The sequence below is a fragment of the Falco punctatus genome (genome assembly GCF_963210335.1).
Source record: "Falco punctatus genome assembly, chromosome: 2".
NCBI lineage: Eukaryota > Metazoa > Chordata > Aves > Falconiformes > Falconidae > Falco > Falco punctatus.
This window is the reverse complement of record NC_137581.1, coordinates 76,072,257-76,297,046: the sequence shown is the minus strand read 5'-3', so window position 1 is coordinate 76,297,046 and position 224,790 is coordinate 76,072,257. Positions and strand designations below refer to the sequence as shown.

The 224,790-nt window shown below is 44.6% G+C and overlaps 1 protein-coding gene across 10 annotated transcripts; it reads left to right on the top strand.

The window, feature by feature from the left end:
* Nucleotides 1–30,259: 30,259 nt before the first annotated feature.
* Nucleotides 30,260–208,512, top strand: RUNX1 (RUNX family transcription factor 1). Of its 10 annotated transcripts, XM_080374719.1 has the most exons (9): nt 30,260–32,452; nt 32,642–32,755; nt 114,891–115,015; nt 131,615–131,868; nt 136,957–137,113; nt 154,356–154,460; nt 172,356–172,547; nt 199,251–199,430; nt 202,976–208,512. In XM_080374719.1, the coding sequence occupies exons 3-9, from the start codon at nt 114,928–114,930 to the stop codon at nt 203,467–203,469; spliced, it is 1,470 nt and encodes a 489-aa protein (XP_080230845.1). In that variant the 5' UTR covers nt 30,260–32,452; nt 32,642–32,755; nt 114,891–114,927; the 3' UTR covers nt 203,470–208,512. The 10 variants fall into 10 exon arrangements, with proteins under 10 accessions (XP_080230845.1, XP_080230846.1, XP_080230848.1 ...); XM_080374722.1 differs by lacking the exon at nt 114,891–115,015 and having other exon boundaries at nt 30,274–32,452; XM_080374723.1 differs by lacking the exon at nt 114,891–115,015 and having other exon boundaries at nt 30,292–32,452; nt 199,269–199,430.
* The last annotated feature ends 16,278 nt before the right edge of the window (nt 208,513–224,790 follow it).

Below are 224,790 nucleotides of genomic sequence, written 5' to 3'. Positions count from 1 at the left end.
CTTTAATGTGATAGTTCATTAGCCGATATGGTCATGTAATTGGGGAGGATAGTAGAAAAATTTTAAGAACTTCCTAGCTGCTGTATGCTCAGTTCACCTCCTATCAAGCACTGGGAACCCAGACCCACCGCAGCCTCTGAGACACTCAGTTAATTACTCTCTGTCTTGGGGCGATTATTCCTGCCTCAGCTTCCTCCTCGCAGAGGTTAAGCAGTGTCTGATGAATGTGGAGGGAGAGTTTAAAAAATCACAGCCCGGAGCATGCAAAGATCAACTGTGTGAGACTTCTTAAGCTGCGTTGTAAAGATGGAGCTAGCAAAGTGCATGTAAAAGAGAAATCCCTTCAACACAAGCAGCTGCCCGTGACCATCACTGTGCACGTAACATCATAAAAACCTCCGAGGCAGCTCTCAGAGCAGGCTGCTTTGCAGGGATTGCTCTGCCTTACACTCACATGCATCTTGAAATACTTAGACGGAGTGATTTAGTAAGCAGCTTCATACCACACAGTATTTCACTTGCAATCAAGTACACCTATATTCCTACCCTCCAATAAATTGCAGAGAGCTAAATTTGGAATTCCTTGTCAGGGGATTTGGAGAAAAGAAATGCATTACAGATGAATGCTTCCAATAGTTTCCACAGATTCATTCTAAAGCTAAAAATCACCTGTTTGCTTTTCCTAAGGTGCTTTTCCCTTACAGCTGAGATTTGCAACTGATGATATCCTTATAGTGACTGACAGTATGAAAGTCTTTATTTCCAGTAGTAAGGAAATTATGTATTATATTACTTAAAAGAGGCATGGTGTATTCTGGTCTTGGAAGTTCATATTCATCTGTAAGTTTTACAGGATCGAGGTTGTCAGAAGCACTGAACACTCCTGGCCCACTCGTGAAGTCATTACAAATACTCGTAGTTATCAGAGTGTGATGACAGCTTGCTCTCAGGAAAACCTGAATTACAGGAGCCATGCAGCAGATGTGGAAAGCTTGGTCAACATCATCACAATCGTCTGTAAAGGAAGGAATGCTGCAGTAGGCTGATGATTATTTTTAAGTTCTAAACCTGGGATCTGTGGAAGCTAGGGGAGGAATCTTCACCAAATCATCCTCACACCTATTTTGTGTGATGTCTCAGAATAACTGGAGTTTCAGAAACAGTTTCTAGAATGGAAAACTCTTCTATAAAATTGCAGTGTTACTTTTAGGGATAAACACCTCTCATTTGGGACTTCTCTGGCTCAGAAGTATTTTTACCAGGAGGTATGGTGGTTGCTAAAGGAAAAGCAGAGACAGACCCCTCTAAAAGTTTCCGTGTACAGAGCTATAGTTGAACGCAGACATCTTTGGTGAGGAGGGCTCTGGCAGCACTGAAAATTAGACCAAGTACGTAGGGGTGAGTGATGTCACTCAGCACTGTGAAACCTGCTGCCCTTCTGCATTTCCAGACCTTTTGGTACCATCTTGTTATCCCCACCATTGGGGAGGATAGAGCAATTCTGTTCATTTAGACTGACTGAAAAACACATCACTGTGTGACACAAATCCACTAAGCAGGGAGTCAAAACTAGCTTACTAAGAAGTTAAAGGTGTCCATGGTGGTTCTGGAAGTACCTTTCACTAAGACATTGTGAAAAACACATGGGTTTCAGAAGGTATTGCCAATTTCCTAACTAGAAGCAGTGAAAGTCCACTGTTTCATTTCAGATTAGAGGCTGCAGTTGTGGTAGTGCTTGCTCTGTGCTTTCAAAAATGCATAGTCTGTATGAGAGGCACGCAATGTATAAGTAGTAATATGTGTCCAGAGTTCAAGAGAAAGAATATCGATAGGATGTTTATATACACCCCCAACCTTGATTCATTACAGCTGAAATGGCAGAAGAATAGGTTTTCATAATTTATATGTTAACAGCTGGTGTAAATTCACTGTTAGGGGCTAGCCTGCCTGGGAAATTTTGCCCTAGCAGCTATGCCAGGGTAGCTTCCTTTGTGGACTCTATTCTGGAATAAAAAATAATTTTACTTCTTAATAACACTTGTACTCACAAAATGGAAATACTATTCTGGAATAAGGGAATGTTTATTCTGGAGTAGCACCCATATAGGGAGTCACACAGAATGGCAACAGAATACCAGTTCTGTCCAGAATATTTACTCTGGTTGATTTTTTTCCCCAAGGAGAGATCCTTGTGACAAATATGTAAGGGTTGAGCATGCTGGATGCAGAAGGCATGTCTAGGGTAGGAACAGATTTAGAGTAGCTTGTAAAGAGCCATGTTTTAGGATTTTGGAAAAATGTCTTCTTAAAAATGTTGAAATTTGGGGGAAGTTCCAGTATTGCAATTCTATGATTCTATGATTCAAAGAAACACAAGACCTTTAAAATGAGTGGAAAACACAAAACGCTCTGCAAAGCAAAGCTGCCTTTTTAGACACTTGCTAGTTAACAATGGTGCATTGACTATTTATGTTGAGTGCTGATGTAGATTCATAGAATCACAGAACCATGGAACGGTTTGGGTTGGAAGGGGCCTTAAAGATGACCTAGTCCCAAGCCCCCTGCCATGGGAAGGGACACCTGCCACCAGACCAGGTTGCTCAAAGCCCCGTCCAGCCTGGCCTTGGCATAGACAAGATCATTTTTACTCTCTCTGTCCAAAATGTATATAAGAGATTGCCATATTTCTGGTATTTTCTCAGAAGGTGGATAACAACCTCATAGCTCAACTGGCAGGATCCAAGTCACAAATGATAGCCCAACAAAACACTGGGGTTTTGGAGGTCTACTGAAGGAAGGAAGCAGCTTGTGGCCTGTCCTTGGTCTGCAAAAATAAATTTTTGATCAGAATCAAGGTTACAGTTTGATGGACAACCCAGATATGAGGCTTGTCTATAAAACACAAACACAGAGATCCAGCAGTTGAAAATGTTAAGACAGAGACTCCTCTTTACAGCTGCGCTTTCTGTTTTAATGCATTCTGTACAAAGCCTTTTCATATGTCTGCAAAAGAAAATGCCTACTTTAAATGATTAGGGTGCTGTCCTCAGGGGAAGTTAAAGTTGTCCATGGTAACAAAATAAATAATGGAGTAAAAAATGGGTCACGCTTTATTACAGCATTTCGTGATAACACAGATCTTTTTTTGAAGTGTTAAACTGTGTCTTTTATTTAGCAAAGCATACCAGCCAACACTGGCATTCGGCAATCTGCAATTTATTAGCCATGATCCTCTTTCATCAGAAGTCATTCTAAATAAAATTGCGGCTGCTTTTTATTTACCGTAACTCATTGTTTTCACTAAGAATGATGATCTGGCAGGTGAAAGTGAACAGCAGAGAAAACTGTCAGAGATTTTTCAGGCGGGGCAGTTGCACTGGTGGGAATGTCATGGGGCAACGGCAAACATGTGGAGGGGCAGCAAGGACCCTGCGTGTGCTGGAGGTCACATGTGCTCCCAATGTGGGCAGCAGTGACAGATACCTCTTTCCAGCAGTGAGTTTTGCTCTCCAGTACAGTGCCTCCTCAGCGGCCTGGAGAACCTGCCAGAGGACAGCAATGAGCCTAGCACTGACTTTCATAAGAGCAATTCATGAGGCAGGTACGAGAGGAGGTTCAAGTTTACGGCAAAAACTGATGCCTGCTGGATTGTGTTGAACAGCTGAAGTTCTCCTCTTGAGATGTAAAAGCTGCTGCTGGGAGCAGGGTAGAGGCTTAGCATTCCTGAAGCTATCTTTAATTAGCACCTCTGGGGTATACTTTATGTATAGGACAGAGCACCCACTTGCAACGTGCCTTGACAACCACTCCAGGGAACTGTTTTAAAATTGTCCCTTTATATTTCCAGCTTGAGGTTACATTTCTCTGAGGCATGTGGAAGGAGAAAATCATCATCAGCTTCGAGCTGCCCAGAATGATCCCAGCCTGCAAGGGAGTCTCCTGATAGTCAGCAGAGTCTGTTACTCCTTGTTTTGACTTTTTAAATTCCCTGCTGAAAAGTTGAGCCTGACAAAGATACAGGCACATCCTACCTCCTGTGTCTTTTCATCTGTGCTATCCCTGGAAGACCTTACATCCAACTTTCCCAATTTTCAAAAATCTACCCAGTCAGGTACCTTTCTCTATCATCTATGCTTTATGATGAGTGTAAGGGATATTATCTTTTTTTCTTCAAGTCCACAAGGAGGAAGGTGAGCAACATGTAAGAGGTGCATTAAGTCTCAACCTAGCTGCCATGCAAGTGGGGCAGCTGCAGAGTCATGAACATACCATGTGCCTCTTGTAACACCTTTGGTGGAGGTGCCTGAAGGGTGTAAGTTCCTTGTCCTGGCCCTCTCTAAGTGAATGACACATCTAAACACCAACCTAACATACCATCACTCTTCCAGTCTCCAGCCTTCAGTTATCCTCATTTGTTATGTGGAAACATGTATTCAGCATCATCTGAAAGTGGTAGATGTAGCCCCTGGTCCAGTAAGCTTTCTGTCTAAATGATACCTCAGCAGTATAATCTGAACATCCAGCAAAGGAGTAAGATGTACAATGAAGACAAATGGAGCCTTTGATAAAGTCATGGCAAGGATTTTAATGTATTTTTCCTCTCTTCTTGGGTTACATCTTTTGCAGACAGACACAATCTGGTTTGCCCATGCTCTAAGCTATGTATGCACAAGCCAACAGTGCACTGGAAACCACATGGCCATGATTAGTGTAGCGCTGTGCCCAAGTTAATAAACTGGGCTCTGAGGCAGGATATATTAAGTTGGGCTCACTGCCACCGTAATATGTCTACCTGGCATCCATCTGGTACAACATGCAGGCAAGGCATAGCTCCCTTTTCCTTCAAAAGATCATGTAGCTGCACCCTCAGTTATGTCCCTAGTGCTTGGGGGTTAGCTCTGGAGGAAGGTGCATGCTGGAGGAAGGAAATGAAATGGCAATGTCCCTCACTTGCCAGGCAAGGGTGAGGAGGAAACTCTACGGATGGTGGTCAGCTGGAAAGAAATTAGGGGAGATTAGAAGGAAGACACAGTAGGAACAGTCAGGACACGCAAAGGCAAACAGAGAAACAAAGGCTTCATTCATCCAGCTGTGGTAGATTTTATGGTGGTATAAGCCCAAAGTCCGCCTGGTGACTGAACATGTTGAGACCACAAGAATTCATCACTCAGCCTCAGCCAGGTATGACCATCCTGAGTAGAGGACACCTCTCACATTGCTGTCCACGTTGCTTAGCCAAACACCAAAAAATATTTGCAGGATTTTTTTAACTGCTCCCTTCTTGGGTCCCACCCAGAGGAACACCCCTCACTCATGTCCCAGTCCTCTTTGTACTGGTTACTGGGAGGCTCCATGGTCAGAGGTGCCTCTGACATCTGAGCATCACAGACTCATGGAATGCTTTGGATTGGAAGGGAACTTCAGACATCATCTAGTCCAACACACCCACCCCACCCCACCCCCCGTTGTAGGCAGGGTCATCTTTCACTAGATGAGTACCAGTAAGCTTAGCACCAAATAAATCTGACTGAAGAAGAGGAATGGAAGTTAGTATGGGGAATTCTTCCAGCAATTTCCTCCAGCCACGGAGGTTTGTGAGATTTCGTGTGAGAAAATTGCCAAATGAAATGTCAGACCTGTTGCATTGGATAACTCCGGAGTTGTAGGAAAAGAAAATTTGTCTAGACCACAAACTCTGGAAGCGGAAGCCACAAAGATTTTGGTCTTCCTTTTCATTCCCCCTCTCATCCTCACAGTTTCAGTCCATCTCGTACAGCTGCTTCCCATTTCTTTCCCTCCTGTTTCTCTTGAGAACTTGCCTCATGACTATAACGTGTTTGATGGAGAAGGTCTGGCTACTTTCCAGACTGAGCCACCTCAAAGGGCAACTTCTGAGGCACCTCCACTCTCAGGTGCAGAGCATCCACTCAGTACCTCTCTGGTGAGCTAAGGAACAAGGCACGGTACAGCAGAGGTCAAATGTATTCCCTATGGGTTGCTGTAAACAGCTATTTTATTTTGCTGCTACCCCTAGACCACCCTAAAGCCTCCTAAGCTTCTTTGAGACAAGAAGTCCTCATTTTAGAAATAGATCCAGGGAATCGTATTAAGTCCTGGATCAAGCTGGGGTGGGCAGGAAGGCTGAGTTTTGGCCTGTTGTAGACAGAGGGCTCGCCTGAAATTTTTGAGCTGAAGCTGGACACTGCCACAAGATGGGAGGGGGGAGCAAGAGGCTGAGGTCCTCGAAGGCCCTCCTCTGGGGAGCTGTAATAGATTCCTGCACATTCAGTTAGTGGGATGGAGAGTAGATTAAAAACAGATTATTGTCACTGTAGCTCATGCTGAGCAGAATCTTCACTCTGCTCAAGATGTTGCTCAGATGTGAGCCAGGGTGGCCCTTTACCTTCCCAGAAGTGATTCAGGGGAGCAGTACCTGTCCCATCAGAACGCGTTTAGCCTGCAAATGTTCACACCATTTTTGCAAGGGTGGATCCCTGGGAACATGTGAGGCTACAGTTAGTTAAGAAGAATTGTGTTTATCCATTATTCTTTTTTTCTCCCTGACTGCTGTGTTGCTTTTAATCCGTACTAGAAATTAGTAATTTCCTTAAGCAAAATGTTCAAGGTCATTTGCATCATGACCATGCAAATATGTGTGTAAACATCCTGCTTTCTAACAATACTTTCTTCTTTGATGGAGTTTGGTTGTGAAATACTGACCTTTATTGTATTTGTGTTTGCCTCTTAACTCATTCAGCAGGACACAGAAAGAAACAGGCTGCACAAACCCTACTCATACACAAAGCACAGCAGCAGCAGTAACAACAGAAGACCGCTAAGACAAGAACATATATGATGGGAAGCTTTTCTGTCCAGACGTGGGGGATGGATGGAGTCAAGGCATGGCATGGTAACTCAGGGAGTCTGTCAAAGCTTTAGGGGGGAACAGGAAGCTAAGCAAGATGGGCAGCAATCTGCTTCACTGCTAGCTTGCAAAAAGTCCTGTCAGGCTGCTTCCCATTCAGCCTCGGAAAAGTAATTTCCTCTCTTTTTGCCTCCAATCCCTCCATAAAATTGCGGGAGAGCGCTTCCTTCTTTCTAACTGTTCCATTTTCTTATATGGCAACTTCCTGTAGACACTGGGCCCCAAATTGCACCTCAGGATGCTGGCCGCTGTTGTTGTACAAGCAAACAAGATGGAAGAAAAACCTGGAAACAAAGGGCTCATATTAATTGGTGCTATAAATTGCCCTAGTTCTTTTGACTGAATTCATGTTGAATATGCTCCTGTCAGCCTAAAGGCAGACAAAGAAGTGATGCCACAAATAAAGACAGGGTTTGGAGAAACAGGGCCTTGTGAAGAATAACTAACCATAAGTAGGATCCTGGCAATGCAAAATTAAGGATATGACCCAGGCAACAGCTAGAACGATTTGCCTGACAGAGGAAACAGACTTCCAGGAACTCAGAGGACATAGAAATGAGGAAGAGTATAGACTGAAAAATGCAGATACTTGAAGAAAGAGAGATCAGACAAGGCACAAAGCTGGTGCTGAGAACCAGGAGGTGATTGAGAGGAAAAAGCACACTTCTCTATACAAAAGATCTGACCTTAGAGATTTGTATCAAAATTGACTGGCACAAGCCAAAAATGTTCTCTGCCTCTCATGCACTCTTAGTCATTTTTGGACTAGGTGGGCAGGGAGTGGAAAAGGATATACATATATGAATGTATATTTATACTACACATATATACTCATGGTAGGACCTTTATGTTGCACAGAACAGACCATTTCTGGGCACTTCTCCATATTTAAAAATACGTTCTGGCAATTCAAGTGAATAACACCCAGCCACTTCCACTTTGGCCCGACAACTGCCTTTCTTTTCTTGATTTTGTATGTCTCCCTGTAACAATGTGCTAAGCAGAGCTCAGGGGCTTGCCAAAGCAAGCCTCCTCACCACGGTGCCCTCCAGACCCCCGAAGGCTAGCTCTGATGCACTCTTGGAGGAAGCAAATTCCAGAAGCCAGAGTTCACCCCTGGAGCAGGCACACAGACAGGAACACTCTGCTGCTGCTGCAGAGATTTCAGATACATGGTTTCTGGCCCCTGTCTAGGACACACACTGTGTGTTGGTATATAAGTGATATAGTTGCGCTTTGTATTAGATAACCTTCCTTTTTTATGTAAATAGCTTTCTGGTTGCAGAACAGATCTTTCAAAGGCAAAGTACAGTATAATGAGGTTTTCTGGAGTTCACGGATAATGTGAACCAAAGCCTTGGGGAAGTAGAAAGCTGCCCATCCTGTAATCTCTCTGCAGTGCTCACTTAAAGGGATACATCTGAGGGGACTGCACAGGGAAAGGAGGCCAAAAAATAAGACAGAGAACAGGGTGAAAGAAGAAATATAAACAAGGCTGGAAAAGTGAAGAACATAACAATGATACTGAAGGCAAAACTATGTCACCAAATACACGGTAGTGACGGTAACTGAATGTTAGTGGTTTTGGCTTTTACACAGCCAGAAGAAATCTCCCAGACTGAGAGAAGGGCACAGTGAACTGCAGTCCTGGAGACTGGCTAGAGGGTGCCCTGCTCTGTTCCCATCACCTGGGGCCAGAGGGCACATTCAGCCTCTGGACTTGGTCCTGCTGCCGTTGATACTGCAAAACCTGTGGAGTTTTCTCTGGAGAAGCAGCTGTAAGCCAGACAAGTGTGTTAGAACACCACAAATGATGCAATGTGAAAATGTTTAAGTGAATGAATATCACTTTTCTTGACTGGGCCATTTTTTGCTGCTAAGCAGAAAAATATGGTTTTCTTCTTTGTCCAAGTGTTGTGTTTTCACCCTTGCTTATCAATACTACATTGAAAAACAAAATAAACAGACAACCAAGGTGAACACTGCATTTCTAGGTTGCTTTCCAAGGAAATAATACCTGTTCAGCCACATGATCTCTCGTTGTTCCCCTCTAGCAACTACTAGAGAGGTAGCCACTTTCAATCAAAATTTTAATGGCAAGTAGAATCACCGCAGATTACCAGGAAAGGCAGGTAGAGCTCAGCACTGTCTGTCCTGGGAGACAGAGGCTGGCCAGGCAACTTGCCTACCTGTGAAGCCCAAACACCACAGGCTCTGGTGCAGCCACTGCCACCGGCTGTCCCTTGTGCAGCCCACAGCAGGGGACATGGGAGGAACAGGAGGAGTAGGGCACCTGGGAGGAAGCTGAGGGCATTGAATCTGGGGACAGGAGACAAAGTGGTGTGAACGTGAGGAAGCTTAGAAGGCATAGAGAGAAAAGCTGATGATGGAGGAGGAGGGAAGGATGGAGAGCTGGGGAAGATATGTGTGCTGTACTGGAGAAATGATGAGAAACCTGGCGTGACAGCTGGACGGAAGATGCATTCAGCAAAAGGCCTCACAGAATGCACAACCATAATAAATAGTTATGGTGTAACTTCTTATTTTCAGGTCAGTAAGGGAAAGGAGGCACACAGCTGGGCTTAATGGAAAGACTCTGCCTTACTGGGGTCAAATAAGCAGTTTCTTTGGACCAAAGCTGAAGGTCTGGATCTGCAGATCTGCACCTGCCCTCACCAGTAGTTCTGTTGTAAGGGAGTTACAAGCACCAGCTCCAAACTCCAGGTTAGCTGGAGAGGTGCTGTTTACAGAAGTGTGGGTGTATCCTCCACCTGGGGATGCCTTGGTCCCTAAAATCTGTGGCAGCTTCAAGGAATCTGTGAGGGGATTCCCTTAACTCAGCCCCTTCCCTCCTCCCTTAAACACCTTCCTCTTTTACAAAACGCAGCAAAAGTATTTAATTTTTCAGGTCCTGCAAGTTCTGGGGAGCAACATATAGCATTTGGCACTGCTCAGATTGTTAAGACCAGTCAGAGGCTCAAAGAAGATGACTTGTGCTGAGAGTACTGGAATGACTGAGCCTATCTATGGAAAAGTCTAGTTAGCAATAATTAAAGTCACAGTCATTTGAAAAGAAACTGGCCCTAGGGCTACAACAGCCAAGCACTTGCTTTAGGCAGCGGATTCAGTGCACAGAACTTTTAGGAGGAGGCTCCACAGGTGACAGTCGTGCAGTGGCAGCCCTGGCCTCCACCACCAAAAGAGAGAGACTGAGGTAGCTCAGGATGGATGGGGACATCATTAGCCAAGTGGGAAAGCCGTGAGCTGTAGTCAGATAACTGCATTTAACTGATTCTGTCCTGAAAGCCTAAAACCTGTTGGCTTTCCACTGCTTTGTCAGTACGAAAAAATAACCAACCAGGTAGGGCTGACTAAGGCCAGTCATGAAAGGACAAACTAGTCAGTAGTTCATCCTCTGCCGTGATGGTGAAATGCCAACAATAAATTGCAAAAATGCAAAATAAGTCTGCACTGGTGGTTCCACTAGGACTTTTCTAATTTAGAGGAGTTAAGGAGAGAGTCTTTACAGCTTACAATTGCAGGGGAACAGGAGTGGTTTACAGCAACTGCACTTCTGCCTGCAGTTTAAACATAACATGATGGCTGCCTAGGAATAAAAGCAAAACAAGAACTGTTCAAAACAATTTAACACCATTTCAGCAATGACTACTCCGCACTGGTGACAGCTTTCATAAAGTTTCACTGTGAGAGAAGTGCATGGTTTCCCAGGAGCTCCGGGCATCTAAAAAAATGTTTTGGCACTTAGGAGGCTGCCTTCATTTCAGTAATTGCTTCAAGAGCTCAAACACAAGCCTCCCTCTGGCCTTTAGCTAATCACTTCTTTTTCTCCAGAGGCTTACTTAATCATCTTGTAAAACATTTGAAGTCACATGCAACTGTTAGGTGTTAGGACTGTTGTGTACTGACTGTGGCTCCTTTGGACACCACGGTTTCTGTATGCTGAGAGCAGGCAGTGCTACAGGAGATGCTCACTCTGTAACGCTCTTTTCCTAAGAGCCACCATAGGAAAGAAGTTTAGCTGCAACAGTCATGCTCAAATAACATTAAATATCTGACTAGGTCCACAGGACAAGGCAATGTAAGAATTCTGATGGAGATTTCATCCTTATCCAACTACTTAGTGTCCTGAAAGTTAAGGTGACTGTATTTGCATTCCCTCAGGAATATGTGCAGGCCATCAGGTTGGGAACCATTTGTATTCTATTACACATCTGTAAATATTAAAATGCTCCAAGTCTTCCAACAGTAGATGTTCTTGGGTCTCCAACGGATATCTATGTACCCCTGCATAAGACGTAGGGTAAGGAAGAGGTAGGTTGCTTTTGGAGAATTCATGTTTCTCATACTGATGGAACATATTGAGGATGCAGTTTTAATTAGATCCTTATAAACACAGGTTTAATTAAAAACTTAAACTATCAAGGATAATCTATGTGCTTTTAACCTGACCTTATAGATCTCTAGTATCACAGAAGACACATACCTACGCATCTCCATAGATGAAATAATTTGTTATACTGCCAATGGGGCTGTGATAACTCTGCAGTTAACTCTGCCCCCACAATATTTTCCTCTGCTGTAAATATTACGTATATAACATTAAAAATCAATTACTTGACAGGTAATACTTGACACTTGTAGGACTTTCCAGGTGAATAGGAATTATTTCCTGTACAAGGCAGGAGTATTTTGCTGTTCTTATCTAAGTTGTGGAGGAACCAAGGCAGAACAGTTAAAGGACTTGCAAGTTAGCACAGTGGGTGCTGTTTTCTGTCTGGTAAAAAATGCAGATGAGACACAAACTCCCAGATTTTAACCATTGTCCTGTGACAGGCATCCTTTTGGGTCTACCCCAAAGTTTGCTGAGGGATCCAGGGGATGGCAGCCGACGGAGAGCTGGCCTGCTCACAGGCCACGTAAGGAAATGCAGAGCAGATCAAAAAGCAGGAACAGAGAGTGCAAGTTTCTACTGATATTCAAAACAAGTTGCATGCAGCATTTCCAGTGTGTTTTCTGCCTTCAGTCTAGTCCTTGAAACTTTTTGAACTCTGCAGTAAAGTCATGGAGGCTTTTATTCAACTTCCTCTTCCCTGAGCGCCTGGGAATAAACACCACTTACCTTGGTAGGTCTCAAACTCCCAGCAGACCAGCAAGCCTGGGCAGCTTTCAGGGGAGCAGAGAAGGCTTTGGCACTGGCGTTGGGAGAACCGGGCTCTGCCCTTAGCCATGTGGGGAACTTCTCCCAGGCAATTGCTTCAGCTCCAACATGGGGAGAATGAAACAGATGTTTCTGTGCTTTAGCATGTACTGGTGAAGACTGAAATCTTTTGAATACCAGACACTCCAGAGGAGTCCTCTTTCCTGTGTCTTAATTTTTACTGTTGTGGTCTTTTTATTCCATCTATATTTAGTCGGAGAAGGGATTTAAAGGAATGTAAATAAGTTGAATGTATGTCTGTAAACATATGAACGAACTTGGCAGTCCACTGTCAAGTCATCTGTTAAAGGTGTTGACATGATCATACTATATTTTGACAGATTTAGGAGCCTGCCTGGTTTCCCACTCTTACTTCTCTGTCTCACACACACACACATATACAGACTCATTCACATTTTAAAACCAATCTAACCAGGCAGGCACTGTATTTAGCTATACAACAGACAAACTGAAACTTCTTTTAGATCTTGGGCACCTTAAGTTAACCAGTTACTGTTACATAGATAGACAGATGGATCAACAAATAATGTACTTGTAGGTTACCACATGGGTAACATTCATTTTCTTTTGACATCTGCAAATAGCTCAACCTTGCAGGCTGACAAGATAGTCACAAGTGGAGTCAATAAGGATACTGCTTCTGTGTCTTACAGCTTTGTCACCCTGAATAGCTTCTGAAAGCTGTGAGGACAGCAGTTGGAGTCCCCAGAAGACAGTGCTCTTGCTTGTCTGCCAAAAGGCAGTCTATCAAAAGGAAAAACCTCTTGGGCTGGGACCTCTGGAGTGCATATGCTGTCTAATATATCCTTGAGAGGAAGTATAGTCAATTCTCTGCAAATGGTCATCCATCCTACTAGCCAATAATATCAGGTGCTGAAAAAGTCCCTCCATATAAATTATCCCATATTATCTAGCCATCTCTTGGATTGGCGAGTAAAACAGCAGGACGTTTGCCAGCTGTTTTAACAAGTTTCCCTGAGCAGCAGCAGTATCCACGTAATCAGCCTTAAACAGTGCAGTAGCCACAGTGAAAAAAAGCAAGGGTTTTTTTTTTTGGAGAAAGCAAGTTTTACCCAGAAATTAAGATTATTTACTGAATTCTCCTGAAATGAGAAGACAACTGGTCTCAAAAGCCGTTTTCCCCCCTCTTTTCCCTCTGCCCCTTTTAAACAAATTATTTTTCTGGAGTATTTTGTGAGCAGGTATGTTCACTTGCAGCAGACTCTACAGCCTGCTGGCTTCTGACCTGCACAGCCACCCTGGGGGGACCCTGGCCCCCAGCCAGCTTGCTGAGCCATGCTCCTGCAGCAGGTCCACCTCGCTGCCCTGGGGATGTGCTCAGAGACCTGCCCGCTGTGGAGGCAGCCAGCCTTGTCCAGGGAATGGCTGCAGGGCAGCTGCTCTGCCCAGAAGGATCGTTTCCATTGTGCTGGCAGCGATGGCTTTGAAGACCGAGCTCTTGCTGCTTTTCAGGGATGTGGTTTTGCTCCATTCATAAAAAGTATGGAAATGCTCAGTGATGTCTACTAATGCAGAGTAAGGTGTGAGCACAGTAGACAGAGGCTGGTTTGGTGGAGTTAGGGGCTTGATTTGTGTGTGTGTGTGTGTGTGTGTGTGTGTTTATATAGATATATAGATTTATATATATATATATATATATATATATATGTATGATTTTAATAAGGAGAGGAATAGCCCTCATTTGAAGGGGGGTAGTTTGGAGTTGTTTTCAAGCTGCTCCATAGCACCTAGTAAAAAAAAGCTGAGCGGGAGCAAGACAATAGGTATTTTCCTCAAACCTTTTTGACCTCAGTGGTTGAATTGTTGGGTTTGGTTTGTTTTCTTTTTAATGCAGGAGAACCATGAATTTCCAGCTCTTCTGTGCTGATCCCATGAGGTCCAAGTAATTATGACGTTGTCTGTGAAGCCGCTGTTTAGCTTTCACTTTTGATTGCTGAAGACCAGAGGTGACATTTCAGAGGTGACAAACTGCTCAGTCTCTGATGGGAGAAAAGGCAAGAGGTACCTGCAGCTCCCTTTAACCACCCATTGCATTGCAACCAGCTGCCATGCCCTGCTGCTTGCTCTATCCATCTTCACACATGCCCCAGACACCAGCTGAAGCAGACAGAGCCTCTTTAGCATTAAATCAAGCCTGTGGTTTGCAGGCACGTTATTTGCAAACGCGGCCAGTGACCAGCTCGTGCGTAATGTCAGAGGTGGAGTATTTGGATGATGCCTTTTTCTGGAGGAAGCGGGGAATGCCCTGGGAAGCCCCTGTGGAATGAGTGACATGGGCCACCTCTGCAGCCATCTGCAGCCACACAGCTGGCTCCGGTGCTTGCTGACTGGGAAAATGTAGGGAAGGAGGAGGGGAGAAATGCAAAGAAAAACTCTGTCACTGAAAACTTTACCATCTGGCTTTAAAAAGATGAACATACAATGTTGTTGGTTTTTTAACTGACAAGCAGAGAAACTTGAGGGGGATTCTTTTTTTTTTTTTCTTCATTTTACATTGGTGTCTTTGACACGGTCTCCTAAACTCCCTTGTCCTACCTCACTCCCCTTGCTTGCCGATGCAGAGCCATTAGAGGCTTATAATGGAAATGTTTTTGTATCTATGTAGTGGAAAACACCCGTTTAAACCGGATGTTTGAGATCAGAAGGACTGACCCAGAATCTGCACTGGGGCAGACATGAAAGCATAAAAATTTCATTCACAAAGGTTTTCTGGGACCATTTCTCTTCTGCCTAAGCGGAGTCACGCACATGCTGGCTCAGACACTCCCACAGCATTTCCAGAGTGGAGTCAATTGCTTTTAAAGTTATGCAGGGCTACATCCTTAATGGACAGAGGCCATGAGCACGACTGGGAATAATTACCAGCTGAATAAGATGTTCGTCTGCAAGGGGTGCACTTTTGCCAGCTACTACCCTTGGACAGCCCAAGGAGTGAGAGGCACAGTCAATCCCACGCCTACTTGTTTTCCTTCCCTTCATCGCCACAGTTTCAACTGATTTTGATTACTCTGGCGCCATATAAATGAAAACATTTCATAGACATATAATCATCCGTCACTGTGAAGAAAGGAAAAATGCTTGTGTACTGTATGTTTATAAATATGCTTAATGAAAAAAGGGATAGCCCTACCCTTCCCAGCCTCATGCGGCTGTAGCCAGCATAGTTGCATGTCATGTCGGAAAAGCCGGTTGCTGCTTACATCCCAACACGGTTCCTGGCATGGCTGCGAAGCTGGCGGTGCCACAGAGGGGTGCGTAGCCCTGCCCTTTCCCTCCCACCAGGTTATGAAGGTTAGTGCCCAGAGAGAGGTAAGTGATGCAAGCTGTCAGGAGGCAGGAGCACACAGCCTGTGCCCATGGACCGCAGCTGAAACACAGCACCGGAGGGAGCAAAGGGAAGGGTGAAGATGGGGAGGGGGGAAGGAGGAAAATAAGTTGCAGGCACAGTCTGCTGAAACTTTCTCAGTCCCTGGAAAGGACCTGACTCAGCTCCCACTGGATCAGGGGACTTCAGCATTGCCAGGTGAGAGACATGAGCAGTCATTGCTAGAAGTGGTACAACAGCCCGCATGCTGCTCTCTATCTCACAGGAGCATCACACAAACTGTGTGCAAATGCTTGTCAGGAAGGTTTTCTGACTATTTGGCAATGGACTTTCTTTACCTATTCATTCAGTTTTTACTACGGGGAGTGTTTGGTTTGCCTCTGTTTTGAGGAGTGCACTGCTTATCACATCAGGCTAAATGCAACTCAGTACAAGAATGCCATGTCCTAAATGCAACCTTTAAAAAGGCCAGATCATCTTCTGTGAAAAGAAAATAAATGTGCAAAAATGTCATGAAAAATTGCCACTAGGATCTATCTATTGAGCTCTTTTGACCCTTATTCTTTACATGTCAGATCTGCTGGTAGGTTTCTGTTTGACTCTAGCTTGGACCCATGAACACAGGCATGCTGTTGGCCTTTTCCAAACTGAGCTGCAGTTTGTAGAAATCATTCACATCAAGCTTTTGTCCCTTTGAAGGTCTTGTGAGCAGTGAGTGGGGATGAGTAAAAATTAAACTGATAAAGTGGACAAATTAAATGGATAAAATATTGTGGCAAAATGTCATGCCAGGTGCTTGTGGAGGTGGATGCTGCTGCAGGAGCAATTAAATTGCACCACACAGTGTGCACTTGCAAGACTGTAGTGGGCAGGGAAGGAGAGAGATCAGATTATCAAAGGCTCCTTCTAAGTTGTTACCCCTTGGCAGGAATATCATGCAATAGCTGAGAGATGCAAGCGTAATCATTACTCTGAGCATAGTGAGTTCCTGTTTCTAAGGCACAGGCAGCTTGTAATTCACATTTTTATTCCCTCTTTTTTTTCAATGCGATGTAGCTGACACAACATTTCAGTTTTTGTGACCCTGTTGTAAAAGTAACTGTTTCATGTTGCACTGGAAGCACCACATTATGAAGAAGAGAAAATTATTTTTTCAAAGAATGCTCAATAATTTATTTTTCTTGCATCATGATGGAGGATGGCTTTAAAAGATTTTTCTCTGCAGACATGCTTCGAAGTCTGTCCTGTGGCTTTTGGCAGCTGTCTTGTCATATCTGAAGATTTCAGATGTGGGACCAACACCACAGCAAGAACTTCAGTCTGATGTAGGCTGTAGAGCAGCATCCTGCCTTCCAAAGTGGAGAATGACCCTTTTCTCTTGAAGCCAGGACACCCAGTCATGGTAACTGTCCCCTGGGTGTAGGCTGGCCAACAACACAGACTAGCTATGGGGGGGGAAGGGCTGACTAAGTTGTGTCTCCTGAATATATAAATATATAAATATATAAATATAAGCAGGACCATAACCTATATCAACACCTGGGACCAGTGTTTCAAGCACTCCTGCTCTTCAAAACTTCCAGTGGTGGTGAGTTTGCAGCCTTCTTAGGCAGTTTATTCTAGAATTTATTATTATTCTAAGCTACAGAAAGTTGTTCCTCATGTTTAGCTGAAGTCTCCCTATCTGCAGTTGAAGACTGAGGTCCTATTTACCTGCAGTGAATACAGAGCACAGCTTACTCCCTTCTTAGTTGTTAGCCTGTGACAGGTTTGAAGACAAGTATCAGCTCTCCCTTAAGAGGCTGGGAAACAACCCCATCTGAATCTGTCCTACAGACTACATTTTTTCAAGGACTTCTTCATTGGTATCTCCAGTTTGCCCACATTCTTGAGCTATGGTGATCTGTGGAGGGCACAGTGCTCCCACTGGGGTTTTGTCAGTACTGACTCAAACAGAAAGATTATGTTGTGTGACATGCTCATGACACTCAGCAGTTGCTTTTCCTGTAGCCACATCACATGTTTGCACCATGTGGACTACAAGCCCTGCATCTTCCTCTGCAGAATTTTTGCGAAGCCAGTGTTTCTCCAGCCAGTATTTGTGTATCTGGTTATTGCTAAATATATGACCTTGAACTTGCATTGACTGGATGTCACCCTCTTTGTTCACACTGTTGCTCATTGGGTTAAGATCATTTTGGATTTTAGGCTTGTCTTCCAAAGTGTTTGTGGTTTCCGCTGTTCCAGTAGCATAGTAAGAGTGCAGTGTCTTTCTTTTCCCAAAAAGTTAATACAGGGGAATCACACCTGATGCTTGTTTTCTTTGCCCTTGTTAGCTGCTCCTCCACACCATCTTACCTTCCATCTGCTTATAGGCAAATGGATCAGGAAAGCATCAGAGATCCTGGAGCTGTCTCCTCTCTTTTCCAGTCTTCTGGGAACTTATCTGTTACCTTAGGTTCTCAAGGGTAGTTGCTAACAGCCCTGGGATAGCTTCAGCCAGCTGCCAAACTATCCTAGGGTTCAATTCCAACCAGCATATCTGGTGTTGAAATACCCAAGGACACATCTCCACTGATACTTCAATGTGAATCAGGAGCGTGCTTTTGAAGCAAACCTCCTGCCTGTTCCCCTAGCAGAGCTTTGGCTCACGCCATGGAGCTCTCACAGGACACATGAACAGGGTGACTTTCAAATGAAACTAAAATGCAAGGTGCATTCTGGCCCCAGTCAGTGTATGGGCCAAACTTGCCAACTGGAGGCAAACCTCCCTGAGATACGTCTGATGTAGAGGTCAAGCCCTCAGCCATTCCCTGGTACTATTAGTTCTTGCAGTTCCTTTCTATGTACACTTGAACACTTGTCTCCCTGTCAACAATAGCACTGTGTAAGCCAGCTCCCCATCGCTGACCATTTCCATAAAGACTTACATGAAAGATGTAATACACCTTGTGGTTTCCTTGAGATCTGTTATCAGGTTTCCCTCCGCAGTGAACAGCAGACTGGCTCCTTCCTTGGAGGACGAGTGTTAGACTACTGCTTGTTTGACACTCACGCATGTGCATACAATCTCCATGCAACTGTGAAAACACCCCCACTTCTCTGAACAGGCATCTGGCTGTGATTAAGGTACAGTTTAACCCTATGAAAGATCCCTTCTTCCCTCTTTCCATCATTAAATACAGGGAGTCTGAAGGTATCTGAAAGGGTCATCGTCTGCACGTGTTTCTTAAAGAATTGAGAAGGGATAAAAATACCTTTCCGGCACTGATGTAGAAGTAAGCACAGACTTGTTAAAACCACACCTCTGTTCCCAGGAAAGTCATTCTCATCTGGTGACTCATGTTAAATAGTGCTGAAGTAAGTGGGCTGAGCAGGTAACTTAAAGCAGACCATAACTTAATAAAAATAGATAAATGAATATTGACTTTTATTTAGGATACGGACAAAAGTGGGTTTTCTCACATATTCCTCAACTGAGACAATTTCAGGGCTGCTGTCCAGGCTCTGATATCAAGACATAACTGGCTAACTGCTACCCTCTGGAAATGCTATTTGAGGTTTTTCTTACAATATTATGTCATTGTCCATGGCATATTTCAATACCACATAAAGTACGTGCATTATGCATTATTAACAAATGATACAGAAATACACAAAGCTCTAAGTAATACAGAAGGAAATCTGTTGTTGATCACCTCTACTCCACTTCGATGCAGATTGTTTTAATATTTTATTTAATTAGCATTTACTGTGTCTCCCATACAACAGATGTCTTTCCACTGAATGCCACAGAAATGTCTGAACAAAAGAAAAATGAAGCTAAAGTAATGGAATAGCTTCTATTTTGCATGCATGTATTAGGTATAAAGTCTTTTTTCAAAGGTTCATATGTTCAACCTCACAGTAAATTTCTTCTCCGTCTTGAAAGGGAATAAAGGAATATCCTACTTTGTACAAGCAAATAAAAGTAAATTAATAGATAAAATTCCAGTGTTTTACAGTAATTGTCTCCTACTTTGTAGCAGCACAGATCAATTTGCATTTGGGGGGAACTTCTGTCTGTAGTCATTCTTCACACTTCTGGCTGCCAGGGAACCGAGGCAGGATTTTCATTGTGCTTCACATCTGATCTTCAAGGGTGTGCATCAGCTTGTCCTGCACTGCCTTTTGGAAGAAGACAGAATTGAAGTGCCCTTTGCTTAAAATCGTAACATTCTCAAAAGGTCTAAATAGAACAGAAAACAAGCTCAGGTATTTATTAAAGGCAGGCAGAGAAAGCAAACTTAAAGCATAAGAGCTGGCATATCTTTGGCCTGTTCAGCCATCAAGAGTTAAGTTCCTGAAAGCTGGTTCATTCTCGGAGCAGCTAGAGTACAGCCACTTTGATGTTGAGTTCTCTGCTCTCTTGCGGACTTCCTCAACAAATTACCGCCACTTTCTGTGCCACTTTCTGTGTCATTGTCAAAGCCTGAAGGAAGGATCACTAATGTCTTACATACCATTTAAGTTGCAAACTGTTCCATAGCAAAAGCTTGCTAAACTGTGGTAGAGCGTATAAACCCCGGAGGCTGACAGTACAGTTTCTAGGAACAAACGGTTTCAGAAATGCACACTGCTACTTCACTGATGTTCCCTCTTTTTTACTCCCTTACCTAGTCTGACTCTGAGGTACATTCCTTGATCTCTGTGTCTCTGTTGTCCCCCTCCTACCACTCCTTGCAGGTGCATGAGTGTACTTTTCTATGTCTTGATGCTTTCTTCTGCACTCTATATCACAATCAGGTCAGAAGGCAACGTTAACCCCTCTGTCATGCTCTTCTAAAAGTAGCATGGCTTTTAGGTTGAACATATGTAGTGTCCATCTCAGAAAGTCATCCTTCCTATGTATCTGGAGCTCCTAAACTGTTCCAGTAGCTCACAGGTGGTTGGGAACACAAGAGATCCCTCACTGGGAGCAGGCGGTGCCTCCGGAGCAGCTTCTGTTGTCAGTCTCCTGAACAGTGAGGCATTTGCACAACAAGCTATTTACTTGCTGGACAAGAACATATATGTATATATATATATTTGTGTGTGTGTGTGTGTGTGCATGCATGTGCACACGTGTGTGTGTATATATATATATTTATATAAAAGACTTATATAACTTTGTGTAACTATGTTAACTTTGGTAGAGTGTATCAGATAGTAAAAGCCAACCTCTGCACCACGAGTAAACCAGTTAGAATGGACTCTGTAGACAAAGCTTTGTGATGAGTACAGGGAAGGGCTTTCAGAGAGCTCAGAAGGGAAGCTTAGCTACAACACTTCCAAGCCTGCCGTATCCAGAGGCTGCCCTCTCCTTGGCCTGCCTGCATGAATGGAAGATTTCTCACACCCTCAGTGAGAAGTTACTCAGACATAACTTCTCAGTGGTTTTTCATTAACTGTCTTAAAGGGAAACAGGACAAAATAGTACATAAGAGCTGATGTGCTCCTGCTTAGCTGACGTGTTACCCTTTCTCAGACTCCGCAGAGAAAGAAATGAAGCCAAACCAGGTGACAGCTGCTCTTCAGATTTTAAAGCAATTGAAATAATCTGTAACCACTTTCAGTGGAAGTCCTAGGATTCACTGTAAGGCCCAAAGGTTCCTTTCCCTTGAATGCCCGTGTTAACACTTTTTTTGTTCTTAGCAGCATTCACAGTCATAAGACTTTGAAGTCAGATAAATGTACAGATAAGGTGATAGTTCTTTTTTAAAGGGACAGAGCAAAATAAAGGGTGTGTAAATGCTCTCCAACAGGACGGCTCTGGGAAGGATTAAGTTGCAGCCCCAGCATGCCTGAAGCTTCGTACAATCTCAAACTCTGCGTAGCTAGCTTTAAGCAAATAAGCCATTGCTAGCTCTCAAAGACAAAATAAATAAACCTAAACAAAATGTGCTTATTTTAAGACTATGGTTCAAAAACCAAGGGCTCCCTTCCGGTGACATTCTTTCCATTGAATTCAGTAGGCATTAGAGCAGGCCTTCAGATGTCTGAAATGGTGATTTCTGTTGATATCTCAGTAAGAAGTCTCCTTTCATGAGTTTCCTTCTGCTGGCATTTTATCCATCTGTGTGGTCTGTTCTGAAGCTTGATGTGCCGTGCTGCTGCAATCAGAGGAGATCCAAGGATTCCCCAAATGCTTTCCCTTGAGGGCACTTGGCATGAGGCTTTGCCAGGGAAGAAGCACCTTTGAACACTGTTCAGTTGTGTGTTTTCAGAGATGAACAGGCAGCAAGTAGCATTCCAAGGTTCAGTCTGGGAAAGATATCCCTGTCCCATTCACTGCCGTTTCTCAAACAGACCACCCCACACCTCCAGCCAAGGGCTGTTCTGTTACACTGCAGGGCAAGAAACTCAGATGATACAAATTGAGAGTGAAATGTATTTTACCATTGATCCACTGGCAAATTGGCCCAGAAAGAAGTCAATGCCAGCTTGTTTCAAGGCAATTGCTCCTGGAAAGAGCAAGATCATTCTGCTGTTAATGGTGAGTAATGTGGAGCAAAGAGAAACAGAGCTCCATGCCAGCCAAAAGTTTCCACCAGTTAACCTATTGATTGCAGCAGGATTTGGAAAGATTTCTTCCTCGGTGATCCCACCTTTCATTCCAGGTCTTTGTTCCACATCACTTTTTTCAGTTAGATCCTGGCAGGCTGGGAGACATCATAAACCCTCCAGCAAGATGGAAATCAGCACCAACATTTGCCTTGAATGTTCACTAAATCTAAACCAGGAGGAACTACTTATTAAATAGTAATATCTGCAGTAGTTATTGGGAAAGCATACTCTGTTGCCATGATTTATATTTCAATGATATTGGGCATTAAAACATTGGAAACAGGGACTTCAAAAACTCTGATAGGTGAGTGTACACTATGACCAAGAGTTTCAGAAGCAGATAATGGTGCAGAGTGCCTTCATCTTCTAATAGCTTCTATGGACCAAATTAATCTGCAGAAAGGACTAGACTTCTTAATGCCAAATATTTCCATGGGCTCATGGTGGGAGTAAGGAAAATTGCTAGCAGTTGCAAACAATTTTCACCATCAAGTCTAAAGGAGACTTTCTAACTGAAGGATTATTTCAGTAAGGTCACCTTCCCTACCAAACCAAAGAGAGTTGCTCGTTTTTCCTACAGGTGTACTAAGTTCACAGCGCTAAACCTCTGTCAACATAAAAAGCAGTTTTGCATATTGTTGCTTTCTGTGTTGTGTTATGATCTTTTTTATGTATATGCTTGCAGCCTGGGATAAGAGGGCTCTGGTATGGTGTTTCAGGGAAGGTTTTCCTTATAATTTCTAGGACTGCTGCATAAAAGCTTGCAGATATAAAAGTGAAATTCTATTCTCAGTAACTAAACATATAATAATGGAATTCCACTGAAACCTGTGGCGTTTTCCTGTATTTAGCTATTGAACAAAGAGTAAAATTTAACAGACTGGGTTGAACATGATTCAGTGTTTGTAAAATCAGAATTAAGACTTTTCATTTGCAAGTTTCCCTCCCATTCTGGTGTCTGCCTCTTTATTGCTATGTACTACCTTGAGGCTACAGGGAATCTTGTACTGCTGTCATTGCAGCTTTGTAGGTTGGCCAGCACATGACAAGCTTATTAGTGATATGAACAGCACTGTTACTAATGACTGGACCTCTCATCAGCTCACACTCCCATTCTACGATTCACGAGCACTTCTTTCCTTTAGGAGCAAACCTTAAATGAAAGTCACACTACAGTCAACTTCCATTAACTTTCTACAGGGTACCTCATCCCGCTAACAAACATACGTACACTTAATACATCTTTTTCAAAGACTAAGAAAAATAGTACATTGATTGTGGCACCACCAGCACTTCTGCATTACCACATATACTGATATTGGGTGAAGTACTGGCACAATATAGAATGATCCACAAAAAAAGCAGGACTGAAGCTCCTCCTTATGGAGCAACCTCACTACACCTCCCCTTGCTTTCAGCCTTTTTATCTGTTATATGAATGAGTAAAGGTGTGGATGCTTCGTGGGCGGGAAGATTGTAGTCTCTGTGAAAACAGATGCATTCTTTGCCTGCTCAAGAGGTTTTTCTCATCACAAAAATATGCCCAATGCACCAGCCACTGGATGTTTAGGAAAGCCTTCAGTCACTTTCAGTGGGGATGGATTAGACCCAGTCGTGCCTGTCACTGAACAGCCACACATGTCACTGAACAGCCAAGCTGTCTGCAGGCCAGTAGGTGAAGGTCATAAGATACAGATACTCTCATAGCCACAGCAAATTTTTTTGTAGTCAAAAGAGAGTATAGGTCTGGGATGTTTTTTTGCCAGCCATTGCCCTGACAGGGCCCACCAGGATGTTTGTAGCAGATGTAATGGGGGAGATGTGCTCTGGCTGACAAAAGGAACTCAAACATTGTTTTGCAGGATGTGCCCAGCCCTCTACTTCAACATAGCAATTAAGATATCCAAGCATTCCATGTTGAGGATAAGGGGAAAAAAACAGACTGTGCCATGAGGAGTGCATATGGAAGAAAAAACAAGTAGGTTCAGCATGGAAAAATGAGGTAAACTACACATTTGACCACTTTTCTTTTGTTAAGCTGTTTCGTAGGAAGTTGTCATAGAATTAAACCTTTCCTTCAAAAAGTCCGTGACCATAACTTCTTTGCACTGGTTCAAAGCAAATTGTCACTTCCACTCTGTTTCATTTTAGGCTGGATGAACAGCAGCACTCCTCTGCTTTATTTAGTGGTAAAGGTTCATTTATATGTTGCTACATCCCTTTTTCGTGAATGTCTGGTTCTATTTTCTCTAAGACTCTACCTGCCCTCATTGCAATTCCTGCATGACCTGTCCGTTTCCCTGATCAGATTCATCCCTCTTTGAATTTATCTCTGACTTACCATTTTTTCCTAGTGTCTCCCTCTCACTCTTCCTTTCTCCTCTTGACTTTTCTCATGTTGTGAACTTGCTGTTGCAAATGGATGCTCCTCAATCTGTTGTTTACCCTTCTGCATAACAGCCATCTTTCCTCTGTGCTGCCTTTTACACCCAAAAGCTCCTCCCAGTTTCTGCTTATTAAGTATCTTCTCTGTTCCTAATCACAATTATGCAAAATGAGTGTACTAATCATGATCAGACAGGGCAGGGGGGGACAGTTAAATATTGTTAAGAATGACTTTTAATAAACACATATAAAGAAATCTGATGGGCATTTTTCAGCCAGGTTCCTTTAGTAGCTGGGTACCTGAATCATTTGTACAGCATTTGGAAAATATTCCCCGGGAATCTGCTGTTTAGAGGACCCACACTGAGTGGGCATCCATCCATCTTTCATACTGGATCAGACCGAAGCTCAGTGCAGAGGCAGTCACAGACTGTTTTGGCAGAGGGTGGTAACCAGGTGCAACTCCAGGCCACCAGCTGGTTCACTCAAAGCCAACTAATGTCATAGCACCATACTGGGAAGATGTTGGCATAGCCATAAAAACAGCAGCCTTCCCTGAGAACCTGTTACCAGCTTCAGACTTAATGTATTTATCATTCGCAATGTGCTGATATTCTTATACCGAGAGCATCCTGTCATAAATGTTAAAGACTTTTCAGAGTAATTAGACAGAATAAGGTAGTTTTGCTAGAACCTCATGTGAAATACAGATGCCAAGCACTATCCTCCAAGCCCAGAGAGGAGTAGCAGATAAGTAATTTGAAATTTTATCATTAAATTGCCTGAATTACTTCTCTTTCTAGTGTAGCTACTTATTAAGTGGATATTTAATTTCTCATTTTTGACATTTATAGGAAAACAATTAGTTGCTTTGAAAAATATCACCAAGTACATCCTAAAAAGTAAACAGTGGAACAATACTTCATTGCGATACCTAGGCAATCTTAGCAGTGTGCCTAAAAACACATCACAAAAGAGATGGAAAACATTGCAAAATTTCCCCCCACTTTTGAGTAATCCCACTGATTCCAGTAAAACAACTCACATGAACAAATAAAAGCATGTAGTACCTGTTTCACTGTTTGCTTTGTGACTTTATTGACAAAAGTTCAAATTGAGTCCTTACAGATTTAATCCAAGTTCAATTCTTGCCACTGGTTAGTGTCAGAGTATTATTTGGCTGACTCAAACTGTTTCTCCGTTTATGTTCATCCAAATGAGGTTTTGCTGATGCAGATACTGAGATGAAGTGGTGACACTTGTCAGTGTAAAGTGTGGGCTGGGACTCTGGCTGGAATTTGCTCCCCAGTAGGTGAGGAAAAAGAAGATAAAAGAGTCAATAGGGTGGGGAGTTGCTTGTTTTTACCACTGTGCATCACCTCTATTTAGACACAGCACACTTTGTCCCCGGGAAGTAGCATATCCCTGGCACTCGCTGATTTTCAGAGAGTTTAGGGACCTGCAAGACAGATCTGAATTGGGGCTGGCCTGCAACGTTTTTAAATTTTTCCAGAAAATTTAAAATACTCAGAAGTTTTATGTGAGCTACTATGTGCAAACATCTTTATGTGCTTATCTTATGATTGTTGAGACCCTTCCTTCTACCCTCCTTCCCCACAAGTTTCTTGTTATTTCTTTTTTTCCCACTTTTCTGCCTGTTCTTGCACTGGCCACAAGCATTTGACTCATTTTAATCCACCAGCAAAATGTTGATGAAAAACCCTCCAAACTGTTACTGAAAATAGGTAACTGGAAATAAATAAAACAGCTCTTGTATCCAGGGAGAAAAAGGACCAGAAGTCATGGAGCAATACTGGTCAGGTTTCTGCACCAGAGCACTCTGCAGCAGCACTGATGTAGCATTTTTGGTAGGGCTGCAAAACAGGAAGAACAGAAGGAAACAGTTCATTTAGGTCAGTCCTTTTTTTAGCTTGGTTATTTAATCTGGGTCAATTTTGAAATAAAAAACCTAAAGCATTTTATTTTGAAACTGCCACAGTGAAACATTTGGGTGGTGTTTTAAAATGTTTCCGTGCTCTCCTCTGACATGGCTCTGTCTCCTGACAGCCTTGATCCACAGGCAGCTCCATTTCCTCTGAAATGGCATCTTTTGGTGGATTTTCTCCTTCACATTTGTTTTAATTATTATTGTCATAATTCTTACACCTCGTTCACAAGGTTATGAGAGACCACCATAAACCAGAGCTCCCTGCTGATGGCAAATGAGCACCAGCAGCCTCAGCTTACTACAATACTAGTTTGCTGTACTCTAACTCATGCTTTGCTATTCCACAGTGATTTCGCAGGACTGCCTGGCCCATGATGTTCCCAGCCTCTCAACATTAACTCAATAAGTGGTTCAGACTCAAGGTTTCTGATGCTACCGTTCAATAGCATTCACCTTTGACACACAGCAAAAGTCCAGGTTGGCAGCTGGCAATTTTTTCTTTTCAAAGGCTGAAAACTTGAGGTCTCTTTCTGGCACTGATGGAAAGAGAAAGACTCGTGCAGGTGTTGGGAGCTTGAAGCCTTCACTTTGGCTTCCAGAAAAGTGGGAAGCAAGGGGGGGGGCGTTGTGGGAAAATACAAATTATGTATTGAGCAAAATACACAGGCAGCTTCTAAACTCCTCTCAGTTTCCTCTCTGCAAGTTCTGTGCCAAAGCTTTAGCACACAAAGCTGTGGCAGGGAGAACCTGGGTCATGGGATTTTTTAGTATGTTGAGGGTTGGTGAGAAGGTGCTGTGAAGAGCAGTGTGGTGTGCTGTTACCCATACTGGATTGTGCAAGATTTGGGGTTTGCCCTTGCCTGCTAGCCTCAAGGAGCCTCTCACTGTGAGCATTTGCTTTGCTTTAATCTTGCTCTGTCCCATGGCTGGGACACGTGGATGTAAAGGAACAGCATTGTCCTGGTATTCTGCTTTGGCTCACCTCAGTCCATGTAACACTTGTTCATTCCTGCTCAAGTTTGAACCCAGTCACCCTTGTCTGAGGCTGGCCAGGCACACCATGCATTTCACCCTGTGCAGCCCAGGCTTTGCTCGTGGTGGAGCAGAGCAGTGGACTGCCTCTAACATGCAGATTATGCCCCAGGGTCAAACACATCCTGCTGCATTGAGATATATGGTGTCTGTCTGGAAGATCTCAAGGGATTAAAGCCAGCCTAAATTGAAAGGAGGATGAAAACTGAGATGCTGCTATCAGTGGAGGGAAGGAAGCCATTGTTTACTTACAGCCGGTCACTTGTAGGGCAGATGGAGAGACTACATGCCTCCCTACATTGTTGTGTCAAACCTCAAACTGTAAACCTGACCTCCCAACACCTCCTAAGAGTGGTCAAAATAGTCCCTAAATCATTCTGAGTTGGGCCTCTCAGTAGCTTGTGGGATTTCTGCAAGGTAGCTGGTCTCTGGTGCATGCCTTGGTGGGTCAGGTGATTACGGTGCTCTGCAAGGGGAAAAAGTCAGTTTAGGTGTAGAGACTGATAAGTCTTAGTGCTCAGGTCTTTCCCTGTGTTAATTTATCATTCCTATTGGTGATACCTGAAGTATTTACTCCTAAACACTGAACTTCTATTGAGGATTTGATAGAAGGAGTGTTAGCATTTTTTTCTGAAATTTTGGCAACCTTCTGAGATTCCAAATGGGATCTGTTGACCAAGACTCCAGAGTTCATACATGCTTAGTGTCAGTGCTTGTTTACTGGAGGTCATGTTCCAGCTGACAGGGCCATGCTTTGCAGTACTGATGAAGGAAATATATTCCTCAGTACAACTAAATCTTTCAGCCCTACCCCATGCACTAAATTAAACAAATGACAACTGTCACGGTAATTTGATCTTTCCATTGTCATATGGTCACTTGTTAATTTGTTTCATGATGTGTCAGCTCCTAGAACTAAGACTGGTATTACTCTCTGAAAGTTAACCATTATCTTATTCATTAGAAGGGAAAGGATGTCTAAGTACCAGTGACGAGTAGTGGTCTTTTCTACTACTTTTCTACTTTTCTAAGGGCCTCTGTTCACAGTAACTACAGGACAGCTCTAAAGAAAAATTTGAGGCTGGCATTAACAGTGGTGCAGCTTACATAGAAACACTTGGATGCCCTTCTTGGGGCCTGAATTGTGAAATGATCCAGTTTATTCCTCTGCTCTGAGCAATGCCAGCTATGCTAACAGTACATTTTGACATAGATTTATTGTAAGGCTGTAGGAACAGCTGATGTGCACCCAGCATAAAATGGCACTGTGGTACATATAGGGCATTGCCAGCAACACTTGCCCACTTTATTAGGATTCGTGGCTTCTCTGCTGGGCGTAGCAGTGGCCTGGGAGAAGAGTCCATCTATTCTCCCACTTGAGTGTAGCACAGACACACATAGCAGTCTTTCCTTGAAAATCCCAGGTGGTTAGACCTTAATAAAGCATATTGCCATGTACTATTTGCAGCTGACTGTTGGCAGAGCAGAGACCAGAGTGGCAGGCTACATGTCGAAACACTCAAGCTTTTCCCTTGCATCATCTGCCCTAGCTATGAGATGACAAAACCAGCCCAACTGTTGCTTGTCACATAGCATAGCTATGCCACAGCCTTCATGGCAGATGACTGAGGTGAAGGCACTAACATAGCTGACATTCGCGGTGCGTGGGCATGTGGTGCTGCCGGGTGCTGCCCAGAGCACTGTGGGCGCTCATGGCAGATGCTGTAGCTGTCTGGGTGTCCGTCCCAGCCCTGGCAGCTATCCTGCCCCAGCCCACTGAGTACTAGAAAAAGAGAAGTAAAATGCAGCACAAATAGTGATTTAAGGCTATAATTGCAGCTGCCTTCTGAAGCAGCCGGGGACTAGAGCTCCTGCAGGGAAGGGTGTCTTTCTGGGATTCTAAGACATAGGGTCAGAAATAAGGGGGGGCTGGTGTTACCCGGCCACAGCAGTGAGCTTGAGCAAGCACACTTCTGCAGCAGCCTGGTCCACCAAAATATGTTGGCTTCGTCTCAGACCTCTGATGTGACTTAAAGTCTTCACAATACATCCTGCCTTTGGGACAGGGCAGATATGTGATCACAGGTAACTCAGCGCATTACACATCTCTTTTGTGTCCCTGATTTTAAAATCTCTTTTTTTAAGCGGTGACAGATCTGTCTGAAATTTGGGGTCTTGGCTTACACTCAGGTGAATGTGCTGTAAGAGTTCTGCTTCTGCTCTCTGACCTGGCAAGTTAAACTTGTATAATTGGGTTTCTGGGGCATTTACCCTGAGAAAGTGAAGCTGAAATTAGATTATGTGCTGTCCGAACGTAAGGCCGGTTGCTTGACTTCCAGGCACGTCGTGCCGTATGGCACAACCCACCTGACAGGCAGTTGGAGAAAAAATGGAGCCAACATCTGCTCCCGGCTCAGCCACCCGCCGGTACGTTGCCGTGTCACTTAGTCTCCAGACCTGGCCCGGCTCTCCAGACCTGGCCCGGCTTCGGGCTGTCCCCCCGTTCCGAGGGAGCGCTGAGCCCCGGGCTGCGGGCTCGTCCCGCCGGGCCGAGCTCCCCCTGCCGGCACCGGCCCCGCAGCGCCCGCCCGGGGTACCCACCCCACCCGCGACACCCACCCCACCCGGGGCACCCACCCCACCCGGGGCATCCATCCCGCCCAGGGCACCCATCCCATCCGGGGTACCCATCCTGCCCCCGCCCAGGGCACTCATCCCACCCAGAGCACCCATCTCACCCCCATCCAGGGCACCCATCCCACCCGGGGCACCCATCCCACCCCCATCCGGGGCACACATCCCAGCCGGGGCACCCATCCCGTCCCCAGCCGGGGCACCCAACCTGCCCGGGGCACCCATCCCGCCCGGTGCCAGGCAGGGCAGCCATATGTGCTCCCCGCAGGAGCATCCCATCTCCCAAGCAAGTGCCCTAAGGGGGTCGGTGTTGCTGTCAGGTTTTGTCTTTGGCAGATGCTCGTTGAATTGTTTACGTGGGAGTGGAAGGAGTCCAGCTCTGGGAGCGGGAAGAGGTTTATTCCGGAATGGCCAAAAACTTTGTCTGGTTGCGGTAGGCTCTGGAAGAACTGGTGAGCAAAATAGCCAAGCTTTGAGTTACTGGCCTGATTCAAGCACAGCAAGGGTTTGAGCCAGGCTCAGTGTCTCATAGCAAAGTGTCCTAACCTTCCTCTTCTTGCTGCTCAGAACTGCTCTGTTTTCCTCTGGAAATTCATTTGGGAAAAATTCCCAATTTCCTAGGTGTCACTAGAACCGCCACATGTTTTTGCATCTTGAGAAGCTTCTGTTTCAGCAGACTGACATTTTCTGAGGAAAACCTACTACACACACACACACATACACAGAGCTCCCTGCTAACTCTAGGAGGAAGCCAGGGTGCCCAGGAAGATTGCATTTACGCTGGAAATGCAGGCACCATCAGGAAAAGGGATTCCACTTCCATAGTTGCAGTAAACAGAAAAAGTCCAAACGCATTAAGCACGTAGTTTTGTCTGGGTATCCCTGCCCCTCAGTGTGGGAGGTGCTTCTGCAGAGCCCCACAGAAGTCTGGCATCAGTCAGCACAAGTGGTATCTGTGTGCCAGGGGGGTTGACTGCAAGCTCCTTGCAGGAGGAACTGTGTGTGGTTACGTATTTGCGCTCCACCTACCATTATTTTTTACAATATCGCTAAGGCTTCTTGCTTTTCTTCCAAGGGCGCTCTTTCACGGTGGTAATCACTCAGAGGGTGCAGGGAAGTTCTCATTCTGCCTCAGCCCTGCTGTCAGTGCAGAATTTCTATTGCCATGGTTTTTTTGGCAATGGTTACATGGGTTTCAGCATGCTGAACCCCAGGCTGTACAGGTGTGAGGCATCCTGTGGTTTGCAGTGAGGTGGGAAAGGGCTGCTGCTCACTGTTCAGAAGAGAGGATAAGGAGACAAAAACTGGCACAGCAGCCACTTCTCTGTTCTGTAGTAAGTGACTTTTCTCCCCTCTTTCTGCATTGTCACAGCCAGAGCCAGAACTGCCAGTTGATTAGTAGGCTTAGGACCCCTATTTTTTATTTTTGTTTATTTTATTTCCTTCTTTTGGGGAGGGAGAAGGAAAGGAAATAATTTTGGACAAGACCAACTTCTCATCACCTCAAGAGATGCTGAGCTACATATTGAGGATTTTACTCAGATTTTCTCTTAGGTAGGGATCCTTCTGATGGGAACAGGAGTTGTGCCAAAGAAGGAGTACTGATTTGACCCTATGGAAGTAATTAACAAACCTTTCCTGTCGGCTCAGCAACTAGGGACCTTCAACGACTGCTTAGAGGGTGCCATCACATAGGTTCAAAATAATGTTGGGGGATTTTTTCATCTTCCCCGACCATTTCTTTCTCTTTTTGTAATTATTTTTTTTAAAACCCTCTTTATAGTGTTCTTTCCCCAGCCAGTGGTCTTTCCTACAGCTGATTCCTGATGTTTTACAGGATGAGTTACACATCCTGCCTTAGCAGCAGACTAATACCCAGGTTTGAATTACTATTGAATAAGCAGCAATGAAATCTCTATCAAAATAATCAGTAGTTCCAAAAACCACAAACAACAAAACAAGCAGAGTTGAACTAACTCAGCAAGACCATTTGTAGCATCAGGGACGGTGAGTCATTTTTTTTTTTCCTTCCCTCATCAGACTCCATCGCTGCCTCTCGCAGCCCCGGGGAGGGCAGGTGGAGTGGGTAGGGCATGACTTCAGAAAGTTAAAAAAAAAAAAAAAAAAGGTCGACATCACTCAGGTCACATGACACAGAGGGACCAATGGAGGCAAGTTCTGGAAAGGGGAACAGTTAAATTTGTAATTTTGGTTGTGTGAAACACTTCTTTGGGCCTCATAAACAACCACAGAACCACAAGTTGGGTACAGAGGCAGTCACACAAGAGCGGGTCCGGGATATTGGTCAGCAGGCAGGGCAAATCGTTTTGACTGCAAACCACAGAGTTTCGTAGAGTGGTAAGCATCATCAACCACAACCGATCCGCTATTTTTTTTTTTCTTTTTAAGAAACAATTTCAGAGTTCTTTTAGCAAAAGAACCTTATAATCCGCTTTGTGCAGCTCCTGAGGCACCGGGATGAAACAGAGCATGATGGCTGGGAGGAGGGTGTTAGCAATGACCATTCTTCATTTTTCACTCCCCAAGGTAGAAGAAATCATATATTCCTTCATTGTAAAGAGAGAGTGAGTTTTAAAGAGGAAACAATGGCTTCAAACAGCATATTTGAGTCACTTCCTTCTTACCAGCACTTCTTGAGAGGTAAGTGCCATTCAGACTTTCTAAATATACTTTTTACTTTCCCATCCTTAAGAAAATGCATGCCTGGAGAGTATCTTGGGACATTCTTGTAGTACACGCTTTTTCCCACTTCAGTTTTCTTTGAGGCGCTCTCATCGAAGCTAATATCTGAGCTTGCAGGAATACCATCTCATTACTTATCGGTCCGTTAAAGAGATTATAACAAGGATTCATTTAAGCTGTTCAAACAGCCATTGCATGCTTGTGAATTTTCTCTTCATAAATCAAAGTGTGCTAGAATAACTGACACGAATTACCGCAGATACAGTAGCAGTAGCACAAGCCCCTTCTGATTCTCTTTGGCAGAATTATGATTTTTTGAGCCACTGACATGAAAAATGACAGCCAACAGCGTACAACACATATTACAGGCTGAAGCACAGGGAGTGAGCAGCAAGCTGGTGCATACAGCCAGCAGAGCGTGATGCTGTCTCACTTATGCTAGACCATCAGCCTGGGTAAAGGCACGTTCAACGGGGAGAAGTCAGGAAAAAGCTTAGAAACCTGCTTAAAGTTAGTTGCAACTCACATGGCTCAGGAAAAGGAGCGGTGTGGACAAACTCTGTTTCTGTTGATGCCGCGCAGGTCTCATGACTGAGAATTACTGGCTGCAGCCACCCTGAGAGAAATGAAGCAGTCCTGTAAGGGCTGAGGGGGGGAATTGAAGGGCTTCACCCAGCAATCTGTCTGTTTTCACCAGTGACCAAGTGTGCTTAGAGGCTCCTTCTAACATTCTCACAACCCCCCGTGGAGCTAATGGTTTAGTCATGGGTTATTCATACAAGTAAGCCAGGGACTGGCACAAGAATCTCGTCCTCTTCCTTGTAGCTACCTTCCTAAATAGCTCATGCTACAGCATGAACTTTTCCCCTTTCCACGCAAGCCCTCTGACCGCTCAAGCCCTTTTTGCAGCAGGGCTGTGCCCGTGCAGATGACAAGGCACACAAAGCCCGTCACAGACCGCTCGCTCATCGAGCTTGGCCAGGGCGCTGCCAGAGAGCAGCACTTCATAACTCTTTATAGTTACAGACTACAGTTTCCCGGCCTCGCTGGCGGTGTCGGTGTGAGTCATGAGTTATTCGTATTAATAAGCGGGCTGGGGAATGCGGAAGGCTCGTCCCAGCTGCTGTGTCACAACAAGCAGCAGCTCCGCCGGCTCCCTGACGCTCCTGCAGATCAGCGCTCTCCGAGCGGGATGTGAGCAGAGGGCAGCCTGCCGAAACGCTAGCCGGCTCGCCTGCCTTGCTTCAGTTCTTCCCCTGCCCTGTGTCAAAAAGTTTTTCTACATCTGTCTCTCCCTGGCACCAGAGGGGAGCTGAGTCGCAGCGGGCTGTGTGAGTCACTCGGGCTCGCAGCACCTTCCAGCCTGGGCAAGGGAGATGCTGAAGGGTGAGCAAGAAGTGGCTAACTGCTCTGCACCACTCGCAGCTGGCGTTTCCTCAGCACCCCTACCAAGCAAAGGAAGCAATACTGCTAGAATAACAAGAAGGATCTTCCTGCATTTCCTCAGCCTTTTTTCTTTCTTTCTTTCTTTTTTTTTTCTTTTTTTCCTTTGTTTTCCTTTTTAGCTCACCCATTTATTTACTGTTTAATCTGTAGCACAGGAAGACATCTTGAGGAAATTTTGTGCTTCTGATGAAATAACAGAGTCAACCTCATAGGGCAGTGCTTGCAAGTGCCAGAGCACAGCCAGTCTGTGGGATGGGATGGGGACAGCAGAGGCCATACCGAAGGCAGGAGCCCAGAGAGCCTGAGGGCAGTTAGTTGGAGACCAAAGACCAATTTCTCCAGAAAAGAAGGAGTTCCACTAAAGCCAGTTAATCCAGAAAGTGATTTATCTCAATGCTCCAGAATGGGGTTTATTATCCTCCTTATTACTGATCTTACTATTGTCATTAATATTTCTATAGTACCAGTATTCTGTATTTCTTTGGACTAGGCTAGAAGTCTTGCTAGGCTAGAAGTCACACATGATACTTTAAGATCTCCATCCAGTTTTGGCAACCCAGGTACAGATCCCGGTATGTACCCAGCACATGCAAGATAAAACTCCCTCTGTGCAGTGCTAGAAAAGCTTGGGCAACAGTGCTTTGCTTGAGTTATAAAGCAAATGTTTAATCGTTGCGAAAGAATATTGTGTTTGAACGTGGAAGCCTGTGACAGTTTTCCAGCAGTTCCCTTTTTGTTCCTTTCTTTACTCAAATGAACTTCGCACAGTTTCAAAATCCTGGGTGCAGCAGAAGTAATGCTTGGGCCTCAGAGCAAGAAAAATATTCATCCCTAGGGTCTGTTATTCTCACCCATATTTCTCAATAGTGTTTAAATAGACTGGTCATTCGAAATGTCCAAAACCATCTCTTTCCTTTTTTTCCCGCCAAAATGTATTGCACTTTCTCTCTTAACTGAAATCGTGAAGTAAAGGGAAAAATAACAAGTTGTTTTCTACCGTGGATTTCGCTTTATCAGTCCGTGCAGTTCTGTAAGAAGGAAATCCATAACTCTTTTTTAGCCTGATACTATGTGAAAATTGGGAAAAAAGAGGGGAGTGGGGAAGCAGAACCATTGTTCCAGCCCCTGCCAGCAGTGACAGACACAGAAAGCCTGACATATTAATTGAATGTGGTACACCACAAAGGATATGGCCCTTTTTCTATCACACCACACCAGGTCCTGGCTTCTGCCACTAGGTAAAGAAATGAGGATTATACTGAAACCTCCAGTGGTGTGCTCTGCATACTGAACACATTCAAATACTTACTGGCTCTGCTTTTAATGACAGCCTCATTTTCCTAATGGCCTCTTTCAGTTTACAGTCTGGGCTTGGTGTTAGGAGTACAGGGCAGGAACATTTCTAAGTGTCTTGCTGCACTGCAACCCGCAGAAAAACATCACTCCATCTCTTACTCAAATCTAGGACTGTATCAGCAAGGCTGTAGTTAAAACTTTTATTCTAGGAAGTTTCATAGTATAAGGACAGATTGCTGCTTATATTGAGGGTTCAGTGCAGGTTCACGTGTATTGGCCTGGTCAACACTGTGATGCCTTTTGGACAGGGGGGCCAAACTGAGAGCTGTTGGAGAGTCTTGTATTAAAGAGTGCATGTATCCTTTTTAATTACTAGTAATTACATTATATAGTCCCACCCCATAACATCTCTTAACTTCTTAAGGGTGTTAGACTACCCTGTAAGGTTTCCTAATAATTCTGCCTACAAAGCAAGACAGAACAACTAATCTTTTTGCAGTGTTTTTATGGAGCTCTAAATAACATGAAGCATAATATTTTCCAGGAGGGCACTTTGTCGTCATTTTTCCTTTTGCTGCAAGGTCTAATTATTACAATACACAAAGAAGGTTAATTCTGGTTTTGCCTTTATTGTATTTTTTATTAATTAATGAAGGCAATGAAGACTTGTGGAGCAACGCTTTGTTGGTTTCTTATCAAATGGAAATAAACACCAGCAGAGCACTTTTACAACATAGAAAAATACGCTGTGCATACTTTCTTCATAGTTCTAACAGGCCAAGTAGTGCCCAGACATTGTGGGCTTCCTCCTTTGCAAATGCTAAATAAAACTGTAGCAAGAAGTTCTTAGTGCTCTGGAGGACATCCCTGCCTGAACCTGTGAACTACACCTAAGCATACTGCTTCTCTTTGAAAGTTAATGGCTCTGGCTTGCCTTGTGATGGGAATTGTGGTGGTAGATACCTAAAGTCCCTGGCGCTGTATGTGAGTGGAGGAGTGAAGTGATCGGAGGCTCCCTGTAACCAAAGTCTACATCTACTGTCTCACGCTCTCGGCACATGAGACCTCCCTAGGGCTAAACATTTATCTGCAGAGGGTGCTGAGTGAGGAGCAGGGTGGCAAGCTGGTAATTATATTAGTGGTCCAGAACTGGTGACATTAGCAGAAGTGGTCATATACTAGAAGTAACTCTGCCAAAGACACGTTTCTCTCGGAGACACCTGGTACCCAATCCTGCCACATATTTTCATTCACTAGCCCTGTAGAAGAAACCTGTCTTATCACGATAGCATAAACTACATTATCACTGCATAGAGGAGAAAGTTTTCCAGCACCTTTGCAGACTGCCTGAACTGTAACAAAGAGTTAATTTGTGTCAGCATTATAAATTACTAACTGCATCTTGTGAATAGGAAATTGAACTAAAGCTCATAAAAACCTTGGCTTACTAGAAGAAAAAGCTTGCACAATGCCTGATTTACACAACCTTCTCTCTCTTTGAGCCTTTTTTCATTTAAAAGCCTTGAAAAACATTGCAAGACCTGAACACAGGAATTCCTGTGAAGCAAGGGGTAAAGTATCTGACAGAGATGAATACACTGCTTTGGTAAGATCAAGAGATTTTATCTTGGGCCAAAATATTAAACCGAGTGTTTAACCAGTCACACTCAGTGTACTGATGTGTTGTGATGACAGCCTTAGCAAGGACTTAGGGTTATGGCTGGCTTGCAGATTGCCCAGACTGATTTACCCTTTATCATGTGGCTGTTAATAAGAGATTGTTGGGTGGCAGCTCTGCCTCAGACTGTGTTTTACCACAAGAGCCAAACTCCAGTTCTGATGTAGCTCTCTGGTGGGAAATGAAAGCATCTTCCCCACACTGCCGGTGCATGCAATACGAATAGAAAATAAATTGCATTTTTTTCATGACAAGAAGATAATTAAGGTTTAGTTTGACTTCTAAGGCTTGACCCCAAAAAGCTTACCTTTAAATGCGTGTGAAGGCCAGTTACATTGGCAAGTTTATAACAGCAATTTATGAACTCCTGAAGACTTTTACTTCAGAACACAGAATAAGTATCTGCATCATCCTCCTATTCAAGAGGGGAGAGTTATACCCAAACCAAGAGTGGAAAAGAAATTACTGTTCTTGGATTTAGAAATAGACATACTTGCTTTTAACAACTAAGCAGAAGCCATCCTAAGGAAATGGCAAAGGTATTTTTTTTGTAAAAAACAATGAGGTTGTTCCACTGACAGGAGAAACTCTACTGACTTGGACACTGCCACAGGCAGAGGGGATGTGCTGGGTCCCGGTGGTCTCTGCTGCACCTCCTAAGCAGTGCCTGGAGGGCTGGGCAGGGGTCTTAGCCTGAGGTCTTCTTGTGCTGTCATGGAGCGCAAGGGCGAAATGCAGAGTCGGCTCGGGAGCTAAGGGGGAATGCCACTGCCAGGGGAAGTCAGGGTGGGCTTGTGCTCCACAGAAACTGCTGGTTGCAGTGCCTCACTGAGTGATAATTGGAAGTTGTAGGAGGCTGCCACAGAGTACCTGACTGGCCCTGGTGTAGGAGGAGGGCTGCACTATGCAGCTGTAACAGCCTCCATCAGCAGCTTGTGCTGCTTGTGCCAAAATGCATAGATGCCTGCTGGGCTTCTGGGCAAGGGCAGCAGAATGGGTCCAGATGCCCTGGCAGGAGGGCAAGGGAGAAGTAGCTCTGGCTCTGAGTAAGAGGATGGATTGAAGCTGGCTGCAGAAGGACCACCCGCTCTTTGAATCCAAATCCCACCTGGTATCTCCGTCTTCTCAGTGTCCGCACAGGCCTCCTGGATGCATGGCGCAAGTTTAAATTGGGGTGTGCAGCATTTTGGGTCGGGTGGCTGCCATGACCATCAGGCTACACACAGAGACTGTAGCATGTGGTGGGCGAGCTCAGGACAGGCCATGCAACCCCTTCACTGGAGGGGAATGAACCTGATGGATTTTCTGTGTTCCTGCACATTACAGTGTGCAAGGATATGTCTGCACAGATTTTGTTGTTTTGTTGGGGTTTTTTTATTTACTTGTGTTTTCAGTTTGTTTGGGTTTTTTCCTAAAACAAGTCTGACAGTCAGCTCACCCACTCACTCCTGTTCCTTTATCTGTGCTTAGTCCATGGGGCAAGGTACAGTGGAGATTCTTTTAAACAGTGGCTGATTACAGCCTCAAATTCATTGTCATAAAATACCATTGAAACCAAGAGTTTAACAGGATGCTTAAAACAGCTGGATCTGTATATACATAACAGTTTCTTAATATGTACCAGTCAGGTAAAGAAAAAGCAGCTTTGGAAGGGTTAAGTTCTCCTTTTGTCTCTCACTGCTGTATTTCAGAGCATAAACAGACCTCTGTTAAAGCTTGGAAAGAAAGCTTCCCATGTAAGCATGTCTGTCATCTGCAAAATGAGTTGTGGCTTCCTCCATGACATCTGGTACTGGCCACGGAGTGAGACACGCCACTGGCTATCTGAATCACTGGTCTGAGAGAAGGACAAGAAAACATCACACTACATCATTACCTCTTCTCTCATCTTAAGAGAACAGATAATATTTGTGTAGACTTGAGTCAACTTCCCAAATAGTAGATGAGTAGTAGGGATATCTCCCCTCCGAAGTGTATTAGTGAACTGTATGGGATGACAACAGTCGTGGTGTTTGGAGCAGTAGAGCACCTACAAAAGTCTACAGTATGTCGGTGAAGTCCCTGCATGCATCAGCACACCCACAGTGATATTGAATGCAAGACACATCATTCTTCCTGCTGGTGGAAAGGAGACTAGAAATTATATATATGGATTCCCAATGTAATAATTTTTCAAAATAAATACCTTTTCTTCCACTTAGGTCCCAGCAAAGTAAGGCCTGGGCTTATGACCAAGATACATTTTAGTCCAAAACATCAAATTCTGTATGAAGAGGTATTCAGACAATTGAAATAGGAAAGAAAAAAAAAGAGCATAGGAGAGCTGACTGTGAAAGCAGGGAGGTAGAGAATGACAGTAGCTGCTACCTGGTAGAGTTTCCAATTCATCCTTAATACTGTCCGCAGGGCTCACCACTTCTGCTTGCAAGTGAAACTCAGTGAAATTGGGCAGTTTCACTTCATGAAGATCTGTGAGAACATTTTCTACAGCTTTGATCTATCTGGGTTTTTTTTCAGCCTGTGCTTTTTGTTTTGAGTTTCTGATTCCAGTGAACCCAAAAGCAGTCCGAGTCAGGGGCTTGGGGCTTTTTCTTTTGCCTTCTCAGTATTTTGTCTTGCAGTGTGTTTTCTGTTGTCTGTTTTCATGCTAAAGCTATGATTTTGAGATGTGCTCAGAAGCTGCCCTTAGGTAGGGTTTTGACTGTAAGTTGAAAGGCTCTCCTCTCTTACAAATTGTTCCATGAATGCAGTGCGAGGAAACTTGAAATCTGTCAAGTTTCATGTGATTTGCCATAAACATTTCACTGGGCTATACTTAGGGCAATCCCTGCAATGCTTGTCAAATCAGCAACCTCAGAAGACATTGACCCAGCCCTTCAAGTGTCTTTTTCTGGTCTTTAAAAGAGAAGGATGACCATTTGCAAAATACCTTGTGTGTTCAGGCCAAAGTGGCACACTGTGTTCGGGGCGAAGTGGCACACCATGGGACTGAGCGTCTGTTTCCTTTGTGACAGATGTTTTGCACCTTCTTATGCCAAGTACCACCTGCATCTCTCATAAGTCCATTTTCTAGCCAGTTTTATGGCATACACCTGCGCCGTGCCAACCAGATGCGTGCCTCAGAGGTATCAGGGCAATTAGAGGAGCCTTGAACAAGCACCAAAGGATGCAGAGCTCCATAAGTGTTGCTAAAGTACCCTGCAGTCACCCACTTTGGCAAAGGCAAGCGCTGCAAGCATGCTGAGTGGGGTGTCACAGCCTCTGCGGTGGGCAGACCAGCCTCCGTGCCTGTCAGCACTCAGGTCGCTATTTATACTTGCCGTAGTGTCAAAGGGTAGTGAAAGGCAAGCTGGCACATCAAGATGAAGGCTTTCATTTCTCTAGCAAGGATAACACAGATGCAATCACATGGGTGTAAGTCACCACCAGCCAACCCCTGGAAGATGTCGGCATACACCGTGGTGGTGCGCGGGGGCGGGACACATACCTCTGGGTTTTCACTACCGTTACTATATGAGCTAGGTAGATTTAAGCTGGCACTGCCTTACTCTCACGTGCCTGCAGGCATGCTTCCCCTTTTCTCTCTAGACATGACCAGGAGCACAAAGCATGCTCCAGAGCCGATGTTTAGGATAATATCATGGCTCCACCCAGACAGGGACAAAATGGCCATCAACTGCAGTGGGGATGTGACTGTCCTTTGAGAACAAGAAACCTGAGAGAAAAACATGAAGTTAAGAGTAGGACAGGTGAACTCTGAATAATAGTGTTGACACGAGGTCTAAAAGAAACATAGCATTAAGGTGCAAGTGTAATTCATGCAATGCCAAGTAGCAGAACTATGGCTTGAGAATGAAAGTTTTTGTCTCTTTTACGTAGGAAATATTGGTGTAGGACGTTATTTATGGCATATTTTGCAAGGTTGTAGAAGGAACTTGGGGTGAGCTGGGATTTTTCCTCTGGTTGGCGGTTGATTTGTACTTGGTTTATACATCATGGGTGTACACATCACCCAATGGACAAGTGAGGTGTATTTCCTCAGTAAACGGTGAGGACAGACTCTAAAGAAGCACTCTTTAGCATGTACCATCTCCTGGTCATATATGGAAGGACAGAGAAGGACAGGACTTCCATGAGTGCATTCGCAGCTTCGGAAAGCAACCCTGAAAGCACTTTCCCAGTAAGAGGCGATGAGAAGCAGGCCTCACCTGCACAGCCAGTCTCCTCACGGCACGGCTGCCATGGCTGCTGACCATCTGTCCATGTTGCACATCATCCAGAGCAGGCTACCGATATGAGACTACATGCTACGCCCAATTCATAGGAAGAGCAATTTATTTTATGCGCCAGTCACTAGATAATATCAGACTTCTGTAAAATGCTTCTGTTTTTCAGGACTTATACGTAAATGAGCTTTGGCTTTTGCATAGGCTGGGTGTAGCAGGATTCATATCTGGAAGATACACTTGAGTTAAGACTTTGTTAACCCCATTTGCACAGGGGGTCGTAGAATCAGTTACTGCAATGTAGAGTGGTTTAATTGCTCCTATATATATTGACCAAACACTTTGCAAAGACATTCAATACCACTTTGTCCATCACACCTCTGTGGACTTGGAGGCAGGGAGCTGTGGAGGTTACTTCATGCAGAGTCCTAGTCAGACCTACATCCACCAGATCGCTCCGCACACTTCTAGACCAACCTGATTCCTGTGTTGTTGCCACCATTTAATCTGAACCCAAGCTGTGCGGGCAGATAGCATGTGGGAAGCGTTCTGCTTATGACTCCAGCTAGGGAAAAGGGGTGAGCCTGTAGGTAGGTTGCCCTCTTGCTAGAGAACGGACAACACAGAGAGCCACCATGTGCCATGCATCCCACATGCTTTCTAAGTACCTCTACTAATGCAGCCTGGAGAGACAGCCACCACTGAAAGGAAAAAAGACACCTTAGCCTCTTCACCGGTTGGTTGTCTCTTTAGTTTCTGCACCAAGCCTGTAAAAAGTGATAATGTATGGTGTTAAAAGCACACATATTTTTTACACTAAGCATAAAATAAGTTGCATATTGAAATTAAGATTCAGGCCTTATATATGAACAGGAACTTACTCTGGCTGTGCCTCCCTGCATTGGAGAAAATGGTTTTCTTTTCGAAATGAAACAGGGTGTTTCAAGTACACTATGTTGGCGCATTGTGGAAACTAAAGTATGTGAATGGCTTGCCTAAGTAAATAGAAAAAGTGATAGGATAAACTTTTTGAGTTCAAAAGTGATGAATCACTTAAATTTTAGTGTAACAATCAGAACTTTTATTATTGTGTAGTTTTTCTACACAATCTTCCTAATAGGGGTTGCAATGGAAATAGTAATTTTTTTATAATTTCATACACAGTCCAAACAACTTTTGAGGAATGATATTATTTTGTACTGATATTTTTAGGTGCATCTATTTTATGCTATGCAGCAGAAAAGCTACATTACCTTTTCTAAACAACATTAGCTGTTTCTAAACCAAACAGCCTCTTTTCTTTACTGTGTAGGATTAATCTTTACCAGTATGAACGCTAAGTACATTCCCATTTGGGAGAGTGCTCTGCTGTAACTAGACATGTACCAACAGGTACGGTTCCCCTGTGGGGTGAAGTTATGTCATTAGAGAGATGTCTATATGAGGAAAGATGTTTTAGGTTCACATTTTACTGAGGCAATTAAAGCAGCCTAGTATTTTGTGTACATTGTATCCAATCTAAGAGCCAACGAAACCAGTGGAAAGACCTGGCTGACGTCTTTGGGCATGGGATGAGACCTGTGATGGCTGTTCTCCTCCAGGTAAAGGTGTTAACAACCTCAAGCTCTGTCACTGATGGCCTAGGTCAGCGGTCCCTTTACGCACAGCTGCCCTTACACTTTTGCACACATGAAATACGGAGGGGTGAGGCTGGCTCCCCTTCCGTGCCGCAACCTGCCTTTTGCTTCAGAGCTGCATCCTGGCCCTTTCTGCCCCATTTCACCACGCTCACAAGAGCTGCGGAATAAAAAATGGCATTGTGCAAGTTAGAGATCACATTTCCAGCCAGGTGCTATGGGCTGACTCCTTTTTACAGGCTGGCTAGGGAAGTTCCCTCGCGCTCCTTCTTCTAACAGCTCCGTGATTCGGGCACGTCCCCTATGCACGTGGAGAAGGGCGAAGCAGCTCCCGAGGCCCATGTCCTCCAGGTTTCACTGTGTAACTGCTTTGACTAAACCACACCAGCTGGACATCAAAAGCACTATTTAAACAGAAGCAGTTGGAGTTTTTTCAGGCTGTTTCATCTCCCCTTTCAGCCTTCAGAAAAGCCCACTCTAACCAGAGGGATTAGGAAATACAACAGACCGCCGCTGCATCTGAGGGGGTCAGCCAGTATGGGACCAGCTCGGGGCAGCGGGTGGACACCTCAGTCTGCCTGCTGCTTTCATGACATCCTGCAAAGGGCATCAGGGAGCCAGGGCTGTTCCTGTTCTCCACTTGGGTCTGGGGATAATCAGACAGGTTTGATTATCCATACGGCTGGGAGACAGCTTCCCCCCTGGGCATCTCCACCCCATCCTCCGCTCTGGTCAGAAGTGAGAGCAAAACTTCACATTTTGGTCCACCGTACCTATGGGTAAATAGGAGCTCCTTCCATGGCAGCAGTGTGGTTTGGCTTCACCACCCTGGGCCAGCTAAAATAGGTAGACGAAGGTGAAAGGGTCTTCCTCAGTAAACAGTTTTTCAACACCATTTTCCTCTGCAGCTTATGAATTATTCTCTCCCTGTCAGACATGCTCTCATTTATTCTTTGCTAATCTCTTCAGCAAACACTGCTTAGTCTCCAGCTTGCTCATGAGCAAATCCTGGTATATGCCAGAGTCCCCACAGGAGTGACTTCCCTGCATGGGTCACACAGCTGCTGACTGAGCAGCACACATGGCTAACCAAGGCAACAGGAGGTACCAGCTCCGTAGGTTTTCTTCCAGCACATGACTTAAGTCAGTGACTGAGCATTCCTGCCTAAAACTGTAGCCTTCTCTGAAGGTTCAGGCTAATACAACCTGCTTTCACAGAGATTCTGGTAAAAAAGCATCCAAAACATGGTTTAACAGGAGTTTGTTGTCAGATTTCAACTTGTTTTCAAGGAAAATCTTTCCACTGTTCCTTACTTGTTTTCTGTCTCAAGTCCCTCACTTGTTAAGGTCTGAGCCCCTTTTCTGGCAAGGCATTGCTAGATTATTTTTATTTCCCTGCAGAAAATGCAGGCAACATTAAAGCATCCCTTATTTGAAACTGCAGTTCAAAGAATGAATGAAATGAGAATTAGAAAAATAACCTGTATAAAAACATTAGCTGTCCTATTTTAGGAGATAATTAGCTGTAGCAAAGTTTCCCTCACTTATTTTTCCTTGGTGAGAAAACAAACTACCTTGTCATTGAGGTTTTTAGAAAATGCTGCTGTTTGCAAGATTTGCCACAAACAAATTAACCCAAACATTTCTAGTGTATGACTTACATTGCTAATTTTACTGTTAGTTTTCATTTCTGCATCTGAAGACCAAAATGCTTCCAGTTATCATATAGTGAAGGAAAAATAAACAAACCAGAACAGTGGATCGCAAATTTGAGTGCCAAGAAGTATGCACAAAAAAAAAAAATCCATACCAAATGTTTCTTACCAAAACCCAGTGGAGAAGGCAGAGTGAGAAAGGAAGAGACCAAGATGGGGAAGAAGTCTTTTATTGTGTGTCAGAAGTGGCATGTCTGACATAGCCCTTCAATCAGAAAAGCTACTTTTCCTTAGCAGACCTTTGGGATATAGTACTATTTCCACTGGGTACTGCATTTTCCTGCTTGAACAGGGCATACTCCCAGTCAATTGTAGCTGACACGATTTCAGGGGATCAGTGCGTGATGGAGACACCGAGCCCAGCTGCTGACATTCGAGACACAGGTGCTTGGAGCTGCCTTTGCCAGTGAGCCAGCCAGAGCCAGAATAATGCAATATAGGCAGCTCCCACAGGTTCTGCCCCAAGAATAATCCACTGGCATTTGTTTGGGGTATTTTAGAAGCTCGTTGTTTGAGCTAGGTCCCCCGTTTTTCATAATGTCACCTTGCTGCCTTATTAAATTACCAACCTTTTCTTCACTGGTATCTTCCAACTGTGGTTAGAATTAGATGGATACAGGTGGCCAAAAGAAACCATGCTTCTGTGCCTAGCACCTGGTATCACCCTCCTTTGATCATGATGTCTGCAGACGCATCCCTTTTCAGTTGATATAGAAAGTCAGAAAGGGATGGAAGGACTGGCTTCTTCTGGTGCTGGTATGCAATTCTACTCTTTAATTTCTAACCTTTCAGATAGACCTGAGACAACACATATCTGTGGTCCTTTCTATATGTTGTGAATACACCTACAAGGTTTCTGATTTTTTTTCCCAAAATCTTAGGTTTAAAACACTGTGCATAGGGTGCCATGGGACCAACAGGTGTGTGTTTCTTTGGGTTCTTGCTTTTGTTTTTCCAGCCTCTCCTGGAAGGCTTCTGCACAAGACTTAGCCTGCTAGTTTAATTTTAGTCATGCAATGAAATCAGTGCAAAGCTCAAAGGTGATGTGTGCTGGGTGTGGGAGGGAGAGCAGAGGTAGGAAAAAGAGAAGTATTTCTAGACTAGTTTCTTAGCCTCTTACTTTTTCATGTTTAGCATACACTAATAGATATGAAACTTAGTAGGCAGCTTGTGTCAGAGTTCTGATGGAAGTTGTGATGTGGTAGATAAAAAGTGATGAGGATATAAAGCTAAAGGGTTGGTTCAAGTACTAAAGATTATACCTGCAAGATTTTTCCTACGGTAGCATTCATTACCTTTCAGTGTGCCTTACAATAAATAAATAGTACTGGTCATGCTGGCTTGTGTTCTGCAGGGGATAGCAGCACAGCACAGGGTATGTCTACCACCAAACCAGAAGCCCTTTGCAGCATTAGTAGTTAGTTTCTTTGTGAGACTCAGTGTTGGATCTCTGTGTTACTATGCCTGAGCCCTATGCAACTTTAGAATGCTAACACAAGACTTTTTTAGTGTTGTTTATTTGGGAGATAGTTGAAACTGGATCACACCAAGACTTGTCTCAAGCCACAGCAGATGCTAATGATGTGATCAGTGACATCATAAATGTTCTTGTCGTGTCATTAAGGAATTGTTGGGGAAGCACTTAGATAGGGATGGACTGAGATCTGCCTCAAATACTGTGAGTAGTTATGCTCTGTATATTAACTCTATTGAATCCAAATGCTCTCATCATGTTGTTAATGTGGGCTTTCCCCACAACCAGTGTAATGTGGTAAAAAGCTCTCATGCTACTGTGACTGCGGGAAACCTCTCATGAGAATTTGTCATGTTCTTTTCTGGGTAAGCCTTGCTTCACTGGGAAATTTCAAAAAGCTAATTTAGGTTGTTTGATTGAAAGTGTGCAAAACCACTAAAAACCTTCTCCATGGAAATGTTGGGCTTATGGTAAAACTTCAGATGGAAGCAGCCATCTGAATTCAAGGCAAGCCTAGCCTGATGCATTTAAAAAGCCAAGATGTGCTGTCCCAGGGACAACTACTGAAGGCTGATTTCCTCCAGACATATGTTTTGTGGCTGCATTCTCAAATATCTGGTGAGGCTTTAATCTGATCAAAAGTTTTTCTCTTCTTGAGGAATACCTAAAATCTTTCTTGGGTGCTCGTCATCTGGGAGCACTGGCAGAGCCTCTCTGCTACTGCCATGTTTCATGAAAGCCGAAGGAACTTAAGACCGCTTCTGTTCTATGAAGTTCAGTTAAAGTTGGCCCACAAACCATAAGACTAGGGGAAGTCCAGAGAGAAGGGGAGCAATCACATAAGCACTGCCTCTGCAGAAAAGCAGGCTGATAAAGCAGCTTTGCAGTTCAGTGTGGCGTGCACTAGGCCAAAGTGACACACAAAGATAGCCAAATACATTCAGAAGCTGCTTAAACTACTCTGGGAATACATGTTCCTCATCTTCATTGATGAGGAAACAGGGAAGAGTGGTCATCAAAAGTCCAGGGGAGACAGAAGTGGAAACAGAAACAGAACCTCAGTTTTTTTGACTTAGAGTTCTGGGCCCAGCAATATAAAAAAAGATCTTGTTTTCTTTGAATTTCAAATCTGATCAAGGCAACGTTTTCATCGGAAACTTACCTTAACATTACACTCATTATTTCAGGGCCTGGATATTGTACAACTCCAGCTGCAACTGGGCAGTCCAGTTCAAATAGCAAAGCATAAAGAAAATCCAGGAAAAAATGTTTCCAATTACTTGTGAGCAGCAGGCAAATTTGAAAATATTGAGCTACTTGTGGGCAGTATGGGAATGGGAAAAAGAAATAAGACTAGCTGATGAACAATTTATGATATAAGACTTGTTCAGCATGTTAGAATTTCAGATCCAGGAGGAGTGGTGCAGTAGGGTTTTCTCCAGCCTGGCTTAGCAGCATCTTGGCAGTAGCTGATGCTATGCACCTCCTTGTGCTGGGAAAGCAGGGGGGATGGCCATGGGCAGGGAGGGCAGAAGCAGGGTACAGTTCAATCCCACCAACACACGTGGAAACATCAATGCTTGGAGACTCCCTAAAATCCTCCTCGGGTCCAGCAAAGCTGGTGGTTGGTGTTACCAGCCAGGGAGATGTAAGAAGAAGAAACGATGCATCCATTTAGAAATGTTCCTTCTTTTTTTTTTTTCCCCAGAAAATATTTCAAAAGGAAAGCTTCCTTTCTCTGAAAATTTAATTTGAGAGCTGTATTTGTTTTCTGCTTTCTCTAGTGTTGATCTGCCACAGCACTGAGCAGGGCTAGAAAAGCTTGCAGGTTAGAAAAATGTGCTGTCAAGCCAGCTTTGGCACTGGCACGGGCTCTACCTTTGCTGACAGAGGCTAACCTTTGGCCAGGCAATTATCAGTCTAGGGGCAGAGCATGTTTTGCTTTTCCCATATCTAACTTCTCAGCAGAAACCCAGGCTGGTGCCTTGCTTGTTTGCAGGCACAGCAGGCTTCTCTATAGGATAGCCCAAGTAACCCTGAAAAACAAAATGTGGTTCTTGAGGAGTCTGAGCAGCAAATCTTGGTGAAGCGGTTTTGCAAATGCTGGGGCAAAACCAGGCAGTAACAGCATTGGGAGCCCTGCCTCTGCCACAGGCTCTGGAGCTGACAGTTGTAAGGACAGTCTTTTCTGGTAGAATCTCCATTCAACCAGTCCTGCACTGTGCCTTCACTCTAGCCTGTGCAGGATGACTGCGTAGCAAAGAAACCATGCTATCCACATCTCTGTGGCCATCGTGCCATGGAACATCAGTGGCTGCTGCACCGACCAGAGAGAAGGTGAGCAGCTTGGATGGTTCCTGGTGCCTAAACGTAGCACAACCACTTCCTTAGTAACTGCTTTTAGGTGGAATAATAAAAAGCAAGCAAGATGGAAGCGCAGCCTTTCCTCTGACATGACCAAGCTTGCACCGCACGCTTCTTGTTTTGCTCATCAGCAGAGGGCTGCAGGAAGGAGATAGGTCTGTCCCTGCCCAGGGTGCACCTGAGGCCGCCCTCCCCGCAGCAGAGAGCTGAGTGGTCCTGGGTCAGCCAGAAGGACCCATGCTACCCTTCGCCTCGAAGTTACGGGGAAGCTGTCAGCCTAAGCGGAGGCATCCTGTTTGTTGAAAAACAAGTGACAGTTGAAGAAGGGTTGCAAGAGCGAGCAAACCGCAGGCCCTGCGCGGGGCTGATAACAGTCCTGCGCTGCTTTTGCAGCAGTTCCGTCCCTGCCGAGCGCCGGCGGGGGGGACGGTGGTGCTTTCCTGTTTCGCGCTTTTTCCCGCCACTGTTTCTTGCTGTTGAGTTCTGCTGCATTTTTTCAGTAACTTGCTGGTTTCTCAAAAGGGCCCTCCCTTGCTATAAACGGCGTGCTGGGGGCAGCCGGGTGCCTGCTCCCACCAAGGGGGGACCACAGGCACCCGCGGGGCTGAGCCGGGGGACGGGACCTGGTGTTCAAGAAGGTGGCTGCAAATAAGGGCTCTTAAAAGGGTGTACCTGTCACGGCTTGGGGTTTTGTAGGTTTGCACCCACGCCTGCTTCCCTGCCAGCACTCCTCAGCCTGAAATCTCAAAGCACTTTATGAGGCTTTGTTTAACCCTATGTTCAGAGCACTTCTGGAGGAGACCAGGACTGGTAACACAAAGGGAAAAGCATTTTTGGGCTCAGAGGCCTGCAGTTAGGCAAATAGATCTGTATTTAAATCTCAGTGCAATGCAGATTTAGACCCCTCCGTTCCGCAACTGCACCTGACTTTATTGCCATGGCCAACGCTGGCTCCCTTGGGCCTGACGGAAACTCTCTTGCGGTGGTGAAGTGTATGCGTGCGTGCATGTGTGGTTTCTGTTTGCAGCATGAGAAGCCTTGACTTTGTGTATAACTATGTAAATGATACTATTCACCCCTTCAAAGCTAAGCACAACATGTGTGAGGCTTAGAAAGCTCAAGCTAACAGATGCACAAGCTACAAAATTGTTGGACACGTGTACCTCCCTCTGTGAGAAGCTGGTATGTTCACTGGGCTTCCCATGTCAGGTTTACTCTGTTTTGAACATCTTACCCTAAGGTTCAGGCATTAAGATAAATGCCTTTCCACCCCTCTCTCTGAACAGAATGTTGGGGCTAGCAGAAAAAGAGTTTTCTGTCTTCAACCAAGAATGCTATTTTTCTTGAACTTTGCATAAAATTCATCGGTATGATCAGAGCGCTCTTTCTCTAGAAAGATATCTCAGGGCATGCTTGTTTGAAACAGCTTGACCAGCATTCTTATCAGCATCAGTTACATAATCCTGATAATTTATTTTTTTTCATTTGCTAACAGATGGGCTTCTAGTAAGAAATTTTATTTCAGGGAAAAAATATGTTGGAAAATTGCTTCAATAAAATGTCAATTCCCTTTGCTCTTAAATAATAGTAATAACAACAACAACAATAAAATGTAGATAGCATTTTAATTTAAAATGTTGCCCAAACTACTAGCTTTTGAGTTTCATGGTTTTCCCTGTGACTTTGTACTCTTTCTTTTTACTAACACATTCCACTGCTGTGCTAGGAGCCATACAAATGTAGGGGAAAGCCCCCTGAAGAATTTGCAACCAAGAAACAAAACTAAAGATAGGTGAAGGGTATGGGCTTACTGGACCAGTACTGTTGAAACTTTGTTTTAAGAAGCATGAAATGAAACAAAAAGATAAAAATGGTTTTGACAAAAGCTGATGTCAGTCACACAAATGTGTGGAGGAAGTTAGAGAGCCCTCTGTAAGGCAAGGCTGTCTGAAGTCACCTCGCTCTCCTCAAATTGCTCTTCACCCATGCTTTCATTTCTCTCCTAGCTGCAACAGAAGTGCTCAAACGTTGCTGGGTTGTTCGTCTTTTTTGTCCCTGCCTCTGTCGCTGTCGCAGCCGGGATCCCTCCGGCCCTCCCAGGGCTCTGTGTTGTGTGGGGTCCCTCCCCAGGCACATGTGTGCTCCTCTCCCCTCTGCTCCTTCCCAGCACAAGTGCAAGAGATTTCCTGGCCCCGGCTCCTTTCAAGAACTCTGCTCACAGTAGAGGCATCACAACGTGTCCTCCTCTGCAGCCACCTCCTGCCCCATCACCCACTCTGTTATCCGGCCAGCACTGCCCGCTGGTCGCTTCCCCTCTCCCATCTGCTAACATGATTTCTGGGACTGCACACCCCCTATCTTCCACCCTGCATGGACCACAGGAATGTTTGAAATTTTTCTTTGCCTCCTAAGTGGGAAACCCCCAAGAAATCTTTCTGCAGAGCTAAGACATTAGAAAACCATTGATATTCACATGCTAGCAAGCATTTAGACTGGGATCTTCAAAAGAATCTAGGCAAGCCACTGCCAATAGGCTTCCGAGTAACTCGCACATCCCACTCCTTCAGCCCCTCCGAGTCTCAGGGCTTGCTGCGGTGTCTCAGCATAGTGAGCTGTGATGAGAAAGTGGAATTGGGATTCATGAGAAACTGCTGCTGGATCAAATTTACCTACTTCAGTTTGTTTAGTGCTTCAGGCTATTTTTTAAGTGACAGACAATGAAGAAAGTATGCTTTCCTATGTCATTTATTGGTAAGTAAGGGAAGCATATATGACCTACTATATTTAGTAGCCCATCTGCATTGATTTCTCTTTTTAAAAGACTGTTTTAGGGTACAAAATCTTCTTTCCATTTTCAGACTTTCCTTGCCACAAAGCATACCTAGAGAACAGGCAAATAGTGAGCTGCCGCTTTGGCTGTTGGAGCCAATTAGCAAAACTTGTTACAAACAGCTGTTCTAGCCAGCGTGGTGGTTTCCAAGGGCTTGTTTTCCAAGTCTTTGAATATGGAGTCAGGAGGTGAAAAACAAGCTGGCAGTTCACCACCCTCATTCCCCTTCCCACCCCATGCACCCCCAGGTGACGGAGGATCCCCCAGAGACCAGGGTCCCACAGAGATCAGCACCCAGCTGCTGTGAACACACCAGGCCACTGTTCCAGGCGGTCCGGCCAGCCCGTGACCAGGGTTAGGGCATTGCTGCCCTCGCTTAATAGAGACACTGTTGCTTCATAAGTTGTGGCAGAGTTTTATTTTGCTGGAATAAAAAGATAGCACTTTGGTGTGTGGCTTGCTTTTGCTGAAGCCTTTTGTGCCCCCCTCAACAATAAAGAGTGGAGAAACTTCCAGGTTATCCAGACAAAGCTTTTTACAAGGCAGAGTTTAAGGATTGCAGGGTACTTGCTCTGATGGGGTTTGAATGCTGTGGTAATAAGGATTCTTTCCATCCCTTCCCTTAGGTCATTCACTGGAGAATTTATGGTTAGGGATTTTTCCTTAGCATTCAGCAAGTTTCTCTTCTTTTCATCTAAGTTGCCTAGTTACTATATATTATTACAGCTTATGAATGTGTGTTTGCAGTACACAATATAAAGATATATATGCACGTGTGTGTATGTATAGATGTGTCCATACGCTATGTGCATGCACATTGCATTTTATTTACTTTACACCCTAAATAGTACCTCTCCTGTGTTTTACACCCTCTAAGTGTTTGCAGGATGTGCTGACCACGCCATGTACTCATTACTTGTCCAAGGACAAGCTCTCCAAGCTGTCCTCATAAAGCTGTTCCTTGAGCCTCCTAGCTACACACTCCTCAAATCCCCTGCCTGCTCTGCACCAAGGGGCTGCCGCAGCCCATTGCCTGGGTCTGCCAGGAAGGTGGCTGCAGCTGACGCCCTGCTCATGTCTCTCACACTATGTCTTGCCAGCGTGTGTGACAGTGTCCCACTGTGCCACTTGCAGGGGGAGCGTGCAGAGGCGCAGGGGGCAATGGTTTTGCAGCCCGTAGCTGCAGGGGTGAGCCAGGAGGAGAAAGCAGCTTCTTCTGTAGCCCCACAAGGGCAGCTACATGAGCCAGGAGCCTTGAAGACTGGGCTTCGGGTATTTAGTTACTAAATTACTAAGTTACTAAATCCCTAATAATATTAGTATTATTAATATTTTACTATAAAATTTTATTATTATTAAATACTATTAATGAAAGTATTTAGTAACCTAGGTTACTAAATCCCTAATACTAATCCCTACTAGGACCTTGAAGACTGGCCCATATCAGCCCTGTAACAAAGCCGGCAGCTGTCCTCCGCATAAAGCCCAAAAAGGAACTTGCTCTGGGGAGGATGTCCTTCTCCCTAGGGCTGGCTCAGAGCATCCTCTGAGGTGATGTGACCCTTCTGCTTCAGGCCCATACTCCTCTGTGTGGACATGGATGGAGCAAGAAGTCTGGAGCACCTGCTCCAGCACTAGGATGGAGCATGCATGAGGGTGAGGAGGAGGCAGGGCTGGGAGGTGGGAAGGAAAGGTCTGAGATGAGTTGAGACAGGGCAAAAAGCACTCGCAGTAGGCTGCCCTCTGGGAGGAACTACCATCGTCCACCCCAAATAAAGCCCCAAATACTCTGGTTTACACACCTCTTCCCTTCACCCCTTCCTTTGAATTTGCAGCTACCCTCCCAAAATCAGAGCAGGTAACAATCCCTTCATTCTGAACTGAGACTAGTTCTCCTCGCTGAGCTGGGTGCTGCGTAAGAGCAGAGGAAAGAAAGCATCCCTGCCTCAGACAGTTTCTCAGCTTAAAAATAAAGAAACCAGAGACAACAAATGGATGTGCTGGCAGCTGAGACAGGCTGGCAGGGTAGCCAGTGCTCCGACATGGCAGCAGCTTGCACCAAGTTTTTGTAAGTACCACAGCAAAGGAGGACTCGGAGGAGGATAGTGGGACAGTACTGCAGGTGTGCAACAAAGTGAGGGCAGCAGCGGGAAAGGGTAGAGGCATTTGTTTGAAAACATCTCCTAAGTGGTTGAGTAACAGCACAGGGCACCACAGGCCCTTGCATTCAGCCCTTTGATCCTAAAAGGCAGGTGATAAGCAGGGTGGGGCGGCTTCAAGCCCGTCTTTATTCTGTCAAGGGAGCACCACAGGTATGCGGCTGCGCTGCTCACTGCCTGGTCCACATGGGGATCAGAGGAAGCGCGTGGCAGGTGCTGCGGAGCTGATAGTGGTGCAAGTGTTCCTCTCCCCATTCCCCCGCTGGCACTGGGGTAATCCCGGGCTGTGCCTTTGGTGATGAACCTGCCAGGTGTGCATGTGAATCACATCCCTCCCAAGCAGATGTGAATAGTCGCTGGCTTCTCCCAAGGGGAGGCAGTGCAGAGTGGTCCTTCCTGGGTGCTACAAGTTGGCACTTGGTACCCCTCTGCCCAGGTTTCCAAAGGAGCCTGCTGGTGTCTTTATCTGTTGCCAACATCAGTTTGCTTTTACTTACCCTTTCTATTCTATCAATGGAAGAAGCTGCTCCTTAGAAGACAACTATAGTCAGGAGCTTTGACTTTATGGCTGTGATTAGCTTTGATTTCATCTTGTAGTTACCAGAAGCGTGACTGGATGCCGTTTACCCCGATGAGTTTCATAGAAAGCGAAGCTGCAAAAAGTATTAGGTTTTCTCTTGTGGGATGGCAAAAGCCACGTACACCACTAATTCCACCACAACCATTCCTTGGTTGCTGATGATAGGCAGGCTGGAGGTAAATGGGGTACCCTGCTGGGCCACAGATAGGGCTAGCTGACCTCATTTTTTCCAACAGCATTTCAGATTTATTTTGCCATATCCCCAACACATCCTTTTTGCATTGGACAGAACAGTAGAGAAGTGAATGGGTGCCACCCTTCATCTTCCAAAATTATCATCTGTGCTGGAGGAGAGGAGCGTGGTGCGGGAGGCTGGACTAGAGAGCTGATGGTGTATGGGAAGAAGCTTGCATCTGCACTTGTGGATGGGCCTTCCCTGGATGGAGCAGTTTGGGGCTTTTTGTTGATTTTTTTAGTCTTCTTCCTAGAAAGTGTTTCTTTACTAAAGTGCAGTAACAGAGCTAAGGCTGGAAAAAAGCATGACAAATTTTAAAATGTTGAAGTTCAACCAAAGCCTGCTTTAGGCATGAGATTGCCGTCCTCTGTTTTGGCTGGGGCACACAGTTCAGACTGCAGTTTTATTTCATATAAAAATACCATCCTGAAAGGATTACTAGATTTAACTACTTATCTGCAGTGTCCTGAGGGAGCTTCACCTCCAGCCTCCTCACTCAGAGGTCTCCACAAAGCTCTCCCTCTCCTGCCTGATTCAGCACAAACTCTCATACTCTGAGAGGGAGGTTCAGCTTCAGTACTTCAAGTTGTAAAGCTCAGGTCAGAGCTTCCAATTTAAGCTGTAGGAAAAAAAATTACAGTTTGTGTTTTACATTTCTGACCCTCAATAGACGAGTTCCTTAGGTGTGACCTGTGAACACCTATCAGTAGATTTTAAAACAGACTATGGTGGATTGTTGTCTATTCCCTAATTTGCAATACAAATGCCTTTCTTCTGATAAGGGTTTTAACTCAATGACCACAAAAGCCATTATTTGTTAACCTGACCTACTGACAAAAATAGGTTGGTTTCCCTTACAGGACTATCTAAAGGATGTCACTATTACACATCTCTTTAACATCTTGCTGTCCCAGAATATTTTGTTTTCTTCACAGAAAGCCATACCGCAGACGGCATGTATTAATGACTGACCTGACAGAGCCATTCCACAGGGATTTCATTAAAATTCAAGAGGTATCACCTCTTCTGGAGAATTCAGACCATCAGTTTAAATGGAGATTAATCCCTCCTAGACTGTGGTTATCCCTGGTTTTCTGGATGCAAATCCGCCCCTAAAAGGCAGTGGTTTAGGATGAAGGGTATTTGTCAGCTGCTACAGTCAGCTCTTCTAAATCAGCTGTTTTGGTAAAGGCCAGGCCTCAAATGAATGGACCCCCCTGGTTTTTTAAGATTACTGAACTTCGTTGCACTGCTTGGGAAGCCACAAAGGCTGTACCAGTGATGGCAAACCTGGAAGTCCAAACCTTCTATGGTTTGGATCAGATGAAGCAGAGGCAGCAAGTGTACATCCCTCCACAGAGAGCCCGGCTAATAATTGGTATGTCTTTAAAAGAGAGAGGGCAGTTCATTTACCCATTCCTTGTCATTTTAGGAGCAAGCTGTGGGTGAGAGAGGAGCCAGGAAGGGTCTTGCTTGAGGGGAGGCCGTTGCTGGATAAGCCTTGGGCTGTGCTGCCTAGTGGGCATGGCAAACCCATGGTAGACTTGGGCATCAACTAAAGGATCAAACATGGCTCACATCCTTGTCAGGTCTCAGTGCAACAGGAGGGTACAGAGTGCTGCTCATGCTGTCCTTACCAGGTTTGCAAAGCCGAGTCACTCACTCTAGATGCACTGTGTGGTTGGTGCTGGTGGGCTGGATGCATGGCTTCCTAGAAACCGGAGGGCAAAGTCTGCTTATTGTGTGCTTGGTGTATGCCTCTAGGTAGTCAAGAGCTTTTCTACGCAGTGCTAGAGAATCTATTTCAAAAAGTCCCTGAAATACAAGTGCCTGAATTCTATGAATTACCCTGAATCAGCCTCTGGCAAGCTTGCTACTGAGTAAATCAGGAAATGCGCAGAGTTGCGCAGCCTGCTTGTGCGCTTTGGGGCTTGTGTAGGCTGTGAGTAACTAACGCGGGCACTGAGGGTGGCCCTGCCAAGGGGATTTCGGAGCAATCCCTGCTGCTGTCTGGATATGCCTTATGGAGGGTTAGAAGCAGGGGGCGGGGAGGCATTGATATGTTGATATGATGGCACCGCTGGAGTAGATTAAAGTTTCTCCTCTTGTGTAAGAGGAAGCTGCCAGGGAGCAGCCTCATTTGCCGTGAGGACAGGTGCATTTGCTTTGTGTGGGAGATGCTGTTGTGAGCTCTCCTTTTCATGTGCCTTCACTAAAGTGAAACGATACAGCTGATAGAGAGGAGGGTCAAATGTTTGTAGATGGAAAAAAGGCATAAAAGATGTGAAGAGATAGCTGTAAAACTAAATGCTGTTATTCCTACTTTAAAACAAACAAACAAAAAGTCTCTCTGACCTCTATGAAACAGTTTTCCTACTATGCTGAATTAGCTATCTTTTCTTATCAGTATGAAATAATTCCTTCCCTAATGCAAACAATATGCTTGCCATAACAACAACAAATAGCTGTGAAGCTCACACTGTAGAAATTTCTCAAGGATCAGCAATACCGACATGACTCCTCTCCTTATGAATTTGCCCCTGCCTTTTCAGGTCAAGTCTTCAAATTCAGCTCTTCAGATTCCGCATTTAGAGCAGAAAAAAAGCAAGCAATGAAACCAGAGCTATAAGAAAGCAAGTAGTAGCGCGTGGGCAAGGGGGCTTGGGCAAAGCTGCTCCTCTGGATGAGTTCCCACTTGGGGCAGATGTGGCAGAGATGATCACAGAGAAGGAAAAATACAAGGAGAATCAGAGAGGGTTTTGTAGGGGCAAAGGGAATCATGAGGGATAGGAGGAAAAATGAGGGGAAAGGCCTGTTTTAGAGAAAAGGGAGTCCCAGCAGAAGACAGGAAATAGAAATGGAAAAGGTGGGAGGAAAGGAGGAGAGAATCCACTGAAGAAGGATGCCTTGGGACAGGCAAGGAGTTGGGGCACATCTTTCCCCTCATATCTCCAGCACAAAAATCCCCCTCTGGGCTTTTGCATTTTTGAAATGTGAAGCAGGTTCATGTGCTCCTGACAGCAAATAAAAGAGTCTCCCACAAGTTTCCTCCTACTGCAGCTCTGCTGCTGCACGGGAAGTTTGGTCTTTTCTGCAAACATGTGACTTGGTGAGCTTTAAAACCTAAGACCCCAGCTATGGGGTTTGCATGTTTATACAGTCAGGAGACTAGTTCCTATTATTTTCCCACTCTGATGCTGCAGCTTTCTAGTGAGCACAAAAAGCTGGCGTCCCTTATTTGACAAAAGGATTAGCTACAGCTCTGAGTCTACTTCCCTAGGCACAGAGCAGCAGAAAGCAAGCTGAGTGTCCTTGCCCTTGCTGTAGCACCCCTTTGAGCACAGGCTGGGGTGACTCCTGCCAAAAGCAACCGTTGTGCTGGCTCAAGTTTGGGGATGTTTTTGCTCAGTCTTCAGGAGTGAATTAACAGTATAGTGTCATGGAAGGTATTCAGAATGCCAGCATGTTATTTCTTAATTGCATTCAAGAAAACAGAACGGTTATATATATTTTTAAAGAAAAACGTACACACAAAAACCCCCACCTTTCTGCTACAAAATCCCATATCCCTGATAGGGGATAAGGATGGTTACACAGCCAGTGATGTTTACTGAAGTAGTGCAGAAAAGCCCCAATTCAGAATTTGTGCACGGCCCCCTTAATCCAGTAGCACCTGCCAAAGGACATCCAATAACCCACTCTTTAGCTGGGAGGGCACACACAAAAGAGAGCAGAGGGTGCAGGACTCGTGTTACAGGCCAGCTGCTCACTAGGATCGTTAGGCTTCTGGAGGAAAAAGGGTCCAGATCACTTTTGTGGCTTCCAGCAGAGTTTATTTAAAAGCTGGGAGGGGATGGGCGGAAGCTGTATGTGTAAGTGCTAAAGAAGAAGAACTAGTTTATAAGCAAGCTGAGAAGAATGTCTAGACTTCGATTTTATGCATCTTGATCATTGGTATTAACATGAGATTTTAAATGTTAGATAGTATTTATTCACTATGTACAATTCGTCCTTCCATGGGAAACAGGCTACAGCTGACAGTGGTAGAAGGTTATGGTGCAGCTCTGAAGTGATACACAATATTTAGTCTGCTTAGGGGCACAACTTTGCATTTCCACAGGTTCCCAAGGGAATTAGGAATCCATCTTCCTGTTACTTTTAGTGGGGCTTAGGTGCCAATCTTGCTCCACGGCCTTTCTGAATCTAAGGCTGGGATGGAGTCTCAGCTCCAAAGGGACCCTGCATTGCCACCTGCCCGCAGAGGACTCGACCCAGTCAGTATCAATGGAAGTGCTGTGGAAGGAGAACAGAAGATGGGTTTATGAGAAAAATCTTTTATTCTTGTCAGATCCCAGCTTGAAACAAGTGTGGCTTTGACTGCTTTAGATTTTAGCCACAATTGCAGATACAATAAGGCTGGAAGTATTTTGTGCAGTCTCTGATTAAAAAAGCAAGGGCCTCATAACATGGAAGCATAACCATACCAGGTCCAGCCAAAAATCCATCTGGTCCCTTATCTTCTCCCCGAGAAAGGCAACTCGCAGGTACTTAAAGAAACTATATAACAAACATAGCAAGCATGATGTGATTTCCCTGACTTGGGTAGGGGCTTTTTCTGCCATAAACTTGCATAGTTGTTTTCAAAACTTTTTACATCCCCAGCTGACTGTAACTTAAATAATGCATTGTGTGAAAGATATAAACCCCTGTGATAGGTGGTGCTCAGGATTGGCATGGGTAGATTAAATAGCTGGTATTTTTCTTCAGCTTTGTCAGTCCTCCATCATTTTTCTTAAGGTACTTACGGTTCTATTCCTCTAATAAATTGAAGAGGGCTTGGATGGATGTATCCTCTTTGGAGATATGAATATATAATGGATTTTTATGTAGCACAATAAAAAATGGAGTCCATTTTTTTAGTAGAAAAGCTTCCTTTTTGGAAACTAGCTGCTTAGAAATGGTAGTTGCATAAGAAATGGAGGTTTTAAGGGTCCTAAAGACTCTCTAGCTTCAAATAAACATGCAAGTGATTGTTTTCTATGACAATATAATGCTAAAAATATACCAAATATAGCTATTAAATCTTTTATTTGTATGTCTTCAATGGAGTGTTCCTTTTAAAAGAAAAATAATGAGTCATAGGCTTGGTGGGGGTGTTCTTTTCATTTACTGTGGAAGTCTAAATAGCTATTTTTCTTCCACTTATTCCTTCCTCACAAACACCAAATTCAGTGATTGGAGGTTACCAGCTTTTCTTTTCCTCCTATTTGCCTCAGACTTCACACTGAAGAAGTTTAGAAAGCTATAGTCTCAGAGACAGAGATGCATGTTTGCTTTAATGAATCTGTAACTCTTCAAAATCAACAAAGTTTAGCAAACTGGCAGAATAGTAAAAGAAAAAAAAAAGGCAAATGGGAGAAAAAAATTAAGAACTCATTCAATAGATTGCACTCAACAAAGAGGGGAAAAGTCTGGAAAGGGGAGGTAAAACTTTAAGATAGAAATTGTTTTTTTAAGCTAGTGTTGAGAGTGCCCAGATGTTCTGTTTCAACACATTTCAGATGTTTTGTAAAATTTTTCTCTATTTTTGTCTGCTTGTAATCACCTGAAAATCAGTATGCTCTTCAGTGAAAGGATACACCCAATTTAAACCACTTGAAGTATGTTTTTAAAAAAGTAATCTAATCTATTGATTGCACTAAAGAGAAGGGGGGAAAGTTTCAAGGAAAGATTACTAAAACATCCCAATGAAAATGGTTTGCCTGAGGTTAGAAGCAAATGATCTCCAGTACATGTTCTCCTTGCAGTTTTTAGTAGAGGCATCATTTCAGTCTGTAATTCCCATCACTGAGCACCTGGTAACTTTAAAAGGAAAAATACCTCTGGCCAGAGATAGGGTCAGCGTAACGGCACCATATCCTGTAGAAAACATAGACAAAGGTAGGTTGATTTCTATTTATGCTAATAGCTTGAATATAAATATTAATCTGAACTTCAAAATTTAGTATAGTAAATACCAAAGGGAGCAACAAAATCACTTGGCTGAGAAATAAGTTTCTTTAAATATTTTATTTGTTGTAACACTTCATGATAAACACACTTTACATTTATTTCACAGGCCAATGCTTGAACACTAATAATCGTGTCTTTCATACCTTGGTCTTCCTCTAGGGTAGAGAGCACAGCTGCCAGATATGGCAAATAGCTTCACATCTCACAGCTTGAGGCCAAAGGATGGGGTTTTTACGCAGGCTGTCAGGTAACAGTGCTGTGTCAGTGTGGGACCTACCAGCAAATGTGGAAAGGTCTGTCTCTGTCTGGAAAACGCTCCTGTGCTTTCTCCTGGCCAGGCCAGGGTGTGTTGCTCCCTAACATGGGGACAAGTCCTGCTGGGGACAGCAGTTTTGTGAGTAGGGACATGCAGATTCTTCCTTGCTGGTACCTCCGTCCTGGTGTTTCTCTGCTGAGTTTCTGACCAGTCCAAATGGGTCTGCACTAAGTAACTGCACATGCGTAGAGGTGGACTAGCAAAACTTTCTTTGAGTTTTAACAACAAAATTGTTGTGAAAAAATTGGACCCTGGTCCAGCCAAACTGGCATAGGCTTAAGGATGCCATACTATTTTTCCTCCCATAGATCAAGTTTCCACTTGATACTTTTCTACATTCTTTAGGGCAAACAGTAAAACCACTGATAATTGCCTGTTATTCAATGCACACACGACCAACTTTCCCTCTGAGAGCCATACATCTGCCTCTCCATTACCATCATGAGATTTATATTGTCTTGGACCAGTGGCTCTTTTTATGTACATGTCTGTTTGATGTCCTACGACAGCGAAATTTCATCTTGCCCTCTAAGCTGGTCCTGTTCAAAACCATTAATTATCATGCCATAATTACTAGGGCCTGTTCATTTGGTTTAACAGCATGTGCTCACTTGCTATTTAGAGTATACACTAATTATGTTATTACTTTGTCAAGAACAGGTACTGGGATAGATGAAGTGAGTCTGTGCTGGGTGTCCAAGGGGATGCTCAGGAAAAGGTGGAGTCTGGGAGGAGTAGGGATTGCAAAGGCTGTGGCAAGGCACCACTGGCTTCTCGCAGGTGGGTCTGTGGGCAGGGAGCTCTAGCAGAGATGTGGTAGAGGTGGATGCTGGAGCAGGGTGAGAAACAGCCAACAATCTGCTTATTTCTGTGCAAAAGGATTCATTCCTTTTCCCCCAGCTGCTTTGGAGATGGGGACAGATAAGCTTAAGAGACTGTCCTCTATGCAGCTGGAAAGGGCTTAAAAGGGCTGTCAGGCAAGCCTTATCTCACAGTGCTGGTAAACCCAAACAAGGTAGACAGGCAAGGAGTGGCAAGTGGGGACACACCACCTCCTATTTTACGAAGGGGAACCGAGACAGGGGGAATAACCGTCTTGCACAAAGTCATATGGGAAGTTCGTGCAAAGCAGAGAGTTAAAGCCAAGCTGCGTGAGGAGGGCTTTCTGAAGAAACAGCATAAGTGGTCAAGTCCAACTCTTTTTTTTTTTTTTTTAATTCATTTAATTCAAAATTAATACAGGAATTAACTGTAAAAACTGTAACAAAAATCCATGTATTTAATATACAATTTAATATCATATTTATTTCTTTCCACCAAAGTAAGAAAAAAAAATGCTTGGAAAAAAAAATATTTGGCCTTGAATGAAACTTTCGATTAGATCCCAAAACTTTCCTCATATTTTCAGTGACACAAGGTGTTACTGGGACTCAGGTGCTGTTGTCAGCAGCAGAGCAAAGGGGTGATACAGGACATGCACTCTGGAGTTCAGGGCTGCAGACTCATGCACAAGACCCAGAAAAAACTTTTTGCAAACCCTGACTCAATGGCTTGGTGACTCCTGCCCTGTCAGGAATTAAGTGTACAGCTCAGTGTTTCACACTTGTCTTTTTGTTTGGCTTTCCAATGAGCAGCTGAGGTGCAGGCAGCAGTCTGCATATACAAGGTTAGCCATAAAAAAAAATTAATCATTAGGAATCATGAAGAGGCTTCACTTGCTTTGTTTTTAAAAGCCCAGAGTGGATGTTTTCTTCTTGGCCTCGTCATGTTTTCATAGCCACTTGGAAACTCAGCCCTAGCATCATCTGCAGTGACCCAAGCTCCCCTGCTGCCAGTGTAGGATAGTATCCTACTCTGCCTTCTTGATTGCTTTGTCCTGTGTAGTTTTAAGTGACTCAGGCTACGGTGCTTCCTACCACTTCCCTTGGGAGACAAGTTTGCAGTCTAAATAGGCTATATGGTAGCAAATTTTCCTCCTATTCAGCTTAATTTCTTTCCCCTCAGTTTCATCCCATAATGCCTATTCCAGACAGAGGAAATGTTGTTGGAGCAGAGGGAAGCAGCCAGAAGAGCTGGCAGGACTTGCGTCGGCACCCCTTGGTGATGGAAACTGTGACTACCTTTTGTAACACAGGTGCATTACTTGGGTGTGATGATAGGTCCTGTGCTGCTCCTGGATACTGAGGGCTGTGACCGAATGTCAGAGAGCGAGCAAGAGCCAAACACCTCTGTTACCCTCTCCAGCATCACTGTAAGAAAATAATATGGAGAAAAGCCAGGGCTTTCCCTACCACAGTCTTATTTCCTCTCCTTCCAAGAGTTTCTTTCCACAGGATCACAGAATTGGTTGGAAGGGGCTTCTGGACATTACCTAGTCCAGCCCCCTGCTAAATCAGGTTCACCTAGAGCAGGTTGCACAGGATCATGTCCAGGTGGGTTTTGAATGTCTCCAGAGAGGGAGACTCCACAGCCTCTCTGGGCAGCCTGTTCCAGGGCTCTGTCACCCGCAGAGTAAAGAAGTTTCTCTTCATATTCATATGGAACCTCCTGTGTTGCAGTTTGTGCCCACTGCCCCTTGTCCTGTCTCTGGGCACCATCAAAAAGAGCCTGGCCCTATCCTCCCTACATGTGCCCCTAAGATATTTGTATGCATCAGTAAGACCCCCTCTCAGTCTTCTCCAGGCTGAACAGGCCCAGCTCTCCCAGCCTTTCCTCATAAGGGAGAAGCCCCCAGTCCCCTCATCATATTCCTAGCCCTCTGCTGGACCCTCTCCAGTAGTTCCCCATCTCTCTTGAACTGGGGCACCCAGCACTGGGCCCAGCACTCCAGATGGGGCCCCACCAGGGCAGAGCAGAGGGGCAGGATCACCTCCCTCGACCTGCTGGCCACGCTGCTCCTAATGCACCCCAGGATCCCACTGGCCTTCTTGGCCCCAAGGGCCCACCGCTGGCTCAGGGGCAACCCACTGTCCACCAGAACTCCCAGGTCCTTCTCCACAGAGCCGCCTCCCAGCAGATCACCCCCAGCCTGTGCTGGTGAATGGGGTTGCTCCTCCCTGGTGCAGGACCTTACACTTGCCTTTGTTGGAATAGGTTCCTCTCCACCCAGCTCTCCAGCCCGTCCAGGTCTAGCTGAGTGTAAGCACAGCCTTCTGGTGTGTCAGCCGCTCCTCCTAGTTTTGTGTCATCAGCAAACTTGCTAAGGATACACTCCATCCCTTCATCCCTTTTCCTTTAGTCAGGCAAATGGAAACAACTTCAGATCTGTGGTGTGCATTGACCTCCTGGTTTTAATTGCCTTCCCACCATGAAGAGGTTTCTCATTCCTCACAATTGCAATCACAGCATCACCCTGTCCTCTGTCTTCCCAAGCACATCACCTAATCCCTTCCCTAAACTGTACGTTCTGCTTTACTAATACAAAAAAGTTAGTCTAGGTCACTTGTACAGGTTTCTAAGATTATTTAGCTTGGGGGAGGGGAAAGGAAAGGGTTTCTCTTCCTTCAGTTCTGTACTTGGCAGATTTCTGGTTTAAAAAAAAAAAAAAAAAAAGAGAGAAGCTGCCTGAACTGAAAGGAGGAAGGGGAAATCTTGCTTACAGGTGGTTCTAAAAACAGTAGTTTTGAAGTAGGTTTCCTGAAAATTGTGTATTATGTGCAGAAAGCCTGTTGTGTACTGTAAAGGTGTTATTGCTATTGGATGGACGTGACCTCAGTCAGTGGCTTCATCACTCACAAATAATGCAAGTTTTTCAACAATCAGCAATTAATTTAATTTTGTATGTAATACATTAGAATCTGTATGCATATATTTTATTTCCATATTGCTATTACACAGCAAGGAAAGCAGCAAAACCCCTTACCCCCATTTTAAATTAAATTCTCAGGCCTCGTTTTCCGGTGCTGGTGACAAAGCCGCATGGCCATGGAGTAGGAAAGGAGGGGACTGCGCAGATACATGGCTCTAGCCAGATCATACAGTTTACAGGTTTCTGAGAAACTGCCAGGGCGACTACAGCTCGCTGGGTCCCCTCCGAGGGGCTTAACATAAAGACTCGAGGGACCCATGTAAAGATTTCACATAGGTCTTTGGAAATTGCCGTGCAGGGGAACACGCACCCTGCAGAGTGAACTTCTCGTTGCTGACCTCCCCTGCTGCGAGGGAAGAGCGAGGTCCACCTTTCACAGAGTGCATGCTCATGTGCCCATGTTTTGGGTAAATGCACTGCTGGCTGCCTACAGCTTTGTGCTACTGCTTAACCACCCCTGGCTGCCCGCCCCACCTCGGGCCGGCATCAACTGGTGTAGAAATTGGCCGGCTGCGGCTCCTGGTGCCTGCACATCTCCCCAGCCCTGGCACAGGGGCAGCAACTCCTTGCAGAGGGACATGGAAGAGAGTTGAGGACTTTAAATCCTAGAATTGATATGGGTTTTCTGGAATCCTCCTAAATCACTAGGTGAACAAATGGGCTTTTGTTTTTCTGCCCTTTGTTTTTTGTTTGGTTGGTTTTTTTTCACAAGAGCATGGAAGTGGACCAAGGAGGGCACAGAGCATGAGAAACCGTTCTGCCCTTGTGCCCACAAGAGAAAAGAGGTCATCCTGGTAGCCGATAAAAGTCTCCATGCAAAGCCCAAGCTGGAACAGGCAGTAAAATGAGGTTTTTAACTTTAGACATCTTCAGCTTAAGAGAAGTATTCTGTTTCAAAGGCCTAACATGGTGGAAACTGTCTCAGGTAGAAACAGAAAGATGAAAGATACAAAGTTGTGTTCAACTAGTTCAGCTAGTTCAGCTGTGTTGAAGGGAGAATGTGGGTCGAGGGGAAGGAGAGTAACCTGCTAAAACAAAACCACATTTTTCAAGCTGCTTTACGAACTGGAGGCTGTGCAATGACATGTTCCTTGTACCAAAGCAAGTTTGCTGTGTTGTCTAGTCTGGTCTAGGGAAGGATTTACACAGCTAGGAGTGCTGAGGTTGTGCAGTAGCTTCGTTCCAACACTTCGTTGCCAGTGTCAAGGCATGACTTCTGAGCATGATGTCAGGACACAGCTGCACATCATATTTGTGGACACATGCACCCCTAAAATGCCCACAGGTACCAGACAAGTAGTGTGAAGAGGAACTGCCTTTTAGAACTGAGACATGGGATAAATAACCATGTTATCTCCGTGTCCAGTAAACAACCCAGCAGGTATTTATTGTAAAATGTGAGGATTTATTTTATTTTCTTCCTTTTTTTTTTTTTTTCAGATGTGTAGACTAATTAAATTACTCAGAGAGGGGGGAAAATCAGTTTGATCTGACTTCAATTTGGCTGAAGTCTGGAACTAAAAATGTGGTGCTTTGAAAGACAGAATAAGCAGTTTCCTGAGTCATAAATTGAGTCACACAGACCCCTAATGGTGTTTCCAGGACTGCAGACAAGCTGTTGCTCTTAAGACAAAAAGTAAACCCTTTAAAAATAAACTAGAGTTTGTGGCAGATTTCCAGGGAGATTTGTAATGTCCTGTGAGAGTCACTTCAAAGGTACAGATCCTGCCCCTGTGAGCCTGCATCTTTACATGAAGCAGGCAAAGGAAAGCTCTGGCGATGTGCAGAAATGGGAGCTACATGATAGTAACAGTGAGTTTGCATCCAGGGAAGCCCAACAGCAGAGTACTTTACTGCAAGCCTGCAGCACGCTTGAAAACAAAAGATGTTATTCCCTGAAAGGCTGATGGAATTAGCTGCCACTGCAAACACAAACCCTTGCACATTTGCTTGTGCATGTAGTAATACAACCAAGAAAAACATCCCTATACCTTAATCTGGCTCATTCTCTCAGAGGCTTTTCAACAACAGACTGCTACCTGTCTGTCCAGCAGCCATTCCCGAATAAATAGAGACCCCACACTAAACAAGGAGAAGAACCGTTATGGTTCAGTGTGGATGGTGTAAGGCACCCGAGCCTAATCCAGCAAATGTTTTAGGAATGACCGAGTGCCACAAACTGTCTGCTAGATCAGGGAGCTCCTTTGTGGAACAAGTGGGCTGCTTCATATCCTAACTGTGAATTTGTTTGCTGGCAGTCCCAGAGGAGACTGGGCTGCTGTGTGTTCTGCAGCGTCTCCTCTTATCTCTGAAGCTGGTGCCTTACAAAAGGAGATGCATTGTGGGGAATGGAGAGTGGGAGAATTGTTTGCTTTTTCTCCTTTATGGATTAACTGAGGATCTTAGTCTCCACAGCTATTGGTGAGTCACTCTTCACAAGCAATAAATTCACACAGCCACAAAAATGCTGCTTTATATTAATGCTTTGGTGCCATTGTTGATGATTTCTTACTGCAACCTGTGCCAACACCGCAAACATTCAAACATGGGAGCTTCCAAGCCAGCTGATGGAAAATATTTAAGATAAGAAGAAAAAATTTGCCAGAATGAACCCAGAGGCTCCATATTTAATTAAAAAAAAACCCCACACCATACCCAAAACACCCAACCCTAGAGCAGCTATCTTACACCTTTGACTTATCTGTATTTTCTGAAGTAGATTTGGTCTTTGGCATTGGCTGCAATTCTTCGCTGGTCATCATAATTAAACTGCAGGCGTGTGGGCAGGAGAGACTGTCTCTATGATACAGAAGTAGTCCACCACCTCATTCTGATTTCAGGTATGACACATGCATTTTCCTTGAGATTATGGTAAGAATTTAGTCCGTGGAGGATGCTCCAAAACAGCACCTGAAATACTGTCCTTTGTGCTGCCTCATGCTCTGATGTGTGTCCTGTGGCACAAGGGATCTTTAAGTCTTGCAGCTGGTTCCCAAACAAGGATGTCTGTAGACCTCCCCAACCATGCGCTGCCTGTTACACCATGCTGTACTTTACTGGGTGTCTGTCCCATGGTCCTTTCTGACCTCCCTCTTACACTCTCACCACCACCACCACCCCATACCCTCCTTCCTTTCAGCCCACAGTGATTATCCAGCAGGTCTGGTCTGATTATACACACATCTCTTAGAGTACCTACTGTGTCAGAGTATCAAGTGTCAAGTGCAGCTTGCCTTGGTTTTGTGCCTGGAAATAGAAATCCCAACCATACTGTAAGGGGTTTCATTTTACTTTCTTGAATACAGTACACCACACTTTGGCAAGGGAGAACACATTTAGAGAAGAATAGACTATACACATGCATGTGGACCTGTCATAAAATTCATTTTAGTTTCCAGCTGAAATTACCCCTGCTAAAAAGATCTCGTTACCATGTGGTCTGACAGCATAAAACCCTGTAGAAGAAAAAGGCCACCACTGTGAGGCTGGGGGGTGGAAAATGACTGTAGATAAACCAGACCCATGTTTGCTCTGTTTTCACCAAACCCCTCCTGACTGATGCTGAAAATCCCATCTACTGTGTGGCCTGGGGTATGGGGAGTGATCACAAGGTCCCACTGCTGGTATTGCTTGTATGGGCTTGGGGCATCCCGTGTAAGCGTATGCCTGGCCTTGCCCGATGTGGTGTATGTAGTTCAACCCAGGGTCATAGGAGTGGCTCTCTGGCAGCTTTCACACAAGATGAGAAAATTTTGGGAAAAAAGCCAGAAAAGGAATTTGTTCCCAGGAGGCCCTATGGTTGCTGCTGTAGAGGAGGACAGAGCCAGGGACCTGGGTCACTGGTGCAGCCTTAGTCAACTATGCGTCTGGTTTTTACAAGCTGGATCAAGGATGCAGGAGGTGAAGGCGCAGGGAGGTGCAGGCTGCCCCCTTCCAAACCCCTGCAAACCCGGGGGGCAGCGGGCGGCAGCCGCCCCCAGGGCTGTGCGCAGGCACCTTCTGCCCTCTGGTGTGCAGCGCCAGCCAAGGTCATGGGCAGCCCCGGGGCTGGGGACAGGCTGCCACCCTGCAAGGGATGGGATGCCCCATGGGATCCCCCTTCCCGGCAGCGGGCCACTGGCTCTGGCCAAAAAGCGGGCATTTCCCCAGGTGGCCGTGGTGGCTGTGCGGTAGGTAACTGGCCGTAGCACCCCGCGATACAGCCTGGCAGAAAGCCCCAGCCCAGAAAGCCCCGCAGCGAGGAGCGGCAGCAGTGTGCAATGGCTCAGCTGAACTTGCTGGCACCTAAAGCCTGAGTTTGCAAAGGCGTTTAGGAAACTGTCCCAAAGATTTTTACTTTTTTTTTGTTTTGGAGTTTCGGCTGTATTTATGAGTCTGTCCCTAAATGCTTTGCTTAAATAAGTGCAGACACTTAGGGTATTTCAAGATGAACTTGTCAGTTCCTCTGTTTCAGTGCAGGACACCTCTTCTGGCTTTGCAGTTACTCTCTGAAACACTTCTTGTGCTTTCAGGAGGAAGATGTGCTTTTTCCTCTGCGATCACTTTTCCAAGGCTTTCAGATTATTTAGGACAGAAACAATGTCCAAAGCAAAGCTGGGGAGGATTTCCTGAACACTTTAGGACATTCTTTCCACACATGTCAAAAAAAAAAAAGAAAAGTTTGGTTTCTTCTCAGGTATGTTAACATACCAAATTAGGCCCTCCATTATTTCCATGTCCATCTATGTCCCATAAACAGGATGTGACTGGAGTTCAGCATCCCCCAGTTTCACTCCCAAGCTGGCCATGCTGCTTTGGGTGCAGCTAACAGCAGAGCCATGGCCCTGGAACTTACAAGCAAAGTTTTCATGTATATTCCTACCGTCAGTGATGTCATGCAGCAGCACTTTTTCACAAGGGTCGGGTTTTTTCCCTGCCCTTTTTTTTTATTTTTTTTTTTTTCAAGAAAAAGAAATGGATGAGTCATGTCTTACAGGCAGCTCTTTCCCTTCTTGTTCACTCATCATCAAAGTGCAAATCATGGCTCAACTATGTGCAGTTGTAAATTGGTTTGGCATAGTTATGTCTATATCCACTGAGTTTCCCACTTGTGGGAGTCTCCCATTACCCTTTCTCCTCTCTGACTCACTTGCATGTGTACCAGTGATTTCACTAGCAGCTGTCTCACTGCTCTAAAAGGTCTAAAATGGGATATATGTATATATTCCCTGAATTAGGTATCTATCCCACTGCTATTTTGGCATTGTGTGCATAACCTAGGATACACCTCAGTCCATTGACATTTCACTCTTTTTAATATTAAGCTTGGGTGCAGTAACGGCTTTTGCAGACAGGAAAAGTAATTAGGACACACATTTCCAAAGAAGTGTGTGGAGCATTAGCCATGCAGTTCCTATTGACTCTAAAGGAGGGTTCATATCTAAAGCCTTGTGCAATTGCCTGGGAAGCTTTAGGGTAATTTATTACATTGTCTACTGGTTAAGAAGTTAAGTTACTGTTTTACTGGTAGCCATAATCACCATAATGAAGTTAAGCCTTAGAAAAAGAAGGTCAGAAAACAAAAGTGTCTTCTAGTTATTACACTAATGCTATGAAATCAGTTTGCACAGCTGCTGAAAAAACCTTTGCATGTGTGATAGATAATAACTATTTCAGATTTACATCAGTCCTGCATGCCTGGAAGTTGTGCTCTGGACCTGCGTGCTAGAAGACTGCAAGTTCCCAAAAATGCACAGGGAAAGGTGACTGCTGCTCTGGAAGGCTTGTAAAGTAACAAGATGTATGGGATGAGGCTCATCTCACCAAACTATCTAAGCTCAAGTTAGTCTGTTCTCTCTTCCCTAGTTAATGCAGGGGGGAGAGAGGGAGAGAGGCACCTCCATATAGGGCTTGTTCCCATCACAAGATAAGTCTCTAAGATAAGTAGGTTGAATCACCCTCTGGCAGTGCCTTTCTAACCTCCAGTGACTATAAAGGGAAAATAGTTTAGACTGGCTTAGACAAGACAAAGCTAAAATTAGGTGAGACGTATCCCATCCCTGAGCTTTGCACCCAGACATATTGCTGTACAACAGCATGACTGGGGAACCTGAGACCTGTAGATTAGGATTGCTGACTGTTTAGTTTCCATGCTCTGTCGTCCCTGGGCTACCATCTTGCTCTAATGGAAAGAGATCCCTACCCCACGGAGGTCACGGGAGTCTTTACTAAATCTGAATTGAGCCTATGGTGCTCCTTGGTAAGTTGCATGTGCGATTGCTCTTTCAACAGGGGAACTATGAAATGCAGCAAAACAGGATTTGAATAGGGTGATCATAAGGATTTTTACCAGTGCCTTCCCCTGGCTTTTAAAAAAAGGAAACTTTGGCAAGGATGCAAAACCCTTGAAGATGGGTCCACCTTCTTTCTCTCTAATCTTATCTATCTCTTCTGCCCTGCAGGCAAAATGCATGGGATTCCACAGACTGACAGTTCCTCCTTAGTTCTAGGAAAGTACTTAGTTATCTCAATCACTTCATAATTGACTCACTTCCACTACTCCAAGGAGATAGAGTTGGAGTGCTAAATCCTGAGGAGTATAGCTGGGCAGCAAAAACTTGCCAGTTTCTGAACCTGTGCTTCCAGGAAACCTATCTCTGTCCACTGCTTGGCTTTCTGACTTTTGTCCCCTCATTACTGGCTATTATCTTTTGGACTGGCGCCCTTCAAACTGCAGAATTCCTGTCTGCATGCAACGTTGGTTACAATTTGGACAGTTTGTTTTACAAACAAAAAGTGGCATTGGAAATACATCCTGTTCAGTGCCAACAGTCCTAGACACCATCTTGTTTGCATACATTTTTTCCCTGCTTTCATAGAACAGCTGCCATCAACAGGAGCATCACTGGTATATGATGAGTGAGCTGTCAGCATGTTGTCATCCGTGTTTGCCAAAACGCTTATCTGAAATGAACACAATTCTTGGGCCTCCAGAACTGGGCTGGAGCTGTCACGAGCTCGGGATAGCCCATGAGCTCCCCAACACTTCCCATGTTGGAGGGGGGGGGGGGGGGGGGGGCCGGGCTGGACCTGCCATGAGACTGACCTGCATTAAAGGATTTGGCATCTCTGCCTTAACCCCAGGCCAAAGCTCCCGGTATGGAGCTGTGCAAACAGTACCATCTACTTGTAAATCAGCTCAGTGCGACAAGCTCATTCACACAGTTAGAAAACCGTTTCTCTGCACTTGCTGGTTTTTAAATGTTACAGAACAAAGCACAGCTGTCATTGTATCGTGGGAACTGTAGGATTTTTTAAATCGAAGGAAGTTCAGAGCTATTTATAAGACGACAGCATTTCTAGTGATGAAATATGTGTACAGCCAATCAAAAAGTAGTATCATCTGAATTCTCATAAACAGGCATTCTCATTTTTTATATGGTTTTAGAATTTTTCCTGTTTTAGGAAACCCTAGAAAAAAAGGAATGGATTTACCATCAATTAATCAACACACTATAAAAATATCTAGTCGTATCTATATAATTAATCATAGTGGACTATAGCAATTAACCCTACAACTCTGTAAACTATGTATTTTCACGCTAAATTTTTTAAAATTATTTCTGTAGTTGGCTGGTGGCTGTTCTTTTAACTTTGACATTGTAATAGGAAGAGATATAGCATAATTTCAAATTTATTTTTATGTGCATATTCCGATGATTGTGGTAGCTATTTGAGGAGTCAGCCGATTGCTACAAAGTACAGTCTGAAATTACCTTATTTTCTCCAGTAACATAGGTATGAGCAGTGCTGACCTGGAAACTGCCTAGTTGGTTTATGCATTCTCTTATCCTATAATGGCTTTAGCCCCTCTCCTCCCATGCCAGATCCTGTTTGCAGAGGAAATACCAGAGAAGTAACTAAGAAATTAATTCACACCACATTTTGAAAATGAAGCAAACTGTCTTGCCCTGATGTCCATGGAGAGTACCCACAAGAAGACGTTAGTCTGGAACTGCTTGTGCACTGTAAACGCACGTTCTTAATTACATTGAAGTTCTTAAAGTCTGAAGCATGTTTAAAGTAAGACAATGGCAGAGGTTTAAAAAGATAATCGCAGAGTTACCTACAATTTTTTGGTGCTTTCCAGTTCACCCTTGACTTTGCGATATGATCTCATAAACCAGACCCAAAATGCATTTCCATTAGTGCAAGCTCATTAGCAGGGTGACTACAGTGTATATATTAATAGCCTACTGGCTGCCAGGGAGACTGACCAACCACTTGTGCCTGTCCATAGAAAACAGAAGATTTTTTTGTGGCCAGCCATTTCTTTTGAAGGCAAGGAAGAAATCTGAGTCATCTGGATTTCCTTGATCAGTCCATCTCAGTGAGTAGTACAGGGCAAATTTTGTAAAGCTTATGGATTTCATACCCAAAACAGTCTGTGTTAAATAATTATTTTAGACTCCAGATTATTTTAATTTTCTTTGATTTATAAAAATAAAAAGATCCTTTAATGCTTAATGAGAGTAGATAAAGCTTTCTTAGTACTTTTGAAAATGATTAAAAGGCTTTTGGATGCACCCTCCTTTGTTATAGGAAATTCGTGGAATTTGCTCAGCTTTTACCCAGATACATCAGAACAAAATTTTGGCTGAAGTTCTACTTGCTTTCCAGGTCAACACGAAGGGTTTTGCGGTGTCTTTACAAGCTAAATCCCTCTCCCTTAGCTGCTGCCTCTGTCCTACACGACACCCTAGCAGCTAGGGAGAGGTGAAATGCTCAGACTGGCTGCTTCCTGAATTAAACACTGGCAGGAGAAGGCTTTCAGGGAAGGATTGCTGTCTCTGACAGCTGCTGGACATCCTGATTTATAAGCACGCTTGCCTACTTGGCCAGTCTTGCCATGAGCAGAGAAGTGTGTGGGGACAGTGGCATGTGTAGGTTGGAGATATTGAGTTTCTTGGTCAGGAAACAGGCTCCCTTCTGGACATCTCTGCTCAGCATTTTAATGCAGCTTTACAGAGTGGGAGAAGACTCTATGGGAGGTTCTGGTGGTGGCTAAGGGGGGGTGACACGTAGGAAGCTGTGGCTTCTCTTTTAAGAAGGGACTTGGTCCTTGGTGTGCATCATCTGCTGAGGATTGCTCCTCTGAGCACGACTGAGCTGACATCGGTGGTGCTAAGATGCACCACCTTACCTTCTTTCTGAACTGAGTGGGAAGGACTGCAGTCGGGGGCCTTGAGGGGGTTTCTGCTAGGTGTAGGTGCTGGTGTTGGAGCCAGTTATTTGTTTGCTGTAATCCTGTTTGTTTACAAACACTGTGCAAAGCCTTGTTTCCCTGAACACGGCAAGAATCAAACAGATGATGGTCTCTTTGATGGTGGCTCCAAACCTCTCTCAGCCCAACCGATGCTGAAAGCCCTCATGGGTTTTTCTTTGCAGCACCATGCTATCACTCTGTCTCCTGTAGTGCTTACTCTGTCAGCTTTGGGCTCCTCTTATATCAGCCCTCAAGGAACTGACTGCCGTCTTCACGTTTATCCCAAATGAAAGGTTACTCCCAAGTTCTCTGGGGAACAAAGTTCCTGACTGCTGGGTGCGGAGCCCTGCTTAGACCTGCCGCTGCACAGCTCTACGTTGGCTTTTCCCTGCTGTCAGCTGGCTGAAGTTAGTTCTGGCCAGGGGAACCATAGGTCCATGTTAATTGGCACGGGGCTATATGTTCCCCACCAAGGGGCTCAGGATGCCTCTCAAATCCTTCCAGGCCAGAGCAGGTTCATGTCCAGGCTGCCCTGAGCAGGAGCAGAGGATCAGGGTCTGTCTGCATATGGGTCGTGCAGACATTCTCCTCAGTTATGCCAAAAAGCAAGTGATTTTGCAAACAACTTAAGAAAATTTCTTGAGCAGCAGTGTCTTCTTTGTTTTCACTAAATGGAGTTATTTGCTGGCAATTATTTCAGACCGGAATAGCTGGAGACTGCAGAGTTGTATTTGCATTTTTGTTCGAGTGCCTGCACATGTACTGCACACTGTGTTCCTTATGAGGCAGTCATTTATTGTCCAAAAAGCTTTGCTTTCCACATCCAAGCATTAAAGCAGGAACGTCACAGGCTGACCTAGGTCTGGAGAACAAAAACTGAATGGCTGCGCTAGTGTAGATCTGCACTTTACTATTATTAAATTATTATATTATGCAAACAAGCCCTAAACCTTCTATAAAATGTTTGGGGTTTCCCTCTTTTTTATTGCTTTCCCTTAAGACTGCATGCCAATCAGTCTGAAATCTCATCTTAGTTGGGCACCAGAAAGCTGCCCCTGTGGTCCCTAAAGGATATTCCCTGCCTCATACGTCTGAAGGTGAATTTCCCACTCAGCATCTTATTGTGAGGCTTTCAGGAGCTGCTGAGCTACTGTTCATGGAGGCTGTTCAGGAATCAAAGATAATTCATGTTTCAGTTATTCCCTGACATTGCCTTTAACAAGTAGTACTTTACAAGCCTGACCCTGGGCTCATGGTTTGAGCAGGTACTGGTCATGGAGCTCTATGCAAAATACTGGTTTCTGAAACAAAATGCCTAACTAGAGTGCCACCTACTCATTGTCTAGGAAACCCACAGTAGAAAAGTCTCCTGAAGGCTGTGGTTATGTGTGTTTTTTCTATTACCTAGCACAGAAAATGCAATGTAATTTGTATCAAATAGCATTGGCTGGTGGCAGCCAGTGCCAGTATTAAAGGCAGCAAGAAATGATCCAGAAAGAAGGCCTTCAGCTAGGGCTTATCCAAGAGACTCTTCCATGGGCTCCGAAACCAAGCTGAGACCAGCAAGAGCCTAGCAAGCTGGAAACCAAAAATCCAAAGTGTGATAGGAAGATTAAATCGAGAGCAAAGTCTAGCAAAAAGTCATTTATAAGCAAACGGGAGCAGTGGTCGCAGCATGTGTTAGAGTGCGAGCACTCCTTGCTTTGGTTTGGTTTTGATTTGTTTCGAGGGGACAGTCCAGCAGAAATTTTCAGCTTGCCCTTAAGGCAGTGCGTTCTCAGCTGCATTGGGTCCCCAAATCTTTTTTAAATTCACGTCTTTCAAAGAAAGGGAGTGGGGATTCCCTCCTCCGGTGTGGAAGTTTCCGAAGGCAATCCCCCACCCCTCGGTCATTAGCTGGTGATGCACTCACCAGGCTGGACGTCAGGACTTGGTATTTTTCTGGAAGAAGTCAGCTCCTAACCTGAGCTCCCACATCCAGAAATAAACATTTATGTTGATGTGTATCCAAAGCACATTCCTACTACATCAAATCAGTGCCTTCCAGCATCGTCCTGACAAAGCATGGCATTTACAGCTCCCCAGTGAAATGTGGAGAAGGATTGTGGCATGGGGGTGTCGTTTGAGCAGCATCACGTCGCTCAGCCCGGCAGGGTGGCGCTGGGACGGGTGACAGCAGAGGTGCTCAGTCCGCTCATTTTCCAGGAGGATAACCTCAAAACCCATCAACTAAACCACAGCAACTTCCACCTTCAACCATTTTCCCCCTCCCCTCTCTCTGCAGCTCCCATATTCCTGAGGTTTAACAGTTTTAGATGAGAGTTGGTTTCAGTGTTGCTGTTTTGGGTTTGTTTTTTTACCGTCTTTTGCTCTTTCCTTTGGGAGCCCACAGCAGGACAAATTTGTGGGCAGCCAAGCCAGACGGCGGGTTGCAGGGGCTGCTGTATGGCATGCCAGCCGTCCCTGCCCTGCGCACAGCTGCCCTCTGAAACAGTATGGACACAGGCTGCAGCCATGGAGCAGACTAAAAGGGATTTAATTCCATCTTTGGGCAGCGGTTCACCAAACAAAGACCTGACTGTGCCTGGCCTGGCCCCTCAGCAGGGAACCTGTGGGACAGCCAGCCCCGGCTAAAAACTTGCCAGTCTGGCACTGTTTGAAGTGCAAAGCCCCACGAAGGCCAGGAGCAGTGGGCAGGGTCACTTCGCCGTAGTGGTGCATCAAGGCAGATGCTGTGGGAGCTCTGCCGTTGAGCCTGGTTTACCTGCGGTTATCACTGGTCTTCAAAAAATGTTAATTCTGTAGGAATAATTGCATCTCTCTGAAGCACACTTGACTAGCCAAAACTGTGGCAAGCAGCTTGCAGATTACTGCAAGTTATTCCCAGCACAGAGAAATCACCCATCATCTATCATTACCTCAACCCATTTGTTTTCACTGCCTTCAGTCTGTCTTACCCGTGACAGAATTCTAAAAGTAATCCAAGGTTTTACAGGTTTTTTGATTTATTTTATTTGTATTTTTTGAGATTTCTGACAGCTGAAATCAGGGTTGGCTGAGCAGTTGCAGTCCCTTCTCATGGCAGGACCAGTTGCACTATATCTCCCCATACCTGGTGCATCTCCTAGCACTGTCCCTGACAGGGACAGAGCAGCACTGACAGCACCTGGAGGATGCCTCTACATTTCTTTTGCTTCTCCCACCAGGAGAACAGCATTTTTTGCACCCAGAAGTGCTGATCCCACCTTCTGTTTCCCTGGGGAAAAACAGAGCAAAAAGCAGCAGGATGTAAGGCAGCCAGTCTGGGGACTTCACACACATCATTTGCTATGGGCTGCAAGCTCCTGCTCTCTGTGCTGGGGATGGTGCTGGGGGCAGGAGGAGAAAAGTCCGTGTGCCCGTGATACAGCCATCAAAGTATTCAGGCCAGTCCTGGTTTTCCCATCTCCCTGGTGCAGGCTGTGATAAACCTATGCTGGCTTTCTGACCTCTCCCTCTGGATGAGGTGTCCTGATGGAGTCTTTCCATGGGCTGGAGCAGACTTCTGCACAGAGCTTGCTTGTACTTACAAGGTAGCAGAGCAAATAAACTCTGTTGGTACAAAGCTACGTCTGTGAATTTTTCCTCTCTTTAGGCTTTTTCTTCTCTTCCTGCACTTTTTCCTCCTCCTTTCTATGAATGCATTGTGGCTGTCTTGCAGCAAGCTGGCCAAAAGGGCCCTCCACGGCCAGGTCTTTTCTAACAAAATCTGAGGCTCAGCACTCACTGCCACCTGGTAGCCTACATCATTTCAACACACACACTCTCAGTAGAAAAGACTAATCAGTGGCACAGAAGTATGTATTTGCTTCCCTGCTAATTGGAGTACTTTTATTCTGTGCATGTATCTCAGCCTCATGCTATAGAATATACAAAATCTAAGACACTAGCTACCCCCTGTTTAAATGTCATGCAGCTCCACAACATTGGAATGAGTAACCAAAATGAATCTTGAATCTTCCCCACCCAGGCTGCATCACATGTGAGCCTCATTAAAAGCATTTAAGCAGGCAGTCAGTCACGAGAGAAAATAAAACTAAATGAATGGCAACAACCACACTGGAGAGAATTATGCACGCTAATAATGGTGTCAGCACTTGCTGCTGGAGCACTATTAATGTGCAAAAGCATTGTCTGTGCTCGATTAGAACATAATCCTGTCCCAGCCAGGGGTCCCAGCTAGTGCCATTGGCAGCGCCCTTGCCGGGGCCCAGATGTGCTGGCCTGGGGCTGCGCTGCAGGACCCCGCTCCCTCTTGCAGCTCTCCTCCGGGATGGGGGAAGGGGAGACAGCAAGCGGTAGAAGTGGGACATTTTATTTTGGGTGTTGGAGTCAACGGTTAGCACATCACATACAATTCCAGTTTGGTACCCTCTGTGACTTGGGCTGTGCATGGGAGGGGATTGCATCGAGCTGGCCAGGGCTTTGTAGAGCACATGGTCACAGTGACGGAGGGGACCTCAGTTCCTTCAAAAACATCCCCTCCGGAGGCTGGTGCCAAGCTGGTGGTCACTGACAAGGTCCTCCCTGCTGGAGCTGAGCAGTGGGGCCACCCGTGAGGGACAGGTCCCAGAGGCTCTGGGCTGTGCAGGCACACATCTGTGAGCATTAATTCTGCCGGCATTGCTTTTTGTCCTCACCTAGCTCTCCAGGTCATGTCCAGAGAGTAGATGATGTCTGATCTAAATAAATACACTGGAGAGGCTGAGTTTCCTGCCTCCTTCTCCCCCTCCTAGCACATCTGTGCCGGAAGAAACCTAATTTAAGCCCTGTGTGTCTGGCACAAACAAGCAGGAGCTCCAAGCCTTTGGAAAGGGCGGACTATTCTTGCTTTCTTAATACTTTCTTGATTCTTGCTCTTCCTTGTGGTTTCAGGTCTCACTGCAAGGTGGGTAACTGCCATGCATTGAAATGATTTTGGGGTTGTATGCTGGAGTATTCTCTGAGTTGAACTCTGCTGTTTGCAGCTTAATGCCATGCCATTTTGGCTTTGTTTATTCATTCATCAGCTGAGAGAATCCCTCCAACCTATGCATCCATCGGTGAGCTTGCCGTGGTTTGAGGTGGATTTACCTCAATCTGCAGAATGTGTAGCAATGCATTGGTGACTCATAAAGGGCTCAGTCCTGCAAAAGCATGTGTTTAAGCACATGTTTAACTTCCAGCATGTTATTATGTCTCACAGAAGTCAATGGGATGACTCACTTTCCTAAAGTCAGGCTTGTTCTTAAGCACTGTTGAGGGCTGGAGTCAGAGAGCTCAACGTCTCACAGGAGCGAGCCCATAATGATTTTCTTTTCTTGCCTGCCTAAGTCACATTCCTGAAAACACGCTCTAAAAGATCAAATTCTGCTACTGTTGAATAGCACATATTCACAGATAGTCTGGTTTTAATCAATCGGTGGATAACTTTGAGCAGATAAGATCCCTCTTCCTATAACTCAATGCCCCATGTGTAAAGTAGAGATAATGATACTTGCCTTGTTTGCAGAACACTTAAAGATTTACTGAGAATTCACTCCAGAAAAGTTCTGTATGTGGCTCTGAATAAATCAATATTAACACATTCTCACCCCAGTGAATGCAGAATAGGGGCTGGGAAGGTATTTTTGGGTTTTATACAGTTGCTGGCTCTCAGCTGTAGGCAATCTTTTCAAAAGAAGACTGGAGAGAGAGACCAAAGTTTTGCAGCCTATCTTTTAGTACAAGAGTTGCAGCTTTAGGGGAATATGTTCTCACTTCCCTACATGTATATGTGTTAAGGTTATTACAAGGTGCCTAAGCAGCAAAATTTAGGCTTGGTGTAAGGGAGAAACTTTCGTGCGTGTGACGCACCTTTTCCTAGGAGAGTAAAATCTGTAAGTCATAGCATTCCTGCCACTCCTGGAGGCAGATCTTTCCCCATAAAGTTTAGATTTCCTTGTGGCTTGGAGGCAATGGAATGTATTTCCTACCTTCACTGAATGAGGCAGGATGACATTGTGCCATGTGCCAGCTGCCAGGATGGAAACAAATTGACATGTCCTATCTAAGGATCTAGCTCTTTACACTTAATTGTATAGATTTTAAGTAAAAGAAAAAAACTACCTATGGTATATACTTTGAATACAGTGTTGGAAGGATGACATTGTCTCTGTGTGTACCCATGAGTAGGCTGTTGACATTTTCCAGTAAAATTCACCTTCACCTTTTCTAATGACACCCACATCACATTGTTTAACCTTTTGGCTACGTTTAATCCTAAAGTTTCTGAAGTACTCACATTTCACTTGTTATTTCTGAGTTTTCAGTTATTAGCATATGGATAATTCTGGGTTTCCAACCCTGCAGATTTAACATTGATTGACTCTTAAACCTGTAAGTCCAGTTTCTGCATTTTCCACATCTTTGTGTTTTCATTTCAGTAGAGATTTTGTCTGCCATGTAAAACAAAGTGATTATTCTATCCAAATCTTTGGAAAATTCTGTTCTTTGGCACAGTGTTGTGTTGTCTGATACTTTTTTTTTTTTTTTAAGTTTTAAATTTCTGGAAGGGAAACCCTTCCTATGAGGAGACTTGAGTTTCCATCAGTCATGAGAAAAACTGTTCCCTCTGGAATATTAGAGGTAATCTTGGAAGACAACATTAAACAGAAATAAAATTCCAGATTGCTTCATTTTGAATTTGAGCCCTGTTTCTTTGGAGGGGTTATTGTTTCCAGAAAACACCTTGTTTTTTAAATTTTCTTGGCTTTTTCAAGTTTAGTGCATTGGTTGTAGTAGCCAAGACTTTTGGATATTCAGTGGATGAGAGAAATGTACAGCATCTGTCAACAGATATACATGTGTGTGTTATACAGGACATAAAACGTTTGTGTTGCACTGCTATAAATGCAAAGCAATCCTGAAATGTTGCAACACTGGCTTTCCTTCTTGGTTGTTTTGCTTTGACCAAGAGAGGGTTGGGGATTCTTGCAGAAAGCTGTTTTGCAGATAACTTGTGAGACATATTTAGAAAAGTTTCATGTAAGCTCTCTGCCACTTTCATGGTTTGGATGAGCCTACCCTCTCCCTACAGCTTCTGAACTCTGCTTCTTCATCCTTAATGTGTAGTTCAGGCATATGCTAGTTCATTCAGATTTCCTTTCAATGATTCTGCAAATTATGTTCTGATCTTTCTTAGCGCTAACCTTAATTCCCCTGATCCCTGAGCTGCAGGCAAAAGTTTCTGTTCTGATAAAGAGGCAGTGAGGTGTAGCTATCTGTGACTGTGTGCTGTCTAAATGAACAAATACTGAAGCTTGCATTCTTCTTGCAAGGAGTGACAGGGTTATGAATTACTCTTGGGGATAGGTGCCTCTAAATAAACATTTCCTAATGCCACCAGGGTCTTGATTTTGTGGCCTATGCATAGAAATCTGGTGCCATTTGAGGTGCCCTGGTGTTTTCCAGATGGCCTCCAGTTTCTGCTTAGCATGGCTCCCCTGTGGTGTGGGTCCCCCATTGGTCACTTAGGATGTCTGCTGTCACCAGGTGGACATCCTGGACTCCTTAAGGCATCTCAAAGGACACTAGATTCCTAGTGGGGGTATCTAAATCCACTTCTAGTAGTCCACCACAGCTATCTGCTCTCAGCCAAAGACTTCCCAGAGATACGAGATTTAGAGAAAGAGCTGTCCTCAAGCAAAAGAACATTTCTTGTAGCAAATCGCTCGAGAAGAGGGTTTGTGGCATAGGAAAATGCCAGCTAGCTTTACTTCCCCGGGTATCATGGGGCATTTCATGCTGTTTAAGAACAGCTTTGCTCTCTGCAGCTCTGAAGTCACTGCAAAATATCAAACAATATAGAGAGGGCACTGTCTGGCTTCCTTTATGCAACTGTTTCCTAAATATTTGCTTTGGAAGAAAACAGCCTTGTTGTTTAGTATAAATGAAAATGTAATTTACTTCTCCTTTGATCAAACTGAAGCCAGTCACATGACAGGAGTGCCGCTAACGCACGCCGTGTATCTGCTTTTGTCTATTCCCACTAGGCAAGCAGAGATTGCTTTCAGTAGCGAGGCATCCTAGCGCTTGGGCGTGGTACAGAGGAGGGTTCAAGTAATGAGCAAGCTCTCATTTCTTTCAGAAGACCTGGCAGAAGGCCCCGTCTGTTCTTTAATTACATTTCAACAGCTGTTTTTTATATATTTGTGTTTCCTTATTCAAACGTGGCTTATGAAAAAAAAAAAAAAAAAAAAAAGAAGGAAAGAAAAAAAGCAAATGATGAGCATGCTTTTAACCAAGAAACACAAAACTCTGCAACACAAGAAGCTGTCATGGACTAGCCAAAATCTTTCCAAGAAAAATTATTTCCTTCCCAGACCCACGTCAGTGTTCATGCCACTATGGATGAAGTGGAAAGAAAACAGAGCACATTGGGACTAGATTAAGAGCAAAGGCTATAATCCGTATAGACTTGCAAAGAGTCAAACATCATTAGTTATCAGTCAGTCATCCTGAGAGAGAAGTTAACAGCCTCACATGATGGTACCCACAGGGTGAATGGAGAGGAACAGCTTTCCAGGTCATTCCAGGGAACCTTCATCCATAAACAGCAGCTCCCAGACCTCAGCTGTAGAGCTATGCTTGGTTTCAGGGGAGTGATTTGCAGTACTCTCACCTACACATGCACACACATCCCCCCAGACATCTGCTTCCAGCTCAGGAAAGCCATGGTGGGAAGGAGAGCTATGGCTGTGAATATCACCTCTGCTCACAGGGACTACTCCAGCCACCAGGGTCCACGTGCCATTTCCCCTCAAGGCTGATGCCAGCTCATCCACCAAGAGGTGTGAAGACCCCTCCAGAAGATTCCTTCAAGATTGGTCAGGGGGGGCACAAAACTTCTATTTGTTTAGCTGATATGAGCTAAGGGGAAAGTTTCTCAGCTGTGATGTGATGATCTTCTTTGTTCCAGCAAGGGTAAAACTGAAAGAGTTCATGCAAAACCCAGTGCACAGAGGCAGACTTTTCCATTACTGAAAAGGAAAAGGAAGGTCCCTGGGCAACCTTAAACTCTAAGCTAAAGAGCAGGACTGCTCTTTATAGTTTCACTGGTGCATGAGAAGTTGTCTTCTCCTGTACCTTATGTCTGTCTTGCCCCTTCTTCACTGCCCAAAGTTGTACAAACAGGTATGTTGGTATGACACCAAAGGGTCATCTTGTCTCCAGCAATGGTCAATAGCAAGTGGTTACAGAAGGTATGCAGGGCTTGGCGATCATGGCCCTAGCTTCTAGAAGGCAGCAGTGTAGGGATTTCTTAGACTGGAAATTGCATATAGACTATTGTGCTTAGCAGACAGTAACAGGCCTTTACTTCTATGGGTTCATCAAGCATGTTCTTTGTGAACATGTTTAAACTCCTTTGATTTCACTTCTGATTTGGCTTCTACAGCATCTTGTGGTGTAAGTTCCATGACTGAATTAAAAGCCATGTGAAAAAGTCCTTCCTTAGCTCATTACAAAAAACCTACCTGATATTTTTATGTTCTTGTGGGGCGAGAAATATTGAATAATTTTTGTCTTTACCTTCTTCCCTCTATTTATGCTTTTATACTTTTTCTACCAAGACAAACACATGCAGAGTCTTTTCTGGTCACCAAGAGCAGGAGAAAATGGAATGCAAAAGCATCTGGAATACGAGTGGCTACATGCCATCTAGTTAAAGCAAAATGGTTGTCCATAACTATTTGTGTACACATCTGTGTAAAGGGAAATCATAAAAACAAGAAGGCTCTGTTATCCTTGTTGGTTAATGAAGGCAGAGCAAAGAAACAATCTATGTAAACTCCAGTAAGACTAGATAGGCAAAACAGGAGGACTAAAAGTCCTAGCCTCTGTTTCCAAAAAGGCTAGCTGTGGAACAAGTTTAGGACCAAGACAGCCAAGTCCAGACTAGATGTTTTCTACTGAGGAATGTGGTGGATAATAATAAAGTCCATTAGACGTGGCTTTCAGCCCAAAGGGGATAATAAATGCAAGATTACAGTTGTCTCCTGAAAACAAATCTACAACTGTGCTCAGAAACATAGGTGTTAATGAAATGCATCAAAACTAAAAATATCTCAGAAACAAATGTGCCAAAGCATCACAATCAGCTGGTGAAAAATAAGTACAGACATTAAAATCAAGTGCATCTCTTGCAGGAGGTAGGCAAGTAACCTCATCTTCAAAAAGGCCTAATATAAAATCTTTCAGAAACATTTGCCTCTGGTTTTGTTTAAAGGGATATGCTTAAGCACCGTTAACTTACAGTTCTTTGCTTTTGTTTGCACAAGTGAAAGCAACATATGTTATTTTATGAACTGCCAGACATCATGGCAGAGAAACAAGCTCTTCCCCCACGGTGCAGGGTGGAAGGGGTTCCAGTGCTTACCAGTGTCACCAAAAGTACTGTTGAAAAAAGATTAAGGGAAGGACAAGCACCTTTAAAGGCATTTTCTTACTCATTCAGTGCACAAATCCCACTCCGACTCCAAATACCTAGATTCTGAAATGCTGCAACCTAGAGAAAGGGTCTCAAGGAGGTGAGGGTGCAGGTCTCAGCATTCATAAGGTATCTCGGTGCTATAGCTGCTATAGTTCATCTTGGGTGTTTTCAGATAATTTTTATAACAGATTGTTCATCCCTGCAAAAATATCCAAATATCCAGAGCAGATTTGGATCTGAACATTGTAAACTGTTCATTCAAAATAATTCTAATGGATTGCTTTTGCTAACTTAGCATGACACCAACCTTTGGACTTTCTTTCAGTTCTCATTCCTTTTTAGCTTATTTGTGGAAACTTATAATTAGATTTTCCTTTTCCTCCTTCTCCCCCTACCCCGGCCGATAAAGTGCCATAAATCCTGGACATCATCCATGAGTGCAGTCATTTATGAATTTTGCTATTTTTTGCACATTGCACCATATGTAAGACAAACTAACTTAGAGGCACAGTTTCTTATTCCTGGCATGCAGGAGAGTCACTGAGAGATATCATATGGTCTCCTGGCAAAAGTACAAAGTGGCTCTTGTTGTTTGATCTACTGTCTTAAACTTAAATGCAAAATCTGATAATTGGGTCAGGCAGGAGAAGAACCTTACTAATAAAGCTCTTTTCATTTCCTTTTCCTATATTTCCTCTTTTCATCTTTTCTTTCTCTCTTTCTTGGTTGGTCTGAGGAGCTGGAATCAGCTGTTAGCAAAAGGGTTAGGAGTGGAGCTCAGCTTATGGAATTTCATCTTCTCCCCCAAATCCCCTTCTGTCTATCATCCTTCAGCGTATGCAGTTCTCTCGGCTGCCCTGCCAGCGGATTCGCTTGCTCTCCTGGACTTGCTATGAATGTTTTCTCAGAACTGGATCAGTCTTTATAGATCCTGAATTACTGAATGTGTGGTAAACATTGTCCAAAATCTAGGAATCTCTTTTTCATCTAGGAATCTCTTTCATGCTATTTTTAACAAAGCCAGAAGTTTGCACTTGGGAGGATACACAAGCTAAATGGACACTGAACTTTCTTTACAAGCTGAACGTCTCCATAATATAGGAAGCTGAGACCTGAGCACTCACTCAGCTGAGTGATTTTTTAAGCAGCAATAGAGCACTTTTGTTCTCTGCTAGGAAAAGCACAGCAGGAACATTCCATAGCCAGTTTAATGAATGGAATTAGATACTTAATAGCTGCCCGTGTAATTAGATTGGCTGTACTTTCCCTCCATGATTTTGCCTAAATTTCATCAAAAAATATAAAACTTGAATTTAGAAAAATCAGCCGATGCACTTTGAAAAAGCCCTTGAGCTTCCTGCAGCACCCAAATGCCTGCGCCCCCACTGCCTCTGCAACAAGCAGGCATCCAGCACGCGAGGGCTGTGCCTGCAGCTTCTTCTGCTGGGTGGCCGCTGCTGCCGGCCCGTGAGCCTGGCACGACTGCCACAGAAGGGCTTTTAGATCACACAGGAGAGGGCTGCAGTAGCGGGCGGGTGTTGGCCAGGAGTGCCTGAGCAAGAGCATTTTAATTGATTGCTGAGCCCCAGCTGTGGCAGGCTTAGCACACAGGAAGCCCAGCAGGGCTTCCAGACCTATGGAAATGATCAGTTTTACTACAATACAAACTCTCGTTCGCCTTACTACACTCTTGGGCCCACAAATTTCCTCCACATCTCCCTACTGGGAGGCTTAGGAGCTTTTTTCAAAGCAGAAGAACACAAGAAGTTTTTCTCCTCAAATATTGACCACGAACACAGAAGCTCCTCAGTTATAATCAGGAAAAAGACTCCAAAAGCTGTTTCTCCCTAGCCAGTTAGGTACAGAGCAGGAGAGGTTTTGTGGATGTAGCTGTGCCTGCTTTCAAAACCATCTTGACTGGTGTATTTATGGGAGCAACTGCCCAGCTGAAGTCCTTACAAATTAAACTGGCTTGCTGGTTAAGAATTCCTAAATAATTCCTTGCTCAGGACAGAAACTCAGCTGATAAAAAAAAAAAAAAACACCTACAAAACACAGCAAAACCCTTTAGAAAACACATACTAAATAACATGTATTGAAAGAGGATATTTTTAACAAAGATCAGGCGTGCTACATTTTCACTGTGCGTTCCAAGTTCAGCCTTAAACGCTGTATCTTTATCTGTAGAAGGGACACTTGAGCAGCTGGGCAATTTCATAGAAGAAAACATCAGAGCCAGCAATACAGAATATGTGAGCAGACATAAAATTAAAAAGCTGTAAGGGACCCTCAAGATATGTGCTGAAAATGGAATTCATTAAGAGTATCAGATTTTTCAATTGTTAAATAAGAGGGCAGAATAATAGTGCAAGGGGCTCAGAGTAATTTTTACTTGTTCCCAAAACATTTTTTTCCTGCATTTCTCCTTTGGAGAAGATTAAACAAACTCATATGGCGAGGCGATAAAAACACAAGCAAGGACTGTCAGCAGAGCTTCTGGGTTATTTTTACTTTTGGCAGTCATGAGAGGTCTCAGCTCCTAGTCCGTTTTGTGTGATGACTTAGACCTTTTGCAGGTTTGAATATTTGAGCCGGGGGGCAGCTTACAGTGTCGATTTTCCTCATGTATCAGCATGACAGGCAGCTGTGTTGATCCACTGTCAAACCTCAGCCTCACACACTACTGAACATGGACAGGTTGGTCAGGTGTCCTACATTATTTGTCTTTATTGGCCCGCATTTTACACCCTAAGTTGTTTTCATTCCTACTGTTATTGTCATTAATTACTTCACATCCCATCTAAAGTAACGTACGCTCCAGGTGATGAGCCATGTGCATGCCGGTAACAAGCAGCTGCCTTGCAACGTGACTTTTTAGTCATTTTACAGTTGTTTCCAAACTGGCCACTATGAGAAATGAATGAATTCGCGAGGGTAGCAGAAGATGCTGGTGTTGCTTTGCGAATTCCCCCATCCCTTTCTTTGGCAATTATCTTGTCTTTCGTCATCTGGGGGTTTTGCACTATCATTAACCTCTCCTCAGTTTGGAAAGAACTACTTCAGGTTAAAATAGCTGTAACGTTATTGGCAATAAGAGCAGCATATTACCAAAGCAAATGGATCCGTACTCACAGCAGTGCACATCTATAGGCAAGGAAAATCACCGATGAGCTCTGGCCAGACCCAGCAGGCAGTCCTGGAGATCCTTGAGGACCAAGGCTGTAGACCACAGCAACACTTTTGGGGGCTGCTTTCCCCAGGACATGCCCCCCTCTCTTTGCAGCACAGCTCCCCAGGTGTTGTGGGATGCCCAGAGTCCCCCGTACCTAAGCATCAGCTGCTTGCTTTTTTCTTCACAGCTGCAGCATGGGACCTTATGGCTCAAGGGAGCCTTTGAGGACACCATGGGCTGGAGCAGCACAGTGGCTTCTCCCTCCCTCTGTCACACAGACATCGGTGACCCAAGCCCACAGTCTCTCTGGGTGTTCACTGAATTGAAAAGTCCCTGGGCAGCAAGCCAGAAGGGCAATGCTGCTATGGCCCCTTCCACCCAGCAGCAGTAAGCTGGGCTGCAACCCCTGCACCAGTGGCTACAGGGAGAGAAAGAAAAAGAGACAATAAGAATTCTTAGCCATACAAAGTCTGCCAGGAATTGCATGGCTTCAATTATAACTGTTTTGTGTTGCTGGGTTTGTTTTCGTATAATTTTTTATTATTATTATTATTATTCCAGATGAACTGGTTCAATATTTAATTCTACCCAGAACTTCCTTTGTTTGGTTCCTTCAGACTGGCTGAAGATTGCCCAAACTTTTCACTTGCATGTGTTTACAAGTTGACTTTAAAAAAAAAAGTTTTACTTGAAAGGGCAGAAGCAGTAACAGTGTTGTTTTAGTTCAAAAATAAATGTGAACAAAACTACTCCTGACAGTTAACAAATATGAAATACACTTGACTTCTAGGCTATTAAACAAGAGCAGCAAAATGTTCCCAGCATTGCTTAATGCAATTACTTGATTAGAGAAAGGCATTTCATTTCCTAACCACTACAAGAATAAGCAATATAGCTGTCAATAATTTTGCAGTGAGGGCTGAGGGCTGGTGGTCAGTCTTAGACCACATCTTTGCATGGTCATTAACACATATCCATCAGTGCACCCAGCAAAGCCTTAAGATTCTTCAGGGATTTCAGCAGTATGCGAATGACCTTTTCCTTCATCAGTTTCCAGGATGTTTTTCATTACTGAATATGCAGCACATCATAATGTTTTACATCAATCCTCCATTTAAGTCATATCATGTTATTTTGAGACAGCCTACGATCTTGGCTGCCTTTTGCATTACAGAGTTGATGTGTAAGGGGGGTGGTTCCTTCTCAGAAAGCACCATCAATGGGCTCCAAGACCTACAAGTGCTTGTACAAAATGTGTACTCTATCAGGAGAAAGAGGGCTTTGTCTTTTCTGTGACTAGTGTTGCAGAAGGGGACTAAGGGGGAAGTCGTTGTTGATGAGATGGCATTGTGCTCAGCTCGTGGGGCGACATCCATCCGTTTCCAACTCACTTAAACAGTTCTGAGGGCAAAACTGACCCCATTCTGAAAAGACAGCTTTTTATCCCCCACAGTGTTTGTTAGCGGGTAGGGGTGGACTTTCACTGGCATTTTATTGTGATCAGGATTGCACCTTTGAAGGTCATCTGCCAGTCATCCCCCACCATGTTGTGGTGTGTATCATGGATGGGGTCTCAGCAAGCATGAGCGGGGGCCCTTTCTGCTGAAATAAAACTGAAAGGCAGGTTCCAGGGCAGTCGGGTACATGCCTTGGCTGCTGAAGGGCCCAGGCCAGCCTCAAGCGAACACCTCTAAAGCACAAGTAGTGTGTCTGTCAGCTCTACGGCACCAATAGTTTCTATCTGCAGGCCTACCCCTGTTGCTCAGCGCTACTTGTGATGTGAACATAGAGTGTGCATGTCCCAAGCTAAAGAACTGTTGGAGCAGCGTATGATGGCATGCCACAACACAAATATCGCTCCTTTTTCTTTCAGTCACAGCACATGCAGCCCAGTCTACCACAGGAGGTACGTGCTGGTACCCCCAGGGTGAGGGTCATCTCTGCCATGAAGAGCCAAAGCCCATGTGCCTCCAAAACCATGCACAATGAAATCAGTGACACCCCTTTGATTAAAACTCGGCTTCACAGGCAACTATGGGGTGGCAGGGCTGGGTAGTCTGTAGTCAGAAGGAGCTGTTCACATTTCTGTGCTCCCTATGGCCTGAAAGGCAGGAGCATTTTTGTTTCCATAAAAGATGGAATAGTTTCCCTCATCCATCAGTCTTACTTGAGTCATATTTATAAATACATTCTGTCTCTGTTACTAAAGGAGATGTCTTGACCATGTGTTCAAAATTATAAGTGTGAACTCATAGTGTTCTGTTGTACATAAATATTGTCTGCCACACTGTCATTCCTCAGCTTTATACTGATGCCTTTAAACTCATTTATGGTATAAATAATAATGCTTCCTTTTAGGGGGTTAGTTCCTGGGTTGAGAAAGACACCACGCATGGATTTATTGAGAGGATGGAACAGAATTAAAGGCAGGTTTTTCCTCATCCCCTCTCAGTCTCTCTCTCGGTCACACAATGCAGGAGGAAATGGCCAGATCTGCTGTAAACTCCCCGCACTGCTGAACTCTATCATGACTGAAGTCACTCAGTCAAGGCAGCTGGACTTATGAATTCTGGGGTTAATTTATAGCTGTTAAAAAAAAAAAAAAACACAACAAAAAACCCACCAGCAAACCCAAAAATCAAAAAAAGAAGAGAGAAAACATTGTGGAAAAAAATATAAATCTAAAAGATATTAATTTAAGCTAGTGCAAAATATTTTTGTTCAACCTGAATGTAAATATTTCACTTTGGGTTTGGTTTAGCATTGTTTCATAATGTTTTATTCCTATTTTTTTTAATATAGACCTGTCTTCAAACAAGCAAACAAATAAAAATAACCAAAATGAAGAGTCAAAATATTAATTTTAAAAATATCTTAGCACAATTAAAACAAAATTTCATTTAGAAAATGTCAAAATGAAATTAACTGCTTCAAAACAGTTTCCCTATTTTTCTGGACTGGATCTATATGTAAATTTTATTCATATTCATATTCATGAACTGTAGTTCCTCCCCTGAAATATCAACTTTCACTGGAAAAAAAATGTCAACTCCTCTCAGAACTTTTCCATGATGATTTCAGAATTGGGGGTATTTCCTGCATTTCTTCATCCTGCTGCACATTGCCACTGAGAAGACCAATTTTTTCCCTTTGCTGTCTCTGTCAGGTATTAAGGTTCTGAGTCAACTCCCCTTCAGACACTTTTCAAGTAGAGCTTTTCTTGGCCAAGCCGATGTACATGAAACAGTTTAGCTTTTGCTAGGAATTGGGAGGTTTCCAATGCTAGGAATACTTCATGCATTTTGGAGAGATGTGAAATGGAGAAGGCATTTGTTTGCAGATTATTAGTAATACACTTGCTAGCATAGTTTGTAAGATTATTAGCATGCAGCTGCATGCAGGAAGCCAGCATCCATCACCAGAGAGTTAGTGGTACTACAGCTGACTTTTCTGCCCGTGCTTTTCATTCTCCTGCCTCTCTCTTGTCAGTGACTGAATTATTACAAATTGGGTTCAGATCCAGCGTGACACAAGGAAATTGGGAGCAGCTCTGTTGCATTCAGCGTGCTGACAGAGCGGGTGCTAATGAGCGTGGAGGGGGGTTGTGCAACCATTCGGCATGGAAAGGCAAAATCCCCTCTGCTGGAACAGCAGGAAAATCCCCACCACTGTAACTGCTCAGCCCCCAGTCAGCCTCTGGTGTGGCCCAGCGCATGCATCCCTTACCTTACCACACACAGGAGTTCCTTTCTAATTTTACTTCAAAAGGATTTTGAGCATATGTATTACCATAGTTGGGGAAAACAGAATCCAGAAATGCGTTCCTTGATGTGTTATTCATTCTCCTTGGTGTATCAAGGGCAAGATTCTCCCTTCTTTCTGATCCTGAGCATAGATCAAAAGGAAAAAAAGATCCTGTATTTGTTGTTTGCATTTTCAGGATCCAGCTTTTACACACACGTCTACAAGAGTAATGCTTGCAACCTGTAGCTGAGAAAACTTCTGTGTGTTTGTAGTAGTTTGCAAACAAATTAACACTACATTCATTTCTCTAGCAAAGTGATGTTTGTAATTGCAGTTCTGGCTACAAAATGCTACCGCACTGAGCTGAGTGGCCTGCTGAGGCTGGACGGTAGTCTTCACATTTGGTACTCCAGAGTCAGATATTGCTCTGGTAGCAAAGTGTCTCATTTTTTATCCATCCAGTTCCTCGACCTGCAAGTAATTTACTTGCATGAGTAGTTTGTCCGACTTTGCTCTCATACACAGGGTTTTATGTGACACTCCTACCTTGCATTCATCACCAAGTGCCACACTTCATGTGAAACTAGTGGGGAGTCTAGGCTTGGGCAGTATTTTTTCCACTAAATCTTTCTACATGTTCTGCAGTTCTACACCATAGACTTCAGTGTCTCTTTTTCTGTCTTTCTGGGTGTGTATAAATATATATACATGTATGTGTGCTTGTGTAAGTTTGTGTACACAAAACCAACTGTGTGCAATGCAATCCCTTTTTCATCTGAAACGCTAAAACACAACTGCAACAAATACTTTTATGTTGTATAAGAGGAAACTATGCCCTAGGAGCTTGAATTCCACATTTCTGCATCTAACACGTTTTCTCAGTCATTTCAACTGCAAATATGAAATGTGTCATGCTAGCGAATGTGAGGAGAGATGTTTACTTCCCAAATCCCGTACCTAAATATTGCCCTTTGCAACACCACAGTGATGGTGCATTAGAAGCACTGGAATGTAAAGCTGGTTGTAACCAGTGGAGAGTGGAAAACCATTCCTTTGGTGGGGGGAAACATTTTGATATTTTTTTTTTAATGGTATTTTTCTGAAGGAACAGCCCCTTGGTTTCTGAAGCTGCAGGTCTTTCTGGCAGTGCCGCTCGGCTCTGTAACATTCACCTGGCCCCCCACCCCGAGCAGTGTCTGTGCAGGGAGACCTCTCTGCTCCCCAAGCAGCCTGCAGAACAGCTCTTCGGAAGAGCTGTGCCTGGTGTGCCCACCCGTTCACCCCTTTCAAGCCCAGCCCATTCCAATTTAGGCAGCTTTAATCTCTGCCTTTCAACTGGCAGGCACATGGGGGTATCTCCAGCCACGGGGTGAAAGCCTTGTCCATGCTGCCTGCCCTGATGCCCACAAGAAACCCAGGCGAGGAAGGATGGCACACTGCTGGCCTCAAGTGTTGGCATCTCCTTGCCCCCTCTTTGGCCACCCTGTCCCCCCACATCCCCTGTAGCCCCCCTGTGCCTCCTTGTCCCACCACAGCCACCAGGCTAGGGGAGGCTGAGTGCTCACCCCAGCTCAGGCTGCTGAACTACAAATATATACATCTAGGAGGGAGGTTGCCATTTTAAGAGGAGGAAGGAGGAAAAAAGCTATCGCTTTAGGTAGCATTATTAAGTGCAGCAAGTAAGGAGAGAAAGAGTAGGGGGGGGAGAGGGAAGAGAAGACGAACTGGAAAGCTCACATGAGGCAATGCAACTGGATGTCAGAGCAAGGGCTTTGATGTTGGTGGAGGAGATTAAATGTCCACATAAAGGATTGGACTCGGGTGGTCTGTGCTGTTTCCTCTCACGTGCGCGGCGGTGTGACAATTGCTTTTCAAACATTAGAAACTTACCACCTTCTAAACCAGAACTTTAAAAAAAGAAAGAAGAAAAAAAAAGACATCAAAGAGGGAGGGCATCTGGGCAGGGTCCGAGCACAGCACGGGTTCATGTGTTACACAGTCCCACAGCTTCCCAGCGATGGAGTGGATGGCACTTCTGGAGATGAAGCAGAAACATAGCTGCAGTGTCAGGCAGAGGAAAATGCCACTGTTGAGTCCCTTGCACAGTGACATGTCCTGAAAGGGAAGGTCACCAGCAGTGAGTTATTATCCCCAAATCCCCCGTGCTGGGCTCCCAGGCTTTCACCAGCACACACTCCTGAAATGTCAGAGGAGTTGCTAGAAACCAGAGTGACCCAGGAATAGCATCATGCGTGTACATTCTCACCTGGGCTCCCCTTCACAGGACAGCACCTTCCAGCACAGCAGTAAAGAGCTTTCCAGATATTAAGCACATTCTTAAGCCATATCACCTCTGAAAAACCCTAACACATTATTAGTTTTCACATTTAAGTGCTTTGATAAGTTTCAGCCAGAGGTCCCGCCAGTTTCTGTGCAAGTCACGAGATGCAAACCATGACCTTGTGATCCACTTTCCATAAAAGAGGATACTTTAGATTGTTATTATCATTATAGCTGGGTGCACATAGTTAAGAAAGTTAACTTTGTAGTCAGGGGCAATCAAAAGTCCTTACTGCTTACAGTTTAACAAAATATACAGAAATTTAGGGAGCGTACAGCACTAATGTTTTGCCCATTTGGTGTCATTCCCTTAAGCGAAAGCTTAAAACGTAGTCTCGTGCTTCAGCGTGCTAAATATAGCCTAAAGAAATGCATGGATGTAAATGGGAAATTTTTGATTTATGTTAATGGGCTTTGGATCAAGCCTAAAAATAAGAAAGAATGTACCACAAGTGACAAACTGCAAACTCTCTTAACTAGGGTACTGGAGGCTGAGGTTTTTGCCAATGAAGCTGAAGTTTGAACTTGCAGTAATTTGGTTAATGTGGTTTCATGCATTTTCTGCTGCAGTCAACATTTTTATTCTGCTCTGATTATTTGGTGCATTTGCAATTTTTAAAGACTTAGGTAGGGTTTTTTTCATTGAATAATTACAGAATAGTGTTTACTGTTATTCCCCCAAACATTTCTTACTGCAGTTATTTATTCTGTTCTTTTTTCTTCTGCGCAAATTTTCTGTGATCTGTAATTTTCTGTAAAGATCAGTAACATTAACATTGACATATATTTTGATAGAGACAAAAAGAGGAAGTATTTCCATTCAGAAAGGTAATCTGGCTGATGTTTGATATATATTAAATAAAATAAATAAAAAAAAAAAAAGAAAAAATTCCTGCAATCTAAACTGAACTGTGGAATACAGCCAGACACTCCAGGCTTTATCAGGAAAACGTATATGCACTAAGCATGCCACATGCACAGCATTTAAAAAGAGTACACTAAAATTGTGTCTGAAAAAATTGCATTGATACGTATACACCTCATCTACTTTAGGTTAATAAACTCACTTGAAAATATAACTCATGTGATTTATTTTTACTCTATTTTCTATGTAATAACAGTCCTGGTTACTAGGCTTTCGCTCCCTACGTGGCCCTAAGCCCCTATTTTCAGTCTCTATTTGCTCTGCTTAGACCATAAGACTTCAATGGTGAGGAGTTTCTCTTCACTAAAACAGAAAGCAAGTAAATGAGATGGTGAAAGTGAAATTGCTTCATTTATGGTAAAAGTATTATGGACAAGTGAGTGGAGTGTCACTACTGTGGTAATTAGTTCACATTTTTGTCACCCTTAGAAGGAAAATTTGCAAATCTCCCTAACAATAATGCAAGGAGCAAAGGCTTGGTCATAGTTGCAAGGAAAATATTTGAGTCTATTTGACATATGAACTCTAAAGCTTTTCTCTCTCTCTTTTTCTGGTATTTCTAGAATGGATAAGATAATTGTATTGCATGGTTCAAAATACCAAACATAAATCAAAGGATTTAGCATAGTTTTGTGGGACACAGAGACAGTCTTAGCTTACTAAGCTTAAGTTACAGCATATGTTTTTCATTAAAGAACCCAATCCCTGATCTTCATAAAAAAACACCAAAAATCATTGTCTATAACAAAACATCAAACAATAAAATTATCATTAGGTTTCTAGACTATTACGAAACGAGAATCCTTACATTAATCTTACTGTTATTTGGTTTTAGTAAAGTGACCTTCAAAAAGAGTTGGGGTGAATAAAGCAGCGAGGCATTTGCAGCAGAGCAGACAGTCTGACATTTAAGAGAATTCTCCAGTTTTACTGTAATCAACATAACATCACACATGCAGAAGCAATGATTTTAAAAGTCTGGGAGATAAAAAGGTCTGTTGCTCAGGGGAAAGACCTTGAAAACATTTAAGAAAATGTCCAAACCATAACAGAAAACATATAGGATCATCTTGAGACAGGGAAGTCATCGAATAAAAGCATATTGACGGAAATGATTTGTAAAGAGCATACAGGTAGAGACATGTCAGCTTCGAGGCACCTCTGTGAATAAAAATAATTCCTTTACAAGTCACCTGCAAGCAACAGGCTCTGAGGATTTTCCCAAATGAAACTTATAAAATACAAAAAGGAGCTACTTCTAGGTGGAGATGCTGCAGGGTGGGGAAGGAGGAATCGTTTATCCAATGCACAGGAGCGTGCAGTGGCAAGGCTGAGCCCACGCATCAGCTCTTGTCCTGCTCACCAAGGAAGTGAGGAGACAAGGAGGCTCAGGTACCAAACCTGGATGGCAGCAAGTGCTGCCAGGAAAATGGAAAGTTTTAAAAAGCCACACGGCAGCTGTGGTGGTGGCTCTTCCCTCTTGTAATAAGCCTGGGAGGACCAAGGGGCCCAGGTGGGCGGAGGGGAGGATGCCAAGGAGGGGGACGAGTGCCACCGTGCCCAAGGGCAAAAGCAAAGCCCACAGACCTGGTCCCCCGCAAAGGCCCCAGGCAGGGTGCATCGGCACCTCTGAACTTAGGGCAAACAACTTCCACTGCACTGCCCTTGGTTTTAATTCTTATTATTTGGTGCTTCTGATTATTTTCAGTTACTAATGGATACATACAATAAAATACAGTTATTTGTGGTGTTTAGAAATCTCTAATTCAGAACACGTTTAACAAGGACATTCAAGGACAGGCAAATACTTAACACATGGCAGACCACATGTTATTTTTTCCTTTCATCTGAAGATTTGGAGCCTAAGCTAGACTGGGTCCTACTATTATTAATTGTATCTCAGATCATTCAAGCACATTCAGCACACACATTGACTTTCTCAGACACCCTTTCCAGGCACCCATGCTACCCTGGGCACACCCAGCCATTTGGTGTTGGGTGGGATAGCAGGGAAAGCCAAGAGGAGTCTTCTGGGAGTGAACTCCCTGGATAGGAATGCTCTGCTGCCCACCACCTCCAGCTGGGGGACACACCGTAGGGACAGTGACATACGTGAACATGGCCAAGGAGATTTAGCATATACACGCCATGGTAGACAGATGGCTTTGTTGCCGGCAGCTGAGATTTCATCCATCTACATAAGCCAGGTAAATGTACTCATGGAAGAGTCCTCCAGACTAAATGTGTGGTGCAAGGTTTTACTGGCGCTTCAACACAAATCTTGAAGAAACCATAAATTTGCAATGCAACATTGCACCAGGCTTTCAGGGCCCCTGCCCCTGCCCCTGACTTCTCCCTGTAGGCTACTGAGTAATTTATTCCTCTTCAGGTTAAAAAACTCCCACGTTCCACCTCAGATGTGGTTGCACCTATTTGGTGCTTCCAAATCCTCTGTGATCAGAAACGCTCAACAAAATTCTTTGGGATGAAAAGAGCTACATAAAAGACAATTAGTATTGTGTATACTGCTAAAGTAGGGTCAAAGGATCTTTACATTTGCAAAGGCAAATAACAAGATATTGAAAACTCCACTTATATTGGCCTCAGTTTTTTTCTTTTGATTGCATGTTTGTAGGACATAAAGCAATAACGAACTTGCATACCAATATAAAACTTGCATGTGGGAAGAAGCGAAGTTGAACAAAATATGCAAGAATTTACAGCAGTGTTTTGGAGCCAATATTATTACAATATACAGTTCCAGAAAAGTTCAGCACTGTCAGCTTTTTTTTTAATTTATTCATGAATTTGGGAAAGAAGATGGACATGTACAGCTTCATTCCAGGCTGAGGAAACGAGGGCTCAGACTATGAAGGAATCGCTTTTTTTCCCTCTCCATTCAACAAAAATCTGTTGGATCCAAAGTACAATATGAGTGCAAAAGAGATTATTGGCTCCTGGGTTTTCTTGTTCAGGGTTGTTTCTTTTTTCCCACTGGTACAGCTAAATAAGAATAATTTTCCAAACAGAATTTTAATCCTAAATGATTTAATAATAAAATCTAATTGCTTAGATAATAGACAGAACATGAACCAAATTCAGCCTTGGTATGTACAAACTTGCCTTGCTTAATTCTACCTACCTGCTGAAAGGACTGGGTTTGGCTGCACTTTTTTTTCCCCCATCATTATATTAAAAGCTGGTGTCAAGTCAATCTCAAAAGCTGCATTATGCCAGTGAGGAGCAAATTCCAAATTTTTACCTCATTCTTCTCCATACTTAAAAAGGGCTGAGAATGGTGCTACACACAAGCTTTTCAAAAAACATCTCCTAGCCTGAAAACAGCACAAAGAGAGTTTCAGCTTTGCGATGTGGACAAACCCTACTTCCCTTCACACACTCTAGAAGCATTTGCTTTCAAAAGCATCTCAGCTTTCTGTTTAGTTCCTACCATCTAATCCTGTAAAGCATGATAAAATGCTGAACATCTCCTGGAAGGTGCATGACTTTTGCCTTCTATGGAGGTCTCGGGGATTTCTGGGGTAACTGGCATCCTGCCTGTGGCTCTCTTTGCTGTTCCAGGCATCCGGGTAAACAAGGAAAAAGATACAGTATGTGTGATAGCACCCATGAAAGCATCCTGGTCATGTGAGTAAGTAAACCAGTGCCTGAAATGAACCCTCCACTTAAATTCTATTCAAGAAATGTGTCTTTGATTTTTAGGGGTACAGAGGGTGCTGGGGGTTTTTTTGCAACTGTTTAGCCAAATAGCATTAAAAGAGCGTCCCAAACAAAAGAATAGGAAGGAAGAGAGGAAACCTCACTTCAGTTTAGATTTTGCCAGTGCAGCACACTGTACAAGCCTGGCAAAGGGACACAAAGCGACAGCCCCTGCAGGCAGGAGCAGGCAGGAGCTGCCCAGGACAGAGGTGTGCATCTGAGCCTTGTCCCCCTCGCCCCAGGCCAGGGTGTCAGCGCAGCGCACGACTTGGTGTACACCACTGTTCCCACAGTGGCCCACATCCATAGGAAACTCCTGCTCCCTCAGTGATGGGAACCGGTTCTTGGTCTGCCCATCAAAGCTTCAGCTCTGCTTTTGGGTTTCCTGCCTTCCCGTGGTGTCCACTGCAGACGTAATATTTAAATTCAATTTATTATATCTTCTCAACTTTGAAATACGAAGGAGAGGGGAGGCAGGAGAAGAGAGGAAACCATATGTTCAGAAGACTGAATCAAAGTGAAAGTGGTGTGTGTGCACGCATCAGAGGAGGCTAAGTTTGGCCTGATGTTTTCTATTTTGACTATTGGAAAATTTTGGTTGAGATGTGGGCTTGGTGTGACATCTGTTTAGCTTTGGGGAGCATGTACACGTTCGTGAGTATGTGCGTGTGTGTGGCAGGGACTGATGTCTTCCTTTGTACGAAGCTGCACAGCATCATATGGTGATATAAAACATGAACACCCACTTAGAAAATTCATGCAGAGTCTTCTGGGGTATTTCATCTCCCTTTATTCTGGTGGGTTTAACTCATGGGGCACATGCACAGCCAACATAGTGTCTAGGCAAGCTCTACACCAGTGATGTCTCACGAACCATTGGTCCAAAACTGAATTTTTTTTAAAGCTCCTTTATGAGGAATCCATCCTAACACATTCATCCAGGCTCCAAACAGATATTACAACAGGCATCGAAGGATGGTGCTCCAGCTAATGTAGCTTCCTATCCCAGTCTGCTACTTACCCTAAAAGCCACAATACAGGGCAGAGGTACCAAAGTCTTATAGCTCCCCATCTGAGTCACCCCTGGAAATCAGGCCACCGATTTTCTCTTCTGTTGCGAAATGAGACAACCACGCGAGGGGGTTTGTTGTTGTTGTTTTTTCTACCTTCTCCATATGAACAGTCCCAATATTTGTTTATAAAATAGGGGGGTGGAGAGCTAACAAGCCTATTTAAGCAGAATTTATAGAAAGTTGTGTACAGCTTTGCTGAAAACAGAGCCCAATACTTCAAGGGTAATCAAGTGCCTGCAAACCAGCTTTTCCAGCACTGCTGGCAATAATTAGCCATTCAGACTGCACTAAAAGCTGCCTGAAGGCGGAGAGACATCGCTAGTTCATGGAGTTGATTTAAAAAAAATTGGTCAATATTTCTTTGCCGCTGTTTTGCTTTAATTTCATTCCATTTTCTGTGGCATCTCTGTACAACCTGGAAATTTGTGGTGCCTGAAGAGCAACACTCAGTGTTTGTCAGTTTTTCAGGCAGTAAAGCATTTGACATTATTGTAGTTTCTATTTTTGTGTAAAATCCCAAACATCTGTTCCACAGGAGATGGGTTTGCTACCAAGCACTACTGTTAGATTTCTCGCCAACAAGTTTCATTGCTTCATGTGGTTTGTGTTTTTGTTCTTTAAACAGTTAATTATGTTTTATTCTTTCTTCCATAAAAGCTAAATTTAGCCAAGATCTTCTCTAATCTGAAACATTTTATGGAAATGACAGTGTTGTTAAAGAAAGCATTCTGGGTAGATATTACAAATGTATAAAATAAGTGAGCATAGTGTCCTTTACATCATATCTCTGTTCACCACTCCATCTTTGATGAGTACAGGCAAAGGCTGTTATAAATGGAGATCAAGTAGCCTACTACACATACACGTGTGTACTCACACACTCACACATGCACAAATGGACACACACACACATACACACAGTGGTTTATATGCTGCTGTCAGCAACCCGTTCCCGATTCACTGAGTTCAAAGAGGGGGATCACAACCCAGCTGATGGGATTTGTAAGAAAATTTTGTAGTATCTTAAAACAGCAGGGCTGGAAGACACCTCAAGAGGTCACTCCATCCATTCCCTGTCCCTAGAAAGATCAGCCTCATCTATATTATTGCTGATGAGTGTTTTTATAACTAGTCCATGGAGACATCTTGTACGGGAGACCGCACAGCTGATCTCTGCTGTAGTGAGGGTTTGCTGCTGCCTTGCAGCCACCTGCATGCTTTGTGAGAACCCTGGAGTGTATCCCGGTAGCTGTGGGGCATGGAGCAGTGCTAGCAGGATGGAAGCCTCTAATCTGAGCAGGCAGAGCAATCCTAAACATATACAGCATATCTCTGATGCCAGCTGATCAGCTAAGAGAGGGAGGACTTTTGCCATTCATTCAAGTGGTGTCAGGATTTCAGCCAAAATTTACCTATGGTAAACATAGAGACATGAAATGCAAGGACAAACTTATGAAATATTGCCAAGAACACTGACAGTCTTACTCATCTGTCCCTGAACTTTTATCAAACCAAAAGATAAAGTCTGTTTACAAGAAAACTGCTGAGAAATGTGTCTGTGGTGAGTGTTCTTAAAACAGGCCACCAGTTTTCCCAAACATTCAGCATCCATATCTTAAGCTGACTCCTACATCTTTTATATGTTTTCTTTTTTCCCCTCTATGTATGGATACAATTTAATGCCCCCGTCATTTCTACGATGATGAAATAGGTAGCAACCACTTTTGGCAAATGAAATGTGGGTCCCTATACTTCAGCTCCATCAAGGTGCCAGTTCTTCCTCTTTATGCTCCCTTTGATTGAATTGCTGCCTTGTTGGTCAGACCACACAGCACTACATTCAAGAAACAGAAACTCGAGTGCTCTCATTACAAATCTTCAAGTACTTTTCATACCAACCTCCAGCAAAATATAATTGTGGAATATTTGTATGGAAAACTGTGGGAAGCTTGTGGCTATGTATAACCTGAAAACCCTGTGTGGACAAGGAACTGTGCTCAGCCAGAGTGGATCCTCCTGCTGCCATCCTGCACGTGAGAGCAGGGAGGTTTTATCTGGCTGTCTGGTTTGATAGCCATAGATTTCTGAACTGCTCCACCTTGCACCGAGCATGGGGTGTTTCCCCGTAAGGGAAATCAAACAACCCCCTTACTAGATTTGCATGGCAGTGCAGTGGCCGTTACCTGCTGCTGCTGCTCTACGGGATGCCCCACCACCTCCTAGCAAGGAAGGAGCTCAGAAAATTTGTGTGGCATTTGCATGGACTAGCAGAGAAAGGTGTGCCTCTCAGGCACTGAGCCCGCTGAACATGGCCTGCCCTTGTCTGCTGGAGAAAGCAAAATCCTTACGGTGGTCACAGCAACAGCAGAACGCAGCACATGAAAAGCAGGCAGGGTTGTGCTGGATGTGGGCACCATGTTTTCCCACCCATACTGGATTTTGCACAAATGTTCACAGCAAACTCATGAGGAGAGCTAGAGGGAAAAAGAAAAAAAAGGAAAAAAAAAAAAAAAAGGAGGGCTAAACTTGCTTGGAGCAGAAGAACCAGGGAAAAGCTCGTCAAACTGGCAGCTAAAGCTTTGTCTCCCTTCCGTGACTCATGGTGGGGTCTAGCCGTGCTGCAGGCCCCCCTGACAGGTGGCTCAGAGATGACCTGCGCCAGGCAGGATGCTCACGTACACAGCCCCCAGCAGGCAGCCCCTGCAGATGGGGGAATCGAGCCCAGACATGGGACATTTTACTCATTCAGGGGCATTTCAGAGGCTACAGCCCGAGAGGTGTCTTTCTGGGGCCTATGAAACTCTGTAAAGATCAGTGCTGACACTGGTTCGCCCTCTTGGTGGTCATTTTTTTTTATACCATTATTACTGTTTTGACAAGGAAGGATCATGTGCTCTGTGCGGGTTTTTTTTACTTTTATCTTTCACTGATTCTTCAGAGATTCAGCAGCTTTACCCATCTGCCTTCAGCTCTACAGCCCTCAGCCATCACTCAGACTTTGCTGAAAGACTCCACGATTTCAGGGGCAAGGGTTTTTAGTGCAGGGGAGTCATTGTCAGTCTCCCCTAGCAGGTACCCTTTAAACATCTAGCAATACTAACTGTTGTTCTGCATGGAGCATCGCCTGTATTGCGGAATGCCAAGTGCCTAATGAAGAATTACCATCAAAATGTGCACCAGCTTCTGAACAGGGGCTGCACTGCCCGTGTCTAGTGCAGCAGGGAAAGGAGAGGGGCTAGAGGCAGGGAAATATTTTCTTTTTTCTAATCCGTATATAGCTTTTGTAACATTTTGTTGCTCTGAGCGGTTATGTCTGTGTCACAGGTACCAGTGACAGTTTCTGGAGGCAGAATTCAGGTCCATGGCACACTTGACACCCGAGCGCATCCTCCTGTGTGTTTCCATGCGACTGCCCTCACGTCAGGCAGTATTATAGACTCTTAATACCACCTGGTTCCCTTACTTGAAGAGAGGTATCAGCAGTAAATACTACTCAGAGAGAAAAGAGATATCCAGGCAACTGTGGATATCACGGTGTGTTTCATGGTTACGGAGGTAGTTAAACAGTTTGGAATACGTATCTTTCACATCCTGGAATTAGGTGTTCCCTGCATCCCTTCTGCATGTATGCTATACATACTTATGTCCAGGTTACACCTTGTACTGGGGAAATGAAAATGGACAGAAGTGCTATGGAAATATGCACCAGCAGCCTGTGTTTTCTAAAGAGATAAAATATTCCTCTGTGCTCCTCCATTACTTTGCATGCATTTGCAAACATCCAGCCTCTGTCTTCCTGGGAATTGTGTGACACATTCTTCTGAATTTCCTGTTCAGTGCTATCAAGCTTTAGCCTCAGAAATACCTGTCACTTCCTGGATCTAATTTCTTTTTGGCTATAAAATAGACCACCCAATCGGAGACAGAAATATTGTTATCTCCATGATAATTGTTAAATGATTTTTTGCAGTGCTGAGGCTCCACTGGAAAGGAGCCAGATGTGTGGTGGGATACAAACCACTAAGAAGTGAACAAAGACCACTAAATTCTACAGGCAACTCATCATCAATGTACAAAAACACAGAGCAGGCTGCCTTTCCCACCACGTGAAGCTGTGGCTGGAATTCAGCAACACAATTTGAACAACTCTGCAGAGTTCCTCATCTTTCACTCAGTCCCTAGCTACTTATCACTGCCTTGCTCTTGCACAGCAGATTTCCTTGTAAAATTGGCATTAACCAATCCTTCCAATGTGCTCTAAACTTTTCTTGACCACCTCTTCACATCACCTTTTATTGCCAGGCTCTGCCTTGCTTTTATCTGCCATCAGAACCCCGTTGAAGTCATTGGCTTTCTGTGTTGCAGATAAGCTTGCCATTGTTTTAAACCCGTGTCCCAGCATGGGGTTCTGCAAATCCCTTTTTATACAAAGAGGTCAACACCATCCCCGCTTGAGGCTTTGCAGAAGGCGGTCCTGGCACGTGGCTGGGCTGGGAAACAGCTTCCCAGGGGTCCTCCCCAGCATGGGCAGGGGTCTTGGCTGCAGGAGCTGCTGCCTCACCTTCACATTGCCAGCCACAGCATGCTGCCGCCTCGCATCCTGTTTTCATTCTCACCACTGCTGGTGAACAAGCACCAAATTTGTGGATCCTTCTTCATCAAGCCTGCAGTGCTGAAATGCTACTAGTATAGCATATATATGGCCTCCTATAGTTTTCTGCTTCACACTCTTTAGATGGCAGGAAAGCAGTAATCAGTCCCCAAGGGAAATGACAGCATAAGCTGCTGTTCCTCGCTGCTCTCACCTAATCTAATTCAGGGCAAATTATAACAGCAGTTTGCACCACCTAATGCCAGGAACCATTTTACCACAATTCTGATGGCAGTCAAGGTGTTTAGGGCACAGCTGGATGAAAAGACCTTCCTCCCCACACACATGCATAGGCACACGGTTTCCATTGAAATGAAATTTCCAGTGAAATATTTCATAAAATGAAAATAAACATAAAATGCCACTCATACTTAGATACTGTTTAACCTTAAACCACAGAAAATACTATCACAAAATTAATTTCAAAATATTTCAAACAGGAAAGTATTCTTTTCCCTCGAGAAATGAGGAAACACAATTACAACTATCAAAATTTCAAACTATTTTCAAAATATTTTCAAGGAAAATTATCTGAAGCAGATCCTTTTTGTCATTAAAAGATCAAATGTGATAAATCAGCATGGGAAAAAAAATGTTGCATTGAAATATTGACATCTGACTCCAGTACGGATCATCATTCTCGCTGTATCCACTAAAAGTTAGGAACCGCTGACTCTTCCTGAATCATAAAATGGAAGACCAGCAAGAGTATGACAAATAATAAGGGGTTTTTTTAAAAAAGAAGCCACATATGAAACCAGAGTCATTCAAATACATGTGTCGACTCCAGAATGCTGTCTGTTACCTTAAATCTGATGTCATTCAGCAAATTTCCAATGCTTATATAATCTCTTCTGTTTTGCAGCATATTATTTTCAAAAATCTGTGAAGGATAGACTTCTACTTTTCCTTCTTGCTGCTCCAGGCTCCAAAGGCTGATGCAGGGGCTTACCACCCCAGATCCCAGTAGAAAATATATTTAACTTTCCTGCTTTGGGCAAGTGATTTATGAGTAGGGAGAGGGCAGCAGCCAAAAGCTAAAGGTGGCTTGCTCTTCTCATGAGCCTACAATAACTTCTAGAAAGGAATATGCCTTTTTTTCTCCAATACAAAATGAGAAAAAATAGAAAAGCACTCAGTCCTTTGCTACCTGTGCTGGTCTGGAGTAATAATATTTCTGAGTGTCCTTCTGTGAGTTTGGGGTTTGAAATACTAAACTGAGATAAAGACTTGAAAGATGCTCTATTTTCATACTGACTTTTGACCAGGTTAGTGAGGAAGCCCTTCAGTTTATACTGTTTCTTCCACATCTACATTTATAATTCAAGAGGAGAGAAATGGCTTTTGGAAAGGATGAGACCAGTGGCATCCAACATCCCTGTTCTGGCTGACAGGAACAGTAAGAGACACATGCAAAATCAGGTATTTTCAGAAAGGTGAATTGGTTCTTGGTAGAATGACTGTAACTGTTCTGTCAGTGCCAGCTATGTAAAAAAAAAATAAAATTGGAGAAGGACACAGAAAATACTCTGTTTTGGTTTGACTCAAAGCAGACTATTGAGAATTTTGGCAAATCACTTTAAAATTTAATTAGAACCAAGAAAAAACCTAAGAGTAATGGTTTCAGCTGCCAAGGCTTTTAGAACAATTTCAAAATAAAATTAAATGCAAAGTATTGTTTCCAGTAAAAATATTTGAATAAAAATTTCATTCTGAAAACAGTTGTAAAGCATTTCATTTTCATAGTTTTCGCTCTTCCTTGAGCAAAATAAGTTAAAAAATAGGCATAAAATCATGAAATGTTGTTTTAGCCTATATCTGCATTACTTCAGTGGGAAAAAAAAATACTTTGGCCATAACATTTTATCCAGCTTTATAAAGCAGGGTTTTTTCAGTCTGTTTTCTTTTACGCATCCACCCACCCTATAATTTGTTGCCTACTTTTCCTGCTCTTTCTTCCCCATCAGTATTACTGTGGGCTATATAATACGGCGTAATCAATGGCACACGAGCAGTGCTGGTAAGTGAGAGGAGGAATCCCATTTACTGACGGATCATACATCTGACACTACCGTTCAAGTGGCTGCTTTCACGTCTTTGCAATTGTTGTGTCAGAAAATCAATTCATGACTTCAGCAAAATCTTGACACTTTCTCCCATCTACAGAGGGGACCATTAATAATTCATGACTTCTTTTTCAAAACTCATTTATTCTGAAGCTAAACACCCCACAAAAAGCTCATTGCTGAATCTGCCAACATTCTTCTATTGCTCTTCTTTTGAAGTTAAAATAAGTCATAACAGGGTTGCAGGTATTTTTCATGGTCAAATCTCAGGAGAGGATTGGTGATCAATAATTCTGAGGGTGGAGATTTTTTCATAGTGTGGGACTCTGTTCTGTGCCATGTACGCAGAGTCAAGTCAGCTAATACCGTAATTGCGTAAACAGGATGGTCTTGGTGAAGTTAATTTCCTGTAGCGGCTTCTAGATACTGTGACAAGGCTGAGGGTGTATAAGAAATGTTCTCATATTCTTGACACATGAAAGATAAAAATGGCAGGCTCTCTTGAGGTAAATATGGATATAAATAGCTGAAGAAGCATTTGTGCACCAGAAAGCTTCTTGATTTTCCCCCATTTTTGCAGCTGATACAATAAAAGTACTTACTTCTCCCTGCAAAGTCTTTAACATAAATTATCCATAAAATATCTATTAAAAGAACACTTTTAGAGGAGAATTGGTCTGCTCCTCAACTTACATTTCTGTGGTGTTTTGTAGTAATTCTTCTTTGAAGGAAGGAGAAAAAGACTCTTCGAGAACAGAAGCAAAACAGTGTTTAACATGTGAAGTATTCTGGAACACATAAAAGTTAGGGATTTGACCTTCAAAGTTATCCATGATGGGATTACCTATATCAAAGCAGAGATCACAAGCAAGTAAGCTCATATCCTCTATAAGGAATGAAAATATTTCCAGTAGTGTCCCCCATGCACTATCTATCCAGGTCAGAGTTTTCAAGCCTAAGTAATTAAACAGTAGATTTCTGAAGTTGTGATTTTTGAGTGTAATAAATGCTCATCAGTTCCTCAGATGATTTCATTAGAGCAATGAAGTCTTCTTTTATTTAGTTATCTAACAGAATATGGATGGTTTGAACGTTTTGACCACAGTAATTAATTTAACCTGCTGTTGCCACCCAGCCCTGGCGTTTATTAGAACTGTTGACTTACTGTAAAGATAAAAAGCTGTATAAACTACAATTAATCTCCAGAAACAGGTTCTGTCTTTCTGTCTTCCTGCTTCAGACTCATCCATATATAAATCCATAGCATTCCTGGGTTTCAGACAGGGTAGGTAACTTATTATGGAGAAAGGAGATGCTCCAGCGACCTCTCCCAGTTCAGCGATATGTATGCACATAAAGCACTTCTGCAGACTCCCCTCTTTCTGCAGTTCCACATGTGCTATTGTCTCCAGCTGACAGAAACAGGCTTTTCATACCTACCGGATGTTCTAAATTTAAATACTATCAGTCTACTGTAAATAATAATGAAATACTTTACTCTGACAACATTGGAGGCAGCATACGGATTCAAGTTTTAGACAACACTACATGTAAAATGCCTTTCCTTTTATAGCAGAATATATTTAGAGTCTTTTAAGCTCAGCTCCTGAACTGAGTATGATGCATCTAGTCATCCAGCCCAATCAACAGCAGAATCACAACTTCATGTCAGTGCAATACATTGTTAACTGATATGTCAGAAAATCAATTAATTACTTTTAAGTAGCAGTTAAGAGTATCCACACAATACTGCCATGTGAATTATTAAAGAAAGCAAGGTTGAGTTTTCTCCGCAATTCAAACCCAGCCTTAGAAGAAAGTGCAAAATGCTGCTTCTGCCCTGAAGCTTAATCAACATTATTGGGCAGGCAACAGGAACCAAAAGAGTGGTGGAGGATACAAAATGGGAAGGATGCTGCCTCCCAGAGCAAAGGCACCAACAATCTGTAATGGCTACAGCTGTTAAGAAGCCTCAACAATAAACCCTTTCTTCTTTGGAGGTACAACAACCTCCAAATGGGAATAATGGTAGACATGGTTCTGAGAAACTAGCAAGCAAAGCAGAAAGAAGTGCAGAAAGGACCTTCAGTATCTTTCTATAGCTTCACCAAGGGACCTGCTCAGACTTTGTGCACCCCTGTCACTGTCTGTTATAGATTTTTGCCTGGGACTCTCCCCTGGCCTGCCAAAGGGAAACATAGACTTAGTGGGACATCATCATGATGAAGCTTTCTGCTTTCTTCATGGCTTCATCTGTCAAAGATGTTACATGGGTGAATAAATCAGTGAAGGTGGAGGCATGACTGTGAGGCGGGATTTGGCTTCAGCTTCTGATTCTCTCTTTTCTTGTGGTGGGGAAACTTCATGCAGTTGGGTCTGGAGGGCTCCAGTAGGTCTTGTTAGTGTGAGTGCATCTGGAAGGTTATCCCATCAGTGCCACCATCAGGTAGGCTGTGCAGGCTGTGTTGTGGTCCATGCTCTGCAGGGTGGGAGCAGGCCCTGGAGTAATGGAAAGCTGACAGCATTTGTTGTGGCATCCCTTTCACATCTGGAAAAAGTGTGATGCTCTTGGTTCAGCTTAGCCACAACAAAAAGTGTCCCATCCAAGTTTGTGAAAGACGACCCTTGCTCTTCTCCCTCCCACCTCTCTCTTCTCCCTCTTCCAGAAGCTGTGGGAAGTGGAGTGGGGCAGAGCAACCCCATGCTCAGCTCGGGTTTTCTGGGGTTTGTCCTCTCCACCACCATAGCCAGGGAGCTCCTGTTGGGTGGCATGCTGGAGGGGAGAATGCAGCAATGTGCCTGTAGAGCTGGGGTGCTACCACCACCCAAACACCTCAGCTCAGAGGGTTCAGGCTCCACATCACTGCAGCAGTGGCTACAGTGTGGTCATGGTAGTGTGCTTCCTTGGGGTTTCAGTCCTACCTTTAAGCTACTCACCAAACTTCCAACAGCACTTGAGGCCTGACAGGTTGCTAAATGGAGACCTGGGAAAGATTTTGCTCCAAAAGCTAATGGTGTATCTGTGGTGTCTGTTTTTCCTTGTCTGCATGGCCTGTAGGAATTCTGACTTTGCAGGGTTCAGACACAGATGTCCTGTGCTTGGTGCTTTCCAGGCAGCTCCTTGGCACTGGAGAAGTCTAATAAGTTACTCAAAATTCATGACCTATACTTGTCAGGGCCCTCTCTGATGATACATTCTTTAGCTCCCCAGGTCACATCTGTCCTTCTGGCTAAAATGAGGAATGGTAGGTAATTTTACACACACACACACTTTTTCTGTTCTTTTTTTTTTTTTTTTTGGTCAGAAAATATCAGTTCATCAAAACTAAAGCTTTTCACAAAAACATATATACTGCTTTTAACTGGAAAACTTCCTTCAGCTTCTGGGGTGGGATGTCAGGTCAAACTAGAGACTGCCTCTGCAGCCCTGCCTGGATATGGGAGGCTCCAGTCCTGTCCCTACTCCAGCTGTACTCAGTTATTCCTGCAGATGGGACCTGCTCCAACAGGAGAAGCCAGGAGAGCCAGCTGCTTGTGGCTAGCACTGTGCAACCTTCACCTCCTGGGTATGACTCAGCCTGGCCACCCAGGCAAGCCCCCTACCTGCTGGGAAGTTTTGAAGGTTTGAAGACCCACATAAGAGGAAAGTTTTGTAAAGTATCACACTCAGACAGGACATGAGCTTCCAGCTATCCCTGCATCAGTCTCTTGGCAAACCTCAAGCAACAGAGGTGCAAGGTCTTCAAGGTGGTGACAGAGATGTTGGCGGCTTGTTGAAATCTGCATGAGAACAGCTCTGCCAGGCTTCTAGGTGTGGTTTCCTTTGGCATTTTAGTATTTTAGCCATGTGCCCAATGCTGTTTCCAGTCCTGTATTTCAAACCAGGTTAGTCTACACCATTCTGAGTCCGTGGGCTAGCTTCTGTGCTGGGACAAGGCCAGGGAGAGGAGGGAAGCTGAGCTGACAGAAAATGTCTCAGTTCTGCAGTGATTCCAGCTGAGTCTGGCTGAGAAAGTCTCACATAATGAGCTTAAATTTTGTCTAAAGCATATAGATGGGTGGCTCAGGATGGGGGTGGTAATAGGCACTGTCACCTCTTCCCTGTGGCCATGTAATTACAGCCTAGGGTAGCTCTCAGCAGAAGAGAGATGAAAACTGCTCATCAGTGCAGATACAGCTGCTGCAGACAGCAGGGCAGAGCTGCTGGCACTTGGGGTGGACGGAGAGTTGGCATTTGGCTACCGCCCGGGCTAGCTGGGTTGGCCTCGTTGCTTGGCCAGGTCATTGCAATGCTCCCTCTCCTGGCCAGCACCGACCTGAGACCTTGTGCTTCCTTGAGACTGCAAACCTGCAGCAGAGCTCAGCACGGGGATGGCCATGCAAAGCAGAAAAACACCAAGCGCCGCACAGAGTGCACTGCTGCCACCTCGGAGACTGCCCATTGCGATCGGCATCACGCATCGAGCCATGCAACGTTGGGTCGATGCTGGCAGGGGGAGGCAGCTGCCTGACGGCTGTGCCCCCAGAACAGCAAGTCAGCAAGCGTATTCCCAGGTTGCAAGGCTCTGTCTTTTTCTAAAAGCAGCATTTTCAAAACTCTTTGACTTTATTTAAAGGAGACAGTGATGGAAGGACAGCTCATGTCAAAAAAAAAAAAAGAAAAGAGAAAAAAAAAGATAAACATGCTTTTGATCGCTTTCAAATGTCTAGTAGGCAGCTCCAAAACAAATGAAATTTTAGCTGTTGTTCCAAATGTCTCACAGAGTTTGGTTTCACTGGAGAACGCATCCAGTTTCAGCATGGTAAAAGTGCACATAAATATTATCCCTATCCAGAAAAGCTCTGGCGTTTGAATTTTCCCAGTAGCCATGTGTATTTTTCAGTGAAATCCACCCTTGTTCATAAGTTTGGCAATCCCCCCAGAGATGGGGGCAAATGCCCATGACATCCCACTTCCAGAAAAACAGCCTGCTTCAGAAAAGGGTTGCTAAATGCTCTGCAAAGAGGATGTAGTGCTTCAAAGCTAGTTAAAGATGGTGCTGCATGTTGAAAACAGGACGTGTACTCCATCCTGTTTCATTCTTACTTGCCTCTTCGTTTTTTTTTTGGTCTGCGTTATGCTTTTTTAAAAATATGTCAGTCACTTAGTTCAGAGAACCCTAAAAATACTTCTGTTCATAAAGTGAAACTCTCTGTGCTTTATTGGGTAATCTCGCTGTACAGCCTTAAAAAAAGATTGACAAAGGCTGGATGTTAAGACGGGAAAGGAACATCAGATTCCATTCCTTTCCTTCTGTGTTTTTTTACATAGCGTAGGCCACAGAAGACCATGGTTTCTATAGCGAGCCCAGACCCTTGTGTTTGAGGAATGTAAGTTTATCAAAGCATTGCAAGGTACATAAAGGGACATGTGTGGGAACACCATCGTTTCACAGTGTCTTGCATATTCAACAAAATGAAGGCTTTTTTCTTAACAAGAAGCTGGTTTGGACAGGTGTCCTGCAGTATGTGTGAGGATGTTAAGAGCAATATATAAGAAGACAAAATGCTACATAACTTCAGGAAACCTGCTTTCGTTGACAGGTTGTTCTTACAGTTTTGGAAAACTGTATGGCTAACATCCCTTCAGTCTGAAAATAGAAGCCATTAATCGCTTTTACATTTCATATTACCTGCTAATGGGACACCACCAAATGCCGCAGTATTCCCAGCTACTTCCATTTTATTTCAGACTGATGTTTACTTTTGCTTTACAAGACAGATTATAAAGCTCCCCAAGGACTAATCTTAAAATCTGGGCAGATTACTGAGATTAAAAAGTTACCACAGTCCTGACTTCCAGATGATCTGACCACCAAAAGCTTCACTGAAAGTCTGTGAGATTTGTAGGTCTCCAGTACCTCCAGAAAAACAGATGTCAATTTTTTAAATTAATGCCTTGCCAAAATGTCTGTCTTCCTTAAATACGTATTGGGTTACAACTTACTGCTGGAGCAACACTTACAGTATACATGTACAAATCAAGAATACCTCTTTCCTTTGATCCCATAACCTCCTCTCTGCCCCCTGCCACCCCCAGGCTAACAGTGTAGCATATGGCTGAAAAGTGGCCACGGGGACAGTGAGTGTAGCTGATGCAATAAAAATTTAGCTGGGGTTTTATTTGCATGTTTATTTGCCCATCTTTGCAATGCTGAACACACACACACTGTGAGTAAAAAGCATTCATCTGAAAGGACCAATAGATTTTTCCTATAATTCCAAATTAACTGAACTGAAATAAGTGGTAAAGAAAGTATTTTACAATCTCTTCAGTTCTCTGTCAACTAACGTATTATATTAGGGAAGAAAAGAATGAAACCAAAATCCATCTCATAGTTTAGTTTTCCCTGGAGATCCATTCTTTCTGATGTCAACATATATTTATCTCGCATAGCCCCATCTTTCCTTATCTTTATGTAAATGTCCACAAGGTGCTCGTATGCTGATAGATGGGCACCAACCAATAGGAAAAGAAAGGTGAAAACTGATAATAATAAATAAATAAATAATTAAACCAAACATGAGAGAGCTGAAGGCTAGAGGTCTTACATTTCAAAAGCTCAAACTTAACACTGTATGGAGGGATGGAAAGAAGGAACCTTTTCTGTAGAGTTAGCATCTGAAGATAGCAGCTAGCGGGGGTGCTTTATCTGCCCTGTAACAGAGGGGCTATTGCATCTCCACCGAACCACTGTTGGCACAGCCCAGGAAACATCTTGCTGTGCAGTTGATGAAACATTTGCCTGAGGTCTCTCACGGTCCTCCTGTGGCAGTTGAATAATGTCATAACCCAGGATTGTGTAAGAGTTGCTAGAGCAGTAGAGACTGTGCTGTTTCATTTCATGTCACTGGGCTTTCTCTTGGGCTTTTCTTTTTTTTTCCTCTTTCCCTTCTTTTCCTTGGGAAAAGGGGTACGTCTCTTGCATAGCTCTCTGCTTTACTCAGACAGAGTTAAGACAAAGTTCAAATGAAAGGAAAACAACATACCACTTCTTGTTTTCCTGTTCAGTACAAGAACAACAGCCAAACAGCCCCAAACAGTTTCTGGATTAGCCGTTCCCAGAAGTACATTTTATTTCATTGTCCCTTTTATAACAGCTGTGGTGCAAGAGTTCCTGTGATTCCACAGGAACTGGAACCTGCTCTTGCAGACTGACAGCTCTGGTTGATCCTGGAATAGCTTAAGCACACCCACAGGTTTCCTCATAAGCAATGTTGCATGTGTTGAAGTGTTTTTAGGGCCTGTAAGTTTGTGGCCGTATGCTGACAAGTGAGATTTTAGCATTTTTATAGAATATAATATTTAAAACACTAACAGTGGTCTCTATTTGAAATGTGAAATTTGGCCAGCAGCAAATCCCTAGTAAATCTCACAGCCTTTTTTTTCCACATGCATTCCCTGATTTCATTAGAAACATCCCATCCTGGAATCTAGAAAACACAAACCAAAAAACCAAACAAAACCCCCCATATCAGCTATGCATCTGGCAATGTTTCTTTCTGTCTTCCCTGATAGAACTGCTCCTACTTGATTTTGTTTCTTATCACTGTCTATGACCATCTCTCCATTTTCTAGAGGGAGAAATGGATGACAAAAGATGAGGTGAAAAAGTACAGGGAATATATTTGTTACCCTAGCCAATTCACCTCCTTAAATTGAAAAAAAAAGGGAGGGAAGGTATCACCATGCAGGTCACTAAGTGCACAGGGGTTTTACACTGCTGTGGTATAAGAGATGCTGTGTAAATCTCCTTTGCAAGCTAGGTCCTGGTCATCTTCCGACTGCCTTTTTCACTTGTTCAGTGACTACAGAATTTTGGCATGCTTTGCAAAACAGCTGGACTAAACTTTGGTGTCTGGCTTAACACTTTTGAAAATCTCTCTACCTGTCTATCCATCCTTTCCTCTATTCATCCATATATCTATTCACCTATGAATTCCTATGAAATTGCTGAATTTCACACTTGGTGACGAATGTGACAGGCTCATATATATGTGTATATATACATATATATATATACATATATATATATATATATATATATCACTTTTACACTTGTATACTTCTAGGAAGGATGATTTCCTCTTAAACACCAGAGAACTGAGAAGTATATCATTTCACCTACTGAAGAAATTTCAACTTTTGCAGATACTGACTGATATTTACAGATTTATCAGGACACAGTGGCTGACTTCTGTACCACTTCTCACCCAAAATTCCCATCCCAGGGATGTCAGTGGAATTATTCCCATGTCCAGGGAGAAAGAAGTTCTGTCCTGTGTATCTACAGGAAAAAAAAAATCCCCTCTTCATAGTCAGAGGCATTCTCATACCACTGTCTGGTGTTAGTGACTATAAAATACTCTGAGCAGGGGAAGTCTGCAGAAAGAATCGTTATCCATACCATTACTCTTATTTACTGGTAGTAGACCCTTGCACCTTTGAAACAGTGCATCAGCTGAAACAACAGGAACAATACCAACCCGGTTTCTAACAGAAAAACTCTGAACTTAAATCTTCATCCACTTCCACTCCAATTGGGCAGAGAAAAATCATCGGAGAAGCTAAATGAAAATTACTAGCCTATAAATGCCTGAGGCCAAAAAAAAAAAAAAAAAAAAGAGAGAGGGGGGGAAAGGGAGGTAAGGAGGGAGGGAGAGGAGAGAGAGAAAGATGGGAAGTCTCATGTGAATTTGGTTAGTGGAAGAAAAAAAAACACGTACTAAGTATGGCTGCATGTCATTTTTCAATTTGCTCATGTTAAATAATGATCTCTAGGGCAGGGAAAGAGTAGAGTGAAAAGGAAGAGCTCTCCCTTCATCTTGTTTAGTTTCTGCTGGTCTTTTGCAGTGTCTGGCCACTGCCTGGCTATCATATAAACTTAAACATGAACCACGGGCAGTTTGGTATGTCTTCTCCTCTATCCTGGACCATGTACCTGATGAGGAAAAACAGAGCAGCCACTGGCTTTTTTGGTAAAGACTTCTTTATCTTCCTTTTAAAAAGTTTTTCTTTGTATTGTCATGAAATAGAAATATTGATTGTAAAGTAATAGAAAAGAAAATAGAAAGAAATAGAAAGTGTCGGGTGAAACAACTCTTTAAAGTAATATAATTTCTGTTGGAGCAAAACAGTGAAATCTCTCACTATGTGCATGGGTGTGCATTAACTTCCACAAGACAGTTGAATATGTACGGGGGCTTTCGCTAGTCTGGTAAGTGTGTTGCAAGCCTTTTTAACTGAATCCGTTTCTTCAGAGGAAATACTTCAAAACAGTTTTTATTTCAAATGCTTGGGATATGGGTGCCACCAGTGGGTAGAAGGTGATGTCCATCCAATGGCACTTAATGTTTGATGGTTTGCAGCTCTGCAATAGCAAAGTGATCACAGAGGACCAGGTAGTGCAAATAGTCTTTGTCAATTGATTTGAATCCCAGGGTTATGATCACTGGTGATGCTCTTTGATACAAACTAAAGGCTCAGTCTATATGTTGCAAGAGATTTTAATGCCTCAAAAACTACAATGAAGTAAAAATTTTCCCATCAGAGTGTCAAAGATAATTTTTTATCACAAAAATATTTTAGATAAAATAATAGGAATTTTAACAAAACATCGATAAATTGTATAGACTCTGCCATGTTCAATTTTGCCATGTATCTGTAGACAATAAGACTGCGTTTTCCAGCACCCTTTGTAGCTCTTGCACAGTTTGCCATAGAGAAAGACATAATTTTTTTTAATATTTGGCATACTGCAAAATCTGTTTATTTTCTATAATCCTGGGGCTAGCTTTGTTCTTAGTGACTCTTTTACTGCTAAATATTTACTAAACTAAACATACTGGTATCTGTGTGCAAAAGCGTTTAAAGCAAGTTTTTAAATATTTTTTATGGGTTTGATTTTAAGAGATCCAGTGAAGATGACAGAATAAAAGTTGGGAATGAAGAAATGAAGAACTAGTATTTTTCATTGCCACTCAAAGATTCCTTCACTTTTCCTCTCCCACCACATGTTTTAGCAAGTCTAAAAATGGCACCTTCCTCAGGGGGCTGCTGTTAATATTAACTGCAGCGGAGTTTCCATTTGCAGTTAGATGAAGGGACAAATTTTCTTCTGATTTATAGCCCACGAACCACTTGCAATTTGAATTCTACTTGTCCTAAATCGGTGCTGAACTGAGAGGAGCACCATTTGTTTCTGTTGCAGAGCGCTTGGGAAGGTGGCATTGAATCATTTTGCTATATACCTAAGTGGTAGATAAAGCCTGACACTGAGGACTTACCATCCCAGCGCTAAAAGGTGATGAGCAGGCTGTGACTGCCAGAGGAGCAGCCATGTGCTGTGCCCCTGGGACAAGTCTGGCCTTTCCCTGGTTTGCTTCCGCAGAGCTTCACACAGTGCAAGCGCTGAAAAAGCCTGCCACGCGGCTGGGTGATTTATTAGGCTTTTCAAAAGCAAGCAAAACAGCGAGACATTATTTTTCTGACATGTCCGGGGTATTATGACACGTGCCTAGAATATATCTTGGTGTTTGTGCAATACTTTCTGCTTTGCAAGGTACAGGGATTCTCGGTGGCTGTCTTTTTCATAGCATCTGAGAAAATATCATCTTAATTTCACGCTTATTTAAGAGCATGGAATAAAAAGTGATTTACAGAATAATCTCAGAATCACAGGAGGGCTGAGGTTGGAAGGGACCTCTGAAGAGCAGCTGGTCCAATCCCCCTGCTCAAGCAGGGCCACCTGAAGCTGGCTGCCCAGGACAAATGTGAGTGTCAAGTTAGAAACATTTGCTGTATTTTAGATTCTGCTTTTAACAGATGCATGTAATTCTTGCTCTGTAGGACACCAAAGATACGCTACATAAACAGAATGTTAAATGGATGTCGTGAGTGGTGGTTTGTGTAGTGCATAAACCAAATGATCAACCTTTGTTTCATATCGTCTTGCATAGATTTGATTTAGTGGTGATATTTCACACCTAAAAGTCATGCAAGAATGCTTTGTGTTGGCTAAGAAAGGCTCAAACATATTGCTACATAAGTCTGTTGCCTAACAAAGGTAAAACCAAGGCATTTACAGTCCCTAATTTCATAATTGTGCAAATGAACTAGAGGAAAATCAGATTAAAATGTACTGTTGTCTTTAAAATGAACTTGCCAATTTATAGGTAGCACATTGTGCCGCTGGGTATCATGTGCAACATCTATAACTGGGAAACAGTAGATGAATATGATCTTAAGCTAATCTTGCTAAGCTTTGTTCACTCTACAGCAAATTTCCTTTTAAAAGAGTTATGTATTGTAGCTGGTATTCAGGGAGCCATTTATTATGGCTTGCTGGAAAGGATATTTCATGGTCTTGAATATTCTATAAGGTTAGAGCATATTTCAGGGCAGATTTGTAACGAGACTGAAGTTAAAGGTCTGGAATTACAGCTTTTCTGCTCAACTACCCAAACACAAACCAGGGTGTGCAGCTAGAATTGACCAAGCAGAGAACCAGGCTCACAGAGGACTTTGTAGCTCAGAGGAGATGTAAGGCATCGGGTTTTGTTGAGCCCTGCTAGATCTTTCTCCTACTGCATGGCACTTCGAGGTCACGGGAGGACAGCCTTAAGGTGGTCCAAGCCTGGCATCGCTGCCTGGGGACAAGGAGGCATCAGAGAGGAAGAGGCAAGGGACAGCAGGCTGCCTCAGCAACCCTGCTTAGGACATGCAGGGACACCTGACGCACCTCGGCTGATCCCTCCCTCTCCCTGGACCACACTCCGTTGCCTCGCTGGCACACAGATCTCATCTTGGACAAATGGGAAGTGAGGCTTTGATATGAAGTTGCACCCCATTATGACCTGGGGGAGATCTGTGGCTGAGATCAAAGGCAGTAGATGACATACCTGCCAAATTAAAAACACTTGAGAAAAAAACCACCCAAGAGCAGTAGCAATGATTTCCATGAAAACAAAGTAACACCTCTGTCACAGTTATTTACACCTGCTTAAAGTTACACCAGTTAGTGGTGGTGACAGATGCCCAGTGCTGCCTTCTGCCTGGGTGGGAGCAGCCACCAGCTCCAGGCCTGCCCACGAGTCCTGCAGCAGGGCAGCCCTGGGGTGTCCACCTTGGCCCAACCTGGTGCTCGTGGTGGACCCGCTGCCTGGGTCACACAGGTGGCTGGGCCTGTCGAAGTGCCCCGCGAATCTCTCACTGCGCACTTGCACACTGGTTTTCTTCTGAGGGAAGGCAAAGTGTGGGCAGGGAGGTGGTTGGTGCCCTTCACACCCCTGTCACACCTGCAGTGCTTGCAGTGTGGGGGTGGCCTTTGACATTGTCTCTGTTTTAGTGGCTGCCAGAGGGAAGTTCTCCATGATTAATGAAGAGAGGCTGTTCCTCCGCGCCCAGCAGAGCCCAGGTACCCTGCAGTGATCATGCAAGAGATCAGTCCAGTCATGTCCTAGGACTTGTAGAGAGGGAGCCCTGTGACTTCCCTAGGAACCATAGAACCATAGAATGGTTTGAGCTGGAAGGGACCTTAAAGACCATCTAGTTCCATGGGCAGGGACACCTGCCACCAGACCAGGTTGCTCAAAGCCCCATCCAGCCTGGCCTCAGACACCTCCAGGGATGGGGCATCCACAGCTTCTCTGGGCAACCTGTTCCGGTGCCTCACCACCGTCACAGTGAAGGATTTCTTTCTAATATCTAATCTAAATCTAAAGCCATTACCCCTTGTCCTATCACTCATGATCTTGTAAAAAGTCCCTCTCCAGCTTTCTCCCAAGCTCCCCTGCCCTCACTCGTGGAGAGATGATCTCTTTTTCCCCCTACAAGTTAGGCAGTCATTTTGCCCTATCCCCCCAAACTCGGTGAACCTCCGGTATCCTACAAAAGGTGCCCACACAGACTGAAGTTTTGGTCTAATATTGATCGACACTGGACATGGGCTAGGGTTTGCCCAGCGTGAACTGGTGTGAGCCCACCAGTCTGAGCAGAGGCATACTGTCATACCTTGCCTGGAAGCTACTTTTTAAAGCAGAAATTTACACTAGGGTTAAATTAGGATTTACAGAGAGCTGAAGGAACTGCTGCAGTTTAAACAGAGACAATGCTGAAAAGGCAGATAACTCTTCAGTCTCAATGAAAGTGACACTGAGACACAGAGTGACACCGAGAGTGATGCTGAGACTAACAAATGAGCTGTCTTTCCTAAAAATTAAAAATGAGCTCATCTCTTAGTACTGCTGTGCTAGGGTATCCAGACCTGTTTTGGGTTATCCTTGGGGCTCTGAGGATGGGTCTGGTGCCACCAGAAGATCCTTAAATTGGCCTGTGAAACAGCAAAACATAAGAGCTCAGAGTAGCTGTCATGGACAAGAATGTCTTGGAAAGTCTTTGTTTAACTGACTGACACAGATGGTTCCTGCATTTGCATCACTTAGGAGTCCCTTAAACTAATCAAATTGTGGAACTTCCCTAAAATAATCAAATTGTAACATAGTTTTGTGGGTTAAATAGTAAATGTAGTACCAAAAGAAAGCAACATTGAAAAAAAGATATAAAAAAAGAATGAAACAATTTGGAAAATATACTTGTCCTTAGACTAACAAAAATAAAATCCAGGGGAAAGAAACATGCCATGGAGACTATCACAAAGTAATTTTGAGTAATTTTGGTGCCTTTTGGCTCTGGGGAGGGCATGTTTTGAAAGGAGTGCAGAATCTGGCCTGTGGACCTCCTGCTTCCCCTGCTTGTGCCACTGTAGGATTAGTCATGTAATATTACAGTGAAAGGCAATATACCCAGCTGTACCTGTCACTTACAAACCCCAGGGCAACCTAGAGAAGACATACAGGGAAAGATCCCAAGACAGAGTTTAATCTATTATATGCAGGCATCACTGTCGGTTGGTTGGCACAGGCATTGCTTTGGCAATGAGACCAGCTAGGCATCGGGTCCTTTCCCTACAGAATCACTAAAATCAAGTAACATTCAGCATCTATGTGTCCTGAGCACCTGATACTGAAGCATCATTAACACAGAGAGGTCTTACAGCACTGGATGTGTGCATTCTATGTAAAGCATGTCACACACACACACTTGTACTAGATTTTTCTAGTAAATTCTTATTATCAAACCAAAAGAATTAGAACCTTACACAGAGCTATAACTAGTCCTAGTGCAGTCTGCTCTTTCCTAGGCCTTGTCCCATAAGCACATGCTCAGCCTAAAACTGTAAATGCGTCTTACTGGGCAAAATGCAGCAGTCTGTGTGGCAAATGGTGGTGGTACCATAGAGGTGGCTTTTTAGTTGGAGTTTTTATTAATAATCAGGATCAAAATTATCCGAATATTTTTCTCTTCATATGACTGTCATTAAGGTCTATATCTAGAGAGTCTGACAACGTGTCTCACTGAAAGCTTTCTAATTGCTAACCCACGCATCCCACAGTTGATGAACGGGCCTGTACAGGGAGGCTGCTCCCTGCTGGGTACACCAGCATACCCAGGCTCAGACCTGCTAAGCACAGGAAGTCAGGCGCAGGTGGGATGTTAAGCAGAGAAGAAACTATTTAGGAGATTAACTTGTGGCTTCATCTGTGGCTGTGAGAACGCATTAGTGGTGCGAAACGTGGTTAGTAGCCTTCACATCTCAGGCTTTTCTTCCTCCAGTCCCAGTTCAATCAAGGGATGTTGCGGTGAAAGTGCCAAGCATGATCCCCCTAACAGCTCAGAAGCAAAATTCTCCTGCATTAAGTCTTTGCTGTGCTGAGGAGGGTTAAATATGAAGTGTGCTGGCCAGTGGAGAGCAGACACATGTGGAACAGGCTCAGCTACCAGCTGAAGGCACTTGCAGAGCCTCAGGCAGCTGAGATCTCTGAGAGATGCTAGGAGAAGCCTAGCTCAGGGCAAGGAACAGCTTCTAGACAAATCTCTGTCTGTGCTTCCTATAGAAACGAGGTATCTGGGATTTACTCCTAATCGCATTGAGATTCAAGATGTTTCATGTTTCAAGAAGTTTCATGTTAGCTGTTGGTAAGGGAACTCTCTGGGTCAGGAAGGCAGCATCTGCTCCCCAGAGAATCCCCCTCTGATGACAGCAACTGCTGCTGAGGCTCACACAGCAAGGGTACCATCTGCCTTTCCTGGAGGGCTATGGAAGTATGAAAGTAAACTAGTTGTATTTCATACCATGTGCTGTATTTGAAGTAGCAAACTGGATTTGAGACCGAACTGCAGTTTCTGTCTCATCCAGTCAAATTAAACCTGAACCCTGAGCTGCAATAGCCTCTCTCTGCATCTCCTCTGCAACCTCTCTGGGAAAGAAACCCCAGTCATTCCTTTGCTGCCAGTTTGCTGGCCAGCTGCTAGAAATGCTCTGCAAACTCACTGTGTGGAGCACTCCCACGTGGGCAATGAACAAGCTACCAGCATTTACCCTGTCACCTCTAAACGGCTGATGGAACAAGGGGGAAGGGAGAGAGAGATGAAGGGCAGGAAGAGAGAAGGAGCAGGGAAGCTGTCCCTTCAAAGAGTACCTTTCCTAATACTATCACCTGCTGATACCAGCATCACTATGTCATGCTGGGAGCAACATCATCATTTTCCTCTGAAAGCTTCCTGTTTCATCATTCTAGTCTGTCGCATTTCTAAATGGTGAAAGTAACATAGGAAGAAGAAAAAAAATGCAGTTAGCATCCTCATTTCTCCCAGCTGTTAATTCCAGACCAAAGTGTTGCAAGACCACAGCTTTCCTTCTGCCAAGTTTGGGAGGGAGGGTTCCTTCTCTGGTAACTATCTTTCTCCCTTTCTCTTCTGCTGTCAGGAGCTCCTTTTCCTTAGGATCAAAGCATCTCCATATCGTGTTGACATGAACAATGACTCTGTTACACAGAGGGATAATGGAAGAATATCTTGGGATTTAAAGATCTTTCTGTCCTAATTTCACTGTCTTAAATTTGAGCCAAAATTAGTTTTTATATCTTTTCTTTATTTGCTTAAAAACAATGTTTGTGTCATAAAACTCCCCTGTTATTGAAGTTTTTTTACTGGCAGAGTGAGAGTCTCCCTGTCAAGAGGCCATGGATGATGTCCCAAAACTTCCCAGGTCAGCAGTACAGTGCAATGAGGGTGCCTAGGGAAGGAGCTTTGTCCAGAGAACACACCCAGGCTTTCAATCTCCTGCTTATGACCCTGTAGGAACTTTTGCAATCATTTATAATTCATACATAATTTTGACTGAAACCCAAGGAAACTAAGAAAGGTGAACCCATACCAAGTAATTTGGATCAGTTGCAGTTTCAATGCTACCATTACATTTTGCATATTAGCACCAGGGGTATAGTGAATTATTTTTCCTAGACTGAGTACATGCAGTGATCTGAATCTGTCTGGTCAGTCACTGCTAACTGCAGAAGCAAAGTCCAGGGCAAAAGAGGGAAATCTACCTGCACAGCTCCTGGCATCAATCAAAATATCATCAGGGCTTCTCCAAAATGAATTGAGCTGTCCAGAGCACTCAGGACCAGCTGACAGCTGAGCTGCAGTTCCTACTCTGGCGGCATGCCCTCACCCTCAGAGGGGCTGGAGCAAGGAACAAAATAGTTATATTAATTCTATGCCATCCGCAGAATCCTTATGCCAGAGTTGTTCCCTACTGTCCAGGTGGGTCAGATTTACTCCTCCTTTTAAATGCTCTGGAACCAAAGGTCCTGGGCTTTTTTCTTTTTTTACTTTTTCCCCATTTGTTGGTACAAGGCATCTGTAGTGTTCTTACCGGAGCAGAAGATCAAAAGCTCAAATGTTACAATTAGTGCTGGAGGTTGTTATGATGTGAACCTGAGTACATAAAATGCCACAGAAAATACTAGGTGTGGGTGATGTTATCTGCATTAAGCTAGGCATGTAATGAGCATAGTATAATGGCACACAATGTGTATTTTTTTAAGTACTTATACCAGATGGCAGCTTTTCAACAATTTCCATTCCCTTCTCCACCCCATACTCCCAAGTATTTCAAGTAATTGGCTTCTCCTCTAGGGATTAGCCACAGCAGAATTATATTAAATGATTAATTTTCCTCGCTTAGACTTCCCCCTACCTCTTTTAATTTGGAACTATGCAGAGAAAGAAATCATCCAAAAGCTCGGAGTGTTTGTGTGTGTCTGTTTTCTACAGTCCTCTAGAATGGCCTTGAAATCATCTGGGCTTCTAGGTCATGCGGTACATCCCAGCGCTTTTTGGCTTCGCTTCTACTACTTCTTAAACTTTCCCCTCCAAGGTGCTTGTCAAGCTCTGACTTGAAAAGTTCAAGCGATGTTGAGTCTGCAGCTTCCCTGGGAGCGTATTCTCCTGCCTATTTGATCTTGGGATCAGCGTTGCCCCTGCTCTTAAAATTGAACTCGTTTTACTTCAGTTGGCATCTGTTATTTCTTCTCTTATCATTTTTAACTAATGGAAACAGACCTTCCCCTTCCTCTTCATAGTTGTCTTTTATGTACTTGTAAACCGCAGTCATGCTGTCCCCTTGGCTTCCCTTTTGCCCCAAATTATATATATGCATTCAATTCCTTTAATCTTTCCTTATAGGTAGTTCCTTCCAGACCTTTAATCGCTGTAGTTGCCCTTCTCTGTAGTCTCTCTCATTTATTGATACACAGCCGGTAACAGAGTGGCCAGGACTAAACCCATTGCTTTCCCTTGGATTTGAGCACTAAGAAAATAAGACTGGATGCTCTCTTGGCTCTAGATGTGACTCCTCTGATTCTGCACCTTCAAATAGCCTATCCCTGCTTATCGTGCACCAAGGACTCAAACTTCACTTTGAGGAAGGCAAAATGCATTGCATCCTAACCACACAGTGATGCATTTCACGTCTGGTCCACAAGTATGGGGAGTGTACACAAGGCAAACCACCAAAAGGTATTTTTGCAGTAGAAACTTTAACCCAGTCTCCATCCTACCCACAAGTTTATCAGCAGCTGCGTAAGACCAAGGAGAAAACTGTGTCATTGGTAATATTCTAGCATTTTAAAGCCAGATCGGGGTGCTTCTTGTGAAGCAGAGAAGAGAGGCACTCCCTGCCCTGTGCCTGTTCCTGCGGCCCCTGGCTCTGAGTGCTAGCGGCAAGTAAACACCACACACCTGCCCACTGACACACACTTGCAGCAGGTGAGCGCAAGAATGAGCCCAGCCTTGGCTTTGGCCCTTAACAAACCTCCCAGCAAAGATGAGCCAGCCTGACTAAGCAGGACAAGGGAGTGGGGGTATCAATGCAGGCTTCTGCTTCAGTAACTTCATGATTACTAAATCTCCTCCTTGAGAAAATAGGGGAGAAGGGTGCTGTGGAGAAACGTCTCCAGGGGTGGTGGCACTGGTGAGGTATTGCATCGGTCACACAACTGGGTGCACTGTTTTGCTGGGCATTGAAATTGCATCCATGCCAGTAGAAAGAGTCAGCTGAATCACATTTCACCACTCATCCTTTTGGGGCTCTGACCAGACTGAGCTCCTTCTTCAGCTGTTGGTTTGACTCATGCTTTCAACCAGCAAAACCCTAGGAGGACCTGCAAAGCTGGGGTTAATGCTGGATGCAAATTCACAGTTTAGCCTCTCCTGAAAATTGTCCTTCCCCAGGTGTACCCCGCTCCCTGCCCATTACTGCCACCAGTTGATAGTCTGAGTCAAGAGAGATGCAGTCCTCTGGGTTGCAGTTTCTGAATGATGAGGGAGGTGAAATGGTAAAGGGTGGCTCTCTTCATATGTAGGTCCGTGTTCTTTATCATCTATGTCTCTGATAACATGCCAACTATTCAAGCAAATCATTCTCCACATCCTCAAAATAGGAGTCATGTCTACCTTCTAAAATATTTTGAGTGACAAGAGCATGGATTGGTCTGCCCTATTTGAGAAGAAAAAGGCTCTCAGCTTCTGCCCAAGAAGAACAAGACAGGGTTTTGACCATTGTTATCACCTGGAGCTCCTAAGGGGGATGGAGAGTCCTTGGAAAAGTTTTTAGTGGTAAACTCAAGTCACAAGTACTTAGATGCCCAGGTTAAAGATATTGAATGAATATGTGTTATTTCATCTTTCCTCACAACCCCTCTGCTTTTCATATACTCAGCTGCAGCCAGTTTCTCCGCTTCCAGAGTGAATAACCTTGTATCAGTTAACAGAGATCAAAGGCAGGATCCCTGGAGGGGCTTAGGCATTTCCCCCTCCCTGAAACAGAGGGAAGTTACACACCATACACCTGTGTAGTCCTGGCCACAGTTCCTGTGCATCACACTGGCCATCTCACAGAGATTCTTAGTGGCATCATAGGTGCACCTTACACACCACCATGAAATATGAGTATCTCATTGTGTGAGAGAGATCACTGCAGGAAATAAGGAGATTCTTGTCTTTTTCTTCACTGGCTGCTGCTTTTCTCTGTGCAATGTTTCATCATTCCAGTACCCCAAAAAATAGTTTAATATATCACTATAGCATTTTTTTTTGAGATCAGTCAGTGGCATCACACATGATGGTAACTGCTATGCAATAAATATTTGCAGGGGCAATTCAGAAGCCTGATCCTACAAATTTAATTCACAGAAATTAACTCACTGATTCATCACTAGTAGAAGCAAGGCACGCTTACTCCACTGTAAACATATTTAAGAGGGTCTTAATATATGTATTAAATGAATTCAGGTGCAAGAAGTAGGAGCTGACCCACTGAATAATGCCACGTTAAACCCAGCTGCTCCAAACAATTAAGCACATGTATAATCACATTCCCCAAAGAGATTTCTATTGCGTTCGGCAGAAACACCACTAAGGATGAGGCTGGGCATGTTTCTAAGCGTTGGCAGGATCAGGGTCTGTAACCAGTTCTCTCGGCTTGTGCTTATATGATATGTACACAGATCTGTTAAGGTCTGCATTTTTTTCTCCTTTTAACAAAATGTTTTCTCCCGTCTTGCACAAATTCAGATCCCTGCAAACAAGCGGCCATTGCTGCCTGCTTGGCCAGGGAATGTTTACCTGTGCAGTAGGAACTTGTTGTGTTCAGGCTCTAATTCACCCTTTGCAGTTTAGGCTGTTTAAAATTCATCCCTAAATTGTTGCTCCCTCTCTCACATTTCCGAAGCTTTTGCTTAACTGTATTATGTAAAAAGCTCGGTGCTTTTGTGGTCGAGTAATCCTGTACGACAGAGGCAAGGCATGGTAGATAGAGATTCACTTGTGGTTTGTTTACAGCTGTAATAAATTGATGTCAAAATACAGATGTAAGTAGTGCTGAATGTGAATTGCTAAAGTTAGAACACCAGTTGCGATTCCCATTTCAAAAGGATTCCTGCACAAAAGACTGACTACCCGATCGCAAGTCTTATTAGCATTAGGGATGATAAAAGGTCTTACCATGGGAGAAGAAACACCCTGCATAGTTTCTTTACTTTGCCTTATCACTGGTATTCCTGCAAGCTGCTTAACTCATTAATTCCTATTCTTCCAGAGTACCTGCACAAGATATAGTAAGGGGATAGTAAATTTCCATGCGAGTTTCTCTCTTTGTTATGCAAAAAATAAAATAAGGAAATTGTAAGGAAGACAATAAATTTAATTAGCTAAACAAACTAAAAACAACAAAAAACCCAAATACTACCCACACGTAGTCAGTGTTAACGGGCTTGTAAAATATATAGCTCGATCTCTGTCAGAATACCCCCACCACAGTATTTTCCCTATCTACCCTCTCTTACTTAACTCCTTACCTTACAAAAGCATGGCTTCTGTGTAGCTAAAAAAGAATGTTGTCACCTTCAGTCTAGATTAACGTCCTTCATCTCAGCATTGATAATGTTTGCTAAGTTATAGAAAACTGTAAGCATATAGTATTTTCTGGGTCTTTTGTTAAATCGTGGGATTTTGTATCTTTCTGACTCTCCATGTGTGTATTAGATCAGGTTTATTTTGCACTTATAATAAGGAGTTCAGATTAAGACGGGATGCAAAGTATCAAGTGAAAATCAGCCCAGCATATTCATGGATTTAAATATAAATACTCCCTACCTCTTGACTTAAAAAAAAAAAAAAAAAAACACACCAAAAACAAAACAAAAAAATACAAACACTATATGCGTGGTTTTACATTTTGGGCTATGTATGTAGATGTATGTACATAAGTAAAATAATTTTTCTTATCTCTACCATGCCTGTAAAATTATCAGCCACTAATATACCCCAGATGGCTTTTAAGCTGTAGCTCATTAGAGCTGTTTGCCTGCATTTTTTCCCCCTGTTTAAAACAGAGGGAAACCTCTCCCTAATAATTTAAATTCGGGATAATTTCATACAAGAAAGAAGTAACCGTGTAAAAGACGGAGTAAATAAATAAATAAATAAATAAATAGAAGAAAACCACACACAAACCACAGAAACTTGGTGTGGAATAGCTCTCTGCACCAAACTCGGCTGTTCAGAAGCGAACCGGGCTGCAGGTGCGGCGGGAGGGCGGGCTGAGCACTCTGCCCCGGCCAGCCCCGGACCCCGCCCGGGCTGCCCCGCTCAGCGCTCCGGGGGGGCGGCACCGCAAACCGGCACCGCGTCTTTGGCGGAGGGGAAGGCGACAAGAGGGAGGGTGGTGCGAAGCTGTAACCCTACGGCGAGACAGCCCCGGGCCGGCACCGCCTCACCGGTCCCCCCGCGGGGGACAGCGGGGCGGAGGGGGCAGCCGGAGCCGAGCCCCCCGCAGAGGGGCAGGCGCTGCTGGGCCGCGCTGGAGGGGTCCGAGGAGCCCGCACCTGGCGCTCGTACTGCGGGTGTGGTGCAAGGCGGCTGCGCCGCTCCCTGAACTCGGCGCGCTGGCGGGTCTCTGCACAGGGAGTCCTGCCCCGCATTGCCGCGGGGGCGACAGGAGCCGCTTCTCTCACCCAGGGCACTTTCAGTTTAATCGCCCATACACCAGGTAGCGTAAATGGCAGGCACTCGCCCTCTGCTCCGGTCCCCGCAGTTCGCGGCGTGCCAAGCCGACAGTTATTTTCCCAGCTTCGGAGGATTTTCAAAGCAGGTGTCGGCAAAACCGAGGATCCCCTCTGCTCTGTCCTCGCCCCGCCCGGCGCGCCCCGGGTGGGAGACAGCCGCCGAGCGAGGCGGCTCCCCCCGCAGAGCTGCATCCCAGGGGATGCGGCCGTCGCGCTCCCCCGAGGGACAGCAGCCCCCAGCGCGCTCTGGCGGGGACGGACCGTGCCGGCCGCCGCGGCCCGAGCCGGCAGCGGCCGCACGCACTCCCCGGGGGCTCGCCCCGCGGCGCTCCCCGGTTCCCCTCCGCCGAGCCGACGGCGGGCAGCGGGCCCCCTCTACCGGCTCCACCGCGGAGCTGCGCCGAGGGGCCGCCGCCGCCTTGCGCAAGGCCCGGCGGCGGGCGGCGGCAGCCGCGGCCCGCTCCCCGCGGCGGGAGGTGGTCCCGGCGGGGTCCCCTCCGCGGCCACCGCCGCCCCACGCACTCCCGCCCGCCCCGCCGCAGCTGCTGTCACTCTCCTTCAAAGCCCGCCCAGCCCCGGGAGAGCGCGGCCGGCCGCAGCCGCTGAGCTGGCGGGGGCGGCCGCGGCGGGGCACGTCCGTTCTGGTGGGGAAAGGAGACGCGAGCGAACGAGCGGTGTGTAACATCAAGGAGGGAACCCCAAGCCCGTGCCGAGAGCGCGGCGGGGACGGGCGGCGGCGAGTCGGGATCGCCCCGTTCCCAGCCTGGGCTACGCCAGCGGCAAGCCCACAACATTCGCGACCAGCACCAAAAAATAAAAGAAAAAAAGAAAGAAAAGCACCAAAACTAAGTAAAAAACAACCAACCCCAACCCAGCCCGAAAGAACAGCCACGCCTCCACCCAGCATCCTCGCTGCGGTTCCGCGGGTCCCGGAGGCCCGCTGCTGCCCGTGCGGCGCTGCCCGCCCGCCGGCCCGGTCTCGCTGGCGGCGGTGCTGCCGCCATGCCTGGCCTGTAGCTGGGTTGTGCCGGGGCGGGGGGAACGTCCTCCGGGTGGGGGCCCGGCGGCTGTCCCGACATGTCGAGCTGCGATGGGCGCCCCTCGGGCCGCGTCCTTGTCCACCGGGGGCGGGAAGCAGCGGGGCGGGCAGGGGACGCCAGCCCGGGGGCAGCTGCCCCGGCGGCCGCGGGTGCAGGCGTACCCCTTCCGCGGGGAGGAACCACCCCGGAGCCAACGCCGCCGGGAGCTCGCCCGGGGGGCGTGGGGCTGCCTGGAGGGGTTGCGCGGCCAGCGGCAGAGGTGTGCCGGGGCGGCGCTGCGGACACCTTGCGGGCACCAGCCGCCTCTCGGGGCCGTAAGTGACGGGCAAACGGGACCTGCACCGGAGGCCGGCAGAGCCGGGGGCCGGGTCGCGCCGCTCCGCCTGCCCTAACCACCACCCCCCGGGAACCGGCAGGCGCGGAGCACCCTGCACGTGGCTGCAGCGGGCTCGGGGAGCGGCGGCCCGCGGCTCCCGTGGGTGCGCCCGCGCGGTTGCGGTGTCCGCGGCGTCCCGCCGACCCGGCGCTCACCCCCCGCGCCCCACAGTAGCGGCGGCGGCGGGCGCGCCAATTCCAGGAGCCCCTGGCCCGCGGCCGCGCCCCGGCTGCTCCCGGAAAGGGCTGTGATTGGCCGGCGCCCTCCCCGTATGCAAAGCAGCCGGGGGAATGACATTCCTCCGCACTCCGCCCGCCGCAGCCAACTCGCTCCCGGCCACCTCCATTCATACCGGCGGTGGCGGCGGGCGCGGGGCGGCGGGGCGCCGGGCGGGCGGCGCGGACCCAGCGCGGCGGGGCGCGGAGTGGAGCGGCAGGGCCCGACCCGGCGCGGAGCGGCGGTGCCCCGGCGCCGTGGGCGGCCGGCTGGCCGGCCGGCAGGAAGCCCGCGTTCCCTGCGGCTCACGTGAAGACCCGAGAGCTCTCCGCTGTGGAAATGCGCTTTCGCTGAGCGGTCGTCTGGGCTGGAGGCTGTCACTGACCCCGGCTGGCAACTTCGGGGGCTTGATCCGCCCCGGTTCCTTCCGTCTCTCTCCGTAGGGGTCAACGGCTCCTCCACCCCTGCCCGCCACCACCTCCTTTTTTCGGAAGGAAAGCTTTCACCCGTTCAAAAGTAGTGGTTTCCGAGGTTTTTTTCTTAATCTTTTTTAAAGAAAAAAACAAACAACTGTTGCTGGTGGGTTGCTTTTGGCTTTCAGTGGCGTGCGTGTGCGTGGGGGCTCTCCGCGCAGGCTGGCAGTGTCCATCCCGCTGGCTGGAGGCGGCCGAGGGAAAAGCCATGTTTCCGAAAGCGGGCTTCCACCTGCTGCGGTTAAAATATTGTTAAGCAGCCGGTTCCTGTGGCCGAATTAGAGGAAGACTGCCTCAGATACTGGGGGGGGGGGAAGAAAGAAAAAAAATTGGCAATGACTGCCGAAGTTGTTGCAGACTGTTGGTCTGACTGCTGAGGAGGACGTGAGTGAGAGAGAGAGAGCGCTGTTGCACACACAAAACCACAGAGAGAACCCGCAATTTAACCAACATCCCCAAACCCAACTTTTCAGCTGTGGACCTTTTAGCCTCAGAGCTTGCGATCGGCTGCGACCTTTCTTTAAATTGATGAAAGACGTTATATCAAAGACAAGTACAAAGCGATGTAAAGCTTGAATGCCATGCACTGAGCTTTCCTTTTTGCTTTTCTTTTTTTTCTTTTTGCGCAAGAATGATTGAAAGGTTGTGACATGAGTACTCTTAGAGCAACGCGAACCAAACTACTGAAGCTGATTTTCAAGGCTGCTTAAAAAAAAAATCTTGCAGACAACATTAATGGATTCCTGTTGTGTTTAAATTCTCTACAGATTGTATTGTAAATATTTTATGAAGTACGGTACATATGTGTGTGCTTGCGTGTGTGTACGTGAATATAATATATATGCACACAAACGTAGCCAGCTGACCTTTGATCAGAAAGTCTAGCTCGCGTACTGCCTTCTCTGAAGACTGACCCCGCATTCCCCTCTCTTAAAGAGCGATTTTTGCCCACGGAAGACGCTGATGTATTTTGTTTTCTCTTGGGACTGTAGAGAAATCACCTGGAAGAAACTGATAGGCAACTGACTCTCTCGGAAGCTCAGGCTTTGCATGTGTTCCCGACTGCGTCTTGTGTTTGACTTGTCTATTTTTTTTTTTTTTCCACGGTGCTTGGGAGTTTGGAAGGAGCTTTCCATCCCGCCCCCGCGCCCCCCCCCCCCCCCCGATAACTTTTTGCGTCACGGCCGCAGATTAGATGCACAGGCGTCGCGGTACAGCCCCGCACCGACGACCCTTCGGCCTTTCGGATTAACGTGATCTGTTCCGCCGCGCCAGGAAGCCAAGAGTTAAGTCTCGGCGTGCTCGCTATCTCAGCCGCCTTCAGCAAAAAATTAACTTTGGGGACTGGCGTAGAAACAAGTTTCCCCCGGGTCCTCAGCTTGTATCCGTTTATGCTGGTCCCCAGAGAGCAGATCGCTGAAGAGTTACGCTCGTTTCGCTGTTTTGTAAAAACTCTGTGGAGGTCTTTCACTCAAAAGGCTTGTTGTGATGCGTATCCCCGTAGATACCAGCACCAGCCGCCGCTTCACGCCGCCCTCCACCACGCTGAGCCCGGGGAAGATGACCGAGCCGCTGCCGCTGCCCGGCGCCGAGCACAGCGGGGCCCTGCCGGGGAAGCTGCGCAGCGCCGACCGCAGCATGGTGGAGGTCCTGGCGGATCACCCCGGGGAGCTGGTGCGCACCGACAGCCCCAACTTCCTCTGCTCCGTGCTGCCCACCCACTGGCGCTGCAACAAGACGCTGCCCATCGCCTTCAAGGTACGTCTGCCGGCTCCCGAAGATCGCGCTTCTGGGGGCAGGGGCGGCTGGCGGGCAGGGCAGGGCAGGGCAGGCGGGGGGCACGGGGCGCCCAACCCCAGACTCGGACCCGCACCCGGACCGGGACCCGGCTGGAAGACCTCCTTCCTTCCATCCATCCTTCCTTCCATCCTTCCTCCCGCGGTCGCTGCCATTGGCGACAGCGTGGGAAGGCGCGGGGCGAGCGGGCGAGCGGCGGCAGCAGCAGGGGCATGCGAGGGGCTGGGCAGGGTACCCCCGGTTGCTGCCTCCCTCTTCGACCCATTCATAACTGGCAGCGAGAGGCGGCTCTGCTCAAGGGGATTGGGGGGGGGGGGAAGAAAAAGAAAAAGGAAAGGCCAGACTCGCGGAGTTTGGCTGCCCTGGGGACCAGATGCCGGTGCAGCCCGATGCGGGCGGATGCAGGCGTCCGGGAGCTGAGGGAGCCCCTGGCTCCCCCAGAAGCCGCCCGGGCAGCCCCCCTGCAGGCAGCCCCCCTGCAGGCAGCCCCCCCGGCGCGGCGCCCTCCGGGGCTGCCACCGGGTAACACACGCCCGCCGCCGCCGAGGGGCCCGCTGCGAGCGCCCGGCAGCACCGGCCGGCCCCGCTCGGGAGGTGCCGGGCTTCCCCCCGCCAGGCTGCCGGGGCTTTGCGCAAAAACCACATATTTCCTTTTTTTTGGCTGCTTTTTCTTCTTGTAATAGTAAACGTCGGGGCCTAGCCTGGGCAGACCCTGCGGCCGCTTGGGCTTCTCCTGTTTCCAGAGCCCCTTGCTAAATCTATACTTGGTAGCCCAAGTAAAACCAGGGCAAAGGATGGGGGCGGGGGGCATAGTCCAGCTTCCCCCTCTCCGCCACGGCGGGGCTGCGGGGCTGAGCCGCGTACCCCGGCCGGCTGCGGGCGCGGAAGGGCGGGGGGGGGGGGGTTATTGCCCCCCGGGCATGGCCCTGCTTTCCCGTTACCCGGCTTCCAGTAAGATTCATCCCTCCACAGCCTGCCCGGTTACGCTCCTCTTTTTTTGACTTGGGTCTGTCGCTAACTTCTTGCATGCGCTGGTTTTCCTGCTACTGATGTAGATACGCTTCCGAGCAGGGAAAGGGAAAGGTAATTACTCTCGTTATCCTTCTCTCCAAGGCGGGAGCCGCAGAGACATGCAGCTCCCGAGCAGCCCCGGGCTTAGAGCGAGGATCGGGGTTTGTAAAGTTCGTGCTTTCTTTTGCGGTCACTGCTGAACACCGACCGCCTCAGTGCAACTTTTTTAAGGCGACCAGAATCGAGTCTTCCCGATGGCGTCCTGGGGGAGGAGAACCGAGGGAGAAGGGGATCAGTTCGGGTCCCAGAGCTTTGGGAAACCCTGCTGAGGAGACGGCTTTAGGGAAAAGTTTTATTATGTCTGGAGAGTCTTGGTTTATGCATTGATGATTCTGGGGAAAGGGAGGAACTAATCGGCAGGGCCAGTTCCTAAATTCACACATTTAGATTAATTATACCGTCACCTACGCGCCGGGGAAGTGTTGCTAATTACCCGGGAAGCTTTCCTCCTGGAAGGCTGAGTTACGGTGCGGGACACGGAAAACCGTCCCCGCCCCGCCGGGGAGGGATATCGGAGAAGTCCCCAGACGCGGCCGGTGTTTCTGCCGGGGGTCCCCTGCGGCCGAAGGCCACCGCGCGGCTCCCCCCTGCCCCTGCCACGCGTGGTCGTGCCTGAGGCGCTCTCCCGACCCCGGCCATCTCCCGGCGGGGAACGTGGGGGGGGACACGGACAAGAGCCGGCTTTTCCCGCTCCCGCCCGGCCGCCCCAGCCGCCGGCGGAAAGCCGTGCCGCCGCCCGGCCCCGGCTCGCCCCGGTGCCGAGACGCCGGGAGCCGCGGGGTCCGGCAGCGCCCCGCGCCCCTCGCCCGCGGAAAGCAACCCCGGGGGGGCTTTGGGGAGACACCCAGCGCCGCTCCCGCTGCGCGCTGCCCCCGCCCGCAGCTGGGCAACCCTCCGCTTTCACTGGCAAACCCACTCCCAACTTCTGCAAACAGAGGGGTCAGGTTCTCCAAACAGACGAAAGCAAGCGCTTGTGACACCGAGATAATTTCACCTAGCAATACGCAAGCAGAAAAAACCCAACAAAACAAAACAAAAAAACCCAAATCCCCAAACCAGGAGAGGGTTTCCTTGCGAGCTCCTGCAACGGTGGGCTGGGAGGCACCTGCTTCCTGGGGCGCTCGGGGCTCCTCGTCCCCCTCAAAACGCTCCCGCCATGGACCGCTGAGAAATGATTCCTGAGAAATAGTTTGCCACACATCAAACAATCATCTCACTGGTTCTATACTGAATATTGGATATTCGCAAAGGCGTTTTTCAAAGTCGTAATTTTTAAGATCATTTGGACCGGGAGCTAGAAAACTCGGTTCAGATCATTCCTGTGCTGCCCATGTCTTACTTGTATCTGACAAAAAAGCACGGAGTTTTATCAAGTATTTGCTAACAACCATTACATCAATAAAAAGAGAGAGAGTTTTCTTTTCACGTTTCCTTAGAAAAAAATCACTCATGATGTTTGATCTTTAGGACCAGGGTATTATTACAAACCAAAATGATAATTTCCGTGCATATATTTTTTCCCCCTAAAGTAAAGAATGATTCAGAGTAACTGAGAAATTAATACATAACAACTCTAATAAGGTGCCATATAGATTCATTGTCCAAACACTTTCAAGAAAGAATCTAAATCTTAATTTAAAAGGCTAATTTTGTTTGATTGATGCGGCAAAAGTAGGTAATTTAGATACCCGGTAGAGCTGCAACGCTGACACTCTTCTCCCTCTCTGGAAATACGAATTTTTAAGAGCTAAAGAGTACAACAAAGTACTAGATAATGCCAGTCAGCAAGTCCCAACTTATCTGTTTAGTCTTTTTTCTAATGTAAATGTTTGTATTTCTGTTTCTATTGTCTGTGACTTTTAACTCTAGTTTCTTTTCTGGGCTGTGTAATTTTTATACTTGTTTCTAATATTTTCTTCATGTGTCTTATCGCTGAGGCTGCCTCCAGTGTAATTTGAAAACGGTATTTTAAAATATTTGTCCTGTAAGAGACAACTGACCCTGGATTCACGAAGGTTTTTCATCCCTTAAAATGCTAGGATGCATTTCCTTAAACGAACATGCAAATGTTTGCATCGCAGGGAGGTGAGGGTAATGCCCCGATTTTCCCCTTTCCCTTTCTTGTGCCTTTAATTTATGTGCATGCATTAAGGTTTTACGGTAACTTTTTAAGAAGTGGGTGAGTGCATTGGGTTCACAGTTGCTGGTCTTGTGAGCCAGCATGCCTCATGACACAACGCTGTATGAGGAGAAGATTTCCTAGCTTAAACACTTCAAGCAGGGACTAATTTATGCCAAGATCAGGGAAATCTGAAAAGCGCAACGCTGAATGTAGCACAGGCCACAGAAATGCATTACGGCACACAGAGGGGAACAAAAACCCAAAAGCCTGGGCTGCAGAGGAATGGGAAAGAGGAAGTTGAAATTGATACATACAGAGGGAATTTTGACACAGTGATTTTAATTTTGCATGTGGAAGTGAAAATAAGGGTTATTGGTAACAAATGGGAGAGTACTGAAGTGAGAAATGCAGCCTCCTGTAGAAGGAAAAGCTATGAAATACCTGAGACCCAAGACCTCTCTCTCGTATTGTGGAAGGTAGCAATGGTTTGGGGAATAAGCGTCAGCACAGATCAAGTAAAGGAGCTGCTGATCCTGTTTGGGAAGAACAAGTGTGATTAGAAACTAATAGAAATAAGACTGGGCCGTGGCAAGTTTCAGCTAATTATAACTGCATGGACATAAGCTAGAAAATGCTAAGAGGAAGGAAAAATATCGAGCTGCAACTCAGAGGACATGATGCAGGACTGCTTCCTCTTAGAATGTGTAAAAGGGGAAATACAGGCTAGCGAGAATTTTTTTCTCTCTTTTTTTCTTTTTTTTTTTTGGTAGTAGTCCTGAGGTCATTACTGTAGACTTCACTGGGGGAGCAGCAACAGGATCTAAAAAAAGTATGACAGGGGACCTAATTCAAGCTCTTACTTTTGCCAGAGTAAATCAAGACATGCATCAGATATCCTATCCATTCAACTGTAGCACGGTGAAATTGTTTTGAGAATTCAGTCCTGCTCAAGAAGATAAAATTAAATTTTTCATCGTTTATCCAATGTGACCATTATAGATACAAGTCAGAAAATTTAAGTTTATAAATCTGTAAATTTCGCAGCACATTGCGTCAAAAATGCAGTGCATCCAGTGTTCCTAAATATTTGTTTCATAGGTGCTAGCACCAAGGTGCTACAGTACAAACATTTCGGACCAGGTGAAAGCCTTTGAGCGATCGCAGATTTCATTAGTTCAGATCGCGATTTCCATCCATCAGGTTGTGGGTGATGTCTTAAGTCAAGAATTTGCTTTCACGCTTCTAAAGGAAAAAAAAAAATTGTTCAGTAAATTGTGATTAAACATTCGACTGAGGCCTGACTGCTTTTCCATTTTTTCCAAATTTTCCATTTTCCAAATTACTCTGAATTTATGCTTGGGCAACTCTGTTCAGAGCCATAGGAGCAAAAGATAGGGAACTGGTGCAGTGGTGGGGACTCTGACCCTGCGCGTCCATGAGATGGTTGGCTTAGTTTTGTTTTCCCTGGAATTTTACATTTCCATCACTGTGCTGACTCTATTGTAGCTTAAAAGTAAAGTCACTGATGTAAATCAGACCAGCATTGGTTCCTGCTACTTGAATTTATTAATTGATAGTTACAGAAGTATATTTTGGAAAGCTTATTTCACATATTGTTTGTGTCAGAGTACACATTCTGCTGTGTGTTTCAGAGATGCATCACTGCAAAAAACTTTTCTATAGCTCTGCAAAATAGGAATGGAAGCAATTCCTGTTTTCACCAAAGAGCTTCTTAGGTTACACAGATTTTTGCTGTTGCTGCTTTTTCCTATTTTATCATGTTACTTGTTGATCTTCTGTGCCCCAAATTAAATGTTGTGCAAGGAAGCTGAGGCTTCTGCTCCTTGATTTTGTAGGTGGTGGCCTTGGGAGATGTGCCCGATGGGACGCTGGTAACGGTGATGGCTGGAAATGATGAAAACTACTCTGCAGAACTCAGAAATGCCACAGCCGCCATGAAAAATCAAGTAGCAAGGTTCAACGACCTCAGATTCGTGGGTAGAAGTGGAAGAGGTATGTGTTTGTTCTCAACTGCACTTCAGTCACGTTCACCTGTTATGTCAAGTTCTGGTTATGTGGAGGGATTTTGAAGACAGCATCTATCAAGGTCTCTGCAGCATGGAATGCTGCAAGATCTGGCATAGGCCGATTCCAAAGGCACGGATTTAGCTATACATTTTTCCTTGTTTTATTCTAGCCCATCCTCCATGTTACTGCAATTTTTAAATGGTGAAATCTCATCTGAAGAAAACCCAACCAAAACAAAACACAAGGACGGCAAGTCACATTTTGACTCTGGAAGCCGCGCCGTCAAATTTAGAACAGCACAATATTGCCCATGTTTGTGTTTAAATAGCATATTTTCAATTTAAAATAGGAATTCTCAGCTTGTGTAAAGACTCATGACCATCTTGGGGCTCCCAGACACTCTCTTCTAAAGCAGGTGTCTGTAACAGAGTGACTCAATCTAAAATTACAGGCAATTCCTGCATAGATCTAAAACTTTTCTGGGTTCATCACGACCTGATGAAGGCACAGGGCACTTTTTCTGACCTTTGCTTCTCCGAAATAGATGTAGAACAATATGCAGTTGTTCTGTTATTTAATGTGCTCCTGCGAAGTGGATAGGCTAGACCAGAAAAGAACAGATGAGCTTAATATCTGACGCGCTGTATCTCTGTGATAAACTTTAATTACTAGTACGTAAATAAAAAGGCCTTATGAGTATAAATAGCAAATAAGAGTCAAAGCTGTCTTAGACTAGAACTATATAAAACCTGTTAGGAAGCTGCAAATAGTACCTGACACGTGCAGCTCATGCCGCATGTGAGTGGGCAGGTATATAAAACGTGACCCAAAAGCCCATAAAATCAACAGAAGGACCCTTCACAGCTTCAGTCTTTGGCTCTGGTCCATAATCTCAAACCCCACAGACTGCAAGCAATCACATTTACCTTTCCATTACAAAAAAATTTTAAGCGCCTCTCTTACATTACTGCCCTCGTTTCTGTGAGAGGGATCCTTTTGTGTGGGCTGTTGGAGGGGGGTGTCAGACAAACCCACAGAAGAGAAGCTGGTGAGCTGTTGCTCAGAAGTTCAGAAAAAAGATCAGCCTTTCTCTTTTAAGGTCAAGAATGAAATACTGTGACATCTTCCATGTGACTTCGTATGATATTTACTTACATATTTTTCTTCCGTTTCATTCATATCTTTAAGTAAAATTGAAATGTAACATTATGGTGTTACATAGCACAGCAGTGCTATTTAGGGACAATTCAGTGCTGTGACACTCACAAAGCAAAATTAGAGTGTCTACTGCACTTAAGTAGGTTTCTGCATACTACCCGTTCGAGCAATTGTGCGATGGTGTTTCTCTGAACCAGACTGAGTACTCAGGGGTCACTGTCCCTTCCTCAATGTTTTTCCGCTCCCTCTCTCCTCATGTGAGCATCCGAGCCACGTCCTGATGCGTGGCTGCATGCACAGCTTTTACAAACGTGAATGGAGTTATAAGCGTGCTTCAGGAGAGTTAAAAAGGTGATCCACTTCTGCTAGCTCGCTCTCAAAATGTTTCATTCCAAATGGGAGATGGGTCAGGCTTCAGACTGAGGCAGTTATCCTGATTATACACAACAGCCTTTATTCACCTTTGAAGTGACATGCATCTGTAGATATTTTTCCAGTATAAATACGGTCAGCAATTGTGGAAGAGCATTGTCCTATTGAAACATATGTGCAAGCAGTAAATACATTTTAAGAATAAAATACCAGTCCAGTCCCTCTGTATCCTGCAGCATTTTTAGCTGAGGATACAGAGGGAGATGTCTTTTAAATCATGTTGTTTGGGCTCTCTTCAGAATGCACTTGGTGGAAAACACCCGCAGCTGAGAATGTAGCTTCGTAATGCTAGCAAAGAATAATAATAGGGTAATGCAGAGAAAATTATATCCATTTACTGAAAACATGAGAGATGCTGTAATGTCTAAAAGTATCAGTCATTAAACATGTTCATTTGTTATATTAAAGGTACCACCTTTTCAGTAAATGGAATTTGCATTATGATTCAGAGATGACTGTTTAGAAGATTCAAATGAATAGCTGGCAAAGTGGTGGAGAAGCTAATAAAAACAAACCTGTAGTTCAGTTCCTGGCCATGGTAATGAAGCTAGAAATCATAACAGTGAACTGTGTGAGTTTCAAGGTCAAAATCCAGCAGCTGAGAGAGAACAGTCCCTATTCATACAGAAAAGCTTGGCAGGGAGCATTGTTGAGCCCCTTACCCTGCTCTAAGCAGTTGCTAGTAGCCCGTCACTTGCACACAGACATAAACCTTGTACGTCATATGATATTCAGGTGCTTGGGATCCTTTAAGCAATGGAGTGATTTGGGAACGCTGCATGCTATTAGTCAGTCTTCGAGGTTAAATCTCATCACTTCCATTGGTTGTCCATCTTTGGAGCGAGTGACTAACGTATGCTTTTGTTTACTCCTCGAACAGGGGATTGTTTTCCAAAGGTGGGGATTGTATGCATTTGCTATGGGATTTCTGAGGTGCTGTTCTGTTGAATTTGTATAAAGCCTAAAGCATAAGGTAGCTGCTTCAAAGGGCATTGCTTCTTTTGATACTTTGCTAGAGGAAAATTAACCGAAACTTTGTGTGCTGTGTAATATTTGAGTTTGAGTAAGTTCAGTTGCCAGCGCTGATAAAGCGATGACAGGAGTATTATGTGAACAGCAATTGAAAGTTCATGTTGGGTACGGTCAGAATGGCCCCTCTTTGTGCACCTCGGGTGGTTTAAAATCCCTGCCGGAGAGTAAGGAACAACTTCAACCAGAGACAGTTCCCTGTGCATCGGGGATCGTCTGGGTGTAACCATCCCCACTAAAAGCCTTGCCGAACCAATGGCAAGCCACCACTCTCTCCCTTCTAAGACAGTAGGAAATTGTCATGCTTGACATTCTTAATAAATAGTTTAAATTTTCTTCTGTGGGGTTTAAATGAAATGTAGCATGACAGTCTGGTGGCTGTTTCAAATGTAAGACTGTTGCCCACATTTTCATCTCAGTGAATAAGGGCTCTTAACCAGTCTCTCACACTGACTGTGAGAGAGTTAGGGCGATTCCCCCTGGTTGGAGGTCTGAGCCTGCCTGTCGGTCAGAGCAGGCGCACCAACCAAATATTGGCCAAAACTTAAAGAACTGAACTTTGTTCCAGTGTTTGTTTCAAATCTAACAGCAAGCAGCTGCCCCGTGTTGCTCTGCCTGTGCCTGTCATTCAGAATTACAAAAAAAAAAAAAAAAAAAGAAGAAAAGCACTTGATTTTCTTGACACCCAGAATGGGAGCTGAGAACATTGCAGGTCACTTGAAACATCGAGATGTTGTATAAAAACAATTTGGCTCACTTTCCCGAACAAAACAGATTTACATTGGAGTTGGCTGTGCTCCAAAGTTACTATTCCTCACCCTAGTTTGAGAATGCTACTGGGAAAACCTGCCCGTCTGGCTTGTAAGCCCAACTAATTTCTGAAAGAAAAATGTAGTTTAAAACTTCAGCCAATCTCAGCCCCCCTTGCCTCATTACCTAGTTAAAAAAAAAAATCTTTATTTTTCTCCATCCATTCATAAACACTTCAAACTTCAAAATGCTACTACTGCAAAGTACCCTGTTTTCTTAATGTATAACAAACCAGTTTAGGTTACTATGATGAAATAAATCTGGTGCAAAAAGCCTGACACCATAGAAGTTCATTGGATAAAATTAAAAATAAATAGTTATTTTGGAGAGGGAAAGCTTCATGGCTCAGTAAGCATTACATATTTTCCTCATGGAATCATTAATCCAGTAACTATCTTCTTGGTAGAGTGTAACATTAAAAAATCCCCAACAAATAAACATGTTTTCCAGATGAAAATTATTATTAATAGGTTATCATAATAGTAGCTAATGGGGAAGTGACTTGGCTTGCTGCAGAAGATCTCAATCTAAAGCTGAGAGCTGGAGCTGGAACTTCATGAGAGTTTTCCAGCAAGGTCTTTTTAAAACCTGTGTCTTGGAAAGGGCTGAAAATTAAGCCTGTGTACGTATTTCCTACTAGCTATCAGGGTTACAGCCATGAATAACCTTTGCTATAGTTTTCAGTTTCCAAAGACCGAAGTACTCCTTTTTCACAGGTGTAGCTGGTAGGAGAACACGAGGGAGAGAGATTACCAAGCATAATCAGAAGTTTCTGCTATCAGGACTCTTCCTTCTGGGTGTAATTTTGGGGAAGAAAATTCAGTTTAAGTTGGAATCTCAAAAACACTTAAATCCCAGGCCTGGATTCTGAGTCCAATTACTTTTATTGGTCTTCTGAAGTCAGAATTTTGCTCCTTCTGTGCAGCTTCAGCTTGTGGTTGCCTTATTTGAGCACTTCGTTAAAAATGGTTATATTTTTTACTTAAACGAGTTCAAAATTATAAAAGTATGTGCAAAACAGAGGAGGATGCTATTCAACAGGATCGTAAAATCAGTATTAAGCAGCCGGCCGGGTCCTGGTCCAAGCCATTGGAATGCTTCAGGGGACATGGTATCAGATACTGGAGTAACAATGAGCCACGCTTGCCAGACAGGATGAAAATAGAAGAAATCCAACAGCAATCAGAACTGGAAAAAAACCCAACGAATCGATTGATAGAGTTTAAAAACAACCGCTTATTTGCACTTTGGATTGATAAGTGTGCGGCGCTAGCAGGATGCTGCAGCCAGCGGGAGGGCGGTTTGGCCGTACAGGAACGGGCAGCTCCTCTGAGCCCTCCTGCAGCCCTTCTGTCACGCCGGGCAGGGCAGGGCTGGCACGGCCCTCAGCCTGGGAAAGCTGGGCATCTGGAATGCTGCTTGCCTGGGGCTGCCGCTGCCAGTCCTGCTGCCCGCATTTTTCACAGGACTCTTCTCCCTCCAGTCCAGTCCGAATGGTCAATTTTTCTAAAAGACAGAGGCCAGAAGCAGTGATTTTATTTTTAAGTGACTTAGGGTTGCTTTAGTTGTGTCATCAGTTTTGAGAGTTCTGTGCAAACCGAGTAGCCACAGGAGTAGTCAGCATGCAGACTCCCCGCGCCAGTATGGAGGAGCCAATGCCTATTTCAAGCCAAATAGCTGGGGTCGGCGTTAGATCGATCAGCAAACCCAGCCCTTTCGAGACGGCGGCTGATTCGGTGCTGGCCTTTGGCAGGGACATAGCGGCAGGAGGAGGGGAGGGGACAAGTCTTTCTCATCACACCAGTGCTGCCCGAGCACTCGCTACGTGCAGCCGGGTTTGCATGAATTGCTGATTGTGTAAGAAAGTATACATATGATGCAGCTCTGCGCCGGGGTTTGACTCGAAAAACATCATGTGGTCCGTGAGGCTGAGCATGACTGCAGCTGGCTTTGCCAGCTCCCAAACACTCTCTGCTGGGTTACTTAAAATTTTGTCTAGGCGAAAAAACTCGCGATCAGAAAGCATCAACAGGAGAAAAATAATGGCAGAGCGATTTGGAGAACTTCCTGTCTCCGGGAGCATTACTGCTGTAAACAGTGGCCATGCCAAGTGCTGAACCACTGCCCTCAGTCCAATAACAATAAATCTATTTTTTGGTTCTGCAGAGCTCTGCTTGTACATTTTTGAAACTCGGGCTAACAACGAGGATGAGGCAGACACTATCCTCTGAGCGTTTGGTTTTTTTTTTTCTTTTTTTTTATTGCCATGACAAAAGGAGTTGGGTTTACCAGGATACTGCTCAGGGAAAACAAAGTACCTCCCTAGATGAAAAGGTTACATACTTTCAAGAGATCTGTTTGCCCTTCAGCTTTTTTTTGCACACACACCACCACCACCACCCCCACCCCCCCCCCATGTTGTTTTCCTTTTTATTCTGATGTGCTCTCCTTCAGAGGCTGCTTGAGTTCTGGCAAAAAGTATTCATTTTTGTGTGTACCTATGTACTTATATATCAATATATATACCTGTATTACAAGTCAAATAACAGCTGCTCTTTTGTCATCAAAATAAAGTCATGCTGAGAGTTGAATTAGGACCCTGGCTCCCAGGCTGGCTAGTGAACTTCAGGTGACTGTCCCATGGCGTGCAGCTCCTGTCAGCTCACTCAGGGTTAGCAGAAGTGAGGATACTGCAGATCAGTGGCTTACAAGTGCTGTCAGGAGAGTCTTTTCCAGCAGTCATGTGCATAAACCCTCATCAGTCTGAATCAGTCTCTGTTCCCTTCTAAAAACCCTTTAGCAGCAGTAAAAAAATATACATTTTTTTCTATTACCTTAATGCTGTATGACTCTCCACCCCTCTTGCTCCTATCCTACTTCTCTACCGCTTTTCCCAGCATATTATTTCAACACAGTTTTCTTAGCCACTTCAAATCTACGTCATTCCCTTCATCTCTGCCCTGCATCAATCTGTCTCTTGTCTTCCTGCCTCTATTGATGCTATTCCTGCCCATCCCCTTTCAGAGCTGCTGCCTCTCAGCACAGGTTGGGATTCCTATGTGAGTCTTTATCACAGGAGCAGCTTTTGGCTTCAAAGTGTTCTGGTAGGAACGATCTTAGATTCTTTCCACCTTTTTCTACTTCCCCCAGAGGATGGGGAGCTACCTGCTGTGTGGTGCTGGGGAGTGGGCAGGGTGCGGAGGAGAGGGAGGAGGTTCTGGAGACCAAGGCGAGGAAGAGGGAAGCAGCTGCTTTGAAGGCTTGATGCCGTAAGAGCTCTTCAGTGGGGCGGTGCATGGAGCAGTGTGTATGCACATCAGTTCCCTGAAGTTCAGGGAGGAACTGAGGGAAATGCTTTGGCAAGGTCACAAAGTTTCCACAGGCTAGACTTTATGCACCACAACTCTAAGGCCGCAGAGGTTGCTCTACATTTGAAAGTTGTCTCTGGTGGAACTTGGCAGGTTCCAAGTTCATAATGGCAGTGTTATCTCCCCCATCACTGACTGCATGGATATCCATCGAGTGACCCCAGACCTCTTCTGAGCTCTGAAATCAATGTGCATTGCATTAGTGTAATGACAGCATGGAGGAGTCCTGCCTCTAAGAAAATGAACTCAGGGTAAGCAGTCCCAGTGCACACTCCCACGCTCAGCTAGCTGCTGAAGAAGTGACTTGTCAGGTTGTCTGTTGGTATTCACCTGCTTTAGGCTACTGCAGGTGGAAGTCCCTCACTTGCTAAAATGGCCCTGTTGATCATAGAAGTGTTCCTTGCCTTTCATATTCAGAGCACTGTGTTGCTCTTCCAGTGAACCCACACCTTCCTTGTTCCTTGTACCTGGTGCCTCTGCCTGCAGCCATGCTGAGAGGTCATCATCTTCGTCGCTCTGTAAGGCAAGGAGCATGTTTGTTCCCAGCTCCTGCACCGTGCCAGAGCACTGCGGTGTGCCAGCACCTGGCTGGACAGGTAGCCAGGATTGGGCTGGTCCCAAATGAAAGCCAGGGCTGGGAAAAGAGAGAGGGACTGAGACAAAATCCGGGTCTTAAAGGGCTTTTTTTAGGTTCACAGGACAATGCACGATGAAATGAAGGTGCTTCAGAATAGGATCTGCCAAAACCAACGGCACCCATTACACCAAGGTTTTCCTGGTCTAATGATTAAGCAACGGATGAGAACACAGCTTTGAGGGGTGAAGAAATGATGGGTTCAAACACAGAAGTAGTCCTTGGAGAAGAGGGTGGCATGAGGTGCTCCCCTCACCCCAAATGCTGCAGCCACCAGCCCTGAATATCATGCAGGCACCACCTTTCTGCCTGAAGGACCTCTTCTCCCAGAGGACCTCCAGCCACTGGGGCCACCACTGCTGAGGACTCCGCCACCCCACTGCAGCCATCTGGCTATGGTGCCCTTTGGGGAGCACAGAGCATATGTCTGAGGCATGTCCTATGAAGCAGGGGCCTTCCCTGGGAAAATGCCCTAATGCTGAAAGCAGGAGCAGGGGCCACCATGAGAGGCCATCAGTGGGTGAGCCCCAGGCAGCAGCCCCCAAACCAAACCTCCATGAGGAGAAGGGGCAGAGGAGGGCTGAGGCTGTGGGTCAGAGCCAACTGACCACGCTGAGATGCTCCTCCCAAGAGGCCGAGCTTGTGGCCACGAAGACATGGGGCTGTTTGGCAGGGGAAGCCCCCTCAGATACCCACTGCAGCTGCTGCTAGGCACCACCTGGATGGGGAGGTGGGAGGAGTGAGGGGTGTAATTTTGGACTTAAGCATTAAAATCAAACCTGAATCCCACTTCAGGCAGCTAAATCCTCTTGTGAATCTGGGCCTTAACTTTTTCATGTCTCTCTCATCGCCCGTAAAGTGCAGGTGATAATTTCTACCTCAAAAAGCTTATTAATGGTTTGAAATTATAGCTGGGTTAAGGACTATTATTAGGCTTAAGGATCCCAAGGCATTTTCTGTGAGAAGATGGTAGCTTTGCATTTAGGTAATTTTGGTTTGAACTGTTCTATTTCGTGTTTCTGTTGCTGTTTTTCCCTTTCTCTGAGTCGCTCAGCAGTGACACAGCAGTCTGCTGAATGATCGTTTCTTTGTTCTACTCTAGAGCTGGGTGCACTTTGTGGAGGTTAAATAATTTCTAAACATTTCAGCCCAAGCTCCAACATAGAGAAGCACTTCATTTAAGACTAAAATGATATTGCACTGGGAAAAAAAAATATCAAAATTCCTTAATATGTAGTAAGTAGGTCACAGCTTGAAAGCAGAGGTTTTGGGGTAGCCCACTCATAGGAGCATCAGAGATTTCCATTAGAGTCATCTTTGGGGGAAAAATAATTCCACCCTCTCAAAATCTGTTTTCAAACATCATTGACATGTAGGCTTGTATAAATTGCTTATATACATTTCAAGTCTTAAAAATATTTTAACAATAAGCATTGCATTTTACCACTCAAACTGTAATCTCCTTGTACAGCCACTTTGCTGCAGAGGCCAGACACCCCATAGCATCTTGTTCTTCCTGCGCTGTAATTATTGTCTCCACCCAAGTTCATAAGAATTTTATATTGGTTACTGCAGCAACTCCACTTATAGTTAGAGGCTGCTTGGCTTTTCCATTAAAAGGTCTCCCCCCACCCCCCACTCCCCCCATTCTAGTGTTTTAATGCTTTAATCCATTTTGCAAACTTGATCTGCAGGCTTTCAGTCTAAGAATGCATCCCACCCCCAAAATTCAGTTAAAGCAGGTTACTTGGGTTGTCTTTCAGAACAGAATGGAAAACCACTTTTTATTTAAATATTGTCAAACACTGTTGTAACTCTGGTGCACAGACTCACACACACACATAGATGTGCCACCTCCCTCACAAAACCCAAATTTTTTGGTGATATTTACACAGGACTTGGACCTGAGGATACTAGAATATAAATAATGTTCCTGTCAGCTATATTCCTACCACAGCCTGATAATCTCTCTGCTGAAATGAAACAACATCACAATATAGGGGTATTCCTGGTGGTTTTGTGTGTTTGTGGATTGTTGATGTTGGCATACAAAAGTGACTAATGTCTATGTTAACTACTGGGTGTCATCCTAAACTGACTGTATAAGGACACCCTGTCTTCAGAGACCTTTTTCTTGCCACCTCCAGCCCAAATCTCTTGACCCTATGCTTTTTCTCCTCAGTTAGTTAATTTATGTCCTTTCCCATAAGCTCACAGTTATTCTCCTTCCTGTCTTCTGCTGCAGCTTGCTCCCTGATAAACGGCCATGACCATTTAGTACATGCACCTGGTACCTCCTGCTACTCAACTGCCACAGGTTGTTTTTTTTCTCTAAACAGAATAAACCGTGGTTTTCTGGCATCACTGCTGAAGCACATTCACAGCAAAAATTACATGAAGTTAGTAGAAGTAGTAACTTGAGGGAAAGAACCCAGAGGAATCCAATTGAGACTGATGCCTTGTGCTGATCATTTTAGATACGAACCTTTCAAATGAGTGCATTTCAAATCCAAGTTGCTTAAGCAGAGAAAGGCCATCAGGTGCCTCAGAGGCAAACAGTGGGGCAGCAGCAGCAGTGGCGGCTGCACTTTTACACACATTGTCAGGCTGTCAGGGAAGGGATTAGCACAGAGGCCCTTGCAAGTCTGGAGGAGACAGTGGACGGTATCATCATGACAGCACATGGGACTGGGAAGTGAAACCACTCATCAGTGCAGAAGTGAAACTGGCTGCACACACTCTTGTCAAATTAAAATGTAAACATCTGACCAAAAAGAGAGAGAAAAATTGTGGCTGTTTTAGTGAGCTGAGTCCCACCCTTGCAATGCTTGAGAATGTGAGCGATCCCTGCTTGTGCAATAGAGAATCACTCATCTGAGGGATTCAGATCAAATACTGAAGGTGTTAGCTGGTACAGTAATGGATAGAAAGCAGCATTCAAGCAAATATGTGATTTTTGGACTGACAGTGACATGTTTCTGGGATGGCGGGGGCTGGTATTTTTTGTTTCTGAACATAGGAAGACGTTCTTTTTTTCTGACTAAAGGGATTTGAATGTTGGTGCCACTGTAGTAGCACAGCAAAGGGGGTGGGAAAGCAACTTTAGGACTGCTACCTGCATGAGCATTCTCCAGTGCAAAGGGAAACTTGGTGTAGCATGGCTGGTATACCTGATGACAAGGGGCATGTACAAAACATCACTGTGCATCACCAGGACGTGTCTGCTGGAACAGCTGCTGAGGGCCTGAGTCAGCTTTGTTTTAACAGCTGTAAGTTACACTGACTATAGAACCAGCTTCTGCATCTGTTTGCTTAAATATTTCATGTCCATGGCTTGCAGACTTAGGGTTACGTTTTTGACTTGTAAAATAAGAAGATTGTCAGGGACAATTTCCAGAAGAGTGTCAGGGACTATCCTTATCACCCAGATAATGACCTTAAGGTAAAATTCAATTTTAATGTCTGCTTAGGTTGACAGCATCTCTATTAATGTTACTTGACTTCAGTTATGTAATTTTGGTTGCTTAATATAGTTCCTGTGTTGCCCTAGGTTAAATGTACATATGCTTCACCGAAATAATGCCTTGAAATGATTCCACCCCAGACACAACCTTCTTCTAGCCTTCTAGCTCTGGGAATCCCCAGAACTGCAGCAGGAGATGCAAGTGGCTCTGCTGCTCTCCACCGCAGCATTTGACTTGTTAGCTGAACAAAAACTTGGAGAATGGGTAGGGAGGAAAAGATAGTCGAGTGCACATCTTGGTTAAGATCTTGCTGCAGAGAGCTGGGAAGGAAAAGGAAGGGGAGAAGCCAGTGCCAGCTGTGCTCCCGCAGCAGTGAGTTGCTTTTCCACAACTTATTGCAAAGACAATTCAATAGCTCATAGCTGGGTCCAAGTTTGCAGCAGGGCTGCTTTTGGCTGTTTGCATGACAGCCTGGCCCCATATAAATCCAGAACAAAACAGCTATTGATTTAATGTGATGGAGATTTCATTCTGAGTAAGTAGATGCTATGTAAACACAGATATAAGAACTTCCTGGAGTGAGACACTCAACAGAAATGTTCAGAAGTATACCTTTATGCTGACCCAGGCTGGTTTGGCAGGAGGCAAAGTGGGTGTATTTCCCAAATCTCTGGCTCGACATATACTTACACCTGCAAAACTTCCATATAAATACACAAACAGATCTGTCGCCCATGCAACTGATTTGCATGGGCAGTTCTTGAATTTTTTTGGGCAATCACCCCAGTATGCTGACATATCCCCATGCTGACATTTATCTGTTTGGACCCTTGGTTTGTGGCAGTCAGAATTTGTAAACCATTTACAGCATGGTATCAGATGAGGTGAGTAACAGATTTTTTCTCATATTTAAATTCAGCGGTATCTGTGGTGCTGATGGTAAACAAATTATGTTATTTTTTGATGCCACTTACTTCAGCTGTGGTTTTTTTTCTGATGAAATAGCCACTGGACCAAACAGAAAAGGCAAAGTTATATTCTGATTGCATGAAACCATCACTGTGAGTAGGAGAAAAAAGTCACCATCTGAGCAATGAATTTGGACTTGTGCAGGTTTTTTGCAATTGGATATGCAACTTGAACACTTACAAAAATATTTAATTCATATGAGGAGCAGCAGCTAGCTAATGCAAGGTCAAATTATGTTGGCCCTATTGATCACATTTGGAATGTTCAGGGGCTTATGTGATAAGAATGGCAAAATTTGGCCCCAGTGTATAATAGTCGACATTTGAGAATGAATATGTGAGCGTGTGCATATTACAACCTGCCCAGAGATACAGTCAGATATGTTATTAAAATGCAGTAGGCATCTTCACTTTGGCAGATACCCAGGAAGATGTTGTGAGAAATTGTAAAGATGTATAAAATTGATCATTTAGCATGGTTTAATAAAAGTAAGTACATAAGCACTAAAAAGTAGAAGCTGGATGAAAAAAAAAAGTATCATAATCTTCCTTGCTAGAACCTGGAAGTCTGTCACTAATATAATAGAAATGCCTGTAATATAATTTGTATTGCATTTGTGTATTACATTTCATATTTTTCCATCTATACCTTTTGTCCTTGTCAGCACAAGCATTCTTGGCTCCTTTCCCTTTTTTCTTCTTCTTTTTATCTAATAATTTACTGTAACAATTTAAAAAAAACCAAACAACTCTAATGACATATCTGTGATCATCAGAATAAATCCCCAAACCAAAAGACAGTAATTGTAACCCATCATCTGTTGGCTTTGCTTCCCCCTCCTCCCCCCCCCCGGGCAAACTTCTGAAGCTTTAACTCCATTTTTTTCTGTTCTCATTTGGATGAACCTTCATCAGTGGAATCGACGTCTTTTTGCCTGAGAAAGAGGTGGATTAAAATGAAGTGATAGGTTCAAGATGTGGCCTCTCTTCCCTAAAGCGTGTCTGTTCTCATTTCCCTTTGCATCTGCCCATGCAGCCACTTACATTTTAAGTGTGTCTTCCCATCCCCAGACCCATCTGGTCATGACACCACTCAGGGATGACTAAAGCAGCACACAGGAACTTCATGTGACCATGTTGTCACTTGGGATTCATTTTTTCCCCCTTGGTTCCTCTCAAACATTCCCAGGGGCTGTAGCTTACAAGCCTATTGCTCCCTCTAGAGCCCTTCAGTACTTTCTGGGGGACCACTTAAATAACCTCTCATCATGCTAGATGTGACCTCCCCGCTCATTTTGCTTCCAGCCTCTGACAGATGGGATGCAGACTGAATCCAGACTTTAACGTCCTGTATTCCAGTGTAGAGCGTTGGCACAACACCTTCAGATGCTCGGGTCTTGGAGGCTGACCTGCACCTTTTGCTGGTCCATGGACAGTATTGCTGAGCAGGCACTTTGTGCTTCCTCTAAAGTTCTTGCAGCTTTGCACAGCATCAGGGGATCTCACGAGCAATCTCGTGAAGTCATGAACTGGGGACAACTGGTTTAATACATCTGACTTCAGCTGTCAAATCAGCAGTGACTCTTCAGGGCACTTTTGATAGTAGGATGTCTAGCAAACCCATCAAGAGTCTCTGTGTATCATTTCAAAAGTCAGTATTGTATTTTGACCAGACATGCTACTGTTCCCACTACTTTTTCTAGGAGGGTTCTGACCTTAATGCCCTTGCAAAAATAAACATTACCAAGCAGTTTTTCCTACCCTAGTTGTGAGGGAAGACTCAATGGAAGCAGTGAGTCTTGTGCTCTGCCCTTACGCATATGAGGACATGCTTGATGTCTGTGGGAAGGGTTTCCAAAGGCAGTGCCCTGTCCCACATCTGGGGAATGTAATCCTTGTGCTCAGGAGGTGCTATGTGCCTAATATTAGGCACTGCCAGGGATAGTTACAGAGAGAGCAACAGTCTCTGAAGTGACTCTTGCACCCTAGTGAGGCACAGCTTGATGCTGACATCACCTGTCAGCCCTTCCACCATCAGCAAAGACTCCCATGATGACGCAGTAGCGATTGGCTTCAGTATACTGAGGCATGTATCATAGACCCGAACCAATTTGTGTATGGTTTTCTGCAGATTTATGGGACTGTTTATCCCAGAGGGTCTTAGACTTTAATGTTAGCTAATGGAGCGCTACATGCTCACTTGCTGTGACTGCTAGGATGTCATCAAATTGTCATCATGACTACAGGAGACATCCAAACCAAACCAGTGTTTCAGAATGCCTTCTTGGGGTGTTTGGCCCCTCTCTATGGTCACTAGAGAGGTCAGTCCATCACTTAGGCTGTCTGACTCAGTTTTGGTGGCACCCACCCCTTTCTGAGCTGAGCAGAGACACTAAGTGCTCAGTATAGGTCTTCTACTGATAGTTAGGAGGTAAACTTAGGCATCAGAAATCACGGCAGCTGATACAGGCTCCAGTGCTAGGGAGTCTGAACGCAGCTTCCATTGACTAATCTGGAATTATTTCCACTGTTTTAGTCTGCTGTGTGTTGCATATGTATGTGTGTGTATCTGCACAGGCTTGTGTCTAAGTGTATTGTGCAAGTGTATGTTGGTAATAAAAATCTGTATCATGGTTGTATCATAATACATAAAAGCAAGGAGTAGACATTTATAGGCCTGCTGTCATCCCAAAGCAGGAATACCCATAAAATACAGATTTCACTAACAATACCTCCAATCTAAATCTACCTTTGTCAAGCAGACATGTAAACGATGAATAACGTAGAAGCTATGAATAAAAGTGATAAAACCACTTAATAAAGCTAAATGTAAATGAAACAGAATAACCAGAGAAAAAACACAGCCAGAATTATCGGTAAGCAGCAATGAGTGACACATAGGTTTATGGTTATATAGTCCTGTGGTTAACCAGTATGTGGTTAATGAATAGTCTTCTGTCAACAAGAAGTAAGCTAAGTATCTTCCTGCTTTTGCCAGCTTGTGTCACAACCTTATATAGGCTCTGAGACCTAGTCTGTTCTGTAGAAAATTTTGAAAGTAACTTCACCTCCTTCTTCTTCTTTATCCTGGCCTTGTAGACTGGTAATGTGGCCCCATTTTACTACATTTCACTATTGTTATAATTTTTTTTTCTGTGTTTCTTTTCTGTCTGGAAAATCCACAAGAGCCTTCTAAAGAAGTAAATTGACTACATATTCTAGCAGAACAGCAGGAGCACCCTACCTAATGCATGAGCAGTTGTCAAAAAAACCCAAAAAACCCAAATGGGAAGTAAGATGGAAATACTGCAGATTAGTAAAGAGAATAAAGTATTATTTTCAAAGTCTCCTTCAGTCTTAGTGAAATGGGTGTTGTTTATAAAGATACAGGGAAACTATTCTTGGAAAGAAGGAAGATCTACAGGTGCCTCTCTGATATTTGTTAAGTCTACTGCTGTGGGTGACAAAGTTTTTTGGAAGGAACTTTATTGAACTTCATTACTGATGCCTCATAGAAAGATCTGTTGTGCTGGCAAAGAAAGAGTAATAAAGCTGTAAAGCTTTACTATAAAAGTTGGTATTTAAAGAATGTCAAGAACACAGCCATCCTTGGTCTGGATAGATGCAGGACCCAAGAGTTGAGGGATAAAGGCCCTGAGATAGGAATCTGAAATGACTTTTTCTTCTGCTGCAATTCTTTCGATCTCAGGGACTGCTTTCTAGTGAGGATGTGGAGGTGGGAAGAGACTGGCCTGGCATTTGTGAGGCTTGCGTTTCAGCTTCTGCTTTGTCAGGGCTGTGATTCAGGATTACACTCGGATTTAGTTGCAGGAGCCAAAGTGGTTAGCATCGCTGGCCACAGGCTTCCTGTGAAATCGTGGCCAAGACACTTTATCTCCCCACAGTTCCTCATCTGTAGAGTGGGGAGAATACCTCTCTAATTCACAGGGATGTGATGAGGCCAGTTTCCAGTAACAGCTATGTGTGTGCGCGCGCTGTGATGTTGCAGACCATTAGCACCAAAGTAGGAACTGCATTAAGAGAAGTATTGAATTGCAAGTGAGTGTGCATAAGGAGGGGGGAATGTTGCTGTTGGATGCAGGCACTTATATTTACATTTATATTTTAATTTAACATTATTTATGTAGATAAATGAAGCAAACAATAAAAATGGGAAGCCTTAGAAGACAAGAAACGCAGCAGTTAGAAGGGCTGGAGCCAAGTGGTAAAATGAAGCAGGCAGATTTGTATGGGAAAGCTCACACAGCATGTGCCCAAAGGAGGAGAACCTCAATTTTCTTTCAACAGTTCCTGGTTATCTAACTCGGGGTGATGTCCTTTGATGTCTCTTACTGATAACAAAGATTCCTGTCAGTATCTGAGTCCTTCATGATGCTGAGATAACTATGCTAAACCTGCTGACAGGCACCATTTTTATTGTTGTCCAGGCCAAAGCCATAACGAATGCATATATTTGTTCTTATCAAAGATGCAGAATGTTACTTTTGTTATTTAAAAAATGCCTGAAGTACATACTGGCATTGGCCAAAAGCAAATCCAGGGGTGGCAGGATCTGAAGGCATTGCAGTCACGAGAGGATACAAAACCCTCCCCAGCAGCCAACAAAATGAGTGCTTTTCCCAACTTAGAGCCATGGCATGCATGTAAATTTTGAAAAGGCCTTCACAGTTTTCTTACTGAATAATGGAGAAACTAAGCATAATGCTCTGCTATGTCTTCATAAAAGTTTTAATTCCCTGTGGACAAGCTGTAGGGATTTTTTTATTTTTTTCCATTCCCTTGTTTCTTGGCATTGCAGTAGCAGATTATTTTTAAAGGGTTCTGGTTTGCAATATGGAATTGATCTAATGCTAGCTTCAACCACAAAGCGCGGGATTTTATGATCTGCCTAGGGGATCTGAGCACCCAGTTCTCTTTAATTTAAACAAGCTCTGTGTATCAGACTCCTGTGGCAGTTTTGGAAGAGTTAGCCACAATTTCTAGCCCTCTCTGAACTAACACCCTTTAGAAAGTACAGATAACCTACCAGTAGTCATGTAGATCAGATAAACTCTAACTGTTATGGGTAACCTCCTTTTTTTTTTTTACAAACAAAACGTAGATCATTTAAATATAAATTAATTTTTTTTCCCTGAAAGCTTTGAGCAGTTGCCACAGAGGGAATGCATCCAGCAATAGGCAGTTGTGAGGTTATATACCCCGCTCTGAGCACTTACGTCTCTTTAGATACAGACAGCTAAAGTGTTTGATTGCCATTTGGTGTGTTTGAGCACCATCTGAAATGAGGAGTACACCTTTTCTCAACACATACATATGCTCAATAACATTTTTTTCCTGTTGCAGGAAAAAGCTTCACGCTGACTATCACGGTCTTCACAAATCCGCCACAAGTAGCCACATACCACAGAGCCATCAAGATAACAGTGGACGGACCTCGTGAACCCAGAAGTAAGTGAACTAATGACAGCACTTGCAGATGGCCAAGTTGATGGCTTAGTACAGGGATTCATCACCAGCCTCATGAAATGCAGCAATAACCAATGCATGTGGAGCAGTGGGTATGTTTTAATCCAAGGTTGTCCTATGAATGTTTTTAATTATGTCTTCCCAAAGCCTTACTTTTCATGGGTGTCCAGCTGGTTGAGAATATGACTTGCATTGCATTTCAAGTATCTACCCAGGGATGACTTGGATCATACCCAAAAGCTGACAGAAGGGATGCTGGTAAAAGGTGGGCAGTGTATACGTTACACATCATTTCTTGCTAGTCTTGCCTTTCGGATGTTAAGAGGATTTTAAAGCATTGGAAACCAATATGTCATTGATCTAACTTCTCAAGCTCAGTCACACTGCAAAAATAAATAAATGCCTGAAAGAGGACACCTGGGTGCTGCCTTGCGGAGTTCATATGGAGTACCTTGTGCTGTTGTATAGCTTAGGAGCACCCATTTTCACAGGCAGCCAATCTTTCCTATTTTTTCCCCTTTCTTTTTATCAGAATTAAGTACAAGGAGGAGCTGAACAGTTTTGATATCTCCAGAAGAATACCCGCAGCTTTCACACAGGCGGTTGTTCTGTTTGGATGGCAAGGGCAGGCTGTTTTGTCTGTGGGGTGAAGCAAGGGTGGAACAGATCTGCAGGTACAGATGCTTCTGCAGCACATGCGCTGCCTGTTACCAGAGGCAATCATTAACCTCAGTCACTAGCCCAAATGGGGCATTTTCATATTTTTATCAAAATGCCCTGATGTAAATTGAGGTTTGTGGTTAGTTTCTTGCACTCCTCCTGCATGCTTGGCAGAAGTCCTGGCTGTTGCTTAAGTGGAATTGTCTGGGGAGAAGAGAGCAGCAGGATTCAAACACCCACTAGAGAATGAGACTTGCAGCTCGGGGTTTCTTATACTTTGAAACTTCAACTAAAATAGCTTAGAAAACTCATGTCTTGCCTGTGCAGTTTCTTCTTGAGCCTGCATTTGTCTGAGTTGCATAACGATGCTGCATGCATTTAGTGAAAAAATCTGACCTATATTTTTTGGATTTGAGGCCAGACTTTAAAACAAATACTGCTGTCCGGGTAAGGCTTCTTATTTAGCTTGAATTTTTTTTTTTTTTTTTTAATTGTGGTTGATTTGTCCCTGAAAAATGTCCCTGGTAAACCAGACAGCTGTGCACATAAAAAAAAAAAAGATATTTGTATATGCAAGTTCCAGATTTGCATATGCAATTACCTGGGCATGTTCATAGTTTGCAGACAACAAATAAGCTTTAGGGTTTTTAATGTGAGTCTGCTAGAATGGTAAGAAATAAAATCATCTTGCAGGCATATCTACTGTTTTAAATCAATTCTTCAGTTGGTGTAATAGTTAATATTTAATAAGATTCTACATTTTAAAAGGAAGTAGAGATATAATACATACTAAAGTAACATACATATCTTTCCAACTCAAATGTATGTAAAAGCTTCCTTGTAAATAATTTCACTTTGTTGTAGGCAAATCAGTTGCATAGTGGAGGAGGCTTTATGCGTGTCAGGAGGAGAGGTCAGACATCCCCCTCAGTAGGAATGCACAGCTCCTTTTATCGCTAAGTCATTCGTGAGGCAGCGTAGAAGGGATTATGCTCCTTTCATTTTTAAGTGGGCTGCAAAGTCCTTCAGTTTGACTTCCCACCAAGAGTTTCTGAATCGCAGCGGCTGTTGCAATCAGTCTGGTATCTCTTTTCCTCTTTATGCCTTGGACTGAGATATGGATTGGCCTGATGAGATACACTGCAGTCTGTGAAGGAAAAGAAGTGCATTCTCCATTCTGAGACAGTTCTGGCCGGTTTGGGCTGTACATTTATTTTTCTACACTCTCACTAGGTGGGTGTATCCTATTTTGCATCAGTTCAATTAAATCAGTTACATGTGTAGCCTGTATAAAAATAGACTGCAGAGCTGTTACCTGCGCAAACTCACATACAAGATTTGCGGTTAGACATATCAAAACATGCGTGCTGTGTACTGAAGGGATTTAACATGATATTGGCCTTTTTGTATTGAGACTAGAATCGATTAGAGTGTTTCTAGTTTCAGTAATCAATATTTGGGAACGTTCATACTTACAGATCCATGACTCACTCAGTCACTTGAGCTGAATGAATTACAGAAATACTGAGATGTATTTTCTAAGATATCCCAATTCAAAAGAAATCTGTGGAAGATAGTAATGGGAACAAAATTCGATACTGCTGTCTTAGAGAGACCTAGAAAAAACATGCTGAAGTCCAACACTAACTCCAGCAACAGGTTTTGATTCATTTACTCTATAATGGTTCTGAGACAGTATGAATTCTAGTGAGTGCCTGCATTCCCTGTGAAAAATGCTGGAAGGTAGTGTCATTTCTGAGGATGGAGGCCATCTGAGACAAGAGTCAGAACTTCACACCAGGACGATTTTTAGTGAACTTTACAGGATATAGAAAGACCTCTTTAAAAAACCTCTAAGACTGATTAACCTCAGAAATAACAGAACCATTTTATTTTGTCTTCAGAGAATGTCAGATCAAGAGAAATGTCTGAGCCAGAATTAGACGAGTTCTCGAAGTGGAGTTTTTTTAAAGGCAAAATGACAGCCTCCTATCTGGGCATACCTGGGGAAAAAGCTTCAAAAAGTAGTACAAAGCAGAATTTTAAATAATTTTTGGAAAACAGAAAAATACTCAAACCAAAGGCTCCAAAAGGAAAAATGCAAAGCAGAGACATTTTGGCTTACTAGGGTGTGTGGAGATGTCATGATAGGTGACGCTAACACAGCGTGTATTATCACACGTGCCACCTTCACTCTGCACAAAGGCTTGCAGACTTCGGGTTCTTGCACGTCCCATTGTACGTCTGGATGTGGTTACTGTGACGGCCCGGTCTTTGCCTAGCAACGTATTTGCCTATGTAACTACCAGATTTGCATTTACAATTGTGATACTTACTCATGAGCAAGATTTACACCATTGTCCTTTTTTTGCTGTTGAGTTTCTGGCTGTGACTATCCAGATGATATTTCTCATCATATTGTCATGGCTTGTAGAGAGAGCCAAAGTACTTAAGAATCTGGCTGCTCTTCCACTGCTTTCATTATGTATTTTAAAAATCTCTTCTGAACTTCTCATTTTTATTCTTCAGTTCTGAATAAATGCTTATTTTCAATTTTTTTTCATAAAAAGAAATAATACTGCACTGTCAGGGAGAAGGGCAAGATGACCTAACCCATCATTTTCTTCTCCAACTTCTATGATTCTATGATTCATAAAGCAATTTATGTTTTTATGAGCTAAGTCCATGGGGAAAATCATTAGCAGTAACCAGATCAAGAGTAGTGCTCCTGATGAAAATACTTTTGGTTAGGAAACTTGGTAGAAATAGTATGACTCTTAAATTAAATATTTCCCTTAGGCCATTTGACCTACTGTGTACGTCTGCTGAAAAATTAGGTTTTTCTTCTTTTGACTGCTTCTTTCTGTTTTTCTCATTTAATTGTTTTAACCTACATAGCTCTGAAAAATTCACTAATGGACCAGGTGCCTGAAAATGGTGCAAAATGAAAAGGTTACATGGATTTAGTTCCAGTGGGCCTGAGATGTCCAAGGTTAAGCTGGGCATTAAATGCGATTATCCTGCATTGAATATGTGGTTTTCCCAAATACTTTTTTGGCATCCTTGTATCAACAGGCAGGATGCTGAGGAGCAGAAAGAGAATAATATTGCTGAGCAGTATTTGGGCAGAAGCTTAAAAAGTTGCTGGCCCAGGAAGCACCTTTTTAGGAATGGAAATTTCCTTTTGCCACCTGGCAAAGCTAGCGGAGGCAGGGGTGGGATGGGGGTGGCAGGTGCACCTTTGATCAACCACAGTTAAGGACATCCTCAGATCCTGATCTAAGGTGATCCCATCCCACCTGTAAGGTTCAAGGAAAGCCCGTGGCCTATAGCTGTTCTGAAGGAAATCATCAAATGCCCCCTTGGCTGGCCTGAGGTCTTTCTTAGGGAATCCCAAAGGGCTGGTGGTGTTAAGTGCACCTGATCCGCTTATCCTCTCCCCTGCCCTGTCCACCCTTTGCCCACAGACTTAGAGCAGCTTCTGGGAGGAGAGTCAGCAGAGCCCATGAGGGGCCAGCGTTCCCCATCCCACGGCAGAAGCGAGGAAGACTCTGCACATCAGGTTGGCGAGGGATGATTCCTCTAAGGGTTTCACATTACTTTCACCCTCAGTCTTTCATGCAAGAAAAAGCCAAACCGTTCTCCAAAATCCCTTTTCATCTCAGTAAGTTGCAATAATACTAAAGGCCTTCATTTCTTCTTTGCTTTCTTCTGCAAGTGCCTCCATCTGTTGGAATAACACGTACCATCAAACAGTTTAGAAACCATGAAAAAATGAATCATCTTGTTATTGGAAGAGACCCACTATAGAAATTTCAATGATGGTTTATCAGGTCCTTCCATTCACCTGGAGACTTACAGTGCCTAAAGGTTACTTAGCAGAAAACCTGTAGGGGGAAAGGTGGTGCTTCCAAGTTGGTTGTCCACATAACAGAAATGCAGCTGGGACTCTTTCTTCCTTTGCTAGCACTAGCTGTGTGCTCCGCAGCACACCACCCTCTCAGTATCACAACCCAACTTTGCTAATCACTTTTTAAAAAATCTTGGCTAAGGTACTTGCCTCTGAGAGCTTCCAACCTAAATAGACCATGTACAGACAAAAGAAAGGGATGGGCTGCAAGAAAAGCCAACGGCTGTGCAGTGCCAGGTCTGTGCCTCTGTTTTTGTGTCCCCGCGTCCTATTGTCTGGGTGACAGTGACGTGGGTAGACTAGTGCTTATATTATGAGTGCACTCTGGGGACATTTGTAGTTGGCTTGTGCAACAGCTATATGCATGAGGGCGGCAGCTGGGGGAAGTTACAAAACATCACTAGCTCAAATTCACACAGTGTGACTTGATGTGTTGCTGTCTTTAAATGGGTACGGGTAGGTAGGGGATCACTGTTGGTTTCCTTTGTGTGTGTGTGTCTCATCGCAGGGTGGACAAAGAAGAGCAATTGAATCCATTTCAATAAAATAAAGCTGTATATTATTGTGAGGGCATGCCTGCAGACCAAAGGAGATGTTTCTGAACAGGCAGAACAGTCCTAGCAGCCCCCCGGGCAGCCAGGCTAGCTCTGCAGTCCCCCAGAGTGGCAAGGGAACAACAGCCAAAAACATATGCCCTGTGGTTGGGCATGTCCCTCCCCCGCTGTGAAAGCTGTGCATGCTACCAGCCCATTTTTCATAATGAAAGTACACGAGCAAAAGAGCAGAGAGCAGTTTGTCCCTTTGTGACTTGTGTTTTCTGAAGAAAAGTGAAGAGTGAGGGGGAAATTGGCCTCTTTCCATTATGCACAGACTTTCACACAACCGGCCTGAATTACTCCAGTGATACAGCCAGCACTGGGCCTTCTGGCTTAGTGCAGGACCATATAGCACAGGAGCATCACATAGCAGAGGACCACCTGACACTGGATGATAAAAGTTGGGCTGCAGAATGGAACCAGAGGTTGTGTGTCTGGATGCAGTCAGCTTTATAGAGCATCCATGAGCAGATCTGCAGCTTTTGGGTCCCCTGTGTCCCAGAAAGACCTCTCTGTGCCCCACATCCCAGCTGCTTAGCAAACCCCTTCTCCTCTGTGAGGACATGGTGGAGCAGCACCCACGGGGCAGGGGCAGCTCTGCACTGGAGTTGGCCCCCTCACAGTGTCTGGCAGGACTAGCACAGCACCAGCCTGTTCTCCAAGGTCTAAGTCCCCTTGCCTGGCCACCCAAGGGGGCTTTCACTAGCAGCAGGAACCTGAAGCAAAGCCCATACTCTCAAGCAGTTGGTTTCTGAGTGGAAATCATACAGACATACCAGCAGGCACGCTGCCCACGAGCTGAAAAGACCAGTAAAAGCAAAGAACAGTAACTGTCTTTGCTAGCAAAGATTCCTCAGTGGAGAGAAGGTCCAGGCAAGACCTACCTCACACGGACTTTAACTGGCTAGCAGCTACCTGCAGCTCCTAAAAACAGTGCTGGCAGTTCTCCATCAGATGTGCAAAGGATTATGAAATGTATATTAATGCTTGCCACTCCCTGGCCTAACAGTGATAGGGAGGATGCTTTTTTCCTGCTCGATAGGTAGGATCTGGATAGGTTTTTAATACTAGCATCCTTGAGGTTTCATGGTGCAGATGCTTCTTTTCTATAAGGAAAAGATGGAACGTGATTATTTTCCCTGGCATTTTTCAGTCTCACTGCTGAGTTCGTTAGGAGAGTTGATGTTGGGTGGTGTGAGGCAGGGAATTTGCTATTTTAGCTCAATAAAATTGTCAAATACGTGCAATATGATATCTTGTATCAAGACTGGTTTTCTGGGAGTGCAATAGCTCATATATATTTGCTTGCCTGGTTATTTGGCTGGTTTTTTAAAGATACACAGAAGTGTTGACAGGACAACTCCTTCCTCTGATAAAGCAGGTAAACAGGAAACTAGAGCTGCTGTGGTGTGGGCTAGGAACAGTGGTAAGGCTGGCCCAGTCCTATAGAAATTATTTCAACTCTGTTTTTGAGTCACTTAATCCCACACAGCTCTTTTTCCGGCCCCCTTGAATTAGTGTGATTTTAAATCGAGAACAAGTAGGTAGTTATTTTTCATGTCTTTCACTTTTTTTGTCTTTGTCAACTTTTCGGGTTTTTTGCACTTCGTATTATTTCATTGCCTAGTGGTTGAACGGCTACAAAGACTGTGGTAAATACTTTTAAGTGTTTACCTATATTTGCATGGTGGGATTTTTGAGGGGTATGCAGCCTCGGTCTAGCTCGGCTGAAATCAGTAAGCAAGTACTCTGTAACTCTGACAAACACCGTAGTAGGTGAAGGTACATTACTTCTGAAAATGCTTCCTAAGCAGATAGTAGGTCTAACTTTCTCCTGTCAACTGCTCTTACTTACAAAGAATGTGTAGCTGTTAAGATAGGTGAACAAGTTTTTTGGGGTGGGGTTTTTTTTCGGGGGGTTGCACATTTTCCAGAGAAATATGGAAAAAGTCTGTATAGATGTTACTTGTACTTTGTGTGCGTGGGTATGTAAAGAAAAGCATTAATATGCAGTGCCTTGGCAAGTAGGTTGGACGTAGGGGATGTGACTCTACACTGGTCCCCACCAAAGATCCTAATTCACTGGTGCCAAGTATCTTTCCAGTGAAGTTAGTTGGTGGTGCTCTGAATCAAGGATTTCTGAGTCTGGTTCTTCCTCTATCCTGTTTCTTCAGCAAGGAAGGACTTTAGAATGGCAGCCATTAAACATGAGTGAACAAAAGGTTTGATGCAGCTGCTGGAGCTTTGCGTGAGCTGGGGATGGATGGGCTGGTGGCTGAAACCCCACAATGGAGCTGCCTACTGTGGGTTTAAGGATGTTATATAGCCCCTGCCCTTCCTAGAAGGAGGCTAGCTAGCACAGCTGGACTGTTGGAGCATCGGTCAGCAGTCCTGCTGTCCCTCCAGGGCTGGCCACTGAATGCCTACTGCACTGCTGGCAGACAAGAAAGTTCCCTTCAGGGATGTGCTGGAAAACAGCAGGAGCTGACTGCACACAACCTCTGCAACCCACTTCCTTCACACTGCTCTCCACAGGAGGTAGGAGAGAGGGTCTTCTCTTCCTCAGGCTCCTAAGGGAGCTGGAAGAAGGAGGAAGGAAACTTTCACCCTGCGTGGAGTGGTCAGACACTCATACTCACCAAACAAGCTTTTAGCAGTGCAGGACCTTTTCTGAAGCCTCTGTTTTTGAGGAGTTGCCTTACTTACGGGTTTACCAAAACAATGCATGTCTAAGAGAAAGGCTGGATGAAGCTGTGCAGCACTTTCAGTGAACAGCCTGGTTTTCTTATTGGAATATACCTGGAAGGGGTGAAAATCCATCTGCTCTGCAGTCCCTCCTGGCTTTGCCTGGCCTTGGTTATCAGAAGGTGCAGCAGTTTCCTCCTTGCAGGCCCATACAAAAACACTGCGGCTTTTGCTTCATTCCCTGTCACTCGTGAAGAACACAAAAAAGGCTTTTGCTCTGCATCTCCATTTGTGCCCTTGCTCTTTGCTCATCTGCTGTAACTGGGAATTGTAATGAGTAAATGCATTTTCTATTAGTGTTAATGATAAATCTTGGTCAGACTGCTTCTATGTTAGTGCTGCACAGATCTGTGCAAAGCGTGAGGGAGAGCAATGGTTGGGAGAGGCCATCTCAATTCTGCTTCTGAATCGTAAGGGAGGGAGTTGTCTGTTGCATGAGAGCACAATGTGCTTGTTAATGACCGAAACACATCCTAAAGAGAGGGAAGGATGGAAATATCTCCCTTGCCTTCTTTAATTGAGGAACAGATAAGGAGCACACTATAAAAATGGGAGAAGACACAAGACAGAACTTAACCAGCATAAATGAAAAGTTGATATATTTCTTTTGTTTTAATAGTATCTGACCTTTATTCTTCCTTTGCAGAGTGTTGTAGTTTGAGTCCATTAGCACAACATGCACCAAAGGCCAACTTCTGAAGGCTGACCAGTCCAGAAAAGCCAGGCTGTGTCATAACCTTAGCACATAAAGCTGCAGAAATTTTAGGCGACAGTGTTGATTTAATTATTAAGGATTCTGTTTGTCTGAGTCTGTCGGCCTCTCCTACCTACACCCTGCGTTATGGTTTGTTCTTCATTACCTGCTCTACCTATCTTCGCAATCTAGCCGCAAACAGTTTTGGTTGACCACACCACTTCCCTCTTGAAAGTTAATACTGTTTGACTCATTCTGTACTGCTAACACCAAGCCAAAGAAAACAAGCCAAAGAATAACCTGCTTGTATGCAGTTTGGAAACTTCTCAGAGGCCCTGCTTTCAAAATGCTATACAGTAGCTTACTATATCTCTCTGCAGCTGCAAAGAAAATGAGGAAAGCAAAAAGTGGTTCAAGAACCTAAAATAAAGACTAGGCAGAGCCACATGAAATTTATGAGCTTTCAGTGAACTGCAGTCCTGTGTAGGCACAATGGAGCGTTAGTACAGAGGAGGGACTCTAAGTAACCTACAGATTAAAGTACCCAAACCCTCATTTCTTTGGAAAAACAGGTATTTTCGATTATTGTGTAGAAACACCAGTCACAGACTTGGTAAAAGCAAAGGTCTTTAGTTCAAGGGAAATGCGTAGCCTGACTATATACTTTTTTTGGACAGGAGCAAAGTTTTTTACAAGTTGTCAAAGTCTGAATGGTCAGTATCCATGGGGAGTAAATTTACTTTCATGTTGCCAGATTCCCCTGGTTTACATAAACATTGAGGCACAGCACCTGACATTTAAGTTGCAGGTCCCTTGTTCAGCTCATTTTACTGTCTAGAGATATTTCAGCGGACTGATGAAATGGGTTTCTGTCTAAGCTATTTCTCTGGCCTCCAATACCGTGATGTTCGTGCAACTCACTTTCCTGTTCATTTGTCCTCTCAGGGGCACTGCAAAGGTGGCATAAGTTGTCATCCCTCGCTTTTCCCACTCAGGCTGAGGGAGGTGGTCCAGATTCATCCCACCTAAGCTCACACATTTCATTAAGGTGCCTGAATTAGGAGCCTGGTCCCCTGTATTCAGCAGAGAGACAACCTTCTCCCAAGAACTGCTCAAATGGTGGCTCAGTCCTTGCTGCCTGAGCTTTGTGTTTCCGCAGCTTTTCTTTGGACAGAGGTGTCTTTCTGTGCTTGTATTTTTCTTGGTTGTTTGCTGAGCTGTTGGTTGGCTGGTTGTGTCTCATTCTGCACCTACTCTTTCATATATATCTTCAACTATGATGTCTCAGCCCATGGCTAGAGGGTATTCTTATGGTGGTTTGTACGTGTGGGAAGATGCAAACTACAAAGAAACAAAAGAGGGTTTTGGCAATGCAATGCTTAAGTTGGGAGTCATTCAAACTTTGTCAAGGAGTCAGGATTTTTAAAGTATATACATTGACATGGGGGCAAGGGAAAAGAAAGCAAAGGGTATAATTTTGCAGACTAATTTAACTTTCATAAACAACTTCTTCCCTCCAAACTCCTAACACTCGGTTCACTTACTTTTACTTTGCTCTGATGACCTAATTTCTGGGGTGAACCCACAGAGTAATTGCACTTGCACAACAGAAGTAGAGGACACACATATGTCAGATTCATCATAAGTTTTGGTGGATGCATAGCAAGCAAAATAATTGTGTTTTTAGTGGGAAGTTCGTGCATTGCTATTTGTTAGTACAGCCCAGGCCTCACCAGCAGAGCTGGGGGGAGAGGAAGCATATTTCCTGCCTTGCAAAAATTGTCAAGATTGCTTTTCCTGGCTGTGGTACCTCAGGGAAGACGTGAAGCTTTTCACATGTTCGTCAGGAGTCAGGGAGAGAGCTGGAAGGACCCAGCCCAGAGGAGCCTGCGGTCTTGCAGTCAACATGCCAGCTGAGGCGAGGGAGACCTGCAGCTTCTGCTTGTCCCTTTTGCTGTGGATGTTCCCTGCTGGAGCTCTCCCATTGCAGCTGGATAGAGAATCAGTGGCAAAAAGGGCTCGCAGCCTGAAATTAGGGCACTCACCTGGAAAATAGGAAACCACATTCTTTTTCTAGTATAAGCCAGGCAAGAGTGGCTGGATCTGGAACCTCTCACCTGCTCTCTTTTGTTCTGGGGCAGGACTCTCTTCCATTGCAGATTTTGCTCTACCTATATTTAAAAAGTGCTGATTTTAAAAAGAAGATGTATGAAAAAATATATTGCCAAAATATTGTTTAATTACTGATAAAAAACAGGAAAAAAACGCACCAGCTGCTCAGCGTGCATGTTGTTACAGTAGGGTGAATAACACCCCAACAGAGGTGCAAGAAGCTGCCTGGGGTTTCCCCCAGGCAAAACTGGGGGTTACCAGAGAGCAGGGAACCTGCCATGTAAATCTTTGCTCACCTTGTTGGTATCACTGGACACCTGTTCAACATACAGCCAAATTGGATCCCCTGATGGAAAAAATTAAATACTCAGCAAAGGTTCATACCTGAAACATCTAGTCTGTCTGCAGTTACTCGGAGTAACAAGCAGATTTTTCCATAGAGACACAAAAAGGGTGAGGTTTGCCAGGGAGCTGAAAGGAGAAGCACATCTGGAAGGGCTTCCCAGAGTCTGTCTGTGCTTGGTGTTGCTTGGCATTCTGCTTCTGAAGAGCGGCTGAATATCAGCCTGGTCATTGAGCCGCATAATATTCAGCCTCACTCACACATTTCCCAGCACCTCGTGCCTATGGTCAAGTCGGAGCTGATGAGCAGCACTGATTCTGCTGGTAATTACAGACACTGCACAAAACCATTGAGCATAATGTCTTGTCTACCATGATGCTCCTTCTGTCTGGAAAGAAGGCTCACATTGTACAGTGCTTTATAAAAACAGCAAGAAAATGTAATTGCTGATGAGTCTACTCAAAGCTCTGACTACCATCACCATTATTTTCCTCACAACAGCAATAATAATACAAAATATCCTACAGTGGGTCCGGTTCCTTTTTTAAGAACTCATTACATTATATTTTTAACACTGTACAAGAGGTTGGTAAGATCTGACGCTATCCCATACTGATCCTTCTAATGCCTGAGAGTGATATAAGTCTTTTCCAAGTGACGGAGGCTAGAGAGGAAACCACTCTATGGATTTGATTTATTTTCAAGCATGATTTCCTAGAGCCCTGTGGGCTGCCATGTAACAATGGTTAGTGCCTTACGCATGTGCATACATCTCTGGAGGATGAGGTCAGGTCTGTTTGAAAACACAACAAATGATGTCCTGGAAAAGTTATACTAGCTCTTTCTGTGCAGATAGGAAGTCAGGGAAAAAGAGCGTGCAAAGTATTTTATATCTGGGATATCTGGCACATAGAAAAACATTACTGGCTTATGCACTTAAGGCACTATTTCTATCACTAGCAAAAAAAGCTTTTTTTGCGAGCAGGACAGCTGACCTTCAAGCATTTCAATTTCCCAGCTTGGTAGTAATATAGAAGCACTATAATTCACTTTTTCTTACAAGAATATATAATTTTTTGCATTAAAGATAGTGTGCTCACTTCCTAGAATAATGTGAAAGAGTATGTTTTCTTCTCATCCTTCACTATGAACAAAATAAAATAATTAGATTTATTTTAGCTCCATGGCACAAAACAATGTTTACCACTTTATTAACGGGACACAATGAAACATGGCTTATTTTCTACCCCGCTAGAGCTGGAGCCAAACCAAAGTCCTGAACACAAACAGCCCTGAAAAGAGGAGATGCTTATATCAAGGTCCAACGTGGTTCCAAAGCAGCCAGTTTTCGTTAATCCAAAGCATAGCATCTCATCAGTCACTCCATACTTCGGCAAAGTCTGGCCAGATGCTGTAGTTCCTGTGTATGATCCACTTTTTGGATGTGAAAGTTTCCACGTCCACCTGGGAAAAATGGGGGGCAGAGGAGAGAAGGGGAGGTATTCTGTTCCCCTCAGGGAGAAAGGGCTCCACTTAATTAAACTTTGCTTATACTATCTCCATGCAAGTACAACCTGCAGATTTGGGGCTGAAAATTTGTGGATAATACACACAAACACCTGTGGCATGTCTTCTCAGGTCTGGGATCCTCTAACCGGGATGCCCAGCAGCTGTGAGCCAGCAAGTCTCCATCATTGTCCCCCAAGCCCAAACCTTTTGCGAAGTGTTAGTACCTTCCGATGCACCAGGTCCTAATAGTCAGATTTGCGAGTGATTGCACGCAAGCAACAGAAGAGTGTAGTCATCCTGTGATTGGATTAAAAGAGAGAAAAAAGCCCATTAATACATTCCAGCAGTGTTTACTTGTAAAACGGTCCTGGGTACCCACAGGAATTTCAGTAGTTTCGGCTGGCAGAATGAGAGTAGCAATGCCTTTCCTTAGCCTCTGTTTTACCTGCTTCTCCCCTTCTGAACCTGAAAGGCATCTTGTAACACTTTTAAAAACTAGGTTAAAAGGAAGGTAATGGCAGACCTGTTTCTTTTTCTGTGCCTGGAAGCAGCCTGCAGCGCTGCTGTCTTCTCCATGGGGCCAGCTGCGGTGTGGAACCCACAGTGAGCGACTGTTCCCAATGAGTGCCCAACATGCACAGAAACGAGGGCTGCTGGGGCACTTTGTTCTTGTTTCCACATCCAGAGCCCCAACCACGTGGCCATGGGCCAAGCTGAGTGCTCCACAGTCTCTTAAAGTCTATAAAACTGCATTTCCCTCCCATTAAGAAAGAAAGCACTTTCATGTTGCATTGCTGTAAAAGTATCGGAAAAGCTCGTTTCCTCTGCCCTCCTTGTTTAATACTCTGCATAAAAAAAAAAAAATCCACCTGGCCTCACTGAAACAGTATTTGAAAGGGATAAGGAAAAAAAGTCCAAAAGCCCTCAAATTCTATGTTTTAGCCAAGCAGGCTGGATGTCCTGTTTATTCCAGTGTCTCAAACACTGACCATGCAACCCAAGGGAAAAAAATTCTGTTCTTTTCTTTCCTCTGCTAGTACCTGCAAACTGATGCTTGTCAAAAACTATGGAGACACGAGGAGGGAAAGAGGACAGTGGTGATGTCTCATGGCAATCTGTCTCTCTCTTCAAACTCTGGGCCAAAGTCTTCTTCACTCAACAAGCAGATGTTTGATTGACTTCCACAAAATCCCATCTGATTTGCAAAAGTGGCAGATCCTTGTGGCCAAACTGCCGGCTCAGTGGAGCCGTACCAGTTTCCAAATGCCTTCCTGCCATTATTTTTTTTCATCCTGCATCACACAGCTCTCCTGGAAAGAGGAAGCCTGGGCTTGTGGTCACTGCGCTGAGCCGGGAGGCGAGCGTCTTCCACAGGGTCACTGCCTGACCACGGGCAAGTCACCTCAATTCTCTGTCATTCAGTTTTCCACATATAAAAGGGGGATAATAACAGTCCTGGGCTTTACAGGGGTGAACTGAGGATAACTTGCCTGCTCTTAAAGCAAGGTATTTAGAGGGTAACTTCAAAGTAAAGCTAATAAACACAAAAATACAAGTCACCCTAGCAAAGCTCTGCCTGTGCATTTATAGTGGCTTGGGAAAACCATTTATATTTGCTACATTTTTCTGACACAGTTCTTCACTTACCTGCTGCAGACCTTTGTGCAAAACAGGTTCTCTGTTGCTGCCTGAAGCAGTCAGCAATGGAGAAAAGGTTAAATAGCTCTTCTGATTGGGGAGAAAAAAGAAAGAGCCACTTTTGGAACAACATCTTGAGGTGACAATTGCCTGGCATGGATTCTAGGTAGTTCCCACCAAAAACTGCGATGCATGGATGAAAACAACAGTAGAGTTCCCCTGAGAAGGAACCTGTTGATGCTAGTCTTTCTTCCCTGAGTGCATTGACACGAGTGGAATTTCCACAAGTCCAAGATCTTGGGTGTGCCAATGCACCACTGGTACCCCCAGGCTATGGAGGAGGCCCTGTGCAGGAGGCTGCTAGCTGAGCCACCCCCCTTCAATGCCCAAAATTCAGCAGGATGGTCTGGGGCAGCACAGGGGTGGGGTGGGGGTGGCGTCCAGGAGTTTCACTTGGTGGATGTGCAGTGCAAAGACAGGCAGATGTACCCCCCTCAGCTCGGGGAGCTGGCTGGGAACGGGGTGCCCCGCGGTGACCTCGGGAGGATGCGGTGCCTGGGTTAATTTGTCCTGCTCGCTGTCTGCTCGCTGGTTTGTTCAGAGCAAGCTCGGGTTTGCCTGCCCTGCCCCGCATCATGTGCCAGCTCGACACAAATTTAGTGCCTGAGCTAGGCTCAAAGCAGGAAAGTTAGTTCCTGCCTCGGTGGCCTTTAATGCAGCCCTTGTCCTGTTGGTTGCAGAGGAACTGCTCGCCTCCGTGTGAGGCTGCTAGCACATGGGCGTGCGCTGCTGGGATGCTTGGCTTCGCACCAGGCAGGCAAAACTCAGGATGCCGGGAGGGCAGCACCAGGGAGGTAGGAGGAGAAGGTAGGGTAGCAGCAGGTCAAACCTGGCATTGGTGCACTCACTTAAAAACAGAAGATGTCTGAGCTGAATTTTAAATTAGAACTAAATTACAGCGGGGGGTGGGGGTGGGGTGGATTTGGAAGGATCTGGCTCTTGGCTCTGCAAGCCCTGGGTTCAGCCTGCCGAAGCTTAAAATAATCCAAATGTATGAGGTATTTTACACATCTTGTATGAATCCGCATGTTTGCGTTCAAGTCCAGGGTCAGGAGCCCAAGGCTTGAGGCAGCATCCAGCTTTGCACTGCCGACAAATAGTGTTTGCTCTTGACTAACCAGAATGTCAGATAAAAGTCTTTTTCATCTTTGCTTCTCTCCTCCCCTCCATATTTTTTTTCAGAAGCCCTAATGGGTGTCTCTAATGATGAAACTGCTACTATATAACATGTCTTTTTATATTGTAATTTTTTTCCCTCCCTTTTGGGATAATTTACAGCACAGTGTGGAATCTGAGACAGTTCAAGCTGTGCCAAAGGGTCTGGCAACAGGAAGAAATGCCGAGCCACTGTGATTTGGAACCATAATAAAAGTTCTAAAATTTAATTTTAGAAATGCAGCTACTGGGAATTGCTCTTAAATGCACATTTTCCTTTCAGTGCATAAAATGGTCCTGTGTCTTGATTGAGCTGGTAGGGTGGCTTGAAAGAGTACTCTGTAGAGTAAAGGGCGTACAGAGCTCTTCAGAGATCTTTTACTGCTTGTTTAACTGATACTCAAAATTGGAAGCTGGATGTTTATGAATGTTTATGTATTAAATACTACAGGGATGTGTGGAATAAGGCATAGTGGATTGTTTTCAAGAGTTTTGTGCTAGTCTGTTTCGCTGCTGTAGCCATGAGTTGAGAGAGGACTCACCACAGGAACAGCACTGGCCACTTCCATGCGGGGAGGATGGAAATGCAAAAAAAAGCTGCAGGAGGCAACTTTTCATGACAAGAAAATGACAATCAGGAGCAGATAGCAGACTATGGTTTTCAGCAGAAACCAAGAATAATGCCATCTTCTTCAAGAGAACAAGTAGAAAAAAAGGTGTTTGACCTCTGGGCAAGAGATTTGATATGCATTCCCATCAGGGTAACTGTGTCCTGTGGGAAGAAGGGGAAGGGATAAGCCACAAAGATTCACGAGGCAGCTGATTTCCTGAGACAAATGCAATGTGCAGAAATGGGATTGGGTTTGAGGAAAAATGAGGGATGATGACAATATAGCTCCACAAGAAGGTCTCCAAGCAGAAGGTATAAAAATGAGATTTTTGGAGCTGGGGATACTACTCCACTGACTAAATAGAGGTGGGGTCACGGTATGTCCTCATAGACTCATTGCAGTCAGTATCGTGCCCTCCATTTGGAGACTTTGAAAAGACAGCTTGTGTGCCAGTGACAGTCTGCTCTTGGGCTTTCTGCTGAAGGGCTGTTTTCTGTGATCTTTAGAAAGAAAAAGCTCTGTTGGGGGATGGGGGAAAATTACAAAGGGAAGTTTTGATTCTGCCTGGTTGGGAACATGGCTGAAGCATCCCTTTTAAGACATTCCACCAAACACAAGTCTGCTAGGAAGGTTTTCACTTCAGCCCCAAAGTGTGGTGTCAGCAGCCTTCCAGGATAAGTTACCCCACTTTGGAAGGATATCTCAAAAGACTGGAAACCAATAGACACAAAAGTAGCTTGCTAAGTCGTAACAATGGGTTAGCTCTAAAGAGGGTGGAAAAAGGATTGAAATTTTTTGCTTTAGTGATGCCTACTGGAGAGCAAGGGCTCCAGCAGATGAGACATCCCTCTTCTATGGTTTGTGTGCTGTCTTTGTGGTAACAGGTTGACACACAAAGGACCCGGGTGCAGAAAGCAGCCACAGGCAAGAGTTAGAAATGCATTACCTCAGTCGTTGCATACCCTTCCCGGCTGCTAGCTAAGGCTTATCTCGAAACCAGTCCTGCCATGATGTCTCTGCCTTTCCAGCTGAATCTGGACATGCCCCGATGCTGCGCTGGAGCTGGGCCTCTCCAGCGCCTTCCCTGTCCCCTTCCAGCCCTGGTGCACCACAGCACCAGGACTTCATGCTGCACTCCAAGGGCTGCCCTGGGGAGTGCTGGACCCTCTAACTCCCATGTGGCCATGACCAAGTCTGCTGTGCACTGGCAGATGCTGTAATGTCAGTATCTACACTCTTATAGTCAGATGTCTGGTAGGATCTCATGTTTCTGAAGGTCCTGATGCCACTACTCCAGTTTCAATTCTGCCAGCTTCTGGTGTTTCTTTCCCATTTCTGTCTATAAATCCATTGCAAAAGGATCCAAAAATGTGATTTTTTGGGGGGTTGTTTTTTTTATAGCCCCATAGTACCTAATTATGGTACCTTATGACAATCTGGAACTTAATTCTTGAGGAAGTTATTCCAGTGCAGGTTAAGCACAGGAGCCACTTGATGTTTCCTCCTTTTATGAATCCCCACAGACAGACCTCCTTTTAGAAACGCCTTCTCTCCCAGTGCGAGGTGTAAGAAGGCACTAGTATTTTCAGTGGATCTGGTTCTTCAGATTAGGCCATATCTTGGCCTGCCCCATGATACGGTTACAATGGGTGACTTGCCTGTGTCTCCTGTTTTTGCAGGGAGGTGGTTTCAGTTTAATTTCAGATGGCCGCTAGCTGGTTAGGTACTTTGCCAGTGGATGAGGGGTTTAAAAAAAAGAAAAAAAATTTGAAAAAGAAAGTAAGTCAACAGACCTCATGTATCAGTGAGATTTTCTGATCTTTTTCCCCCCCCTCCCACAATAGGACATCGTCAGAAAATAGATGAGCAGACAAAGCCCGGGAGCTTGTCCTTTTCAGAGCGCCTGAGTGAACTGGAGCAGTTGCGTCGTACGGCCATGAGGGTCAGCCCACACCACCCAGCCCCCACACCCAACCCACGAGCCTCCTTGAACCACACCACTGCTTTTAACACTCAGCCTCAGAGTCAGATTCAGGGTAAGTACCTGAAATCCTCCCCCCACTCGCCCACCTCCACCCCACCAGCCTGCAGAGCATGGGGGCTTGCAGGTGCTGCCCCCCTGTCCCTCCATCTCTTCTAGACTCTCCTTGGCCACCTTTAACGAGTGAGAGCCTTTAACGAGTGAAAGGAGGGGCTTCCTAACATATGTCTTTATTTCTAAAGGCCTGACAGATTTTAAGGGGACCATAAGTATGTCTTGTGTTCCTGGTGTCAGTACAGCTCACAGTGTTTGTTAACCTCACCTGTGCTAGAACTGTGACATCTTGAAAGCCATTTCTTTCTTGCAAAGATGCATTATGCCAGGCCTTTTTCTATGTGTAGGTGTGTTTCCTGATGGATATTTATCATTGTGTGCTTGAATGACAAATACCGTCAACGTCTTGCTTTGACCTTTTCCAGGAAGGCAAGCAGCAAAGAAAGCTTTGCAAAGTGCTTTGTCCCCTGAAGACAATCTCTTAGTGCTAAGACATTAATATGGGAAGGCTGGTTTGAGTGTATTTCTGTGGCTGATGGTTATCCAGTGGGTTTTATTTGAATGAAAACCTGCAAAATAGTGACTCAATAGTCTGATTTCTTCCAAGGCTCAGGCTCAGATGATGACAGTGAAACCACGCCGTCTAGCTTGAAATCTTGTCTGCCACTGCTAAAGCTGAGTCTGTCCCTGCTAAAACCAACTCTGCTCCTAGGATCAGCTGAGACTCAGTGAGCAGCGGATCAGGGCACTAAACTGGCAGCTGATGAACATTCTGCAAAATGCATATCAAAATGCAGATTCATAGTGAGATGCACCTAAAGGGAGGGTGCGGGACAGATTTGTTTTAGCGAGCGCTGTTCTGAAAGGAGATTTCCTCTGTTCCAGACAGAATGAAATGGCCCTAGTCGAGGTTCTCTGCTGGGGGTTTGGAGGGACGTAGTTATCACAAATCAGAATAAGTTCTTTTTTTCAGCATTTGTTTTTAAAACCAGGGTACTCTTGTTGCATGCAGAAAAGGCAATCACTTACCTAAGGCAAATGCTTGTTACATCCTTTTATTCCCAGGGCTAGGAAGGTCTTTGGCTTAGTGAAATCTACTGCAAATCTGTCGTTGACTTTGCTGTGAGCAGAAGCAGGCATTTTTGAGAAGCATGGGAAATAAATCAACACATGGTCTGTGCCATGCTGTAAAAAGAGGTGGGCAAAAAGACAGTTGGAAGGACTACCCAGCTCCTTCCCTCCCTGGAGCCATGCCAGGTCAACTCAGGTGAAGGATCCAGCCCTGCACCTCTCCCAGCCCCTGGCAGTCCCCACACTTAGCTTTCTGATTTGCAGAGCAAACCACATTGTGTTTCTCTTGCGCACAGCTCTGTTCCTATAAAAGTAAACGCACATATTATTATGGCTACTCAGCAGCCAGTGGCTATGTGGGTGGAGGTATCAGTCACAGACCTGCATTCTTCAGCTTCTTGGGAACACTATATGCTTAGCAGAGTATCAGGTTTAACGTTGAGTATCCCTCTTCCCTAGTTCCCTGTGAAAGTCCCTTGCTCGTACAACTTCAGAGAGAGAGGCTTTTCACGCTCGGCTGGGGATTCAGCTGCTCCCTCCAGAAATAGTTTTAGTATGTTGTTCTGCTTTGGTCTTTGCAAACAAGATTTTAATGCATTTCACCTGTGGACGTAGCTCAGAAAATGATAGCAATCAAACCGCTAATGATTCCTCAATGATACCTTGCTGTTCACCTATTGTGTTGCTTTCTCCCTGTTCCCCTTTCCCTCTGCCTCCAAAATGTGCACATTATCCAATGAGCAACTTGTTGAGGCTTGCAGTTGCTATCAGTAAAATAAGCCCCAGACGGAAGCCTCCCTGATTTGGGACTCTCTCTGCTGCAGACACTTTGTATGTTTTAAGGCTTGTCTTTTCAGGGTCATGCTATCACAGTGGGGGAAAGGGCTAGGGTGGGAAAGAGCTCTGCACCATCGTTTTTTCTTCAGTGTTCTAAGTATGATTGGTTTTCGGGCTGATCTCCTGTGTCACCTCTAGGGAGCTGGGATATTTAATTTTTTTTCTATTTTTAATAAACAGTGCTATATTTCAGAATATAAGCCTCCAAAAATAAAACACTTCTGACCAGCCCCACAGTATTGCTATACCTATCCACACATCTTTGCATCCTGAAACACTTCTGTTTAAACCTCACTGAAGCGCGCACAGACTGTTTTTTATATAGGCATAAAATAAGACATAAACCCCCATACACTGCTAACTTCCAAGCAGTGGCATTAAACTTTGCTTTAACTCACACCAGTATGAATCACAGGCTACTCCTCTACTCATCCAAGTCCAATTATCTTTTTTAAAAAAACAAAACTAACTCAAAATAGACATCTCAGACTAGTTTGTGGATTTAAAGGGGCAGGTTGCCATGCCACTAAACCACTGTTTATTTGTTGAGGTTTTAATCTATAAAAGGATTGAGGTTAATTTTAACTTCCTATTTTACCAAGTCTTGAATTTGAACATAAAGCTGCTTGTGTCATGGATACAAGTCCAAGCAAGTTAAGAGACCATAAATTGCTATAATCGAGTTTTATGCTTCTTTCATATCACAAGGAGGGAGAAAGTACACCTGTTCATTTAAACAATCTAGCCATAGCCAATTCACAGACCAAAGGGGAGAAAAAAGCTTCCACCACATCACACATGGTTTAAGTTGAAAGATTACTTTGTGCCAGTACCAAGATTATAATGTCAAAGGATTTGACCTACACGCACAGAGTAAGGATATTCAGTTAAAGTTCCAAAGCCAGCCAACACTTCAACCTTAACTCACCCCTTCCTTTGTACAGCAGGGAAAAGAAAATAGACAGAGCCATGCGAGCTGTGCTGAGGTGTTGTTTACAAAAGTTTAGGCAAGACCCTTGATGAGTATTTAAGTTTATATATACAATAACTATAAATATCTCTATATATATCTTTTGGTTGAGTTTCTTCTAACACCAGCCTGAACCAGATACTAAATGCATAATGACTAATTTTACAGTGGTTAATGTTAACCAGAGTAGGTAGATCTGTAATTCCAGAGTTTTAGATAAATACAAATCTATATAATTTCTTTACAGTATAACTTTCAGGGCCAATAGAAATATTCTAAATGTGTCAGTCATTCTGACATATTCTTTTGGTGGCATTATTGTTGAGTTAATAAATTGCATAAATTTCTAACTAGTGAGGTTAAGAATATAATCCCGAAACACGTGCAATTAAATAACTTCAGGTGTTTTTTTCTCCAAATTAGCCCAAACAATGTTTCTAACTGGTCATTTATTAATTACCTATAGATTAAAAAAATAAATAAAATAAATCTATTTCTCCTGTCTAGGGAAAACAAATGATCCTTGTAATCACTTTAAGCTACATGCTTCTGGTTCTTTTTATGCTCTTACGGCCTTAAAAATATCTGAGTTTGCTCACTTGCTTTTTTTTCCTTCTTTTTTTAAATTTTGTAACCTTATATGTTAAGTTTCAGCTGGGACCACACTTTTATGACCAAGTCTAAAATCCCTGGAAACAAGAGGCTGTCATAAAATTGCTGACAGATCTTTAAGCGAAGCAGCAGAATTAGCACCTATAGCAAAGCAAGAGAGATCATTTAAAGATCAGCTCTTTGAATTAGGACAAAACATAACGACTGAGAAATTATTTTGTTACAAGCCAGCCTTTTGTCTTCCTCCAGGTGCAATATGCTTTGTTTAAGAGACATTTCAAGGTCCTTGCTATCGTAATCTTGTTCCACCAAAACCAGCCCAAGTTTATCAGGGTTCCCATGAACCAGTGAAATGCAGGAGCAGAGTCAAGGGCAGCATTTAAGCCTGGGGAATTAAAATTGCTTTTTTCCTACTACAGCTGTATCCTGCCCCGATTTTTAGTATTTCCACTTTTAAATCAGCTTAATAGGCCATAGGTTAATAGAGTTAGAAGCATTCACAGAGCAGAGTTTCAGAGTGGGCTTCAATGGGGCTGTCATTCTGTCTCCACATTTTGCTGCTGCAAAATGCAGTTTTCAGGCTCTTTCGAGAATCCGGATTGATGTGCCCGTAGCTCCCTGCCAAAACAGATAAACAGGCTTTCAAGATTAGGGACTCGCCAACTCTTTCCATTGTGCAATACGCTAAATGCTGGTATTTTTATGTTCTCGTTGGACACGTCTGTGTCTCCCCATCTTTCCTTAACCCAGCGTGCTTGCAGAGCGAGTACGTGGCATTTAACAGTGTATCATCCATTTCCACTTGATTAACCACCTGACCTCTCCATCCCGAAATATACTCCCCAGTATGTTGACCGACTGCTACCTGAGCTTGGCACCCTTCCTATCGGCCCCGCTCCTGCCTCCCCCGGCTGGCGGAGTAGCAGGGTGTGAGTTGCGCCAGTACGCCGGCAGGCAGCGTGGGCAGCGTGGGCAGCACAGGAGCTGGCAGCAGGTACATCATTTCCAATCAGCATGGCTGGAGCTGCCAAGCTCCCCGGCTCCGGCACTTCTCCTGGCTGTGCGGGAGCCTTCCTCCCCAGCCCCAGAGTACAGCTTCCCCATCACAAGCCAGGTCACGCATGTTTTGCTAGTGGCCAGAGGAGATCCCCTGTGTTGGAGCTCCCTTCCATCACCCCTCTCCTGCCCTGGCTACCGTGGCAAATCCATGCCAGGAGCCTGGTCTGGGCAATGGGAAGAGATGCTCTTTCTCCTTTCCCTTCCTTTCAATGCCAGTAGCCACCAAACAGCTCCTGTGTGGGGAAAAGGAAGGAGGTGAAGCCACCTCAGTGGTGTGGACCCAGAGCTCGAGTTCCACAGCCACCAGGCGATTACAGGAAGTTTGTTGAAATAGTGTTGTTTTCCCAAAATATTTTGAAAACCAAATCTGTTTAGCTGGAAGGGTTTCAACTGGCTCTATAAAAAAGACATTTTATAGAGAGAAATGTCTTTTTACTGAAAGTACAATATGTTTCTTTGATTCACGGTTATCGCTGAGCAGATAATGCTTTTATACAATGCTATGAGTAACCTTCACAGCTTTTCTTTTTAAGGGGTACAGTGTCATTAGCAGCAGACTCACCCTGCTGTCTATTTATTGTGTCATAAACCAGCTCGCATCCGAAGAGATGAGCACATGAGCATGTGAACTGGATTAGCATACGCAAAACAATTCTTCTTTCATTCAGTCTAATAGAAGTCCACTCTTGGGAAAAATCCCTCCTTTTTCACACCCCTTATTAAAAAATAAATATAAACCTCCTATTTAAGGCTGTCTGAATCCATCTGTAACTCTGCAGGCACAAGTGCTCCTGTTTTTGTCCAGAGTTGCTTGCGCTGGCCAAACTGGAGCATGTCTTAGGAAGTTTGCTCTAAAGCATAAACTAAAAAGGAGCAGCAGAAATGTGACTCTTGCTATCTGCAGAAGCACAAAAGGAAGTTGTGTAGCATTTCTGGTGAAGTGAGACTTCTCATTTTGCTCTGAAACGAACATCCCTAATACGTGTATCTTGGAGGACGTTTGTGAGGTTATAGTATATACAGAATATATTGTGTAGACTAGAAAATATCAGTCTGGTAAAGACATACACAAGATGTGCATCATATAACTAAATAATCTGTGGCTTCATAGTGTCCATTTTTTCTTGGCTCCAGCTCTCAACATCATTTTTCACTCAGTCATTTCATCCCATGTGGAAATAAGCTCCTTATAGTAAGAGACATGTCTTCCATTTGATTTGTAAAGTTTATAATCCCATTTGGGTCCTCTCCAAATACTAATTTTGACAGGAATAAAATTTTGTTACCATGACATGTTATCTCTGCCAAGACTTTGCTTATCTTCAGGGCTGGTTCTGCTGTGACACATGAGGGGGGTGGTGATACCCAGCAGCAGATACCTTCTTGTTTCCATCAGGAACAAGAGTGGTCCTGAGGAATTCCCTCCATCTGGCACTGAAAATGTCTTCTCTTCCCTCCTCCCCTGTCAGAAATAAGCCATGAATTTTGCCATTTTGAGATACTGGAGGTGGGACACTGTATTAATAGCAGTATAGAAAGTCTTAGAAAAATCTCATCTGAGGTCCAGATGAAGTAATGGTCACCCAGTGTTCAAGAAAAAATTAAGTGGCAGTGCTTGCAAAGGGGGGCTGTTAGTATGACAAGAGGAAACCTTACTTTAAAGACAAGGTTAGCAGAGCCAGGTTTATTCAGCATGTCAAAACAGATACTGGGAGGAAGATAATTAGAGTCAATAAAAAGCAGAGAGACTCAACACTGGGGAGGAGGGAGAACCATTTGTGCTGAAGGACAGTGTCGGCTCAAGAACAAGTGGTTATTCTGTAAACTGTCAATGAGTTTAGGCTGGAAATTAGAAGATGGTTCCTAGGTATCAAAGCATCCCTGGCAGCCTTCCAAGGGGGCTGTCAGAGACAGCAAGGCATAATTTAAGATGGATCTTGCTATGTTATGTAAGCGCAGAACACAAGATGTGGTTGGGCTGCAGGGCCCAGGAGATGATCTCCTGGCCTATATTGTCTTCCATTAGATCAATTCTCTGTACCTGTATCTTCACTGAGGTGAAACAAGGGACATTTCATTCTCCAGGACAGGCAAGGGGATGATGAGGGATCTTCTCAACTCTTTACTCTGTGGCATGTCAGTGACAAGGTAAAACCTTTGCCTGCAAATTCCCAGTGCACTTCTTACTCCCACATGGACCATCAGCTCTTCAGCAGTTCTCTGTATAAATCCCACCTGGAATGCAGGCTTGGCTTTCTTTCCAGCACCCGTGCCGGAGATATGGCACTTTGCCTGCTAAGGGGAAGACATTTCCCATTTGAGAGTGGCAGGAATCTATCCTGCTGCCCCCTCCATGCACCTTGAGGATTCATCCCCTTCAGCCACAGATTTGTGCCTTCTCCATCTGTTCCCACTTGGGGCAGAGCAAGGTGAGGAAGCCAGTTCCTCAACACCTGCCCGCATTGCAGGCAGCGTGCCCTGCTCCAGGGCACAAGCCTTGCTCAAGAGCCTCCCCTGCCTCCTCACACCTTCAGCTCTAGAAAAAAAAGAAAAAAAAAGAAAAGAAAAAGAGGGCTTGAAATCGTTTACCTTTTTCATCAACTCAAGGCACTAATGGAAAGAGTTATGTAATGGTGTTTAATCCAGAAGATTTCCAAGTGTCGATATATTTAAAAGATACCAATCTTCGTATTCCAATTGCCTGGCACTTCCTGAGGTTAAAAAAGCAGTAGATAAAGCAACAAATATGTACTCAGTCCCCAAATAATATCTCCACTCACACAAATTTTTCTTTTCCCTTTTGTCCTCCATACACAACATCCTAAAGGATGACTTTGTCTAAAGAAAAGGAAATCTTAGTTTTAAAGCAGAAATGAAGAAGACCAGAGATCTGTATTTTGTTCTAAGTTTTGTCAAAGCCGTATGTGTATCTTTTGGCAAGCCATTTAGAGCCTGATTTTTCAGAGTATTTAGGAAAACTTTGCACAACAGAAGGGTGTCTTAGCAAGATTTTTGATAGCACCCAAGCACCTAAGCCACAGAGAAATCAGTGACAGCTATGGAGATGCCTTTGGAAATCCCTCTAGCTGTCTAGCTGAATCTTCAGGCAGCTATAAAATTTGGCAGCTCATGCCCAGACACAGTGTTATTTTTCATTAATCAGTCCATGTCTTTTACCACATGAGAACAACGCTGAGCTGATGGATACTGCTAAGAGAAACAGAACTTGCAGGTAGGGACAAGTATTCCTAGATCAGTTTTTAACTTGCACAGCGATCCTCTCTGGTTTGCTTTGTTTTGCCATCTTCCACTCAGTATGCCAAAGTCCCTTCTCCGTTTTGTCATTGCAAAAGTGGAGCTGCTCTCTGACCCAACGCAGGAATCTCGTGCCCGCAATTGATGCTACCAGTCTAGTGTTAGCGCTCTCGGTGGTCACTGTGATCATCAGAGAAAAGAATTAATTACTCCGCCTCACTTCTTGCTCCTTTAGCTCTGTCATGGTAAAGCAGTACTGGAGTCACCCCTCTGAGGTGGAGTTTCTGTCTGCTCTTCTCTCCTTCTCATTTCTGGGGCAACTGAGAAAGCTCAGCATCTTTCAGGATGGCAGCTTAAATGAACTCTACCTCAGGGGATATTTCTATCTACTGCTGAGATTAGCTGGGTCACTGGGCTCTCTTACTTTTCCATGGAAACACCTTATTCTGGCTCACTGCTTCTCTTGCCCAGCGCTAAATCTCACCTATGGCATCAGTGTGCTGGAGATGTCTAAAGCAAATGTCCCTGCCTGCCCCTGAGGCAGGTGCTTCCACCGTCCTGAATGCTGGATGGCGACGCACGGCCATGTGTTTGAAAGCATTTCAGCATTTGAGACAGCTACCCCTTTGCTGTTGGGTTATTCCTTTCTGGCCCTTGAAGCATATTCTTGGCCTTTGAATGGCCCAATTGTGAGGAAGATTAAAAGTGCTGATTGCAAAACTCCGGTAAATAAAATCTCTCTCAGTTCTTTACTGACAAACCCAGTTTCTTTCCATAGCATTCTCCTCTTTAATCCCCTCTTGGCAGAACACCACATGTTTTGATACCACAGCTCAAATTACCTTCCATGGTAAATAAAACAAACAAAAAATAAATAAGAGCTCCTTACCCTAAAAACAAACACCCACTGAAACCAGCTTATTATTCAGCCGATGCTGCCTATTTGCCAGAAGATACCACTGATTTTGTAATTGAATATATTCTTTTCCCTCAAATACTGAATTGAGCCTCTCCAGGCTTGAAATGCTGAGGGGTTAGAGCAGAGTGACCACAGACCCCCATATTCTTTGCCATCTAGAAGACGAAGAAAGGGGAAACAAGGAGACTAGCACATGAGTTAGTATTCAAAAATTTCTTCTGAGGTGAAACCCCCACGTCTATACAGAGAATACATGGTGTGGGATGGTGCAGACAGCTAGGTTTGGATGGAGTGAAATCAGTGCCTCTAGCTCCACAAGAGGCTGCAGCAGCTACCTGTGCCCATAGCAGCCGAGGAGCTTTGCATTCAGGAGGACTGGCACAGTCTCTGCTTTCTCCACCAGTGGGATTTATCCATAGGGCGGGGGGCTCCTTTCGAAGCATCAAGTGCAAACATGCCCTTTTCTCTTCTGCTGCCATGCCTTTAACAAGATGTTGCGTCAAGCAGAGCTTCTCTAATGATCCCATGTAGTTAGAGGGTTCACATGGCTCCTTTTACATGACTGAGTACACAGCACACCCTTAGCAAACTTATAAATAAGTTTTCCATGTGTATTCAGTATATTATGACCCCAATAAATGGTGATTGTTCACATGCAAAGAACAATGGGCTTGGATGTGCTCAGTAAAACCATCGGTTATGTGGGGAAGAGCACATTATGCAGTCAAATAGAGGATTGTCTCTGATCATTTTGCTTCTATTTATACAACTCTTCTCTTAAAAGCATTTAAAAACCAAAGCATATGAGATAGACCCATTTTAAAAACTGTGATTTTCCTGTCAGGGTCAGCTTGATTTCCAACAATAAATGTCCAGATCTGTTTCTGGTTTATCTGTGTTGGGCAAGATAGTCAATCAAAGATCAGTGATGCTGAGAACTTCCAGGATTTGGTGCTCAACTCCAGGCACTTTCAGGGAGGCTGGATATCTGCAAAAAGAGATGTTCTGAATGTCTTTGATGGACAAAAGTTCAAAAATGGAACTGGATCATTAGGCACACTTTAGAATATAGACCATTGTAGTCTGCATCCTCCACATTTTTAAATAATAACAAGTACCAGAGCTTTTAGATATGACTTGGCCAGTTTAGGTTCCCTTAGTTTCTGGCAGATCAAATTCAAGTGATCGTTACCAACAAGAAATGATGAAACCAAAAATCCATCAGGTGAAGCTGCTGTAAAACTGCTACATCCTTTGGCCTGTAGGAAAGACAACATTTTGTCAAAAGCCATTCTTCATGTTTTTAGTGTAGTGGTGATTTACAGCTAGCTGAGCAAGTAGCGTTTATGATGACTTCAGTTCTCATTGCATAAGGTTACTGAAGTGTATTTAATTTTAAAAAAACCCAAGTCCAAACAGTGATCCTCATTCTGAAGGAAAGCATGTGAATAACTGCTCAAAAGAATAGTCTCTTTGATATCCTTGAGACCTATATATGTGAGCAATTTTACATGCAAAACCATTTGCAAATTCAAACTTAGTATTAATTATTTCATGGGAGAAGGTATCCACCAGAAAACAGTGCTGCTCTGCCATACATTATAAAAGCGAGCACTTGTGTTAACTTGAAAAGGAACCACACAAAGGGAGGGAGACATTTCAAGTGAGTGTAAACCAAGATTTGCCAACTAACGCTCACCTAGATACAAATGGATCGCTAGCGTATTGCCATTTTTACCCCTCCTCTGCAGATACTTTTTTGAAAAGCTCTTTTTCAGCTTCCTTTAGCTTTTAAGCATGTACCTAGGTGTTTGTGCCAGGTTCTCATGCTGATGGTGCTCCCCAGCCTCTACCCTTGCAAGACCTCTCCCATTGCCTGGCCAGCAGATCAGCCCCACAGGTGGATGTGGCAGGGGACCAGCTGGGGACCTGCAGGAGTCAGCCCTGGCCCAGGGAAGCCTCCTGCCAGTCCCCATTCGCTTGGCAAGGGACGGCGAGCGCTGCCCATCTGTGCTATGGAATGCTGGAGCCCTGTGCGCTCCCCGAGGACTGAGGAGGTGGAGAAGGGAGAAGGGCTTGCAGGTGGGATCAAGGGCAGCTAAAATTGAGCTGCCAGGATATAGGGAGAAACCAGGCGGAGCAGGGTTCACCAGATGCCTCAGGCACAGAGTAGGGCCTGGCTGCCACCAGCGCATCTGTGGGTCACCCATGGGTGACCGAGCCTGAGGTGGCGGGGTGCCACATGGGATCTCTCCACGCATGTGCCAGGGCCTGGGGGAGGAGCAGGAGGCCACCAGCACTGCCCTGTCTTGCCCTTACTGGAGTGACTAAGGTGGCCAGACATAGAGCAGGGACCAGGCTAAAGCAGGTGAGAGAAGCAAAAGCAGAGAGATGACAGAGTGAAAACAGGTTTTCCTGGAAAAGTGAAGGAAATATATCCATGGGAAAAAAAAAGAAAAAAAAAAGAAAAAAATAAGAAAAAAATAAGAAAGACAGAAAGAAAGAAAAACAGCTGTGCTAATTCTTGTGCTTGTTTGATCATGTTCAGAGCCTCCCTTGGAAGGGAATGGTTTTGTTTCATGAGGGTGGTGCATATTGAGTACGTGTCCGTGTGATTTTTGTATTTGTACATTAAACATTTCCCCAAGATGTAATTCCTTCCCTCCTGCACTTGGAATAAAGTAACTTTACAAGAAGGACTGCCTCTAAACAGCAAGCAAAAGAGGACTGTTGGGGCAAGATAGGGCAAATGTAAATGTGTCTGAGCTAGCTGCTCCACCCAGCCTCTCATCTTGAAGTTTCCAATAACTGAAACAGGCAAGGTCTGATCTGCACAGACGGTCTGCAGGCATCTGCCCAAGAAGCTGACGGTTGGCTGGTACATCCTCATCTGATTTATGTTGTGTGTGTGTTAAGCCTTAAATTGTTGAGTCTCTGGCTGGCTGCAGTGGTATTACTGGATGGTTGGTGTATGTTTTCAGCTCACAGAGCTGGCTCTGATACTGGGGTTGCTGGCACTGAACCAATTCCAATCTCACACCTGTCTGAGACAATGAAGGCCTTGTTGCACACATCTCCACCAAAAGGCTGTCATACAATTTATTTTTCACATTTGAAGAAGAAGGGAAAAAAAATAAAGGGGAGGACTGAGGAAATGCTGTCTCCTCACAAGACACGTTCCCCATGCTCAGATGTAGCATGTCCCTCTTTTCTTTATGGGAAAATATATTTACAAAACAAAGCCAATGGAGTGCTTATGGAAAGTATAGCTTAATCCTGGCACTTAAATGTGACTAGGGCTTGGTCTCCAGGATCTTGCTTTGTAGTACCATGCCTGGTGGATTAAGCATGGGAGATAGGCATCTAGTTTGTCACACTCTTACTAGAAAGTTTACCTCCAGCTTGGTTAGTGCTACTAACAGCTTCTTATCAGTGTCCCTAGCACCTGTGCCATTTACCTAGCATTTTGGGACCATTTCTTGAGATCTCAGAGGTTGTGAAAGGTGCTGGGCTCAGATACCAGCCTGGCTGAGATCCTCTGCTTCCTGGCACTGAAGCAGCTCATTCTGGGTGGAGGATCAGCCTGGCTCCAGACACCATTCATTCCCGAGCTGAAGACAGGAGTCTGATCTTTGTCCTGGTTGCCCATCTTTGCCCTTGTGGTCTCCCTTCATCCATTTGTCCTCCTCCAGTTCTGTTGCGCAGATGTCTTAGATGTCATCCTCTGGAAACTGTAATGTTTTAGACCCTTTGCCTGCCCTTTCTGCTGCTCCTTTCTGAGAGCGGGTGGCAGAGGGAGGCAGGGGCTGCAGACCTGTCCCATGCAGGTTTTCTTCCATTTACTATGTTAACAGCAATTTTTCACCAACTCAGACAGAGGGCATGTGGCTGAGCATTTCCTTGGAGCAGGAGTTCACTCCCTACTGCAGAAACAGCCTGAAAATGCAAAGTGGCCTTCCAGACTGTCCCCACATATCTGTTTGCCATGTAACAGCAAAGAATAACAGCCTCCTGAGTTGGCTCCTGAACTGCTGCGGTGCTGTTAGTGACTGCATCCACCTGTCCAGGTGAATGGCTGGTTGTGCAGCTCAGTGGCTTTCCCACGTCCCCTTTCTATACTTTCTATCCTGATCTCCTCCATTTTCGCCAGAGCCGTCACTGGTGTCATCGCTGGGGATGTGCAGATGGGAGTAGCTAGATGGAGGGCTGTGTGAGAGGAGCAGCATGAAATGCAACCCAGCGTTGTGTTCTCATTCCTCCTCATCTTGACTCTTACTGCAGTCTCTGTTCTTCGCCCCCAAACATCTTTCAAGGAGGAAAGTAGGAAGGAAAAAAGCAGAGCGTGAAGCGCTGCAACCCTGTTCATAACCAGTGGGGTTTGAAAGGCGCGGAATCAGACCGAAAGACAGCTCTTCAGCCAGTGTAAGTTGGCCTTGCTCTACTAGTTAGGCCAGCTGAGGCTCTGCCCTTGCACCTTGTCAGGGTGGTCTTGAGCACAGAAATAAATTATTAACTATGTAATGAGTGAATATAAAGACAAATGGTAAAGTATAATTCTGTTGGTACTTGCATGCCTTTGTTAAGAACACAGAAAAAGGCCCTGCGGTGATGAAATGCAGACGGGAGCGTGATGTTATCTTGCACCTATAAACCTTGCTCTGAGTCCACTGGTGGCCACTATCCAGAACTGCTGAGTTCAGACACACTGGTTTGTACTGAGGAGAAATGGTGCTTTCAGTCTTCAGTAAACAGCATTTTTGCCGCAGGGCCCAAATCCTTCAAACATTTGCCTAGGTAATTGTCTGTTTTTGCCTTCTAGTGTCTCATCATCAGCTTATCTGTAAGTTCAGGCTGGCTAAATGAGCATGTGAGGATGGGGGAAGAGCTGCTGGAGGACGGGGGAATAAACCATTCCATATTTAATTCACTGGCAGGAGAGACTAATGTGAGTGTAGCTAAGCGATCATTTTAGGATCGCGTTGGGGAAAAAATGAGTAACACAGCATATTAATTTAAACAGATTAAAGAGCTGCACAAATAAATGAAGGGGTGGCAGTAGTGTTTTGTTTCTTTGGCAGTCCCAAAATATCAGCAACTACAAAACAACAACAGAAAATATATAATTTCTGGTTGAATTTAAATGAATCGTTTCAAATAGTTGCCAATTTTTAAAATTGTGAAAATGAAGACTTAAAAATATTTCAGTTAGGGCAATTTCTAAATTTTCTTTTTCTACCTGAACAAGCCAACAACCTATAACTTATAATAACCTTGTTTCTTGCCATCACATTGGATTTTTACATTAATGTAGGTACCTTGTTTGGTCTTAATCTTACTTAAATACTTATTTAACATTTGCTTACATATCACAATTATGTTTACACTTTCTCAAATGGGAAAAAGTTCCTTTTGCTTATAATGATGACTTGTGATCTTACTTTCCATGCCACATTTGTCTAAAACTGCTCAGTTCAGCACATTCAGTGGGGTTTAGCTGTGTTTGGCTACGTTTCTAAAAAGTTTTTTATGTGTCAGTGTTTTATATGTTTGTAACTGCTAACAGAGGACAATAATTTTACATTATATTTTTGAGCAGGCAGGCTAGTCACAGGGTGTAATTTCAAAAGAGGTTATAGCAAGCTAGACTTTTCAAGCCGTTCAGAAGTGTTTAGGATATTAAAGGTTAACTTTTAAGATGTTTAGTCAGAAAGTGAAACAAAACTGTTGTTTGTATGAAACATCACACATTTACTATTCCAAAAAGAAATCTTCCTCAGTCTGGCAACACAAAAGCTGTTTGTCAGTTAATACTGGGAATTACTTTATTTCTTCCACACTGGGACATTTTGCAACATTTGACATGTGTTGACACTTCTTTTCTATACTGGATTACAGTTTTCCTTCAACACTGTTATTCCTTACTCCACCCATTCTGGTAGCACCTACCTGCACACAAACCAGAGATTTTGATTGGGATGTAGGTACACAAACTTTGAGGCCACAGTGCGTGTTTCGGAGCAGCCTGGTTGTCCCAGGTCCTCTGCAGGAAGAGCTCCAGGAGAAGGGGCAGGGAGGCGTACGGGAGTTGGGGCACCAGCAGTCTTCCCCCGGGTCTCCTCCAGGCATTGTCACCATGGGTGGCACAGGTGCCTCCATCTCCTCCATGGATGGCACAGGCGTATCCTCCCTGTTTGGGGCAGACCCCTCCCCAACCCCCCTGATGGAAAGCGTGCATCCAGGGCATTGCTGCCTGAACCCTGCCATGTGCAAAGCCTTGCACCTTCTTATTCAGGGGTGTCATTTTTGGCACCTTGCTTTGGAAGTACTACAGAGGGTCTTCAGCCCTGCAACAGTTTCTCTGTGTGTTGATTTGCTGAGCTTCTGCTTGGCATCTTCAGTAGCATTAAAGAGAGAAGCATTTTTAACTTCAAAGCTCATGCTGCCTGCATCTTTTGCCCTTCAGATTTAGATCTGGCTTGCTCTGAAATCAATCATTATAACATTTAAATATGGCCAGCAGAGCAAACACGCAAGCGGAGCTGGACCTAGTGTATGTCTTGTCTTGAGCACTCCTGCTCCCACAACTGTGGCAAAAGGTTGAGCAAGGAGATGAGTACCTTCCTTTTAATCCTGCTTCCCCTGGCTATATTCCTCCAGCCTCTCGGATTCAGAGGGGAGTCAGGGGAGATGTCCTGCTGCCACCCGCCAGGGCCATAGGTCGGGTGGAATCGGTGATGGCTGCAGCGCAGCAGGATGCTGCATTCCTCGGCTACACAGCAAGTGCCAAGGGATTTCGTAAAGGAAGCAAAGCATTTCTTAAACAGTATTTTAGATGTATTTCTGGACTGAATGCCTCTGACAACCCAGTGAGCTAGGGCTTTCAGCACATACTTCTGGGCTTGACTCATTTTCCATTTCGGTTTTGCAGATCTCCTCAAAACCAGCTTGACAGTTTAGAGAAGCAGATCATTTAATAGAGTTTTCAACAAGTCTGTTTTAGTTTAGTACTATAATGAGCAACAGTTTCTTAGTTACCTCCTTTTTAAAAAAATCTGTGCATCGTTCTAAGTCAAACTGACTTTACAAATATATGTTCACATGAAGAAGACCTTACTTCACCTTGTAAATCAAAGCTGCACTTCGGAGAGAGGTTTCATACCACTGGGCTCAGTATCATTTTTCTCAAGGTGACCTCAGTTGTTAAAGTATGAAGGTTGTATTTGATATGTCACTTACTTTCTCTAAGTCAATAAAATGAACCAGTGTGTCTTTAGATCATCAGAGATCTGCTTATTACCAAAAGTTGTTTTAATCCTGATTTGTGTTAGAATTCAAAAGAATCCAAGCAGATGTCATTTGCCATCCTGAATAAGGTTTTGGAGGGTGACATTCCACTGTGTGTGCAGAGTGCCCCTGGGTGAATTCTACTTTATTAGTTTATAGGCTTTCTTCTGAACACTTGGGATGAGATCATGAAAGTGTAAATGGCTGTTATCTTCAAAGGCCTCTTTTATACTGACAAAACTCCACCTTACTGACTTGTATTAATAATCTATTGCAATCCTAATTAGTTCACATCAAGGTCAGTGTTTTGTGGTGGATAAAATGACTATCAGCTCCAGAGAGTAAGTTTTTTCTTCCACTATTTTCATGTTGAAAAACAGGAGGAAGCATTGTGTAAAAGCAAGTGTAAAAGAAGAGATTGATGAGGACTTTTTGTTTATCTGTAGGCTAAAGGACTTTAATATGGAGTAATTAGTTCACATCATCAGGAGCAACCTGTAAGATACCTGAGGCCATGCTATAGTCATCCCTTTATCACCGTGTCTCCCAGTGGACTGCAGAGACTTCCTCATTCAATTCTGTTCTTTTTTTAAATGGTTTTCAGTGGGAATAACCCATCCAAGAAACTTTCAGCCCCATATTTAATTGTCTTGAAATGTAGACGCAAAGCTAGGAAATGTTCTACTGTGACATGAACTCATGACTGCTGCCTTGAACACCCTAAGGCAGAGTCCCACACAGGCAATGGCTCTAGGGCTGGGCACCAGGGTATCAGCCATCCCCTCCCAGCATCAGCCCAGCAGGGTCAGAACCAGCCCAGCAGGGTCAGGTCCAGCCCACAGGCATGGAGGGTATTGCCCTAGAGAGGAAGGCACAAGTAAACTTGTGTCTGTGAACAGTGATCCAATGTGACTTCCAGGTCCTGGCCCAGGAAATATCTTTCCACTTCCTTTGGTCTTGCTCCACCCCATGAAAGAGAAACTCTGGAGGTGTAATCAGGCTGGGATTCATTTCACCTAACTTTAGACATCTGTGTTCTGTGTGCCTCTGTCTGACACAGTCGTCCCGTATCTTTGCAATCAGGGAGAGAAACAGCTGTTCACTGGCCATGATTCACCCGCCTGGCTTGGCTTAGATGTCTCATGTAGGATGAAATGACTTGCACCCCACAAGTGTCTGTGTTGCGCTGTTGGCAATGAAGTCTAGAGTCTAGACAAGTAGCTCAGAGGTAGACACCTACATTGTAGATCTCTCAGGTGGGATGAACCTTCCCCCAAGAGCCAGGACACCGGGAGGCAGCATTACACTTTGTACACAATTAACAACCACATTCTGCATCTGTGTTTCCAGGGTGTGATATACCTGCCCAAGGCAGGTTGGAAGCAGCTGCTTTCACCAGCAGCAGGTTAGTGAGATGGGCTAATTGACCTGCTTCTCAGTGAGCACTGTACCCCACCTGAGCCCTACACTTCAGGTAGACTGCTTCCAGGATGTGAGCTAACTAGCACAAAGTAGATACATCACCCCCAAGCTGTTTTTACAGGTGAACTTTCCCTGCTGGGGTGACATCAGGTAATTCGCATGTGCTCTGACTCAGCCGAGCACTGAGCTCTGTGCCCCGAGTGCTCTGGTGAACTGAAGCCTTGATTTCTGCATGCATCGGTTCTCCAAATGCAATACCCTTCCTCAGGGGGCAGCGTGAGGATCAAGGAATTAATTATCTGGGAGGCATTTACATACCTAGAGTGATTCAGTGAAAGTCAAAGAGAAGAGCAGTAGCTTTGACCTAGAACAGCAGAAGGGAGAAGCTGGGGAGGTGACAAGCGGGACAGGAACAGGTGCTCTGTTGTCCAGCAGGGTTTGTCATACGAACTGTGGCAGCAGGTCAGGGAAAATTGCCACAGTCCCCATGCAATTCCCCTCCAGACTTGGAGAGATGTGATTTCTAGGTTTGGATTTACAAAGATGGGTAAAGCAGCAGTAACTCCCCCAATAGGTCCCTGAGCAGGTCACCACAGATCGTACACCCTCCCAGCAGCAGCACACAACTTGCTCTCTCCCTAGCACCTCTGAAGCTAGGGGAACCTCAGTGCCATGCAGCAAGTAGACAAGTGTTTGTGTGTGTACATGTGTGTGGGCACGTACACACGTGTACGTGCTTGTACCGGCATCCTTGCACCCGAGCCATGGGGCTGTCTGCTTCACGCCACCTCCCAGGCTGGGCACAACAGGACAAAGGGTGAGGTCTGCTCACCGCCGACATCTGCGCGGTATCTGTCCCTGGTTTCCACACTGTTTCAGCTTGTGCTTTAGCGGTACGCTTAGAGATAGGAGAGAACACTGCAGCGGCATCAAGTCTGGTGGCCCATCTCCTCCAGGGGAGCCAAACGAGTGGAAGGTCAAGGTTGCATTCTTTTACTTCATTCCTTGTTGATGCAGAGAGGGAGGGAAGAGGAGGACGGGTGGTGGAATGGAGTCTCCCTCTTGAACAAATAGCTGCAGCTCTCCAGGGTGACTCATACCTCTGGAGACAAAGAACAATGCATCCTTAATTTGCAAAACTCAGCTTTCCAACTTCTGCGTGTCACTGGCATCCAGAGACTTTGCAGTTTGCCTATAATGAAATGCCCATGTTCAAAGCAGCAGTGACGCCAGCCCAGAAGGAGTGTGCTTACTCAGGAGGAGACATGGTTTATATTTCATTTGAGCAGCTTATGTACTAACCTGCTAGGGCAACACATATGCTGATTGTGAAATCAGAATTTTCACACTCCAATATTTGGAATTGTCTGCACTTCCTGATTCTGGCACCAAGTTAACAATGAGACCTGAGAGGTATTTTAGGGGACCCCCACACCACAGCCAGTTGCCATTACTAAAATGTTACTTTCTTTATGGCACACTGTGCATATATGGTTCTGCCAGTCCAGGCAGCTCATTCAGGCAGCTTTGAACTTGAAGGAATAAACACGCTTCTCCACCTTCTGTCCCCAAAATATACACAGCTAGAACAGGTGTTTTCTCCTGCTGCCTTTGGTATCATCTCCAGGTATCATCTATCATTGGAGCACAGACTTTCTTAACATGGACAAGAAGAGAGTGAAGGAAATTCAAACTGTAAGGATGCACTCATTTGGTTTTCTCCCTTCCTTGACGTCTATTGCTAAAGAAAAGCTAGCAAAAAATCTTCCTATGAGAATTCCAGTCTTTCACTACCGTCAGCATTGGAGGACTGATAGGCACTGGCAGATCTGCATCATTTTCATCCTTAAGACCCTTTCTAGTGCAGTGCTGGAAAGAAATGAGCTTACACAGGAGATGAGTCAGGGGTAGATGATGCACAAAAACTGAATGCAAAGTACTGAATGAACAGCAGAAATGGTGCTCTGCACCCCAGCACCTACTCACATCACTCCCTGGCTGAGGTTTTCCATGGTCTTCTTTACTATACACACAGTCCTTCTCAGGGCCTAGTACCCTCCTGTACGCACATACAGCACCTAGCGTGCTTTGGGAAGTTCTGCATCAACTTTAAGCACCACAGCTAGAACAAACAGCCTCAGCAACTGTTTTTTGAAAGGTTTCTGCTTGAGGCTGATATTTTTCTTCTTTATTCTCAAGAGTGTGATGTCTTAGTGTGGAGGAGCTCCCTCATTCTCTTATCCCACAGGAGGTGTTTTTTCTAGAGGCTCAAATGCCTCTAGAACTTCTCTAGCCTCTGCAATACTCCACAAAACCACAGTAATATTGAAATAAAATGAAACCAAACATTGAGGCAGGAGGTCACAGCCAAAGTATTCTCTCTTCCAGAGAATAGCTGGGGATTTGGGTGGCTCTTCCATCCACCCGCTTACCTTAAAAGTTTCCAGACATGCAACATATCTGTCACTGTTGTTCTCAACCAGAATAAGTCCCGTCACCTGTTAGCAATCTAAAAGAGGCTTATCAAGGCAACAGAGAGGAGTGAATGCTCATCTCCTATAAATTTCCAGTGGATATTAGAAGGCTGTGAAAAACTTTCCCTGGAGGCAAATCAGAGCTCGCACCCACCTCTGTGAAACCTGCAGGTCTCCCAGCTGTTGTGCTGGGAGGTGGCTTTGTGGTGTGACAGTGGTTTCCACAGCCTGGCACACGGAGGAAAACCACCCTGCAGGGTGAAGTAGCTGCTGGTGGAATTTTACAGTTTGCTCTGTAATTTTCCAGCTCCTCATGTTCCAGCGCTAAGAGGTATGAGAATACCAGCCTTGTACTGCTGCTGCCACTGCCAGTGATGAACTTGTCCTTTGGAAAGTCCCCCTTATTTAAGCTACTGACTAATTCTTTCAGCTGCCGGGAGATGACACACCTTTTCATGGTGGTGCATTAGGCTGAGGATTTGCTGGGTCCCAAGAGAGGGAGGGAGATTGAGTCATTTCAGATGTCTTGCTTCAGAGAGAGAGTAGGTCAGACTCATGCAGGACCATATCATGGTCCCTTGCCCTCCTCACACCTTCACCTGAAGCTGCTGGGGCTAGAAGGTAATGGGAGAAAGCAAGTGGGAAGAAGAGGCATACACAGGCACGTAAGAGATGTTGACAAAGAAGGGGAGGAGGAAAGACTAAATGGAAGTTTTTAAGCAGGCGGCATCTCTCTCCTGAGTGCAAAACTACATGGAGTATTTCTGTGCTTATAGTCCATTTCCTCTATTAAGCAAGACACCTCTCTGAATGAACAAGTCTAATCAAGACCATTCCTGCCTTACACTCAAAGGAAGGGAAAGTCACACTGTAAAAACTGTTTCCCTTTGGAAAGATTAGCAAATCGGGAGAGCAGGGGGCGGGGGGGGGGAGGGGGGGCATGGACAAATCCCAGACTCAGAAAAGCCTTTCAAAGCAGTTAAGGATCCAACTCTCTCCTTGTCTGCCTCTGAGTTTGACACCAATAAACTAATCCCAACTTTCATTCACCCCATGTCTTTTGCCAGTTGCTGCCTTTAAAGTGCTTGCCAGGACGGTGGAGGAATTGCAAAGCTCGATGCTATGTGACTTTCAGGGTTTGTTGCGTATAACTGACAGAATTTTTTTGCAACTTGAGAAAAAAAGTCTGGCAATAGCAGTGGCTATTTCGCAATTCATCTTGCTATGCCGAGGATGGGGGGGGCGGTTACTGACATAGATGGTGGCTAATTAGCTACTTGAGGTACTCGGGGGATACTCCTGTGTCTCCCCTGACCCTGGCTTGGGAAAAATCACCTGTAGAAGGTAGTTTGTGCAGATAATTCTACTTTCAAGCAGGCAGGTGTCATTTCTGGGGCAGAGGGGAGAGGGAGGAGAGAGGACGCGCAGGCAGTCCATGTGCAAGTGCAGCTTGGCAGAAAGGGGAAGGTGGAAAGGCCGGCAGGCCGGCTGAGTCAAAGGCATACCTGCTCCCTCCCAGGCCACTGCCAGCTCCACCGCCATCCCGCCTCGCGCCACGGCGTACTGACTCACATCCTGCTGCTCCTTTCTGAAGCTTCCAGGAACATGCTGTATCATACTGAGATTTGGCCACGCAGCGCCTCTTGGCTGGGAGCAGGCAGCAATGTCTGACCTGCAGTGACACACAGAGAACCGTCTCTCTCTGCACGCCAAGGGCATAACACAGATTCAGAGGTGCGCGAGAGCCAGCCCGGCGCAAGCCATGCGCATCCACATGAGCATTTTTCCTTTCAGCTCATAGGTACAGTGGGACCCGTTATTCAATTTGAATTCAAAGCCTAAAGCTTTTACTATGGCTAAAAAAATTTCTTTTCTGATCAGAATATAAAATCTTGCAGGGGCTTTCTTTTAGACAGCTTGGTATGGATTGTTATACTTGTTATATAGAAACAATGAGGTGACAGACATTTTTCTACCATCTCAAGCAACGTCCTGACCCGGTACTATAAATCATTGTAGTCCCACTGAAACGTGCTGATTTATACCTTCCAAGTGCCTGACAGCTTCACGGTGTTTTCTTCTGGAGGGAGAGGAGGGTGGTGTTTTGCATTTTACAGTGTGTGCCCTCTCTGAAAGAGAGTCACATAGAAATAGCACCCCAGGACTTCATGTTTATTATGTCCCAGTGATTTCTATGTCCTGCACGCTCACAATCAGTTTTTCAGACAGAAGGATGTTCTGTGCCAGCCCAGGAGATAACACTGTGGTTTTGACTGAGGTCTTGACCCATCATCAGCTTGCGCTCTGAGCACGAAGGGAGTTCTTCTCTGTTTGTGTTTGACTATCAGTAATGACTTTGGAAGCCAAAATATGCCCGGTGTCACACTAGGACAACTCCATTGTCCAGCAGGTGTTTGTTAGCCCTGCTTAACCGTGCCGGTTCTGCTGAGCAAGGGTACCTTCGGGTCTGGGTGTATACATCTCTTCGGACATACTAAGCCCAAAACCTAGCATTGTACCAGCTACTGAGATGAAAATTAACTGTATCCCGGCCAAAACTATGACGGATAACCGCGGAGCCCGGAGCTGCCCCTAAGGGAGATGCTACTCCCGCGCAGTGCCTGCGCAGAGCGGAGCTGCGGTTCGCGCCGGCGGCGTCCCGGGTGGCAGCGACTCTCCGGTGTTAGGCAAGGTCGCACGGAGGGCCGTGACGGCGCCGGGAGGGCTCCGCCGGGCCGGGTGTTCCCCGCGGGTCCCGAGGGCCGCCGCGCTCCCCGCCGGCGCTGGGGCCCGGCAGCCGCCGGCCGTGCTGGGCCGCCCCGGGACGCGCCGCCGGCCGCCGCCGTTGCCCGGTCTGCACCGCCACCTACTGATGCGCGGGGCCCGCCGCGCCGCTCGGCGCAGCAGCCGCCGGCCGCCTCCCAGGCTTTCCATTTTCCACGGCGAAAACGGCTGGCAAAATGCTAAATACCGGGACCAGAGGGAGCGTCATGCAACGGGGAGACGGGCCTTTTCTCTTTCCAGCGAGTCTCTAACCGAGGCTCGTTTCATTAAACTATTAAACATTATGCAACATTTGTACAGCTTAATTACAACTTTTTAAAACAAGCCGAACGCAACCTTTCTGCGGCAATAAAACATGACGAGGCATGAAAGATGGTTCAATACTTTCTGCTTAATAGCTCGTTAGGCATGAGGCTAGAGGCCGAGAGCTCGTGACTACACAGCAAGGTGTGAATTATTGCACCATAATTCTCGCCCTGGAGTGCTTTATTGCAATTAATAACTGTTTTCATGTTTTAAATACATTTTCTCACACCATAAAAAGCAGAAATGGAAAGTACTTGCTAATGGGAGAAATACCAGGGAGGATTGGGCACAGATCGCCAACTGGAGCAACTTCTTTGGTTTCATGCTATTTTGATCTGCTTTTAGATGATTTTGGAATCCTGTTTGGCTTTAAAACTGTGTGGATCCGAAACCCTGTTATTTCCCTTTGTTGAAGCAGCTCTCCCTGCAAAGCTCTTCACAGACATTCTGAGTTGGAAAGCAGCTCCCCTTTATTTGCAACATATTTGCACCAAATTAACTTCAGCCACACAAAGCCACACATTCAGTTCCCCATACCAAGCCACTAACTTCTGAGGCGTGTACCTCTTTATTTTGAAAGAGGAAAGGGATGGACTCAGAAAGAGCTTGTGGCCTTTTTCTGTAGCCTAGTCCTGTGGCAAATTCCCATTCCAGCTTAATTTTGGGTAACCTGAAAGCTGAAGAAGAGCAAATAGCACAAAAATAAAATGCTGTTGGGGCCCCTGATCCAGACCCTACTGAAGCTGCTGGAAATGCAAACCTTGCCTTTACTGGGAGCTGACTCTGCCTCTTGATACTGAAATGGTGCCATAAACATGCTATCCCAGTCCACTTGTTATTAAAAAACTGTAAAGGTGATGCCTGGGGTTAGTCAGCACAACCTGCTTTAATATGTGTATATAGTATAATGCACTGTATTAACATCACTGAAGAGACTGCAACTTGTTAAGCAGTCTGATGTCAAAAAGCCAATCTTTAAGAGCAAATATAGGGGTTGGGAATACAGGTACCAAGACAGAAAATTGATTGGTAGCTTGAAATTTCACTTAAGAAAGACTTAATGGGATGAGGAGATTAATAATGGGGGTCTCTCGGGCTGTCTGTCACTGTTTCAAGTACCCCAGAGGTTAGTAATAACAGCAAATGGATGAGGCAGGTCAGGTACCTCGGTAGTCTCTTTCGGGATGTTTCTAGACATGTACTTGGTCCATTATCCAGTTTCTAGTCGGGACACAGCACAAAGCTAATTCTAGTAGCACTAAAAGAAAGAAAAGACATTTCAATGTAGTCTTGTCAGTGTTTGGCAAACCCATGACAAGGTCTTGCTTCCTTTTCTGCCACTGCAGAGGCTGCTGCACCTTCTCTGCATCTTCTTACTGTTGTTCATGTGTTTATTGCACTTGGAGCTGACTTATGGACCAGGATCCTATGTGTGCTGGGCAAGGTACAGAATAGAACCGGGTCTCTTGTCCTGAAGAGCCAGCAATGTAAGAAACAGGAGGAAAGTGGCGGACAGAGCTGCCCCACTATGCAATGATAGTTTGTAACAGGAGGAAACAGACAGTTTCAGCCTGAAAAACAAGGATGGGCGGCAGCACCCCCTTCACACATACCCAGATTGCTCTGAAGACGGACTTTTCACCTCTTCTCTGTACTGCTGAGACCTAAGGACAGAGCACCTGAAAGCAGGTGATAAAACACTTCCAGCCAAAGGGGTTCAATGGCTTCTGCAGTGGCAGTGTTGAACAGAGCCCTTGGGAAGAGAGGTGACAGAGGGGAGGCTCTGTCATCTGTGGCATCAGCTTTGGCAGAGCACACTGAGGGCTCCCCGGGCAGGAGGACTAGCCGGGGGAATTTCCATTCCTGGGCTGGGATGCCTCCAGCGCACGTATCACAATTCTAGTACTCGTCTGCATTGCTGAACTGAAATCAATGGGATTGTGTGCTGAAATAAGGGAGAATGATTTAATTAACCCCGTTTCAGAATTGAAACTCACAGTGTCGTATCATTACAATGCTTACTCTGTTGATGCTTTTTGGTATTTATCCTAATGCTAACCCTGGAGACTGAATTCCCTCATCTGTCTCCCTGTCATCTTTCATACACACTGACCATACATTAACAATGAGATGATGTTGTAATTCAGAATAAGACAGGCTTTGTGCCTATGTCTTTGTTTGTTTCTACTGAAGTCCATTTAATGCAATTGGATGTTGCTTTTAAAACAGCATGAGTCAACTGAACTTATTTTTAAGGAAGCCTGCCTGAAAAAACATTAAATATTAATAATATCTGGATTTGAATATGTTACTCAGCAGAAAAATTGTTACAAGACTTTAGTTCATTCTGCAAGTGGCTTCATTAGTTATTTTTTAAATGCTTGGAGTTTTGTATAAATCTTCACTTCTAAACAGATGAAACAAACAAAATGCAAAACTCATCTCCATAAAGCACAACAAAATAATAATTTCCAGATGAGCTTTCTGATGGAAGATCAAAGTCCTTCATCTCAGACTTGGGAAATTTCCCTTCCATGCTGGTATCAGTTTTATCTGAATGCATGCAAGTTCATCCCACATTTGTTTTTTCAAAAAGGCAGTTAGCTAGATGAAGCTGCAGGAAAAAGCTCTTGGAGCTGAAGAAAGTAGAAAAGATTTTACTAAAAATAATTTTTAAAATTCTGGGTAGGTAAGGGGGGAGGAATCTTTCCCACTTTGACTTATAAAAAAATTAAGACATTTCAATACACTGAAAAATGCCAGCTTAATATGCAAAGATGAAATGAGCAGAAAAGAGTTGTTTCTGTATTGGTGCAACTGGTTTGGACAAACTCCCTGCTGTGCATCTGTGATTTCAAACGTCAGCAAAAGTAGTCATGTGGCTAGAAAATAATAGGTGTTTCTTCCGTAAATGTTTTATGCATCTGTGCATTTTGAGATTTTGCTTCCAAGAAGAGCAGTTTCTACAGAAATCTTCTACTGGTAGGGTGCCTGCATTTTCATCTTAGCAGTGCCATAGAGTCGGTGTAAGGCTTTTTGTTTCTGAAGTTCAGCCACTGCTAGTAGATGTACCCACCACTCTGAATTGTATTTCTGTATTTTAGTGTATAAAAAATAGATGTACAAAATACCTGTTCATTTCATTAAGTCTGGGATTTTCAAAAGACTGAGGAAGTCAAATTCCCCAGTCCTATTCATCCACTTAGGAGGCTGCCTTCTGGAGAACCCTAGTTTCATTCTCCATATCTCTCTCTCTCTCACACACACACACACACATTTTCATCTTGTTTTTTTCTCTCTACTTACACGCTTGCAGAGAAACACTCATGGTTCCATATTTTTATCTTCTTGGTACCTTGCACAACATGCCTTTTTGGCTAAAAGGGCTGTGAACACACAGCCCAAAATACTAATGCATCTCTGTATTGAATAATCTTTCACTTTGGAAAGCTTAATCTGCTTTTCCCTGACTGCTTTTACCTGCCCATCATCAATGTGAAATATCAAAAAGCTTCACAAGAAAAAAATCAACCGAACAAAACTCACAGATGCACAAATAATATTTTAGAAAGCAATTCATCTGAAGGTCACATGACAAAGGGGATTATGGAACTGAAATGTAATTATCTTGGCATTTAAGTTTCTATTTCCACCATGTAGTTTCGTTCAGATATTTGATTGCAAAGTTTTGTCATTCAAAACAGCCTATAGGTCTTTTTTTCATTGCAGACACAAGGCAAGTACAGCCATCTCCACCATGGTCCTACGACCAGTCCTACCAGTACCTGGGCTCCATTGCCACCCCCTCCGTGCACCCTGCCACGCCAATATCACCCGGCAGGGCTAGCGGCATGACATCCCTCACCGCAGAGCTTTCAAGCCGGCTGTCAAGTAAGTACCTAAAAGTTAGTCCCCCCGCACTGAGCCTCATCAAAGCGTCAAGGCTGGCTCCAATGCAAACCGATTGCAATGTCCCAAGGTGCTGCCGCAGCTTTTCTCCAGTTGCAGCGTAGCCTACTGTGGGCCCTGTGCAGCAAGCCTTTTCTCCAATACTTTGCTGGGATTTGTGCAAAGAGTAAAGAAATACAGTTTGGAGCCCAACATATTGTCAAAAAAGAAGAAAAAAGGAGAGAGCAGCACTTTGAAGATGTATGGAACTATAAAAATAGTTTGGAGTGCTGAAGAGCTGTCGTATCTGCCAAGAAATGAATGCCACAGATATTTCAGTTCTGTTTCCTTCCCTTGCTCTAAATTCAGACCAGAGCACAGCAGGTTATGGGTGGACACACTGACTGCAGGATGGTGGAGTCTGACATTTTAAGTGTTGCGCTGGATTGTCTTGTTACATCTTTGTCAAATTGTACTGCAGAGCTTTACAAGCCAGCATAAAAATATAGCATGGAAGTGAAAGCTACCCCCCTGGTTTCCACCATACTCGACTGACCATCTGCTGACTCTAACCCACACATATTGAACCAATATGTGTGTGTTCAATAACAGGAATTTTCTTAAAATGAATGAGAGCCATATAATTCAAATTTGCATACAGCTTTTTCAAAAATATCTTCTTTGGCCGCACATATTGCTCTCATTTGAGTACTCAGGGCTTCTTCTAAGATCAGAGAGAATCACTTGAACGTGCTCCAGCCTGTTCTATTGTTGTCATATAGAGACTGCTTTGAAAGACTCACAGGGACAATGCCCACAAAAGTAAATTATTTGTTAGGTCTGGGTGCTAATTACATCTTAGAGATAGCTGAAAATACAGGAAACCTTTCAGAAGAGAAAAAAAGGAAATTCCTTCTTTTAAAAAAGTCTATAAAAATTCTCATTCTTTATTTATACTTTTCTTTTTAAATTAAAAATTCCTTTTTACTTTCTCCCCTGTGTTTCCCTCCCTTTGCACTCCTTTCTACTGACAAAATGCAGAAACAGAGAAAACAGAAGGATGAAAAAAGATCTTCATAGCAACCAGATAATTTCAAGTAAAGCAAATTATTTCATCAAGATTTTTACTTAGAAAAGTAATTTTTCTTGACATAATTGTTTGAAATCAATATTTACCAGCTATTTTGATTTTCAAACCTATACAGGGGTGCCTGATGCATGTGTACTTGTGGGTGTGGATATGTGAATCAGACTGAATGGAGATGTTAATCACATTTTACCTTTACCAGTGTGGCAACTGAGGTTACACTCAGAGTGAAGGCACTTGGTATTGAAATGAGCTATTTTTTTGCATTGCTGTAGCACCCAAATGTCGTCATTGTGTACCAGGGCCCTTATTATGCTGTGCGCGGTATGAGCACCAAAGTCTTCCATGGTGGCTGCCCCCAGGAGCTCAGTCTAACAGGAGATAGCCATGTATGTATGGAGTAACTGCATCCTGTGTTTCTTTTGTGGCGCATGGTGAGTGTGGAGGTAGAGGACCGGTCTTAGGGCTTGTTAGTGCTTGTTGTGCCCATGGTCAAAGTGATTTAACTTGGGGCAGCCGTAGTTTCTCCGTGATTTCCGAAGGAACCTAGAAGAGCTTCATTCACATGTCAGCATTCATTCTTTCCTGTCTTAATTCTGTACATGGGGGCTGACCTCTACCCATCTTAAATGTGTTTTATAATGCTTCCAAAATATTGCTCCTATATTAAATGTCTTCCAGTATTCCTATAAAAATCTTCCACAATATTTTCTCCCCATTCCCACTACTGTCACACATATTTGCTGTCTATCTGAGGAATTCCTCCTTGTCAGAACAGAAAGCAAATCTGAGGGTTTATTTAGGCCCTACCACCTAAAGACACAGTGCCTCAAAAGAAAAAGCAAAGGTATGGGACATACTTGAAACACATTGTCATTAAGTCTCATTATTCTGCTTTTTGCCAAACTAGGCAGAAGAAACCTTCATCTCATAAGTGATGTGTCCAGGCAGTTTCAAGAAGTTTGATTTCTTTCTCAGGAATGAGGTGTGAAAGTACCATTTAAGATCCAGCAGTTTGTCAGATGCCATCTTCAACCTTAGCTCCTCTGAAGCTCCTGCCATCCCATACTATAGTGTATCTTTGCCATGTTAAATCTAAAGGTGCTGGGGTCTAGGGCAAGGAAATATGTTCAGGAGTTCCATTAATCTTCCAGAAAAGAATGGAAGGAAAACAAAAAAGAAGCATACAGCATGCATAAGAGCTTTTCTAAGAAATTTACAGAAATTCATCAAAGTGTGCTGGTTGTGTCATTGATGAGCTTTCAGAACTTGGTGCTGGAGTGTGTCTGCTCTAGCTTTAAATCCGGTCAGAGCCAAGAGCTTTGTTTTCTTTCTGCTGCTTCTCATGAGTATTTCCTTCAGCGCATGGCTCCTCTTCTGCAGACTCCACGCCTTGTCTGACAAAGAAGTTGTCTTCTGGAAAGATATTTTCTTAATTATTATTGTTGTTATTTTAATCATGCATAGCTGCCAACTCTAGGGACTGACACCTTCCATTAATCTGAGTCATGATGAAGATCTTGCCTAAAGAGGCCATTATCTACTCTGCTTGTTTAATCCAGGAAGGATTTAACACCAGGGAAGGAGATGATGGGACCAGACATACTTGCACTGATGTCAGACAAAGCAAAGCAGATTTTGACTGTCTTATAAAACATTTCACTTAACAGAATGAGAAAGGCTTCTAGCACACACAAAAAAAAACCCAGAAAAAAGGCCAACCCCCAAATACATCATTTTGCTTTAAAAAGGCAGTACTGTTGTTGTCCTTTTTTACATACTCATTAGGGCCAAGATTTTCAGAAGTTAGTAACAATTATGTAGACGTTATATGAGGCCCCAGATACGAAGACCTTAAATGAACCTGATTTATCTTGAGTTTGGTAGTGTTGGGAGTCAATGGGGAACTGCTCTTTTCAGTGCCGAGAGCTGGGCTGAGCCTGTTTACTTAAATCTTCCGTGTGCACGTTCGTGTACCGGAAGGACAGTCTCTGCACCATGGAGCTTCCCATTTGAGTCAGAAAATGAAACTGGGGGCATGGAGAGACTATGCAGCAGCTGGACAGCTTATATTTAGGTACCATCAGTGCCCCTGGTGAGTCAAGTGATGCTGGGCAAGGAGCTTGAGATCGTGTCCCTCTTCCCCATCCACCTGCTGAGGATGAGGACACTCTGAAGTGTAAATTAGTGCTGTAAGGTCTCTAAGAGTGGACACATACACATACAAAACAGGGCGAGAGCTTGGCACTCCTCTTTAATTGCTGCGTTTCTAAAATTAATCCAAAACAACCAGATCTATGAGCATTACAATGACTGCATTAGAGAGCAAGTGAGGGATGGGGCTGTTCTGGCCATGTCAGTTGACCATAGATCACAGTTTCAATGTTGGTTATTGCCTTGAACAGGTGAGCCTCCGTTCTGCCAGCTCAACAGTTCTCTGTCTCCCTTCCCCACCACCCAGGTGCTTCTGACTTGACGCCATTCAGTGACCCCCGGGTGGGAATCGACCGCTCCTTCTCCGCGCTCCCCTCCATCTCTGACCCTCGGATGCACTACCCAGGAGCCTTCACCTACACGCCAACGCCTGTCAGTTCAGGGATAGGAATCGGTATGTCTGCCATGTCCACAGCCACAAGATACCACACTTACCTCCCACCTCCTTACCCTGGCTCATCGCAGGCCCAGGGCAGCCCGTTCCAGACCAGCTCGCCCTCCTACCACCTCTACTACGGAACCTCCGCTGGCTCCTATCAGTTCTCCATGATCTCGGGGGGAGATCGGTCCCCCCCACGCATCCACCCACCCTGCACCAACGCCTCCACAGGATCGACGCTCCTCAACCCCAACCTCCCCAACCAAAGCGATGTGGTCGAGGCAGAAGGGAGCCACAGCAACTCCCCCACTAACATGGCGACAACAGCGAGGCTAGAGGAAGCAGTGTGGCGACCATACTGAATGAATTTTAAGTAGTTATGGATCAGGACTAACGTGCTTTCCATTTCCCGGTGCCCATAGGTATCCCATAAACACCTGTCTTGCTTATGGGCCCTGCCATGTTCACACATCACTTTCAGAAGCAAACCCTCCAGAAGTCAGCGCTCCCAGGAGTGGTGGCGTGTATTAGCCAGCCCCTGGCAAAGCGATGTTGCTCCAGCAAAGCATCCCTCACAGGGGGCTGAGCTTCTAGAAAGGAGGACACCTGAGATGGTGGTCCGGAGGGAGTGAGGGTGGGTAGAAAGGTACCTAGTCTGTTTCCAGGCCTGTGGTTTTCTAACGTGCCTGGGCTTGAAGGTCTCCACAGCCCTAAAGAGAGTTTTGGTTCAATTCTATTTTTAAGACTTAAAACCTAAAAAAATCTTAGTGAGTTTACTGCATCTTATGGACATATTAACTGTAAGGAAGTATAGGAAGATTCCCAGAGGGAAACTGTGAACGCTTCTGTTTTAGCAATGCTGTGAATGAGAGGTTTTATATGTTGGACTTCATTCTTTCATTCTTTTTTTTTTTTTTTAAACCATGTTGTATATTCCAAAGAATATGGAATTTTTTATTGCTGGGGGTTTTTGTGTTGTTTAGGGTTTGGGTTTTTTTTGTTTTTTAGGATGCAGCTCATCCTGCTTTGCATCTAATTTGTTTTATTTCTCTTGGCACCTTATAAATTGCAAAAAAAAAAAAGATTTTGCTTTTTTTTTGTTTTAATCATGCTTGCTTCTTTCTTGCTTTGTCAACTGAAAGAATCAGCCCCCTTTACAATGAGTTAATTTAACTTTTTTCTCTTTGACTTTTTTTTATAATACAACGGCTACAGCCTTGGGTCATTTTCAACTACTGTACTACTTTGATGAGTTCATTGATATTTATGCTTGATATTTAGACTTTTCTTATTTGTTGATACTATTATTATTTAAATATGCCTATATTAAAAAAGATCAGCAATTGCCTTTTTTGGTAGCAGCCAAAGTCAAATTTATCACATTGAAAAACGCTGGAATAACGATGGGTAAAGTGACTTCCTAATTACCTAGAAATATTGTTTACAATTGTCTCACTCTCATTTTAATCAGCTAAGTGAGCTCAGATGCTCAAAGGCTTTAGGTGCCCAGCTCCCACTGAAATGATTTAGGCACCTAAATCCCTGTGAACTTCTGTACTCTTCCACACAGTGGAGTCACCTCTCCCTACTCCTTCCTCACTTCTCCTACATCACCAGTGGTGAACCCCAGGATCAGTAATCAGGATGTACATATTCCATAAGGCAGACTCAAGTTTCTCTAAATACATCCCCATATGGCCCCATTCTGCTCCCGAGCTTGCCTAGGCTTCCTCACAGTGCCAGTGGAGGCCTCCTAGTCTTTCAAAAGTGAAAGCCAACAGGCAGTTAGCATGGCAAGGGTGAAGTCCTGGCTCTGATGGAATCTGTGTGAGATTTGCTCCCAGCTCAGCAGAGCCGAGATTTCTGCACAGTACAAAAGCCATGTTCCAGTCTGCTGGAAAATAGATCAGTTCATGCATCACAACTAGAACTGAAGAGGGTTTTCAAGCTCCTCTGGAAAGCAGGCTAGCAAAGAAGGAGCCTTAACAGTCCTGTCACCATCTTCTGAGGGAAGCAGAAGGGTATTTAAAACTGGTGCGTACAATATTCTGTCCTGTAGCAAATATACAAGGCTTATACTAACAGCATGTTTAATACAGAGTTGTCATGGTTGCCCATCGTTACAGCACAAACATATCAGATGTCACTGTAAAGTTTATGGCACTATTTTATTTGAGGGTTTGGTCTGAATGCAGTTGTTGTACTACTCATTAATTACAAACTGCTGATGTTGACATGTGTGCGTTCCAAATTAGCTGATTATTATTTAATGTACCTCTTAAATGAGCGAAACAATTGCAGGTCAACTCAGAGAGTATTTGAAAGCAGGACTTCAGATCAGTGTTTGATGTTTAAAAAAAGTTAAAAGGATTCAAATTAAAAAGATCCTTGGCTGCAGGCAGCAAAACAGCTGGACTTATTTAAAACAATTTGTTTTTCAAGTTTTCTTTTTTTTTATATGATTTTGCTTCTTTGTTTAAGTCAGATGCAGTAGCACTTTGGTATTGAAAAGTTACAAATTGAAGAATTTACATTGACAATAAGGTCATTTTTGTGCAGAAAAAAGGGAGTGTTTCAAGAGATCTCAGCAAAATTGCAAAATGTTTCTGTTAAAATACATGCATAGCCTTGTGCTTTTCATTTAATATAATATTCTTCATAATTCTCTAGAGTTTGCTCTGAACAAAAAAGGCATAAAACATCAAAATTCTATCAGAACAGTTAAAAATACATTTTGGAAGTATGGAGACCTTGCTGAATATGGAAATACAGAGACCCTACCTGCTGTGACATTTACGTAGTTGGAATCTCACCTCTTCAGTAGCCTAAAAAAAAGTCCTTCATCACTGAACAGTAGCTCTGTTGCAGAATCCACCTTACACATTCTCTGGTACTGTGCAATTAAAATCATCATTTACTACAGCTCTCACATCTGCCTTGTGACTGGACCACCCAAGTGCATAGTACTGTGAGCATGAAGCTAGAACTGAGGGAGAGGAGAGGACCGCAGAGGGGCCAGATGCCTCACCGCAGAGGGCAGGGCTGCCGTGGCCGGGTGACTTTGGCCCAGTGGCAGAAGTGAGGTTGATGTGGTTAGTACACGCACGGGCCTGTTGCTGCAGCCTGCTTTCTGCTAAAGCCCTTTGCACCTTTTAGCCCATAGTATACTACACACTTTTGAAACTAAAAGGTCAGGTATTCACAAGAATGGGGAGCTGGCATCTCTTAGCCTGGAGATTAGATCCCACAGTGAACATTTCTTATGTCTACACATCTACTTTCTTTACACTTCTCCTAAAGGTGAAGTTTAATTTTACTCTCTCTGGTGTGAACAGGATGAGAAACTGGTCACCACATGCTTACCCCGTGACTTTACTGACATGTAACAAAACCTGGGATTTCCCAGTGTCTTACTTGGGATAACTGCCAGCAATTAAACATTTGAGTCGAACCTTTTTGTGTATGTCGTGCACAGTGCAAAGCAGCACCCTCTTCAGAGGAAAAGCTAAGTTCATTGTCCCTCACAATTAGTCTGTTTAATCTCTGTGGGTTTCAGTGTATTCACACAAGTGCTTGTAAGAAACCACAGCCACTCAAATCTATATTTTTGTAGCCATTCCCTGTCCCAGTAAGGACAGCAAAGATCTTCAAGGCTGTAAAAATGCTCTCATGTCAATCCTCTTGCATCTTGAGAGCACTTAAGAGACAGGAGGAGGACATTTGGATAAAACATTTCCCTCATTCACATGTCTCCAAATTACAGTATATATTTATATTTTGAATATATATATAATATATATATATTTATATAGATTTATCATCCTGGTAGCTGAATGGAATAAAATAAAAACTATTGTGCTTCTGTTCACAAGTTGCAGTCAGCAGAGTGCCTTAGATACCTTCCCCTACAGAAATACAGTTAATGGCAGTCCTTACTATCCACTTGTGTGTTCCTCTCACATGATACAACTCATTGTCCAGATGCAGCTGTACCAAAAAACTTCAAAGTAAATACATGGCTCGGCACTCATTTGCTCTAAGGCCCATTACTTTGCTCTCAAACAACATTTATGCTCACTCAAGAGTTCCTGCTACACTCCTATACTGATGTACAGGAGCTTTAGTGCAAGGGGGAGTCAAATGCAGAGTGCATCCCTGCTATGAAGGATTTGATTTGTAGAATTATGCCAAATTTATCTGCTGGAAAGGAGAAAAACCCTTTCTTCCAAATGGCCCACAGTCTTTGCCAGAGTGTTCTGAACTGCCTGCACTCTTGAAACATTCATCATTGCTTTCTGGGTGACCTATTCCATTGATGTATTTGAAGATTCAGGAGAAGTGGATCATTTTTATATTTGAGCAAAACACTTGCTTGTTTTCCTGCATCATAACATTTTTGTATTTTATTTTTGTTAACCTTGCTTGGTCAGTACCAATCACTTGGCATATTTCTCCTTGTCCTAAGAGGGTTGCATCAACAGAGTTACTTGTATTTATGTATGTAAATAGATTTCAAAAGCTTCATAGCAAAATATTTAGTGCTTGTAATTACTCTGCATTTTTTTCATTTTTCTGTGTTTTTAATGAACTTACCTTTGTGTTTGCTTAAATACTGTAGTGAGACTTATTTCTTTCCAAATTAGTTATTTTAGGCTTCAAGATTAACAACATTTTATTCACTTTTGTAAACAGTTATAGCATGGTCTCTATTCAACATTCTTCACTTTTTTGTGGTAGGGGAGAAATGAATGTGCAAAAATCTGTGGGTTATTTGTGGTATTCTGGGTTTGACAGTTACACCTTTCTTTAAAACAAAAACTAAACTTTCAGTCTGAGGTGGCTGTATGGTAAGTCTGAGGGGAGGACACAGCGGAGATGCACTCCTATCAGAATAGCATCAAAGTGTGTTTGTTCAGCATTTACTGGCTATGTTTACAAAACAGATGCTGCAGCATCCTGCAACAGTCACATTTTCCCTTGACACTGTCATGCTGAACATTTCCAGAAGGGGAAACTACCAGGTTCTGGAAGTTTGCTTTTTTGTTTTTGATTGCAGGGGATGATTCTTTGGGGATGGGAGGGTGGGGGGGAAGGGAGCTGCTGTATTTTGGAACCCAGTAGGAAAAGAGAATAGAGTAGATTTTTTTCCCCCACTACAGGAAGTCTCTAGATACCACGTCAGAGTAGACTCTTGCTGTACATAGGAATGGCTGTGTCCAGCACCATGGGAGGATTCATTACAACTAGCACACAGAGCAGCTGGACTGCTGCGTTAGTTCTAATGAAGACTTTCTTTCTTTCATTCTTTTCTTTCTTTCTTTCTTTCTTTGTACCACAGTTTCCTCTGTAAAGTCAATATCATAATTAGTGTGAATGATAAATAAAATGTTTGACAAGTATGCACATTGGCCTGGTGCGTTCTTTCATCAGGGAGAAAACGACTCTCAGAGAAAGAGGAACCATCAGAAAAAAGGTATTGACTGTATATCACTCACAACATCAGTAATATGTTTACATACTTTTTTTTAAAACTGATTTCTTTCTTTTTTAACAAAAACAAAACAACAACAACAACAAAAATGGGGCATTTTCCTGCTGTGGAGTAACCTGGCAAAAGGCCTTCAATCCTATAGGACTGAAATGAGACTTTGCAGGTATAGAAGCCTAGTAATTGTATTATATGTCTAGTTTCTTGATGAAATTTAAGTATTTCAAGGTCATCTACAGCTCTTACTTTTCTTCCTTAATCCTTTGTTTCTTGGATTGGATCCTTTTTGATATTGATGAGTTGAACCTTAATTCAGGAACACCAAAACAGATAGTTTGAGGTCATATTACTTATGAGATACATCGGTTGTTTTTCTCTTTAAATAAATAATGAAGCAGCAGTGTTAATGAAACATTAATATTGGGGGAAGAAAGCTTTCAAAATGAGAAAAAAACTGAGAGTCAATATTGAAAGTTCAGTCTGAAAGCCTCTGTATCTATGCATATGTAGATACATATATAAACTTCTAATATTGGCCTTACAAAACATATTGCATTATATTAAAGAAGCTTTCAGTAATACCCTTTGCACAATAATGTACATATACAAAGATGAACTTGCATCTAGTACTCCCAGAGAAGTGGAAAAAAGCAAACTATTAAAGGTATATTTTTTTTCTGACAACCTGTCAGGTAGCACTCCATCTCTCAAATGGTAATTCATATTATCTTTTTAAAATTAGGGCCAAGACACTGAGAGAAAAAAGTTACTAAATTCCAGGTACTTCTTCAGTGTTTAGAATTACTAACACACACCTCTGACATGGTTACCCGTTACACTGCTCAGTATGACCATCTGACATTTCTTTCTGGCACAAACACATGTTATTCTAACGATACTATATTTTTGCAAGAGACTACCCTACAGATTCTTCTCCTTACTCTATGAAACCTAAGAGCACTTCTTTAGAGGTGGCTGATGAAGTAGAGCACATAGTTATTTTGTTTCTTACTATAACACAACAGGAAAAGAAGCTACAAATAGCAGTAGTCAAAACAAAACAAAAAATATTACACTCAAGGGCATCTCAACAGAAATATTTGTTGCTAGATTTTGAAGACTACGTAGAGGACATACCAGCAGAGTTCTCATTTTGTATAGGAGGGTAAGGCATCAGACTGCCATGGCCATTCTAACTGTATGCACATATTCCACTGCTGCTGAGGCTGCCTGCCCTTGTGAGAAAGGCCATGTCTTTCCTACTTGACAGCAGCAGTTCAGACATTTGTGGAGGCCAGATGGACTGAGTTGAGTCATAGAATCATAGAATCATTTAGGTTGGAAAAGACCTTTGAGATCATCAAGTCCAACCATTAACCCAAGATTGCCAAATTCATCACTAAACCATGTTGCTAAGCACCACATCTATGTGTTTTTAAAATGCCTACAGGGATGGTGATTCCACCACTTCTCTAGGCAGCCTGTTCCAATACTTGATCACCCTTTTAGTGAAGATTTTTTTCCTAATATCCAATCTAAACCTCACCTGGCATAACTTGATGCCATTTCCTCTTGTCCCATTTCTAGTTATCTGGGAGAAAAAACCTACCCCCAGTGCTTACAACCTCCTCTCAGGTAGCTGTAGAGAGCAGTAAGATTCCTCCTGCATCTCCTCTTCTCCAGATTAAACAACCCCAGTTCCCTCAGCCACTCCTTGTAAGACTTCTCTAGACCTCTCACCAGCTCTGTTGCCCTTCTCTGGACATGCTCCAGCACCTCTACATCCCTCTTGAAGTGAGGGGCAAAAGTCCCTTCTAGCCCCAAGCCCACCAGCTTTCACAGTGGTTGTGCCATTCCAGATCAGTGGCACCTGTTCTCTGCGGAGTGAAGAGAGGAAGCACGGACAGCTGCCTTCTCCTGCCCCTCTGCCTTCCTCCCTGCTCAGGGGAGCCTGGCAAAGGGGGGAACCGAGAGCTCAGAAGCAGGCAGTGTGCAGTCAGGGCAGCTATCTGGGATCCCTGGGTGCTCAAAGTGGCTCCATCACGCCTGTTTTGGCAGCTGAGAAAGGCCAGCTCAATCCCTCCCCCTCTGGCTGCTTGAGAGGGAGGAAGAGGAAAGGGCAAAGAAGGTGATGAAGACTAAGGCTGGAGGCTGCTGTTTGTGAGAGGAGAGGCTGGCAAGGGTGCATGCAAAAGTTTGTTGACTTCTTGTTTGCACCTCACACTTTGACTGACAGCTTTAATGACCTTTAATTATGAAGGCCATTGTCATGGGTGTTCTCCCACACTGCTTTGTTTGACTTGTGCAATGAGGAAACAGCCATAAGCCAGGCTCCAGACCAAAAGCAGCTTATTAAATCAAATCAGCCCACAAGGCACCATATAACTCAACACAGATGTCCTGGAAAGACAACACAGGTGTCTTACCTTTGGTGTACATGGCTTTTTTCCCCTCTTTTCAGTGGCTTGTTTCACGAGACAACAGGCTTGGATTAGCGGTGCGGTGTACTGTGCCCAGAAGTGATATCCCTTTTTCTGACCAGGCATGGAAATGCCGGTTACTGGCCCAGCACGTGTGGCCACAGAACAGACAATAAACTCTGTATTCTCTGCTCTGAGACAGACCTTGTTCACAGCATTCATAGCTTAGAAGCCTATCACCACTGCAGCCGCTCTGATACTGGAAGACCTGGTAATGGCACTGTGGTTTCCAGACATGACTAAAATATGACTCAGTCCAGAACTGCAAATGGGCCAAAAATACAATTTTTCCATGGCCCCATATCTCTTTACAACACCGGGCTTCTTACAGGTCTGTAAGATGATTTGGGAACATGTCTTGACTATCACTTGAGGCACGTCCTTCTCCTCCCTGGAAGACAGCACCTTTCTTCACTGTTTACCGTCACTGAGGACTCACAATAACTTTGCCACTGGGATGCCCTGTGGAGCAGAACTTTTAACATAGGCATGATCTCAGGGAAGGAATGTCCGAATTACAGCTCATCCCAACTTTTGCCTGCTGGGGGAGGGAAGTACAGTGTAGATAAAAGCATGTTTAACCCTGAGGAGAAGGAAAATAAAAGCTCAGAAGCTACAGGTCTTCATTGGAATGTCTAGCTACTGAATTAGGAAGCTTGTTTTCTGGTTTTAAGTTACAGGGACACCTAGAAGTCTCCCAGACTGGATTAGTCAGCACGAGTCACTGTCTGGGAATTGTTTGGGTTTGCAGGAGGAGGATAAAACAATTTAGAAAGAAAATCTAATACACAGATTTAAAACATAGCCTGCTTTCAGAGCAGGGAGGGGTTAGGTCTGATTTGTAGGCTTTATAAAACGCTGGTTCCTAAGAGTAGGCAGGCTGTCAAAAGAGAGAGAACCTGTTCCCTGCTGATGCAGAATTGCTTCCTGTAGCATGTAAAAAGTGCCTCTGGCTGTTTTACTTTCAAATGCCCCAAACACAGGAACATCTGCAGCTTTTCTGGGGAAGCTTAGATGGCAATCTTACTATTACCTGCTGCTACACCTGACATGTCCTGTAAGCAAAGAGAGTCTGTATTCAGGGCAGCCCGCAGTTTGGTTCCTCAGGAGGTCTCTGACACCTGAGTGTGCTTCCTGAACAGGTTTATGCCTGCTGGCAGCTTAGTCCCATTTCCCCTGTTTCCTCACACCAGAATCCCTCAGGACCAAGACCGCCCACCCAGATGGCAGCTCTGGCTGCTGTCTGCAGGGATACCACAGGTGCAAGGGTGCAGGTTTCCCAGCCTAGCAGCTCAGAAGGTACATGCCTGAGAGGCACTGAATCCTATGCCACAGAGCCCATCCCAGGTATTCCAGTGTCCTCCAAGAGCAACAACTGCTCAGCTTTTTTATATGGTCTTCAAAGGAGCCCAGTGATCAAACTGCATTATGTCTTTGCATCAGGTGGGCATCATAGGCATAGAAGTCTTTTGAAATTGGCTGAAAATCAGCTAATTTTCACTGAAATAGTAAAATTCCTATGTGAAGTCCCTGTGGCAAACTTCACCCTCTTAAGTCTGTCATAAAGAGTTGCTCTGAAACAAGGCAATATGGGTTATTTTACATTGGCAATGTTTCTTGTTTCACTATTGGTGTGTAAAACAGTAGCTAAATTTGCGGTGGGGGAAAGTCACTGTCCCCCTCCCTTTCTTTTTCTATTCTGCTCCCTCCTCTAACACATGCATCTCTGATATTTCTCCAGCTTCCTGCAGAACTAGGAGCCTGGTGATGTCAGTCCAACATATGTAACTTCGGGGGATGTATGATCACAACCAGCCAAATGCCAGTGTGTCCATCCCATGGGTGTTATTATTTTGGGGCTGGATGAGAGGACGAACAGTTGTTCTGTTTTGGAAAGGAAAGTCACATTTCCAAAACTTTCTGCACATGGCAAACAACTGTCCATGTGACAGATGACTGAAATAATGTTCAGTAGTATCCTTTTGAAAATGCTGAAACCAAAATGATCTTGGTTGCCAAAGGCTGGAGCCTGCCAGCTTAGCTAGGAATCATGGGCTTTCCAAGCTCCTCACTCTGTAGAAAGCAGGCAATGCTACTGATCAGCGGCAATGGTGACATAGTTGGGGTGACTCAGCATGTTGCATCACAGTTTATCAGAAATCTTTCAGCCAGCCCTAGGTATGAGTGGTCAAAGCAAGCTCTTCCTACACAGGCATTCTGGCTACTTTTCAGTGCTGTCAGGACCGTGGCTGTGATCCCATGGGCTCACTTGGGTGACCTCGCAGACCTAAGGTGTTAAAGGGGCAAATATTTTGGCTTGTAGTTCTGCCTTTCCAAATGTGGTCCCTTTAGTTTGACTTGATTAGGAAGATCACTTTGCAATGTCCTGTATACTTCCTAACCTCCCTGGTTCTGTAAGTATATCACCTGTTGGGAAATATTTGTGCCCTTTCTCAGTGACCTGTAGCCAAGCTTAACATTTTCTGCTTTCTAAAGTCTTACATGCACCTTAATTCTCCATAAGACACAAAATGTTTGAGCTGCACTTCTCTTAGTTATCCCAAGGGTAAAGTTAATAAATGAGGAGTGAATCCAGCAAAGCTTTACTTATAAACAGAGCATAAGAGACTTTAAAGGCTGGCAGGCTACTCTGTTTCAATGAGTAGCCTATAGCTGAATTGGTATTTGACTTCAGCTGCTGTCTCCAGAACAAATGCGTGCCAGTGTTCTTCCTCACACTTACAGGGGTGCCACCTTCTTATTTATGTTTGCTTGCACTCTTTCCTCAAAGGTCATATCAGTCCATAGCCAGCAAACAGAGAGGACATGAGATGGGGAAGGAATGAAAGGAAGAAAAATTATGAAAATCATGAAGTATGACTTGGAAGATAAAGCTGCAAGGATGTAGTCACTTTACAAAGCCTATCTGTTCTCCATGTTTTTCTCAGGCAATGGCCTTTGGGGCAATCTTCGTTGCCATGTCTCCATTGCTGCCTGTTGCACAGCAGGTGACTATTCTTTGACTCTCCAATGTCTGCTTATCGGATTTTAAAGTCTTAAGATGCATCATTCATCCACACCTTGCCAAAGCATATATACAGTTACATGGTATGGTCAAGAAGTTTCCAGGTGGTTCCAGCCAGTGTGGTTGCATTAAAGATGATAAAGGAGTCACTCATTGCTGAGGCCCCTCTTTGAGGGTGGTGAATTTTGCCACTTCTCAGGGCTTTAAATACAACAGTATACTGAGACAAGAATGGGTGGAAGAAAGCCTTTCAGTCATTTCTGTGAAGGATACTTTTGTGCCCTGTTTGCAGCAATATCTACAGGCATATTGATATTTGCCTCCCACAAGAAGCTTGGTGGTTTCTGTAACACAGCTACACATGAGGGAAGGGTGAGTTGTGTTTGGTCTTTTTTCCTGGGGGAGAAGAGGGGTGAGTGGGAGGTCAAATTTATCCCAAATCTTTAAATAAGCAAAGTTATATTTCCTGTCTGTTATCCCTCCCACCTGGATTTTGCAACTACGAAAGAGAAAAAAGCTGTAACACAAAAACCAAGTTCTGTTAAAGAGAATGAGGTTTTTCATTGTCTGTTAAAGGGGAGCAAGAACAGTCCCCAAACAGTGGTTTCTCCTTTCAGTGAGGAAACTGTAAATAGCTGAAAAAAGGGGAAAAGTTCTGAAGGTTTTGTTTCTATCCTTGATAAAACAAACATACATTAGAGCTAAACCATCCTAGAGAGCAGTTTCTCCTGCGAGGCTAATGGAGATGGATGCTGCAGGGAAGAGAATAACCTAATCTTCTCACAGTGATTGCTCAGCATCTGTCAGAATTAAAACTCCTCAAGTGTCTCTTTTCTCATTTGTACTACCACTCACAGACACTGTGAAGCTTTATGATGCAGCACTCTCAGCTGCTGGTAATAACCCACCATTAGAAACTAACAAGGCAACTAACACAAGCAACTCCCACAACTTGCTTTATCTCTGTGTCAGTTGTTACCCTTTTCCTGTCCCTCAGAATGTCTCTCTCTCCATTTGTCCTGTTCAGCTGTGCTCTTCCATCACCTCTGGTTCATATCCACCCCTGTGCAGTCTCATCAGATGTGTCTCTCTCCTTCAGACGAGTCCATGGGCTGTACAGACACCTGAGAGCATGATGAGGGGGTGAGCCCCTGCTGCTGCAACAAGATGTGCCCCATGCTGTGTGCCATTTGTAAATGTAGACTTAGGTTTGCTGAGGGACATTATCTGTGTACAGAATGTACTTGACCAAGGACCTGTCATTGGGTTCTTCACTTGCTGATGGCTGTAGCAAAATCCCTTCCTTCCTGTACCTTGGTTTCCTCATCTGCAAATGGGTAGTGACACTGATTTTCTTTGAGAAGCACTTTGAGCTCCATTGATGAAGAGGTTCATGGAGAGAAGGTTGTTGTTATTGTTGTCTGTAGTTTAAAAACATGCTCATAAATCATCTTTCAGGGATGGTGAAGCAGGTTTCATTGGCTCTGGAGCTGGGTGACTGAACAGAGAAGAATTTCCTTCTTTGGCATTTTCCCCTAGTTTTAATAACTTTGAACTCTTGCTTTAGATCTTGTTTACATTAGGCTGGTTTAGTAACTGTGTGTCTCCCTCCAGCAATTGTCTCCTTCTTCCCCACCTTCCTCAGGTATTTGGTTTAGGTACCAAACATCTGACTCAGGTCTTCCTGGAGAATGGCTGAGCTGGGGTGGATGGAAGAAGGAATTATTTTTCCCTGTTGGTGAGTAGAGGGACATAACATGGAAAAGAGGCGGAGGCCGCGACTGTCATGGACACGGGCCCTGGGAACATAAAAATCTAGGCTGTTACCACACCCATTTGGCCTCTTGAAAAGTTAAACACAAACTGTACGGATGGCTTGTGCTAAAAATGTTCGGGCCAGAGAAATGTAATGGGTACTTCCAAGCTTTGCAAGCTACGAGGCTGCAATGCCTGCCTGTCAGAGCAGGCAGGGGAATGGAAGCTTCTTTGAAAGCAGCGGGTCGCTGACAGCTAGCACTGCCTCCGGTTAGTTACACATGTGCCTTTACCACGGTGCGGCCCACAGAACGCGATCCCCACCAGAACAACACAGCTGCTGCTGCTTCGGCTTCCTCCCGAGAGGCTCCGACCAGCGAGGAGCCCGCTCAGAGCCCGGCCCAGCAGTCCCGCCACGGCAAGGCCTCTGGGCCCCGCCCCGCGCTGAGCCCCCGCCATTTCGGGGCAGGCAGCGCCCCACGCTGCAGGGAGGAGGCTTCCCGCCACCCCGAGCCGCGCCGCGCCCGGCCCCGCCGCAGGCGGCTCCCCCGCCGCCCGCTCGGTCCCCGGAGGCCCCCGCCCGGCCGCGGCCCGGGGCTGGGGGAGCCCTCCGCTGACAGCCGGGGCAGCGGCCGCTAGAGGGCCATCGCCGCTAACCGCGGGCGGGCCTCGCCGCCACCCGAAGCCGGGCTGGCGCCGCCGGGAGAGCGGCCGGCCGAGCTGCTGGCGACCGGCTGCCCCGGGGAGCTGGCGGCCGGAGGGTCCCTCGGGGCCGCTGCGGGGCCGGGGCCGCAGGCGGCGCGATGCGCGGCGGGGTAGCCGGGGTGGGCCAGCGCTGCGCTGAGCGAGCGGAGGGCAGGTCCCGGGCGGCTCCTGGCAAGGGCGCAGGCGGCTGGCAGCAGTGCCTCCCCCCGGGCGGGAGCGGGGCTGCTGCGGGGCGAAACGCGTGTCGCCGCCGGCCCCTGCCGAGGAGGGCGAGAGGACGGGCGGTAGGTGGGGAGTGCCTCAGGGGCTCTGTCTGCTGTGGCCCGCTAAGGTGCCCGGCAGCCGGGGCTCCGGCGCCCAGCGCTGCTGCCTCAGCCCGTCCTCACCGCGCCTGGCGTTTCCACGCCCGGCAGCCAGCTGCGTGAGGAAGCAAAGCTTCACCGAACCCGAGCCGTACTCTCCCTGGGTGTTAGCAGGGCCCTGCGTCCCTGGACGAGATTTTCCCCAAACCTGGTAGCCTTTAACCTCCCCAACGTCTCGGCCCTCTGCGCGGCCGGGACGAGCTTTGTGATCAGTGGGGCTGGGAGGCTTTACCATTTGTTCTTAGGCTGCCCTTCCAAAGGGTGATCACCCTCCGTGGGGAGCTGCAGCGTGACAACCCCTCAGAGCAACAAGCGGCTGGAATTAAACAAGGATGAGTAATTATCAGACATTCAGTCTAACAGTAGTTGAAAGCCGAGCCCCCCACAACGGGGCTGTGGTATTTGCTGGGAATCTGAAAGCTGTTTGATAACGCTGTTAAATCAATAAAGGGAGAGGGGAGAGTTTGTTTGGCGTTGGCGAGTTTAGCGGATACTTTCTTGGTTCACATGGTGCTGGGTTTAAACTGGAAAGGTCATTGTGTGGGGCAGTAACTGGGTGCCAGGCCTGAGGGAGCGCGGCAGGCGGGCGGGAGGCCTGGCTGTGCGCTCCGGCTGGCCGTACAGCCTGCGTAGCCCTTCAGCTCAACGAGGCCGCAACCAGGCGCTACCGGGGGGAATGCATATACATTAGCAGGAGCTGTAGGAAGGATAACAACATGCTTTTTCCTCCGGACAGAAGGCAAGTTTTAAAAAGCTGTTGCCCTTGCCTGCAAGACATTTTCGCTTACTGCGTTCATTGCTGCTGGATGAGATTTTCAAGGCCAACCCAAGGATGATTGTAGTTTTATATCTCCTGTGAAAATGAATGGAATACATCCATCTGGCTTTTCTTTCCAAGTTTCAGCCACGGGTCCTTTCCTCGCCTCTTCGTCAGGGAAAAAGTCTTGTTGCCCACTCTGCCACCGCGTGGGGGACTTGAGCAGTATGATTCAAGGGAAGGATGGCCTGGAGCAGCCCAAAACGCAGCGTTGCAAGGAGTAGGGGCAGTGACATCTGAGGATGAAAAGCGTTGGGCATACAGCTGAGATGGATTATTTTAAAGCTTCTGACAATTGCAGATCTCTAAATCTGAAGGAAATAAAATTTCTTAACATAGTTTTCCTATGACAGGCTTTTCTGATTAACTGAATCCAAACCTGGCAGGAAGGTAAACAATATTGTATCTCTGGACTTGAGACTTGTAATTACGGTCCATTCAGAGAGAAATCCTGACCTTTCCAGACAGATGGGCTAGCTGCAAATGCACCGATCAGACAACCAGACAGATCCATAAATTCTTATGGGGAATGAATTTCAAGAAGTCTTGATCAAAACTGTCAGGAGCCATAAATGCATCCAGATGGGATATAGCTCAGAAGAACTTCCCATTGCCACATCAGAGACCTGGAAGCTTGGAAAACGTTGAAAGTTGACTGTAATATGAGGTTCAAAGCTAATAGGCTGGATTGTCTGCTGTATTGTGTTATGGCTGTAATCTCAGCAATGCATCAGGCGCCCTGGCTGGCTGATAGGAAGACTTCAGCTCCTGAGGCAGGCCAATTCCTGCTCCTTCAACAGTATGCAGAATATTAGTACTTATTCCTTGCCTTCCATTCTTTCACATCCACACTTTTGGAGTGCCAGATACTTTGTCATCCTGGATCTATGAGATGGCTTCAGCCCTGTGACAGCATGTTTCCAGTCACATCTGATGACCTGTCCCTGAGATTTATGGCTTATTTCAGTAGAATCCAAACTGATCCAAAAATTATAAGAAGGAACCGGATAACAAACCAGACGTGTTTCTCTGCTTTATTGATACTGTATCATCTATATGTTTGGTTTCACTTGAAGAATAAATGAATTACCACTTCGCTGTGACCACAGCAGATAGCAAAGAGGTTCACTGGAGTATTCCTCTTGGCAAAACCCAGGACCTGTAAATGTCAGGCAGTTTTTACAAACAATTCGGCAAGCAGTCTTTTTGATAAAACTTTGGCCTAGATCTGAACATACCCCTTATCCCATTCTACAAGTTCAGACACTGGTTGTATCTCTAAGAAAAGAGGCTAATCAACAGGAGCGACTTAGTGACAATATTGATTTCTGATTAGCATTCCCAGAAGAACAGGGGAGTATTTTGCAGATCAAAATAAAGAATTCTGATTTTGACACTGTCAGGCACTAACGGGCTTGAGTGTCCTTGCCCAGACTCCCCTGGGCCTGCTCCCACCATTGCCCATGGGCCAGGAGCCCCATTTCAATACTGGCCTGGGCTCCCAGTCCTGCCTCAGCTGTGCTTGTAGGCGTGCTCATCTCTAGCCTTGCTGCTGGCCCTGCATTGATCCTGGCCCTGGCTCTCTCCCTCACTGTGATGGAGGCTGTTGATGGACCTTGCTACCAGTCCCAGGCTCTGCCTCCTGTCTTCAGACCTTGCAGGACAGTGTCTGCCACTAAGGGCACTGCCTGCAGTGGGATCACCCTTTTCTCCTGGCTCCCTATTCCCAGGGGATCATCTGGCTTTTGTTGCTTCCTGACAGATACCTTGAATAACAAAACCCATAACTAATAATTTAAAAAGTCCAGCAAACAACATTTTATGTCAACAAGAAGCATTTGTGTCCAAGACCAGTTATCTTTCGTGGTATGCATATGTGGGTTTTTTTTCACTGAAAATGCACCACAATTAGCGCTAATGGGCTCTGCTGTTGATTGCTTCTTCAGAGAGGTCAACAGCTCACCAGATGTGGAAGTTAAACTGTTCATAACAGGGCCAGCCCTTCCAAGGCAGAGTAACAGTACTGAGTGAGGGAAGTTGCTACTGCTGTTGACCAGGTTCTTTCATCTCAGGAGCTTGCTCGTCTCCAGAATCATCAAGCATTTCCTCTCCCAAGGGCTAAAATTCAATTTAAAATAAGATTGATGAAATCCTGAAGAAGTTAATATAACTACGTGGTGAAAATCATAACATCGTAATGAAAGAAGCTTGTGATCTTAATACAACATGGTTTGGCAGGTTGGAGTGGGAAATGGAGGTAATACCCACATATCCCAAATTACGTGCCAATGTTTACATAGTACACTAGAAAGACCCACGAGTTTAGCCTGTAATACTCAGAGCAACCTAAGTAAAACAAGCACTCTGAGATCTTCCCACCCCATTTCCCAAAAGCCGTGCTTTGCCATTTGGTTTGAAGGAGTATGCCAGAGCTAGCCATCAGTGTTGTTTCTGATAAACATTTCACTAAGGAAAGGCAGGAGCTACTATGTCTGTTCCTGGGTGACCTGGCAGGGTGTCTACAGAAAAAAATTAAGAAACCTCTGGGGGTTTTTACTGAACCCCTTATGACCCTTGTCTGAAACTGGTGCAGAACTAATCCTCTGAAGCAGCATGCCGGAACCCTGCTAGCCAGTACCACAAGGTAGACTGCATTTCCTTTGGTCTGTTACACTGGGATGATGAATTTCATTGCCGTACTTAACTTCTAACACTAACCAGTTCCAAACGTAGGCATAGTCTGACTGGTTGTGAGTGCATGAAAGTTGCTGTGTGTCCTTTGACTTGGTCCAGGCCTTGAAAAAGAAGCTGTAGGGTAAAGTATAAAACAAGTACATTTTATCAAGTCCACATATTTTCACAGGAGAATATATTTTTTATGGTAGGAAAAAAAATAACAGGCAAAGATTTATATACCTAGTGCATCCTGAAATTCCTTCTCTCTTTCACTTAGATATGCCTGTCTTCAACATAGAGTAAACTAGGTATCACAGAATTGTTAATGGATTTATTTTCCTTGCTGTCCTGAGAATTAGATATGCACGAACAATAATTTTAAGTGCTGTGAGTTCAGACAACTGCATAATAACTGGGAGCAACTCTTACTACTGGCCAGAGCCGTACAAGATGCAGGCCTGGGCAGCTTCTTCGTCATGAGGTTCCAGAAGTGCTGAGGTTTCTACATGGAAATGCTGCTGACCTGAGCTATCTGCCCAGCAGTGAAAATAGCCCCTGGTTTTGCAGTCCTGTTTGTTCGCAAATATGTTGTCAGAAGATTTTTTTTTTCCTTTTGACAATTCTCAGCCTTGCTTTAACAAGTAGCCTAAAAGAGAGAACAGTGGTCTTGCCACCCCAAGAAAATAAAAAAAAATAAAAAGTACTTTACTGACTTCTGGTAGAAAAGAGGGGAGATAAATGAAAGGAACCGACGGGCAGGCCTGAGACATGTTTACTTTGCACATATTATTTTATTACGTTTGGGAGGCATTTCTGGTAAAAAGAGGAGCATAATTAAGCAGAGGAATGTTTGTAATTGTAACTAGGAATAGAAGTCTGAGCCAAGGAGCTACATTCAGTGACCCTGGGGTGAGGTTGGTCACCATCACCAGGCCAATAGCTTCCAGAACTGGAATGCAAATCTTCTAGCCTCAAAAAAAAAAAACAAAAACCAAAAACCAACCAACCCCAAAACAAAAACAACAAACCAAAACCAAAATGGCAGAGAGGCAAAAGAAAAAGTCTTTGATTACAAGTTTTCTTTAGAGAGTAAACTAGGGCAAATCCATTCAGGAGTGTTCTCCAAAGTGAGAGACAAGAATGGGGTGAAGGGTTTCCTGAATGCAGAGGGACCGGGGTAGTCTGAGATGTTGTATGCAGTCTTGCTGAAGAGCCGGAAAAATAGAAATCGTTGCCAACACTAGCTTGGAGAGTGAGGACTGGCAAGAGGGAATAGTAAGGGAGGCCACAGCCAGAATCAGACCTTGCTGCTCAGCAAGATTTGACCAACCCAAGCTGGAAGTGGGATGTTACTGCAGGAGGTATGGAAGGAACTGAGAGCTGAGCTAACCAGCTTCCCAGAAAAAAGATGGCTGTCAAATAGTAATACACTAGGAGTTAAATATTGCCTGCTCTGCTGTTTATCTACCTTCCTTTTTCTTCCATTAAGGAAACATTGCTTATTAAGTCAACTGAGTCATGTTTGCAAATGAAGAACATTGGCTTGCTGAGCACCAGAAAGCTTAGTTTTACTTTTCCCAAACTTCTGGATGGGCATGTGGGTTTAGAAGTGACCCCTAGGATTTGAACTCAGTCCTTGTTGCCAGTCAAGTCCGGACAGAAGGGTTATACAAGTAAGTGAAGTTTATTCGGTCTTTCCCTGCCCAAGGCTTCAAACAGCAACTTCAGCTTCTTTTTTACATCTAGGCTATGTGAGATCCTGTCAAAACAATTCACTAGTCTCTTTCTTGTGGTTTCCTCAGCCAAAAGCACAGCAAAACTCTGTCCATACTCAGCTCTGACCGCTTGCCCATGATTTGGTTTCAAGAAACTGCCAGCAAACAGGAGGCAGTGTCATGCTGAAATGTCGGCTTACCTGAGACCTGGCACAAGTGATCAACAAAAGGCTGACAAAAAAGCCATGGGAACCATCTGGAACAGGGCCAGATAGGGTACTATTTACTCAGTATGAATGAACTTTGGGTGAGGAGGTGTTGGGCTGTGAGCATTCTTCAGAGTGAAGCTACCAGGTGTCCTCCTCAGGGAGGACTGGTCAAGTGCATCCTTTCAGGATGGCTTAGTATTTTCTCATTCAGTAAGATCAATCCTCTCCACCAGCAGTGGACTTGCAACACATTGTACATGGGCTGGAAAAAAAACCCAACAATTTTTATAGTGAAGGTACGGGAAAAGAGAGCTGCTCTTTGTTCCCAGCATGCTCTCAGCCCTCTCACTGCGCCTGAGGAACCTCACTTGGATTCCAGGCTCAGCAGTGCTTTCCCTGCAGGAAAGCTGGGGTTTGTGAAGCAGAGAAACCCCAATAGTCAGTGGAGGAACCCAATAAGTGGGCATATGGAGTTAGCTACATTAACTGCATTGTAGTGGGCAGTGCAGCCCTGTGCCGGGACTGAAAGGCAGCCTTCTGCCCAGTCAAATGGCAGTGCTTGCTCCAAGCTGCTTCTGTGTCCGGTTCTGGGACTCCTTTTCCCCATGTTACACTGCCTGGATGTTGAAGTACAGGCCAGGGTATACTGTGAAGTTCAGCCACCATTCTGCTACTAAGAATGCCCCTTGTAGCCTTTCCTCCGGCGCCAGATTCCTCTGACACACAGGAGGAAAGTTCTTGGCTATCACTCCCTGCAAGCTGAGGCAAGCTCTTGAACCAGCGGTATATCACTCCCACTCCACCTTTGTCTGCCACCAGTCAAGTGATTTAGCCCTGTATCTCAGATTCACCCAGGCTGGTTTCATCCCTATCTCACATTTGGATTTAGTCCCCAGGAGACACATGATGAAGTTTGGAGGCTTTGCTATTTTTTCAGTTCCTCACTGTTTGCTGTGCTGACAGCTGGCGTCACTGCCGTGTTTGAAATCTTGGCTCCTGAAGTAGTAGCCCTGTTTCTTTTCTGCACCTTGACAATGTGAATGCAGGAGATTGCCTCTGTGCTGCTGTTAGCAGTGTCTGTGCTTAATCACAAAGTTTGCATACACATTTGAAATTCTCCTGTTCAAGCAGTGATAGCACTCAGCTGATGTGTTTGCTCGGGCAGAGAAAAGGCTTCAGACATTGGTGACTCTTATTATTAGAGTGGCACAAAGCAACCCATGGAAAACAGAAAAAGGCGCGTCACCAAATGTCAAAATGCAGATCGCTAAAGTGAAATTGGATGTGGAATTTATTCTCTGGGTAGTGAAGAAAGGCCAAGGATTTATAAAGCAGGGGCTGGGATGTTTTGTTCAATCAGAGAAATTGTGCATGAAGGGGGTTTGACAAGCTTTGCAGACAGAGGCTTTGGTACCCAGAAGATCCTGTTTGACCACAATGGCAACCCATGTGTTGGTTAATATTCTTACTACTACAATTATTTCAAATGGCTTTCTAGCAGCTGCTTCTCCAGCCAGGTAAGGTCTGCTTTAGTGCAGGATCCCAGTGCTGTTCTGTGGTACATCTCGGTAGGATACCAGTCTCCTGTTACGGCTGTAATTGCTAAGTGTGCTGGTTGGAAGGATGAGTTGACACACCTAAGTAAAAAGAATGACGAGAAGATTTTTTATTATGGTAGGAATTACTAAGATAAAAGGCAAGATATTCTCAGCTGGAGTAACTCTCATAGCTCCACTGAAGAAATTGACTTGCCAAAGATGTTGCATTCCTTTTAATAAACCCTTTTTATTATTTAATATTTTTTCTTTTCAATTAAATAATGTAATTATTTATTATACTTTAATAATATAACTATCTAATTACATTTATTTATAATTATTGATTAATAATCCCTTTTTATTTTGTGTATTAAAGCTGTGTACTTTACAGCAAACTCTACCATTGAGCTGAACTGTACTAGAGATCTGCATTTTCAGTAAGTGCAAGGCTACCTTTTTGAGTTAAACAGATGTAAAAAGAAAAATTAGTGTTAATCCAGCCAAACTGTGCGTACAGTTTTACACACAACACTAAAGAAGAACATAATGCTGCTTTTTTTTTTTTTTCCCAACCAAGCTCAGAATCAGATGTCATTGAAGATCCCTGTAGCAGATGAACAAGAAAGGATCCTGAAATTTTTGTTGTTTTATGAAGCACAGAAAAGTGCCATTCCCATAGCAGACCCTAAAATCAGTGGAATGAAAGGTAACTGCCAGAAAGTAATTGGTGTGGAAATTTGCAAATCTGCTACTGGTTCTGCAGAGGCAAGGTGTTGTATATAGCTGATTCTGTGTATGTCTTTTTCTATAATGTATGTAAAAGCTGGCGAACAAGAAGTGCTAGGTACCTTTTTGAATGGGGTAAGAATCTTCCTTGTTTCCTTGACTTTTGTTTTTAAATCTGTTTTTCTAA

What these genes read in the sequence shown, in the direction of transcription:
- RUNX1 (XM_080374719.1), top strand. Translation starts at nt 114,928, where the DNA reads ATGAACCACGGGCAGTTTGGTATGTCTTCTCCTCTATCCTGGACCATG. An exon ending in CGTGGGTAGAAGTGGAAGAG is followed by an intron (nt 137,114 to 154,355) that starts GTATGTGTTTGT and finishes TTCCTGTTGCAG; the next exon opens with GAAAAAGCTTCACGCTGACT. An exon ending in CGGACCTCGTGAACCCAGAA is followed by an intron (nt 154,461 to 172,355) that starts GTAAGTGAACTA and finishes CTCCCACAATAG; the next exon opens with GACATCGTCAGAAAATAGAT.